A 288,358-nucleotide genomic window follows, 5' to 3' on the forward strand; every position below is an offset into this window, starting at 1 on the left:
GCTCTCCAAACAGGAGAGGCTCTTTCATACCTTTGTGTAAGCAATTTTCCCTCAGCCTGAGATAACCTTCATTCTTCCAGATTCCTATTCCTCTAGAAGGGCTTTCTCAGAAATTTCTTCCCATCTAATTTAAATTAGGCACATACTCCCAGGGCTACTTTGGAGCTTTTTGAAAATGCAGCTTCCTGGGCCCTACCACCCAACCTGTGGAATATAGAAAAGCTAGGATTGGGGCCAGGAAATCTGTTTGCCCCTCCTAATTGTTCCCACAACATCTTGTGCATACCCCTACCAGTATCTGTCTCTCTACGATGACCAATTTACCTGTTTGCTTCAAGTGACTATAAACTCCTCAGGGGCAGGACCCATGACCTTAATCTTTAGTGTGTCTCTAGTGGCTAGAATGGTGCTCAACAAAAGACACATGATCAAGTGAATAATGATGGCGAACACTTACAGAGCACTTACTATGTGATGTGCACTGCTCTACATGCTTTTTTGTGTATGAAACTCCTTATTTCAGAAACATTTTTAACCTTCAGAAACGTAACAGCATAAAAGACAAAAAGAATATTAGGGACATCGAACTACTAAGAATTAGCTCTGGAAAGTCCAAAGTGTGACATCAAGGCTTATTTTTTAAAAGCAAATACTCATCTCGAGAGAGGATAACTCTTAAAAGCCCTCCATACTTCCATGCACACTGAGTATTATTGAGTCACACCGTGGATGAACACCCAGTGTGCCTTCCAGAGGAACTTCGTAAGCATGCCTGGGGACACCTATGCTTTCATTACTCCTTCCAGCTCTTTCCGACTGCTTGGTGGTGCTTGGCCATCACATCGCACATTCCAGTGTTTTATTTTCCAACTCAGACCTCTTTAACAAAACAGCTTCTACAATGCTTGGGGAAAAGAATGAAAGCGGAACTGCTTCCCTCTTTTAACCTATACCCTTCAACTCCAAAATGTAGTGCTCCCTGTGTAACTTCCTATAAAATTAAGGAGAGCTTATGAAAGGACTGGTGACCCACAAAGAGCTTAATGCATTTTAAATGTACAATTCTGGTAACAGTGTCAGATTATGGATTTCCAAATGGCAGCCGTGATCATGATTTAGAACAGATGGCCAAACCACAGGCAACAGAGTCAACAAAATTTTCTGCCATCCCAAGAGGCTAACAGAATCCAAGACAAGTATCTGACATTACCTAACCTGGTAAACAGCTCAAAACAGTCTTAATTAACAGTTTGCTGGAGCACATGATGACAGAAAGCATGCCTCGGTAGAAACTGGTATTCATGGGCTGCTCTCTTATTCTTAACAGGATAAAAAGATAGTTTAATGCCCTGGGAAAAAAAGTAAAAATTAGGCATTAGGAGACCTGGCTTTTGTCCAATCTCTTGACTTCGGATGACCTTGGGCAGTTAATTTGAACTCTCTAAATCTGTTTCCTAGTTTTTAAAATAATGTCTAAGTTATCTTCTTTTGGCTTAAATGTGTACCTAATACAATGGGGCAGGGTGCAAGGAGGGCTTAACTATAAATGAGCAAACATTTTGGATTATGATGAAGTAAAATTCATCTTTCAATATATAATAAGTAGCTCAGTTGGTGAAAGTTAACTACTATTATTTGTTACTAGAGTTACTATGGAGGGTAATTTTTTTTTTTACTAGAAATATTAATGCTTACAACACAGCAAAATATAGTGCCTATGGGTAAGAAGCCTTTCTTAAATCAACAAAACCACGTCATGTTGTGAGTTAAGAAATGTACTATTTTTCACACGACCATCATTGGTCTTTAGTGTTGTCAGTCTCCGGGAACAGCCTTTGAAAGGCATGGGTGATCTTTCCAGCATTGCTTGTCACCCAGCACAGGAAACTCCACCAAGGAAAGGCTCCTCAGCTGAGCCTCAGAAAGTGAACTAAAATGCTGTCACAGAAGTTTCAGCAGGTAATAACCCAGAATTATTTAGGTCTAGATGCCAACAGGCAAGTCTATTCTGTATTTCTTTTTACCCTTTGCATGTTTCTTTGATAGAATTTCTTCAAGGACTATGTTCAACTTTTCAAGAAAAGTTATGGTATGTGTGTATTTTGTGGAGGTGCTGGGAGAAGAGAGGGGAGCGATTGAAGAGGAGAAGGAGACAGTATTAAACTCCTGGGAAGAAAGCCCACTGCTTCTCAAGTTACCATTTGTAAACCCTTTACCCAGTTCTGTTTGGGCTATTGTCCTGAGTAAATCATCCATTGAAAATCAAGCTCTTCAGCTCATTATATATTCTTCATTTGAGGTGACCAGAACTATTTCCTGAAACCTGGTTTGGGTGCTAATTACCTGCTCAAACACCTAGGAAATACCTCCATGGATTTGTCATAAGTAAATTTCACTTTTTTTATTTTTCTTAAATTGAGCACACTTATTGCAAGATCCCCTTTCAACTTCCTGATCATGACAATAAAAGTCATCTAAGTAGAAGAGCCCTCTGCTCCTCTGGTCACTGTAAAGTGACTCTCATTGCTCCTCAGCTACCCTGGCACATAGCTTGCAGCTCTGGCTCAGCTGCACTTTGACAAAGTGAGCTGTGTATTTCTATGGAGAAGTAAGCTACATTTCTTCTCCAGGCTCACTTGCTTTCTCTCTCTCTCTCTCTCTCTCTCTCTTCCCCACTCCCCGCCCATGAGGCAATAGCCGCTTTTTATAGATACCCTAAGAAATTTGTGCAAAAGACAACTTACACTCCCAGACATTTCTTTCCCTTAAGATTTTAAAATGACTATTTCTGTTGGCCTTCCTTCTATCCTAACTCCCCAACAAAAATATCTCAAATTCATAGCATATGTTTTGCCGTAGTGATATGATGATATTTCTATCAATTTTGAAAACAAAAATTTTACTGGGGAAAATGTTTATGTGTGTATATTGATTCAAATACAAGTTACGCAGCCTTTTCTTTCCTTCCCACATCTAAATAAATTTAAGTGCAAGAGAATGAGTATAGGTGTCATCTTCAAGAAAAATAATCAAATAAAGCCAGAAAAACATAGAACAAAACCACACTGATAGAATGAATATAAGTCATTATTTTAAATACACAGTACTTCAATCTTGTATCCCTGGAAAGAACTGGAAGACTGGAAATTCATCTACTTCATTCTACATCTATTGCATCCTGACTAGGCAAGATTCCGCACCCCCCCACCCCCTTCCTTAAGAAAGCTGAAGGTGAAGACTGTCTCTATGTGGCACTGTGGTATAAGTGACCGCTGTTGTAGAGGAGAAAAGCCCATGAAGCTTAAAAATTTTGCAAAGAGAAAACAATCCTCCTGCAGACCACAGTAAATAAAATAACAGCAGTGGGGTGATTTGCAACCATGTAACGGGGCTTTTGTCTGGGTCTATTTCTCTGTGCCTTGAGGGTTTCTGTGTTCTTTCTCTGCAGGATCTCAGTGTTTCGCCCCTCCATTACAAAGACCCAGGGCTTGAGCCCCTCCTCCAGCTGTTCACCCCCAATCTTGCCCATGCTGAGGCTTACTTACAGCAGACTGAAGAGTTTCAGTGGGGTGCAGGGCACTGCAATTTAGGATTTCTGCGGTATAGGGTGAATTTTCAAGAGTATGTCAGAGAGGGGAGCCAGACTTAAAAATAGCCTTTACTCATCCTATTAACCATTTCATTGCTGAACTGGCTTGTAAGGCAGGACCAGCAGGCTTTTTTCTGTAGCAAACTCTAAAATTGCTACAGCTGCCTCTGACAGTATGCATAAGGCAACACTTCACTGTGTCTTGGATAACAGCTGAATAAATGTTATGATTCACTACAGAAAGAACTACGGTATTTAAAAAATTATTGTATTCTTCTATACGCTGGGTTTGAGGGCGGAAAGAAGGGAAGAGATTAGAGAGGGAGAGTGAAAGAAAGGGGAAGGAAAGGAGAAATCTTGGGGAATAGAGGATGAAGAAGGCTCTTGTTCTGGTTTGTATTGATCTTATTTAAGCATGGGGAGAACTGATGAGTCTGTGATTATTTTAATGACCATGAAACCTATGTATTCAAAGAAATAAATGAAGCTATGTAATCACCTCCTAAGTAATATCAAAGAACGATGAGAGGGACTGGAGGAGGGGCATCATTGTATAATAGCATTTACATCATACAGGGCTCCACAGGCAAAGGTAAACCAGGGGCTGAAACCAGTACTTTATGGCTGTGACCTATCTGAGGCCAGGAAGGGTAAAGCATTGAGCAAGCTTTGTTTCTATTTTGGTGTTTTTGGCAAGGGAAACAGTGATGTTTGAGGTTTCTGAATGGTTTATAAAGTAAGTAAAACTTTGGAAGTGCAAGAAAACAAAATATACAATGGGGAAATACAGTCAGAGATTGTGTACCAATATGCTTTAATTTTTAAACAAGAATGAAAACACACGTGGGTCAATCAAAAGACAAACTTCTGATTATCTTAAATAATGTGACTGCATGCACGTAAGGGCAGATACTAAGAAATATGAGACACCGACATTACCACGGAGACTAACAAGAAAAAGAGGACAGGTACACACAAAAAGATAAGTAGCATTATAATGTTGTTTAATATGAGTTCTAATCAGGTGATTATAAACATTTGTGATTTTAATGAACTTTCAGGCTACTGTAGCTAAGAGAGAAAAGCTCCAACTCTGAGATCTGACTGAGCTAGTTTCCAATTCTAGTTCCTCCACTTGTTAGTTCTCTAACTCAATAAACGTTGCCTAATGTTTCTTGATCTCAAGTTTTCTCATCTGTAAAATGGGAATAACATCATCTGCCTCCTCAAGTTACTGTGAGGATTAAATAAGATAATAAATGGAAAGCATCTGGGAATATTTGAGCAGGTACTCAAACATAATAGTTGTTATCATTAATCCCATTACTCTAAATAGAAATTCTTAATGAAATCTTTTATGAATGCCATGAAAATAAAACCTAATTTAAAAATTTTTTTTTTTTCTTTTTTTTTTTTTTATATTTTTTTTTTTTTTTTTGAGACAGAGTCTCACTTTGTTGCCCAGGCTAGAGTGAGTGCCGTGGCGTCAGCCTAGCTCACAGCAACCTCAAACTCCTGAGCTCAAGGGATCCTCCTGCCTCAGCCTCCCGAGTAGCTGGGACTACAGGCATGCACCACCATGCCCGGCTAATTTTTTCTATATATATTTTTAGCTGTCCATATAATTTCTTTCTATTTTTAGTAGAGATGGGGTCTCGCTCTTGCTCAGGCTGGTCTCGAACTCCTGAGCTCAAACGATCCGCCCACCTCGGCCTCCCAGAGTGCTAGGATTACAGGCGTGAGCCACCACGCCTGGCCCTTAATTTAAAAATTTAAGCTCTTCAAACCATAGGCTTCTGATCATAAGTTTGTTATTATTCAAATTCTGCTAAAAATACGGTTGCCAGATAAAGAAACAGGCCACCCAGTTAAATTCGAATTTCAGATGAAAAATATCTTTCAGTATATGTCCCATGTACTATTATACTAAAAAATTGTCATTTTTGTGAAATTCAAATGGTTATCTTGTTTTTTATTTGCAAAATCTGGCAACGTAACTACAAACAGTGACGACTTGAGTATATTTATTTCCTTCTTCCTTTAGCCCAAGTCCCTACTAAGGTAATAGGAAAGGAATCCTTATTTTAGAAAGTTAAAAAGATTAATATTATTAAAATTGTTAACAGATCAGAACATAATTCTTCAAAATCAGGGAGAAAAAAACTGCCATTTTTCTATTTTACAGTTTAAAAAGTGACTTTTATTTTTTTGTAATTTCTCACCCAAACCACAGCAATGTGCTATTTCTAGGTTCATTCAGCCAGTTCTGAATCTGACTACAACCAGACCTGAAATGAGTTTTGTTTTGTTTTGCCTTTTCTCTTTCTCCAGTACAGGGCTCCATGGAAACTTTCTTACACAGATAGACCTGTGCACCTGAAAGTATACTAACAAAAAAGACACGAAATTGAGATGCTTTGTAGGAAGGAAAGGTTCTTTCCAATAAAGTGGTATTATGTAGGTAAGGGAAGATGTCTGCTCAAGAAATGTTTAGGTCAGTAGAGGAAACGTAAAATGAAATTATGAACATGTCTATGACATTTTGCATTTACTTGACACTTGGTATTCCTTGTTATTTTATGTTTTCCTGATAGGGCAACAGGGCGAAGGCTTTATCACTTCAATATTAAGAGTATAGAAATTACAGTACAGTATTAATAAAATTCAGAAACTTACGTCAGCAATAAAGTTAATACTTGTAGCGTGAGCTTTGAACTTTTAATTCCATGAGACACTACTTACATACAGAGAATGTTAATAAGGATTCTGATTTAACTTTACAGCAAAAGATACTATACTAAAGTTTGCCTTCACATATATTTACTTGGCTTTGTGGTAACATGGTTGATAATATGCATGCTTATATATACACATATATTCATAAATATTAACTGATAAGAAAAAGAAAAAAGGTTTTAAAATTAACTTAAAATGGGAATTTATCTTACTTTTTAAAAATGTTAAAAAAGTTTAAAATTTGCAGTTTGTACCTCTAAGTTCCTTTATTCATCACTAACACAGATATTTTCTCTTAATTTTAAATATTTTGCGATATCCCGGTATTTATTTAAATGCTACAAATCTCTTTAACTATTTCTAAGTAAATTTTAAAGACTGGTTTTGAAAACTTTTTTTTTTTTAGATGTTATTATCCTGTCAAGGTCTTTATTTCATCTTAACTTAGAGCTTAAAACGATGTAACCAAAAAAAAAAAAAAATCATGAAAGCAGACAAAAAGCCAGGAGAACATTAGAACAACACATTTTCCTTCCAAGGGCAGAGAAAAATCATGGGTAATTCAGGGCAGTTGATTTCTAGAGAACTCCAGCTATCAGAATGACTTTGTTGGGAGCAGCCGCCCAACAGTCCTGGCCATTACATGTCAATCTGTCAAACCAACAAACAAAAACACCACAGGCTTTAGCACAAATGGCATAGGACAAATGCAGATGTGGCTCTGAAAAGAATCCTTTGCTTTTTAAACACCTGCAAGAATTCCAAAACAACTGGCATGCCTTCCACTCTGCCATGGCCATTCTTCTGACCCTGAGTTCAGAGTGGTAAAGAAAAAAAAAATGCCTAGAATGTACAGTATTCCACTCCCGTTTGGGAGAGCAGTGGGGGGCTGATGAGGAGCAAGTACAGTGTTGATATCACAATTCCATGCACCTGCTTTGGATGTAAAAAGGAGGAGTTTGTTACAGAAACTGCAGCATTTTTCAGCTTTTCATTAAGTAGTCGTGAGCAAATTCAAGTGTGTTTTCTTTTTATTGGGTTAACCCATCCTGAATTAAAAGGGCCTATTGAGAAGTTTTTTTTTGTCCCTCCCTCCCTCAACAGGTATATTGTCTTCTTTTTACGATTAAATTACTTCCCACATTTTGGTTTATGCAGGTAAGTAATTTGCAGTACTGTTGCAAAGTAGTGTTGCCTAGATGCTGAATATCCAAAAAATAAAATTTAGTTTACACTTTAATAGACTGCTTTTCATTTTAAAAAGGCAAGCATCCCCTAAATACCTTTCTATTCTATGAACATTTTTATGTCTGAAAAATATATTACCAAAGAGACACAATTCATTTCTAGGGAATATTCCCACTGTGTATATTTTAGCAAGTATCTTTTGAAGTGTCATCCTCATAAAACCAGTGCTAGAAAACAATGGCTAAGATAAACTTTTTAAAGACTATCAGTTGGTAAAGGAAAATGTCCCTTGAACCCAGCAATTTTGGTTGCCAGAATCAGCTGTTTGATAGTATTTTTCACCTCTTCCTTAATAACATTCTGTTATAATATATATAAATATTACAAAATAGGATTTCTTGGGTTAGTGGTCAAACAGTGAAAATAGATAGGGCACTACTATGTTATCAGAAAGAATGTCAGAGACAGCAGGCTGCCCAGTAGCAAATTACAAAGTTTTGGCTCCCAAGAATGAGATGCGTTGTTTGTTCTTGCACACTGCAGCTGCCTCCCCACCGCCCCCCCTTTGGTGGTTTATTACACACAAGCTACTAATGAATGGGAGCCGCTGTTTTACAGTACACCACACTTACAGGACTTATCTCTGGGCCTACCACAGATTTGACTGATCAACAGCAGGGCACCGCCATCATAATTCTTCCTAGAAACAGGAGTATAAAAAGGGGTTTGTTGGAGGTTGGCTGGGTCTGCAGAGAATCCTGCCCGCAGGGCTTGCTGATGCCATCACTAGCTGTTATGGTCTTTGGCCTAATAAGGTACAGAAACAAAGATTGTTCACTTATTCAAGAAGACTAAAGCACCAGAATGATGGAAAGTAGAGGCAGTGGGGCACACATCCAAGTGGGATTAAGGCCACAGTGCAACTTTATAGGGCTGTCTGGGTGGCAGAATAAGGATCTGCTGCTGAAAATCTAGTTCAAACACAATTTATTATATGTCATTCGTAGTTAGAGGTGGCTGTCATTAGGAGTTAAATTGTTGCATTGTGTCCAACTGATTTTGATAAGTATTTTTGTAAACTTCTTACATATTATCATAACTCAGAAACAGAAGGAGAAGGTAAACAACAAACTGATAAAACACAACTTAGTGGTATCTAAGAAATATCTCTAGTAAAAGGCATGGTGCTTCATTTTTTTCCATCCTCTGCTTTAAAGTTACAATATATCCTTCACATTTCTAAATTTTAGCATTTCTCTCACTGTAGTAAAGTATTACAATTTGCATCTTCTAGGTTTTTTCAAAATTTCAGATAAACATCAACAAAACAAATTCACCTTATTTCCCAACAAAGCAAACACACAATCCTGCTTTGTATAAAAGGAAATTTTAACTTGGAGAAGTCATTTACCTCAGTCTTAAAGCCATTGAATGACCTAGCAGAAAATAAAATTCTGGAGTTCAACCTAATCTTTTTATTATGTTTTCCCAGTGATGGGAGTTTAGCAAGACCAGCAACATAAAAAATATTTAAGCGTTAATTATTTTTTAAAAAAAATGGTTTCCTACAAGCTAGAGTCTATCATGGCAAAGAAATAAAAAAATATATAAAATTAAATTAAATTAAAAAATGGTTTCCTCTGTTTTTGGACTTCAAATACTGCTGGACTTAAAAACGTAAATTATTAAAAGGGTATTCACACAATGAGCCCTATGTATTTTGAAGTCATTCTTCAGTAATCATTGATCAGAGAAAAGACTGCACTTAGCTGAGGCGATATCATTATATAAATGGACTATGTGTTCTAAAAGCACAATAACTTAAAGTCAATATAATTGGCTTTTATATGCATTCGTATTTATGAAGGTTTGAATATCTTAATATTATTATTTTTTAATTCTTTTTAGAGACAGGATCTCTTTCTGTCAGCCAGGCTGGGGTGCAGTGGCCTGATCATGGCTCACTATAACCTCGAATTCCTGGGCTCGAGCCATCCTTCTGCTTCAGCCTCCTGAGTAACTGGGACTACAGGTGTGCACCACCACACCTGGCTAAGTTATTTATTTAATTATTTTGTAGAGACAGGGTCTCACTACGTTTCCCAGTCTGGTCTCAAACTCCTGGGCCCAAGCAATCCTCCCACCACGGCCTCCCAAAGCACTGAGTTTACAGGTGTGAGTCACTATGCTCGGTCTTTAATATTATTTAATAGAGTTTGGGATAGAATTATAGAGTCTGGGTATAGGGTACAGATTTCTGTCTTAATAGAGCCTAGTTAGAGTTAATCGGAGTATATTACCATGAAGACTAGAAGTCAAACATGGCAGTTTTCATGTAACATTCTCCCCAGAATAGTCAAGACTGCAAATCATTCTCTCTACCTCTCTCCCATATCAGCATGCTTTATTTATCCTCATTTCAAACCATTTAAGATTAGTATCTTAATTTTAAATTATCTTTAGCATTTAAAACATTGCCAGACTTACTACATGGCATCTTTTATTATGTTCCTTCGTATCTCTTTACTTATGCCCCCTTTGGCAGCACTTTAACTTGTAGTTGCCTGGTACTTATTTCAGAAAGCAGAGGAATGTCTTATTGTGACGTAAGGACCCCTGTATTTGTGAAGCTATTTTACAGCAAATGGGAAAATTTGAGGTGAGACAGTGTGGAACTCTGTTAAACCAGTTCTCTTCTGAAATCTGTTACTGACTAGCTATATGAACTGAGGCATTTACTAAACTTCTCTGAGCCTCATTTTGATCATTTATAAAATATGGATATATAATATTCCCTTCTGTAGTCTTATTTTATATTCAAAGATAAGATATTAGTAGTTGCTTTCAATTGGAAACACCTGGAAACTACCTAAATACCCATCAGCAGGTGAACAGTTAAATAAATTCTCATCCAACCATACTGTGGGATGCTATGCAGCAGATACAAAGAGTAAAATAGATCTATCTATATTATTAGTATGTTCTCCCTGAGATATTGTGAAGTGAGAAAATAGAGTAAAAAAATCTCATTTGCCTAAAAAATATTTCAGTATAAATGTATATTCATAATAATAAGAGTAGTTTAACCCATATATGAATATAATGCTTACTTAGTGTGCCAAGCACTGCTCTAAGTAGATCACATGCAAACCCACTTAACCCTTACAATAACCCAATGAGATAGTACAGGTTGAGTAACCCATATTCAAAATGCTCGGGATCAGAAATGTGTTGGATTTGGGACTTTTTTGGATTTTGGAATATTTGCACTTATATAATGAGATATCTTGGGGATAGGACCCAAGTCTAAACATGATATTTATTTATGTTTCATATACACATAGTCTGAAAGTAAAAAAATATATATATTTAATAATTTTGTGCATGAAACATAGTTTTCACTGTGTTTTGACCTCAGCCTGTCATATGAGGTCAGGTATGGAATTTTCCACTTGTGTCATGTTGGCACTCAAAAAGTTGTAGAGGCTGAGTATAGTGGCTCACGCCTGTAATCCTAGCACTTTAGGAGATCAAGGTGGGAGAATTGCTTGAGGTCAGGAGTTTGAGAACAGTCTGAGCAAGAGCCAGACCCTGTCTCTAAAAAAAACAGAAAAATTAGCCGGGCGTGGTGGTATGCGCCTGTAGTCCCAGCTACTTGGGAGGCTAAGGCAGGAGGATCGCTTGTGCCTAGAAGTTTGAGGTTTCAGTGAGCTATGATGATGTCACTGCACTCCAGCCAGGGTGACAGAGTGAGATCCTGTCTCAAAAAAAAAAAAAAAAAAAGGGGTTTTGGAGCATTTCAGATTTTGGATTTTCAGATTAGGTGTGCTTAACCTGTACTGTTGTCATCCCACTTTTACAGATGAGAAAACTAAGGTTTCATTCATATATATATATATACACACACATACATATATGTGTGTGTGTGTATATATATATATGTAATAGAGCTGGGACCCAAAACTTGACTGTCTACATTCAGAGTCTCTGCTCTTAACTATCTATCTACCTATTTACCTATTTCTTTCCGTCCATACTTCCATTCATACTTCCATCTTTCTATCTGAGATCTGGAAGGATACACACTTCTGGGGAAGTGACAAAGGACACTTTCACTTTCTATTTTACATACTACATTCACTTCTGCTTGTATAAATTTTTGTATTGTTTGAAGTGCCATAGTCAAGTTTAGAATTATAGTACTGGGGATATCTGATATACAGCGGTAGTAATTATGAAGGAAAAGCTTTACAAGCAAGTGGTCCTTAAGTGGGTACTGCAGGCAATGTCAATAATTTACTTTGGGTGGAGCCTCAAATATGCATATTGTTCCTATTTTTGAAGGCAGGAGGTATAACACCTTTTCCTTTTAATTGTAACACCTTTTCTTTGAATGGACTCTACATAGCACCTTGCCCCCTATGAATGCTCAAAAGTTTTGTTTACTGAGCGAAAGAAGCCTGTAAGTGAAAGACTGGTTAGAGCAGAGCTATAGTTTGAGGCTGTGTAGCAGAGCAAAGTTAAATTGAAATTAAATAAATGATTCTGAACAATTAGCCAGTGCTTTTCTCAACTTGATTAACAAGCCACAGATAAAAATTAGTGTTTCTTTTACTCTCCCAAACTCTTGGGTCTATCCACATTATTTGCCTCAAATTTCATTCTAATTTGATGTTCAATACATTTCAATCCATTTCCCCCAGTAAAGTATTTTTTGGGCCTGGATTTCCAAGCTTTAGGCTTAGGGTTTAGTTTTCACTTGACTTACGATTTCATATTAGGAAGACTGACATTTATAATAAACATCTTTTTCCTGGGTTCTTCTGCTTTACATCACCAAAAACATTTGTACTAGTTTACTATTTTGATTATTACAGGATGATTCTCATGTTGCTAGAATGTATTTAGTGTATCTTTATTTCCTGCTTCTTTGCCTTTTAGTATCTTTTTATCAAAGATTCTGAGATTCCTTGAACAATTGGCTGATATTGCCTGATTGCAAGATATTTCTGTGGGCTTTTAAACATATTTAAATGTATTTCTAAACTTCATCCACTTGCATAAGCATGAATGTAGGGCTTCTGAATGAATGGCAGAGTTTAAAAAAATGATTTTTTTCTTCCCTTAGACTGAAGATTCATTCTCATATTCTTGGCATGTATGGGGGGAAAGTACATTTTTAAGATGAAGCATTTATTTGTAACTCTTTAAGGGAACTCTGAGAGCATATGGCACATAAGTGATTCATGAAACATATTTGAAAAAGAATGATTGCTTTTCCGTAAGAGTCTTCATTTTAATATGTTTAAAATGTTAAGCTTCTTGCAAATGTTATTTTATAAATATGAGACTAGATATCCAGAGAAGGATATGGAGGCACACAGGGCACCAAGATCTAGAAATAAAATATTAGATTTATTTCTAACACTTACTTCTCCTCATTGAATTTTAACTTTCTTTAAAAGAAACATTTTTATTACTAGTAAAATCTTTTCATGGCACTTGTGATGATAGTATTTCCTGAATGAATAAGTCTATAGAATGATCTATATTAAAATAGAAAATATTCATCCTCATTTTGTGTTATTCTAGAAACATTATTTTAAATCCATTAAATAATTTTGTGTAGGACACTCTGCACAAACTCACCTCTCTGCCTTTCCCCTCTACCTAGAATATGGACCCATAGCTGTCTATCACAGTCCTAGGCATTATTCAAGCTCGACTTTCTCCAACAAGTCTCTTTAGGCTGCTACATAGTTTCATAACTGCTTGTTCATAACTTTACTATAGCTTATTATGAAAAGACACTTATATACATACCAATTTCTCTTTCTTGGAGAGCTGGGACCAAATCTTGAGCTTTTCTGTATTTTTCAATTCCAATCCCTGCTTCCTCCCAAAACCTAGCACACCATTCCGTGATGGCAGGGAGGAATGCCTCATACATATTATAGAAGGTAGTCAATTGTGCTTATTCAATGAATAGTAGACACCCAATGATACTCAAAATAAACAGCACAACTCTAGGTTTTTCTAGTAAATTAAGTCCCATAATCACAAATTGTATTTATCAGCACTCGGACATACTATATACAGTCATAATATCATAAAATAGAGAAAAATCTGGTTTAATAGAGAACAATACCCAACTAGTTGACTAAATTTTTCACTATGCATTGTAATTTTCTAAATAGCCATGGATGACAAGGGTATACATTGTTCCTTTCAGAAGAATACAGAACATTATTATACCTTATTGACTGGCTTAAAAACTTCATTAGGGAAAATTCTTACCATTTTCAATAAATCCTATTATGACAAAATTTTATTCGTCTGTCCAGATTGATAGCCTCAAGGGAGAGGAGAGAAAAGAGAAAAGAGAGAGGAGAGAGAGGAGGGGGAGAGAGAGGAGAGAGAGAGAATATATTTTTGATACCACAGTATGTTAGATAAGGGTGACAAAAGAAAAGTAAGAAATCTCTGATCTTTATTCAAGCTTTCCAATGCCAGCTAGCATGGCACTTTTATGTACTTATATACAAATTATATGTAGCAATTTGACAAATTTTTTCTCAGATTCCTAAAAATTTTTTTTTTTTTGCATCATGTGAAGCTAACATAAAAACTAACCAATAGTTTGCATGACTTAAAAAAACTATAAAGATAACAAAAAGGAAATTGCCAGAATCTGCGACATTAAAGGTTGATCCTAGGCTGGGTGCGGTGGCTCACGCCTGTAATCCTAGCACTCTGGGAGGCTGAGGCGGGAGGATCACTGGAGGTCAGGAGTTCGAGACCAGACTGAGCAAGAGCAAGACCCTATCTCTACTAAAAATAGAAAGAAATGATATGGACAGCTCAAAATATATAGAAAAAAAATTAGCCAGGCATGGTGGCGTATGCCTGTAGTCCCAGCTACTTGGGAGGCTGAGGCAGAAGGATTGCTGGAGCCCGGGAATTTGAGGTTGCTGTGAGCTAGGCTGATGCCATGGCACTCTAGCCCGGGCAACAGAGGGAGACTCTGTGTCAAAAAAAAAAAAAAAAAGTTGATCCTTCAGGATTAGATTTTAGCTATGAGAGAAGTCTTGAGGGTTCCCTGACTTGATATAAGTCTAAACTGAAGTGAGCATTTTGTTGTGCAGCATATCAGTTTTGCATAATATATTACATTAGATAAGCCCCTTAACTCAAGCTGCCCTACATTTTAAAACGAAAACACCTAAAAACTGATGAGTAACATGGGAAAGAAGAAGGGAGAAAATGAGGGGAAAAAGGAAGGAAGGAATGGGAGGAGGAGGGAGAGAGGCAAAGAAGAAGAAAGAAAAAAAGAAGGGTAAGAGAGAGAAGGAAGGAAGGAAGAGGGGAGGGAGGGAAGAAACCTGTTTTGAACAGTGACAGCTGTTAAAGACACACATGAGCAAAATGAATGAGATTGGCAATATAATAAGAAACTTAAAAATCTCAAAGAGCATCTAAACAAACACATTTATTAATATGAAAGTCCTTATTTTTGCATTTCCTAAGTTGCAGATCAGGGAGGCGACAGTGGGAGTTTGGATATGGAGGCTTGGACATCTAGCTCCACGTGAACTGAACAATTCTCAGTCTAATGTCATGTTTTTACAGAAAAACTTTAGTACAAAAAAGGTGATAATATGTCATTATTGATACAGTCTTATGAATGCAACATCTAACTAGAATAGTTGCTTTTCTTCTTCTGTACATTTTTTCATTTTGTCTAACGTTAAAAAGCTTGACTGGATTTTTCTGGCTGTCAGCAAAATTCAGGGCAGAAACCTTAATTTAAGTATATTTAAAATGACAAATTTAATTAAGAAATAAAAAAACAAGAATTCCCATATTAACATCCACACTGCTATATTACACATTTAAAGCAATATAATTAAAAACCTAACAAGAATCAAATGGTGTCATCCTTTTGTATTTTTTGATTTCAGTATGTTTAGATAGGTTACATTAATATTGAGTGGACTAAACCGTTTATTTATTATTCCTAGAGTATTTTGCAAACTTTTTTTTTTTTAACATGGAAGGTTAAAACCAAAGAGAAACAAAAGTAACCGTATGCAATTTTATTTATCCACATTTGCTAAGATGTTAAAAGACATCAGTCTGTAAAAAACAGAAGGGAAATCTCACCTCTAACACAAAATTATGAATTGAAAAGTACTTCGTAAACTGTAGAGCATAAAACAAATTTAAAAATTTTAAATAATTTTATCTGAGAAACTATGATTTATGCAAGATATCATTCCTGTCATTGAATTTTGTGTCTAAGCATAGGTACCACTTTGGAACCATACATTTAACCAATAGGAAGTAGAGCATCTTTCTGGTCACCTCTTTAACAGATTAACAACCTGGGGGAAAAAAATGATCTACAGTTAGAGCCATGCTGTATTAGGGGGACAGTGTAATCACTAGGACAATTCTTAATACAAAGAGAGTGGGAACGTGAGTCTGAAGAGGGGAAATATCAAAGGTACTCTTTATCAAGAGTGAAACTTTGAAATCCATCTATTTAAGATTAATCACTATTCTTTTAGTTAAGCTGTTGTCATCTCTAACTTCCCCTGAGTAGAAAATAATCTACACTTCCAACTAAGTTATTCATGGTCCAATTTGTTCTCAGAATACTATAATAGGCTTTATGAAGATAAGTTTTATAATAGGGATTTAACATAGTGAGAAGCCAAGACACAGAGGCCTTCAAACACAAAGAGTATATATGTACATAAACTGCTCAGTCTTCTCCCCCTCTTCTTCCACCCTCCCTATCCCCACTCCCAAAAGGATATTCACTCCTACTTAAAATCTAATTTTTACAAAGAATTCAGATGAAATGGCATACCAACAACTTCACAGTACAATTGGTTTAGCCACTGCAGTGTTGCTTTTGGAGCTGTTTTCAACAGAGCTGGGAAAAAGGGGGAAATTTTGAGTGAAGTACCACTGGAAGAAGGAATGCTATGAAGAGTTTTAAGAAAGGGAAACATTCATAATCTTCCCTCTTGGCAGTTCTGTCTTCTTGATGACCACATTTACATACTGAGCTCACAGGCTATATAACTCTCAAAGAGAATTCTACTTTCCTAGGGAAAATAAAACTTTCAGGGTGGCGTTCTGAAAAAAAAAAAAAAGAAAGAATCACTGATGATTTATATACATCATTTTTATTTTCCAAGCTTTTGATATTTTAAACTGTCGAAAATACATGAAATTATTCAGACACTATAAATTCACTTTTTATTTTTTCCCTGTAGCTATATAAAATGCAACTTTCCAAATTTACATTTTTTCTCTCATTTATACCCAGATGAGTGTATTGGCTATTTGTTTTACAAACTAATAAAATACTTGGAGTGCAAAAAGTTTATCTTTATTCCAGACTGTTGGTTTTTTTTTTAACGTTCCTAATTTTTCCATTTTAAACATTTCAAAACACACACAGAAAATTTAAGTATTTAAAATACTAGAAACTCTTTACCTATTAATGAATTTTAATAACTAGCTTTCTTTTTCTGTACATATTACATTCCTGCTGTACTTATTTTGTCTCAAGTATGCCTATCTTATTTGAATATTTGTAACAAAGTATTAGAAAGAATAAAGATGTGTGACTTATTTATATTCAAAACTTTGATTACAAACCCTAGAAATTACAGGAATTCTGTAACAGATACACATTTTTAACTTTTTTAAACAAAGATTTTAAAAAATTGTTTTGTAATGTGCTTTTAATGATTTCTAGCACTCACACCTCCTTACTTGCTTTCTAAACTGTTTATACTGTCCCCAATAACACTCAGTGGAAAGCTGTCATTCCTGGCTAAATCCTTACTTAGGGTGGATGCTATGCCTCCGTGAGACAGGGTCAGGGGGTCAAAATCGATTTTGAAGGCCACCTGGAGAGTCCAGGCCATGAACTGACTCAAAAAATTTATATCAGAGCCAGAATGGTCCACCTCCCAGGGTCAGATCTGGCCTGACACTCCAACCGCAGGCTGGGGCATGCTAGACCGAGCTCAGAGAGAGGCCAGAGTTGTTGACCCTGCTAGCTGACCTCTTCAAACTTCAGGAGAATTTTTTTGGCAGTTACCACGGTGACTGGGTACTCTAAAAGCTTATCCTTCTTACTGAATGGAGGGAAAAAAATTAGGAAAAAAATATGTTAAAACCTACCTTGCAGAGAGATGCCTATCATGGTTAAAGTAAAAAAAAAAAAAAAGAAAAAGAAAAAAAAAATGGGGGAGGTGGCTATGGTCCTAAATTGTCTATACTTTTGATATTAATTTCCACTGCTTTCCAAAAAAATAGAATCTGCAAGGTCTTTCAAACTGTAAAATATGACATTTGGAGCAGATAATACTTTTTTTTCTTTTTTCTTTCTTTCTTTTTTGGCCAATAGCTGGCAGCAATATGAACAATGCATCAAAATACTTTTTAAACAATGCAATTTACTTGTAAATTCTCATATCTCTCTGACTTTCATTGAGAATAATCAGTTTTGAAATAAGATCCATTATAAATGCTAGTCTATTAGGGGTAAATACTGTAAATAATCATTTTTGCTTCAAAAATATGCTCGAGATTCTTTTTCCCTGAGAGAAGCATCCAGTTTTGCTTGACATGAAATAATAAAATTAGGAGAAAAGCAAGGGGCTATTATTAGCACATATTTTATGTTTCACCAAATGACAATAAAAATAATGTATACATTAAAAACAGTAACCTAAAAGTACTGTAAAATATGTAACATAACAATAGTACATTGGGAAGAAAAAAATGCAATGTGTACTTTATTTTAGAACAATGAACATTAAAGCTAAAAAAGCCATAGAATATCCTCCCATGTTAATATCAAATGCTATCTTGTCTTAAAGTCCTACAACAATAGGAATACTTAGAGATTAAAATTTAATTCCCCATGGGGCAAACCTATGCACGTTATAAAACTCTATTAGTTGATTTTTTTGTGACAGATTGTAATACAAAATACTTTAAAATGGTTCCTATGTGTGGCTTGAAATGAGATGAAAATCATAATAATTTAGAAGGATAATATTCTTTAATCATAATAATGTTTGCTTTTAAAAATACTTGACTTCTATACAATGACTTTTTGTAAAATTAAATCATTGACTTTCATTGTTGTTACAACTTTCAACCTCCTCTAATTTTCTCATCTACTCCTTACATAATCCAGGTCCTAGAAGTTTTAAAGGACCTCCTCTACCATATGGGTGTTGGGTGTGTATATGTTGTGTGTGTGCGTGTGTGTGCATGCAAAAATGATCAAGCATTTGTGAGGGGAGGGTGGATTTGCATTTTATTAATAAAAAGCAGTGGCTATATAACAAGACAATGTCTTTGATCTAAATATCATTTTTCATCTTGACTCTAAGCCAAGAGAAAAATGATAAATTACACAAATTTAGTAACTGACACTTCAAAAATGAATACAAAAAGTTCAGAAGAATGTTTTAACTAATCTGTTTGTCTTCCTGTGACCTATTTTGACCACTAAGTTCCTAGAATAGAATGGGCATTAAAACCAAGTATTTGTTAATCTTAATTTTTAAAAAACAAAATATAATTCAGGCATCATTTCCTTTCTCCTCTTGTACTCAAAATAGACCCTGAAAGGGAAGGTCAAGACATAGTTTGAGATGATCTTGGCATGTGATCCAATTGCACTGTGTTAAAACATAGGTCTTTCAGTTAGATACTGTGGTTCTTGACATTTTGACGTGGGCAACCAGGTTAGTGAGTCACTCAAACTATGATGCCAGCTCATTGTCTGTGATGACTGTCCTTCCCAGCTGGGAACTTTTGGAAAGCTTCCTTAAAGACCCAATGGCTGGCAAAGCATGAGGAACTATCCCTAAACAGAAAATGAGGTTCTCCTTGGGTTTTGAAAACAGATGACAGAAGTCTTAGAATGAGGCAAGCCAGGTCAGAATCTCCTAAATCACGAGTCTTATCTTGAATGAAACTTTATTTCTAAGTTGGATCTGAAAAGAAAAAAAAAAGTTAAAGTATAAGGCAATTTGGTTCATTTGTACAATAAGGTTCATTTGTACAAAAGAAAACAAAGGCAAGTCTCTTAGCTTGGCTTCCTCTAGTCAAATTTAGGATCTCTCCCCCAAAAAGATCAAAATAATTTTTCAGTCTTTTGTATAAACTTTTACTAAAAGGACTACGAAATAAATAGGCATTTTATTCAGTAATTCATGGACGTGCATCTCCCCTTAGGTTGAAAATTCACAAATATGTTACAAAACCACAGAATTTGAGGACTGAGAGGGACCTAAGAGATATGTTACATATGCAAAATCTGAAGCCAAAGAGTATGAACTGCCTTACCTGCATACCATTAATTAGATGCCTCAACTAGAACCTAGATTCTGCTTGGCATTTCTAGCCTAGTATTTTCTCCACTACAATATGTGGCCTCTTCCTTCGCTAGGGTAGAGAATATTAGAAGCCCAGACCAGTAGACACATTCAAAGCCTTAGAGACAGATCATTCTAGTGCCATGATATAAAATGACTGTAAAACTCATTTAAGTTACACTTCCAGAAAGCAACTTTAGGTATCACACAAGCAGAAATTCCACAAAATTATGTAGTGAAACAATAAAATAATTTGTGTTATAGAAGGCTTCAAACTCGTCAGAAATTTATGTCTTATGGTAAAAAGCATATGAATATTATTTCTCCAGCTAATTATTTTTATTGATTTGCTGTGGCTAACAAGCACCAGTTGATTTTCTATTAGTAAGTACAGAGTCAACACTCTGCCAGGTTTGTAATTAAATAATGAGAAGCAGGTCTCTTGGTGTTAGTCTGTCTTTGCTGCCAGTGGTATGAAAGTCTGTCCGCATAACAATGAACTACATAAGACAGGATGTCTGTCAGTCCAGAGAGGGCTTAATCTGGTCTTTCTTTAACATTTCCCTAATTCACTTCACGTTTACCTTATATCTATAAGGATCAGTGGGTCCTAAAAATGAAGTAAAAAGAAGCCTGTAGAAAAAAGTACGATTAATTGCTGACACCCTAAACTGTCACTTATCAACTGCATTCAGCTGTAACATTTACTCTATGTAGTATATTTCCAGTGCTGTCTCAAAGTTCCCCCTTCTGACTTGTCATGGCAATTGGGAAAAGATCATGATTTAATTCTGAAAATTTGTCTTGAGGCCCCAAAGGAGAAAAGAGGGCTAAGAATTGAAGGGAGAAGGAAAAATACTAGGTATGCTGAGGTACCAATCAATAGCTTTATAGGGAACGAGGCCTGTGTTTAGAAAGATCGTTATATGTGATTAAGAGGTGAAAGCAATAGTGGTCAGGTAGTCCTTAACTCCCATCTAGAATTTCAAAGAAATGCTATATCCTTTCCATAGATTCAAGTGGGTATTAGTGCAGGGAGGCATTTTTTGGTGCTAATTACATGTTAAATTTTTGGAGTAGAAAATGAAAAACTACTTTGAGGTTGGGTGTGCAGAGCATTTGCTTGGCAACACTTAGGCAAGGCTGATGCTGAGGTCCAGCTACCTGGGTTGTACATGTGCGTGTATTTTTCCGTTTCTCAAAACACTTTTGTTGTCTTTCCTTGGCCTGGTAGCAGACTACTCCACCCAAAGGAGAAAGAGGTGTTAAGGGAAGCTTCCTGGTAGAAGGAGACTTTCAGACATACAAATATTTTTCATTTTAGAATCAAGGATGAGAAGTCAGTGGGCTGAGCAGAAAGAAGAGAGTGAGGAATTGAGATTAAAGAACGAGAACTCCACCCTTGTGTTTGTACTCCAGCTCCCCCTCAGCACGGCTGTGCTTCAGGGGCAATGCCGACACAGGAGGAGCCTTGCCCGCTGCGTGGCGGCTTCAGACTTTCCCAGCACTGTTCCCTCGGCACTCCATTCTAGGCACTGGCCACAGGACAGAGATTAGGAGGGCACAGCCTGGGGCCACTTGACCAGTGGCTGCCTGCTGCCAAAACACTGCCACTTGAAAAGAGGCCCACCCTTTTGGCATCCTTCAGAGGTCCCTTGGGACATTGTTAAAGACAGAAACGTTGAAATTGAATTTTAATCATGGTCAGAAAAGAGGGGTGAGGCACCACAGCTGCTCCAGAGCAGCTGCCCCAGTGGCCCTGCCCCAAGGACAGGCCTGCTTCTTGGCCACCATACCTCCAGTTCAACAAGAGGAAGGGAAGAGAAGGGACAGAAAGGTTTCAACTTAGAGGGCCCTGGTCCTGGACATTTGAGAGTCATCCACATCTGCAAACAGAAAAAAAAAGCAAACAAAACAAAATGAAAAATGTATGACTTCAGGGTCTCCATCCCAGGTTGCGCAAGTGAATTGTGAGTCTGAGAACATAAACTTTTGCGAAGGATGAGGGATGTGGGGGGAGGTGGGCAGAATATTGAGGACCCCTACTTCTTACATAATCACCCATCAGGGAGAGCACAGCCGGGTAGAAGGAACCAGTTTCTCCTCTGGATCCACACTGGAGTGACTGCAGTCAGATTAATGCTCCTTTTCCTTCTTCTGCTTGCCTGGACCATGTCTAAATGAGGAGCAAGCCACAGGAGAATGCTCTCCCACCACCAGTTAGTTTCCTAATCCTAAAACCCAATGCCTGAGAATGAAACTTCACAAAAAGTTATTGCCAGCAACAAATTCAGGCTGACAAATTGTCGATAATCATGCCTTCGACATGCTGGATGGCTTTCAGGCAATAAATGAGCAGATGCAAGAAGGGCTGCCCACTGGGTGGTTAGGGTACAGGCCACAGCCTAGGCTGCAGTCTTCCAGCAGTGCCCCCTACAAGGGAATGCGTTTAGCGTGGGGACTGCAGGGCGCCCGCCAGCCTGCCTGCTCTAGTTCTTGCTCCCTTTCTCCCCCCTCGCTTACACAAACTGCACGGAGGAGCTTCTCTCTTCCCTCTCCTCCAATTAACCCTTCTGGGTGCATGTCTCTGGTCTCAAGCACCCTTGATTTACAGTCATGTCACCTAGATTTTCTTTTATTTGAAATCCTGGGCTCCTGGAATGTGTTGCACATCTAGTTACTTCTATATGACTGTCTGTATCCTGTGACAGAAAATTATTAGGAATTAACACTCAGGATAAAAATAGTATTTTTACCTGTGGATGCATTTGAAGAATGCATGCCTGTTAAATCATTTAAGAACTTAAGATAAATCTGAAAAAGGTCTCTCAAGGTGTGTGCACATTAGCACTTCTATAATCACCCCCCACTGTCCATTAACACACACACACACACACACACACACAGAGTCACAAGAGTGCCCTTTGATTTGTCTTTCCCCTTTTAGACTTACTCTGTGTTTTAAATTTAGGAGCAATTTTAAACACATACATTGATCTTATTATGCATTTATTATGCAAGATACAATTTCTTGCATGGTTTACAAATCCAGTTACCCAATCACAAGGCTTTGAATTACCAATCACAACCCTCCTAGGAAATTGATTTAGCTACAAAAGTTTGGGTTCAAAATTTAATTCACTCTTCTACTTTCTCCAACTTGAATTTTGATTTCTGCATTTAAATACAACACAGCACCTGAATTGAAGGTCTTCTTGTTAAACTGGAGGCTTTTCTCATTTCTATGAACTCTATAAATGAACTGCATTGTCATATCATCAATAGGAAAAACTCAGCTGTCACAGATCCTAAGCAACCCTTTGCCACAGAAATAACACAATCTGGCATTTCTGAGTTTGAAAATATACTGTTTGGATGACATGAAACCAGAACTACCCAGAAGGCTTTAACTATCGTGGTCTCTAAGAACCGCTGAGGACTGACCTGCTGAGAATGACTAAGATACTTCCAATGAGCCTTTCTCCTGGTTAGAGACCAGGTATTGCCTTTTTTTTTTTTCTTCCATAAACAAGTAGTGTAAGAGCCAGTCTATTGTATCTGGGATTCAAAGCTGTTTCTAAGCTCCCCTAAGTTTGTTTGCTGTCATAGGGTTTATGACAGAATTTCAAATTAGGTGTTTTCTCCTCCAAACTAATGAAAAATGCTGGCTTGGATTTCAGAGTTGAAATCTGAAACTAAATGCCCAGTAATTTCAAAACCTGTCCTTTGAAGCTTCAGATCATCCCACGAACATGATCAGGATTTCTGCAGTATATTAATCCTTTAGCTCAAAGGTAACTGAATGACATCTGATCATAAATAATATGAACCCATAAAATGACAGCAAGCCATTTCTCTGCCTCTATGTCACCGTTTCTTGTACTCTCAGCCTTGTCTCTACAATCTGCCACACACAAATGCTGCCGTTATCACATGGGAGCAAGAGGAAGATGTATCCATATCGGTATCTCCACTTATCTATGGTATACTACTCTGCCATTCTTAACAACTTGTTTCACCGAAGACATTTTTTAAAAAATGTTACTGGGTGGATTTATCTTGAAATTTACCCCACTTGGCAGATTAGATTATATAATAAACATCTTAATTTATCTCAGAAGAATCTCGCTAAGAAGATTCATGACCTTGGCATATTGTGAATCATTTATACACCAAAGGTAAAAATATTCTCTGATTCATGAGTTTGCTGTGTCAGAGAGTCAATGTATTCAATATTACAGTTACTCTTTGCCTACGTGGACCCCTGTATACAGGAGGAAAGCAGACAGTAGCAACGTAGGTGACAAAAATTCAGTTTCTAACTTCAAAGCATGGATGTGCAAAACTTGTCTTTTCTAAAACTAAGGCTGTTGGAGTCTGCATTTCCCACATCTACCATTACTAAGATTTTTGGGCTGAACTAAGAAACACCACCTCTAATTAGTTCACTTGTCATCAGGGAACCACTGCATCAAACTAGATATTTTGCCCCTATTCAACTCTGGAAGAAAACGGGACAACTTGAGCTGTTATGAAAAGCCAACATTTCAAATCAGCCTCATTTCACAGTATCTTAAAAGCTCCCAACCCAGTCAGGCTCTTTCTTGACAACTTTGCTCTAGCCCCAAACAGGACTGTTAGTATAGTAGAGTTTATCCATTACTATAGTTCACGGGCTTCTCCATAGTTGCAAGTTGACATTTGGAACCTGTGTCATGCAGAAGAGACCCAAGCCCATCCAGGAACCAAGTTACTTATTTCCAAAGCAACTGTCACTCATGGAGGTGCATGTGTTTGTGTGTTGGGGGCAGAATTAGGAACACAATAACCAGGCTGGGAGTAACAGCTCTGATGTCCAGCAAGGACAGATAACTGATGAAAAGAGTTCTCTTCTTGGATAGTTGATCAGTGCATGAATTTGCCTTGTTTACCTTTACAGCAAATGACTGAATCCCATCCCAGCTTTAACACTGAAGAGTTCTGTTTTATCTTATTATTTTTTTATATATGCTCTATTAAGCTATCTTGTCTTTGATTCCCAAGATCTAAATCACATAAGGTCAACACCGCAAATTTGAACCTATTTGGGTACAATGAACACTATTTTGGTGATGGGCACACCAAAAGCCCTGACTTAAGCATTATATAAGATATCTGTGTATCCCTTAATATTTTGAAATTTCAAAAAATTTTAAAAATATTGTAAATTTGAGAATTTGCCTGAATTCTTAATCACATAGTACAGAGACATGATACACTGAATATAAGAGATGTACTGGACAACTCTGGTGTATATGGCTTTAATATAAGTTGTTCATTTCTCTATATACTTGAACACTTCCTCTCACCCCCAACACAGGACATATTTCTCTTCTTTACCCTCTGCAATCCAACCTTAACAGTGTAGAAACCGTGACTGGAAGCTAACTACGTGTTTGCAGTACTATTTATGAAATACTCTCTTTTTTTCTTTCCCTAGGCACCTATCCCAAAGGACTGAGCAATGCACTATGCTACTGCTCCACTAGGTCTAAGAGAAAAGGTGAGGGTTGCAAGAGCATCTATCTTAACCCTTGCAAGGGTCTAGTGCCAGCATCTGCCTTGCTACTTAGGTCCCTGAGCTTATTCTCAGATTAGTTTTAAAAATATATCTGGATCTCCATTTATCTGTTTATATGGCCCAGGGTGTTGCCAGGAGTATTGTGCTATAAATCCTGGAATATTTGTCTCTTCTATCTAATGTTTGTCATTACACAAACCATTATTTAAAAAATTAATTTCCAAGCCCCAAAACACATCCTTACTACAGAAGTCATTATATTAGCATAACAAGCACAAAGTTCCAAGATGGTAATTTGGTTATATATCTGAAATCCTTCCAGTTCAGTGTTGACGTATGATGTCGCCGCACTGAAACTAACGTCTGGGTCAGTACCAGTGGGTCTCCTGCATGAGGGAAGGTCTGGTGGGGGAACAGGTTGTCCTCCTAGACTCAAAGTCAGAGTTGGAACATTTTGTAAAGAATCAGGATAACCCCCATCTCTTTTATCTTCCTCCTTTCTGTTTGCTTCTTTCCTTGCCCACTAAGGAAATGTGTCTTAAAAGGTATTCTTCCACAGGTGTCTCATTAGACATGGACAAATATCAGGACTTCTTTCATAAGCAATACAAATACTTTTTGGTCTTTCTATTAGGGGGTGGAGTTCGGGAAATTTGACTTCTGTCTGCCCTGCCAGTGGTTGAGGTGCAGATCAGCTGCAACTCTGCTGAACAGGAATGATGGTGGTAGGGGTCAGTAAGGTTGAGATGGATTCAGATGTTAATTTACACCTGAAAAGACAGAATGTAGTCACCTGCTTGTGGGATGACTTGAATTCCTCATGAATACTGGCTTCTGTGAGTGCTTCCTTGTGAAAGTTGAAACGGAGGGGCAAGTAGACTAAAAGTTACAAGAAAAGGAGGAAGGGAAGGAGCAGGGACAGTCTTGATAAGTAAAACAAAATGTATTTAGCTATCAGTTGTAAATCTATTTTCAATTTTTTCTTTTCAATGCAGTTTAAAGATATAACAGAGAGGGGGTAATTTCCACTTTACTAAATATTTGGAGATTGTTTATGGAATCCAAAAGTACGGATGTGGAAGTAAGGATGAAGAATTAGCCTTATTTTCTACCATTTGGATGGGTTTTTTTTGTTTTACATAGTTTGTCTGTTTAACAACTGCTACCTGCCTTGCTCAGAGGAATCCCTAAATACCCTGTGAGTAACTAAGAAAGAAAAACCTTCTACATTCCAATACTGCCTTTAACCTCAAAGATAGTAAAGAGTTCATTCAGACACCAGGACCACACTGAGGCATTAATTAGGCTGATGAAATCCATCGAAATGTATGGATTCAGCATAATCAAGTTTCTACCACAGACTATCGTTAAGGAATACGTGAGCAGCTGGGAGAATAGAAAGTACTGTTAGAGTTAAGTCATGCATGTAATTGAGTATATTTAACATAACCATTTTAATGATCAGTGATTAAAAGTGCATCTTACTTAAATGGTATATCCTCTGCAATTTGTTCATATCAATTTGATAATGTTCTCAAAAGGAAAAAGTATGGATACAAATTCCTAAACAAGATCTTTTTTTGAGTTTGGGGGTAAAAAGCAGGAAAGTGAACTAGAAAGAAAAATGTGGCTTTTGCATGCAAACAGCTATACCAGTGTGCTATAAATTAATCACTCTTGGGGACACCTGTGCTCAGTTCATGTAAAGTATTAGAAATATATAATAAGTGATGTTTTTATCCTTCAGAATGTATTTTTCCTCAAAGATGCTTTCTTTGGCAAGATTTTTTAAGTGGGTGTCGGGGGCGGGGGACTGCTCAAATGCTGTTGCTTTTAAGAGCTTCTCTTAGGATTCTGGGAAGTTCACGTTTCCAATTCTTTTTCCAACCTGTTAGGTTGGACTATCTTAGTGAAACTCACCTCTGTGAAGATAACGCTGGGAAGAAGAGCAGGGATCACAAGGAGAGAGGTGCATCCAGATACGATGGACCAGGAGCACAAACAGTTCAGAAGCCCGCAAAGGGAAATTAGCTGTTCAAGTCAGCAAAAGGCCTGAACCAAAAGCCCACGCATTTAGAGGCAGACTCTGCTCTGCTCTATTCACTAGGACCTGGCCAGATAAATGGAGTCATTGTGGAGCCATGCACAAGCCAGCCCAACTCCTTTTGTTGTATTTTCTCAGCTTTTGTGCTCAAAACACGCAAATCACCGATTACTTTGCCCAGGAAAGAATCGAAAGAGAGAGGTGGATCTAGATCTACAGCTAGAAGTGTGTAAATCATACAACATCTACACATCTATGCAGGCACTATTAAAAGTGAGGGTTTAGAAGGGACGCCCAGCTCCCGAAAGTTGCTTCACAGGGCTCTTTTTATCTCCCTTCACCCCTGCCCCCACTCCTATAGAGAGACAAATCTATTCTCCCGCTCAAAATAGGGTTGAAGAGTGGCACATCTTGAATGTCTGGGAGTTGCACTGAAACTTTTACAAACCTAAGAGAGAGAGAGGAAGGCACAAGTATGTTGGCACATACTATTCAACTATTCTGCCTGCTACAAACAAAACAAAAATGTTTTAAGGGTAAATTCATTCGATGCCTTTCTTCCACCCAGTAGCATGTCTTCTTTGGCTTGGAGGAACAGCTCTTGGGAAATCAGGTCTCTCAAGGAGCACTTCCACCCTCAATGTATAGTCTATAAATATAGTAGAAGAGCCATGCCAGAGGTAGTCAGTGCAAGAGAATCTGGAGTCTTGAAAGCATCTTTTTCTTCTGGCTATGGTGGCACTTAAATGATAATGCGGGCAATGGAGCTGGGAGATTTATATCTTTTGGAAAGTAGGGCGAGCCAGATGGTAATAGCGTCATTAACACACAAACTTGGGATGTGCAAGTGAAGCTTGAAATTGGGAAAGAGATCAGGAGAACAAAGGGGGCTGCTGTTGAAAGGCTACCCCTCTTCTGCCGGCCAAAGCTAAGAGCCCCTTGGTACTGGGGTCTGCTCCTGCTCAGAGCTGGATAATAAACGACAGCTTTCCCCTCCCCTGTTGTGACTTAGAAAGCACCAAGAAAACTTTTGCAATAGGCAAATTCAGCACTTATTTATGTGTAACCCTTTGTAGTCTGAAGTGGTAGCAATGGGCCTTTAATCCAACTGCACTTCTACCCCCCCTGCCCCCCATCCTAGTTTGATAAGCCCTTGCATTTGTTGACATTTATTTTATAAAATCAAAGTACCGCTTGTTGTACGTTTTAGACAAAAGTTCATTTTCCTCCCCTTATGTAAATACTCTAAGTAAATATTAAAGGTTGAACAGCACTACCTCTTTCATTTTCATGATGGGAGTTGGTGTGAAGGTGCTGACGGGGGTTAAACTCCAGAGTTTTACTTTGGAAAGCTTTAATGTTTAAGTTAAACTCCCACTGAATAGATATAATTCAGAGACAACAGAGAAGGCATTAAGACAAGATTAACAATGGCATTAATAATAAAGCATGTTTATAATAAACACACACAAACATCTATAAACAAGCAAGGTGGTTTGAAACTAAAGAAAATGAAATGAAAATTACCTTTGTTCTCCCTATTAACGCAGCGTGTATATACCTATATACTATACATATATATACCTACATTATATATATATATTTATATTTATATCTATCTATCTACCTATAGCATATGGCTTCGGGGAAGACAGCAAAGGTAATGGTCATTAAGTATTGATTGGCTTGAGTGATGCCTGTTAGCAACTAAAAGTTGACGAGGTCTAAACTAAAATCGAACGTTTTTCTTTTTCTTCTTAAAAAAAAAAAAATACTAGAGCTCTTTAAAAGCCCGGAGGACTTACCCTCAAGGCATTATTCAGAGAAAAACTGAGACTGGCCGTTCGTCACAGGCAATTGTAAAGGGTTTCAAAGGGCCGATCAAACGATCGCCAGAGTAATCTACATTCAAGTCCGGATGGTGGTGTTACGGCACACACCTGCGGGGTGTTTGCTGTCCGTGCCCCTCGCCGAGCTACAAATCATCATTAAAGAGAGCTGCTTAAGCTTCTTCCCAGCTTCTAGACAAGAGTTACTTGGGACAGTTCACTTTGATATTGCTACAGCTCGCAATTGACAAGCAAGCTATTTTGGAGCTCAAGCCCGAGCCCACATCTTAATGCGCGCCGCGAAGTAAGCAGGGTGGTGGGGGCAGGGGGGCGGTGAGCAATTGTGACAATCTGTTTCTTTCGCCAATTTCCTGAGCAGAATCACCACAAAAATGTATAGGAAACCAGGCTGGAAGCAGCTGAAAGCCGCCTTGAGTTTTCTGAGGGCTCTTTCGAAACTTCTTCACTTTCTTTACAACTTTCAACCGACCCAGGCTATGGACACAATCTCACAACCTCAGTTTCCTTCCTTCCCTCTTTTACGTGCCCACACTCGGGCCTCCCTTGAGTGCCAGACTACATTTTTCTCCAGCAGGGCCGGTATTCAGTTTGAAACTTTCACTTTTGATTCATTCGTTTGAGATTATTTCCCCCCTTTCTGTGCCGCACCTGCCCTCGCTGCTCTCACTGCCCTCACCTTGAGGAGGAAAAAATCCGGAGTTGGGTAAAAAGAAAGGGACATGAGGGTCGGACAGCTGGAAGCAGAGAAAGGCGGAGGCTATGTCGGTTTCTGTCAGCTGTCTGCCTGAGTGTCTGCGAACCCTCGGCAATCCGTGTGCGACCCGCTGGGGGGCCGGTGGTGGGGGGAATTAACCGGCTGCCGGGGATGCCAAGATCAACACTCGGAGCGAATGTATCAATAGACCAATTTTCTGCTCTTACCACGAGCTTTTTCGTTTGAATCCAGAGTGGAGGTGTGTGCGTTGCGCAAGACGCTACAGCACTGTAGCCTGGGGAAAAAAGAGGGCGCTACACGCGGGAGGCGCAGATATGGAAATTAACTCATTAGGAAGGGGTGTGGTTACCGCGAAGCCCCCTCCTCCATCCTTTCCTTTCTCCCTTGCTGCCACCGTCCCGGCTTGCTAAATATGAGATTACAAAACAAACAAATAAAGCAGAAGCTGACTGCGCAGCCCCAGATCAAACACGCTCCAGATAATTCGCTTCACTCAGCGCAGAGGCCAGATCTGCAGCGCAGCGTAGGCCCCTGAAGCCCGCCCGTGGTTTCAGCGCCCCCTCCACGCCAGCCCCGGCTTCCGCAACTCTGAAAAGCAGGGCCCGCGGCGGCTTTTCGAAGGCACAGCACGTGGCCCTGACGCCCCATTTGGTATACGTTTTACAACATCAGACAAACGCTTCCACCAATATGGTGACCATCTGAGGGCTTCTGCTGATCTCAGAGGTCCTCTCCTAAAGGCTGCCTAGAGAGGGTGAGGGTGGTGGTGTTCTCTTCGGGAGACAAAAAACCCAAATAGAAAGTAGTGTCCCAGAGTACCTAACCAGGTTTTTTTTTCCCCAGGGCGCCCCAACTCGAGTGCTAGGTTTGGCGATGGGGAGGGCGCCGAGAAGACAGAGGCTGGGGCGTGGAGGGGGTCTGAGCGTTAAAGCCCCTGGTTGAGATATTGTTAACCCAAGACCAGCTTACCAAGTGGAGGACGAGGGGGTTGGAAAACCTAGGGTGCATAATTCTGCGCCAAAATAAAATGTTTAGATGGGGGTGGTGGTGGTGGAGGGAGTAAAAGAAAGAAACAAAACGCAAAATCTCTCACCCCCTACCCCGCCCCAGCTGCCCTGCCCCTATGTCCTCAAAGCCTGCCTCTGTGCCGGGCTGGGGGGAAAAATGGTACTTTTATGGTTTTCCTTCCTGCGTGGCCCGCCTCCCCGCCCCTGCTCTCTGCCTGGCGCTCCCCCAGCTGCGGGCCCCTCGGAGGAAGGCTGCCCAGTCCCCTCGTCTCCCGCTGCCTGGAGGCCACCGAGCCTCAAAGCGCGCATTGTCCAGTGGGGGCGGGAAGGCCAGCAGACCCACGGAGAAGAATAACACTGCGCCCAACTCCTGTTAGGGAAAGTTTCCCAAATGCACTCCTTGTGGTAAAATGCTACTTTAAAAGGTGGTGTGTGTTTGGGGGTGGGGGGGTGAGTAAGTTTTGAAAATCCACTGCTTTCTCCAGTTCTTCAGCCTTTCCCCGTCACTTTTTCGGTCCTCAGAAAGGGAGAGAGTGGACGAGGAAGAAATTGAAGGGTGGCATGGAGGGCCGAAAATATGAACATTACTCTAGAACGGTCAATGTGATGTTTTTAAAATGCAAGTGGGAAGGGAAAAGAAGGATGTCTCCACCCAGGTCTGGTGTGGGGACAGCTGCAAGGTCGGTGGCAGGGGGTTGCAGGGAGAGGGGGCCCCGAGGGCGCGTGTGCAGGCGAAGCATTTCGCACCTCCTGTTTATCTTAGAAGCCGGGTGGAGGGCGGGGGAGTGGGTAGCGAATTGTTCTGCTTCCCGACAGGCAGGGGAAGTTGAATAAAATGGAGAGGCGGGCACACGCAAAAACAAAAACTGCTGTAGGCTCGGAGTCTTTCTCCTTGACCCGAATTCCAAATAATGGGGGCTCTCCATTTGCAAAGGACTCCGAAGTCTGAAGACCCCAAAGACAGCAGTCCTCCAGTGACGGCAAAAGCCGCGATAGAGACCGTTAGAAATGAGGCTTTGGGGGCAAATGTAATTAATCTTTCATTCGAGCAGCGGGGACCCATTCCTTCTAAGCATTGTCGTCTGCATTTGAGGGGTCTCTGGGTTTCGTCTGCTCTTCCACGCATTTGCAAAATAATGGCTCGTGTCCCTTGCAAAACTCTGCCTGAAACAAGTATATTCCAAAGACACTGAGATAGAGAATCCATTTATAAAATGAAATCAAAACAAAGTAAAACCAAAAAAGCTCCAGGCCGGTGCTCTCCGTGTCCAACAATCAAAGTCAAGGAAGGAGTGCATAAGCGGTTTGTGGCTATTTGGGAGTCGCGCTAATTTGGTGTGTGGACTTAATGCCTTAATGTTAAATCGGCAATAGAAAGGACTGAAGAGCAAGCCCGATAAAAGCTCTAATTACTACTGGAAACTTTAGGTGGTTGCTAGGATCTAAGGACCACCACGACCACCACAAAAAACCTCCAATAGAGGTTTGGACTGTATATATGGGGGTGAGGGGTAGAGTTTCTACGGCGAATAGTGCCCACATCTGCTGGAACTTCCATATCTAAGCTGTTCATTTACGGGAGCCAACTTATGAAATCTCCACAATTAGATCTTCATTGTTCTTCCTCCACAACACTGTCTAGAAAGAAAAGGTCTTCTCGGTCGGGGCCAATCCAACGAAGCGTTTGACGTTATTAAATAATAAAGCGATTGTGATTTACATTGTTGTTCAGAAAAAAAGGCCAATTATCCACTGTTATGTTGCCATAAAGATCATATTAACTCGAATTAGTAATCAAACAATATGCGAGCGTTTAAAAAAGTACAGCCGAACTGGGTGACAGCCACCGCGACATCTTTACTTTCACCAGCATACCCGCGCCGGCAGCGGGAGCGAAAGAGGCAGACGCCGCAGACCCGAAAGGAGGGAGAGAGCAGCAAAGTGGTGATTAACGATCTCCAGTGTTAATTATTCTCAATTAATCCCAAACAGTGCAAACCGTCCTGGTTCCCTGCAAGTTTCCTAGTTCGGGATGCTCTGAGAATTCTGTCTTTCTGGGAGGGGTTTATAAGAAATCCGGAAGAGGCAATCTCCATGCAACTGTACCTGTGAGCGAAGGGGGTAGGGGTGTAGGGGTGTGCACATGTGTGTGGTATGTGAGGTTCACTGCCTTTCCCAGAGCCTGGCGTGCTCCCCGAGGTAGATGCCCGGGGTGGGCAAGGCCCGAAGCATCCTTACAACCCTAGTGAATCTTGCGTCTTCTCTACTCAAATCACTCTCTCTCGCCCTGTGTTATTAGGTTTATAACTCTTTGCCCACTTAAATTTGTGCAGCCAACCAAGGAAATCTAAATAGGTTTGAGTCGCCCCTTGGGTGCAGAATGGAGGCTTTAATAAGAAAGATTAATTGTGGGTGTGTACCGGTCGGGAGACGCGTTAGCTATCAAGTAGCGGCGGGCTGTGGGTCGAGGGGCGGGAGACGCCTCTCCTAGGGCCCAGACTTTAGTAGGCGCCGTAGGCATACCTAATGCGGGCCACCCAGAGACTCGTAGTAGTCACAAGCAAAGGGCTTCACAGCACTCTTACCATTTCTATTTGTGTTATTTGAGGTTTTAAAGAATTTATCCTTTGCTTGTCCTGCACATCAAATCCTCTTGCCCCGCGCCCCGCCCCGCCAGACCCGGAGCTCCTTGTCTCCATGCGGGGGCTGGTGGGGGAGGATTGTGACCGCTGTCCTAGGAGGTCTACCTATTCCACCTTCATACGCTGAACAATGTTTAGGCAAATGATAGAAACGTTTTGCTTCGGGGGCTAGAAAATTAATTTTGTGGCCACGATGAAAAATTATGCAGCTACATGGTTTTTAAAAAATGAGCAAGTAGAGAGCAATTTTCCTGGGCGCGATGCTTCAGCAAGTCAAGGCAGAGAGGGGAAATCAGCCAGTGGCAGGGCCGCGGGGATCTCGCCAGGCCCGGCGGTGGCACTGAGGGAACTGTCCTCGCCCGCATGGCCCTTTCCTCGCCCCTCCCTCTTTCAGCTAAAATGTTCAGATCCCAGACTAAGAAGCGGCGAAGAGGGTGGGGGAGGAGAGGAGTGAGGACGGGACCGAGGTGGGGGATAAAGAGATTGACTTAGAATAGTTTCTCTAGTAGCGTCCCCTTCTTGAGTAATTCTGTTTAAAACTTGAGGCACCAAGGCCTGGGTTTAAACAAATGTAAAACGAAGTCTTCGAAGGTCCGACAGTCTGGTCCTTGCAGCAGCGGGGTGGCCAAAAAGTGATAGCATCCTTGTCCAGAGTTTTAAAACAGTTGCTGCCTTTGCTAACCCCTTTCTTTTTCTCCACACCCCTCTTCCCAATAAAACCAATTCAAAAGCGGACAGAACTCCACTCCACAAGATTAATGTCCGTTCATTTGCAGGATTAACCCTCTCACGCAGCATAATAAAATACTAGAGGTCCTCTTAAATTTAAATAAATACATGAAATTCGTGCTTTCTCTCCTTTCCTGTTTGATCTCTCCCAGGACGTGGAAAACAGTGTCTTGGAACCTAAAAAAACTTAGAAGGACTTGGAGTTTTCAGATCATATGGGGCTGCTGTGGGCCCCAGATGATCTGAAAATGTATTGGGAGAGAGTGGAGAGACCAGCTTACTTTTAATATCTATAGCTATACATTTTGGTTTGGAACTCATGATTAAAAATCTATTTGTTCCTCCCAGGGCTCCACAGATTTCAATGTTGGTCATAGGAACCACAAAATGTTCATTAAAGGAACCTAACCAAGGCTACTGTATGGCCACTTTGTGAACTCAGAACTATGGATGGGGGGAAAAGTATGAAAGTGTGAGTTGATGTCACGCTGGCTGTCAGTGTGTGGTCTATTGTGGAGAATGGTGCTTTTTGACTGAACAGAGGGAGCCCCCCTCCCCCCTTCCCCAGCTCTACTGCACCTGCACTGGATGAGGGAGTCCCTGCCATTCAGCCCATCGCAGATTGTTCAAACAGAAGACATCTCTGACAGCACTCAATTCATTACATTTCTTCCTGCTTTTCAAACCAACACACACACACAAAATGAGTATTGCCAGCCAGTGACAGCCAAAAAAAAAAAAAAAAAAAAATCTTAAAATACTTTATATGCAGCTAATTTGGAAGCTCATGCAACTAACCATGAAATATTTTGTATCCTTAACTTGTAAGGCTTCCTGGGGGTGGGGGGGGGATTACCTGATTTTTCTGAGAACATATCTCTGTAGTTTATATGTGAATATTAAGTTTGGTAGAAAGACACTGCAGCATGGGGCAGGGAGAAGTTTCAATGGGAATAAAAGCGGAAATGTGCAAAAGAGAAAAACCTCTGATTTATCTTATCAGATGGGCCTGCTTGATATGCATTCATAATTTATGCCAGGGAATCAGCTTGCTACAGAGGTAGGGTACCCAAGAACCAGGAGTAGGCACCAAAGGAAGCAAGATTGGATAGTAAGGGAAGCATTGGGACTGAAGTGTGAGTTAAACATTTAAATCAATATCTTAACAACAGTCTTCCCCCCATATGCTCAAGTTTATTTTGCCATCTTGGATTCCAAGATGTTTTTGCACCATTCCACAAAGCTGATGAGAGTGTTTAGAAAGCTGATGAGAGAGTGTTAGTCTAGTTTAACAGAAGTTGGGGTAAACAAACTCTCACAGGGAAACTTGATTTTAAGATAGTTTCCTTGGAGGTGGAAGGAAGGAGAAACAGAGAAAGAGAGGAGGAACTTGAGAAGGAGAAGACAGGTTTGCCACTTAGTATTCCAGACTGATTAAACTGTAATGTTATGCAACAACCCAGATTTGAGCTGTTAAGTGTGATAGTCAAATCGACCTGGATGTGAGCTGATACTAAACTGACTGCATGCAAAATATTGGCTAATTCTCCCTAAATCGTTACTCTGTGAGATCCTGGACCAATATCAGAACATAAGGCCTAATTTCCAGGATCCTTCCCACTGGAAGGGCATTCAATGAATTAAATTGATTTGAGGGTTGGAAAGAAAACTTGGGAAGTGCATCTCCTGGAAAAGCCAAGGCACTTTCCACCAAAACAATAATTTTATCCCACTTACATCTCACTGACCAAATGTTTTTCTTCTTATCTACAATTTGAATCACAGTTTAAAGAAGTTCTCTTAGCAATACTTGATTCTAACAAGATTATTAAAAGCTGTACATATTATTAGGAATGGGAGGGAAGAGAAAATAGAAATGGCATAGCAATGGTAAGTCAGGAACAACTGTCCTAACCATTGTGCAATATGAGAACCAGAAAATTCTTCTAAGTTCAGTTCTTAAATCACCGCTGAAACTTATGGGTGACCAAATGAAGCTACAGAGTACTTTGTAAAGGCTTTGTGTAATTTGTTAAACATCTAAAAACAAATCAAACAGAAGCACAACAAAAACAAGTCACTCAGATCCCATAACAAATTTTAGCTAGTAAATCAAATAACTTAAAAATTTATATGAAGAAGGGAGCTCCAGTGACCAGGGATGTATGTGTGACTATAAACATACTGAAGGTTGTGGCCCATGTGTGTGTGGTTATGTTTTGGGGACTGAGGAGCATCAGCAGCCCCCCCAAACTGGGTCTGGGTAGTGGTAATGGAGCCTGGCTGCACTGGCCTTGCCCCGCAAGCACTCACATTGCCCTTTCTGGAACACTCAAACGAATCATTTCATCCCCGAGGCCCTGCGGGCGCTGACGTCACGAGGTGGGGGTGGGGGCGCAGTCCCGCTTCTGGCCTGGCCGCGGGCGATAAGAACCCTCGGGAAGAATTCATGGCTCCTTTTAATACAGTAATTATTTTTCTGCCTTCTACGGGTGGGGGCTGCTCCTGCCCGGAATGCCGGGATCCCTCCCTTCAGGAAGATACCCAGGGATGGCAAGTTTGCAAGATAACTTCCTAGGCAAACCTTAAACCAGAAAGAGCACTGTAAAAGTAAGAAGGGTGGTGTGAACAAGCCATTTTCACTGCCCAGAACTAGGAAGGAGAGAAGGGACCCGAGCTTCTGTATTGGTCCCTGTAGTCTACCATGAGAACTGCTTCCCTTCCCTACCACCTAATTGTGTTGGACAGTAAGAAAAGTCATAGTTATCAATTAAGTCTATTTTGTGTTAGGTGTTTTGTATTCATCTTCTTCGAGATAACTATATTTTAATACCTATTTTACACATCTGAAAGTGAAGGGTCTGCATCTTCCCATTGCTACCTGCTCTCCTCCCAGAGGGGCCCAATATTCCGGGGATCCCAAATTGCTCCCGTTGCTTCCCACAGCCACGTCAATCCGCGGCCTCTGATCAGGAATGACTAAAAGAGATCACTTAGTGGTGAGGCTTGTCCACAAACAGGGACAAGCAACCCCTTAAAAGTAGAGAACTAGGGTGAGAGGCAGGAGGAAGGCAGGATTTGGGTCGACAATCTCCGATGTGGGAAGTTTGAAGCTTGGAAACCATCTCCGGGGTCACGAGGTCAACGTGGAGAAGGCTGGGGCTGGGGTGCGGGAGGCAGAGGGCTCTGGAGCGGCGAGGGCCCCCACACCCCGCAGACTTTCTAGACTTGTCCGACGCGGGACAGTGCAGGGCTGAGGGAGAGGGAAAGCGGCCCTCTGGGCAGAGCCCGGGCAGAGAGAACGCAAGCCCCACACAGCACCTTCCCGGGGAGCCCTGTAGGGGCTGTGGTCAGGGCCATGCTGACGTCAGTCAGGTCCCCCGGCGGGGTGCCTGTCAGCTTCGGCCTGGATGTGCCGGCGCGTCAGCTCGCCACCCGGCGCTGCGCGCTCCCTAGGGCAGCCGGCGGGAGGCCGGCGCGCTCACTGCCCCTCGCCGGTGTCCCGCACCAAAGCCGGGAGAACGAGGCAAATGATAGTTCAAAGCGCTGAAATCTATATAAAACAGTGCACACTTCATTCTGTACATGCAGGCAGACGAGGGTAATAAAACGAATGACTTTTCAGAGCTTCTAAATCACCTGACACTTCTTTTCAAAGTAGAACAAGCATCTCAAGTTCAAACGCCTAGAAGCAGCAACTGTCTTTGAGTCCCGAAAAGAGAGGACGTTCTATTTGCTTTGGGAAAGAAACTGAGCATAGCGCTTAAGGAATTAGAAATATCACCATTATACCGAAATATAAAAATTCATCTGAACCTGCAGTACAGAAGGAGAGCTTTCTGCCATGGGAAACTTATCTTAATACTCCACCCTTCCAAAGAGAAGTCTCCTTAGTCAGAATAAGAAAGTCAAGTCCATTATTTTTTAAAGGAAACAGAAGCAAAATATGCAAACTGAAAACGAGAATTGTAAAACTGGACAGCATCGTCAGAAGGAAGAGAGGAAGTTACAAGTCTCCTTCCCTGGTATCAGAGGTCAGGTTTCCAGGAAAGTTTTTAATAGAAAATTACCATGAAAGACACTAAACCAATTCTCTGGTTTGGGTAACTTCCCTGTCTTTGGAAAGCTCCTTCCACGGCGTCTTACTCTGGAAGTTCAGAGGCTGTGTCCCTTTGGACTTTATCCATATTTTCACAGTTAAGGTCAGAGTTTCCCCTTTTCTTCCTTCTTTAAGGGGTTCACCTTATAGACCAAGTCTCTAGGGGAATCCACCCATCCCTCTTCCAACTTAGGCCAAAACAAGAAAGCAAAGCCAAGAAATAAATCAACCCCTATTCACAACCCCATTTTTGGCCTGAAAAGCAACCTTAGCTCTGAGAGCAAGGAAATGCAGCAGGAGAAAAAAAAAGAGAGAGAGAGAGAGAGAGAGAGAATGAAATGCAAATTATATTAAGGCAATAATGCAGAGGGGGGTTGGGGAATGAGAACTCAAGTCCCTGCTAAAGTTCATGTCAAAGGATACTCCTTCCACAAAGAAAAATATGAGGACCTGTTTTTAAAAATTCTCCAAGAGCAAGAAATAAAGGAGGGAGCAGATAAAAAGCTCTCTTAATTATAACAAATAAATAAATAAGCAGTGCCAATCAGCAGGTGATCAAACCATAGTCAAACTTCAATCTCAGAGCAGTTAGCTATAAACTGTTAGCAGTTGAAAAGTAAACCTTGTGCACACAAAGGCACTGTTTAATTTTCTTCTTGTAATGGTTCTAAATGAAGACCCCATCACGATGCAGTTAAGCGGTATTTCTTGTCCCCCTGAGGCGCTGATCAGTTCTTTTTAATGTGAGAAAACTGGCAGCTCAAAACCCGTCAATGGAGCTCCCACAACAAAAGTTCTGAAAAGCTGAATGAATTGGGTTTGTAATTACTGCTTCCCACCCCCCCTTCACAGCTTATCTCTTATTCATTCAATGTATATTATTGTCAAGGAATCTTACCCTCAAAATCATTCCCTTACCATTTTACCTAGGGCCACAGAGGAACTTATGACACGGCAGAAATGGAACATTCGCTCCCCCACTGCACCTTGCAGTGTTCAGACCAATAGGTGGGGAGGGAGGGAGGGACTACATTGTACCCCAATTTATTCTGAGACTGCTAGAACTAAGAGTACTCAGCCTATGGAGTCATCCATTTTAAAGCCTGAATATTATTGGCAAATAGGAATGTGTACCCTGTCTAAATTCCAGGCCTTCAGAGTCTCTGAAACCCTGTGACATCTCTACTTAGAAAAGGCAAAGGTTATAAATAAACACCCTTCCCTTTCTCCCCAAATTGTAAGTCCCTAAAAGACCTTACCAGACATTACGTGGAAATTAAGATAAATTTTTATGTTCTTGTTTTTTTTTTCCTTTTAAACCAAAAATAATCAATGAAACAGAAAAGACTATGATCCACTTCCACCGCCCCCCCCCCCACCAGCCTAGGAAAAGGTTTTATGAAAAAGTCAGCTTTAGAATGCCAGGGCTCCTTGTGTATTTCAATCCAAGGTATTGCTGATGGAGAAGATTCTCCTGAGATTTTCCTACTGTAAGAATGTGTCGGTTTCTAGAAATAAGTACAGCTATTACAACCAAATCTACTAGCAGTCTAAATAATTAATTGAAGTGTTGCTCTTTGACCCTTGAAAAGTCCAGTAGGGACACGTTTATAGTAATAATACCTCCGAATGAGCCCTTGTCAAATATTCATTTAGTGGTTAATGTGAGCCATTTTCCCCTGGGACGGTCTGTAATACCAGCTTCCCAGCATTGGCAAGAAACCTTGCTAATCTACTACAGCTCAGCAAAATATTTTAACGCTCTTTATTTAAAGTATGGGGGTGGGTGGGCTTGGGAGAGAAAAAAATTGCAGAGAGAACAAACTATAATCTCATCCTTTTGCACATTTCTATTCAGTGTATAAGGTTAACAAAACATTTAAATTCACTCCCTTTGACTGGAAATTGCGTGGTTTCATTGAGCAGAATAATATCCCGAGGAAAGAACTAAACACTCAACAACTATCTTCAGCACCATAAGATAACCACCTCTGGGCAAGTTTGTGGATTTACTCTCCTTCTTGAAAATCATATTATTATTTTTTTTGGTTAGTCAAATGTATTAAAATATTATATGTTTAATATTAATCGAGCCATGAAATTACATATTTTGGGGACCTATTTAACCCAATCAAGTGAATGATGTCTTGTGATATATATCATTTTCCTGAGAAGCAGTTTATCAAAAGCATTTATATTTGCAAACAAAATAATTTCGCTTCCATTTCCAACTATTTAGTTAGAGATACGGAGGGATGGGAGGGGGAACAGTTCTCTTGCTTTATGCAGACAGTGACAATTACTCAAAGCTAGTTCAACTTCCCAAAATATTGTGCTCTCTTTCCTCTTGCAAAATATTTGAACCTGAGCATTTTGCAAAGATTGCTTTTTAGTCTGATTCTGTCGGTTCTTTTTTTTTTTTTTTTAATGGGAGGTTAGTGCAGTGCAATTACTCAAAATCCCTATACATATTTCTAATATATCTCTATTTTTCAAATATATACACTCTATATAGCTGATTGACTCAAATTCCGGGAATATCCTCCTCACTGCCCCAGCATGATCATTTGGATCTTTATTCAAAGTTTCTTTTATTCGTATGTGTGAGCAAGAACTGGCGAATGTGCTCATTACCACGTGAATAATCCGTATATGCATTACAATGGCTGGCCAGGCCAGGGGAAATTCTTTTAGAGTCTCTGCATTAATTAAGGGGGAAAATGCCTCGCTTAGAATTGGTAACTGGAATAATAATTGTCCCTTTCCAGTATAATGTTACCCTAAAAATGAGGTTAAAAAAGTAATAAGTAATAAAAACCAATACATACCTAAAATAAAGCAATCCAGAAGAAATGAAAAGTACAAGAATATGAGATATCCCCAGTTCAGCCCAGAACTAACATTAGCAACACCATGAGGAAGAAATACTTTCTTGGAAAAGAGAAGATGCAAACCAAAAGGATGACCTAACTTAGTGGTTGCAGCGGGTACTTTACTCAAGGGCAGAAGGCGCTGCCGGAATTCCAACTTCTCCAAAGTTGCAGCAAGTTGACACGACAACCTCTTGAAATTGGGTAGCAAACCCGTACTCTCAAGAATGCCCGACTCTTGGTTCCTGGTCCCCTTGGGCAGGGGAAGATGAGCGAAGCAAGTAGTAAATAAAGAAGAAAAGTCCCTGACTAGGTCACAGGTTCTCCGGCTGCCCCAAAGCGAGGGTCGGTTGTGATGCAGAAGCATCGCTAATTCAAAGACCAAAGCGATTCCCCAACTTTTCCGCTCCCACTGAGGACAACTATAGCCTTTCTTTACCTTTCCTAGGGCAAAAGAAAACAACAAATCCAATCTTGTTTCCCCACCCCTTTCCCCTCCCCCCACTTCTCTACTACTGTAGTAAAACATTGTTAACAGATCAAAAGCATAATCATCTCCAAATGTGATTAGACCGGACAAAGTAAAATATCTACCTCAGAGTTGATTGTTTTCTTCTTTAATATGGCTGTTGCCTGGCTTCTGTTTTGCTTGTTATCAGCTGCAGAGATTATCCGATTTGGGGCTACAGGCTTGGACCCGCGCTGCCAATTTAAGAAATGGAATTCGGGGAGGGAGGGAGAGAGAGGGGAAAAAAGAAAATAAATAATAAAAAAAAAAAAAACTATGTCCGTGATAAGTCGGGGAGTTTTGCAAGACGTTCTTTGCTTTCCCTTGCCCCTAAACAGGAAAATGTAGAGGAGAAAGTTTATGAAGTCAAGGAACAAAGAAAGCAAACCACTTGTTTCCTCTCAGACAATAGCAGGGCCAGAGTAATCCAAACACCCACCCAGCAGATGAACACTTTGCATGTCTAGTTTGCAATTATTCTGATACAAGAAGCATCATTTTCCCCTATAACCAGGTTTCAAAGGACCATTGTGCTGTGAAGAAAATGAAAACAAAACCAGCCAACCTGGTTCTGATTTGGCTCAATACCCCATCTGCTAAACTACATGAAAAATTTCAGAATTGAATCCTTTCTGGCAACAAGTGGCATAAATCAGTTTAAGTCCCCATCCTGCTTATTCATGCTGCCTAGAAAAGGAGGGGGTGGATTTACAATATATGTATCTAGTTTCTATTTTAGAAATGACAGAAGCATTTCAATTTTTCCAGAGTACTTATTAATCATCCAGCCATTTCTTTTTTGTAGTTAATGTTAGCACATGACGCTGGACTAGTAATACCGAGGTTTTTGGTATTTTGCTTTCTTGGCTGAGCACAGTATTATAATTTCCTGGGAAGTAATGAATAATCACAGTGTTATCCGAATAAATGAAAGACTCAAGCATAATTTCAGTGTCCATATTTCAAAAATTTATTTATCTCAAACTGTGCATAATGGAGTAAAAACTTAAGTTGAAAATGTACCTGTTATAAGGATGATATTAGTTCAAATATATACATGGATTCTCGGCAGACTGATTCAAATAATACAGAGCCGAATCTTTTAAAATACAACTACGGAAAATAAGGGAGGGAAACCTTAAAATATCACAATAAATTTACAGAAATATTACAAACCATAAGAAAATATTTCAAACACAGTAATTTCATGTTGTTTTTTATCTGAACAAAATGGGAAGTTGGGATTGAACAAAAGCTATTATAAATTACCAACGATGTCAACCTGCATGGCCATTTTTGCTTTTAACAGTAAGTTAAAAAATTTAGTACAATCTAAAACTTTTGCCCTTTTAAACAAGACCACAGAGATGGTTTGCCAGTACTTATTCTAATTTTTTCCTTTTGTACAATTTTTAAACAATTAAAATGTCCAAATTTGAATAATTTTCTTCTTTCCACGTTTGCAACTGTCCCAAATTTCAGCTGCACAATCAAAATGCAGCAAGAAACCTCTCCTTGAAAAATATTGGCAAATTCTCAGCTTATAAACAATGGACATTTTGATTGCCATGTTTATCTCGATAAATACTGTACAAAAGTTGCTTGCAAATATTAAAACATTTTTTTCGTCGCTTGGAGACTAGCTCTAAATATTATTGGTAAAGACTTTTGCAAACTTCCTGCAAAGCTCCTACCGTACCACTAGAACTTTTAAAAAGTTTTGCGTAGCTTTCTTTCCTCCAGATCTATACAAGGTCCATTCCCCCTCCCTCCCCAACCCACCCCCGGTTTACTCTGTACAAAAATAGTCCCCCAAAAAGAAGTCCAGGATCTCTCTCATAAAAGTTTTCTTGTCGGCATGGCGGGTTTTGCGTGAGTGTGGATGGGATTGGTGTTCTCTTTTGCAGCTGTCATTTGCTGTGAGTGATGAGCTTTTTTTGTTTTTTGTTGTTTTTGTTTTTTAGCGCACCGGGTTTTTCTCCATGCTGTTTCTTATTCTCCTTTTTTGCACCCCTCCCATTTCCCTCGTTTTTCTTTGAGAATTTCTCCTTTCTCCAGTTCGCTGTCCGGCCCTCACATGTGCGAGAGGGGCAGTGTGCCGTTAATGGCCGTGCCCGGCACCGGGCCGCTCTGGTAGTGCTGAGACATGTGAAGTCTGCTGGGAGCGGCGGGTTCCGGCACCTCGGCGCCGGGGAGGTACATGCTGATCATGTCCCGGAGGTCCCCGGCCTGGCAGGGCGCCCTGGAGTGGGAGGAAGAGGTAACCACAGGGGGGCTGGAGCTGGCCTCGGACTTGACCACCGAACCCATGGAGCCAAGAGCCATGCCAGGGGTGCCCTGCTGGGAGTAGGACATGCTGTAGGTGGGCGAGCCGTTCATGTAGGTCTGCGAGCTGGTCATGGAGTTGTACTGCAGGGCGCTCACGTCGTAGCGGTGCATGGGCTGCATCTGCGCGGCGCCGTGCGCGTTGAGGCCCGGGTGCTGCGGATAGCCCAGCTGGTCCTGCATCATGCTGTAGCTGCCATTGCTCCAGCCGTTCATGTGCGCGTAACTGTCCATGCGCTGATTCACGCCCGCGCCCAGGCCGGCGCCCACCCCGACCCCGCTCGCCATGCTGTTGCCGCCGGGGGCCAGCAGCCCGCCGGGCAGCGTGTACTTATCCTTCTTCATGAGCGTCTTGGTTTTCCGCCGGGGCCGGTATTTATAATCCGGGTGCTCCTTCATGTGCAGCGCTCGCAGCCGCTTGGCCTCGTCGATGAACGGCCGCTTCTCCGTCTCCGACAAAAGTTTCCACTCGGCGCCCAGGCGCTTGCTGATCTCCGAGTTATGCATCTTGGGGTTCTCCTGGGCCATCTTGCGCCGCTGCCCGCGGGACCACACCATGAAAGCGTTCATGGGCCGCTTGACGCGGTCCGGGCTGTTCTTCTGGTTGCCGCCCGCCGCCGCCGCGGTGGAGTTGCCGCCGCCGCCGCCGCCGCCCCCCGAAGTTTGCTGCGGGCCCGGCGGCTTCAGCTCCGTCTCCATCATGTTGTACATGCGGGCGCTGTGCGTGGGCCCGGCCCGCCGGCGGCCGCCGACCCTCGGCCCGGCCGGGACTTTGGGGGGCCCGCGGGCGGGGGGAGGAGGGGAGGCGGGCGGGGGTGTCGGGAGCGCAGGGCTCCGCGCGGAAAATGAGATGAAGAATAATTTGGGGGAAAAAAAGAGAGGCAAACTGGAATCAGGATCAAAAAAAGAGCTTCCCTCCTCCTCTGGCCGATCCTGCCGCCGCCGATGATTGTTATTATTATTTTTTGGAAAGGCTTAAGCCTGGGGCTCAAACTTCTCTCCTTTCTTTCTCTCTCCTCTTCTTTCTCTCAGTCCTAGTCTTAAAGAGGCAGCAAACTACTTTCCCCCTTTTGCAAACACTCTCTTCTCTGCCTTGACAACTCCTGATACTTTTTTGAACAAGTTAATAGACAACCATCCATGTGACGGGGGCTGTCAGGGAATAAATGGGTTTCTAGCGACCAATCAGCGCGCGGCGGCTCCTCCACTCGAGCCCAGCCTCGCTGCTGGGTTTTGCATGAAAAGGGGCGGGGCCTAGCGCGCCGCCGGCCGCGCGGGGGAGGCAGGGGGAGGAGGGGGAGGGCCAGGAGGGGGAGGCGGCTCCCAGAGCCAGCCTGCCAGCCACTGAGAAACCTTTGTATCCCCTCTCGCAGCAACAGGTCACACCACACGCCTTTTCGAAGGAAGTGGGTAAACAGCACTAGGACTACGTGTTTTTTTTTCCCTTTAAACTTAATATGGATTTACTTTTTGGTGCAGGGTACTGAAATGAGGAAGGGGCGCGGGAAGCAGCTAAGGTGTAGGGGGTGGGGCAGGGCATGGTGGGTGGCTCGGGGCGACTGTCCAACTAGTATTTCTGGAAATGGGCAGTGCAGGAGTTGGCGTGTCATTGTCCTCCCGCGCATCCGCAGCGCTTCCCCCCAACTCCAGCCCCTCGTGTGCTTCTCCCTTAGCTCGCTCTTCCCCTTGCCCTCTGCCCTTTACAGGTGCCAGCACTCACTCCTTACACCGGCCCTACAAGAACATAGGAGGCCACGACGTCTGTCCACAAAACCCTTGCTTCCACGTAACTTTCTCTGTTCTTCAAAATAAACCCTGCTCGGACTTTGCGGCCAGGGCTGAGGACGGGCAGGGCCTTGGGAAACTGCCATTTCCTTGTCCAACTCAGCTCTTTGGCCCGGGACCTCACAGCTTGCCCTCTTACCCCCAGCCACATCTCCCACCAGTCTGTCTCCATTCAGTCGGTGCAAAGGGGATGCTGGTACTCTCTTCCCCTCTCCCCATTTTCCTCCCAAGCATCCCCCAAAGAAGGATTTCAGCTGTGCAGGTTCAAATGCAGGCTGGGGAAGGAAAGAGAGAAACAGAAGGACGCTCAAAAGTGCAGGCTATGGGGGAGGGTAATTCAACTTCCTGGCATCCCGTGGCACTGTACAGAGGTGGCTTTGGGGCTGCACTCGCAAACTCCCTCCCACGCAGAGTTCCCAGGACCCAAGCAGAATCAGCCCTGGCATTTCCCCCGCTGACTTCTATCGTGGTGGCCGCAGAGCCCGGCCGAGCAGGTCTGGGGCTGCGCTGCAGAGGGGCTCTGGGCCTAGGAGGCGGGGGCGGTGCTCTCCAGGCACAGGTGCAGGCAGCGCGCGCAGGGAGGAGGCCAGGACTTGGGAAGGGGGAGCCCAGCAAAGGCCGGGCTGGAGGAGGATGGGATGGGGCGGGGGTAGAGGGTCAGGAATCTTGCCCGCCCAGGACCCAAGAGGGTAATTTTAGCCGCTCTCCCATTGTCCCGACGTAAAGATTTCAATAGGTAGGCGCTCAATGCGGAGGGCAATGGCAGCACGTCCGTTACAAATAGGTAGTTTTGTTTCTCTTGTTGTCGCTACACGGAGTCAAACAAAGCCTCGTCTAAGTTTCCTTCCACTCTCTTGTTGGGATCTTTGTGGCTAAAATGCACTTGACTACAAAGGGGGGGGGGGAGGAGAAAGAAAAAAACCCTGATGCCATTTCTTTTTTATAAAGGGCTTAAACCATCAGGGTTACTTATTTTCTTTCTTCTGTAACACTTTCTCCGCCCCCCTCCTCCCCTGATCTACCCTTACTCACACTAAGAAAATGTACTGAATAGTATCTACCAGCCACGTTCCATTTATTATCTTCACAAAACTGTGCACTGTTTTTGTTCCTTACTAACCTTCTTCCCACAACTGCCCTTCTCCTTTCCTCCCTCAACTTCTCCAATCTCTGCCCTCCCAGGCCTGTCTGTTATTGTCAAATTCAAGCTAAATGTGCTCACTGGAAACCCAGAAAAGTTGTGAAAAAAGAATCCTGCAGACTTTTCTTAATAAATTATTATTTCCAGTCAACCATCCTGCCCGCCCCCCACCAAGGTTTTCCTTTTTCTCTTAAGTTATGGTTTGCTTTAGTTCTTGGGCACCCAGAAAGGGTGAGACTGGCCTTCTCAAAACGCATGAATATTCGGTACTATTCAAAATACAGCAATGCTTTATGTTTAATCGAGGTGTAATATTAAGCTAAACACAGACCTGAAGATTAAGAAAGAGAAAAGGTTGACAATCTGGAAAAGAGAAGGCGGCCACCGGCTTTTCAGCGCGGCTGGTTTCAGGGATGTGGCTGGTGCGCCCCCTGCTGGTAGATTCGCTTTCCCAAGACTACTACTTTTATCTTTAAAAGTAGGTGTTTGGAAATAAAGGAAAAAAATGAGGGGGATGGAAGATCAAACTATTTACACATAATCTAAAGAAAAGAAAAGTTAACATATATAAGCTGTGGAACTAAATCATAAGAATCAGATTTAATTTGCTTAACTTAAAAATATACATACAATCTCAAGCGAGAAGTTAAACCATGGAAAAAAATAGGTACAAATTATGAGATTCAACATATGAATGAATTATTATTGTCCAGACGCCATGAAGAGCAGACTAAGCATTCACTTTATGATTGTGTATGCATTGGTCTACTTAATAGCATTATTCCAAGAACTTTAAAAAGCTTATGATAATTAAGTTTGAAGAAACCAAGGGGTTGGTGTGGAAAATGGTAGTGTATATTTATTAAAATAATTATTAATAACGGATGATTATAGACGCAAATCTTTTAAGTCTCGCTGTCTTTCTCTCAAGGCACAATTTTTTTCCTTGGGATGATATATAACAGCTTTTACACATTCTCAGATGCATGTGTTTGTGCCTGAACTCTATAATAATGCATTTAAGAGGTTAAAGGGGCTGGCTAGGTCTTTTATTAATTGGTTTTATCACATAAATAAGCCATGGAAATACATTACAATTGTGTTATCATTGGTTGCATTTATTTACAGCTTTATTTTAATTAAGCCTGCTGTACTTATCGATGCAATAAACTAACTGTGGCTGGCATTTATGCATAATAATGTGCTATGAAAATAAGATTAAAGAAGATGGTGATAGCAGAAACAATTTTCTCATTAGATTTTAAAGAACATATGCATTAAAAAAAATCAGATCACTGCCCACTCGATTTCAATCTGGCACCATCACTGGCCCCTAAATATAATAATAACTATAACAATCTCAGAAGATGACAGAAGCAACACTGTTTTAGGTTTATAATAGATGGCTACAACACTAACAACAATATACCATTGACTACTAGACAATCAAAAAAAAAAAAAAAAGACTTGGAACAGGGTGCTTCATCTTCTCAGAATTTAAAACGTTGCCATTGGCACAGTTTATGAAAATTAAAAGTGCTTAATCTAAAGAGACTGTAACACTTCCCTTCCGTGGGCAGCAAAAAGCTATACACTTTTACAGCAAGATTAGTAATTAGTAAGAAAATTGTATAACTCCTGGGACATTTTGATTTGATTTGTTCTACTATAGGCCCTAGCCAAAAAGACTTAACTGCTAAGTGTGACTAAATTTTATTTAAAAATATTTTGCATTGATTTTTCTCTCCTAAACTCCCCCCATCCCTCCTCAAGCGTTATATCTGAAGCCAACTAACAATTTTGTGGAGATAGGGGACTGTAGACTTATTTTTTCTTCTTAGTGGCAAATAGAGGTTTAACTTGCAGTAATTAGGTGAGAACTAGCCAAGCATCTTACTATTATGATGCTTGTTAAAAAACGCTTCTTTTCTGCATCTGCATTTGAGTGTGTTCCCCTCCTCTCTTAATCTTCTTATGGAAATGAAGGCAAACGGCAGGGAACCTGCAGAGTCTTGGAGAATGTCCTTGTTAACTGGAATTTCTCAGCATTGCTAATTAGCAGAGTTTGACGACCACCAGTATTGGGAAAAAGCTCTGTTTAACCACTCACAAACCATTCCGAGGAAGAGCAGACTAATTTTATTTTGTAATTAAAATCTGAAAAGGGCCCTATTTGACAGTTAGGGCTATGAGAGTTTTATCTCCCCGTGAAATAATTACTGCCTTGATAACTCAATTTTCTGAAAAATGTCAACTGTGGGCTCCAAAAGTTTTAATTTCATTACGTAAGGAAAAAATGCAAGAAAAATAGAAGAAAATGTACAGAAAGGCTTTCTAATTCTGGAACTGGTTAAATATATTAGGAGCCAGATTTGGCCAAATGACAGTTTTTTTCCTCCTTTTTTTGTAATGTTTCCTCCGGATCCTAACCTTCCAACTATCTCCTCTCCAAGTGACCATGGCAGTGATCATACTGCAGTGAAAGAGATCATACCAATGGTCTGGAAAGTAAGAAGCAAATAAAACTAAAAAGAGAAGTACAGCAACCAGAGAGAAGTTCCTAGTTTTGAAAGCCAAAAATAAAAGAAAATTCAAATGTTTAGGACAATGCTAGTGTGCTTTGGTGAGGTGAGATTTTATTTATATGTATCCCTTAATACAAGAAAACTGAGAATTATGGAGTAAAGAGACTGGCATAAGCCAATTTTTAAAATGTTTCCTTTTCTCCTGTAAATCACAAAAGATCTCAGTCACTCCAAACTAGAGCATACCACAAGACCTCCAGAATGATCAAAGCTGGATTCTTCAAGATTTAAGAAACAAACACAGATTAATGAAGGAAAAGATACATTTCTTTTCCTTAAAAAAGTCTCCCATACTTTCCAAAAATAGTCAATAAGAAATATGCTGGATAAAGTTAGGATATGGAAAAGTAAGAGCAAAACATTGAAACCAAATTGTACTGTTGTCAAACTTCATTTCTAAGGACACTTTACAGCAATTCCTAGAGGGGACAGACACCTTAATTTTTACAATGCCATTTTCAAAATGATAGAAATTCTTTCCTCTACATTTTCTCCACTTTTTTCCTATGTCAAACTTGCAGGTATTGGAAATGTGAAGGATTACTGACAGGAACTATAATGAATGTTTCTAGATGATACAAGGAAAAAATACATATCTCTATCCCTTTCTATTTACGAAGATATAGATATGCATATGGATGCATGGTGGATTGGCAATTTCAGATTGCTTAATCATATATTTTTCTTCTTGTCTGTCCCTTTAGCACCTTGCCTTTAATTTCCAGAAGTGGTATTACACTTAACAAATGAACAAGGGGATAACAAATGCTGTTTCAGTCCAGACCCAATTTCACCAAATAATTTCACTCAAGAGCTGTAAGGGCCCTTGAAACCTAAGGAATGCAGAACTGCTTTGCATTCAGATTCCCCCCCCCCTTTTTTTTTTTTAACTCATCTCTTTCATCTAATTCTCACTGATGAAATAAATACATTTTAAAAATAATTCAATAGTTAGAAAATTAAATACATTTCCCCTTTATTTCAAATTATGGCAACAAAAGTAATATATAATTATTTATGTATGTCTTTCAGGCTGTATATATTAATCATCATATTACTTACAGAATCATATATATGTGTACATCCTTCATATAGTCCAGCTCAAATATTTTCTGGAAAAAGAAATTCACACTTCACAATTTCACTTACATTTCTGAATTATCAAGCAATTTTAACATAAGTTAAGATTCTGTCCTTGCACTGCAGCTATTGTTCAGGAGAAAATACAGTGTGCCCATTAAATGATCTAACTATTTAAAATAGAAATTCTCTTTTAAAAGGACAAACTAAAAACTTAAAGAGCTGCCACCAGTGGTTTTCAATTGCATTGAACCTATGATTTTGATTTTAAAAATTAGAAGAAGAAAATAAAAAAAGGCAAACAAATCACCAGAAACTCCAGGCTGCCCCCCCCCCACAAAATCCTGGACCTTTTTACACCTCTAAATCATTGCTTGAGTGTCTAAATACATATCTCTCTGATTGACCACACTATCTTGTGCAATTAATCATACCAAAAGAAAAGGATTTCCTTAGAATCCTAGTTTTCCACTGGCTAGGATTATTACCATCATTTTAGAAAAAAAGACAATTGTTTTACACTTTCCCACTGTTATTATTTAATTGACCACAACTTTTGTAGTAAAAATAAACCTATGCCTTCCTTAAGTTTTCTCTAGCTCATGTTAAATGACTCCAGTGCAGGCTGGGCTACACTTTCACTGCAGTGAAACCAAACAGGGAGAACCCCTTTCACTGGGAATTTAGTCTTCTTTCTTCTGGAGGTCTCATGGAACATGCTACTCCTCTGTTACCCACAAGCCCCTTTCTAGAAGTACAAATGGACTTAGTACAAACGACAAAAGTGACAAAACCTCAGAGGGCTGATGTGTTTGGCACCCCAAAAAGCAAGTTGGGGAAAGAAATTAGATCTGCTTAGATAAAATTAGATAAGAAATTAGACGTGAGTGACAGACAGGAATACTATCAGAGGAAAAGGAAGAAAGTCTTCCACCTGTGGCATGAAAAGAAGTTGAAGTAAAGCATTGAAAAAAAAAAAATAATTCTACAACCACCATCAGCCCTAAATGAAACTGTTACTTTTTTCAAGGATTTGCAGCTGCGGCTTGCCCTGGAAAGTGCTCTAAATCAAAGTACACACCCATCTTGGGCGGGCTGGCATCCTCAAGTCCTCCCATTGACATCAGGAACCCTCTCCTAAAAGCTCTTCTGGCCTCAAAAGAAATGCCCGAGAAGTCGGCCTTCCCAGGGGCCCACTTCTGCCTGCCCCTTAGCGCCCCCCTCCCAGTCCCGGCTCAGATGGAGTCGGGCTTCCAAACCCATCCCAATGGAATTCTCAGATCCCTGGCCTGATAATCTTTAAAGGCTCCTTCGGAGCTGGGGCTCTGACTTTTATCTTCCCTGCTACCCTTCTTCCCTTTTTGTTGGCTCTCCTCACTCCTCTTCCCTCTCTCCCCACCCCCCCTTCTTGATTTGAAGATCATTGACACGATAGGCTGTAATGAGTCCTTCAGAAACTGTTATGATCTACAGTGACAATCTCTGAGCCTAATTCACAGATTATTGACAAGCACCGTGGGCTCAATGGTGTCAAGTTGTACTTGTGGTTTCAACACCCTCCAGCAACCCACGTAGCTGCTGGGCCCTGGATGGGGACCACGGTCTGAGATGAGTATCAGTCTACACCTCAACTCCTTCAAGCCCTGCTGGACTTTCTCCCTGGCGCCTTTGACTGTCTCAGGGTGGGATCAACAGAACTAAAGGATCTCCAGAGTTTAAAAACAAAGTGAAAGGGCAAACTTAATAAATGAGAGCTATCCTTGAATCTTGGTCTTCATAATGAGTCATTTTTCCCTACACCCAAATAGCTACCAAGCTCCAAACTACATATACTGGTTTTCAGAGTGCGGGTTCTTTCCTGGGTTCACTATGAAAGGTGTGAGGGATGAAAGGAAGAAAGGGCTGAGGAGCTGGCACGGATTCAGTGGGCCTAAGCTAGGTTGGCCCATCCGCCTGGATCGTCCTCAGAATCGGGCAAGATTGACTACTTCCAAAGCAGGGCGCCCAGCCAAGCCGCGCGGGCTCGGGCCTGGAGGCTGGGACAAGAGACCAAAAATGCCCGCCCCGCCCCTAAAGGACGCTTTGCCGCCGCGGAAAAACGCGGCCGATTGCCAGCCGCTGCGGCTTTGCCTGCTGCTATGGAATCAGTCACTCACTGCCCTCCTCCCCAGCCCCCAAAGATGGAAGGGCTGCCTTCCTGCTGGCCGCCTTGGGGCGTGGGATTCGGGCAGGGGCCGGAGCCGCCTGGGACCACAAAAGTAACGCTGTGCTGGGAGAGCTGGGTGGCATTCCCAGGCCTGGGCCACCCACTTGTTTAGCTCTCTTTCCTCAACTAGGGGTTGTGCTTGCTCCTTGGGGCTGGAAAGTTGAGGGCTCGCTCTTGGCACGCACACCCGCCCGCATCCAGGTGCGGCCCCTCTCTCCTGCCTTCCCACAAAAGCCTCCCGACAGGCTGGGACCCCTGGGTGCGGAATAGGGTGGAAATCTCCAGGACTCTATTGTACATTTTACATCACGTAAGAAGAGTAGGCATATACCCCCTTTCGTGGGTCGCCTCCTAGGTTTTGCTGGCTTTGGCCTCCTTACTCCGCGGGCTGCGGGAGCACTGATCAGTGTTCAGACCTCAGCTGTCAGCGCACCGTTTCTTACCTTACCCGGTTGGCGCCGATTCGCAAAGCTAGCCCCGACTCAAAATTCCTGTAATGAGGACAAACCTTTTGGAAGAGCAAAGGGTGGGGGTACTGTGGCTGTGATCCCGCTTGCCCCCCATTTCGATAAAATTCCAGGTAGAGATTTATCAAAAACCCTAATCCTTTTTCTGCCATTAGATCTGAACCTACCTACTAAAAAACCTAAGCCGAGATCCAATTCTGGAACCATATGGATAAGGCATCTCTCCTCGTAAGGAACAGACAGAAATTCCCCTTAAAATGCAGTCTTGAATAGGGTAACATAAAACTTGCATAGCCATGGTATTAAATATTTTTAAAAAACCATTCTTTTATGAAAAATTAAGCTGGTTTCCTTCAATAGGCAAACTTAAAGGAAAAAAAGCAAACCCTAAACTTATTAAGGTTAAAAGTTAAAATTGTAAGTACATCGTGAAAATGGAAATCATAAAACATCTTGTTCATTTAGCACACAAATTGTTTCTATTTGATTTTAAACAACTAAACAAATCCACATTTTCCCATTCATAGCATGTGTCATTTTTACAGTTTATCTTTCTGAAATAATTCAAAGGCTATTTTTGCCCTCACTTGCTGGCCAAAAAAAAAAAAAAAAAAAAAAAAAAGGTCAAAGCTCTTTCTTATGTAGACAGGTAGTTTTTGGAAGTGTAAAAATACTGCTCTTTCCTTAGGATAATCTGGTGGATTCCTAGTCAATGAAATGCTGAATTTCAAAGAAAGCACTCCTTACCATTGGTACACCTTCCCTGAAATCCTACGGCTAAGATGAAAGAAGAAAGATACCAGGCACCTGTTTCTTAGACAATATCTGGAATTTAACTGCTAGCCAGAAAAGGAAAAGTTTGATCAAGATTGGTTTGGGGGATGGGAAACACTCAAAGAAGAGACTGGCCTTTTAATTACATTCTAGAAATAAATAAATAAATAAAAAGAAGCAAGTTATTTCGTTTACTCAGAGATTCAGTTACAATACTTGCAGGACCTCTGAGGGCATTCAAGACGCTTCACAATGTCAAAACAGCAAGCAGCAGCATCTTTCGTTTAATTTTTTGAAATGTGGACAAACAGAATAAGTAGCCTTTGCTTGATTCTTCAAGGCTACAGAAAAAAAATATTCTTTGTTTTTCATCATGTTTCTTTACCTGTTTTACCATCGCAGAACCTTTAATAGGAGTTCCAAAACCAAACCCGGGTAGGGGATGGCTGGGATGTGAGGAGGAGGAGTAGGTTAGCCTTTATTTTTTATTGAATTAAAATCGTATTATCGCCTCTTCAGTTTTTTATTGAGTTAAAATTATATTATCTGTCAAGGATATAAAAACTTGTTTCCGCACCCCCTTTCCTTTTTGGAGAGTAATAAAGAGTTTTTTCTAACCCCAGAGCAAGGTTCTAGCGATTTCCGGGACTGGCGCTGCGCAGCTCCTACTGTGTCCAACAGGGGGCGCTGGGCACGAACCTGCGCGGCGGCTCAGCGCCGCTTCACATCTGAGTCGGGTTCCAGCCCCGGAAGGCGAGAGCCGCTCGCGGGGTCGAGTACAGAGCTTTAGTCTTCGTGGATAAAAAGAGATTAAAGGCTAAATTCTTTTTTGGGTATGTGTGTGTGTGTGTGTGCGTGTGTGTGTATGGGGAGGGGGTTATCAATTTTAACCAACTACGAAAATGTAGAGCTTTTTATCCTTTGATGTTCTCATAAAGAAACTCCTATCGGTTGAGAAATTACACGGTTTCTGTGCCAACACTGCAGCTATATAGTGTGGGGGAAATTATTTAATTAAAAATATATTTTCCATCTGTTCACATGATCTTTTTAGAAGTACTTAAAACGCTGACATTGATTCCTTGGCCTGTTAACCCTGCCCCAAGTTTCAAATACTTTTAACTATATTGAAGGCCCTTCTATTGATTTGAAATGGGGGAAAGAGACCCAAATATTTAAATTCTCCCTAAATAGTTACCCCTCTGCATCCTCCTCCCTTCTTTAAACAGGGGCTTTTATGTGACCGACACATTTCACTCTGCCAATTCTACAAAGCCAGGTATAAATGACAAGCGGCTCTAAATAACAATAATAATAATAAACCTGATTTTGGACTACATAACATCCAAGTACAGTATAAGAAGAAATCTAAATAAAATTGTAATCCACCCCCCCCAACTAAAAAAAAAAATCCCTTCACCTGTATTTAAATAGCGTGCCTTTAATTACAGCAGTTGGGGATGCATGAGGCTGAAATGAAATTAGCAGTCATTACCAGTCCTTTAACTCTGTGGTGCTTTTGATCAGCACTAAATTAGCTTTCCAGTCCTAACAAAGACTCTACAGCAAGCAGTGGGCTGTAAATAAGACAGCGCGACCTGCCCTCAACACCTTTTCTCTTGTCAATCATAGCTCTATCATTCAGCCCAAGATTAACCTTTATCTACCAAATTTTTGAAAAAAAAGGAAAAAAAAAAAAAGAAGAAGGAAAGAAAGAAGAAAAAGAAAAAAGAAATAGGAGGCGGGAAGGAAAGCCCCCTGACCACCCCATGTCGCAATAACAGAGGTTCCTAAGAGCCCCCTTTACATTGTATTATAATGAGCCCGTGTCAGAATCTGCAATTTTCAAATCATCCCTTCCCACTCCACCCCCTTACACCTCTCGAGTATATTAGAAGAGTCAGAATGCTGTTCAGGTAGGAAACGAATCCCTTTCCTCCGAATTACTAATTGGGCGTGGACCACCCTTCCTAAGTCAATTTGCCATTAGCCTCTCCTCCTTTATTAGTCTAACAAGATTTCGGGAGAGGAGGGCATGTTTTAGGAGAAAACAGTGATGATTTTAAGGCATATACATAAGTTTCTGGGCTGAAAACAATCAATTTACTCCACTACTAGTCTCCAGTTTCTAGAGGAAGAAAACCCCAAGAGCAATAACAAAAACCCAGCTGCTTTTCCCAGGGCTGAATTACGAAAGTAAAACATTGGTTCAAGTTGCCATTAGAGGGCGCCAGAGAGCAAGCCCCATCACCCCTCGCACAACTTCCCGCAGAAACCCTCCCACCTTCCAGCTTCGCCATGCTCTGTAATTCCTTCTCTCAGGTAATATTTCCTGCTTACCCTGCCCCCTTGCATTTCTGTCTCCCTCTATGTCAGTCTCTCATAAAGAACGAGGTATCGCCATGTCCTTTTGCTTCCTGTTTGTAACCTTCCTCCACCCCAAGTATCACCAAAATAGAAAGACGCCAATTGAAGTGGTAGCACCCCCTTTATAATATGTACCTTTTAAATCAAATCACTCTTTCCATTCTAAGTAGCATTGGTCTGGAAAAGGTTTCCTGTAGGAGTGAATGCTAGAGTTTAGCATTTTTAATATGGAAGCCTGAATTTTTCCTTCCTGGGTTTCTCTCTGGGTGCTCACGGATCTATTTCTAGATTTTCATAGAAAAAGAAATACACACACCCTTGCAAGGCAACTGATTACGTTCAGTACTAAAACTGTTCAGAATAGAATAAAATAATGTCATTTCATTCTGCATTTGTTAAAGAAATCTAAATTAGCATTTAATTCCAAAAGTTAACACTTTCAGACTTAAATCTGCCTGTGTTAAATGATTGCCACACAGGGTGTATTTCCAGATCTCTTAAAGGTCAAAAAAAAAAACAACAAAAAAACCCAAAACCCAGAATGAGAGGGGAAGAAAGTGAGGTGGGGGGAGGAGTGAGCTAGCAGTGAATGTCAAAGTTGGGTTGCAAGCTACTTACATGTCCATGCCAGATCAGGGTGTTGTCTTGTAGCAGTTTGATTGGCAGGTAAAAAAGCGAAAGAACGTGAGGGCTCCCTGAGCCTCTTGTCAGCCCAAGCTTGATCACTTCTCACCGGACAGAACGAGTTGAAGGAGCTTGCAGTTCCCCTCTCGTCCTCCATCCAAGGCACCGTGAATCCATTTCGGCTTTTCTTCCCCCCAGTCTTTCCATCAGCCTCCTGCCTTCACCCGCATCGCCTTACACCAGCCTCCAAGACCTAGCCTAGCTTTGCCACTGCAATCCCCTGCAACAAGAAAAATCGTTTATGGCTTAAAACCCCAAATGGCTGATTTTTTAAAAGAGAGAGAGAGAGAGGGAGAGGGGAGAGAGAGAAGAGAGAGAGGGTGAGGGGGAGAGAGAGGGGGAGCGAGAAGAATGCACCCAGAGAACAACAAAAAAGTCAGTTATCCTAACACTGCTCTATCCCCCCACCGTACAGAAGAAGAATAAAAAAAAAAGCTTTATGTTTTTTCAGTGGGTATTCAAAGATAATTTGATGCCATTGTTTCTGCTACAGATGGTTCTTTTAAATACAATAACACGGCTCTTTGTGCAGGCTACCCACAATAAAAATCGAAAGCGTTCCCCTGAATAACCATTTTGTTCTCTCTTGTATGGGGCCAACAAAAGATGCCGTGAGGTAATGGGTTCTGTTTATTGAAGCCATAGAATAGGGGTTTGATAAAGATTTTTTTTTAAAGCAGAAGACCTTGCAAGGTCGGGCTGATCTCTTCATATTTTTTATTAAAATATTTGTCCAATAGATTATTCCTTGGTGCAGCTGCAGGTTTACTCCTCAATTCTTAATCAGCCCAAACATCTGTCTCTTTGAGGAGGCTTTAAAAAATCTACAATCGCATCAATGGTGCAGTAACCTTATCAAATTCCGAGTTTTTAGGCTCAGTACAGTCAAAGGCAATGAAGTTTCAATTCTATTTGGTCCTGACGGGGTGAGGCAGAGGGTTGGGGAAGAGGAGATAAGCAACCCCAGAAAGAGTGACTGAAGAAAACGAAGCTTTCCTCTCCCTCACTCTCTGGTTGGCCATGCACAACTGTATGAGGCACACAGACAGATCACTGAGGGCTTCTTTCATCCCGAGGTGTGTCTCCTCCTCTCTGCAAGCTCCCACCAGTCCTCGCATGCTAGACAGGGTCTAGGTATGTTTTCTTACCATGCTCACCCTCTCCTCTGCTAAGGTCTCCAGTCCTGGAAAACCTAGGATGCCAGCCCAGTGGGAGGAGTGAAACAAGCTAAAGGTTAGTCTCTAGCACCCCAAAGGCCCTACTCTTCCATTCATCCTTGGCTAGCTTTGACCATGCTGGGGGACTGGTGTCCACAGCCTTCCTGTTACAGTGCCCTATACCCTCAGGCTGGCTCTTACAGCCACCAGGCTTCCTCCCTCTCAGTTCCACAGGGAGCTTCCACTTCCTCTCACAGGGGAAGCCCTGCCACCTACACCCAGCTGAGGTCTGTATCAACTTTGAGAGAGCCTTGAACACTTGACAATGGGGGCGCTGCAGGGGAAGTCGTTAGTTACTGACTAGGTTTGTCTACCTTTCTATAGGAATTAATGCCAGGGCTCTCCAGGCCTCCAACAGCCCAGAGTGACAGTAATCCACTTTCATGACTTCTGCTGTGTGTTGTCACTTGTGGTAAAACAATAGTCTGGAAGAATGGCTTTAATTTTAAAAACAAATTTTTATTGGGTTCTCTATCTCTGACTCTCTCCCAGTTTATTTCTCCTTTTCTTCTCACAAACCTTTTAAAAGAAAAGAAAAGAAAAGTAAATACTCAGATGTATCCTGTGACACAACTGATCTCAACTTCTATTTTCCTTTTTTGGAAACAGTTATGTTATTGGTTTACAACTGGTCTGGAGTCATCTAATAAGGGATTTAGGGGCACTGTTGCTGAAACACCAATTAAAGCCTTTCCTAGAAACTTGAAAAACAAACATCAAAATGAGAAATTAAACAATTTTTCACATGGTTGTTTCTCAAAAGTTCATTTTGTATCTCATGATAAACAGCCTAATATCAGTTTGAAAAGAATGAAAGTCAGGGCAATACTTAAGAAGTTGTGCACATCCTAACACTCTCTGGATCAAGAAAAATGTGCCTGCATCAGTGTGAGTGTGTTGGGGTAAGAGAGAAATGAAGAGTGTAAATCAAGAGTGACCTTTAAGAGAACAGGCTAAGGAGTGTGTAGTTGTTACTTATGGTATTGTAGGGAAGGGGGACATTATACAAAATTAAAAGTCCATAGTAGAAACATTTCTCCCAGCTAAAGGTTGAATGGGAGGAGGGTGAATGTAAAATGTTTATTTTTATTAAAAAGTAATCAACCAGAATAACTGAATGATCTCTTTCTGCTTCCCTTGTCATATATACATTTTTGGATACCAAAACTTAGGAAAGACGCCCCAAACTGATAAAAACCTATTTTCTTTTGTATAACAAACTGAAAAAGAAGCTGAACTGCTCTCTTCTTTCCACTGAGGGGTTTTGGGTGAATCTAAGACTGTAAGCTAGGAGGACATCAGTGAGTAGCCTAAGGTGACTAAAGGACACATCTTATTACTTCAGTCTATGCAATCCTAGCCATAAGGAAGTTTAAAATCTGTCAGTTGGCTTCAACTCTCCTATGAAGGATCAGGAAGAGTCTTTTAGGCCAGTCAGCAAAAGTTGTCTCAAAAGCTGTAATGCAATGGCATCCTAATTGACATAGGGGAAGACTCTGGCATAGGAGAAGATGTCAGCATTTAACTAAAAAATGTGGAATGTGAAATGCAAGGTGAAGGGCCAAAGTGATAAACTGCCTTGGTAGATGAGAGAATCAGGAACCAGTGGTCTATAACTGGAAAACTGCTTAAAAAACAAACAAACCAATCTTTCTGTATGCAGGGGGTAGAAACCGATCTGACCGGTCCGTGATTGTCTGGTTGGAACAACACTGCTCACTAAAAGTATGCTTAGGTTATAGAAATGGCTTTCTCACGGGAGTTGGAAAATCTGTGTGAGCCAATTTATGGGCGTTTATAGGGGGCTCTGAATTGGAAACTTCACTGTTCAAAATCACTTTGGAGCCAAAGTTGAACCCCCCAATTTTACAAGCGCAAGCCTTGCTGGGGAGACCCAGGGGGTGGGGTTTCCCCCTCGCCCTCAGATTGGGATGCTGGTGAGTAAATGACATTCAGCACGAACGACCCAGATTGGGGAAGAAGGGAAGGAAAGGAAGGAAGGGAAAGGAGGAAAGAAGGAAGCGAGGAAGAGACGAAGGAATAAAGATGGAAAAGAGGGAGGGAGTGAGGAAAGAAAACTAAAGAGGGGATTAAACAAAAAGGGAATTAAGCGGACTAATGGTAGAGGGGATTGCAAAAGGAGGACCCCGGACTTGGTTTTCTTTTTTTCTTTTTTTCCCCTCACCCCCTCCGGGACTTGGTTTTAAATCGGCGAGTGCAGCTTATAAGGAAACACGATACGCACAATCAGGGTTTGGATGTTCCAGTGAACCAATGACCATGCAAATTGCGAGTTTCACACAGATGGCATGTCATGTTTTAGCCATCGGTCACCGTGAAGGCTGTAGCTTCTCCTTCCTTAAGCAATCAATCATTCACTAACTGGCCACCTTCTACCGTCCCCACGTGGAGATACATCGGACTCCGGCGGCGCGGGCCCCCAGCCCTCGGCCTTCGGGTGCCGGCTCGCGGAGCCGCAGACGCCTTGCGGGCGCGGGCGCGCACGTTTCTCACCCTCCACCCGCCGCCCGACTGCCGGGACGCGCGGCTCCGATACGAGCAGCCGCGCCAAGTCCGGGGAGACGATTGCTTCCCACGTTTTGCGCAAGGGTTGGAAATGCGACTGCTTTTAAATACACCACGGGATTTTGAACATGTAAACTGGCCTAACACGAGTCAATTATTCACTTAGACAAAAGCAAAACGACACGACACCCCGCTTGACGCGCTCTTCTAAATAAGCAAGGGCCGCGGTGAGGTCGACGCCCCCGCTGGACACAATCTAGGGGAGGACATGGTTTCAATTCAAACTCTCTAGATTCGAAAACCTAAGCAGAGAATGTGCGTGCGTGCGTGCGTGCCTGTGAACAGACTTGGAAACCACTTTTCAAGGCTTCTAGAATTAACTTCTAGTCAGAGCCTCAGCCCTTTAGCCTCCTCCATCCATCCTTTCCTTGGTCTGTGGAAACCCGAGGGGCAACTGGGGCTCAGGCGGAACGTCTTTGGCGATCAGGCCTGGCCTTGTAGGTTTTCCCGGCCCTGCGCCATGGGTCAGCCTTATCCAATTTCGCTCGCGTTGGAAAGTGGAGGCTAGGGCCGGCCAGGCTGGGTCCCCCCCCGCACCCCCAGCCCCCGGTCCCCGAGGCGCTGCGCCCCCATCCGGCCGCGCCCGCCACTCCACTTTCCCGCGCTCCTGGCCCCCGCGTCCCGGCGCGGCGCGGGCACGGCCCTGGCTCCGAGGGAGGCTGAGGCCCCTCCACCGTGGTACGCGCGGTACCGGCCGAGCGTGTCGATGTTTGGGTACCCCGGCCGCCTTCCAGGACACCTTTCCCAGGCCCATGGGCTGCTCCGAGGCACGGGAGGGCGAGCAAGATCTCCCTGAATCTAGCCTCAAATGTCGCAGTGAATTTGGCACCGTTTATTCCTCCCAGCTCACAGTGTGGCCAGTTTGGTTGTTTTCCCGTATCCCGTGTTTGGAACCGCGGGCCCAGGAGATCCTTTCTGAAGGGCTAGGTAGTGGTTGCTTCGGGGGAGGGGAGGTTCCGGGATGGAAAGTCGGGAACCCAGGTCCGGCCAGCAAGGGACCGGGACAACCTCTCAGAGGAGGGCGGCTCTCAGGTCAGCGAGTCACGGACGTGGAAAGCGGAGGTGGCGAAGGTGAGAGTGCAGATTGGAAGGCAGGATGCCTGCTAAGTGGCCATATACCTAGCATGGTCTTCCTTCTCACCCATGCTCATACCTCTGGAACTCTGCGGTTCCTTTAGTTTCTTTTATGCTAAGATTGACAACAGGGACCAGAGAACGATGTATGCTTTATAACTAAGTGGAAATTTAGAGGTACAAGCAAGGCCCATGGGGAACATTCATCCATGGCCTCCATTAAAATTTTTTTCTATATGTAAAATGAAGTTATACATACAATCACACATTTTAAAGTGTTAAAAGTACTCATTTAAAAATGTTAAACATTTGAAATAGGCCACAACTTTTGTGACTTTTTTTTTTCAATTTCTTAATTTATCAGTATATTTAGCATTTCAATAATGGAAATATCTCTGGTCTCTCAACCTCTGCGTAGCAAGATAGTGAAGAGAAGGGAAGAGACCATGGGACATTTGTCCTGTGTCCCTCTGGCATATCCTTACCAGTATCATGCTCTGGAAATTGCTTCTTACATAAATCTAAGATAAATTAACTTGTTTTTTGGGTAAAACATTAATATCATCTGTTGGACTTCAAGAATCATCGAAACTAAGGACATTTTCCAAATGTACAGCTTATGCAATATTGTAATTATTAGTACATAGTTGGATCTGCTAGGCATCTATTCTCTGAACCAAAATTCACATAATGCAATCCATGAACTCAATTGCAGACCCAGGACAAAATCTGTATACAAATGTTTGAACAGGCATCCTAAAGTGTGATGATTACTTTTTATTTCTCTATTTCATAGGCCCAAAGATAGGCAGTTGGCTAAGGAGGCTTACTGACAGATTCTTAAAGAGTAGGTATTGTGGTGAATTTGGGGAAAAAAGGAGCAGGCTGTTTGGGTTTTGCCTGTGGAAAGGAGTTAATGCTCCAAGGAAACTGACTCTAGGAAGAATTTCTATTTACACCTCCCCCTCCAGGCCTTATTCTTAACATTCTCCCCTCTCTCGAAGAAAGGGCAACGTTCTCTTTGCTTCAGAGTGAAAGAGGAAAGGAACTAATATTTAATGAGTATATATTATGTACCAGATGCTTTCTCTTATTTACTTTTCATGATAATACTGTAAAGTTGGAGTTATTGCACTTTAATAAAGTAAAGGAAAATCCATCTGGGTTAAATATGTGTGTTTTCACATCTAGAAAATAGTAGATATGGGTTTCAAATCTAGCTCTATAATTTTAAAACCCAGTTTGGTCTTTAGAATCTGGTAGGCTGAGTCCAAATGGGCGTAAGTAGGCATTGCTGGTTGCTGACTGCCGTGGGTACAGGAGGAAATTGGTTGTGAACCGTGTGTGGGCTGTCTTTTCCTTCTTTCCTTTCTCTGGAAGGCAGCCTCTTAATTCTGGCTTTCCTTAGGATCCTTTGACTGTGAAGAGATTGACTTGAGGCAGGGATATAAAAGTCAATGTCTTTTCCCATACCAAAGTTGGGCCTAGGATTTAAACTTAATTTTCAGAAGATAAGTCTCAATTGGCATTAGGCCTAAGGCTTCCCATAGGCTGGCCTGAACCAGGTAATGACTTCATGAGGATAGACTCCTGTAGGTCAAACTAAGTATCACTCTTAAAACCCGAGCCTCAGAAACCAAAAGGATGGGAGGGAAATATAGTAATAACAGAACACATGACTGCTAATTAACCTTATTAACAACTGCAAACCAGTGAACATTTATATTTTTATTTTCTCAGAAAGGCAATTAAATTTTTTTTGCCTTCTATTAACTACCTTTCCCCCCTAGATAATCACCTATATCAAAACTGCCCTTTAAAAGGTCAGTGGAAATTATTTTAAGACATTCAAATATAAAAAAAGTATTGTTATTTTAATAGGCACTGTGGATAGTTTAATTTGTATCTTGTATTAAATTAAACATATGGTGAACAGGGTATAATAGATTTTCTATAATTTAGCTGCCAATGTGGCAACAGCAGCCAGTTACTCTCACCAGCAGACTTGTCAGTGGTTTGTTTACTAGCTTATTTGAATTAAAATAAAGCTTCGCTTCTGCTGACTGCACATCATTATCTATGAGACCATAATCCTGCTAGCAAATCCTATATCTTCCAGAACTGGCTCTTTTGTTTGGGATTACTGAGAGCTTAGCCTATAACAAAGAGGAATAAGGCATCCCTCTCATCCTCATAATTAAGTGTGGGGACTAATTTAGAAACAAACCCAGAAAGATGTACTATTTGGAGTTATATTTCTATACAGAATGGAGGAGAAACAGGATAGGCCAAACACCTGATTGTTAACAGAATGTTTAAACTATTAAGCAAGTGTACTACAAGAATCCAGCTTGTTAAAATTAAGAGCAGCAGCAAATAAGGCATTGGTGGCCTTTGCACGGGGCAGTAATTCTGTATGAAGGATCTGAAGGTATGTTTGAGAAGAGGAAGTATTAGGGTGTCAAGCTGGAGAAGATGTGCTGTATACTTTCTGAATGCCATTTATTTTCTTCTTCCATTATTTTAACAGTCTGCACAATTAATAGTTATTATGAGCAGAGCTGTCAAAATGCTGAATAAAAATAACAAAACACTTTTTTATTCATTGGAAAAAATACAACTTTTGGAAATTTTCATTAGAAATTGTTAACATTTTACTTCCAAAGTGCATAAGATTTAACAGAAAGCGAAGAATGAATGATTTCCTGGCCCTTTCTATGGCTCAAAACAAACCTCTATGTATTCTGATGGTCCAATTCTATCTTATATTTGAGGAAAGAATTTTACCAATAGGGTGTATATAAAAACAGCTTTCACAATCCACAATCCATATATAAACTGATGTCTGTTTGTTAAAGAAGAGAGAAAACACAAGGGTTGATTTATCAATGTCTTCAACATTAATTGCCACAGATGGGAATTCTGAGGACCTCTGTGAAACCAAACCAGACTCTGGTGAATTATAAAGCAGGTCCTTAGACTTTAAAAACATTTAGGCAAAGTGACAGTTCAGAACATCTGTTAGCCTTCTGTCTGAGTATAAACTAGATGTCATGGAGTGCACAGCTGTAGGCATTTTAGGCTTTTTTGCCAACATCTGTCACAGCAGTACAATAATATAGGTAATTATCAACACCTTATATAAACTGTTTGCTATTTTAATTTTTAGAAAGAGTAAAATTAGTGTTACAGTCCTTGGCAGAAATAATTGAGATGAATATTATCATTTTTATCTAAAACATGAATAAATGATCTGATCATTCTTTGAAAAGCACACATTTTAAATATTTTCTGCAGCCAATATGGATATTATATCATTTTTAAAAGCAAAAATTGTAAGTAATCTTGTTTTTGAAAAATAAAGACAAACCGCAGCCAAAGTAAAATAAGGGAAAAGGAAGAAAAAAGCCAACAATTTGCTATTCAGAGCAACCAAAGGTGATATGATTTGTGATAAAAAGATAGCATTTGTTAATACTCCACAATTGTGGCATTAATTGATTTCATATTCATAAAAATTAAAAATTCATTTTATAATGTCACTATAGCACAATCTATAGTGGTGAATTATAGAAAACATTGCCTTTCTCCTCTCTTAGTCCTAGAATTTTGCAGAGAAAGAGCAAATAAAACTATAATTCATAATCTGCCACCTTAATTTGAAAAGGGTTAGCACTTCATATAAATCCAAAGACCTTTCATTCTGTTAGTGCCACCTGGATTTGGATCATCTACAGTGCTCATCCTAAGATGGACATTATTGTCTCATCTCTGATTCTCTTGACCCATACCATCGCTGTTTTTCAGTCTAAAGAACTCAAAGCAGCAAGACTATATTCCAAAGCACCTGTTCTGGGGAAAATGCCAGTCAATAATGTCTTATTGAAAGACCAGGTCCAGCTAGAGAAAATAAAGGAATTGAGCTTCAGTTGGATTTCATCATCTAAACATGCAATGTAATCTTAACCAATTCATTACACACTCCTTTTGTTTCCACTACAAAAGGGATGTTACCTTTGTCAGAGGTTGTAATTCCAGTATGTTCAAGCAAAGACAAGGGAGAAATTGAAAAAGTGCTATCAATTCTACCCACAGCCAGGAAGAAACATAGGGTCAGAAGGTCATTATCACTGCCCCATGTACAGTTCAGACTAGACCACAGATAACTAAGTTTCCATGTTGCAGTAGAAAGGTATAATAAAGGAGAGCCACAGAAAATACTGAATGAGCATAGGAGTAAGAAATCATATTCTGGAACACATTTGATTTAAAACATATGAAGTTGAATCAAATGGCTATCTTTGGGCAACAATTATGGATGCTCAAAATTATGCTTTCTTAGAACAATCTTGTGGAGGAGAGAAATTTTATTAATGGGAGGTCACTATGGTAAAAACGATGAATCACAATTTTTAGTGCTCATGATCTAAAGGTCTAGGAAGGGTTAAATGAGAAAGAGAAGGAGGAAGTGAATATGGATATAAAAGGCAGAGAGCATGGCCCAAAAGGAAGGATGAAGAATGAAGAAGGTGACTAAAGAAAAAGAAAAATGTGATAGATACTGACAGACAATAAGGCTGTCTGAGAGGGCAGGGAGGGGCAAAAGAGGATATTGATTACCAAATGGAGTATTAGGAATCAAATTAAAATTTGAGGCCTGTGAGTGTTAGTGCTTCCTCTAGAGAGTGATAAGTTGTAAGAAATGAGTCTTAGAAACATTTTAAAATAATCGATTAGAGGTATGGTTTTGAAGTCTATTAAAGTGGGTTCATTTGATACTTCTCAGTGTCATATTTCTTTACCAGTGAGAAAAACTCAATGTATTTTGAGGTCTGGAAAAGGTGAAAACAGAGAAAGTAAATCATTTCCCAAACAACTTGGAAAATACCTTCTTTAATGATGCATTCAACTCCTTATGGGCATTACTTTTCCCATCTGGTTTTAAATGTTTAGAATAAAACAATGGAACAAGGATATTTGCAACATCAGATATTAGAATGAACTTCAAAAATGATTGGAATAAAACAAGCTTCACTCTAGTGGGGGCTTATAAGGAAATACATACTAGTTCAGAGTTTACATCATGAATATGAGGGCACATTGTCTATAAATATCCCTCCTTGATTATTTGGCACTCCTTGATTGATAAGGGTAGTGCTTTGTGGTAGTCCCCTTATATTTTGAAAATTATTTGCTAGAAGTCAGAGCGAGCTCTGACTAACCTTCTGAAATACACACAGTTTGCAGTCAGCATGCTCTCATCTTTTTTCCTCCTTTGTGCTATCGCCTCTCTCTGCTTGTGCCTGCTGCCCTCATTTTCCTTCATTAAGTGTCTTAATCCAGGCTGACCTTTCCTAGGTAGTATCCTAGGTTTGCCTCATCCTTCTGCCTTTTAAAATCTGAAACAAATGGCTAATCAATGGGTTCACCAGAATATACTGATGACTGATAATAACAATGTATTCTTTCTTCAAAGTTACCAGCTTTATGACATAAGCTCTTCAAAGGATGGGGCTGAGATCCTGGTCATTTTTGTATCCTCTGTATCACCCACTTAATCATAAGTCCTCATTAACTTGTAAGTGAATATTTCTTGAGTTTTATGTTTTTCTCCCTAACTCTAGTTAAAGATCATTACATGAAAGTATTATTTTAAAATTCTGTTTACTTATATTTTAGGTTCTGCTAGCTAGAGATACAGTAGTCAAGTAGAATTGGAGTCTTTAAAAGTGATATTAGTTTTTTCCCTACTGATGGTTATTAGAAACATATTAAAGGGAGATTTTAAAATATCTGTAATACTACCACCCTAATACCATAAATAACATAAATTTTCTATACTTTTCCTGATCTTTGGCCTACAAGTACTTAATAATTATATTTATAGGATACATATATTTTTGTATTTTTATGTTTATTTAATTTTACTGTGTTTTGAAATTGAAATTATCAGTAAGGGACAGAGAATTACTCTAAATATTAAAATTTGAAGTGGTTGAACTTATTTTAGGTCCCCACCAAAAGTCTGGAAAAGATATTTTTGGATTGGGGAAACCTTTTCAGAACTCTCTAAGTCAAACTAATTTAAGGCCAGTGTGTCTGAAAGTAGCTAATCTTTTATGATCTAAGTCATAGGATCTTCAATTTTAAAAGGGGAAGTTGGAAGCATAGAATTTTAGGGACTTAAGGTAGTCCTGAGAGAAAGAGAAGATCTACAATGGTATTGAATAGTAGGTATTAGTTCTCATTTTGACTGAAGGCATTTGTCTGTCCTTCCTGGAGTCTTTCTAGAAAAATATCCCAGATCTCTGAGTTTTTCTATCCTTATTACAAATATGTACCTCATAATAGAGTTTGGTCAAAACTGTTTGGATATGTAGGCCATATTCACCAGTGTAAAAAAGAAAATCAAATTAATTTTCCTATTATCAATCCAATCCAGCCACTATTACTATCACCCTTGCAGGCAACCCAAAGTCCTTCACAGAAGAAACACTGCAACGATCAAGGATCATACTGAACATTTTCAAGTGTTATATAATTAATATTTTTATCACTATAAAGCCAAAAAGATTTGGAAGAACTGCCACAATGTGGAGTTTAGCCTTGAATGTCCATTACCATCAAATGGAATAATTAGAAGACTATAATAAACTAATTTATTAAAAACATGCACACGAATGCAGCCCATTTCTCTCCTTTCCCTTACTTTGTTATGACCTTACTATTTGCTGTGGTACTTATATATTCAATAAAAGTAGTGATTCTCTTTCCCTCACACTCACATACACACAATCCTTGACACCCAGTTGCAGGAGGCTGATTCATTGTGCTGTGCAGTTTAATCCACCGTTTCTTCTTTAAATAGGATGGCATCTAGAGCATTTTTCTTTCCTAACATAAAACCAAATCTTACAAGGCCACCGGCAATATGCAATATTTTCAGTCTAAACATAGAAGGAAATTGCCTCCTTTTGAAAGGTTAGAGTTCAGAGGATCATAGAGCAAGACCTCCTGGAATTCTCTCCCTTATAACTCAGCTTATCCTGAAGAGGCCAGGAAATCAGGCCACAGGCCAGACAGAGAAACTGTGCTACGTAGAAAATGCAGAGCTGATTCCCATCTTGCACCTGCAGAATCTGCTGTCAGCTGTTCAGTTCTAAGTTCTGTGGCTTTTCTCGATCCCTGCCTGTTGGCAGGCTAATTTATTAACTCCTTAATATCTGCAGCAAAGACAGCACAGGCAAATGTTTATGGGATCAAGAAAAATACAAGAATGAAAGGGTGATTGAACAGGCTGACTGAATTTTGTGTTTACTTCACTAAATCATTGCTGAGAATTGTCTCAGCAGCTGCACATGGTCCACAGTGGCATCTCAGAATTCAGCCTTGACTTCCTAGCCCAGCTTCCATTCACTGCACCTTCAGCAGCCAGCTAGCCATTCAGTACATCATCCTCATTTTATGCTGCAGGCAAAAAGCCAACAAAAATATGGTCACATTTAAAAGCCTTTTAAACAGTGAGCACCTCCCTCCTTTCCTGATTGTTCCCTGCTTTTTCACATTCCTAGTTAATAGGTTTTTAAAGCAGTTTCCCCAACTCTTTTCCTGCCACATACTGTCTTGCCTGGCATCTATGCAGCAAAAGGCTGTTCTTCAAGAGGCTTTTAAATCCATTGTACTTCTTTGTGCCTTTCGACTGTTAACTCTTCAGGTAGGAGCTAGGTTTCTTGTTTAGCATATTTTGCATGTTCGAAGCCATTCACCACAACTACAGCAAAAGTGAGGATAAAAATAAAAATAATAAATACAATCATTTAAAATGAAGTTTAGGGCCATGTCTGCAGTTTCCATTTGCTAAGGTATTTCACAGATATCCAACAATTTCAGGAGGTATATAGTTTTAAGTTTAAATACAAAGGCTTATATATGATTTCTTTCTTTTTTTGAGAATTAAAGTTCCCTGGTAAGTCTTGGAGCTTTAATTTATTGAAACACTGATAAACTATTTATTAGGCTATTTGGAAATCCTTCTCTCTTGCTTGTTCTTATTTGGAGAATGAGGGCAAGAAAAGGTTGTAAATGATGGAAATAAAAAGCCCAAATATTTCGTGCTGGTAAGGATCTAAAGGTCTATATTTATACTTTTCTTTTAACAAGTATTTGTTGTCTGCTGTGTGCCAAGAACTATGTTTAGGCATTAGATGTAAAGATGAATAAGAAATAGTCTCTGTCCTAGAAGCAACTCATAATCTGGTGAGGAGAAAGCCAAATAAGTAAGCAATTAATTAAATATGTAGTTTCAGAAATGCTTTGTGGCTTTGCTTGATGTTAAAATGGTTTGCTTAGCTCAGAGATAAGAAATCTAAGGTGGGTAAGCATGCTGCTAAAATCTGAAGTAAACGAGCATTTTCCCTCATGACCATAGAAAATAATAATGACTAGCACTCTCTTTTAAAATACTGTGATTGTAATTGTGTGTTCTTTTTCAGGCACTGCAACATTGTGTGCTTTATCTTCCACATTGAGACCAGTGGTCTCATCATGTTGCCAAAATTAATTGAAGTTTTCCAAGCAATGAAGCCATTATAAATTATTCAAATACTTATGTCTTATAATATGTTCTTTCTTCCTGGCCTTGTCCAGTGGGTGACATTTTACAGTAAGTTACAGAAAGCCAGATTACTAAAGGCTCTCAAGAATGAAACTGTTTGTAACAATCTTTTTTTACTTCTCTATGCTACTGCTATGCCAGGCACAAACTTTACATTTCAATTACTTCCCCATCATTTGTTTATTGTTCTGTCTTCCTTTTAAAGAAGGGATAATGGCTTTATCCTTGCTATCCCTGGTGCCTAACATAGTGCTTGGCATATACTATAGGTTTATGAATGAATGAATGAATGAATGAATAAACATGTTTAAGCTTTTCTTCACACTAAAGTAGCTAACAGATGTACTCAGCCACTTGTATCACTCCTTCTTTAAAAATACACTGTTTCTCTTTCATTTTATACACAATACTTCATAGTTTAGCTTCTAAGATGAGCTGCTCACTCAATACATTCAACTTCTGACAGCCAGATTTACCATATTTATTTATTATTTGCACTGATTATTTATAAAAATGCAATTAAGATAATTTCATTAAAATAGATTTGGAAAGTCTCTTTAGAGTAGAAGTAACCACAGGAGTACCTCAGTGAAAGGTCCAATAGACAGAACATTTTTATTCTACTTTTGTTTTCTCTTAAAATTTGGCTTGTGCCAAAATCCCATTTACTTTTGATTAATGATTATACTACAATTATGGGTCATGTTGTTATCACTCTCACACTTCATATTGGACTGCATCTTCTGTACATAGTTTATACAATCTACAACTTTAAAAGTCTAAAAATGAGGTGCTATAGACTATAGTGATATAAGCATCTAAAAAAGAAAAAAACTAAGAAGCGAAAAAGAAGTGGTTTCTAAAATCTTTATTAAAGAAAACTTAGTTCTTTCTGATAATTTTTTTTATTTATTTAAAGTGGGGTTATGGTTTTTTTTTTGTTTGTTTGTTTTTTTAGACAGTCTCACCTGTTGCCAGGGCTAGAGTGCTGTGGCATCAGCCTAGCTCACAGCAACCTCAAACTCCTGGGCTCAAGTGATCCTCCTGCCTCAGCTTCCTGACTAGCTGGGACTACAGGCATGCGCCACCATGCCCGGCTATTTTTTTCTATTTTTAGTAGAGATGGGGTCTTGCTTTTGCTCAGGCTGGTCTCGAACTCCTGTACTCAAGCTGTCATCCTGCCTTAGCCTCCCAGAGTGCTAGAATAATAGGGGTGAACCACTGCACCCAGCAGATAATTTTTTCATTGATTAATCTATTCAATGCATATTTAGTGATCACTGATTATGTGAAAGAGGTTACAGAAATTCTGTGAGGGAAATAAAAATGATTAAGAAATAGTTCTTGCCCTCAGGGAACTTTGAATCTGTTGGATTAGATGGCAGTACACAAATAATATATTGTAAAGCAGAATATGATTAATGTCTCATAAAAGGTGCATCAGGTAGGTAAACTTTCAGCTGGACCTTGAAGAATTTAAATGAGCAGAGATGTGTGAAAGTCTTGATCAGGGAAAACAGCATATATTAAGGCTCTGTGGAGCCTTGTGTAAATATTGGGATGAGAGCTTGTGTAGGTTAAGGTCCTCCGGTGAGACATTTGGACACAAACCTTGAAGTTCGTACTTAAATTCAGGGAACACTGGGCAGTTATTTTTTAAGTCAGAGAATAGAAATATTATATTTTGGGGGAATATTAGGATGTCAATCTGTTGGATGGCTCGGTAAAAGGGGAGGAAAAAAAAACTAGCTGTGGAAAGCTGAGTTGGCAGGGTATTGTGAAATTCCAAGATGGTAATATTTTGGATTTTGGCTGTGGCAGCTGAAAATAAAAGATTAATAGATGAATACTGTAGCTATAGGAGTGATGAACAACAACAAAAAGGAGTCAAATACGGCACCAAAATTTTGAGCTGGGAAGATAAGAAGATTGGTGGTGTTAAAAATAGAAAAAGGAGAGTCAGATGGAGGACCTAGTTTAGTGGGAAAGCTATGAATTTGGTTTTGATCCTCCTGTATTTGAATTGCTGTTAGTGTGTTTGGATTGGTGATAACCACCAGAGAGTAATGAAAATGGAGGAACTTGGGAAAGAGGTCAGAGCTGGAGACAGAGATTTTGGAATCTTTGACATAGTAATGATAACTGAATCTAAGTAAGGACACAAGATCTCAAAGAGAGGATGATGAGAGAAGAGAACAATGGACAGAATCTGGATACCTAAATTTCAGAAGATAAGCCCATAAGATGAGACAGAGAGTCATCAAAAAGATTAAAGGAGTATCAGAATTGTGAAGGGTTATAGGAATCAAGAAAGGAAAGAGTTTAAAAAATGGGGCATGGTCAGTAGCAACCAGAAATTTATGTTTTTTAAAACAAGTTCTCATTTTAAAAACATTGTCTATGTTTCTTCTGTGTGTTTTTGGTACTATATATCTCACAAATATGTTCTGTGCTTGGAAAGATACACAAAACTATTAGTAATCATTATTCTGGAGCAATGTGTGTATGTAGGGAGGTATGGTGGCAGGCCTTCTCTCTACCAATCAGGTGTGTCAGTCAGGGTCCCAGGAGGAAACAGATGATGCTTTCAAATTGGGATAATTCTAGGCTTTACTAAGCCTAAGAAGGGCTTAGTAAAGGAACTATTTACAATCATGAGGATGAAGTGTAGGGAAAGCACAAAAGATGGTGTAGTATGCCAGTGCTAGCAATAGCAGGGGTTAACATCCTTAAGCCCAAAAAGGATAAGCAGAGGGAGCATTTTCTGAAGCTCAGAGAGAAAGAGTGGCAGAGGGAAGACCACCTTCAGAGAACTTGTGACTTTTGTTAAGGGAGCTACAAGGTTGAAGGACCCTCCAGGAAAAGAGCTAGGGGAGTAAATATTCTGAGCACACTCTTCTTTCTCTTGGATTTCTTGTTGGAGATTGGCCTAACCCAATTGAAAGTTAGATCTGCAGGGAATGTACACATACAGGGAAGCCTCCTGAGGCAGAGCAGGGTGGGTAAGGGTCCGGACTGGCATATAGGATACTTGGCCTAAATTGGATTGTGTGAATTGGAAAACAAAATAATTGTGTTTACGAAGCTATAACAACCCAACCAGCACGGTACTGGCATAAAAATAGACACGTAGACCAATGGAACAGAATAGAGAACCCAGAAATAAATCCATGCATTTACAGCCAACTTGTTTTTGGCAGAGTTGCCAAAAACATACATTGGGGAAAGGACATTCTCCTCAATAAATGGTGCTGGGAAAACTGGAAAACCATATGCAGAAAAATGAAATTAGACCTCTATATCTCATCATATAAAAAAATCAAATGAAAATGGATTAAAGACTTAAATGTAAAACCTGAGACTATGAAACCATTAGAAATATACATCAAGGAAATGCTTTGGGACATTGATCTGGGCAAAGATTTCTTGAGTAAAACCTCAAAAACACAGGCAATCAAAGCAAAAATTGACAAAATGGGATTACATCAACCTAAAAAGCTTCTTCACAGTAAAGAAAAAAATCAACAAAGTGTTGAGACAACCTACAGAATGGGAAAAAATATTTTCAACTATTCATCTGACCAAGGATTAATAACTAGAATATATAAGAAACTCAAACAACTCAAAGTAAAAAGCAAATAATTCAATTAAAAATGGGCAAAAGCTCTAAATAGACAATTCTCAAAAGAAGACATACAAATGTCTAACAGTTATATGAAAAAATGCTCAACATTACTAATCATCAGGGAATGCAAATCAAAACCACAAAAAGATACTATCTCAGCCAAGTTTAAATGGCTATTAACAAAAAGAAAATAACAGATGCTGGTAAGCATGGGGCTAAAGGGGAATGCTCATACACTGTTGGTGGGAATATGAAGTAGTACAGCCATTACGGATGTTACGCAAAAAACTAAAAAAAGAACTACCATATGATCGAGCAATTCCACTGCTGGCTATATATCCAAAAGAAAGGAAATTAGTATTAATATGCCAAAGAGCTATCTGTACTTCCATGTTTATTGTGCACTATTCACAATAGCCAAGATAGGGAATGAACCTAAGGGTCCATCAACAGATGCATGGATAAAGAAAATGTGGTACATATACAAAATAGAATATTATTTAGCCATATAAAGAATGAAACCCTGTCATTTGCAGCAACATGGATGGAACTGGAGGACAGTATGTCAAGTGAAATAAGCCAGGCATAGAAAGACAAATATCACATATCCTCACTCATATGTGGGAGCTAAAATAACTGACCTCATAGAGGTAATGAATAGAATGGTGGTTACTAGAGGGTGGGAGGGTAATGGGGAGGGGAAGATAAAGAGGGATTGATTAATGGGTACAAAAGTACAGCTAGAAGGAATATCTAGTGTTTGATAGCACAATAGGGCAACTATAGTTAACAATAATTTATTTTATATTTCAAAATAGCTAGAAGAGATGATTTAGAATGTTCCCAACACAAAGAAATAATAAATGCTTGAAGTGATGAATATCCTAATTACCCAGATTTGTTCATTACAGATTGTATGCTTGTATCAAAATATCACTTGTACCCTATAAATATGTATAATTACGTATTCATAAAAATTAAAAAATAAATAAAACAAAAAATAAAAATATAAACAATTGTGTATTACTTCTCTAGTTTTTTAAAGGGGTGTGTGTGTATGTGTACATAATTTTCTGCATAGATTATGCATTCACATATTACAAAATTTGTAAGGTACATCATTGTATAAAATAATGATTTTAAAAAAAGAAGTGATAACCCCCTCAGCAGTAAAAGCCTCTAGCTTAAATGGTTTTCCAGTGAGATTTTATAAAATTTTCAAGAGCTAGACAATTTCTATTTCATTTTATTTTTTATTTCTTATTTTTTAAAATTAACAAATAAAAATTATATATAATTTTTGTTTACAACTTGTTTTGAAATAGATATACATTGAGGAATGGCTAAATTGAGCTAATTAATGTATGTATTATCCCACATACTTATAATTTTTTTGTAGTATAATACCTGTTTTATATAAATTGCTCCAGAAAATGAAAAAACAAATGAACAAAAGAAAAGCTGCCCCATTGCCCAGATAATTTTATGAAGCTTGTATAATCTTGATTTTCAAACTACAAAAGGAAGATATAAGACAAGAAAAGCATAAACCCATTTTACTTATAGCGGTAAGTACAATAATCCTAAATAAAATATTATCTAACCAAATCTAGCACTTTATTAAAAGATAGTACATGTGATCAAGTAGTATTTCTCCCAAGAATGAACGGATAGTTCAACATCTGAAAAATGTATCAATGTATTTTACTTTAATACTAGACCAAATAAGAAATATTATCTGGTGATCTCATAAGACATAGTAAAAGCATCTTATTTATGATAAAAGTTACAGAATAAAGTATTAATACAGTATTTATAAAATTTACAGAATATTAAGAGTATCAAAGAACTTCCTGGACTATTCACAAAAAACTTATGAGTAAATAAACTTACTAGAATAAATATAGAAGCATTTTTGTTAAAGCGAAGAAGAAGAAAAAGATATTTACAATTTCTACTACCATCTAAACATAATACTGGAGGCCCTTGCCTATCTTTAAAGATAGGGTATAAGACGTGTTAGGATTGGATAAGAAGAGCTAAATGTCATTATTGGCAGATGATGAGATTGTTTATATATGAAATTGAATCAACATTTTGTCAATGCCAACAAAAGTTCAGCAAGATTGATAGAAATATACAAATCACTCAAAAAAAGCACTCCTTTTAGCAACAGCCAATTTATTCATATAATAAAAATAAGATTCAGTATTATTTTAAGAAATATAAACAAATCCATACCCAATACAATTTACAGATTCAAATCTGTATCAAAATTATCAAAATCCCAATGGCAATTTTTACAGAAATAGAGAAAACAATTCTTAAATTCACTTGGAACCACAGAAGACCATGAATAGCCAAATCAATTTTGAGAAAGAACAAAGCTGGAGGCATCACACTTGCTGATTTCAAAATATATTGCAGCACTATAGTAATCAAAACAGTATGGTACCAGCATAAAGACAGATACATAGACAAATGGAACAAAATAGTGCAGAAATAAATTCATGCACATATAGTCAACTGATCTTTGACAAGGGTGCCAAGAATATATAATGGGGAAAAGATAGTCTCTTCAATAAATGGTGCTGGGAAAATTGGATATCCACATGCAAAAGAATGAAATTGGACCCTTATCTTATATCACACATACAAATCAACTCAAAACAGATTAAGTACTTAAGCCTGAGACCCCAAAGTATATAAAACTCCTAGAAGAAAATGTAGGGAGAAAAGTTCATGACATTGGTCTTGGCAATGATTTATGGCTATGACACCAAATGCACAAGCAACAACAACAAAGCAACCAAAAAAAATAAAAACCAACCAACCAAACAAAAAAACAAATAGGACTATATCAAACTCTATATCAAACTTCTGCACAGCAAAGGAAACAATAAACAGAATGAAAAGGCAATCAATGGAATGGGAGAGTAAGGAACATCTATGACTCAATACTAAAAAAACTAATAACTCCATTAAAAATGGGTCAGCCAGGTGTGGCAACTAATGCCTGTAATCCCAGCACTTTGGGAGGCGAAGGTGGGAAGATCACTTGAGGCCAGGAGTTTGAGACCAGCCTGGACAATATAGTGAGATCTTGTCTCTACAAAAATAATTTTAAAAATGGGTAAACGTCTTGAATGGACACTTTTCCAAAGAAGACATACAAATTGCCAATGGGCATAGAAGAAAATGCTCAACATCACTAATCATCAGGGAAATGCAAACGAAAACCACAGTTAGCTATCACCTCACACATGCCAGAATGGCTATTATCAAGAAAACAATGGACAACCAATATTGGCGATGATGTGGGGAAACTGGAACTCTTGCCCACTGTTGATAAGAATGTAAAATGGTGCAGCTATGATGTAAGATAGTATGGAGGTTCCTCAGAACATAAAGAGTAGAACTACTGTATAATCTAACAATCTCCCTTCTGGGGATTCATCCAAAATCAGGATTTCAAGGAGATATCAGCACTCCTATGTCCATTGCAGCATTATACATAAGAACCAAGATGTGGAAACAACCTGCATGTCCACCAACAGATGAATAAACAAAGAAAATGTGGTATATATATAAATGCAGTACTATTTAGCCTTAAGAAAGAAAGAAATTTTATAATATGTCACAACATGGATAAACCTTGAGGGCATTATGCTAAACGAAATAAGCCAGTAACAGAAGACAAATACTGCATGATTCAACTTATACAAAGTATCTAAAATAGTTAAATTCTCAGCAATCAAAGAGTGGAATGGTGGTTGCCAGGGGAAAAGGGAGAGGTAAATGGGGAGTTACTAATAAGTGAGCATAATATTTCAATCAAGCAAGGTGAATAAGCTGTAGATATCTGCTGTATAACATTGTATCTATAGTCAACAATAATGTATTGTACACTTAAAAATTTGTTTAGAGGGTAGATCTCTCACACACACACACAAATTGTAATCGCCTTTCAGGACAAGTCAAAAAGGATCATTTGTCATTTCTTTACATTTCTTTCTTTATCCATTCTATGAACACTAAATACCTTCCACAGGCTTACCATCAGAAATCCACCCCAGCTGACTTAGTGTATTCTTTCCGTGGCTTCTACTAGAAGACAGCTTTTCTTACTTACGCAAAGCATAAGTGTTCAGAAGACAAAAATAAAAGTAAACTGCAGTGCCAGAACAAGTTTTGCTGATGTTCCTCCTCTCCCTTTATGTTACCTCCTTCTGGGTGCTTTAATAATGTAACAGTTACATTTTTCCATCTCTCAGTGTCTTACTAAGTGCCCTATTCATATAATCTATATTAGGCAATATGTTATGTATTTTAGGGCCAGGTGCCGTGGCTCACGCCTGTTATCCTAGCACTCTGGGAGGCTGAGGCAGGCTTGAGCTCAGGAGTTTGAGACCCACCTGAGCAAGAGTGAGACCACTTCTCTACTAAAAAAAGAAAAGTTAGCAAGCATCATGGGGGCACATGTAGTCCCAGCTACTCGTGACCTCAGGAGTTTGGGGTTACAGTGAGCTATGATGATGCCACTGCACTCTAGCCCCGGCAAGAGAGTGAGACCCTGTCTGAAAAAAAAAATTTCCTACCTTTGGTTTCCCTTATCTCAGCTCCTGTGGCATGATGCTACAGTCACATATCAGGGCCAAGTCTTGCCTGCCCTAAGTCCTGCACCCCAGATGGGCCAGGCAGGAGCTAAAGGGTCAGCCCACTGCACTCTAGCCCTAGTGACAGAGTGAGACTCTGTATCAGACAAAAAAAAAAAAAAAAGATGTGTTAAAATTAAAAAAAAAAAGGAATATAAATTCTCACTCTTTTGTTTGTTTCCTTTAGTAGAAAAATAGAAAAGGCATAAATAAGATTTGAATAAATGAAGAGATATACTATGTTTATGGTTGATAGGACTTGATCTGGTACAGTTATCAATTCTAAGTACATATGCAAAGTAAATAAAATTCCAATAAAAATTCCAACTGGATTTTTGAAGAACACAACAAATTTTAAAATTCATATGGATGGCTAATGGCCCAAAATGTCTAAAGAAAAAGCATAAAAAAGCTGTGCCAAATAGATGGTATCACTCTCATTCATCAGACATTAAGACATACTATAAATGATGATGATTATGATGATAATGTTGATATCCCAGCAATATATAACTAGGCCAATGAAACAGAATTGAGATCTGAGAATCATGTGTATGTGAGGACTTGTTATATGATAAACATTTGTATTACAAAGCAATTGAAAAAGAACAAATTGTTTAGTAAATGATGTTAGTATACCTGCTTCATTATGTGGAGAAAAATATAGATTTCTAACTTACACAAAAGTTGTTTTCAGATGGATTAAAGACCTAAATGTAAGAGAGTAATCTATAAAGATGACAGAAGAAAATGTGAAATAAAGTCTTGTGACCAAAGAGTAGGGAAAAGCTTCTTAAACAAAATTTCAAAAGCAACAAATTTAAGTCAAAAAGTGTGGTTGGATTTGGTGTAGTGTGACATTAAGATAGATAAAGTTAAGAAACAGATATTAATTTGGGAAAGGACCTTTGTCATATTTAAAACCAGCAAGGAATAATATCCAAAATATGCAAGAACTTCTTAAATCAATAAGAAAAAGGTGAGAGATGAAAAGAAAATTTAAGAGAGTAAATAGGTAGTTCACAAAAGAAGTCCAAATGAGTAACAAATATATGATGAGTTGCTTATAAGTTCATTATAAAGAGGGGAAATGTAAATTAAAACAACAAGGAGGTATCACTGTACATGTATTTGAATGGCAGCAATTAGAAAGGTGGATAACACTAAGTATTGGAGAGGATATGGGGGAGTAGAGATTTTTGCATTGTTGGTGTGGGTATAAATTGTACAATCACCCTGGAAAGCAAGCTGGCAATATTTAGATAAATCAAATATCCACAGCAACCTCATTCACGGATATGTCTTCCAGAGAACTATCACAAGCTTGAGTGGGGACATGTTCATAGATGTTATCATAATACCACTAATGGAGGTAGGGAGTTAAATGCATCTGAGGCGTCCATCAGTAGGTTAATCAATAAGCAAAGTATGGTGTATGCATACCATGGAGTGCTATGCAGCAGTAAGAAGCAATAAACTAATTTATGATGGAGAAATCTCAAAAACATAAACATGAAAGAAAAAATAGGAAATACTATTTATTTAAATAAAAAAACATAGTTCTTTACAAAATAACCATATCCATTTTATAATGCCACACACATTTAAATATCAACCTCAGTAAAATGGGTGAGTATTAAGGGAGGAAAATGAAAGTGACAATTGAAGAAAGAGCAAAATAAAGTGAAGGAGAGGGATCTTGCAAGGACCAATGATGACAATATACTGAGAAATTAAGGCCACAATTAAATCAATCTTCTGCCTCTGTGTACATGAGGTTCAAAAACTAACAACAACAACAAACCAAACAAGATTTAGAAGATTTTCAATCTTTTGCTATTTCAAATTATGCTACAATGGCTGTTTTTGTCAGATATCATTTTGTAATTTAAAAAAAATGAAACATTTTTCTTGTACTATATATTTCTTGAGCGTCTCCTCTACGCCAATTTTTTCCTAAGAGAAACTCAAGGTATTTCAGACAGAATTAAAATCATAGTTAGATGCCTAGCAAATAAACAGGGTGTTTACATGGCCTCCATGACTGATCTGAAGTTTCAGTGATCTGAGAAACAAACTTTATTTCAGTAGGTCTCAAACATTTTTTGGTTTTAGGACCTCTTAAAATTATTGAGGATTCCACATGCTTGAAGCTCTGATTCGGGGTGGAGGGGTGACAAGGGCAATATACGTAACCTAAACTTTTGTACCCCCACAATATGCTGAGACCAAAAAAAAGAAAAAAAAGAAAAACAAATAAATAAATAAGATTGAAAAAAAAATTATTGAGGATTCTAAGATCTATGTATTTACCATATTAGAAATTAAAAAAGAAAGAAATGAAATACTTAATTAAGAATAACACAAAATGTTAACACAATATTTTAAAATGAAAAAGAATTATTGTAGGCTGAGTGCGGTGGCTCATGCCTGTAATTCTAGCACTCTGGGAGGCCGAGGTGGGAGGATCACTCAAGGTCAGGAGTTCGACACCAGCTTGAGCAACAGCAAGACCCCGTCTCTACTAAAAAATAGAAAGAAATTATCTGGACAACTAAAAATTTGTAGAAAAAAATTAGCTGGGCATGGTGGCGCATGCCTATGGTCCCAGCTACTCGGGAGGCTGAGGCAGGAGGATTGCTTGAGCACAGGAGTTTGAGGTTGCTGTGAGCTAGGGTGACGCCACAGCACTCTAGTCAGGGCAAAAGAGTGAGACTCTGTCTCAAAAAAAAAAAAAAAGAATTATTGTACAACACAAACATTTAGTGAGAAGAGTGGCATCATTTTACATGTGTGAAAATCATTTTAATATCTGACAATAAAAGACAGCTAGATTCTCATATTTGATTCTGCATCCAATCTCTTGTGAAATATTGTTTTGATTGGGGTATATCTAGAAAATCCACCTTCACACAAACATGTAGTTGGAAAAGTGAGGAATATTTTAACACCCTTTTCAGATAACTTCGGATATTTTTCTTTGGTATTGCACCAAAGCTCGACAAGTGGTAGTTTCTTAAAGGTTATTTGCAATGTGGAATTTGAAACTATTATCAGTGAACTTTTTAAAGTTTATTGTATTAAAATTCATTGACATGTCTTGTATTTTGATGAATGTATAGCCATGCATGATTTTGTAATTTCATACATTAGTCATTTGGAAAATACTGGTTCACTGAGTTATGCATATCACATACAATGTTTAAAATTTTGTTACTAGTAACACTGATTTCATCATAGAAGTGCTTAAGTATTGGGAAGTTGTGGAGCTCACAGTGGTGAATGTAAGTTTTCCAAAATTCTAATTTTCTTTTTTTTTTTTTTTTTTTTTTTGAGACAGAGTCTCACTCTGTTGCCCAGGCTAGAGTGAGTGCCGTGGCGTCAGCCTAGCTCACAGCAACCTCAAACTCCTGAGCTCAAGCGATCCTCCTGTCTCAGCCTCCCGAGTAGCTGGGACTACAGGCATGCACCACCATGCCCGGCTAATTTTTTCTATATATATTTTTAGCTGTCCATATAATTTCTTTCTATTTTTAGTAGAGATGGGGTCTCGCTCTTGCTCAGGCTGGTCTCGAACTCCTGAGCTCAAACGATCCGCCCACCTCGGCCTCCCAGAGAGCTAGGATTACAGGCGTGAGCCACCACGCCCGGCCCCAAAATTCTAATTTTCATTTGAAATCTCAAATTTCATCTTTTACAATGATACTGTCATTTTCCCCCCTTAAGTTTACATACTCACTTTGTTTATATTTCAGAAAATAAAAAATACACTAGTCTGATTAACCATAGTTTGCCAATTGTTCTTTCAAATAAAAATGGTATCCCATGAAAAAAGGTGCCAGTGGTTCAGTTTGCAATTGAATTGCAACTGAAAGAATGATGAGATTACCCATGGTCCTTTTGTTCAGTGTTCAGCAGACATGCTTTATGCATACTTCCCATTTTGTAAAACAGAATATTAATTCTACTCAAGGGTTGGGATTTAATAAAATTAATAATTTCTACAGATTCACTGAGGACATTCTTAAATGAAACTGGCTTTTACCCCTGCACGGTGGTGAATGGCAATACTGGAACAGTTTTGTGCCACTGGCTTGACAGGTGCTAAGGTGCTAAGATCTCTTTTGAGATCTGCCACTTGATTTCATATACCCTTCCTTGGCCTCCACTGATTCCCATTTCCTACATTTGAAGATGAGTTCATGAATTGGGATAGTTCAACTTCTCCCAGGAGCTCAGAACAATGCTTAGGAGGAGCACCAAGAAGTTGCCTGAGAGAGGGGGAGGAATAAGGAATAGTGAAGAGATGGAGACATTATGGAGGGGGTGGGGGATTTGCTTTGGATTATTTTCTCTGGTCTGATTGTATCACAACTTCAGAAATCTCTATTTCAAACTTAAATAAATATATAAATAACTTTGGAGTGTTAGAATGGGGAAAGCATTTCTAGTAAGGACTTCAGAAGTCATACAAGAAAAAATATATACTGCAATTATTATTATTATATTTTATTTCTTGCAGCCCAGCAGCGATGCTAGCATGTGCCCGTAGTCCCTGCACCAGTGACTGCCGAGACCCTACTGCAAATATTTTTTACAAAGGTACTTGTGCACGACAAAAAACATACCATAAAGTCAAGAGACAAATATTTGTAACTTGTGTCAAACAAAGGACTAACCTCCTTAATATTTAAAGAACTCCTAGATCTAAGAGGATAATGGATGAAACATATAAGCAAATATTTCATAGAAAAGGAACTATGAATGTCTCCTTAACATATGAAAAGATGCTCAACCCCACTCATAAGTACAAATTAAGCTACAATGAAATGCCATTTCCCACTTGTCCAATTGACAAAATTCTTAAATTTGGCAATATATTGGCAAGACTATAGGGAAAAGGATATTCTTGTACACTGTTTATAAGAGTATAAATTAATAAATCCTGTGTCAAGGGCAATGATTAAATTAAAAAGCTTCTGCACAGCCAAAGAAACAGTCACGAGAATAAACAGACCACCTACAGAATGGGAAAAAATATTTGCATACTACACATCAGATAAAGGACTGATAACAAGAATCTATTTAGAACTCAGGAAAATCAGCAAGAAAAAATCAAACAACCCTATCAAAAAGTGGGCAAATGACATGAATAGAAACTTCTCAAAAGAAGATATAAGAATGGTTAACAAACATATGAAAAAATGCTCAACATCCCTAATCATCAGAGAAATGCAAATCAAAACCACAATGAGAAATCACTTAACCCCAGTGAGAATGGCCTTTATCAAAAAAATCCAAAACAACACGTTGGCGTGGATGTGGAGAGACAGGAACACTCATACACTGCTGGTGGGACTGCAAACTAGTGCAACCCCTGTGGAAAGCATTATGGAGGTATCTTAAACAGATTCAAGTAGACCTGCCATTTGATCCAGCAATCCCATTATTGGGCATATACCCAAAGGAAAAAAGGTCATTCTGTAACAAAGACACATCTACCCGAATGCTTATAGTAGCACAATTCACAATAGCAAAGATGTGGAAACAACCCAAATGCCCATCAATACATGATTGGATTAGTAAGCTGTGGTATATGTATACCATGGAATATTACTCAGCTATAAGGAATGATGAAGATACGACATCTCTATGGTTCTCCTGGAGAGAGTTGGAACCCATTATATTAAGTGAAGTATCCCAAGAATGGAAAAACAAGCATCACATGTACTCACCAGAAAATTGGTTTCCCTGAACATCACCTAAATACACATCTGGGAACGACACCAATCGGATATCAGACTGAGGTGGGGGGTGGGGGAGGGGATGGGTGTATGCCTACACAATGAGTGCATTGCGCACCGTTTGGAGAATGGTAACGCTTGAAGGTGCTGACTCGGGAAGGGGGGGGTGGGGAAGGGAGGGATATATACCTACATGATGGGTGCAACGCGCACTATCTGGGGATCAGACACGCCTGGAGCTCTGACTTGGGGGGAAAGGCGGTACATGGACAACGTGTGTAACCTGCAATTCTGTATCCCCCATAACAATAAGATGAAATAAACAAAAAAAAAATAAAATAAAAAAAATAAATCCTGTGTCAAGGGCAATTTGGAAATATCTATCAAATTTACAAATTACCTTTTGCCTCTGCAATTCTTCTTGAAATTTTTCCTATAGATGGACTTGCACATGCATATACGTGAAATGACATTTAGACAAAGGTTTTTTTTTGTTATTGGATATGTTTGCAAAGGTTTAGAAACAACTAGCTGTTTATCTGTTGGGTACTAATGACAGTGGTTACATGTTGAAAGTGACAATGGGACATATTGGGGTAGGTATAGGAGAGAGACTTTTATTACATATCTATCTCCATATATTTTATTTTGAAATTTTTTGAATATATTATTAATTATTTTTTTCTAAGGATTAAAAAAACTTCTCTATACTCCCTGGAAAGTACTAAATTTCCTCGGTATGGTTACTAGATAGAAAATGAAATGAAAAAAATTCCATCTGTTTCAGGCAGAAGTGAAGAATTAAAATTATGTGCCTAATTGTGCCTTATTTTCAGTAGTCACCCAATACCTTGACCAAATAAATAAAACAAATGAACAATGGCATTGCATTGATAAAAAGTAGATTTTATGATAATGGTACACACGAGATAAAATTCACTTTTAGTTCCACTGTCCTTCCTCCTTAGGACACTATCTATTCTTTCTTATTTTTCCTTCCTCCTCCCTTCCTTGTTTTTATTTTCATGAACATGCACTTCCACTCATGTTCCAGTACCCAGACCTGAATAAAAATATGTTTGAAGGAAGAATTACTCTATGTGAATGCATATATGAGATTCTGGTGGTTCAGAATTATGCCCATTATCTATCACAAACAATAAAGCAGGGCGTATAACACACCAAATAAATTGATTTCATATTGAAAATTTTATTTAAAACTTTTTGTGTACATGTAAACAAAAGCTAGGTTGCTGAGCTCTGAATTTGAGATTATATAATCGATCCATTGTTTCCTGAATGTGTACACTTTTCCCACACTGGTCAATTGCTTCATCAGATATGAAATGTCCCTTAGAACTTAGAGTCTGGTAAATCAAAATATAAATATAATATCATATCATATAAATACTTAATCTATGTGACTAATAACAGAATAATATGCTTCATTATTTTCTCAATTAAACTCTCATGAATTCTCATGCATAATACAAGTTATTATAAACTCCTTTTATCACACACTACAATTGCCATAAACTTTCTCCTTTTTTTTTAAACTATCAGCAATAGAGGTTCAGAACACACTACATGGTGTCAAATTTCTGATATATAATTGGAAAACAGCAAAGATACAATTTAGTTTGTCTGATGAAGCATTTTACAGTTTTACATTTGTGTTTCTGGGCAAATACATATGTTGACACAAAATAATCTGTTTACCACTATTTAAAACATTTTATTGATTAAAAAAATGGGGTCTTGATAAAAATGTTTATTTGTTTATCTAGAGATGGGGTCTGCTACGTTGCCGAGGCTGCTCTCAAACTCCTAGACTCAAGCCATCCTCCCACCTCTGCCTCCCAGGTGGCTGGGATTACAGGTGCATGACACCACACCTGGCTAAAAATGCACATTTATAATCAACATAGTTTATTTTTTATATAGCACCTTCATTATTAAATTATTCCTTATTTTTCTAAGTAAAAATTATTATCCTATGGAGTCAACTTTAATAACTAACAAAATCAAAGTCAACACTCTCCTAAATTTACCACGTGTGATGAGATCAAATTATTGCATTTTTATTTCAAATTAAATTTTATCTTTGGAAAAGTAGGCATAAACCTTTATTTCCCAAAGAAAAATCAGAAATAATTTAAATGGATGCAGAATCCATTTTTATCTTTATTGGGTTGAACAGAAATTTCTGAGAATGGTATCATTTCCAACTTGGAGGCGTCACTGCTCTATTTGCACATATGGTTGGAATGAGAATTCCTTTGCAGTGACTGCCTCCCATTCATACATGGGAGGAGCAGGAACACAGTTACAGAGTAGTCCGTCAAAAGTTTTTTCATTATTAACAGAAAAGTTATATTGTCTGCCTGAGAATGTTTTCGGAAAGTTTGTGATTTCTTCATCTGGAATTCATTTTTGAGAGTGCATACAAATCAAACTACTGAATAGGTAACAGACATTTTCTCTCTCTACAGACCCAACTAGAGATCTTAAATACAACTGCATCAGACCTTCAAAGTTCTCTCACATAGTTGAAAAACTCCAAAATGGTTTATCCTGAGAAGTGTGGGAAGCTCTGAAAAGTTTTTTTTAAGAATAGGATAAATTCCCTAATTTCTAAAATGGCTTTATTAAAACCTCACCTAGAAGCAGAGGTAGGATTTTTTTTTAAGTTTTCACTTATAGTTATTTTAGTCAACAAAGCCTAATACTAATTTATTTTCTTTAAATAAAAATAAAGGCAGAAAAATTTTCACAAATGTCTTCTAAATTCAATTCCTAAAATAGTTGGAATGTCTACACTTGGCCTTACCTATATATATAAGTGGTTCCTAAGTCATGATTTTTACCCATCGATGGTGAAATAGGAATATTAAGACAACATAGTGAGATTTTCATTGATCCAGTCTAAATTAAGACCATCCTTTACCCTGATATTATGTCATTTTCTACTTTTTTTTTTTTTTTTTGAGACAGTCTTGCTCTGTTGCCTCTGATAGAGTGCACTGCAATCATCATAGCTCACTGCAACCTCAAACTCCTGAGCTCAAGTGATTCTCCTACCTCAGCCTCTTTAGCTAGGACTACAGGCATACACTACCACGTCTGGCTAATTTTTCCATTTTTTTTGGTACAGACGGTCTCGCTGTTACTCAGGCTAGTCTCAAACTCCTGAGCTCAAGAGAGCCTTCTGCCACTGCCTCCAGAGTGCCAGGATTATAGGTGTGAGCCACTGTGCCCAGCCCAATTTCTATTTTTAAATGCTTACTCTTAAAACAGAGGGATTTTAAATGCTTGTTCTTTTATTACATAACATTGGGACTAGATAATTGTTGTTTTAAATATCTTTTTGGTGGAAGTTTTCTGTAGATCTCTAGTTTTGGGGAAGTTTTGTTGGTTTTGAAATCCAGAAATGTGGGAATCACATTTCATATATATTAAAGCATCCACATAAAAAGTGAAAATTCAGAAATTAGTGAAAAATCACTTAATTTACCTAATATTTTGCTTTTCATCAAGACAGTGAGACATGTGCTTTAAATTAACAGATAAATATAGTCTATTATGTATATAAAAATTAACTAATGAATAAATTCATCCAAAACTGTCAATATATGGGATGGGATGAAGTCAGAAAGGTGTTAAAAAAAAGGTGTGAACGTGACCCTGACTTTGGTTGGATGGACTAAGGAGGAACTAACAGACTGAAAGGTCACACTTGCCATGATTCAAATTATTTTCTGGGCTTGGCTTTAAGAAATGGGAGTTCACGTTTAGCCAAAGAAATCCAGGGTTAAAGAGAAGAGTATTATTACATTTGCAACTTTGATAAATTAGGAATGATAGGGGCAACTGGTGATTGATTAAGGCCCAAAGGTAATTGTACCTGGGCTACAAAATCTTTGTCTTATTTGCTACTCTGGTCCTAGAGTCTAGTAGATGCTCCATAAATATTTGGTGAATGAAGAACATGAAAGAAAAAAGATAACATAGCTGCTGAGACAGCAGCAGTGCAGAACTGTGCGGAAAACAAAATATTGTAGGAATAGCTAATAAATTCAAAGTTTTTTGAAGGCCTTTTTCAATCCAGGCAACATAATCTTATTTGCTGTCAATTGTTCTACCAATTACAATGTGGATGGTGGTCCTCAAAATCATTCCTGTGAAAAGATTTTGTATTGGCCATTAGCTGCTACTACTATAATTTACATCATAGCTAGAAGACTACAGAATTTGTGGTTTAAGAGACTCTTAAATCCCTTAGAAATTCTAAAACTTCAGTGAATTCTTCATGCAAAGAATTTCACTTATTGTTACATGTTTATGGACCTAAAATCATTATCAACTCTTTAAAATTACCAAGTAATAGAATTGGAAAGTGATTCCAAGGATAATTTATTAATATATCCTCTTTCCTGTCTATAAAGACTAATTTTCAAAGATCTTATTGATACACTGGGCTATATTGCATCTGGCCTATTTTGAGATTGCTTATACTTATAAAAAATGAACTGCTTATTATCATTTCTTAGATGTTATTTGAGCAGACAGTCAAAATTTGGTAAGAAATAAGTGTGAATGAGCTTCCTAAAAATTAGCCATTTCGTCAAATTAGCCTTTTGAAGTATGATTAAATGTAAGATCCAGGTTTCATTTTTCCTCACTTTATAGGATTTAATTTCCTCATATATCAAAGGAGATATCATTTTATGAGCTATTGCCACAAGAGAATTGCACTGGCATCTTGATGATTTAATCCTGAAATGTACAAAAGTCCATATGAGTCTAATAAATAAAATTTTTTGGTGTGCAATTTATACGTGATAAACAGACAACACAGGACTATTTCTATGGGATAGTATAATTTTCAACAGCAAATTTGCTGTCACTAGTTCATTTCATGTTACATATTTATGTTCCTGTCCCCTTGTCTCAATGCATGAGGTAAAGCACTCACAATTATTTCGTGTGTGTGTGTGAGACATTTCAAAGTGTGTGATCTTGCAAACTATGAGGCAGATTGGAATTCTTTAAAGAATAAAGTTAGTGACAAACAGTTGCTTCAAATCATATCCACTATTCTGGTAGCCAGAAGAAATCCAATGATAATAATAGACATAGATGCAGTTTCCTTTTCTATGTATAAAGGTCCCTGAAAAATACATAAAAAGTGATCTCTCCGATTCTTCTGAAGGCTTGTTGTTTGTGAAACTTGTGCATACATGTATGTCCAATGTTGTTTAAAAAAAAGAGCATGGAAGCAAATTCACTTTATCAAATTGTCAGTGACAAGCCCAATCTAGCTATTCAAAATGTTCTTGTACTATTTGTGATCACACTGTTCTTTTACCTTTGCAGTCCGAGGATTCCCCAGGTTGTGGGCCTTACTGATGTCTCCTTCCCGTGATTTACTCAGACTTGCATGGAATGTACATCAATTAACCATTCATGTGCTCTGTTTATTCTCTCATTTTCAGACTGTTTCTCCCCGTGACTCTGGTTGTCTCACGTGGGCGAGCATCTTATTTCGGAGGCATAATCTCTCTGGTGTGCAAAGGAGGCAGTGGAGCATAAAGTTACTCTCGCCACATTCTATTCTCTCTTCACTACCACTGCTTTTTAAAAAACCATCTCTTATGCCACCTTTCACCAAAGTATGCTTTACTAATTTGGGGAAATTTACGATTGTAAGTCTATACTCAAATAAATGGAGCAAGTAAGCTAATGAGATTCTAAAAGAGACTGTCCAATCATTTTCTCACAAGTGTTAAGCAACATGTTTCTAAACTCCCTAAAACTAGAGCACATATCACACAAACAGCTTATATCTAGCAAACTATCATTTAATCCAACCATAAATTATGGAATCTTGTTAAAAGCACTTCTCCTGTGTTTCCTTCTCTCTGGACTGAGGGAGATGGGAGGGAGGTGGGAGCCTTTTCTGACTCTATCCTTCTACATTGAGCCTCCTGACCCAGAACAGAAGTTACTCATGTGTATGGAGAGAATAAGTAGTCTATATGTCTGCGGATTTTTTTCATGTAAAGTTAAATTGTGCCAGCTGCTCCAGCTGTTTTCATTTCACATTTGAATGTTTACTATTTTACTGAGCTGGGAAAGCAGCTATTAAGTGGTGCATGTATCATTCTAAAGAAAGGAACATTTTCTGTCTTAAGTAGCTGAAGTATTCAGAACTGTCCAGGAGGTCAGAGATTGTGTCTGTCTTACTGGGCACTGAATTTCCAGGATCCACCCTGGTGCTTGGTCCCTCACAGGTGCTCAAAAAATATTTAAGAGAATAAAGAATCACCAGGCTTCTAACTGATCAAATAAATAAGGGTGCCTACATGACATGATTATAACATGTGAAAGGCAAACAAACTGTCTATTATTGTGCGTATATATTACATATTATTCACTTAAAGCCTATTTATTTATTTATTTATTTTTGACACAAGAGTCTCACTCTGTCGCCGTAGGTAGAGTGTGGTGGAATCATCGTAGCTCACTGCAACATCAAACTCCTGGGCTCAAGCGATCCTCTTGCCTCAGCCTCCCGAGTAGCTGGGACTACAGGTCAGGGCTACAACGTCTGGCTAATTTTTCTGTTTTTAGTAGAGATGGGGTCTGTCTCTTGTTCAGGCTGGTCTTGAACTCCTGAGCCCAAGTGATCCACCCACCTCAGCCTCCCAGGGTGCTAGGATTACAGGCAGGAGCCACCACACCGGGCCCTGCCTTTTTATTGTTGATTTTAAAATTTTAATTATTTTTACTCAATTTGTTATCTTGTGTCTGAAAGCATTTATAAGAGGATTATTTACAGCACTTTTTTGTTGCAAGGCAGTTTGAAAGACACATGGACTGTAATGTTTTACTTTTTGAGACATTGTATACATCAGTTGTTTTGATCTAACTAACCAGACTATTTCCTATCGTTCAAAAATCAAAACATAGAGAAGTTTTCTTGACACACACACGCCTACCCCTGCTGCCAAGTTTTTTTCTTCTTCACAGGTGATATTAGTCATTTCTTATGTAGTTTTCCAGAGATAACTTACGCTTTTAAAATTTAATACTGTACCTCATAGAGCTTTCTATAGCAATTCATATAAAACTTCCTTATTCTTTTTTATGGCTTCATATTCTATTTCATGGATCTACTACAATTTATTTAAAAAATTTCTTATGAATGGAAATTTAGATCATTTCCAATATTTTACTATTACAAGCAATGATGCCATGAGTAATTTTGTATATATGTCATTCTGTATCTCATTGGAATAAATTCCTATATGTAGAATTGCTATATTAAAGGTATATGTATTTATAACTTTGATAGATGTTTTCCAAATTGCCTAAAGGATAGATTTCAATTATTTTCAATGATTTGCTTGACTTAAACTATTCTATAAGCTGATTTTTTAATGTTCTATAGCCCCACCGTACAAAGTTGAATCTTATAGTCCATAACAAGCAACTCTTTTGGTGGAATGATTTAAGGAGCATTGAGTGTTCTACTAGTCCACATATCTGGAAATCACCACGCTGTCATAATGTCATTCGAAGCAACTCTTAGAAGATTTCTGTATGATAAACATACCCAATGCTTTATTTTTTGGTTATGATGATTAATTATTATTATTTATATCTTGAAAAATTATAAAATGACTCTCCAACCCTTTCCTTTTTCTTGTATACACTTCTGCCTTATCTGTTTCAAGACTGAATTGCCATCTCATGGCCTTCTACTGTTGTAAGCTGAGCAACACTCAAGTTACACAGAACACTGATATCATTATGGAGAGAGAGAGAAGGGGGAGGAAGAGAGACGGAAAAAGGGAGGGGAAGAGAGAGAGAGGGAGAAAGGGAAAGAACAACTTAACTCTTCACAGTTTTTTTGTAAAATGCCCTGGAAGATTCTAGATATTAATGGAGATTTCATCGTGAATCTGCACATCCATTGTATTCTGAACTTGATCCTGCTGATGGAGTTAATTTTGTCTGGGCAGATGAATGTCACTCTGAAAAAAATGAGTATTGTGCTTTATGGGCACATACTGACACTCCATCAAAGCACTGAACTAGATACAGGACTGGGGAACTCTCGCTCCTCATAAAAGTTGAAGATTGACTTAAAATTTAGAGTTGTCAACTGTGGTCATCTAGGAAGGAAGATTTTTTTCTCCCTAAGGTTTTCAGTATTTACTAGCTCTTTTCTTTTTTCTTGAAGAAGGTTAATAATGTCTCTGGAAAACCACACACTGCCTCGGAGAGGAGTAGCATTAGTGGAATGGGAGGAAGAAGTGCCAGGAAAGTAAGGTAAGAGCAGGTGAAGGAGAATGGGGCCTCTTTATAAAAAAATTAGTAACAGAGAAGTAGGGTGGTAGGAATATCCACCTACTTATTAATAACAGGCAACATACTCAAAATTTTAGTGGCTTCCAATATGAGTGAATTACAGGACATTCCTGCAGCCCAGTTGTATTAGTGTCAGAGAAGTTGAATTCAGCAACCACAACAGACTAATCCATGCAGGGCTAGTTGGTTGAGGGAACCATGTTTATAAGGCAGCTGGTTTCTACTCAGTACTAGCATTTTGCTTTTATTGTGCTTAGTACAGTACTAGGTGCTCCATACCTGCTCGCATACCTCTTTAACACTCTTCCTATCACAGTGCTAGATGAATATGATTTTATATGCCCCAGAGCCACAAGTTTTAATTATTCCTGTATTGCAAATGAAAAACTGAGCCTCCTAGAAAACTCAAGGACCTGAGCAAATAAAAAACAAAGCTTTGGACAGAATGAGATTATGAACACAAGACTCCATTTCCCACTGCTAATTTCTATCGCTAAATTCCAGTGACTTTTCCAGTGAAAAACATTTTCTCCCTCTCTTCTTGATAATCTCTCTTTGTTTGTTGTCAAATATGAAAAAAATGACTGTGACAGAAAAAGAGTGAAAGCTTTTTGAGGTCTGCGATTCTGGCTTATGTAAAGCAGCTCTACAAGCAGTTTCTTGTTGGGTCAACAAGCCTGTGTGTATTTTGGCATGGAACTGAGAGTGCTAATGCTTAATCCATTCAGAATAACCCTTTCAGGGGTGTTGAGATATCCAGGAGATAAACTGACAGAAATAGAGGATGGAATATTAGGAGGACTATGTCAACCATTAAGAAAAGCTGCAAAAACTGGATCCCCTAGTTTGTCGACTTGCGATTTTCTATCTAGATGGTTACTGGAGTTTCTATTGTAACTTTCAGGGAAGCTCTTTCTTTTAGGGTAGTATTACATTTCAACAAGGCAGTGTGGTATAATGAAAGGAGCATGGACCTAGGGAATCAGTTAAATTCAAGTGTGAGTCCCATCTTTGTCATTTTTTAGCTGTGTGCATTTAGACAAATGACAACACATCTCCAAATGTCAGCTTCCTTGTCTGTAATATGGAGGACAATGTTATAACTCATCATCACCTGAAGAACTAAACAGGGTAATTTATGCTACCCACCTTCCACAATGCCTGAACTCCTTAAGGACTCCTGAAGTGTTAGTCCTCTCCCTTCTATTATGTTCCTGGCCAAATAGATACGTGCAATTGAAGTTTTTTTTACAAATTATTTTAAATTTGTTAAAAAAATTTTTTTGGAGACAGGGTCTTACTCTGTCACCCAGGCTGGAGTGCAGTGACACAATCATAGCACACTGTAGCCTCAAACCATCGGGCTCAAGCATCCTCCTGCCTCAGCCTCCTGAGTAGCTGGGAGTATAGGCGCGACATGATGCTTGGGTAATTGAAGTTTTAACAAGTATGAACGTACATTTCAGAAAGGATTTAAGGTGGCTATAATTTGGAGATTGGACCCAATGGTTTCCTAATGAAATTTAAGAATGAGAAAATGTTTTTTCTTTTTCATGAGAGGCATTTTGAGGCTAATAAAATTTGGTCTTTCTTTCTTCTATTCTGTGCATCAAGATCTGTGGGATCAGTAGCCTGATAATATATTGGCAATTTGAACAACACTGTGAACATACTAAATGTAATTAATGATAAAATTTATGTGTATTGTACCACAATGTAAAAAAAAAAGAAATAAAAGAATAGGAATAGATTTTATTTTCTTTAAAAAAATGTATCAACAAAGCTAGTGGTTCCAGATAAATAGCATCTGTTCATTCATTGCTTTATAGCTAAAAATAAACAGCTAAAACAAAATTTGAAGATGGCTGAAGAGTTTAGATTGTAAAGAATATCTTTAGGCCAAGTGTGGTGGCTCACGCCTATAATCCTAGCACTTTGTGAGGCCGAGGCAGGAGGATGGATCGCTTGAGGTCAGGAGTTTGAGATCAGCCTGAGCAACAGCGAGAGACTCTGTCTCTACTAAAAATCAAAAAATTAGCCAGCCTCGTGGGGCATGCCTGTAGTCCCAGCCACTTGGGAAGCTGAGGCAGGAGGATTGCTTGAGCTGAGGAGTTTGAGGTTACAGTGAGCTGTAATGATGCCAGTGCACTCTATTCTGGGGTGATGGAGCAAGACTCTGTCTCAAAAAACAAAAAAGAATATATTTAAAAAACCATTTACTACAAAGATGTTTATCATAGAATTATTTGTAATGGTTAAAAATGGAAAGCAATCTAAATGGCTTATATTGGTGAAATGAATAGCAACCATAATAATGAAGATTTACTATGTATCAAACATTCTTTTAAGTATTTTACATGTTTTAACTCATTGAATCCTCATAATAACACTATGAGGTAGGGAGTACTATTATGCACATTTTACAGAGGAAACAGCCACAGAGGTGTTAGTAAATTGCCCAAATTCACATAGCTGGTAGGTGGGAGAGCAGGATTTCCATGTATACATGTGGCTTTGGAGCTCAAATTTGGCATATTGAGATAATGTGATATTTGTAACCACTAAAATAATGCCTCACGTATCTTTTGACAAAAAATGATTATAATGAAGCAAAAACTGCAGGATATAAATTGTATTGACAATACAGTGTCAACTTTGGAAAAATCTATGGGAAAAGGTGGGAAAAAACTTTATAATGGTTGTCTCTGGAAGAGTAGGATCATGATTATTTATTTTCTCTTGTATATGTTTTTGATACCTTATGAATTTATTCAATTAGTTACATTCATTTTATATTCAGAAAAAATAAACTATTTACAATAACATCTCATTAACTTACCATTCTTATGAATTTATAAATGATTTCACATAAGTGAAATATTGTTTCAGTTTTGGAAAGGACCATCATAAAGTAATTTAATTTAGTTTTCCAGCCAGTGTTTAAATCTGTTCAACAACATCCATTTAAAGAGGTTTTAAAGTTATATTTGAACCTACCCTTCTGTTGATGGAAAACCTACCACTTTCTCAAGGCAATGCAATCCACTTATAAACAATTTTTACTCTGGGAACTTATGAAGGCTAATCTTTTGTGGGAAAAAAATCCTTTTCTTTTTTTTCCTCTAAATTTTATGCATGCTGGTCAAATGATCTGCCACAGGATCCTAGACCTCAACTCTGGAAGAGGATCTGGGCACCTTGGAGTACTCTATTCCTGTCTGAATTCAGCCACTGAGATATCAGTCCCTATCCTACCCCCAGCCACTCTCTGGTCAGCTAGTCCATGAGGATCTGCTACTCACATTCTTCTTCTTGCTTATGTGACCATGCATGGGTATTTGATTTTATGCCTACCATCCAAGCAAACCATAAACTGTCATAAACTGGCCCAGTTAGCACCCCATAGGAGAAATCCCCAATAATGATAATCTTTTAATATTTCTTGCCATCTGAAATAACATTCTTCTTAAATAGAACCTACAGATCTTTTTATTATGATGAATAATAACGTCCATTAACTGAGTAGCTCCTATATGCCAGGCACAGTGCTGGATCCTTTAAAAACATGATCACATTTCATCATTATCATCATCCTTAGGTAGGTATTCTTCCCATTTTGCAGATGATGTTAATGCTAATGAGAGGTTTAACCCCTCTAAATGAGGGGTTAAATAATTTACTCATGGTCACAAAGCTAGTGAATGGCAGAGTTAGGACCATGATCGGGGTCTTCCTGACTCCATTATCAATGTTCTCTCAATGTCACTACACTGCTTTTCCACTTAAATTCTAACTTTTTTCTTGATGACTCAAGATTATAATGATGAACATCAGTTAGTGTGCTATATTATATAACAGTGGCATCTTCAGAGACTACAGGTTTGTAGGCCACCGAGAGTGTGCTTTGGGGTTCTTCTGTCTATCTTTTCATAATGAGGCCATCAGGTGTCCCTCTGCTTTGAGCGTGCCAGGCTCATTATATTTTCCAATATGCAACTTCTTATTTCTAGGGCTATGGGCTGGAATTCATTAACCAAACGTGTTAATGAGCTGCATTTCAAGGAGGATTTAGTAAGCTCTGAGGGAAGGTTTAAGGGGTTTCTCTTTTGTGTCATCTCAGGCACATAAATGTTAATGAATGTGCTTTGCCACTCACAGACTTAGTTCTAAGCTATGTTTCATAGAGCTGAGCTTGCTTAATAAATAAGATGAGGTATGTTGTTAAGCAGTTTACCAAAGTTCTATTGAGCTACAGCCCAGTGGGCAGATTTTACAAATACACTTATTACATCAAACATTGTCTGCTAAATGCAGAAAGGTTTTATTTGTGCATATTTCCTTACCTACCATTACCTCTGCTCCAAATCTTATTCCTATTGCATGCCTTTAGGTAAGTAGCTATATATCTCTGTTTCCCAGAACCATCCTCTATTAAATAATCATTATAATTATATAATTATAATTAATAGTTACTAATAGCACCTAGCACAAGTGATAAGGTATATGATCACCCTAATTTTATGGCAATACTGATTTTGTGGAGCTCCTTCTGTGTGGGTCTGTCAATTGGAGAATCAGACATTTGGAGTTTTAAACCCTTGGTATTCAAGAGTAATTGCCAAGATTTTTTTTCTTGCCTTCTTGTTTCTTAGAATCTGTTGGGCTAAGGGATGCTTTCTTTTTTTCTTTAGCAAAATTAGGGGGATACAACATCTAATATTTTTTGTATTGTTAACATTTGAAAAATATTTTCAGGTTTCCCTTACAGGTTATAAAGAACTCTTTTTGTTTGTTTTTTAGAGATGGGGTCTTGCTATGTTGCCCAGGCTAGATTTGAACTCCTGGGCTCAAGAAATCCTCCTGCCTCAGCCTCCCAAGTAGCTGGGACTACAGGTGTGCACACTGCACCTGGTAAGATTATGAAGACCTCTTAAGACTGAGATAGGCACTAGACAACCACTATTTTGGACCACTACTATTTTGACTGCCTTATCATTTATATGTCAAGATGATCTAGTCATTGACTTAGCAGAGCAATAATACCACTGGTTGAGTGCCTACTATGTGCCAGACACTGTTACAGGAGCTGTACATGCATTCTCACTAATCCTCTGAACAACTCTGAAACATAGGAATTATGTTTTTTGTAGATGAAGAAGTTAGCTTCAGAGCGTATAAGTAACATTACCAAGATCACCTGGATGGATCTGAACTCAGGCCCCTCTGTTTTCAAAGTGGAAGCTCTTCCACAATATTCTGCTATGCCTTTAAAAGGGAACCTTCTAAAGTCATTGCCCGAACTATAAATCTCTTATTTTTATACCATAATCAAATTTGCTAATTTAATGAAGTATTTATCCTCTTCTATATGTAAGAGCAATCATTGTCATTACCTAGTAGGAGGTGATTTTTGTCCTCTCTGAATGCCAATACCTTAGACCTCTGAGAAGACTCTTAACCACATCCTGCTTGGTAGCCTGGCTATTGGTGTCTGCGGTCTCTCTCTCTCCTCTAAGGTATACATTTCTCAAGGAGCCTCAGACCATGTCTTCTTCAACTTTGCGTTTCCATACCATCCATCCTTGCACACAGTAGGTGCTCAAGAAATACTTGTTGAATAAATGAGTGTCATATAGTATGGTGAAATTTACTTATTGTGAAACTCACATGAGCAGGAACAGGAGCAGCAACAGGCTTCCTAGGACCTTGTTTCTCAAACGTTACTGTGTGAATGCATCGCCTGGGGTCTATGGTAAAATGCAGGTTCGGATTCAGTAGGTCTGAGATTCTGTATTTCTAAGGAGCTGCCAGGTGATGCCCTGCAACAGGTCTGCTGCCCACACTTTGAGTAGCAATGGCCTAGAACCAGGAAAGTTAAAAAGCAAATTCTGTGGTACTTAGTTTTTTAGTAGGGACCAAAGAGAATTTTGGGGAAAAACAAAAGAAACATTTGCTTCTAGGACAAATTTAGGTGGTATCTATTCAAAAGAATACGGCAAAAGGGTCAGAAATTTGGGGGAACTTCGGGGACAGTTCTTTCAGTCACCAAGCAGTTATTAAGCATCAACTCTGCACAGGTCACTGCACGAGTGATAGAGACCCACTGAACATGTTATTGCTGGGGCTTGCTGTGGATTTGTGACTACTACTAGCTCACTACGTGTTCTCCGGGATTTGTTCTCAAACTTGAATGTGCACAAGAATTACCTAGAGAGCCTGTCAGAACACTTTCTGGGACCTGCTGCCGCTCCCAGAGATTCCTATGCAGCAAGTTGGGGTGGGACCCACGATTTTGCATTTCTAACCAGCTCACAGGTGAAGTCAAAGTTCTGACCTGAGGTCCATACTTTGAGAACCACTGTTCTAGGGGAATGAACTTAATAACTGCGGTTCCCTTCAGCTCAAAACCTGAAACCTGTGTTACCCAGAACATAAACACAGGACTTTAGGTTAGCAGGCCAGAAACCTGGGTCAGTTAATAGAGTCCTCTGTGGGTTACGGTCAGAAGGGAAACCTGAAGGTATCTACTAAGTTCAGCTTTAGTGAGATAACTGGTTAAAACATGCAGAATTGGAAGGAATTACATTTTTAAATTTTTTTATTGATTTAATTTTTTGGAACGCTTCATGAATTCGTGTATCATGCTTGTGCAAGGGCCATGCTAATCTCTGTACCTTTTCAATTTTAGTACCTGTGCTGCAGAAGCAAGCACAAGGAATGACATTTAAATGTTAGCTGTGGTCAACTAAGAATGATTTTTTTCACTTATATTTTTCTGTATGATATAAATTTAATATAATAAATAGTAATTAAAATAAATTTAATATAAATAGATAAGAATTTTCCATGTAGAAAGCAAACTCTTTAAGTCAAGGTCCAGGATGACTGCCATGCCCTTCACAACTGCCCTTTGCTGTAACAAACATCTTTCAACTACATGACACATGAACCTGAGGCATCTTTTTTCAAGCTTCTTTGTTCATATCAAGGAGGGATCTCATTTTGTTTCTTAGCAATAAAGTCTTTGAAAGGCAACTCTAGCTAAAATGCACACACATTGCAATTATGCATTCTGTAGGAAGTTTTTCACCTAAGGGCAATCTGTATATTTCTAAGGTACACAGCAGTCAGTAGGCATTAAATGTGCATGTGTAGGGGGTGTGTGTGCATCTGTGTGCACGAACGCATGCACACACACACACACACACACACCCTCGTGCCCGATTCCCCTGCTCTGAACCACCATTTCTTTGTTGTTGGTTTTGGCCTTGTTCTGTTTCCTGGGTTAAAGTGCAGTGGCATCATCATAGCTCACTGCAACCTCAAACTCCTGGGCTTGTGCCATCCTTCTGCCTCAGTCTCCCCAGTAGCTGGGACTACAGGCATGCACCACCACACCTGGATAATTTTTCTACCTTCTGTAGAGACAAGATCTCACTCTTGGTCAGGCTCATCTTGAACTCCTGGCCTCAAGTGATTCTCTCGCCTTGGTCTTGCCAAAGTGCTAGGATTACAGGCATGAGCCACCATGCCTGGCCTGAAACACCCTTTCAACAAAGCTTCTATTCCAGTATATTCTCTTTTTCTACCAGAGAACTAAACTGAAGGCCCTTGAAGATGGGTCATTTCTACCTATTTTTCCTGCATTCACCAAAAGCGCCTGGTACAGGACTTGGTTAAATTTTCATGAATGAATGTCACTAGTCTTTGTTGATTTTGAACACAAACTCCATCTCCCCCTCCCCCAGCAGACCCTTGCTCTCACTGTCTCTCCTCAGGAAGTCTTTCCTCCCCTCCATGAGGGCTTTGGAGGCTGCTTCAGTCTTTTCTGGAACATACCTTATCCTAGCCACTGTTACATTGAAATCCCCACCCCATGGGTTCATGTGCACTCTATTTTTGTGTGTGTACAAGCGTTTTGACTTCCCAAATAGATTACAATTTCTGGCAAGACTTTATAGCTCTGGGTTTTCCACTTGGGTTTTCCAAATGGTACTTTGGGTACCATTTAACACCTCTGCCAATTGAAAGTATAGGACTACATTGTCTTGCTCCAGTGCTTTCAAGTTTTCCTGATACCCATTTTAACCCAATTTCACCAAAAAAGGGAAAGAAAGAAAAGAATAAGAGAGACAAGAGAAAAGGCAGGGGTGTTTGATAGGATCACAGTTTAGTTGGGTGTTGATGCTTGATCATGATTTTGCCTCAGGAACAACACCCTTGGAAGTGACAAGTGCAAATACCATTGTATCGATCTGGCAGGCTCAGCCCTCTGGGCTAGGCATCCCCCAGATCAGCACATTGCCTGGGAAAAGAGTGTGTCTGATCTCAGAGGATGACTTTTGAAAATTGGAAACAAGAGGTTAAAGGTAACTTGCTTTTTTCATCCTTTTTTGTCAAACAACCCACAATTTATATTAGCCTGCTCATAAATTGTTATTCTAAGTACTTTAAAACAGTACTTGAACTTCTGGGCAATTAGAACATTGGAAAAAATAAGTTTTATATCTCAATTGTTATACTAATTTTTTATCATTCAAAAAGGTCAGCTGCCTTTTAATATTCTAACTCCTACCAATAGAAATGTGTTCTCTAGGCAAAACTGTGAGAAGTCTGAACACACTGAATTTTAAATATCTACCTTTGCTACAGTAATAACATTTATTGCTCTACATCTCAACATTATTATTATTATTGTTATTTTAGAGACAGGATCTCACTCTGTCCCCAAGGCTGGAGTGTAGTGGTGTGATCATATAGCTCACTGCAGCCTCAAACTTCTGGGTTTAAGTGATCCTTTTACTCAGCCTGCTGAGTTGCTAGGACTACAGGTGTGTGCCACCGCACCCAGCTATTTAAAAAGTTTTAAGAGATAGGGTCTTGCTATGTTGTCCAGGCTGGTCTCGAACTCCTGGCCTCAAATGACTCCCCTGCCTTGGCCTCGCAAAATGCTGGAATTTCAGGCATGAGCCACCACAACCAGCCATTTCAATGTTATTAGTTTTATCCTAGAATTATTTATTTAATTATTTTTAAAAGTGCAATATATGTTCTTTGCTGAAAAAAATTAGAAAATATAGTTCAGTAAAAAGAAGGTAGAAAACATCTATAACTCCTTCACCTGTCTGGAGACGACCACATTACCATTTTCTCTCTCCTCATTGTACTTTTACATTCATTTGCATGAAAGTGATCACACCATACACACTATTCTTTCTTTCTTTTTTTTTTCATATCAGTGTTTCACTAACATCTTTCTATGTCAGTACATACAAATCTTCCCAGAGTTCCAGTTTTGGAGTGAAATAGTTGAATGTTTCAGGGACACTTAACTTCTCTAAGTCTCAGCCCTATCATCTTTAAAATGAGAATTCCAATCATACCAACCTCAAAGCACTATTGAGAGGACTGAGTGAGAGTGCAAGTTTTGCTAGCGTAACTCAATACAGTTGTCCCTTGGTATCTTAGGGAGATTGGTTGCAGGATCTCCAACCACCCCCCCCAACCCTGTTGGATGCTAAGTCCCCTGTATAAAATGGTGTAGTATTTGCATATAAACTGTGCACATACTCCTGTATACTTCAAATACTCTAGATGACTTACAATACCTAGTACAATATAAATTCTATGTAAATAGTTGTTATACTGAATTATTTGTATTTTTATTGTTGTATTGTATTATTTATTTTTTCCCAATATTTTTGATCTGTGGTTGGTTGAACTGCCCAAGACACAGAACCCATGGGTGTAGGATCCTTGCTTGCAAAGGGTCAACTGTACTAATATTATCCATCTTGATGGCTATATAATATTCCTGCATATGAAAGCATCATAATCTATTTAGCCATTTCCTTATTGGTGAACAGTCAGACCTCTTTCTTTTATATGTAATCATAAACACAAAATACTACACTCAACATCTTTTTACACACAAAATTGGCAATATGTACAATTTTTTTAGCATAAACTCTTATAAAGTAGAATTGCTAGGGTACAGGGTATGTGCCTTTTGTATGTACATATTGATAGATTTCTCTGTAAGGGATGCTATGGCCACTTAAATTTCCTCTAACAATTTTTCCCTTAATTTTTGTTATGGTGTTATTTGCTGTACAGAAGTTTGTTGTTATTTTGTCGTAAAATTAAAGCTTCCAGAAATTTCCTTTATGGCTTCTGGCTTTTGTGTCATGCTAAGGTTAAATAAATATTCTTGTATATTTCTTTTTAGTGATTTCATTGTTTTAAAAAACGTCACATTTAAGTTGTTAATTCATATAAATATATTTTTATGTATGGTTTGAGGCAAAGATTAATGAAAATTTGTATGATATTTTTTCATGGTACTGGTGTGGTTTTATACATGTATGTATGAGGTATATCTACCCCAGCATATAATACCTTGTGTAGTAATATTCTGAAGTTGTTTTTTTTTTTTCCAGTCAATGATATGTTTTGGAGATCTTTTTTGTGCCACTACAGAGAGCTCTATCTCCTCTTTTCCTACTTATGCATTAGAGTCATAGTATGGTTCTTGCATAGTTTATTTAGATAGTCCGTTGTTGATGGTCATTTAGAGTTTCCGATTTTTTACTATTCCAACCACTGTTGTATACTTGTACCTATCTTATTATGAACATATGTTAGTGTTTCTTGGGGGCATATGGAGAAGTGGAATTGTTGGGTCAATGGGCTATGTATGTCTTTTATTTATTTTATAGACATTGCAAAATTGGTTTCTAAATTGGCTTACAAATGTTATGTTCATGCCAATAGTATATTAGAGCAACCCTGCTTATTTACAATCTCACTTTTACCAATACCAAACTCCTAAAGTCTGTTTCCAGACTCTATTCTATCTACTGGTTTGTCTGTTTTACTAACACCTCACTGTTTTTGTAGAATTTAGAAAATTCATGAACCAGTGCCAGTCCTAAAAGCCATACAATAATTTCTACTTCTTCATACATAGATATATAAGACAATTCCTTTTCTATAGTCAGCTCCAAAAATGCTTGAATGAGTTTTTTGTGTACAGTTGTCTTCCCTCCTTTCCTCAAAGATGTTAGGGTTTTAAAAGAGTTACAAAGCTGTTAGAGTTTTAACTATTTGGAGGAATATTTTAAACTCTTTATTTAAAGACACAGCCACTATAACATTGATTAATGCAATGGAGACAAGAATAGGGGATAGTGTAAAAAATTTCTCTAAGTACCCTTTTGAAAGGAAATCTACCAGTTCTGTAAGATGGGACAATAGATAGGCTATCAAGTTTTCTCAATTCTTTATGTGCTCCTGTGGTAGCCGTCATTTACCCTTTGATCCTCTGCCACAGGGAAAATTTGAGGAATACTGGTAGAAAAAAAGGTCTCTTGTTATTGCTGCTGTTACTTTGGCCATTTTCTTCCCCTTCATGGTTGGAGAGTGCTTTATGCTATAAGACACTACAATTTAAGAGTAAACATCATTAGAACTAGGGACTCAGAGGATACAAATTCCTAGAATACAAACTGTTTGATTACTGGAGCTTTATGATATACTTTGCCACCTGGTAGAAAAAGGCCTTTCTCATTTTTCTTTTTTTAACATTTTTTGGGACTATGATCACACGTTTATTCTTCCAAATAAATTTGAGAATTAGTCTATAAAGGTTGAAAATGATACTAGGATTTTTATTTTGTTTATGTTACATCTGTACATTTACTTGGAAAGAATTACTCTGTTTATCATATTGAGTCTTCTCAATCAGAAAAATAGAAGTCTCCATTTTTACAAATCTTTTGTGTTCTTTGGTAGAGTTCTAGAGCTGTCTTTACTCATGTCTTTTTACTTTCTTAAGCTTATTCTCTTCTCATTTTAAAAAAAGTTTTGATTGAAAATATTTATTTACTATAATAAATGTTCCCAAAGTCAAATGGTTTCATAGACCACACACACACACACACACACACACACTCACGGTTGTTGTGCTAAGAAGTGCTAGTAGAGTGGTTAGAACTTTATCTCACAGTTGTTGGGAGAAAGCAGTTTCTAGATCCTTCTGTCACTGGGGAAGTAGATCTCAAAATTCTCTGTCCTATAGGAACATATATTATTTAACATCTTGGATCTGACCATATTTCACAGTCATTTATGGAAAAGTTCATGTATGTGGAAAAAATTTTCGTTCTAAGTCACTTCTAAACAATAGACTGTGTCTTAATGACTTTTCTTTAATAAGAGGAGGTTTGGAATGGAATTATTAATGTGGAATTCGCCACATTAAAAATATTCCATGAAATCAATTAATTAATCTCTCTCTCCTTCAGTGTTACATTGTATCACACATCTTATATTGTAGAAGAGCAATAAATGTGGCTTGTGGGTGATGACACTATGAATGCTTTCATTTTCTATTCTATAGTTTCTGAACTATTTCAAAAATAGTTTCAAAATGCCTCCAGAACATGAATCTCTTTCATCCCACATTTCATCCTTCTCCCCAGGGCATTTCTGGATGAGAGGAGTCCTTAACATTCCCAAATCTCAAGGTGGTGCCTTGTATTCTTGATTTTGCTATATTTTCTCATCATCCTGGGTAAAACTACAATGTTCATATTCTCTCTAGGGACCCACTCTGGAATTGCCACTCCAGACTCAATAAATCCTTATTCTAAGGATATGTAGAGACTGTGGTATAGTTCTGCCCAGAGCCCACGACCTGGATATCCAGAGTTGATTAAAACAACTTCATAGTATGTTTCTGAGTACAGGCTGAATCGCTTCTCTCCCCACTAGGATTGTTTGCAGCCTCGTAGGTACTGTCAGGCTGGGAGAGGCTGTCCTTGAGCTAACCATGTGCCCCTTGAACTGTTGCTCAAACCTGTATGGTGGCATCAGATACTTTATTTAAACAGAATCAGAATTCACAGCAGGCTAAAAATCATTGCAAAGTGAGGCAAAACTAAAGCAAGTTAGAAACCCAAAATAATAGTCAACAGAAAGGTCAGTGTTGGGAAGGCTAGCGACCCTCAAAGGTTAAGTTGGCTCTCATTTGAGGGTTCAGAGTCCCTCCTGGGATGTCTTTAAGAATTAACATGTTTTTTAAAGAGGTGAGGAAGTTAAGATGAAATGTAAATAAGGGAAGCAAAAAACAGAAAGTAAGGATACTTAGGAACCAAATTTGATTTTTTTTTTTTTTTTTGCCTCCTACCATGATTTCAAAATTGGGAGCTACTATTTAGTTAATTTCAAGAATAATTCAAGTATTAGAGATGTTAAGGAGGTACAGTTTCTCTTGTTTTTTTGTGGAGTTCAATTCAAGTTCTGTTAAATCTACAAAAATCAATGTGAAGTATATGCATTATGTGACAGTTCCATCTAAAGTATCTTGTATAGAATATAGGGCAGATACAATGGAGCAGCCAAGCACATGTAATTTACCCAACAAATCTAAGCACTCCCACATTGATTTTTTGCAGTTTTCTAGCCCCTAGTCACTGAACAGAGAAAAAATGGCTCACTTTCATAGCATGGGATACTTATGGCTACAAAATGTTCATCTTCATGCCCTCTAATTCAGGACTGTCTTTTTGTTGTCTTTCTTGATAGGTTTTTTTTAGGTCATTTAAAAAATACTTGTCTTCTCTAAAATGTTATGACAAGAAAATAAAATGGTTTTGAAAATGTTCTGATTTGTTGATTAATTTTGCCCCTAAAATTATATTATACTAGTGTTGTTTTTAATGTTTTAACTATTTCCAAAAGCAATTATCTTGAATAACTATTAATAGAAAATTTTATGTAACTGAAAAGACAGGCTTTCATATTGTATTAAAGTACCTAATTTAGTAACTAGAATAAAAGGGACACACAGAAACCATTTTTGAGACTGTAATTATAAGTTAAGTCACTATGAAAATGACATGCATATATATTTCCAGTTTAAAATCATTAACGCTTTTCCCCCTAAATGCTTTCAGTGACAAGATAAGACAGTATGAACTTACTAGTTCATACATACATGAAAATATTCCATGGGATTTACCTACTGTATGTAATAAAAAGGGATCAGTCTGTATTATTCAGATCAGTGTAAACAAGTGATATTTGATTTCCTGCACCACATCACCTTCACCAACTGCAGATTGGTTTGCATTTTAACCAGGGTAGTCGACTGTGAAATATGGTCAGATTAATGTTTGAAAATCCAAATAATAGTAGAGTGACGATACCTAAACATAACCAAGCCTTAGGGATGTTGTATGCCTCTAGCTGTAGCTGCCCCCTCCTATTTTATTTACTCATAAGTATCATTAATACCAAAGATATATAACCTTTGGTGCCAATATGTCACTCTCTCTCTTCAAGTCTTTAGTAGTTGCATGCTTATCTATTTCAGTCAAATGTATTTCTTATCAAAAAAAGAGTGAGAGACCTGACAATACAGTGTTATCGAATTTTTTCAGCTGAGACCCCCATGCCATTCAGCATTCAGACATGCTTGTGCTTGATTGATGGATGGGTTTGTGACAAATAAAACTAGGATCAACAGCTTTGCACCTTTTCCCCCATCAGAGACCAGAGGAAAGCATAACTCTATAACAATAGTGGGATTAGGGATGCATTAGCTCTCCATCGACCAAAACCATCCATTCCCATCAATACTTTGCACGTAATAACCTGAAGCTATGATAAGGAAACAAAAGAAGGAGAAAAGGGACAGGAGAAAACAAATCAATAAAAGAAGGGAATGTCTGAAAGATGTGCTGTCCAAATGAAGATTTTTTTTTCTGCATTGCTGGGCTAATGTCCCTGAATGTGGAAACAATACCTCACCCAGAGTTTTGATGGGGAAAGCAGATTGACACATTGTTTAAACATTGTTTAAAACAGGTTTGGCATCTGCAGATTGATATTTAGACTAGGTTTGTTTTTTGCAGGCCAAAAGATGTGTTATAGTGTTTACTGTTAACCTGTGTCTTTAATTGCTCTAAAAGAAAAAGAATGTTTTCACCTGAATGATTCAGATTTTGCCAGGCCAATTCTGGGATAATTAGAACTGTGTAGACATAGTTTTAATGTCTAAATCCTTAGGATAGACACAAACATTCACTTAAATACGGGTTAGTTTGAAGAATCATAATGGACTAGTTTACTAAGATCCACGCAAAGCATATTTTTCTCTCTTATCAGAAAGTGACTGATACCTCTGATATGAAAACCTATACCTGTACGAGAAGAGTCTACTTTTCTAGGTAGGTCTTTTTGGTAAAACCTTTCTACGGAAAAATTTATCTTCATTCTCAATTCATAGAATATTTTGATGATAATTTCATCATTTTCTCTACAAACAATGGACCGTTAAGCTTATTTATTCAGGTTTTTTGTTCCTTTTCTTTAGAGAGCTTTTGATTTTTGCGTATCATATGTGTCCTAATATACAATTTATTCTAATTGGCCATTGAATGGGCCGGTATGGTTTTCTCCTGGTGAGGATGTACATTAGTGATATTTGTTCTCCTTTGAAGAAGAGGTGTGAAGGGAGGAAAAACCCAATTTCTGATTGTGGAGTCACTGATCTTGGGAAAGGCACTTCATCATTTTGTTTCAGTTTCCACACTTAGAATAAGAAGAGAATTATATTGTCTAATTCATCATTATCATCATCACTATCATTATTAATATTATCATTATTCTTCATTGGCATACTGTAGTACTTCATTTTCTAGTTAAAGTTTATAAAATGTTGAAAAGAAAAAAGCCATTTAGTTCCATTTTCTTTTTCAGTTCTATGAGAATATGGAAGGCCCTTCCCTTTATTTAAGTAAATGTAGAAAGAAATGAGAGAAATTGCCCTATCTCCAAATAAATGTGTAGAAGATTCTTAGGATAGCAGAGTGGCTTCTATAGACCCCAAAATCTAAGAGGTTAAAAGAGTGTCCAAATTAAAAACAATTTAGGGATGCTTTATTGTTTTATTTGTGGAATGAATTCTATTTTTATTACCTGCACTCAAATCTTACTTCAGGCCATACAAAATCAAGTATATGTGGTTATGATACAAAAAGGCAGATGTTGGCTTGTATTATTAAAGGTCATGGGTGTATTAGTCAGGAAATGCAGTAGTGTTCCTATAATTACAAAGAGAACAATTACATTTTACTTATGATTTTACCAGTATTCTTTGGGCATAAAAATAGTTAAAATATGAAAGCCACAAACATCTGACATTTCAGGTCATACAGCATTTCATATATATCAGCATAGCTGATACTTGCTCTGAAATCTGTCTGCATTGAAAACTTTAACATAACAAACCTGATTAAAGGCATATGGTCTTCTGTTTTGACTCCAAATTTGACTTATTTTATAATTGGTATAATCCAGTGGGTATTTTCATTTAGGTTCTAAATACAAGGCCAATCTTTGGGCACTCCAAACAAGTGATTTCATGAGACACCTCTGTTGAAGTTGAATGAGCCCCCAACATTCAATACTGATACCCATGAGTGGGTTCATTTCATCCTCAATAAGACCACTCACTACTTGAACACCTTTTCCCTTAAAATTTAAAGCAGCTACCTTTATAACCATGTGGAGGAAGAGTTCTAGGTTCCAGAGGTTTATCATTTTAATATAAAATGACGTTAATAAGCTCGATCTATGTTTTAATATAAATGGGAGCATAACCTCTGTCACTATTGCAAAATATACAGTATGTACCTGATTGATACCTTTTCTTTATTGCATAGTCAACCTTCAAGCTTTCTGTGAAAGCTTTTTATAGTGCTCTTACATATACACCCCTATACAGAACTCTCTAATTTGGTTCAATTTAATTTTCCATAAGTGAAGATGCAAGATTCACATATTTATGTATATGGACTCAAGCAGAACAAAAAAATTTCTCCTATATGGCGGGTGTCTATATAAGTCTTTGATGATGCTTGAATGTATGTTATATGTTATCTATTTCCTTTGTATGTGTATCTTTTGGACAGTGTAAGTGTCTGGAAACAATGCTTATATTTTGTCCAGGACTCATTGTATGCAACCTAATGTAGTGCCTGTAGGTGCTCTAGAAATATTAATTATATGGAAAGGAATATATACATGTATTCATGAGGATAAATATAGACACATTTCTAAAGAAATTACAAAATCATAAACAATTGTTAATGTTTTGGACACATTCATACTAAAAATAAAAGTTTGCAGCGTCATGTTAAGTGGAAAAGTTTATTCCTGTGTCATTCAGTAACAGCCCAAAGATGCAGGGTTTGATAATTACTAGAGTCACCATTAAAAAATTTACATCAGCTTGCTTAATTGGAACTGTGTAAACTAACTCAGATTATATCTGAATGCAAAGATAAGGCATTAAAGCTAAACATAAAACATGACTGAAATGCAAAATATGAAATATTTCAAAAACTTGCAATGTTTTTTATCCTCTTCTATGCCAAGTGCCAAATCTCCTCCTTCTTTCATATTCACAAAGGATCAGATACTGTAAGGCAGGGGTGCACAAACTACTGCCTGCGGGCTTGCACCTATTTTTGTAAGTAAAGCCTTATTGTAATACAGCCATGTCCATTTGTGTATGTATTTTCTATGACTGCTTTTGCACTTCAAGGGTGGAGTTGAGTAGTTGGGGCAGATACCTTTGTTATGGGTTATATTGTGTCTTCTCCTTCCCCCCAAATTCATATGTTGAAGTCCTAATGCCCAGTACCTTAGAACGTGACCTTATTTGGAAATAGGCCCATTGCAGATATAATTAGTTAAGTTAGGATGAGGTCATACTGGAGTAGGGTGGGCTCCTACTTCAACATTACTGGTATCCTTCTCAACAGGGGAAATTTGGACACAGACATACACACAGGAAGAATGTCATGTGCAGAAGAAGCAGAGATTGCAGTGATGCAGCCAAGGAACGCCAAAGATTGCCAGCAAACCACCAGAAGCTACAGGAGGGGCATGGAACAGATTCTTGCAGCCCTTAGAAGGAACCAACCCTACCAACACCTTGAGCTCAGATTTCTAGGCTCCAGAACTGTGAGACAGTAAATTTTTGTTGTTTAAGACACCCAGTTTGTGGTACTTTGTCACAGCTGCCCTGGCACACTAGGTCATATACAATATATATTGTATAACCCACAGAGTCTATAATATTTACTATCTGGCCATTTACAGAAGAAGTTTGCCAACTTCTACTGAAAGGCTCTGGTTTATGACCTTAGTTGAATTATAAGTAAGAATTAGTCATAAGTAACTTAATGGTGAGATACAGATCACTCTTTCTGAGGTCTCTTTGCTGTCTTCAGAAAAGAATAGAAATGGCTGGGTGCAGTGGCTCACGCCTGTAACCCTAGCACTCTGGAAGGCCGAGGTGGAAGGATCCTTTGAGCTCAGGAATTCGAGAACAGCCTGAGCAAGAGCGAGAACGCCATCTCTACTGAAAAAATAGAAAGAAATTAGCTGGACAATTAAAAATATATAGAAAAAATTAGCCGGGCATGGTGGCACATGCCTGTAGTCCCAGCTACTCGGGAGGCTGAGGCAGAAGGATCACTTGAGCCCAGGAGTTTGAGGTTGCTGTGAGCTAGGCTGACGCCACGGCACTCTAGCCTGGGCAACAGAGTGAGACTCTGTCTCAAAAAAAAAAAAAAAGAAAAAAAAAAAGAAAAGAGTAGAAATGATTATTATTATTGTTATTGATTTTGCTTATGGATATGTTTTAAAACACAAACACATGTAAGTCTCTGCATATCCTGAATGTCTATGACGTATTTACAGAACATAGTGAAAAAATTGACTAAAGAATTAAAAATTAATTTAGCCTGAATCTGTTAAATTGCAAGGTCAAAATGGTCATTTGACTAAATTTAGATTTTTCAAATCTGAATGCTGTTCAACTCAGCTGTTTGCTAAGGCCCAACTTTGGTCTTAGCAAAATACTGTCTAGTAGTTTGAAGTTCCGTAATGATCAAAAAAATTTTTTATGAGAAATTTCAATGATTTATGTGTCAGTGGAACACAAACATCTGCTTTACATTTCCCTTAAAAATGTGCATGAAGTTAGAATTAAAGGGCTGGTTGCTTGAGGAAGGCCATCATTTGGCAAGAGGATGCTTAGTTTTGATGATTCTCTCCCTATTTGGAAAGCAGATGGAGAGATTTTGCCTACCTCAGAAAACATCTCAATCCTTTATTTTGTGATTAATAGGCAAAAAGGAAAGGCCAATTATGGATTCTAAGGGGGAAAATTGCCAAATGCTTAAGAATTAAAATACTTCCTGTAATTCAAGATTTTTTTCTCCAAAGGAATACTTATTTTCACACATTTTCTTGACCCATGACCCATGATCAAAATGTCAAAAGGGCTGGGAAAGATTCCTGGAGTGTTTTCTCAACCTTGATAAAGAGCCCATGTGGCATTTAGGAACAGGTGTTCTCTAAACCCTTGCTCCTCCAAGTATGGTCTGCAGACCAGCCACATCAGCCTCACCTGAGAGCCTGCCAGAAATGCAGAATCTCAAGCTGGACCTGATGGACAAGAATCCCCATTTTAAACAAGATTTCTTGATGATTCATAAGCACATCAAAGTTTGAGAATATACAACTATTATGTACCCATAATAATTAAAAATAAAAAACTTTTAAGAAAAGTTTGAGAAGCACTGGTCTGTGTTTCGAAACTGCTGAGACATGGACTAGTGAGACCAATTTTAGCCACTTTATGCTAGTTCTGTCCTATCCCACTGAGTGGGAATAGTGGCTGTAGCTTGGCTCTTCTCTCCCTCTTGCCCTTTCCCTCATTCTTGAGGTCTTTGCTAGAGAATGGAGCTCTTAGCATGTGTCAGTCCCTTTTCTAAGTGCTTTACCTATATTATATTAAATTATTTAATCTTTGAAACAGGTTATGAGGTAGCAGTATTCACCTCCTCCTTTGACAGAGGCATATAGGAGTAACTTGCCCAAACTTAGTGCGTATATGATGAAGCCTGGATTCAAACAAACTTATTCTAGCTCCAGAGCCCATACTCCTAACCATTAACCACTCTACTTTATTGCCTTTCAGTACCATGTGGATTACAAAAACCCTTTTCAAAGTAGTCCCTGTGAAAGTTAATGATAAGGAAAAAATCATTTCACAGAATTGACAAAGGAGTCCCAAATATATTAAAAGTAGGAGAGGCATGTTGGGTCATGAACTATTGCTTGTACCTGCCCAAACCATTAGGTAGAATCCTCACATGTGTTAGAAATAGAGGCAGAGACTGAAACTTACAGAGTTTATGCTGCTCACAATTCCAAATAAATTTATTTTGACAGATTGGAAAAACCTAATCTTATATTCATTTCAGTTTTGCTGCTGCAGACGTAGCTCTGTTTTAATACTGTTCCTGCAAAATGCTAAGCTCCAAATCCCTTGGTTTGTTTGGATATATTTGGATGCCCTGAGGGCACTTTGTGGCATGGTACTCAGAGTTCATTTCATGGGACTGTTCCGTGGGACCAGTTCCCACCATATTCTAAGCCTGGGTGGCTACAAAGGACTCAAGACTACATCTGGACCATTTTTTGGTACGCAGGCGAAGGCAGCTGTCAGATTGTCAAGTCAGGGAGCTGTGGCCTTGGTTTGATCAGCCTTCTCCATCCAAATCCTTAATTTACTCAGTAAAATCATTCTATCCTGTGTGTGCCCCAAATGAATGTGATGTATGGTCTCACATATATGGAAATGGAAATCTATCCACATACCCATAGCCTCTCTCAGTGAAATGAATTCAAACATTAGCAAACAGATAAGGGTACATTTGTGTGCGTTTGGAAGAGGTTCACTAAAATACATTGTACCCTAGACTGACCCTGAATTTAGCTTTTGACCATGTGGGAGATAGGGGAAGGGGAATTGCTTGAGGAGGTAAATGGATCTACTTCCCTTCCCCCTGAGCAAGGTAAACTTCCTGCCTGTCCCCTGAAATCTAGTGGTTCTTAGCACAATTCAGCAACACTAAGAGATGTGAAGTGCTGCCATAGAACAAAGAACATTACATTTGGACTCTGAAGACCCAGTCTCAATTACGTAATTTTTTAGTTAACTATGGAAGCTTGGGCAAGTTACTTTAACCCTACTGGAAACTGAAGTTAATGATTCTTACCTAAGAATCCTTGTGAAAATTAAATGAGGTCACTTGTGTGAAAGCCCTAGCATGATGCCTGCTACATTTGAAATCTCAATATGTGTTCATTTTTCTCCTTTCTTGCACCTGCTATCTTGGGACATGTTCTTCTTTAAGCATAAATTCACATGACTGATGATTCTTTTCTCTCTCTTCTATCACTCTAATGCAGCTCCTTAAAATCCTGGCTTTGGACAGGGCATGGTAGCTCATGCCTGTAATCCTAGCACTCTGGGAGGCTGGAGCAGGAGGATCACCTGAGGTAAGGAGTTTGAGACCAGCCTGAGCAAAAGCGAGACCCTGTCTCTACAAAAAATAGAAAAATTAGCTGGATGTGGTGGCATATGCCTGTAGTCTCAGCTACTCAGGAGGCTGAGGCAGGAGGACCACTCGAGCCCAGGAGTTTGAGGTTGCTGTGAGCTAGGCTGACACCACTGCACTCTAGCCCAGGTGACAGAGTGAGACCCTGTCTCAAACAAAAAAAATTCCTAGCTTTGGTTTCCCTTATCCAAGCTCTTGTGGTATGATGCTACAGTCATGTCTCAGGGCCAAGAGTCTTGCCTGCCCTAAGTCCTACATCCAGACAGGCTTGGGCAGGAGACAAAGAGTCAGCAGAGAGTCACATTGGTAGGGACCAGAGAATTTAGGTGCTAATGACTTGGGTCCTGTGTATGTGTGTGTTTTAGGGAGAGACTATTGATTATTAGTAATAAAACATAACAATTTTATGAAGTACTTACCACATGCTAAGTGTTTTACATTCCTTTCCTCATTTAATCCTCATGTCAGCTCTGCAAGGTAGGTATTATTTCCACTTTGCAAATGAGAAAGCTCAGGCTCAGGGAAGATGAGTAACTTGCCCCAAGTTACACAGTTAGGAAGTGGCTGTGGAGGAGAAAATGCTCATCATCACATTATTTCCTCTTCCTGGACACTTAGGAAGATGATATTTCCCAGCCTGCCTTGTGATTTGGTTCGGTCTTGTGATTGGGTGTTAGCCACTGGAATTGGATAGAAGTTTCATAAGCCATTTCCAGGACTGGCTCCTAAAAGAGTCCCTTCAGTTCCTGCTTTTCCCACCAGGGTGACCTTGAAAGACATATATTACATGGCAGAGCTACAGGCTAAAGAGGACCATCCAGCCCTTATGACATAAGCAAGAACAAATCTCATCAGGTATTTGGATGTTAGTTAAGTGACAGAATTGGGCTTTGGAGCCAAGTAGTTTGAACATTTCAACACACTGTGCTATAGTCTCTTGATACTGACATTGATGATTGACATTAGAGAGTGAACAAAATGTGAATAAAGAGAGAAAAGAAAAGCTAAAATGTGCTTTGGTTATGAAAAAATAATACTGATTGCAATTGATCAGGTGATTTACCACATAATTACCACTCAAAAATAATGATTAACTATAGGTAAGCTTTATTTCATTTTGGAGTTGATTATCTATATGTAAAAGGTGTGATCAATAAGTTAAAAGCCATATCCAACTTCAATGCTTAGAGGCATGTCCTTGTTGGACATAGTCTAGCACAATAGTCATGTTTACAACCTTAAAAAAAACTAGAACAATATGTCTTAGAAGGGAACATATGCTAGAAAGTGGCCCTTCCAAAAATACAAATCATGATGGCCTCTTCTTGGGGTACAGGTTGACCTATATTAGCTGAATTTTACTCCATAACAAGATAATACAGACACTCCAGATATTGTTGGAAGCAACCTCAGACTTATCTGATATTTTTATTTCAGTTGCATGTTTACTGCTAGATAGACCAGTTTTATCAGCTACATCTCATGATCAGAAATATCTCAAAGTCACTGTTTGTAGATTTTATATTTTATATATGCCTCTCACGACCAGAATTATAATACTCACCTGCTTAAAAAGCAAATTTATTGGAATATTACCTTTCACTATCAGAAAACTCAGATCATTTTACGGAACTCAAACACATGAAGGGTGTAGTTCCTTTAATAATAGCAAACTTATATAGCACCTTATATGTATAAGGGCTTTAAGTACATTAGATCATTTAATTAGTAATTCTCACAGTAACTCTATGAGGAAGTGGAGGCCACAGAGATGTTACGTAATTTGTTCAAAGTCACATAGCTTGTAAGGGGAACAGTCAAGATTTGAACACAATCAGTTTGCCTCCAGAATCTATGCTCTTTAACCACTCTTTGCAGGCTGTTGCCTCTCAACATTTCTGGAGTGCTTACTATGCTCACTATTTCCTCTTTTTTTTTTTTTTTGTCTGCAGACAACTCAATCTGACAAATCAGTGTGGACTTTCACAAAATCTTTATTTTTGACCATATTTTATATTTAAACCCTTAGTGTCAATATCTTGCTGCCAAAGAACTTAGAGGAAATTTGATGAATTAAAGTTGGCAGACTGTTCTGACACAGGATTTTACAAAGAAATTAACTTCTAGTGTTGGCAAACATAAATTATGACTAACAAGATAGGAAAATGCCATATTTTACAAAAATTGTACTGTACAGTATTAATGGGGATTATTTACTGAGAGTCTTCTGTGGGCTAGGTTTTACAGGGCATAAAGTTTTATATCATTATTTTATTTATAACTCAAAAAATCTCATGTCGATTGCTTAATTGAATCTCAAATGCCACAGGTTGTATTAATAAATTGCACAACTAATTTATGTACTAGAAAGCAAAAAATGTTTCCAGTGAAACTAAGACATACCATCATTGTAAGATTTATTATGATATCAGAGATGTTAAAATGTGAAAAAATGCATCTTAACATTGATGAAATATGGAATAATCCCCATATTACAGATGAAGAAATAGACTTCACAAAGTTAAATTACCCAACATCACATGGTTAATACGTGGTAGACTCAGAGCTCATATCCAGGTGGGTCTGACTTGAAGCCCATGCTATTAATCATTTTATAGAGTGTCTCAGTCTGTGTTTATAATGCATAAAGTGAAATTAAATCTCTCTTCATTGTTGTTAAATTGATCATCAGCATACTGCAGACTGGTAACTTAAATCCCATGATGATTCTTTAAGATTTGATTATCCAATAAGATGGTTTACACTGGCCAAATAGGCCTAGACAAAGAAACCAATCTTTACTGCATTTGCAGCTATGTAGAGAGCTTCAACATTACAACTTTCAAGTGCTGGTTTCTGTCTCTTTGTCCTGAAATCATCCCTCATTCTAGCTTACAATCAAAAAGAACAGTTTTTTTTCATATGAAACAAGATCTTTGTTTCTGAGGACATTGCTTGGCCTGCTGTTCAGCTCACAAACAAGACACAATTTCTTCTATGTTTAATAACTCAAGATGTTTCATAACTATGTCGTGGTTTGAGATTTGAGAACAAGCAAACAAGACCACACGAAGCTTAAAGAAGCACAGAGTGATTTCATAAAAATATTTTTAGCAATAAAGACCCACAATACAGGAAAATAGAAAATACATACATACTCGACTCAGAATTCCAGTTTTTTTTTTTCCAGGAGGCAACAGCAGCTTTAAACATTGCCTTTCTCTTGTGTAGGACTACACATGCACAGTATACAACTTTAGTTCCTATTCTAAAAGCACTATGAGCCATTGTTTTATGATGGTCCCTTGAGGCTAAGGAAAAATGTTATTGGTAGTCTGAAAGAATAGGTTTTAACATAGGCATTTAATTTTCTTTCCATATACTCCCTGATTAAAACAAGGTTTGCCCCATTTTCCATTTTTCTTTTAAAAACCCTCTTTACCCACATTAACAAAACAACGTACTGACTAGAGCTGTGACTTTGGCTCTGACGGCCCTAAGTTTGGATGCAACTTGGATTTGTCTCTCATACTGTGTTGAGGCACTGAGTAAACTTTGGTTACATTGGCAACATTTAACTTCTAGTTTTAAAAAAATTTAGTTTTATTCCCCCAAGACTAGTGATACAGTTTATTAAATATAGTTATTTTAAAAATTAGTTGATAAGAATTTTTTTAAAAAAACTTTACTGCTCTTTAGCAATTACTGAAATAAATAAAACATTTAAATTCTCAAGGATAAGTATATATAAATTCAACTTATAAAACTTGGGCTATTTGGAGTGTTTAGACTTATCCCCCTCAGCCATGATAATATTATTAGTGTTTGGGGGCTATAGAAATAAAATGCCATTTATTTCTATAAATATTTTTCTATTTTATATTTTTATCTAATTATTTTAAAAAATCCAAAAAAGTAATAAAATCCCAAATCTAACTTCGGAGATTACCATAGTTTGGCGAGGTTAAGGAAACCATTTGAGAGTGGCCATTTAGATTCAAACCCAGGCTTAACTATAAACCACATGCGTTTTTTTTTTTTTTTTTTTTTTTTTGCCAACTATGTTACTTTTCATTATCACTTTATACTCAGAGCTAGAGCATCAAATGTGCTTTGATTTCAAGAGGGCTGAATATGGAATATTCTGATAAGACTTAACACCGACATAAACATAATCAGAAAAGAAAATGTTAAAATGCTCACACAAATTGGAAGTCTGGGATTGGGTCCAGTTGTTAACACAAGTAGAATGAATGTCTGAGTTGTGACAGGATTAAACAGTCAGTTCTAATCTATTTAATTTCACTGACATGAGCCCTTCTTCCTATGTGCTGAATACCGTGTGATGTGTTTTTTACACAAAGTTTCTTCCCAGTAACTGCAAGTTAGGTATTATTGGCACCCACTTTAAAGACGAGAAAAGTCTGTTCAGAGGGGTGAGAAGACTCATCCAAGGCAACCAAACCGGCAAGCGGTAGAGCTGAGCAAGGTGCTCAGGTCCGGGGCCTCGGAGCTGTGCTCCCACCACTGTGCATCAGAACAATACCTGGATCCCCGTCCTCCTCAAACTTTGACATAGTAGAAGATGAGACAATTACAGACACAGCTAGACCATAAGATAGAATGTAAAAGAAACCATCCTGGGATACCATATAAACAGACTGTTAAAAGGATTCAAATATCAGAGAGACTTATCTAGACGTGTGGGGGTTTGGGGAGTGGGAGAGGGTGGATAGCAGGAAAAATGCTTCCAGCGGGATCCTGGATGGCAGAAGGGACTTAAAGGCGGGGTAGGATTTCTAAAGATAGGAGGAAGGGTTGGGTGGGACAAAGGAGACTGAGAAAGAGGAAACGGGAAGCCTGTGTTACATGTTAGTTACACGTAAGATCTAAGTAGGAAGTAGGGAGAGATGAAGCTAGAAAGAGGACTTGCGGCAATCATGGCGAAGCTTTCAGGCTCAAGGCGAGGAGTTCGTCAGCATTTCACCAGGCAGTGAGGCTCAGTGGAAAGTTCTGAGTGGAGGGAGACGGTGGGAGGATTGGTCAGGTGGTGGTGTGGAGTGGAAGCAGGCCAAGTCACCAAAGTCAACTCCCTACCTGCCAGTTTGGCTTTCAGTGAGTAAGAGATGTATTATCATGCTCGTTTTAAGTATGAAAAAACTAAGGCTCAGAGGGGCTAAGTAGCTTGCCCAAGGTCATAGTTAGTAAACAGAAGAGCCAGGACTTGAATCAGGTATCTCTAGCTCTGAAGCCCTCCTCTGTGCACTAGACCTAACTACTCCAAGTGAGGTGTCCTGACTGGCAGCATTGGCCCCCACGTCACTGGGGAGCTCATGAGAAGTGCAGAACTACTGAATCAGAATCTGCATTTTCACAGGATCCTCTACTCACATTAAAGTTTGAGAAGCACTACACTATGCTACATTTTCTTCTTTATAATGACCTATATAATTACTGGAAAAATCACTTAACTGGCAACAAATCCAGCTGTCCGGGGAGTACATTAGGTAGATTCCTCACACAAAAGGTAAAACTTAGCTATGAAAAGGCGCCCTTCTGGATTTTGTTCTCATAGGGAGGCAAACAAGATAAGAATTTAAAAACTGAAATTGTAACCTATCTGTGTAGCTTTAGGCAAGTCACTTAACCTCCCTGAATTTTAGTTTCTTCATCTGCATAATATTGATATTTGGCCTGTAAGAATCAAATGAGATGGTACCTCTGAAAAGAGCTTGTTTGTATAAAGAGAACTCATTATAACCACAGGAAACACTGCCATTAGAGATATGACTATAAAGTACCTTAAATACCTATAAAAAAACAAAGAGAAAGAAAGAAAAAAGACAGAAAGACAGAAAGAAAGAAAAGAAAGAAGGAAAGAAGAAAGAAAAAGCGAAAAGAAAGAAAGGCAGGACAATATACAAAAGTTAGCTGAAGAAAAACCAGCCTCATTGAAGCCGGGACATGAAAAACTAATTCGTAAAAGCCCTGAGGAGTAAAGAGGTCCAGGAAAGCTAATTTCTGATTCATATAGGTGTTTCTGAAAATACAGAGACTGCAATACACATGCAAGTGGGAAGAGTAATAAGGGCCTGTGTGGTCTTGGCCCAAAGTAACAGACCGAAGATCGGTAAAGCTACAAAAAATAAAAAAAAAAAAGTTATGTAGTAATTAAAAGAACAAAAAGCAGCTCACTTGAGAAAAAAATTTAGTATATATGTTTAATCTTGGAGTAGAGAAGCCTACATAATGAGTTAATAATGGGACATTTGTTACCAATTTATTGCAGTTACCACAGAAAATTAAGATACATTAACTGATTTCAAGCAAGAGATTCTTTAGTTAGCCAAGGCAATGAGGGAGGTTAGACACTGAACAAATTAAAGAGAGATTAGGATGCCTTATCCTTAATTCTTTTGACATATATTTATCGAGGGTTTACTATTTGCCAGGATTTGTTCTAAAGATACAAAGTGCATTAAACACAGTTATTGGCCTCAGTTAGCTAATAATTCAGCAGGGAAAACGACACAAGTAATTATAATGCAGAGTAGAAAGTGAAAATTTTTATAAAATACTTAAGAAAAGATAGAAATTTAGAGGCAAGAAAGTGTTCACTTCAATGTAAGAGGAATTAAGAAAGACTCCCTGGATTAGGTAGACTACACATTTTTAAGCTTTTTTTCTTTAGTCTTCCAAGAATCAAGGACCAGGACTAAATCATCTGCTGAGATTTTTTTTCTTAGTCTATTATGCCATGCCTATAATTATTATGGTATAAAATAATTGATTGAATTTTAATATACCTGGTACCAAGGAAAAACTAAAGTTAGGCAGCAGCAACTGTGATGTTATTTTGTCATCACTTAACGATGGCAACCCATGTCCACATCATATTTAAAAAGTTAAAAAAAAAAGAAAAATATAACTCACATTGGTTTTAATTCAAACAACCAGACAATTTATTGAAACATTAGCATCAATTGACTCTTTGTTGATTTGTTGGCCCCATGCCGACACAAACATATGAAGACAATGTAGATGTGCAGAAAACTGATCAATTATCCATCACCTTTCTTCCTAACCCCTGTGAAATTAACAAAATGTTTCCGAGGCAAGGATGGGGAAGTAATAGATGTATTAATAGTATGTACTGCACAGGCAGTTTGTGTGGACGAAACAGTTAAAATTTTTATATTAGTCACCAGGAAAAATATGGAAAAAGCATCCTTTCCACAAGTTTTAAAGCTTTGCTATATTCAAAAGAATCAAGTAGATCGTACTTAAAGAGTTATATGATATCTGGTAATCAATTATCTCATTTCAAGAATTAAAAGCTTAATAGCTTAGATGAGAAGAGAATAATGACAATCAGAAAATACGTAAAATTTCTTTTATTTTTGTTATTGCTCTAAGGCTAAGCAATACTTCTTAGGAAGATTTTAGGAGAATTTAGTAATATTCAATATATTAAAAATATCTAGATGGGGACAAAAACCTTTAAAGTTTATTAATGGATAGAATGCAATAGAGTGCTAACCAACAATTTTTTTAAAAGCAATTTCACACATCTGATATATAAACTGAATTTTTTGGAGGGGTGTCAATACATGCACAAACTCTGGGTTTGCTGAACTTCTGAAGGACATGTGCCTGTAATTGGCCTTTCTCATTTCTGTCTTGTTAACAAGTATATAAATAAGAGAAGGCTTCAGTAATTGGCTCAGAGTTACTAATGAATTAATTAACTTCAGTCTATTTTACCTAACCTTTAATAATAAGAGTCTTTTTTTGGCAGGGGGGGTGTATAGAAATAGGTCTGACAGACTGAAAAAACAGACATGCAGCAAAGCTCTTGAAAATTAATGAGAAACGAGGAAAGAATCAATGTACATTCTGCTTGCAGAGAACTGACACAAAAAAGACACAATAAACCATGAACAAACACAGTCAGTTTAAAAAATAGGTTAGAAAAAGTGGGCAAATTCAATTATAGAAGTAATTAGAAGATATAGGGCAAGCTGCCTTTTGGGACTGTGCCAGAAAACATGAATTAATATGAGTGAATAGAAAAAGCCCATGTAGTAATTAAGAAGCAATCACCTATGGCAATGAGTACCTGAAAACAGGCTGCAAACTATTAATTCAGTGATCAAAAATATTTTTAGATGATTAATATGGCAAATTTATTTTAAAAGACTAATTTCTGAAAAGATATCAAGACAATAGCACACTATTTGTTCCTCTGGCATTTATATAGCTAATTAAATTTTATAATTTGCAACAACAGCCATTATTATCTGAAAACAGTAAAAGCAGTATTTCGCCTCCTTTTTTAACAGTGGTTCTAAAATCAATAAGTTAAATCCAGCTCCTGCTGTCCTCCTGTAAGTGCCTAAGCCTTAAGCATTACACTCTTTCAATGTGTATTTTTCTTACACGTCCGTGTTTCAGCAATATTAAACATCTGAATTAATGTACATGTTCTCAAAGGTTTTATATGTTCCCATACCTGGGCAGGGATTCCACACACTGTTTAATTTCAACACTATCAAATAAAAGCAGTTTAATGTGCTATTTGTGCATCAAAGACTTTCTTACTTGGTCAACAGAGGTCTGTTACTTCAGTACACACCATCCCTCCCCTTAGAATACAAAGGCATAGACACGTTATAGTGAAGAGTGCTTTACAACACACAGAAGGCTAATGGCTTCTGAAATAGGTGATTATCAGAGCCCCGTAGAGCAAGATGAGGGTCTGGCTGGTAATAAATAACCTCACAATATGAATTATTCTATTTCCACAGCCTTAAGAAAACGTATGTTTCATTGTGGATCAGAAAAATCTGGAAAATGCTGTCTTTTTGAAAATAATAGGGAGCTACTAAAACTAATCAGTCTGCCGGCAGGGATTTATTGAGCACCTACTAAGGGCCTAAGGCACAAAGATAAATCCTGAAATGCTAACCTTGTAACAAATAATTTTTGTGTGTGGGATGTCCTTTTGGAAACCAGTAAATAGCAACCCTCACATGCCAGGCTTTAAAGAGGCTACATTTTTAATTATTAAATTTGCTTATGGATTATTATTTTTGAGGTAAAGGTACAAATGGATGACCTACAAAACAAGATGAAACAAGAAACTTATTGCAGATGGCATGGAAGTAAATGATGTATAGATATTGGAGAAAAATTAAAAAATGAAAGATTTTGACAGGATACCAAATTAAGCAGCTTTTAGATCTGTTCAGTTCTTTCATTATCTATATTTCTCTTTATTTGTTCAGAACGAACTGGGCACTTTCAAAAACAACACACAGGAGAAGAGAACCTCTAACAGTTTGTTTCATGTTGTCAATTAACAAAAGTTAGGTATAATCCACACCTAAGGGCTATGGTGCTTTGCTCTGTCTGGGGGATGGGCACACTTGTGGGGTGGTGCAAAGGCAATTTATGTAACCAAAGCATTTGCACCTCTGTAATACTCTGAAATAAAAAAAAAAAAGTTAGGTATAACAACAGCAAACAAACAGCTTTTCTGCCACCAGATACCAATGATGACAGAGAGCTCCAAGAGAGGCAGGCAATTGGGAACTAGTGAAGTGAGGACAGCTTAGAGGTGTGGGGGCTGACAGGGGCTGCCTGCTGAATAGGACCCACTCACCATGAAATGTTAATGTGTCAATAAAGGGGAAAAGCATGAATGAACCACAAAGAAACTGAAAATGACTCAGCTGGCTGGAGATGGAATGTGGGCTCTTTGCCAAGGTAAGGTGTTCAAGGGCACACACCCAAACACCTGGGGGGAAAAAGGCTGCTCCCTAACTTTAGAAAGAGAAAATAATTTGAAGAAAGAAGATAAATGGTCTTTTCTTCAGAAATAAACTTCCTTCCTCTTTTCCTTCTTTTTCCCTTCCGTCCATCCAACAAACACTTTCTGAGTTCCTACTTTTGCCAGGCCAGACTGGGTTAGGAATGGAGAAGGAAGAGAGGGAGAGTGGAAGATAAAAGATAAATGAGACGCAGCCCTTCTTTCGAAGTTCCTATTCTAGAGGAAGGACAGATGTAGGAGCTAGAGGACAGTGAAATAAGTGCAAAAGAGAGGAGGAGGCAAGCTAGGGTGGTAGTGCAGTGGAAGGGGCGATGAGCTAGGGGCTACGGGAGATCAGAAAAGGTTTTCAGAGAAGTGGGAGCACTCATGTCTGTCTTGAAAAAGGGTAGGCAGAGATGGAGGGAGAGGAATTGCAGTTGGAGATAACCTTCTCTTACCCTACTATCATCTCTAACTTCCTCTTTTTCAAATCAGGGTTATATCAGGAAAGGCAAGTAGACAAGACGAGCAAGACTGTGTCTGTGACAATGGTAACTGTGTATGTGTAGGGGGAGAAGCCTGAGGGGAAAGACTGGGTGGGAAGGGGATTTTTTCTGGAATTTATAACACTTTCTCCTCATATCTCAAACTTTTGCCTTCTCCAAGTTAGTATTTTTTAAGCACATTCTTTTGTTTTTAAGTGACTATTAGAATCATATCTGGGTCCTGGTTGGTTGGAAAATGTGGTCTTCCAATAGTTTTTTTTTTTTTTTTTTAAATGTTTGAAGGCTTTGTCATTTTTTTCCAGTGATAAGGCCCTATTCTAACTTATAGCTTGAGGACTCCTGTGGATTGTATATTTATCCATGCATTCAATTATTCCTTTATTAATGTATCTTTTCCTTTTCTCATTAAATATTTACATACTTACTAGTTGACAATTATTCCGCTAGGTGTAGTTTATTCCTTCCTCTCTTCTATAATAATTTGGAAATTATGCCCTTTCTAACATGAAACATGGACATTATTCTAAATGCACTGACTGAAAGATCAGACTTAAGCATATAGTTGTATCCTATACACTGCTGAACGTCAAAACCAATTTTGTTCTTGACAGACGTATTGGTCAGTGGGATCATATATACTTGTCTGTTTAGTTCTTAAGCGGTTTTCAAAGGAAGGCTAGAGATCAGTAGCCTAGTTAAGGTAATTACAATAGGCTTATAATTCTTGAAGAAGAATTTCAGACTGGGATACGTCAAAAGTTTCCTACATACAAAACCAGCCTTGTTTATTAGATAAAACAAAATCTAAGTTTTCACATCTCTTCGGAGGCTAAGAAAAGTAACTATTATACATGAATATTAATTCATTCAACGGATTCTTTTTTTAAGTACTCTGCTAGGGACAAGGGATACAAAAATGATTAAAACACGAGCCTTGCCCTTAAGGATCTTCTTCCCTCAAGAAGAAGATGAGTTATATAATTAAGCAATTATTATAATATAGCCATGATAAGGTATAAAAGTGTAGCAAGCAATGAGAGCACAAAGGAGGTGTATCTAAATTAGATTGGGACAGTGGGTAAGTGGATAAAATGCCAGAACTGAGTTTTTAGGAACAAGAATTTAATTAGCTGAAGAAGGGGGCCAAGGGAAGGTGATGCATAAAATAGCATGCTGAGCTTGGGAATGTCTTTTCCTGAACTTGCAAGGTACTGGCTCAGTATAAAAAAGGATGGTATGGGGGTGGTTAAAGTGTCCCTTACATAGACCAGCCTCTCTCTGGTGTCTTCGGTTCCTTGACTCATTTTCTTTTTCCTAATTTCTTTTGTTTCACTGAAGTTTTCTGGACAGAGCCAAATATCATAGAAAGTCTAGTCTGAGGACGTGTCAGAACGTGAAAGCCGCTGATCTAGAGTGTATGTACTGATGGGGTTTGTCAAATGGGCATTCATTGTAACAACCTAGGTGGGAGAACAGAGAAACAGTAACGGGTGAGATCATAATATACTTGTATGTGTCTCGCAAAGATGTTGACATCTATGGAAATTATTTCTTTCTCTATGTCAATGTTTTCTTTTATCTGAATTTAGAGCCCTGAATAGGCAGTTTGTCACAAAGATATCAAAATGTTTCTTACATGAAGAACATCAGGCAAGGAACCCAGACAATTCTCAGCGAGAAGACTGATCTGAGGATTAGCTCTAGTATATTGAATGTTAAAGGTGTTTATTAGAAATGTCCACTTCTTTTATAAATTTTCTGCCTAGATAACTCCCACTCATCTTTCAGGCATCAGCTCAAACATTATATGTATATACATATATTTTTTGAGAAGCTTTGGCTGATCTTCTTTATTAGATCATGTCATTCTGTTATTAATATATGCTTTTTTAGTTCCTTGCACTTTTCCTTTGTTGCACTTAATATGACTCAGTTAAATACTGATTTATGTAATTATTGGTTTCACATCAGTTCCTTTAAGTAGAATATTAGCTTCATAAGGGCAGGAACCCAGGATTATACAGCAATATCTACCATGCTTAGCTGCATTCCTGTTATATAGTAGGTGCTCAATAAACACTTTTATGCCAATTTTAGTGAAACTCAAATGCAACAAATTGAAATGGACCAGAGCTACTAAGTACAACTAGATATAACTTCTAAAACTAATTAGAACCCCCAGAAGTCTCTCAAATCTGACCCTGGCTCCTAGAAGAATTTAAATGATGAGACTAGGTTACCTTCTCTTAATGCTTTTAGATGACTTCCTTACAGTTTGGCTCAAAATGAATCCAACATTTTCCCATTCATCTGTGTCAGGGCATCTTTATTATCGCAACTTGCTTTCCTCCGGCCAAAGCTTCCTTCACTATTGAGTTCCAACTGTGCTAGTCACTGTGCCAAGCACTTGGGATAAAAATATGAAAAGGCATGGACCTGACCTCAGGAGAGCAGCAGGCTCTCCTGAGTGGCAGGACTGGAGGAGGCTTCATCTGTCTCCAGGAAAGCCCTGCCTGTAATTACACCACGAGAGCTTCACCCTTTCAGCTCAAAGGATTTGGCTTTCATAATGGATGTCACCTGTTATAATGCATATCACCCTGGAAATCATAACTTTTTTTTAGTTGTCATCAACCACAGTTAGTGTCATAGGAACGAAGTATCTGAGAGTAGGTTTTGGCCCAGAGGATAAAGGGAATAAGGGTGTTAGGGGCATGAGAAGAAGAGGGTAAATGAGTGCCAGGAAGTTGAGAAAGGGGTAAAGATGAAAAAGCTAGAATAGTGAGTAGCCCATAACAGACACAAAGCAATGCTTGATGAGTAAATAAAAGGTAAACTGCTTTCTTCAAATTGGTTGAGGGTTGGTTCTACCTTAGGCTGCTTTCTTGGGTAACTAGCAATTTCTGGTTGAGAAAACGTTTACAAAATATGAAACAGATGGCTTCAGCTGTTTGGGGTTGAGGCCAAATCCCAATTACACCATCACACTCTAGGACTTTACAGGGAGAACATACAAAATGTTTTTTTTTTTTTTCCTTTTTTATCACCACTAATTCAAGAGGATTTCCATTTTCTGAAATATCATAAGAAGCAGTCATACCATGTCTTCAAAGGTTCCATGTAAGCTTGAGCTTAGATGCATATGCTGGCTTCTCTTGTAACTATTTTTTTAATCAAAGAAACTCTAATAGTCTCAAATTGGTCATGAGAACTAGTGGTGATGTTTCAAAAGAGGACAAATGCCATCCTGATATCTGAATGCTAAGGTTCTTTTCTATGTCTGTGAGTATAAAGCTTGCTTACACATACTAGCAAAGGACACAATTAGCATACTAATTTGATTCTCTATCTAAAGAATGGAAGATTCTTTTGACACAGACAGCTGTCCATGAATAGCGAGGGTGACCCTTGGTCAGTTTTCCATCTGTCTTAGAGTAAAAAGTCCAGACTTAGCCCCACATTAGCCATATGACTTTGGGCAGCTTTTTTAATGTTACTGTTTCTCAACATCTTCATCTGTAAAATGGGGACACATCCGATACCTGTCTCATAGGGTTGTGGTATGGATTAAGGCAACACCTTATTCACAATAGACATTCTAATATTTTTAAACTCTTTTCTTAATCTGTCTATTCTTGGAAAAATTGTAGTAGGCCTGGGGCTCTTTACTTCTACCTGCCTGTAAAGAGAGAGGGATAGAGAGAAATTTTACCAAAGTCAGTAGCTCTGTGGGACTAAGTTTGCTCTGAAGAGCTAGAATCCTGCAGCTATAGAGAAGTCACAGCGTCCTTTTTGCCCTTGGTTCCCAGGGTTGTAAGTCTCCACAGAGTGGACACACAGAAGCAGGGAATGATAGCTCTCTGTGAATGTCTTAGACCCTTCTCTAGTGCTCATTGGAAGCTCTCAGAATACCAGGTTGACAAAATTGAAATAGCACCAATAATTGCATGACTACAATTTTCTAGTATCTTCTTATACCGATTTCCCCCTCTCCCACCCTTTCCCCTTCCTTAGATGAGTGGTTCTCAACCTTGGCTGCACTTTGAAATCACCTGTGGAGCTTTAAAAAATACTGATGGCTGGGTCCCATCCCTGGAAATTCTAATTTAACTTGTTTGGGGCATAGTCTCAGTATAGAGCTTTTAAAAGCTCTCAGAAAATCATTGCATTTTGAACACTAAAAATTTCAAAAATAATGTTTTCAATGTAAACATCTAAGGATCTCTTACTGTGTAGTAGCTCTGCCAGTTTGGTTGCCAATTTCACTAAATGGATATTTTTCAACCCCAGTTTCACGAAATTAGTGTGCCATGATCAGTTATGATTGAGATATGTTGCAAGAAATGTGAAATAATAAGTTCTAGAGTTTGCAGACAACATATTCAAGAATTAATTACAGCAAATTCAAGGTTATCCTTGTAATAGCATTGCTTTCACTCACAACCCAATACACTGTCTTGAATGGGAGAACATGGTGGAGTTACAATTACTATGGGGGACTGCTATTTGACATGAATGTCTCTGTGGAAACAAAGCTTGAGGTTTTGCAAAAAACCAACCTCCCAAGTCAAAGAAGTTCCTCACTGGGCCTCAAGTTCGCAGCAGTGCATACTAATGGGGGGTGGAAGGGAGAGCTGGACAAAGGGGCCTCTCTATGTTCTGGTGCTCAGTCTCATTTTTGGGGACAGAGAGAATCTTGTTTTCTTATATTGGAGAAGGAAGCTTGTTTACAAAGTCACACCTTAAGTTATCTCTGAACTGAAAATAGAAAAAAAGTCTTAAGTAATTCTATTAATCTTTTCTTATCACTAAAAATAGTTTTGAATTTGTTGAGGGTAAATATAAAATTTTTAGAAAAAAGTTTTAGAAGTATTATATATATGTGGGGAAGAAGGGTGCTCCTGATATATGGGGTACTTGTGATATGACTAGTAATTTTAATGTCTTGTGCTAAAGATGAAGAAATGGATACTTCATTTAGCTTTTTCATTTGCTAACTGAATTTGTTAATTGCATGAAAAGAGAAATTACTGGTTAGGTAATTTAGCCCAACACTGATTTTGTTCAAAGTTCCCGAGAAGGAAAATGAGGCTTGTAGATGAGGCTTGGAGGAGGGAGTAGGGGGTAGGGAGGAATACGGTAAGCATTTAGTAAAGGGCTATTGGTAGGGAATTGTCAGGGTGGTGATGATGATGTTAATAAATTGCACTGAGAAATGTTTTCAAAGCAGTAACGTGCAGAAGGGGACATGCTACTTTGCTTTTTAAGAACACTGAGCTATTTTGATATTATTTATGATTTTTTGTGCTTAGAGTAATTCTTTTCTAGTAAGAAATTTTGAATGCAAAATAAAGAGGGATTTATGAAGAACTTAGTATACTCAAATTGAAATCACCTGAAGGCTGTATTTAATTCTGCTACTAATTTTCCTTGTTTAAAACAAGTTACTGTTCTATACTTATACAATGCATCAAGTTTTATTTCAACATTTCAACTCATTAGTAGGTAATATATGTGGAGTGCTTTGAGTTAAATGAGTTAAGATCTTATCTTATTATTTTATAGTACAACGGATCAGATTGAGCAAAAACACTTGAAACATAGAGTTTGTGGATTAGATTCTTCATTTTCACATGGCAAGTGAAGTGAAAGGCCACATTCAGACTTCCAGTCAACGTGGGATGGATTCCTATTACCATCTACTATTACCAATACTATCAGTACGGAGTTTCAGAAAATTCATGAGTTTCAGAAAATTCATGGGTGATGGCCTAAGAATGAATTGCTTATTAAGAGAAAATCAGGACTGTTTTGGGGGTACTTCCTTACCCTTGCAAAGCAGACAACCATCTTGACTTCCCGTAATACATTTCACTGGGTTGTTTCCTGAGACAGAATTCTGCAAAGGCAAGTCTGACACAAGTGACATCTGTTGCACTACTGATGTTGAAATACTCTATTTTCTTTTTCCTCTATCTCTTGCCCCTTATTTTACACTGCTATTTATTTTACATTGCTTTTTATTTTACACTGACCCTAGCCTACAGTATATGAAATCTCAACTTTTCCATTCTGCACATAATTTCTGGCTCTGTGATTTTAGATCCATTACTTTTGACTGAGCTTTTATGTCACTAGAGACAGCTTTGCATTTTAATAAAGTTTCCAATCCTCCAGGGCCCTCTCCCCTGAAACAGCTCCAGCTCCCCAGGGCTGCTGAAGAGTTGAGCAGAGAGAGCATACGCTTTTGTGGACAGTGATGCTGATGGCAGATAACTCCAGCTGTCATTGCAAGATCATCCAGATAAGGGGGAACAATCAAGTAGGGGCTTACAGTCCACTTGAGTTTTTCTGATTGTAAAACCAGCCATTTTTCAATTTAAATAATTTAAGGATTCCAGCTTCTCTATACTCTAAGGCTCATTTAGCCTCTTATTAGCTAACTGTTTCTCCAGTTCAAGAGGTGGAAGGGAAGAGTGCAGATTTTTTGTTATTGTTAATTCACAGCAGTGGGTAGTGGTGTGTAAATAAAAAATAAGCCAAACAAATTTGATGAGAAGAGAGAATAGGAATCCATACAAATAATCATAATTGATTTTAAAAAGTTAATTAAAAGGACTAAAAAGAGACAAGTACTGCATGGCCTAGCATATATCAATAGGCAAATGACAGAGAGGAGAACAAATTAGAAAATTGATTCCCAGCTAGCTAAAAGAAGGAAACAGACTAACACAGCTCTTAATGTTAACTTGAAAATCCCAAATTTTTTTCTAAACCCTTTTCTTCACAGTATTCTGATAACGATCTTATCTCACATTGTTCCTGTTGAAGGAAATGCTGGGAGGAGCAAGAGAGAAAGAGCAAAACAAAGTTTCAATATCCCAGAGGATTCAGCTCAGGCCTGATTCACAGAGCTTGCCTGTGACACATCCGTGACAGCAAATGCAGCTAAGAAAACATAATTGGCATAAAGTCTTCTTTGCTTTTCTCTTATAAGCCTCTTTTTTTTCCTTTTAAATTTTGCAATCTTTCCTGCTTCCCTAATCCCTGTGATCAGTCACCTACAATATTTATTTTCAAGTGGTATATACAGGGTTAGCATCTCAGTCATTCCCTTCCATGTAAGAAAGCAGGACATTAGAGAACTGTCCAATAGGAAGACAAGGCTCTTCTTCAACCTTTCAAGTGTTTCTTTGGGCAAGGCCATGCTTATATTTTCATGGAGGTGTTCTAAGGATGGGAAGGATGTTGTAGAACCATGCTATGTCCATGGGCCTGTCTTTTCCATTGCTTAGGAGACATGTTCTGCTCACATGAAGACACAGATTTCCCAGCTTGAAGGTCAGAGCCTGAGAGAGAAGGCTGGACAGGTAGTCAGAGAAAATATGTCCTGACAGAGATAGGACCCATGGTTACCGCCAAGAGTTGAATCTGATTGAGAGGTACTCTTTGAATGATGAGAGAGACAACGATAACATGCAGATTCTGGACCAAATAAGGTCTTCTACTGACACTTGAAAGGAATATTCTTATATGGAAGGTAACATCAATAGCTAGGGAGTCACAAGAGGAGGAGAAACAAGGAAATGTTGTGTTTTCTCTTTTCCTTCCTCTTTTCCTCCCCTCCTCCCCTTTTTCCTGTCCTTTCCTACCTATCCCCTCCCTTCTAAACTATAGAAGCCCATCTCTGGATTGCTAGAGAACTATCATAGACCTAACTGCTGATGCACAAGTAGATCTCAAGGAAATATTACGGACTATCTCTATTTAAAGACCAGATTGTAAACTTCTGGATTGGTTATCTGCTTTTTTTTTCCTTCCTCTGTTCTTTCATTTTAGAATTAGGAAAAACAAAATAAACATAGCCAGATAAGCTATGAGTATTAGAAACAGCTAGTATCGCTTGTGTTCCCTGTATTTCTTCCTTCCTTTTTTCCTTCATTTTCCTCCCTCCCTCCATCCTTCCCTCCCTACCTTCCTTCCTCCCTTCCTTTCATCTTTCATCTTTCCTTCCTTCTCTCCCTCCCTTCATTTCTTCTTTCCCCCCCCCACCTTCCTTCCTTCTTTCACACTAGTGCACTTGCAGTGACTTCTTTCCTGGACTGTAAATTCTGTAAGGTCAGGGGTTCCAACTGATTTAGTCATTACTGTATTCCCAGCACTTAGCACCAAGCCTAAATATTTGTGGAGTCACTGAATTAATGGGATTTACTATCCACAAGATAAAGTAAGGGACTAGTAAACACAGAGCCAGTTAACATAAATAATATAAACATTACTTTACAGGTCTTTTTTTTTTTTTATTTGCAAAGGTTTGATTACAGGAGAATTTCCTGTAAAAAAAAAAGTGTGTTTAACAAAATATTAGCTTTGAAGAATAAAAATAGATATTTTGCAAAAAAAAGGTAGGGAGAACCTATGGAAAAATTGTTTGGGATAATCTATAGTATACAAAGTTCAAAGAGATCTTTATGATTTCTCAGAGTTTTTCAAGGACTAATTTTCATTGTGAATTTCCTAGAGAAGGACATAAGTTATTTGACCACGTTACCCTTTTACCTGGCATAGTTTGTGGGAATAGTATTCTATAAAACATGTTTTCGGAAAATTAGTGTCTTAATTCAGCTTTATTTCCTTTCATTTTCTTTCTTTTGGATTTAAGTACTAATTGATTTTTTTCCACTGTGAAAAATACCGTTAACACTACTGAACTGTACTCTTAAAAATAGTTAAGCTGGTACGTTTTATTTTTTTAACCACAATTAAAATTTTTATTTAAAAATACTTCCAAAGAATTACTTACTATGAAATAAGAAGAATCAATGTTTACCTAATGATCACAATAATGCATTCAGAATAGTGGTACTACCAAATAAAGAGTTGATTTTGGTCTACAATATCTTAGTTGCATTTACCATGTAGATACTATATCCTCAATAAATATTCTGATTTTGTACATAGTACTATGGATGTTATAGTATATGCTTTTAGCAATATAGTTTAGGATACCTACACATAAAGACCCATGACAGTATAGGGAAAGTCTATTGCAGTTTAGCAGAGTGAGTCTGGGATTAAGAAACAAGAAAATTAGTTACAAAAGTGACATTGTCAATGACTCAGTGTGGAACTTTGCATAAACCCTGCTTTCCTTTTCTGTAAGACGGCCTCAGTTGGAAATTTTTCACCTTTTCCCCTACAGCAAGGGGTTTTCATAAGTAAATCTTACATGGAACGCCAATATACACAGCAGATAACAACAGAGGTACCCTGGTCTCAAGGGGGCAGGAGGCCACTTGACCTCCCTTACCCCACAGTCCTGAATGTCTCCTAAGAACTCAGGGGGACGCAGTTTGAAAACCACAAGGCTTGATAATCTGTAGGGTTTTTTTCCCAGTATTAGTCCTTACTTCTAGGAGTAAGACTGAAATAGAAAAAAATGTTTGCATCCATATTAAAGCCTGTGAACTCCAGTAATTTTAAATAGACCCACACAGCATTCAGCTATTAAAGAATATAGAACACTGCCATATGACATGTGGTAGCACCTTTTGAATTTCAATATATATTTTAGACTAAAAAATAAAATAAGAAAAATATTATCAGAATGTACTCGTCCCTCAGTCACTTTATGGATACATTTCAACATATAAACTTGATGGCAAGTTAAAATTAAATGTAAATATTATTCCTAAAAAGTTGCCCATTTATATAGTTTTCTAAGACCCTCTTAGTTTTTAAATGGGCAAGGTTTTGCTAAAACCAAAAAGTGTTAATTACATAAATATGCGCATTCTTTTCAATGCATTACACTATATTATGGTTAATACACAATAGAGAAATAAATGCAAAACTATTTCAACAGAAATGCTGCTTCTTGAACAGCCTTTAAAATTATGACATGTTTACTGGGAAAATGCATTACTCATGACAGGGTTACAAAAGCAGTATTAACCTTCTTGAAATTTAATAGCAAAGTCAGACATGTAAAAATCAGTACCAGACATGGTAATGTAACTACTTTTGTTAAGATTGTACATAGAATAAAGCAGATATTTAAAGCTACATTAAGATGTGGGTAAATAAAGGATCCTTTAGAAGATTCACAACACATGTGCATCACTACTAAAATCATGATGCAGATTGTTCTAAAGATAGTATTCTTGGAAATGAAAAACCTTTTGCTTTCTTTTGCTTGTCTTAGTTTGAGCACTGCTGCTTTTGCAATTTCGTACAGGGTCTCAGACATTAAATTTGTCCTTAAAGCAAATTTAAGAAAATAAGATAGATGTGTCTATCTTTTGGGGGTAGGCATTTGTTACATAGACAAGTTACCGAACCCTTTTATTGTATCTGATATATGACTCAGGAGTCACTGTAATCTAGAATCAAAGAGGATGTTTGCTTCTGCAAGATATATATATCTATACACATATATAATTTATCTAAAAATAGCTTTGATGATAAGCCAAGAACTCCAAAGTAGTGGTTAAAAATGTATGATGAAATATATACTATATAATTGCACTTATCATCAAATGCAAGTTTGATTTACAAAATAATTTTGAAACTAAAATTTATTTTGTTGCTATTGTTTTATTATAGGACCAATTACTTGCTTAGTCATGTAATGTTGATATTTAAAAGGGATTCACGTTTTAAAATGTTTCATTGCTTTGAAACCCTAAAATATTTTATTAAAATCTCCTATGGATTTTTTTTCTTATTTTAGAGAATTCTAGCTTGAGACATATTTTAAAAAAAAATAAAGGTCAAAAGTCAGAAAGGATAATAGCTGATGGTTTTGATAATGCTAATTATATACTACTGAGAATAAAGGTAGAAAGGGAAATATGAATACTAAAGAAAGATAAACATCCCAATGCTGGATTTAAAAAAAATGAAAAAACCCTTAAAATGTCTTTGTACGTCATTGTCATAATTCAAAGACATAATGAAGCCTGAATTAAAAATGTCAGTTTCTGTGAGTGTTGATAACTTGGTTCTTTGTTGGGCAAGTCAAAATGTGTCTGTTTGATAGGCAAAAATGACAGAGTAAAAATGGGAGAAGTTGGATCTAAAAAAAGAAACACACACACACACACACACACACACACACACACACGACTTTAAAAAAAGGCCCGTAATGTATTTGAAGGAGAAGACCTGTAGGGTAGGAGGCAATATCTTTAGGAAGTCACCAAGCAGCACTAAAAGGCAATGTCCATGGCCAATCAAAACGATTTCTGTGACTGCTGGGGCTCTTGCATCTCTGTCTTTACACTAGACTGGAAACCCTTTGTACTAATTACTAGACTGTACCAGATTTTCTGGTTCAGTTCAATCCTATAATTGACTGACAGTGATGGGCAAGGAAGGGGAAAAATTCAGGCTCACCACTGCAAGCAGAGGGTCAGAAATGGTTTCACAGAGAGCTAGTCACAGCCTGGCACTAAAAGCAGGGTTAAGCAAGCATCATCAGCAAGTTCTTCTCATTCCCAGGTTAAAAAGAAAGTCAGAAAGAAAAAACAACAATCTATGGCTGCTCTCATCTTACAGATCAATTCTTAGCGTGCAACCATTTTACATAAAATGAATGGAGAATAGCTTCAAGTGTAAATGGTAATTTTAAATGTCATTGCTTTTTATTTTGCTTTTGGGAGTAGATGTGGGTTTGTCTCCGAAACTCAAATAGGGTCATCTTGTTAAAGTTAAATAGACTTCTGTTCTATTTACATAAACTAGGAAAAGCAATGCTGCTATTTATTCCCAGGCTCAAAAATCATTAAAGTGTAAGGCATACTTAGCCTAGGATATTAGTTACATAATCAAAGTTAAGCATTTGAAAGCACTTAACATCAAAATTCTCACATCCTTTGCTTATTTGTAATTCAATAATTTGGACTTACTGTGTAATTCTAGCAGTTAATTTTCCATGGCTCCATACTTTTTAAAATAAAAGTTTGAATAATAATTTACATGAACTTAGAGTTAATGCATTAAAAAATATAGAACACATTGAGTACTGTATCAAAGACTCAGTCGGCTGCCTACCATTTGTTATTTACTTAGAACTGTTCTCCACCCACTTTATTTCTAACCAAAAGAGCAACCCTAGCTTTAGCTACACCAAACATTAAAAACACAGGTGCCAGAATCAGAGTCAAAATGAGAACTCAGGCCATTCGATAGGCAAGTGAGAATTATGTACTATCATGTTGAGGTCAATTGACTTGAAATTTAATCACAGTTTAAGCCCCTTTTCTTTCCAGGCTAAAGAGTAAGCAACACCTGTGCCAGCAGCAGCTCACATTGCAGTTGACATAGCAGCCAGTTCAATTTTTAGTTACAAGTCAATTACTTACTGGAATAGAAAGAGAACATTTCATTCATTCCATGGGTGGCCACTTTCCCGAAGAAACCTGTCAGGCTTTCTTTCTCCAAAAGAAGAAAAGAGAAAAAAAGTGAAAGTTAAAAATGAGTGATATGCTGCAAAGTTTTAGAGCTAGGCCAGCACACTACAGCAGAGAAGTTGTGCAAATAGCTTACCTTCCAAATACTGAACAGAGCTGTCCTGTGAGGCCTACCCCAGCTGATAAGTCCTGGGACTTTCCTCATCAGAGTATCAAAATTGAGTGCAATTATAATAGGTGATCTACACCTGAGAAGAAGGACCAGCTGATGTATGAAAGGGAAGAGCAAATGAGTAAAATGTCTTCCCCCCAGCTACAGTCAGCCCTTGTGCAAGGGGAGTTTCAAATGCTCTGGCTATAGACTTTTGTCCAAAGCTGTGGTTCTTTTTTTCTTTTCTTTTTTTTTTTCTTTTCTTTCTTTCTTTTCTGTCTTTCTTTCTTTCTTTCTTTCTTTTTTTAGTGAAGCTAGATTAGTTCATACAAAACTCAACAATACAGCACTGAAACCCATTGTTGATATTCAACATTTTTCACATAGCGGAACAGAATAGACAATACGGTATCTAGGAAACCATGGGCTGGATTACAAACTGATGATATCTCATCCTTCTGGGGGCCTGTAATCCTTTTTATTACCTACCACAGTAAAAAAAAATCACTGCGTGTGTGGGGAACTCTCTCAGAATAAATCAATAACATTGCCATTCTTAGAAAAATAGGATAAATTAAAATGAAATCTTTCTTACAGCACTAAGTCCCAAAGTGCCACTTGCCTTTTATGCAAGTTAATGATTTTTAAACTTTTTCTTATCTTAAGCTTTATGTGAGTTTCCATAAGATTTAAAAAATTAAATTATTTGTAGATATTTGCTTAAAAACAGTATTTAAAATTAACTTGGAATTTCTACTCCTTATGATAAATGCTTAGAAAGTTATTTATTTCAAAGTGCCCAAGATTGGAACTAAGGCATGAGTTCAAAGTAATTTTCATTAATTTGTTTTAAAATACATGAGTTAGATTATTAGTAAACTGTATTTATTCCTCCATTAAGAGCACATTGAAATTCAAGGATTTGGGGGCTTACATACCTGATATCTAGTTTAATAAATAGTTGTCACCTTTTAACCTCTTGTTTTCTAAATTTTTCATTTCTTAAATGCATTTCTTGATTATGCATAACTGCAAAGCCATTCTTTACGAGGAAGTTATGCCTACTAACCTTTTCGAAAATCTGGTCCAATCCCTTTTAAAAATGCAATCCAGTTCCCATACTTTTCTTAAGCCTCCAAATGGTCTAGGTAGCCACAGAAGGATTGTTCCTACCAGTTTCTTTTCATCACTTCTGCAATTGACCAATTGACAACTGATTGATGGTTATCTTTTCACTTCAACAATGAAAGAAATTACCATCACTATAGCTATGTACAGTAAATGCCTCCAGAGTAAATTACATGATTCTAAAATTCTCCTTAGCTCACTTAGTAAAACATCAACACAAAAAAGTTTCTTTTTTGCGCCTCCTTTCCTGTACCACAGATTTGGCCTTTCCTGTCAGCTGCAAAAAAAGAACTTGACAGCTTCTTTAAAAAGAGGAATATAAAGGAACTTGAATAAAGGATGGCACTGGGCCTGTCTCAAGCAAGTGGCCATTCTTTGCACTTGGAAAAAAAATTAGGCATGTGAGCATAGATAAGCCCTGTAAGAATGCTCTAAAGACTATTCCTCATGACCTTGAGATTTCCTTCCTTCCTTCTCCATTCCTGCGCACTAGAGTAACAACCTAGATTCTGAACATGGAGTTGCCAACTTATTTTGACTAGGTGTTCTTGTTGAAAAGAAAACATCCTTAAAATTTTGAACTTCTTTTCTGCCTTAGCGCTGCAAAGAATCTCCTGCTCTTTCTGACAGTGCCCAGGCAAATGCTGTTATGCAAGTGTCACATTCATCCATTATGATATGTTGATGGGCAAGAGCCTTACATTCTACTCCCAAATCTAAATTTACTGTAAATGTATATTTTATTCTCCCATGAAAGCCCTGAATCTTGTCAAGGAAGGGTATTCAAACATTTTGTTTTCTCCTTGTGCAATTAATTTTTTTCTGATGAAATAAATAAGCTGCTATGAAAGATTGGACTGACTTACTCTTTTATCCTCCCACACTCTGCCCCCCTTCAAGATCACATTTTTAAAGTGAAAAAAAAAAAAAACACACCCACAAGTAGTGAAACATGATTTCTCACTATTTCCCTTAGTATTTCAGATCCATAAAATTTGTTCTACTGAATATCAGAAGATAAACTGAACTATAGTTTTATTGTTTAGAATGACTTGGCATTGTTGAACTTTCTCCACTCCTCCAGTATTATTAGGAAGAAGCTACATAGCAATAAAAGAAAGTGTACTCTGTTCTTATTCACTACCAATTCCATCTACGATGGGCTAGTTTTCTGATATTTCTGGCCTCAGTTATTTAATCAAATAGTATATTTTTATTAAATATGAACTTTATGTCCTTCATCATGGTAGGTTCTATAGAATGCTTGAGAAATATGAGATGAGATTCTGCCTGGCAGAAGTGGACAGTTTATTTGGGGAAACAAGATATACAGTAGGAAATAGCTACTGAATGAAACATAACATACATACTATATAGATACATATACATGAAGCATTATATATTGTCACATGATACTTGGCATATAGATGGTACTAAATAAGTTTTGTTCACTTTAAAAAATGATTCGTAATCTTCCATGTCATCTCTGTTATATTTGTGAGTGATATTATTATTCAAGTATCCTAGATGACATTTATGAAATATCACATTCATATCTATGGTTGATCTCTAAGGACACTTGTCTAGACCTACCACAGGTCACACCCATATTAATGAAATTGATTCAAGATGCTCTTGTCTGTCATCTTTAGCTTCCATCTTTACCCACAACACCATTTCTGGGATAACCTTCCTCTAACTCTGCTTTCATCATGTTACATACACTTTCGTTCCAGAATCTATAATGATTTTTTATTTTTATTTACATATTTATTTTAGCTTCTTGCATAAAGTCCAAAATTCTCTGCTCAATTCCCAGGGCTCTGCAAAATATAGTTTCACAGTAGCACCTCTCCAGCCTACTTCCCCCCTTTCCCATCAGTTAGCTTACTCTTTATTAACAGCATTTCTTACTATTATATACATGCCTAGATGCACACCATACATCCACCTTTTATCCTCATCCTATCTATTCCAGGTCCAAATAAACCATAGTCGACTTATGAAGCTTTGCCTACAGTAGCAGTTCATGTAGATCTATTTCTTCATATCTTTTTCATTTATTATTGACTCTGATGCACATATGGCTCAGTTCAAATGTAACCCCCATTACAAGACTTCCTTATCAACTGAGATAAAATGAATCTCTTCTTCCAGTATACTCCATAGTTCTTGGCAGACATCTTTATTATGATATACATTATCTTGGATTATCCTTGCATATAACTTTCCCCAGGTAGAAGTTAAGCCTCTTGGCCGGGCACGGTGGCTCACGCCTGTAATCCTAGCACTCTGGAAGGCCGAGGTGGGTGGATCGCTCGAGGTCAAGAGTCCGAGACCAGCCTCAGCAAGAGCAAGACCCTGTCTCTACTAAAAATAGAAATAAATTAGCTGGACAACTAAAAATATATAGAAAAATTTAGCCGGGCATGGTGGTGCATGCCTGTAGTCCCAGCTACTCGGGAGGCTGAGACAGGAGGATCGCTTGAGCCCAGGAGTTTGAGGTTGCTGTGAGCTAGGCTGACGCCATGGCACTCACTCTAGCCCGGGCAATAGAGTGAGACTCTGTCTCAAAAAAAAAAAAAAAAAAGAAGAAGAAGTTAAGCCTCTTGAGGAAAGGAACTGTTTCGTATGTATCTTGTGTTTTTTTATGCCCACCTATTGTCATATAGATGCTCAATAAATGATTATTCAATAAAGATACAGTCCTTGCTCCTGAGAAACTCTCATTTCAGGGAGGAGTTTATATTAGTTGTGAGATTAAGGTGGTAGCTGAATAGCTAAAAACAAAGGATTGGCAGTTGGAAAGATCCAGCAGTTCTTTTAAAAAGCAAGTTGAAATTTTAATTTAAGCATTTAAATGTTTGCATAATGAAGACTATCTCAAAGCCAATCACTTGGAAGATGGAAATATCCCACAGAAACATAGTTGCATTTTTAGGCCAGTCCAAAATATGCCTATTTATCCATAATCTAGTTGAGCAGTGGTAACAGCCATTTGTTTGAACATTTGGTAATTAAAGTATGGTAATAAGTACTTTACATAAATTATTTCATTTAGTTTTCAAGATGAGATAGGTGTTATTATTGCCATTTTACAAATAGGAAACTTGGATTTAGAGAGGTTAACTGAGTTGCTCAAGGCTACATTGGAGCTCAGTTCCCTCTGGCTCTACAACTCCTCTGCTTTACATTACTCAAAACAGACCCCAAAGGTACAGATCACATTAGTCCTCAGTGAATGATTCTGAGGAGTCTGTTTACGATAATATTGGTGGGGGGAAGAAGGAAGAGAGTTTTCTATCCATTTCTTCATCACACAACCAATCTGGGGTAGCGTCATTAAAAATTATTCTTTGTGTATTCTGATTTCTCTTTCTCCATATATGTCCTACTGACTCAGATATCCTCCTCAAACTTTCAGGTTTCCGGTGTCCTGGTTTTTAAAAATCTTTTCTGTGGATTTCTACTTAGACCTTCAAAGGCCAGTCACCAACGAAGAAGCTATTATACGAAGGAGAGAAGTATACCTGTTTTAAGAAATAAAGGAAGAAGCCCTCAGGAGACTGTATTTATTAAAGAGGGAGGAGCAGAAGCTATCATGAGAATAAAGGCAGGAGTAGAAAAAGTGAAAGGACTCAGAGTTGCCTTAGGAGTGGAAAAAGAAAGGAAAGAGGGAAGGATTCATGCAGGAGAATGGTTTGTGAAGGTAAAGATGATGGGTATGAAATAGGTCATGCCTGATGGCATCCAATTTTTTGTGAAGTAGGAGTAAAATTATTCACTAAGGCTTCTTATTATTATTTTGGATAAGTGACGGCAGAAGGTAGAGATGCATAGGGATTAACAAGAGGAAGAAACTGGAATGAGAAAATGCACTTCTGTATGACCTGGCACTGGCTACCTCTTCTTATTTCCAAGTCTCTCTTGTGCATACTTTCATAATGTTAACTCGCTTCTGCTTGACGTAGCTTTCTTGACTTTTTGGCGTCTCTTTTTCTACATGCTCCGTAACAAGTCATGGTCCCTAGGGCTTGTTTGCCCTGAGCCATCTTCTCTTTTCAGCCTCCACTTTCTCCCTGGCCCCACTTCTGTGGCTTTATCAATTTGGTTATCAAATTCATAGCCAGACTTAATCTTCTCTTAAATCTAGAGAACTTAACTGTTCACTGGACATTTAGTACCTCAGTTTCGCTATGTGTAAAATTAACCTTTTCATCCACTTTATTGTAAACCAACCCAAACATTCTCCCCTGTCTTTGGTATGCTTGTCTACCTTTAACAGCTTTATTATTAATTACTTTGGTTTCCAAAACAAGAAGCCATTAATGATCTGATCTCTTCTTATTCATCAATCCTAATAACTATTATTTAATTTTTTTAAGAAATTACTTTTAAAAATTAAAAAAATATTTATTTCTTAAATATTGCATCTTTCTCTTCTAATTCTTTTTTTTTTTTTGAGACAGAGTCTCGCTCTGTTGCCTGAGCTAGAGTGCCGTGGCGTCAAGCTCACAGCAACCTCAAACTCCTGGGCTTAAGCAATCCTTCTGCCTCAGCCTCCCCAGTAGCTGGGACTACAGGCATGCGCCACCATGCCCGGCTAATTTTTTTCTATATATATAATTTTAGCGGTCCAGATCATTTCTTTCTATTTTTAATAGAGACGGGGGTCTCGCTCTTGCTCAGGCTGGTCTTGAACTCCTGACCTCGAGTGATCCTCCTGCCTCGGCCTCCCAGCCTGCTAGGATTACAGGTGAGCCACCACGCCCGGCCTCTTCTTCTAATTCTTATTCCAAAATTTATACTCCATCATCTCCCACAATAAATGTCTTTGGTTTTAATATTTCCCTTTCTTTAATCCAGCCTCCATTTCATGACAGGAGATGTCATTCTAAAATGCAAATCTCTTTCTGCCTCTCACTTGTGACTATCTGTGTTTTACAGCTATGATTTTCACAGTGCTCTGAGGAAATTAGGGTTCCCTAGAGGTGTTTTAAGGACTCCAAAATAAAATTATAAATCTGATTATGAAAATGCATTTATATCATTGGTCAAAGTCTATTACTGCATCGTACATGATGCATTTGCCAGCGGAGAGATGTACAGATGCTCCTCGACTTATGATGAGGATGTATCCTGATAAACCCATCGTAAGTTAAAAATATTGTAAGCCAAAAATGCTTCTAATACACCTAACCTGCAGAATATTATAGCTTAGCCTCGCCTAGCCTAAATGTTCTGAGAACACTTACATTAGCCTTCAATTGGGCAAAATCATCTGGCAACACAGTACACTGTAGAGTATTGGTTGTTTACTCTGGTGATCCCCTGGCTGATTGGCAGCTGGCTGACTGCTGCTACCCAGAATCTCGTACTGCATATTTCCAGCCCAGGAAAAGATGCAAATTCCAAATTCAAAGTAGGGTTTCTACTGAATGTGTATGCTTTCTGACCATCATAAAGTTGAAAAATTTTAAGTCAAATCATCATAACAATGGGAATTGTATACTAAGTCACTAGGTAAATAGACTGTTAGAGAAACGTAGTCGATACCATTGTTTTATAACACATCCAGAGAAAAATCCAAAAATACGCACCCAGGATGTTTGAAGAATAAGTGTGAAGGCACGAAAACTTTCCAAACCAACTGGACCAAAGTCCAATATTGTCAATTCCTCTATTTTGTATGTCTTTGCATGCAACAAGAGAGATGTATCATAAATAAAATATATAGCACATCTATTACCTAAGAAAGTACTTAGATCAGCTTTGATACATCAAATCAAGTGGGAAGAATGTGGAAAGACGTATTTGTATTTTTTGGCATAAAAACAATGGTAGGGAAAAGAGCAGTAGTAGCTATTTTTATAAAGTTATTACTGAAAATATGTTTAAAGAGTCATCTAATTTACATAGACAAGCATTTAGTCCTTAAGAAAACGCTGTTTTCTTTTCAAAACAGTTGTAGTTTATTCTTGGCAGATCAACAAATTTTTTAAAGCATAGTCTTTACATAAGACTATTCAGTTATTTTTCACACATTTTGTTTTTAAACATTTATTAACTGCTTATTTTGTGCACTAGATGATATAGTCTGAGTTTCATAGTTGACTTTTTTGGTAACTGAAATTTGCTGGCCCTCTCCCAATAAAGTGTTGATATGAATATTTCAAATGAGCAATAATTCACACTTAGCTAAATCTTTTTCAACCATATAATAATTGTGCCAGCTTTCATATCTTTCTGATAATTTTTCATGAGCTAATAAAGCCCAGTTTAATAATGTTTACAATAGATGAAATGCTAGAGAGGAAACAGAACAATGTTGAAACTCAATGTACAAAATGAAATAAATGAGAGTCTTAAAAAATTTAAATATCTGGCCCTATTATGACTTGTTAGGCTCAATATTTCTTGCAATATCTCCCCTCTCTCACCCTGTGTTCTAGTTTTTCTTTTATTTTAAGAAGCTGTATACTTCTAAATGCTTAAAGTCATACCTCTGTGATGATATTCATGGTGTGTGTGTATTTTCCAAGTAGTAATTAATATTACTAGTAATTAAAACCTAGGGCTGGAATGAGACCTAGGTTTGAACAACAACTCTTCCACTTACTAACTGTGTATTTCCAAGATTAAATTCTGATGACTTAGTTTTCTCATATATGGAAGAGAATAATAATAATAGCTTCCTCATTCAGTTGTCAGGGGGAAAATTAGATAACATATCTGAAACACTTAGCCTGGCATACAATGAACTCTAATTTTCAATTAGTTATTGTTGTTGCTGCGGTTGTTACCTACTCCTACTTCAAAAGCCAGCTCAAATAACTACCTCCCTCCTCAAAGAAACAGGAACGGAATTTGGATTAGGTGGTGATGGGGAGACAATCCAGATGGTGTAACATAGCATGTGCATCAAAGGGAGAGAGAATGATTGAGAAGAGATTTTACATGGCTTCAGGCAGTTTAGTTAATCCCTTTAAATTTGATTTCATCATCTATACAATGAGGTTAATACTAACAAATTTCTACCTGGTTGTCTTCTGAAAAAAATAAGGTAGTCCATGTGAAAACTCCTGCACTTAGTAGGAAATCCATTTCCTCTCCTGCTGTCAGCCAAAGCATCTGTTTCTCTTTCTTCTACCTTTTTCTGCTTGAACCCTAGTTTGAGGCTCCTTCCTTAGACTGTGGCTACATTTAATCTCCATGTAAAGTTGGCAGGGACTTACTGTAACTGAATTGGTTTTCCCTTTTCAGGGTGGACATTTCTACTGAAAACAAACCCCATCTCTCAGAAGAATGAAAAATATACTGGCATCATCAGCATCATCCTTTTGTTGAAACATCCAATCAAATGGTCCTGTAGTTACTTGAAAAAGGCATCTTCTTTTTACTCGCCTTGTTGCTTTTATTATTTTCCCCCTTGAAGCATATTAGACAACTAAAACAAGCTGTAGTCTAGCTTTTTTTTTTTTTTTTTTGAGACAGAGTCTCACTCTGTTGCCCAGGCTAGAGTGAGTGCCGTGGTGTCAGCCTAGCTCACAGCAACCTCAAACTCCTGAGCTCAAGCGATCCTCCTGTCTCAGCCTCCCGAGTAGCTGGGACTACAGGCATGCACCACCATGCCCGGCTAATTTTTGTCTATATATATTTTTAGCTGTCCATATAATTTCTTTCTATTTTTAGTAGAGATGGGGTCTCGCTCTTGCTCAGGCTGGTCTCGAACTCCTGAGCTCAAACGATCCGCCCACCTCGGCCTCCCAGAGTGCTAGGATTACAGGCGTGAGCCACCGCGCCCGGCCTATCTAGCTTTTTAAATATTTTGATTAAGATTTTATGTTCAGTAGTCAGTGGTATGTAATTTTGGAAAAATGATACCAATTTTAATTAATTTTCATAGGTTTGTTAATTGAAACAATTAAGAGGTAGATGTTCCCCACTGGAAAAATAATTGGAGACTGTCTTGGGAACATTATCCTTGAGGTTTCACACAGACACAAATGGTGTAAATTTGTATTAAAAATAGCTAGAAATCCAAAAGAAGTAATTATAACATTAAACCAAAGTTGTGTCTGCATTTATCTTTTTTAAAAATAGGAGACAGTGTTTTACTTGAGCTCTGGGAAACTGCCTCTGCATGGCAGTAATAATAATTAGGAATAGTACCAGACTATTTTTTTCAATAACAGCATTATATGTAAACTTTAAACTTTGGAGATAAGTGTTGACAACACAAAGTACTGAGAGGTGAGAACATGAGGAAAACAAACACTCCGAGAAAGCTCGAGAAAATGGTAAAAGAAATATGTAATGTGAATTAAACTACTCTCTGCCAATAGGATGCAGTCTTTGAAATAAAAGGGTTTCCAACTTTTTTGAAGTCACAAAACCTTTAGAATCAAACATATTTTTAAGAAACTTAACACAGTACATAATCCTTGATAGTGGTAGAACCACAGAGAGAATATGAAAAGAATAAGAAACAACATACAGGAATACTCAAGTAGTCAAACACAGTGGTTAAATGTAAGAACTCTGGAGTCACACCAAGTTTTAATCCTCACTTCACTGCTAAAATAGGGATAAGAGGACCTATCCCAAAGGATTGTTGTAAGGATTAAATGAGTTAATATATGTGAATCACTTAGAACAATGCTCTATCCAAAATAAATGTTAATTTTTAAATAATTATCCTCATTTGCATTTAAAACATGAAAAAAATAGTAATTTCCTGAAGATAGCCCAAAGCAATCTCCACTGTTGTAATTTACACAAACAGCCTTGCAGAGGCTTAGAGTATTTGGAAAACAGTGTTTTAAAACCTCAGTATGAACCTGAGCTACAAAGTGAGACCCCATCTCTAAAAAAAAAAAAAAATTAAAAAATTAGCCAGGTGTGGTGGGGCACGCTTGTAGTTCCAGCTACTTAGGAGGCTGAGGAAAGATCGCTTGAGCCCAGAAGTTGAATGTTAACAGTGGGCTATGAACACACCACTCTTTTCCAGCCTGGTGATAGACCAAGACCCGGTCTTAAAAACAGAACAAAACAAAACAAAAAACCAAAATCTCAGTATGTTTATCAAAAGCCTTGAAAGTGTCAATATCTTTTGATTTTATTTCACTTTAAGGAATATAGCCTGAGGAAATGATAAAAATACAAGTAATTATGTACAAAGATATTCACTACAGTATTATTTAAAATGAGAATTTGGAAATTCTGAATGTCAAAAAAGAGGAATAAATAGTAAATTATTTAAGTAGATGATAGTGTTTTTATGAGATGGAATATTATACAATGGTTAAAAATGTTGGCCTCTGGCTATTTTTCAAAATGAATGTTAATTATATGCAAAAATGCTGATGGTACAGAGGTAAGTGAAATCAGCAAAATATATAACTGTATTTATAGTATGATCTTGACTCTTTACAAATATGTCCAGAACATACTTTTGACAAGTATACTAATAAACTGATGGATTATTTCAGAGGTTAGAACACTGCCCAGCAAACTTTTTCTGTAAAGGGCCAGGTAGTAAATATTATAGGCTTTGTGGGCCATGTAGTCTCTGTTACAACTACATAATTCTGCTACTGTGGTGTGGAAAGTAGCCATGGATAGTAGTAAACAAAGGGCTGTGGCTATGTTCCAATAAAAATTCATTTATAAAAAACAGGTGGTTTACCTGTTGGTTATAATTTGCCAAACCCTATGTTAAATGTATAGGTATATTTATTTTCTTTTTTATAGTTTTCTGTATTTTCTACAGATTATTCAGTGAGAAAAGCATGAATTACTTTCATAATTTGGAACTAAAACACTAAGTGCTATAAAAAATAGGAAACACCATGAATAGTTATAAAATAGCTCTAGCAGACTTTCTAACTTAAAAATGTATATCAAGTGCTGTGGTCTGAGTGTCTGCGTCTCCCCAAAATTCATGTGTTAAAACCTAACTCCCAAAGTGATGTTATTAGGAGGCAGGACCTTTTGGGAGGTGATTAGGCCATAAGCCAGAGCCCTCATAAATGAGATTAGTGCCCTTAGAAAAGAGCCCTAGATAGCTGCCTTGCCTTTTCCCCCATGTGAGGACAAAACGAGATGGTACCACCTGTGAAACAGGACATGGGCCCTCACCAAACACCCAATCTGCAGGTGCCTTGATCTTGGACTTTCCAGCCTCAGAACCATGAGAAATAAATTTCTGCTATTTATAAGCTACTAAGTTTATAGTGTTTTGCTCTAGCAGCCCAAACAGCCCTTTAAGATATCAGGTCATGTCAGAATGACATGCTCAAAAAGAAAAGCCTTTAGTGGCTTCATGTCACACTTAAAGTCCAAATTATGTCATCAAGCCTGTAACGCCCCAAAGATCTGTCCTCTGGTTCTCTCTCAGAACTCATTTCCTACCACTCTCTCCCTTGATCTTTTGCTCCACCCATATTTGCATTGACACGGGGCACCGAGATTGAGATTTAATTTAGACTTGACCAAAATAGATAGTAGTATCTTTAGCTTCCTCATTTTCTCATACAAAGACTTGCCTACAAATTCAAGGGTCTTGGAAATAACTTTTAAAAAACTATTCAATTGTCTGAATTTGTTAAAAAAACTAAAAATAAAAACTAGGTATTTGTATTGTGTACATAAAATACCCTGGAATTTAATTCAGTTTTAAGCGAGACCTTAAAATTGCAGAATGATGCAACCTGGTTTCTTTAAGCTGTCAGGTACTTAACACTCAAAACCTTGTGAAATATTCCAACAAAATAACTCTCATACAAATGATGTTAACATAGGGCAATACATTTTCAATCAGTCATTTATGTGAGTACTTTCTGAATTTTAATCATCCAAATACTGCCTTAATAATTGTTGACATTTCCACATGAGCTCCTATACTATTAATTACTTAATACTTTTATTTTAATTAACCCCTGTGACATAGTATTTTATTTTAAAAGGAAACTTTATATCATAATATAATATTCTAATTAAATTTTCCAAAAGCATACTAAAATAAACATTAAAATAAATTTTCAACCTTATGCCACTAATAGAATATCATTTATCACTTTGGAAAACAGTGATCTGGTTAGAGCCAAAGATATAGAAGTTTGGAGCTCTCTAAAACAAAAAATTGGGATGACTGACAGAAACTTTGAATTTTCATACTTCAGGGGTTGGTGATGCCTCTTTTTTTTCTTCTGTGTTGTTACCTCATAGAGTCTACTGAAAATTTTATTTACTGACTTGTTACATCATTAGTAAAAGGTTTTAATGCATGACAACAAAAAACTAAATTTTAACTGGTTTGGAAAACACTATAACACACAGACAAATTTTTATGAAAACATGAGTATTATAAATAGAAAAGTTCATTTTGCCTATATGTATGAAACATTTTCTGCAATTCTAAAAAAAAACCATATGTCACTGTTCAAGAGTTTTGCTCTTTGTAGATGAAAACACCTGCTACTATATTAAAAATAAAAAAATAGAACTACCATTTGATCCAGCAATCCTACTACTGGGTATTTACCCAAAGGAAAAAAAAAAGACATTCTATAATAAAGACATCTGCACTCGAATGTTTATAGCAGCACAATTCACAATTGCAAAGATGTGGATACTACCCAAGTGCCCATCAATACATGAGCGGATTAATAAAAAAATGTGACATATGTATACCATGGAGTGCTACTTAGCCACAAAAAACAATGGTGAACTAATACCTCTTGTGTTATCCTGAGTGGAGCTGGAGCCCATTCTTCTAAGTGAAGTATTACAAGAATGGAAAAATAAGCACCACATGTACTCACCATCAAATTAATACTAACTGATCAACGCTTACGTGCACATATGGATGTAACATCATCGGGTGTTGGGCAGGAGGGAGGAAGAGGGGATGGGTAAGTTCACACCTAATAGGTGCGATGCACACTGTATGGGGATAGACATGCTTGCAGTTCTGACTTGGGTGGTACAAAGGCAATATGCGTAACCTAAATGATTGTACCCCCGTAATATTTTGAAATAAATAAAAAAACTCAAACTATAGCAAAATAAAAAGCAAACAAACAAAATCTTTGTTTAAGGGGCAACCAATTATGTACAATCTCTCATAGATCTAATAGTATATATCAGGACATAATGCTATTTCCTGTTTCTGCCTCTTAATGATGAAAACAATAATAACTAATTTTAGTAAGTGCTATGCTTACTATGTACCAGGTATTTTAGAAATACCATCTCATTTATTCCTCACAATATTATGTCCCCCATATTAGAGATGAGCAAGTGGAGTCTCTGAGAAGTAATATTGCTGAAGTTACACAATTAGAAAGCAGAAGAGCTGCCACTAAAACTCAGGCTCTTAAAAGATCAAGCTTTTTCTGTAAAACCATAATGCTTTCCCAATCAGTCTAGCTCCTTCCACCTCCTGAGACTACTCCTTCTTCTCCTGTCTTGGGAGAAGAACCTGAGCAGAATAAAACACTTGGCACCTCACACGCAGCCTGTCTTCTGGTTATAGGGAGAAGAGCAGTTCACAGAGTCGAGTCTGGCTTTTACTTAAGGAGGATGATAGTGAACACTGGAGTTCAAAAAACTGCAGGAGCCACATAAAACCAACATCTCAAAACAAAAAGCTACAAACTTTTGCAATAAGTAGTCTGTCATTCAGACTACTTATTCAGCATCAGTAGGGGTGCAGAGCTCTCTATTAGCTTCCCGCACCCCTTCAACCACCACCCCCCCCAATTCAGTTGAAATAATTCATGCAGTTTGGGCTGAAAAGAAACAAACAACATTTGCAGGACTCCATTTCATAAATCCCCCTGCGGGGCATTGACTGGCAGTTCCCTGCATTTCTTATAGTATATTTCACATCCCTGGGGTGTGCAAAACACTTGCAGTGATGTAAAAATATGAGAATATCAAATGCAATGTTTATAGAGATTTTTCTGCAGCTGCTACCTAGGAACCCCTCCTCTGTAGAAATGTTGCCAGGATTCTCAAAAATTACAGAGAAACATCCTTCTAATTAAAGTCAGTAAGGAAGAAAATTTTGTTGGCATTTACCATAAGGTCATGATGTCATATTGTAAAGGTGATTATCAGATAATTTTGGGAAATATATTATTGGATACTGTATAAGAGTAGTCGGTCAAAAGTAGTTACTCAGAATAAACATAGTATGCAGAGAATAGGCTTGGACCTACGTCCTAAATTCTGATCCACTTCTTCTTAGCTGAATAATCCTATCAAAGAACTCTCTGAGAAATAATTTCCTCATCTGTAAAATAGGTATAATATTTCAGAGGACAGTTGTGAGGATAAAATAAGGTAATGACCACATATAAAGCACCTACCAAAATTTCTGGCACTTAGATTTTCAACAAATGTTAGTTCTTTTCTCCTTTTTGTATCCCAAATTACTTACTTATTTACTTGATTTCTAATTGACGAACAGAAGCTACACGGGAAAATATAATCTTAAAGACAGCAGGATGTTCAGATATTTCCTGTAATGCAGTACTTTGTATCGAAGGAACATCTGGTCTAGGGTTGAAGTTTCTTTCCAGAACACACTTAGGATGTCAAGTAAACTAGTCTGCAGAAAAATAAAGGACTTTTCGAAGGGGCTCCATTTTATATTATGAGTATTATCACTAAAGTGAGCTTGAGTATACAGTAGTTATTATTTCATTTATGTTTGTAAGTTATTTTTTATATTTGTAGAGGGAATCCAAATGTTATGTCAATTTATTTTTTTAAAAGCTACTGTAAGATAAGATATGATATATAACTTAATCGTGGAATAATAACAATGAAACTATAATTATAAATAACACTAATGTTAACTAAAATATAGCACTTACTTTGTGCCAGGCATCTGATATATACATATTAACTATTTTACCTGATTTAATCCACCCAACAATTAAAAGAGGGGGGCATTATTATTATCCTATTTTTCAGATGAGGAAACTGAAGCACAGAGAGGTTAATGATGTGCTCAAAATCTAGGGTAGATATGTAAGGTGGGAGGCACAAAGTTCAGGGAAAGGATGACAAATTATCTGTTGTTTTTTACAAAATGTTATTCTTTCTAAATACAAAAATAAAATCTGAAGCTATTTGGTGTTTTTGTTGGTTCCTTGAAAATGCTCGGGCTATTGCCCTATCGAGAATCTTCTGTCTGCAATAATCTGGATATGAATCCTATTGCAAAAACATGGGCTATCCTTTTCTAATCATAAATATCTGGATGAAAAATACTAGAAAAGCAAATCAAATATTTTTATACACAATATAAATAACTACATTTAAAAATGTCTTTTGAGGATTGAGTAACTTATTAAAATTTATTTTCAAGATCCGTGGATTCGTAGGCAGAGTGTTTGTAGGAGAAGATGAGGAAGCTAACGGTACTACTATTTGTTATGTTGTATGTGGTTCTGGGGTTGTTGGGGCTATAAAGGTAAGTAAGATGTAATATTACCTGAAATGAATGAAGTACTTATACTGGCACTATCAGCTACTGGATTTCCTAAAATATTCTGGTGGATGAATAGAGTTATATCTGTACCATTTGGAAAATGACCCATTCATAGGTTCCAAGTATTCCCTAACAGCAACTGCCAGTCAGTGTCAAATCTGGCTCGAACACACTATAATTTCAATTAAGTGGCACACCATTTAAATATGCACATAAATAAATTGCATAGAAAAATTATGGAGGGAGAGTAGAATGATCTAACAATAATGCATGTCAAACTTATGGTAAACACCTATCATGACAAATTTCCCTGACATTCTTCTTTCTGGTGAAACTATATACAGTAATATTTCTATTAAGGATGATTTTAACAATAAACTTTGATGTCAGAAGCCTGGTTATAAAAGGAGTAGAAGGAATAGAGATCGGTTTTGGGGGATTCTTGTCTCACCACACTGTAATGGGGTACTGAACTCCCTAAGTGTTAAGTGTATATCGCTGGGGATTTTGTTCTTCTGGGCGACATGGGGAGATTCTTTTCACTCTCAAGAGGATCATAAAAGACTAAAGGATAGGGAGCACTCTTGCCAGTCTTAGGCCACTCAAATCCAGAGAATGAGGTCTGCCCTTTAGTGAGGCTTCTGTTTTAGTGTGCCTGGAAAAGTTTGTGTATGAGGTGCAGCCTTCTCTTCTGCAACAGCAGTTGCCACCAATCCAGGTCTGAGGACACGGGGTCTGGTCCAGTCTTTCTCCCACTTACAGTCTTCCCAAGCCCAAGTCAAGTGTGTGACTACAGACAAACTGACAAACTCTTCATGGCTCAGTTGTCCTTATGTGGAAATTTAGGATGACAATAGAACGTACCTTAAGAAGTGGTTGTGAGGATAAGTTTTATCTGCTAGTAGATGGTCGTATGGTTGAAAGAAAACATGCTTTGGAATAGAACATACCTGGATTCTACTACTGGTTTTGCCATGTGCTACTTTTGTGACCTTGGGCAAAATATTGAATATTTCTGAGCCATAGTTTCTGCACATTAGAAATGTGAAAAGTTCACCTACCTTTCAGGGTGGATGTGGGGATAAAAAATAAAGTATGAGAATGATCCAGACCGTGTTAAGTATTCAGTTAATGGTAGTTATTTTGAATTAAGCCCACATTTATATGTCTACTGTGTTTAAGGCCCTGTGATATGTATTATAGGGAACATGTGGATTTATAGAATAGCTGGTAAATATCCTGAATTAGGAAGAAGGAAGTTATTACGTCACTGTATTAGACATCATTTTCTCATATTCTTTTCTTGTAGTACTAACAGGCTGTCACAAATATATAATACACCTAAAGTGGTTTGAGGATAAAGTATTTAATAGCCTTTAAGCATTTATTAGTTTCACCAGTTATCAAATGGATTATTCTGACATTGAGCCCATCAGTCATATATGGACGTGAAAATTATTTTCTTCCAAATTGCTTTGCATCTGATTAATATGTAAATTATGTCTTTGACTTTTCCACTACTGGGTACCTATAAATCACATACAGTTTACTTATTTATAATTACATTTTTTACAACATAAAATCCCTTATTTTATACATATAAAACTACATATACAAAACAAAAATATGTTGTATTGTTTTATATTTATAATGTATTATTACATATATATTTCATAAAAAGTAACAAGAACCCACGAATCCTCCACTCTACTTCAGAAGTATGTTCTCTATCACATCCCTCTCTCTTCTGAGGATAGAATAACCACCTTTTGAGTTTTGTGTTTCTCCTTCCCTTTCTTCTTTATCATAGTTTTTTCTTTTATACAAATTACATTTGTATACATGTCTATATAGACCTCACCAACCTGAAAATTATTTGATGAAAGGGAAAAAGAACTATTTCTTTTATTTCTCTGCAGCTCCTAGAATATACCACACATAACCAGAAGAACAAATCCTCAGTACATCCTGGCTATTTCAGCTTAACAGAGTCACTTAGTGTTCTTGAGACTCAGTTTCTCATCTGTGAAATGGGAATAAACAATTTACTTTGCAAAGAATATTTGAAGCATTCAGTGAATTCTTGCCTTCAAAATATTCTTCATAGTGCCTGTTTATTATAGCTGTTCATTAAATGTTAGGTCCACTCATTCTCACTGCTTTCAGTTATGCCAGAAAACTTCAAAGATCCCCATCACACAATTTTATTGAATTGAGGTGACCAGCTGTTGCCATTGTATTCATGGCACCCTGCTATTTCTGAGTGGGTACAATGAATATCAACATGTATTTCCAACTTCCATGGTATTCTCAGGAAAGGTCATGATTGAATTGCACAGATATTTTAAACTATCTTGTACTGAGATAGGTTTTGGCCCCTCAATCCTTTAATGGCAAAACTATTCTCATTATGTATTTTTGTTTGTTTGTTTTTTGTTTTAAAGTCGGGTTCTCACTACATTCCCAGACTGGCCTCTCAAACTCCAGGTCTTAACAGTCCTCCGACCTCACCCTTTCAAGTAGCTGGGACTAAAGGCATGTGCCACTGCACCCAGCTCTCATGTGTTTTTCATAATTATAGGATGCTTTTTATCTTTTAATTACCATTGAATGAATGTATTTTGCTTGTGTCTTACATTTCCCATATCAAACAGCACACCAGGAATGGGTGCGGTGCGTACTGTCTGGGGCACGGGCACACTTGTCGTTCTGACTCGGGCAGTACAAATGCAATATATGTAACCAAAGCATTTGTATCCCCGTAATACTCTGAAATTTGAAAAAAAAAGCACACCAGGAAGACTTTTAACTGGAGATATTGTCCATATGGATTGCCAGAATTTAGAGAATATTTTTAGACATAGATCCTTTATTACTATGAAGATGGCCCTGTCTTTATTCTTACTTTGTCTTTTGGTGTCTAATGTCATCCTATATATCCTTGATCCAAGGTTATTTGATCCCCTATCTCTCAGAAAAAGAAATTATAACCCACATAATGTTAATGCATGTATTAGCCTGTACATTCTGACTGATTCTGACAATTCTTTAGAATGGTCAATAATGTCAACTTTGAGAAGCCTTAATGCTGAGTGGCTAGGATTATTCCCATTTTGCAGAGAGAAAGTAGAGATAAAATATGAATACTTTGTACCAGTAGGGGACTGTGTATCAGAGGAATGTTAGTAATTCATGGTGCTACCACTTGATTCTAGATTTTTTTTTTAAATTAAATGCTTATGAAATTTTTGCATGGAAAAATAAATCCTTTCCTGTAAACCATTCCTTTGTTCATTTTCTTTCTTTTGGATTACACAAAAGAAATGAACTATCAATATTTATTTTGAAAGGTTTACTCATTCCTTACATAATTTTCAAAATATAATATGGAACATCCTTTTTAGTTCATTTCAGAAAAAAACTCCAAAGAATTTAATCATATTTGATCAGTTCAGTGCTGTTCTGAGGTGGGAGAAATGTAAGACTCAGGCCGGGCGCAGTGTCTCACGCCTGTAATCCTAGCACTCTGGGAGGCCAAGGCGGGTGGATTGCTCGAGGTCGGGAGTTCGAGGCCAGCCTGAGCAAGAGTGAGACCCCGTCTCTACTAAAAAATAGAAAGAAATGATTTGGACAGCTAAAAATATATATAGAAAAAAATTAGCCGGGCATGGTGGCGCATGCCTGTAGTCCCAGCTACTCGGGAGGCTGAGGCAGGAGGATCGCTTAAGCCCAGGAGTTTGAGGTTGCTGTGAGCTAGGGTGACACCATGGCACTCTAGCCAGGGCAACAGAGCAAGACTCTGTCTCAAAAAAAAAAAAGAAAGAAAGAAAGAAAGAAAGAAATGTAAGACTCAACAGCCACACAAATAACTAAAATCTGGAAGGATCTTCATGAGTGACAATCTAAGTTGGCTGAAACTCTGGCATGGTTCTGGAGGACCCCAGTAGGCTATTCTTAAAAAAAACAGGCTTGGCCGGGCGCGGTGGCTCACGCCTGTAATCCTAGCTCTCTGGGAGGCCGAGGTGGGCGGATCGTTTGAGCTCAGGAGTTCGAGACCAGCCTGAGCAAGAGCGAGACCCCATCTCTACTAAAAATAGAAAGAAATTATATGGACAGCTAAAAATATATATAGACAAAAATTAGCCGGGCATGGTGGTGCATACCTGTAGTCCCAGCTACTCGGGAGGCTGAGACAGGAGGATCGCTTGAGCCCAGGAGTTTGAGGTTGCTGTGAGCTAGGCGACGCCACGGCACTCACTCTAGCCCGGGCAACAGAGTGAGACTCTGTCTCAAAAAAAAACAAAAAAACAAAAAAACAAAAAAAACAGGCTGGCTAAGTGGCTCATGCCTGTTAATCCAAGCACTTTGGGAGACTGAGGCAGGAGGATTGCTTGAGGCCAGGAGTTTGTGAGACCCCATCTCTACTAAATTAATTAATCAATTAAATTAAAAATAAATAAAATTGAAAATAAAAAGAACAGTATTGGACAGGCTCCTGTGAAAGCACTCAGAAAAACAGATGATGTCTGTCATACAAAGGCCTTGAAAAGAAAATAGTTTAAGGTTTTAGCCTCATAAGGTAAAGACCAAATAATTCATTGGGTGTCGATCAGGTGGGGGGGGGGGAGGGGGTGGGTAAACACACAACTAATGGATGCAGCGTACACTGTATGGGGGAAAGGGCACATCTCTAGCCCTGGCTTGGGTGAGGCAAAGGCATTACTTGTAACCAAAATGTTTGTACCCCTCATAATATTCTGAAATTAAAAAAGCAAGTAATACATAGATAGCCACATTCCTAACCATTCTTCCATCCATCCATCAGTTTGAAAATCCATCCATCTATTTATCTATCCATTAATTCATATCTATCTGCCCATTAATCTATTCAAAAATGAACAGTTTTTAATAGAGTACTACAGGCCCTAAAGTATTCAGCAAAGTAGATTACATGAGAGCAGGTGCCCACTACAAGACTGGCAGTACATAGCATCAGTTCTTTTTCAACCAATGCTCCTGGAAATTCAAAGTAATATATAAGCATCGATAAGGAATTACATTAGATTTAGCTTTACTAAACAGTCCAAGGTTCATTAAAATGGAAGGAACCTTGTGCAATCATCTAGAAAAAGGTAGAAAGGAATGGATTTTTTTTTACTCAAATGGGAAAAAACATGGTTACATAGACTTAAGGTTCCTAAAAAAACAAGAAACAGACATGAAAAATAAACACAATTTAGAAAGCACCAGATAGAGCACTCTTAGTGCAATTGACTAACAGATCTAGAAATGAAAGGGATACCTTTGTCATAAATAATAAAATTTTACTCAGACATTGCTCACTATTTGCTAATGTTGCCTCTGAACTTTCAGGTCAGTAATACAAATCACATTAAGATTTCTTTTAGGTACAAAATTCTATCAAAACGCCACGAAATTATACCATATAAAAAAACATCAACAACAAATATCAGACTGGGGTAAAGAGCAACATTTAAATAAAATACTTTCAATTTTCCCTGAACTCAAGTAATAGCTTCTATTTTACCATATTTTTACAGTTTCCTTGATAGAAAAATGCGATCAGGAGCAAGATTCTTATTTTAGAACACCTGGTCACTGGACAGAATTTTTCTCTCGAGATAAGGTTACCTCCTGACTTTTGAAAGATTATTTTGACCATCATTTCGCTGTTCTCATATAAATCTTACTCTTATCCTGAAATGAGACCAATTCTAGTATGGAACCCTCAGTTACAAATTATCCATGACCAAAATCAATACACTGGGAAAATGAAGTTCAAACTATGTGTTTGAATTACAGCATGAAGAAAGTCATCAGAAAGCTCTGTTCTTTGGGTTTCTGTCATCTTAAATCCTGTTTTATCTAACTGCACCATTCGTGGAAATCATGGTATGATCCGAAAGCAAAAGGCACAACGTTGTTTTTAGTTTTGAGTTGTTGTTGTTATTTTTACAGGAAAAATGGCCCAAGCAAAACACATCCAACTTTGTGTATTACAGATAAAAAGATGGATCAAAAAGATGGATTTAAAAAGTGAATATGAGTAAATATTCTTCAATAATGAATATTTGAATAAGAAAATGAATGAATGAATCTATCATCTAACTAGTTATCAAAAAAGTGCATTGCATACGTACAGTGTGAAAAGCTCAGTGTTACTTGCTAAGAAGACAAAGATTCATACCTTGCCAAAACCAATAGGAATTAAAACCTAATGGACACCCTAGACAAGTAAGCAATATAGAAATTTACCTTTGCAAAGTTGCAGAGTTCCTATGGTAGCTTTTTTTCCTTGTAGCTCTTCTCCTCACAATATGTACATTTTATTTGTGCATGTAGTGACTGTCTTAATTAACGATCTTTCCAAATCCTTATTTTCTACTCCTATTTGCTGAACAATCCTTTCCTTTCCTCAATGACTAGCTATGTTATACATTATTTATCATGTTAAATTGTATCTATAAGATGCACATAAATATATATGTATTATTTGAGCCATTATATTCTACTGCTTAATTATTATTTTGGCACTATCCTTTTAATTATTATAGTTTAAGTATGTTTTAAAAATTGGTACAGTTAGTTTACCTTTAATACATTCCTTTTTCAAAAGTTTCTTTGCATTTTCCCTTGTTTAGTCCTCCAAGGCATTTTAGGATCCTCATCCCCAATTCAAGGTATTTATTGTAATAACAATATGATAACAAGACAAAAATTAGTGTCTTTATTGTATTTAGTTTCCCTAATCATGAATATGATGTATCTGTAAATTTATTAGAGTTTTTAAATATATCTCTTAACAATATTTTTTAGTTTTCTTCTTGTAAATTATATACTCTTCTTGTGAAGGTTTTTAAAGAACTATTTAGAGATTTAAAAGTATATTTTTTGTTTCTTTTGCAAATAGGACCTCTTTAAAACTTCTATTTTGGAACTAGTGTCACTAGCACACAGGTATGGTGTTGATTTTCTTATATTTAAGGTATATTGAATTTCATTTTTCTGGTCTAAGTTTCTAATTATAACATCTACAAAATGGAAACTGTGTCTTCTTCCAATATTTATAATTCTTATTTCTGTTCAAAATCTAGCCACAGTTGAGAACTTGATAATACTTACAATAGCCTTACTGAGGTCCATATTTCAACACATACAGATGCTTTAAATTCTTGTTCCAGATGTGAGTACAAACTTCATTGTGGAGCTCAAGCACATAGAACTGGACGGAGCTGAGTTACAATTTCACTTTCTTCTCCAAACCTGTTAGACTTGTATTATTCCACATTGTCTTTTGAGAAAGCAAAGCAGACATTGTTTCTTTTCCTCTATGTTATGAATATTGTTTAGCCCGTAGCCAGCCTTATAGCTAGCCCTTTGCTCTTTCTTTTGCGAAAAGAACCCCCATTACTCAAAATTATTTAGTGCTTAGAGGGTAAAACAATTATTCCCTTAGGAAAAAGTTTTTAAAAATTTTTCATTGTTTCCATCTACAATTTTGTGTTGATTTTTGAAAATCATAATATGTAACAAATCATTTGTGAAAAGCATCCTTCTAATGAACTAACTTTAACTTTTTTCTGACAGTATATATTTGATCATAACAGTTTTCTTTGGTTGTGTATTAAGAACCGAGCTCTATGGTAATGAGCTAGAGACAATGCTAAAGAAACACAACAAATGCTCCTAGACGGTAAATATGCAAGAGGGAGAGGTGTGAAACCTGGATCACCACACTTTACTGAGGAGGTACTTGAAGAATGAGTAGCATTTAAAGGGGAAAATAAAGAGGGTTGAGAGATACTGGCATACCAGGAAAGCAAAACCTGAGAGGCCAGAGGGAGTCTGCAGTTAGCATGGCCCTTGTAGAGAAATGGCAGGTGATACCTGAAAGTCCGAGGAGAATATACGCCCTTTACTCCATTCCTGCTTGTACCACTCCCTATGATAAATATTTCAGTTTTATTTTTAAAATGTTATGATATGAAGTAAGAAAATTTGGTAAAAGTCCTCTACTGTTTCTTACTATTAGATTACAACTAGAAAAACGAAAAAAATAATAAAGAAAATAATGACATATTAAAAATCTCAAATGAGTCTGAAATAAAGAGTTCACAGATCACAAGGTGTCTTATATTTAAGGACCAACACTTCTTGTTGAAGAACATTTATAAACTGATTTGGATGATAGAGAAAAACAAACAGGTAATTTGTTAGACACCATGATTTATAAAATCATAGGATTAAGTCCTTAACCTTTATTTATAAAGGATTAGTTGGGATAAATTTTAAAATTTATTTTAAAGAGATATTTTCAGAATTAAACCATTTACAATGGCCCAGACTAAAGGAATTCACCTCAGGTTCAGTTAGGGCCAGCTTCTATCATTTATCCATGACAATTGACTTCAAAACAACATATATTATTTCATTCTTGAATTAGTTATGGAAAAAATCCAATATGCACAATTTGTGGACCTTAGATTGCATCATAATATATCAATAATCCATTCAAATTAGGAAATACAAATCATGCATCTGAATGGAGTTCTCACTTTGGGAGGCACAGGGAAATGAGTAAATTAATGTAGAGGTTGATTAGTGAAAGATGCCCTATTGACCTGAATGACTTTGCCTGCTGAGCGGTTTACACACAGTAACTAATTTACAGACTGTGAAAATCTTATTGTTTATTCTCTGTTCCTCCTAACATACTGCTCAGAAAACCTTTCAAAACAGTGCAATAACTTGTAGGCACAGACATGGGACCATAATAATCCAGACAAGTGATTAAAAAGGAATGAACTCAGAGTTTTATAGTATGTAAAAAAGGCCAAGTTTTGTTTAACTTTTATAGTACAAGGAGAATCAAGATTCAAAGGAATAAACACATTTTTTACAAGTAACTTTTCTATAGAATTTTAAATCCTCTTCTAGAATTACCCAGGGAATATTTGACTGGCAGAAAAAGAGTACAACTTTAAATCAATGGTTCTGAAAGTATGCTCTACAGATCCCTGGCACCCTTTCAGAGGATCTACAAAGTCAAATTTATTTTTATATTAATACTAATATGTTGCTTGCTTTTTTGCTAGGTTGGCATTTTGCACTGATGGTGTGCCAGCAATGATGAGTACAACTGCTGGTGACTTAAGGCTGTGGCACTAAACTATACTAGCAGTCACTGTATTTTTTACTTTCACACACTTATACTAAATTAATAAATATCCAATGTTCCTTAGGAATATCCTTGATAAAATAGCAAAAGCCATTAATTTTATTGAATCTTGACTCTTGAATACATATCATTTTTATTTAAAATTTTTATTTTTAATTATTATGGGTACAAAATAGTTATATATATATTCATAAGGTTCATGTGATGTTTTGACACAGGCATACAATGTGTATTAGTCAAATCAGGGTAATTGAGGAATCCATCATCTCAAGCATTTATTATTTTTTTGTGTTAGGAACATTCTGATTCTCTTTTAGTTATTTTAAAGTATACTACAACTTAAACATTCTGTGTCACAAAATCAGAAACACACATAAAGCACTTCTGTATACTGAAGAAAGATGGCTGTCTCAAGAAAAGCACTGCTTCTGAGTTGCAAGCAGACTGTGATAAAACTAGTGGTGGTATTAATCAATGCAGTTTGATTTTTAAATATTGCATAATAAAGCATATCAACATTTGGAATATTTGAGCGAACTGACATTTTCCAAATGACCAACACATATGATACTTCAAAATGATGGGTATGTAAAAGATCCATTTAAAGTATCAAATAAACCAGTGGAGTTTCACTTAACGATGTATAAAAATTTCATTGATATTGTTTGAAATCCATATTGAAACTAACATTTAAAAAACCATATTTGTCAAGTTTTGGTATAGTATCAAAAATAACATCCATAATCATCTGAAAAGGCTATTAAAATACTCCTCTCTTTTCCAACTACACATTTGTATGAAGCCAGATTTTTTTATATATACTTCAAAACAACACATCTCCATAGCTGGATTGCAAAGCAGATGTGAGCATTTAGCTGTCTTCTATTAAGCAGCATACTATAGAGATTTGAAAAAATGTAAATAATGCCATTTTTTTAATGAAATAACTATAGTTATTTTTCAAAACTACATTAGTTATGTTAACATAGAATGGGTTTTTATTGTCATTTTAAAATACATTGTTAAATGTTTTAAAATTTTCTCAGTTTTAATTTCTATTATGGTAAGTATTGCTAGATATAACCCACATAGACAAAAGTTCTTTGAGGTCTTCGATAATTTTAAAGAATGTAAAGAGTTTCTGAGGCCAAAAAAATTGATAACCACTAGTCTAAATAAATGCCTTAGGTATTTAGAATTAAATTTTTAAGTTTATTTTTTAATTGACAAAATTGTATATATATGGTGTACAATGTGATGTTTTGATCTATGTATACGTTGTGGAATGGCTAAATCAAGCTAATTAACACATTCATTACTTCACATACTTATCTTTTTTGTGGTGAGAACACATAAAATCTACTCTCAGCAATTTTCAAGCATATAATACATTATCATTAACTAAAGTTACTATGTTGTACAAGAGATCTCTTAAACTTATTCATCTTGTCTAACCAAAATTTTTGTATATCTTTCTTTTTCTTATCATTTTTTCCTTAGGGAAAAAAAGATTATGATTTTTTCCAAAACTCATATTCAAATGAACATAACAGATATTGTATAGATCATTTTGGTTTTCAGGCCCAACACTCACCGACTATGTAACCTTGACCATGCTGCTTATTCTATCTATGACTAAGTTTCTCATCTGTAAAATGAGATAAAATAACAACAACAATAATAATAATACCTACTCCAATAGGGTTGTGAGGATTAAATGAGAAAATCCACGTCAAGCACTTAAGCACAATACCTGGCACTGAATAAGTGTTTGTTGTGTTGTTACTGTTTTGGGGACAGCTCCCTCCTTAGTTTCATAGTAACAAAACGTGAATAATACCTTGAATATCTTTTGAAGTTTTCAGATATCTATATAAATGTGTTGGACAACATAATTCAAATGTTCTTCTACTATTTCTTCATGGAATTATAGGGGAAATAATTTAAGGAAAAATTTGTATTGATCTTTTTTAGTAAGGTGGGCAAAGAATCTTTTGTCTTTGGGGAAGGATTGTGTTTTCTGAATGTTGGCAATGTTCAGTCTATGATTTAGAATTATTTTTATGCTGAGTTCTTTTAAATGAATCAATCCAGCAGAAAGATTAGTACCTGCTGACACATTGGTTTATGATTCAGTATAATTGAAGGAAAGATGTTAATTTAAGATATTCAATAACTTGTCTTTTGATACAAGTCAATCAACAAGAATTCCAATAATAATCAAACAGGAGAGAATTAGCTCTTATTGGGAGCAGACTGTGTCACTGAATGTACTATGCAGTTACTGGTAGTAATCTTTAATCTTCATAACACATCTAAGACGTAGGTATAATTATTTCTACTGTACAGATGAGAAAACTGAGTCTCAGAAAACTCTTAAGTTTCCTAAGATGGTGAAGAGAAAGAAATAACAAAGAATTAAAGCTTTTTTGGCTGAGAGAAGAGAAGGAGAGAACAGTTTTCAAATATGGCAGATAGGAACATTGCAAGGATGGAATGTAATGATGTTTATTTGTTTTCTGTTAAAATTTCTAAGGCTAGAAAGAAAATGGTGAGTTTAAAGTGCCATATGGAATAATGGGAAGCACGGCTTGATTGTTAAAACACTATGGCTGCACTTATAAAATTCCAAAACAACTGTCAACTAAGCATACTTAGTGGAAAAAGTCAAACTGTTCATTTGATATAATGTAGACAAAATAATCACTTGGTTGAGCAATAGTTTTACTTTCCACTTTGGGTCTTCTTCATTTTATGTAGTCTACAGCCTAGAACAATGTGCTTATATAGGTACTAACACTACTTGGATTCTAAGAATCTAACTTTATTTTTTTTGTCTTTCACATCTTTCAAAAGAATAATTTATGAGAATGAATTAGGTAGAAGTGAAAATCGAGCCATGTAAGATGCTACTACTGATAATCCTATGATTATTCACCATATGTGAAGTTCAGAAATTTTATCATATATCTCTGAATAATTACAAATCAGAACTGTAAGAAGTAGTTTGATAAAAAGCTAGACTCCCCTTTCTGCATTAAAAATATGGTCTTATAATTTAAATATACAGCTTAAATAATTTAATAGTAAATGCTTAAAATAGTATTAGTGCCATATTCCTCTATTTCTCCATTTTTACATTTTTATTGAAAAAAATGAAACAAAGATCACTTTTCTAGCTGTAAAGAAGTAGTAATAGCCATAACAACAGGGTAATCTCAGATACAAACCTTTAATGATTACTTTCTGGCATTAAGAAAATTAGACAGCTTTTCTAAATACTTTTTTAAAAAAATAAGCATATTCATTGATTCACTTCTCTGACAAGCCTCCAGTTTTCTAGAAAGGTAATAAATATGATGAGTTCAGAGGATTTTGAAACCTTAAACCCATTTTTTAACTGTGTAAGCTACATATTCTTTAGTCATTAAAAATAATTAAATGAGAAAAAGTTTATATAAAATAAGGTAACTTAATAAAACCTTTTTGTGTTTGGAATACCAAGACCTGCCAAATTTGGAAATAATGTACTCAGAAAAATAAGGGAAAATTAATCCAGGATTTCCCACATTTGAAGCATAGTGCATATGCCTTGGTAGGAGAAAGAGCTAACATAAATAACTTTAATTCTCTTATTTGGGTCACCAGACACAAAATTCCCTTTGTTTCTCATATGAGAGATGCTGTTATACCTTAGTGGAAGAATCCAAACAGTGGAACTTACATGCTTTGAGCCAAAAGATTACTAGTTTTATACTAAGTAAGCATGGTGCTTAAAAAGTCTATAATTATAAACATTAGCCAATAAGACTTTTATGCCTCTCAAAATGCTGCTTAACAGTCAAGCTGACTTTATATATTGAAATTTATAATGCAAAAGTGCATACAAAATTTTTATAACTTAACTAATAAATCTTTTTTTTTTTCTTTTCGTGGAAGTTTTGGTCTGAAAATTTCTTTCTGGGAAAACTTGAGTCTGACTAAAAATTTAACACTAGTATTTATTCTAAGTTTCCAGACCACAAATTTTGGCATTACTATGAAATATGTTATAAAACTTGGTATTGGCTTTATATTTAGCTTATTTATTTGGCCTAAATGACTACATCAGTTGTTAACAATGAAGCTTAATTCATATCAGGTGAACTAGGGACTACATATGGGACCTGTTACGGCTTGATGCTCCATGGGTTTATTTCAACAAGGAAAGGAAAAACATTTTTAACCACAGCTCTGATTCAGAAATGATTCTGAATTCAGTTGTTCTGTAGTATTTTGGACCTTGTCCATGTATCAATTATTATAAATCTTCCTCCCACATCTTGCCCTCCCAATTTGAAATAAGCACAATGTGTTTTTATCACTCTCCAAGTATTTAAATTTACATATGGTGCTTAAAAGCATTTTGCTTTGCACTTGCAAACTTCAGATTCACATTTTTTCCAAATAATGTGTCTTCTTGTGAAGAATTACATGTAGAACATTTTGTTGTTAATATCATTTCAATTATTCACTGTTTTTTTCAGTTTCTTGGAAAACACTAGGGGTACTCTCACAATTTGTCTGGCCTACTTGGCTTGGGCACAACTAGGTTTGAGAAATCATGTTGGAATGTGAATCCAAAGCATCAAAATCTGTGAAAGCAGAGTTGTAGCCCAAGTGTCAAGCAGCCAAATGGTACCAATTTTAACAATGGTGCGAGAATATTTTTCAGAAAGACAGTTTCTGTTTTAAATCCCTGCTTTTTTGTCCAGGATCTATAGTTGATCTCTTTGTCCCAGAGCAAGACAAAGAGCCAGCGACACCTGAAGCTTTTATCTTTTACTTCCTTTGGAAAGTCACTTGACAATTCTGCTATGTTTAAAAAAATTTATTACATTATTTGTTTATTTTATTAGACACATTGATCAGACATGGTTTGGGGGAGGATTAATATTTTATAAAATATTACATGTTCAGAAAGATAATATAGTACATTTTATATTTATGTATAAACACAAATCTAAAAGATCAAAGACTGGATTTAGGTTTAATATTATTCACCATTCATTCATTCATTCATAAATATTTATTAAGCTTATACAAGGCAGTTGCTAGGCTTTGAGAAGGAGTATAAAGATGAATCAGACACAAATCTAATCTCATTTCTCCCTACCAAAATTGTTGAAAAATATTATATAGATAGCTAAATGGGGGGTGGGAAGGGAGAGAGAGAGAGAGAATAGGAATGATAAAAACAAATGTGACAAAATGTTAACAATTGGTGAATTTTGGATTAAGAGTATAAAGGAGTTCTTGTATTATTCTAGGTTTTCTGTATGTAAGATACCATTTAAAAATAAAAAGTTTTTGTGAGTCTGCTCTGAAAAAAAAGTAGCTAAAATATCTAAGGAACAGAAGGTTTGTGAGGTCTAGGGTCCTCCTCAATTATGGGAACCACTTCTCAAGTCTCTTCTTAACTCCTTAATGTTTCTGAAATCATTCTTTAAACTTAAGGGGCAGTCAATAAATGCATAAACATGGAATTTTGGGTTTTTTTTTCTTTTGGAATTCCAATTTTGAGACAGTACTTCTTAGCATTTTTTCAGATCAGACCATAAAACTATTGTAAACTGCATATACGATACCCAAGAAAAAATATGCAAGAGACACCGTTGTCAGTGAACATGTGTAATTCTCACCAACTAGAAGGCAGTGGATTTGATCTGATTTCTTGATTTCTTTTGTTATCTAAGTATCGTTTAAAACTCTGTATATCCTTACTCTCACACTGTGAGCAAATTAAAAGCTGGGCTTTTATCTTTCTCATCTCTATATGTACAGGCTCTGCTACATACTAGCCCTCGTGTCTAGTAAGTAAGTGCTCAATTCATGTTTGTTGGCTGCATGAATGAATGAATAAATATAGATTCAAATGTTTTTGTGCCAAAGATCTTCAAATTGGTTTCTTTCATTTTGATTCTCACACTAAGGCTACACTGATCTTCATGAGGCTGAGTTAGCTCAGTCTGTAAAATTGATCCGTATGATTCTTCATTATAGTCTTTTTAATTAGAACTGCAATGTGCAAACTATATTTAGGACATGGTATGCAAGGAGTTTGTCAAAAAGAAAGCAGATTTGAAATCTGGAGATTGTTAGTGGTCAGCTAATATACTTAGCATGGGGTTAAATACTTATATGTTTGACTGTGCCTCTTTAAAATCAAAGTCTTATATTATGTATATATTTTTCAAATGACATTTGAATAAAAATGTAAAAGGCATCTAAAGAGATGATGGGCACTTCTGGACTTGGAAAACCTCTCAGGCTTGATAACAATATTTTGAGTCATCTAAATTCATACCTATTGTCACTTAAGTGAACATTGATATTGCCACTGGATCTTATACACATATTCAGATTTTTGTTTTCCTCGTCATTCTGAAGGTTATCTCTCTGGTCTCTCTGAAAATCAGGTGACAACCATTTCCCATGATGCTTTAAGGGCTGTCAAACTGTCCATCAAGCTGTCAGCTGACCAATCGTTCCCATGGTTCTTTTAGACTTCTAGTATGATAAATTGAAAGGCACTATTATCTTTCTGTTGTGAAGAGGAACTGTTTGGGCTTTGATAAGATATCACTACTCCCAGGTGAGAGGCGGCTGACAGCACATCAAGGCAAAACAACACGTAGAAACACTGAACAGGGGAGCACAGGTTTACAAACATCTGTTGTCATTATTTATTACTTTTCTTTCGGTTTAAGTTTCTGACTCATCCTTAGATAATTCAAGAACAGATATTTCCCTTTCTAGCTTGCAAATAACAGTTGCTGCTCTTTTCATCTTGGGAGAAGAATCTTCAAATTGAAAATACATCTGCCTACCTTTTTGATTCAAGACACACATGCCTTCTGCCTTGTAGCCAACAAGTTCTGTGTTCCTGTTGATGCCACCATTTACTTTTAAAAAAAGTTTCTGAGAATAAATACATTTTACCCTAATAAATAAATGAATTTAGGGGACTGAGTATAATAAAATTAATTACTTATGTCTGCGAGGTCATTATTAATATACCAATGCACAAGAAATATAAACTGGTTTTAATGTTTACACACATTAATTTCTATTTTAATATTGATAATAAGGTTAATGAGTCCACTATTTCATGAGGAATAAGGTTTGTGAGTTATACTCACAGCTTCACTTTTTAATTATTCTGAAGTATACTGAAATAAATGTACAACCTTGAATTTGCACACAGGAACATGAATAGAGGAAAAGACATTGCCCTCAGTAGATCAAGGCAGTGGTCAGGACTGGGATCAGGAAACCTATTTGTAAAGGCAGGGGAGAGTTGTGAGGTAAACTCTTCCTGAAGGAAATCTCTCTGAAAAGTGTATATATTTTATTAAAGCTACAGAGACAACTTTACAGTTAGGATTTAATTTTTTGGACTTCTATATCCAAATAAGAGTCAACAGAAACTTATGTATTAAAGGCTGAGTTCTTGAATCCTTAATACTTATAAATATAATTTTACTCTTTAGTAACTCCTCTTTAGGAGTTACTCTCCTTTTTCTCTTTTTTCCTGCTATTCTAATGACATGTGCTGACAGGTTTTCTATGTGACTCTGGGCCCTTGCACGTTATCATTATGTGAACAACTAAATGTGCCCTTTGGGGCTCACTCAGGGAAAACAATCTGTTATTATTTATTGTGTTCTTTAGCAGAATAAAAGTACTGTAGTTGGTTGCTAACATCACCACCTTGTGTACAAATATTTTTTTGCATGCAGTTTCCTAATGTCATTAAGCAGTATTGTAATTTCATTACATGGTAATGTAGCACTTTGACTATACAGACAACATTTAAATAATTTTGTCATTCAAAATTTGAAAAAATAAACCCTGGTTTATTTTTAGTCCTTTGTAATTAGTTAACCACCTAACACTCCTCTGCACTCATATAAGAAGCAAAAATGCCCCCAGAGTCCTCAAAAACTGGGAATTTGTCAAAATGTTCTCTAAAACAATGCCTCAGTAATTTACAGTAAAAAAGGAAAGGAAAGAATTAAATTTCCTAAAGATTCATAATGATACCAACAGTACAGGCAGCCAGTGTCCAGAGTATCTGACCGGTGAATCTCTAATTCTAACAAATTTATTCATTAAGGCATTTTTAGCTCACCCGATGGGCTAATATTAGAAATTACTACTTAGTTGAAAGTATTATTTTGATCTCTATCCAAAAACGAGGAGAACCTCTTGGTCAGGTTCTGAATATCAAACTTCTTTTCTAGTGGCTTCTGGCATGTAGAACTCCTCAGCAAGTTTTATAATTTCTATAGTCCTTGGAGATCAACGAAGTTAAGTTGACTGGACTCCATTACTTTTCCAAAAAGAAATACCTTGTGGTCCAATGAAAGAGGTAGGTAATAGCTAGAGGGGAAAGGACCAGGATATTTAATAAATTGAGCCTGGGTCCCAAAGGAAACAAATATGTTCCCTGTTATTCCTTCTCTCACAATAAAAATTTCAGCCCATTTCTAGGAAAAAAAAAAAAAAACAATTTCACATTTGAATTTTTGTGTTATTTCTTTCATAGTTTCTCTCTTTCCGTAAGTGAACTTATTTTAAAATTTATTAGGTCACATAGTGGCAGAATAAAAACTGTTACAAGTTGTTGAAAGTAGCAGCCAATGCTTTTTTACTTTTAGAGTTTTCCTACTTAAAGTTTGATTATGTGGTAAAAAATTAAAAATCTTGCTAAGGGTACAAGGCAAAGCATAGCAATGTAAATTGTGTGTGTGTGCACGCACACTCCACAGCAATCCTATGAGGTTGGCAGGACAAGGTACCCGTTCTCAATTTCATAGATGAGCAAATCAAGGATCAGGGAGAGGACAGGGAAATGCAGATCCCACTGATGTTAGTAGCAGAACCAGGAAAGAACGCAGGTCTTCTGATTCTTAGTTCAATGTTATGTCCTCCACCCTCACTTTTCTTGTCTTTGGGGACTAGAACAACCCTTTAATAATGTAGATATTAGAAATTAAGGCCATTTCGCTAAAAGTGTTCCCCATTTTTGGTGGAAATCTATCCATATAGGATCTGGGCTAGAAAGTCAGCCTGTGCCATGATGCCAAACACAGAAGTGGGGCTCACTACTTACTCCTAGTGTTCTTAACTTAGAATCAAACACAAAGTCACTATGAAAGGCTGTTGCATTTAGCCTTGACAACAAATGACTGTGCACATTTATATGCATGGTAAATATGTAAAAATTGTGAGATATCTAATGATTTATAAAGCATAAAATGGATTTTTTTGAAATGGACCTAAAAGAAATAAAAATCCATAGATACTTTCTTATGGATATTATTTTAGAAAGCATCAGGCATCCTCCTAGTTTTACTTACTTACTATTAAACAACCATTTCAAGTGTTTAATGTTTAAAGGAGACCAATCACTTATGATATTTACAGGGGAAAATGAACATGCAAAATCTTCAGAATGTCTGGTGGATGTTTTCCCTTTATGTTGCATTTATTTGTGACAAACAATGTGACCAAACTGAGTAAAACTATAATGTAAACCTGTGATTAATTTAACTATTCTCCTTTTTGATTGATTACTAATATATCAAAAATACTTCAGTAGAAATGAAAAATAATATTTTCACATTTTAATGAAGATGACTTGAAATTATAAAAATAAAATAAGAGTACAACTATTTTTTTAAAATCCCATTTTAATTTTTAAATTTACACAGGAAATGAATAAATACTTCTTGGTGGAAATTGCTTAACAATTTCTAACTTTTTCCAAAAAACAGATTTCTGTAGGACAAAATGCAGTTAAATATTCTCTTTGGCAAATTACCACTTCATTCTATGCCTCAGATATAAGGAAAATGCCACTATAATAAAGATGAAATTGAATGAACCTATCACTACCTAGAAAGTACAGAAGTGAACTGGAGTTTGACCTAAGCCAACTTTATTTCCCAAATTCAAAATTATAACAATAAAGTTCTTTACATGAGCAACTTTTCTAACTGAAAGAAGAGGCTGTCTAATTTCTTTCCATGCATCAAGCCAAAGAAATGAAGGGAGAAAATCATTCTTCTCTGTTGGTCTCCTGTGTAAAATTTCTTTTCTTATCATCCCATCTAGTCATATCTTTCTGCAGTTTGAATTACCCTCTTTTCCTCAGACTGGTAAGGCAGTGAAAGGATGTTTGTTCTGCTAATTAACTTTATTACCCTGATAACTCCCTGCAGCCTTTGACGAAAACAATTACCGTTACTCCTTTTTTCCCCTACTGGCAAAAAAAAAAAAAAAAAAAAAAAAAAGACAAAAAAAAAAAAGACTATTAATTAGAAACGAGGCCCAGGTCCCTGCCATGTTATCCTGCCACGTTCCCAGGCCCTCGAGCAGGATAGCATTACATTGTCAGTAGTAATTTAGCTCTCATCTGTCTCTGCTAATTATTGTCACATTCATCAAATTCATCAACAAAAGTGCTCTCAGAAGGATTGCATATTTGCAGTTAATACAGCATAAACTGGTATTACCCATCACCACATTTGTGATGATGAGAGGGACACAACTTATTCATCCCTAATTAGAGCAAGCTGGGTAATTAATTATGCATTCCGCCTTATTACTTCTGAGTTCCCAGATATTGTTTGTCTAAAAAGGGGGAGAAAGCAGGAGAGAGAAGCCTGAAAATGCAAAAAAAAAAAAAAAAGGGTGATGTGTTTTGTCACATGCGCTATGCCATAATTCCCACCTGACAAACTAGCTGAATCAGTGGAAAATTGCGAGTTGTCAGCAGCAGAATAAACTGCTGTAATAGCTGATTAATGATCAGCACCTGTGACAGGTGCTGTACGGGACTGTAAACTTGGTTTGATTAACAGTCACTGGACGAATAAATATTAGTGACAGTCAGCGGAGAGCAAGTTTGCTTGTTTTCTTCCCTGTTAACAAATCGCACGCATTAAAGTTATTGATATTTCTGTCTGAGACACTCTATTTTTTTTTTTTGTAGTTATCTGGCAACATTGGCAGTGAGTTTAAATGGATTGTGTTTGTTTCTGTTATTTTATTTCAGAACTAAAATTGTATTTTGACAAGATGACCTGTAGGGGTTTAAATCCACCAGGTGTGGAAGAAAAGACTAAAAAATAACAGAGGCACACTTGGTTTAATTTGTGCTCACCTGCTAGTAATCTGTGTGTTCGTGTGTATACATATACACATGTACACATACATATATCCATTTACATGTATGTTTAATAACTTTCAAGGAATGTTTATGCTTAAAAAAAGGCACAAACTTAGAATATGTGATGTTCACTTCTTTTTAAATTTTTAATTGATTTTCTTTCTTCTCTGACTCGGATATTTTTCCTGAAAACATTGGCAGGGTGAGTTCTCTCAACCCCATGTCTCAATCTAGAACTGAAGGGACCCTTTTCCTGAGGCAGCTGTTCAAAACTGCTGCCAGCTTGATTGTTTCTACTGAATTGACCAGTTACAAACAGTTTGATCGGGAGGTGACTAACCTGTGTGAGCCAACTGATTATAAACCGACAGTCAAGTTATGTGTATAGACAAGCAAAGTGTCAGAGACGAAAGAAACTCGGTTTATTTTTTTAGGTCATAGTAAAATAGGCCGTTTGCCTTCACTGTGGATTTTTGGATTATGTATAGTAAGGTTACAATTGTGGATTTTGGAATTCTAAGGACCCGATTTCCAACTTTGGTCCTGCTAACTAGCTGTGAGTTTGGGTAAATAACTTAATCTGTCTGATCTTTCAGTTTCTCAAGTGTTAAGTGGGGGCACTTCCAACTGACATTACAGGGTGGCTGTGAAGATTAAATGAGATAATGTATGTAAAGCACCCCAGCATAGTAGTGCCTGGTATAGATGTGCTCAATGATTAACAATTTAATTACTATTAACACAACTGCTTGAAATTTGAATAGTCAAATTATCTTCAGTTTGTTTCACATGATGAATTGCTTTAACACCAATTAATTATCTTCCCCCCTCACAAACTCCAAAATAACAATAAAAATTTAAAAACATAACAACAATGTTTTGCTCACTTACCCCTGAGTGAAAACTAAGATTAGTAATATGCTGGAGTGGTAGGGATCCCAAGGTGATACTCTGAGCTATTCAGATGCTTTAAGGAGGCACAAAAATTGGAATTGGTGGAATACAGCAGAGGCTGGAAGAGGACAGCCTGTTTTCTCCTCCCAAATCTCCAAAAAGAATGTCTTCAGAAAGTTCTAGGGTCACGCTAGGGACAGGATCTGAGTAATAGTTATTTAGCACAACCACTTACTTGAATGGAATTGAGATAGTTAATAACTAAGCATCAACAACAAAAATAAAAACAACAGCAGCAAAGTAAGTTCATTTTGGTAATTCCTTATATATCCATTTTAGTATCAACTATTTAACTTAGAGAATGAAAGTCATGAAAATACCGAGAGAGGAGTACCGTGCAATTATAGTTTTCAAAATAGTGTTAAGAAGTAATAAAATTGTCATACTTCTTAGAAATTGGAATATACTGGGGGAATATTTCAGGACCCACCACTATATATATCTATATATATAGAAAACACAAGGTCTTACCAAAATATATATATATATTTCTCCAAGCTATAGAACTGGGGATAAATACATAAAATTAGAAATTTATATAATGACAGTAAAAAAAAGCGCTTCAGATTATAGAACTATTATTATGAAATAGATGTCTAGAAACTTTTAAATATCATCACATGTGAGAGCTTTACAGTTATCTAAACTTGTTACTTAAAGTATCATGATTGGAATGCTTTGTCTTGGTTTGTTAATCCAATCAGGGAGAAAAAGATCTAAAGATTCAACAGTAAGAATGAAATTCTAAATTCATCAGCTTACTTTAGACCACTAATTAGAATTTCAGGGTCAATTGACTTATCTCACTGGGAAAAATAAACCCAGTGCTGGTGGCTCATGGATGAGCTAGATGGTGGCAGGGCTGACCGGTGATCGTGGCCTGTTTCCAAGGGGATATCCTGCTGCACAAAGGGTAACAAGGAGTCAAGAGACCAAAATATTCCCGCCATTTGGCACATATATACATGGATTAAAAATCAGGTAATAGGTACTCTATACCTGCTCCTTTTTGCACTTTGTTACACAAGCTTTGATCATCCTTGGTGCATATGCGTGCATGGGTATAGCAGGGTTCACTGGTCTATCATTTCCTCATTGCTGCTCATGGTCAGACAACCAGAGAAAATAAACTGGAAATTGCCTGTTTGACTAGAATACTGATATTCTAAATTCTGTTACAATTCCATTAGAGAGTCAGCTTACTCTCTATCAACTTCTACATCTATGTTCTAGAATTCCTGTAGCCCTATAATGTCTTAATTTAAAATTTTAATTATTAAAAAATACTGAATTATACTACAAAAATTCAGTGTCCATTTGCAGATCTGATTTTAGGTTTTGAGGGATATATGGTCTTTGTTGCCACTATTCAACTCTGCTGTTTTAGGGCAAAAGCAGCCATACACAATATGGAAACAAATAAGCATGGCTATGTCCCAATACAACTTTATGTATGAACACTGAATTTTTAATTTTGCATACATTTCACATTACAAAATATTTTCATTTTGTTTTTTTCAACCACTTAAATACTTAAAAATCATTCTTAGCTTGCAAGTCCTTACAAAAAATAAGGGCCTTATGAAAAATAGGGGGCCAGCCAGATTATTCTGCTGGCCATAGTTTGCCCATCCTTGCTCTGGACCATGGAAAACTCGATTAGGGTCAAGTCATCCTATGAAACCAGGTAGTCTCTGTTGACCCACTCCAAAATCCCATGTGCCAAGCGAGGCATCTTATCTTTAAATTCCTGGAGATAGATTATCCTTTTTGTTTTGAGTAAACTTGAAGTATAAATCAGTATTTTTGAATAATTAAAAATTTAAATGAAGACATTATAGGGCTCCAGGAATTCATTTGTTTCCATATTGTGTATAGCAGCTTTTGCCCCAAACAGAGAAGTTGAATTGTTGTAACAAAGACCATATATCCCTCAAAACCTAAAATCAGTTCTGCTTATTTTTTTTAGGTTATAGAGAAGTGCTTCTGCTCTGGAGATCCTTTAGCCCCTTTAATTGACTGTATGTGTTGATTACCATGTTTAACATGGCATCTATCCATCGTATGTTGATCACTATTTCATTTAGAAAACAATCTTACTTCACTCACTACCAAGTTGGAGAGAGGTTTTTCTCCATAGTGCTCAATATGAGCAACATTATACTTAGTATACACAACTTCAGTTTAATGTGACTAAGCAATCATAACACCCTACTTCAGATCATAGAGTCCTCAATCTTTTGCATCACAAGATGCTAATGGTGATATTCAAGTGGTGAATCTGAGTGAGAGCCGTTTTTTTATGACACTGTGGTCACTCAGAGGTTAGAGGTGACATTGTGTCCATGCATAAGCTTCTGGACAGTCCTCCTCTCTCCACAGAGATTTCTACAGACCATAGGGAGAGAGAAAAGTACTGGCAGGTGCTCTTTGCACAATCATCTGCAACATTCATAGGTGGATTCTGAGTGATCTTTAGAGGAGTCCTGCTCTAGCCACTTCAGTCTAAGAGAACTGTGTGTAATTGTAGCACCTCTATTCCATTTCTCACTGACATCACACACTGATTCCCTAGTCTTGGTTCATTCTTTATTGTTATTGCATGAAATTATGCCATGGCATTTTTAAAAGATTTCACTGCAAATTTCATTGTAACCAAGAGGAGTAGCATTGAGAGAGAACTGGACCTATGTCCTAGTGCTAATTACTGTGTCACCATGACCAAATCAGTTTTCTCATCAATAAAATATAGCAGGTGATTTTGGATCACATGCTTTCCATGATCCTTCCAGCTTTAAAGCACTAAGCTCAACTGAAATATTTCTGTAAGATACACGTAAGGATGGGGTTCATTTCTTTATTACCACATTCTGCCATATGCTGCTTGGTACTTTGGCTTTTATTTCTTTTTCCTGATGTTCTTTTTACTTGTTTACAACTCTGTTCTTAATTTTCTTCATTAAAAAATGCTTTGGGGCAGATAGCTTATTTAATTTTATATCCCTCAGGATTTTGTATAAAGGTGCCATCCAATAGATGTTGGTTGAATTGAATTAGTGTGGGAGTACCCTTAAAACAAATAACTTTGCGACAGCAGCACCCTAGATGGTTAAGAGGTTGTAATCCTGCACAATAAGGTAGGACTTTGACAAGCCAGTCAATTGGATATGTGGCAGTTTCTGGTGTCATATTGCAGTTACTGCATTCTATAAAATTATAAAATAATTTTGTTTCCCTGGAAACATTGAAAGAGTAATTTGACTTGAATTTCTTAATGATTCATTACAATGCTAATGATTAAAAACTTCTAATAGTTTTATAATTAAATTCTATCTAAAGGATCAAGAAAATGTTTGCATTGAGATTGGAATTTTAACATTATTCATAGCTTGTGGAAAGGAAGATGGCCCATCCGGAATAATGTCAATGTCATCCTTATGTACACTTCATCGTATGTAAGAAAAATCTTAAGAAAGATATTTTCTTCCTTTAATACATTTCCATTTATGTGCAATGTTTTTGATCAGAAAACAAAAAAGTAGCAGTGGGTGGGAATGGGGGGAGTTAAATGTAGATTTGGTGCCAACAGATGCAAAAATGCCATGGAAATCTTTGGCCCAGAAATAATAGCTTACCAAAACACACATACGAACACATGCGCGTGCACACTCACACACACACACATACACAGAGTTGTTGGACTCTTGAACAGATACACAGCCGTCTGTATAGACAACAGTGCTGTTGGCCAAGAGTCCCGGAGGCAGGCCAACCTCCCATCCAGATGCCACTGCCAGTGAGGAGCCGTTTGGCATCTAGTCCTCTGGCTGCCAACCTCTCTCCCACTCTCTGGCATGAATTTTTACAGGGGCTGCTCAAATAAATTAAGACTCTGAAGAGTTCTGTATTAATATGCTGCAACAATGCAGAACACAGTGCCATAGGAGCTCTTTATGTTATTTGAATACTTTTATCCATTTATTTTTTTTAAGTGGCAAAGAAACTTGACTTCTAGGTATTTGCCCACAGATAAATGCATATGCTTTGGAAGTGAAGAGTGATATATTTTGATTTATCCACAGAGTCACTTTCCTCAATCTAGAAATACCTTGTGAGTTTTTAAAGAACAAGCAATTGAAAACACACATACTCCCCCTTAAAAGGAAGAAAAGAAGAAAGAAAAAAAGCAGAACAGATAAGAAAAGAAAAAAAGACCAAGAAATAAAATATACCAGTCTTTTTGGAATAGTGAAAGATGTTGTTCACATCTCTTTAGCCCCAGCAAAAGTACATGCTGAAAAATTTCCTACTGGTCAGAAGACTGCAATAAAAACATTTTTTTCCAGTGACAATTGAATAGGTATCAATATGTATCTGTGATAGTTCACATGAAGCATTACTAACTTCTCAGAAAAAAAAAATCAACATGAGCACTGACTCCTCACCTTGTAATCTCATCAAATTCCATTTTTTGCATTTGTAAGGCTATACCTATAAACTCCCCAATCCCCTCCCACCAGAAGATGCTTCTTTACCTACTGCCTGTTTATTCCTTCGCTCATATCTGGGAGGGTGGGCAGCCAGACAGAACCTGCTGAAAGAGCTGGCTTCATTTCTGCAGCTACTTCGCAAGAGCAAAGTTTTGAGATTCATCTGATCAAAGGGAGAATTATCAGAGGATGGCATAATATCTGATGATTTTGATGAATTCAGAAAGATGCCATAATTAAAATCACATATTTAATTTGCACAATAAATAGTAATCTCAAATTTAAATTTCTGTTATGTCAAAACACAACATCAAACTGCTATTGCATGCAAGAAAAAAGGAAAAACAAAGAGGTCAGGCTTACATTGCTTTTCTTGGCTCTACTGGCTAATTTCGTATAAATGTAATGTTGAAGTGGAGTAATGGTTTTTGTATACTCTATACAGTTTCTCCAGTTTGCCCAGAAATATACAATGAACTCTTGAGGTTGACTTGTTAGTTTCAGTCACAAAGTAAGTGATCTTAACCATACAAGAAGCAATGTTTTCCCTGGGTACTTTTAGTGGGGCTGTCATATTAACTTAACTTGAAGCAACATTAATTGCTCTCAGATCTCTAAGTATCATTGACATTGATAAATCATCCTTAGAGAGGCGTGAACAAATGAATCAAATGCTCATCATCATCACACTTGGAAAAGATAAACATTTTTACAACAAGGAATAATACATCAGGCAGCCTACTTATGTAACTCTGTGTCACATAAAGATTTTTTGATGAGCCATATAACCCTATCCAGGTACAAATTGTGTGACTAACACATTAAAGGGACAGCTTAATCATAGGAAAGCATGCAGCCAAGGTACATTGTAGAAAATATAATATTTCATTTCTTTTTGGACAAAAATATCTATTTGATCATTAGAGTCAAGGGTAACTATTTGTTTCCCAACTGTGCATTAATATCATAAAATCTTCTGTTTTCCTATTGTATAAACGTGATGAAATTATTACCAGTTACACCAAAGTGATATTTTCCTAATTAAAATTCTTCAGATTGTAAAATGCTTTGCTATATAGAAAAGTAATAGCTGTATAAAAATATGGACAATGGCTATATTGGTTGTCTAATGTCTTCTTAGGAATTCTCTAACTTGTGAGCCTAAAAGAAGCCTGTTTTATTTACTCTGTATTGTCTTTTTGTGTGTGCGATTTCACCTAACCCCACATTTTAGAAAAAACAAGTTGTTTTTACTATATAATTCTCCATTTTCTGTTTCAAAGAAAGAGAATATGATTTATCTTTCGTTGGGAACAGTTAACTTCTAAGAAGAACATCTTTTCCCTCTGTGAGATGAGGAAAAGGGCTGAATTAATGGAAAGATAGATGTCCTCTTTCCATTGATTGGGGTAAGAGAAGCAGCGCCTGTCAGCACTCCCGTCTCCTTCTGCCCTTCCTTTATCTGACTTTGAGCACCAGCTTTCCCTTTATCCTTCCGTGGACCATCTGTGTGCCTGCAAACATCTAGAGAGACATCAGCAGATCCCAGCAGTGGCCACAACAGCTGCCTGGTCCTTCCTCACTGAATGAAAACCCCCAATTGCCAAGATTGCAAATAATCTCCTTCCTTTTCACAGACATATGCTACCTGGAAGCCTTACAATAAATTTTGGATTTTCAGCAGCACGTTATAGACCTTCAGCAATTACTTGTGTTCTCATTTTTATGCCTTTATCTGATTACTTGTGATGGCATTTTCAAATTATATACTATAAACATTAATTTTGAAAAATGTTAACAATTTTAGCTAAATTTGTTGAACACTTAGTATTGTGCTTTACATGCATTTTTTTTCATCCAATGCTCACAAGGTTTTAATGTTTCATTAATATTATTTCCATTTTATGGATGAGAGAAGCAAGGATTAGAGAAGTTGAGTAATGGCTAGACAGTTGAACTGGGCAGAATCTGAACTGGGCAATGTGACTCCGGAGCTCACGCTCCTACACAGCATAGCATAGCTGTTAGGTGAAATGGATTTGGAGGTCAATGAATTGGGAAATGCAGAGGTAAACCAAGCTAAACAAACTTCTTTCTTGCAGGATTTCTTAGAGCCTTTAATATATATGTCCATTACCATTGACTCTCTAAGGTGGAATATAATATGCAATATTTCTCAAAACTCATTGATCTCCATTGATCTCTTATGTATTTAGTGTTTCCCAGCTACATAGCACTTTGGGAAAATGCCTTGGCCTGTACTTTTAGAAGCAGAATTGTTGGGTCAACCCAATTATGCTTTCTACTGATTTCTCTGAAAATTCTGAATGAGTCACATTCTTCAGCAAATGCGAATCCCAGAGATTAATGATGGCACACGCGGTTGTGGGGACTACGACCTAGAAAATACAGCAGCAGAAACGAATGTGAATTGTCATGATATAGAGTAGACAGAGTCACGTAATTTCAATCCCCCGTTTATTATTTTTTTGTTCTGTACTCCATTTCTAGGAGAAAAAGTTTATATGATTTGAAGAGAAACCAGAGTATTACTTCTAGGAGAGAGAGCCAAGTAAGAAAAAGAAATGGTGATGTTAATGCTCAATATTTACAGTATGCAGAGAACTCTTCAATACATTATCTCATTCGACTTAAACAACAACTTACTTTATAGGAAAGGTAATGAGATCAGAAAGATTTAAAAGCCAGAAAATGGTAGACCTGGGACTCAAACCTCTGACTTCTCATCTAATTATGTTTTTCACAATTTCATTAGTACTTTTAAAAATTGATTTCCAAGAGATGTCCTTTAATCAGGTAATGTTCAAGCCAATGTTTAAAACCTCCAACACCTGTGGTTCAGAAATAACTGCTGATTAGAGCAAAGATGCTGATGCTAATGAGAGGAGATCAGCCTACAAGTGCTTGAGCCTGAATGTCTAGTTTTCAATGCTGGTTCTGCCTCTCACTATTGCTGTAGCCCTGGGAAAATAATTATTATTTTTTATTTTTTTTTATTTTTTGAGACACAATCTCACTCTATTGCCTGGGCTAGAGTGCCGTGGCGTCAGCCTAGCTCTCAGTAACCTCAAACTTCTGGGCTGTAGCGATCCTACTGCCTCAGCCTCCCGAGTAGCTGGGCTACAAGTATGCACCACCATGCCCAGCTAATTTTTTCTATATATTTTTAGCTGTCCAGATCATTTCTTTCTATTTTTAGTAGAGATGAGGTCTTGCTCTTGCTCAGGCTGGTCTCGAACTCCTGATCTTGAGCAATCCTCCCGCCTCGGCCTCCCAGAGTGCTGGGATTACAGGTGTGAGCCACCGCGCCCAGCCTGGGCAAATAATTTAATCTCTTATTAAGTTTCTTAATCACCAAAAGAAAATTAAATTATATTTAGTAAATTGAACCTATGAAGACAGACAAATGATCAACATGTTTTTTTGTAAGTTTTCAGAAAAAGGATTGAAACAAGATTTCTCATTAATATTCAGTTAATGAGAAATATTTAACTAACCAGAGTATCTTGTTTCTCAAAACAGTTTTCTTAATCAGTCTTCGACTTTCTCCAGAGACTTTCCTGATTTATACACACTATGATTTAAATATTTGTGTCCCCTCCAAAATACATACATTGAAATTTAATCACCAACGTGATGATATTAAGAGGCAGGGCCTTTAGGAGGTGACTAAGTCACGAGGGCAGAATACTCAAAAATGGGATCAGTATCCTTATTAAAGAGTCTCAAGGATGTTGTTTGCTCCTTTTTAGCCCTTTTGCTCTTCCACCTTCCACCATGTGAATACCCAGTGTGTGTCCCCTCCAGAGAATTCAGCAACAAGGCGCCCCCTTGGAAGAAGAGACAGGGCCCTCACCAGACAACCCACCTGCTGGTTCCTTGGTCTTGGACTTCTCAGCCTTCAGAACTGTGAGAAATAAATTTTTATCATTTATAAATTTCCCAGTCTCAGGTATTTTGTTATAGCAGTACAAATGGAAGTATCTTTTAAAGTTTTTCAGGTATTTATAATTAAAAAGGAGGTAATATTAATTATAATAATGTTCTCATTAATTTATGCTTTTTATAGTAATGATTTCCCTAGAGGTTTGTATTAGTTACTCTAGTTACCTTTTCATAATGTTAATTTTTTTTTTTTTGAGGCAGGGTCTTGCTGTATTGCCCAGACTGGAGTGCAGTGGTGTGACCATAGTTCACTGCAGCCTCAGACTCCTAGGCTCAGGTGATGATCCTCTGCTTCAGCTCCCAAGTACCTGAGACTACAAGTGCATGCCACCATGCCTGGCTAATTTTCAAATTTTTTGTAGAGATGAGGTCTTGCTATGTTGCCCAGGCTGGTCTTATACTCATGGGCTCAAGTAATCCTCCTGCCTTCACTTCCCAAAGTGTTGGGATTACAGGCACGAACCACCACGCTCAGCCATACAAATGTTAAATATTTTTTTTAGCTGACATATATGTAAAAGAGTAGGGCCAAAGTTCCCCAAACTTTCTTGGTATTTTTTTTACAACACCCCAGGCCAAAGAAAATACTTAATAGTTTCATTTACTAAGTAGCAAGTTCCAATGAAGTTGATAAGTAATTATGTCTTAATAACTTTGTAGCCTTTGAAAAAGTAACATGCACACATACATATATACATAAATTGAAAGAAAAAATAGTTTATTTATTTTTTTGAAACAGTCTTGCTCTGTTGCCTGGGCTAGAGTGCTGTGGTGTCAGCCTAGCTCACAGCAACCTCAAACTCCTGGGCTCAAGTAATCTTCCTGCCTCAGCCTCCCTAGTAGCTGGGACTACAGGTGCACACTACCACACTGGCTAATTTTTTTCTATTTTTAGTTGCTTGGCTAATTTTTTCTACTTTTTTAGCAGAAACAGGGCCTCACTCTTGCTCGGCCTTGTCTTGAACCCCTGAGCTCAAGCAATCCTCCCACCTTGGCTTCCCAGAATGCTAGGATTACAGGCATGAGCCACCGTGCCCTGACCACTTACAGTTTATTTTTAAATAATTTCAATTACTAATTGGATTTGTATACCTGTTGACCACTGCAAAACTTCTCAATGCTTGGAATCAGATTGATTCCCACCATCCTCATTTCCCATTATACATTGAGTTTTCAAATCAAAGCAACCACAGAAAACTTAGCCTTGCAAACGTATGAAATTGTCAAAAGGAATGTTGTATGATCTAATGTTAAAACTATGAACTACCTAGAGCTGGTAGTTTACACAGTGTCTGTTTCCCTCAAAAATATAAAATATCGCCTGAAAGTTCACTATGATAGCCTGGGGCACCTCTGCACACAGTTTGGGAGCTATGGGATTAGATATCCTATCTTTTATCACAAAGTGTTTAAGTATTAAAGCTATATTATTTATGTATGTGTCTGTGTGCATGAGAGAGAGAGAAAGAGAGAGGGAAGGAGAGAAACCCTGCTATTTAAAACCCAAGCTGACTGGAGTCATTTTCCTCTTCTAAGGAACTTAGCCTAATTCATATAAGGAGTGCAAAACATCTATACTAATCTTTTCCTCTGGGTGGAAGGAAGAAAAAACAGTGAGACACAGCACAAGAATGAGTCTGTTGACATGCAGGGGAATGCCAAAATCTACTTTAGAACAGATTAATAAGAGCTCAACTTCTCTGCATAATAAAGTGAGCAGAGAGGTGAAAGAGGAAGAGAAGGATATGCAATATGGTGGGGGATTGGACCCCCAAGCAGCACAAATGGCCAAGAGTGTGGTTTTTTCTTTTCTTTTTTTTTTTTTTTTTTTTGAGAATAATAAATCTGATACTCTACTTTGTTGTTACTGGATTATGAACACAAAGTATCTCCCAGACCTTCAGTGTAGTGTGCTCCCATGCCTTGTGTGAGTGGTTTTTTGGTAGAAATCAGAGCTGGGATTTACTCTTGGATCAGCCCAGAAGAGACAGTAAGTGGTGATGCCCAAGTGACATTGAGAACTCTGTGGAGTTGGGCTCTCAAAGCCAGAGTGACCATAACAACAACCAAGTTACCAGGTATGCCGGAAATCTTGGGGAAGAGACAGATGGAGGCTTGACAAGAGATGCTGAGAAGCTGACTTAGGGCTCGGTAGATCACGAGGAATTGAGCAAAGGGCCACACCTTGGGGGTATGGGTAAAGACTGGAGCTCTGCTGATAATGTCAATCTAGTGGGCAGAACTGAGATTAGAGACTAGAGTGTTTGTGGTGAGTCAAAAGACCCAGCAAGTGGAGGGCCAAGGTAGGTGTGTAGTCTGGATTCATAGGCAGAAATGACATAAATCATGATCTAAGAAAGCAGAACTGACCAGGCCAGCAGCAGAGATTGTATATCAAATACTTGCCAGCATTAGGAGTGATTCCTTCCTCTGGCCAAGCCTAACTAGTATTCCATTAGATGAACAATGACACAGAAATTTCAGTACCGTAAGAGATCCAGAGACCAAGCAAAGAATTATTTTATATTCCAGTTATTCTCTACTCAAGACATTATGATATCCAACACTCCTTCAGGAAAAAAACCTCTCCAAAAACTAGGAATAGAATGGAAATTTTTTAACATGATAAAAGTCATTTATGAAAGAGTCACAGCTAACATCATAGTCAATGATGGAAGACTGAAGACTTTACCCTTAACATCAGGTACAAGACAGAGATGTTTATTTTCACCCCTGCTCTTCAATATTATACTGGAAGTTTTAGCCAGAGTAATTAGATAAGAAAAAAGAAATTCAAGCCATCCACATTGGAAAAAAAAAAAAAGTAAAACTATCTCTATTAACAAATGATATGATGCTATGCATAGAAAATTCCAAAGAATACACAAGAAAACTATTAGAGCTAATAAACAAATTCAGAAAGTTACAGGGTACAAGATCAACTCACAAAAATCAGTTGTGTTTTTACTGCAACATCAATGAACAATCTGGAAAGGGAATTGAGAAAGCAATTCCATTTACAATAGTATCTAAAAGAATAAAAGACCCAGAAATGAATATAACCAAAAAGATTTGTACACTGAAAACTAGAAAACATTTCTGAAAGAAAGTAAAAAAGACCTAAACAAATAGACAATCTATGTTCATGAATAGAAAGATTTATATGGTTAAATTGTCAATACTATGCAAAGCTATTTATGGATTCAGCGCAATTCTTATCAAAATTTTAAAAGCCTTTTTTGCAGAAATGAGAAAGCCAATCCTCACATTCATTTGAAATTGCAAGGATCCCCAAATTGCCAAAACAATCAAAAAAGAACAAACAAATATTCACACTTCTGATTTAAAAACTTACCTTAAAATTTAAATTTCTGTTGAAAATATATTAATATGATAATCAAATTACTATGGTTCTAGCATAAAAATAGATATATACACCAATTGAACAGAATTGAGAGTCCAGAAATAAACCCAAACATCTATGGGCAATTAATTTTTTACAAGGGTACCAAGTCCATTCAACGGAGAATGAACAATCTCTTCAACAGATGGTGTTGGGACAACTAAATTTCCACATGCAAAGGAATGAAGATGGACCCCTACCTCGTATACTATATACAAAAATTAATTAGAAGTGTATCAACAGTCTAAATATTAGAACTAAAACTGTATAACTTTTAGAAGAAAACTAAAAGGGTAACTCTTCATGACCTCAAATTTGGCGATGGATTCTTAGATATGACACAAAACACATAAGCAACAAAAAAGAAAAAAAATATGTTGGACTTCTTCAAACAAACACTTTTGTGAATCAAAAGACATTGTCAAGAAAGTGAAAAGACAACCTACAGAATGAGAGAGAATATTTGCCAAACATATATCTGATAACAGTTTAATATTCAGAATACATGAAGAACTCCTACAACTCAACAACAGACAACCCAATTTTAAAAAATGGGCAAAGGACTTAAATAGACATTTCTCTGAGGAAGATACAAAAATAATCAACCAGCACATGAAATGGTGCCTAACATCATTGCCATTAAGGCAGTGCAAATAAAAGCCACAATTAAGTACCCATTCACACCTACTAGGTTAGCTATAAAAGATACATACACACACACACACAGAAAATAACAAATGTTGGCAAGGATGTGGAGAAATTAGAACACTCATACATCACTGGTGGGAATGTAAAGTGGTGTAGCCACTGTGAAAAATCATTTGGAGGCTCTTTAAAACACTAAACACAGAATTATCATGTGACTGAGAAATTCTACTCCTAGTACCTAGATATAGACCCAAAAGAATTGAAAACAGGAACTCATGTGAAAGTTCATGGCAGTAGTATTTACAATAGCTACAAGGTATATAACCCAAGTATCCATCAACAGATGAATGGATAAGCAAAATGTAGTATATACATACATATACAGAATGGAATATTATTCAGCTGTAAAAACAAATGATCTTCTGATGTATGCTAGAACATGGACAAACCTTGAAAAAATTTTGCTAAGTGAAATAAGCTAGACATAAAAGGACAAAATTGTATGATTCCATGTATATAAAATATCTAGAATAAGGACATTTAAAGAGAAAGTAGAATAGAGGTTACTAAGGAATGAGGGGAAAAGGACATGGGATGTTATTGCTTGGTGGGTACAGAGTTTCTGTTTGGGATGATGAAAATGTTTTAGAAAATAGTGATGATGGTTGTACACATTGTAAATGTAATTAATGTCAATAAATTGTATACTTAAAAACAGTAATAGTTGCAAATTGTATGTTATATATATTTTACCACAATAAAAATTGTCCAAAAAATTTTGGGCAATATTATTTAGTGAAGCTGAGGGAGCAGATAAGTATCAGAAAAATTAGTGTGTGTTTTCAGGTTTTGTAATTCTTAAGATGGGAAAATCTAAATAAACCACTCAGCCAAAAAAAGCCTGAATATTATTATATAGCATTCAGATGTCATCACATTAGTTTCAGACCCCTGCTTTCTTCTTCTTCATAAGTCTGAGCATATCTACATTCTCTAGATTCTAAGTAGTCTGGGCTTTCAAAGGCATGGAAGTCACTCCGGCCATTTTTGACGGACAGTGATGGTATCCATTACTTCATTGGTGGGGTTTAATGAACAAGTTCCTCTTAGTTCTTTGGTTGCAACATTAAACTGGAAGCTGAGAAAATTTTGGACAAAGATTTCCCACAAGAAAGTTGCAAGCATTATCCTTTTTATGAATTCAGTAATGTGAAATTTTTTTTTTCTGAGCAAAAAGTGAACAAGGAACTTGATAGGACTTCCTTGAGAATATTAACCATCATCATTTATTGTTCTCTCTCTGTTTTTCCTCAGGAGGGTTTATAAAATGGAGTTTGATCAAAGGTTCTTAGAGCAGACCGTGATGTGGGAAATCTGATTTACCTGGGTCTTGGGGCTGGAATGAAGGATATTTGGGGTCAACCAGGCAGGATCTAGGCAATGGGTACTGGGCAGTGTGTGAGCCTTGTAGGAGAGGGCTGAGCAGTTGGGTCAGAACCCAGATAGCAGGTGCCTGAGCAACAGGTCATTTGCTGGGGGAGACAAGGATGATAAGCAGCAAAGCTAATGTTGACACTCAATCAATCTCTTGTGATGGATATGAAATTCTTTTGAATGAAATGGATTTAAATAAGTGATTTAATTAATGCTTCCTGCTTGGGGTTGAACATAAATACAGTTGAACCTATGGGTGAGGGTAGGGAGACAGCCTGGGCTAAAGGAAAATCATACAAGAAGAACCATAAGTGCTGTTATGTATACAAAAACATATCTTCAGTGATAAAGCTCTAATCAAATCTCAGTGCTCTGGTAGCTTGTGAATGAGGAATTTAAGAGATATTCTTCAGTGGAAGAGTCTGGTCATCTTGGCAGCCCTGCTGGCAAACCAAAGAAGAAAGTAACTGTATTTATCACTATATTACATCAACATGGTAAGAATTGAGGTCTTTTCTTTTTTTTAATTTAGAATTGAAGTCTTAAAAGGAAAAAACAAAGGTTCAAATGGTATGTTTTTAAGCTAGAAAAAAGATTACCTCCCTGATTTTAATTGCAAATTTTAGGCTTTTTAAAAATGGGTTTATCATTTGCAGTTTCAGGGAAAAAAAACTCTCCACAAAATAAAGAAAATGTCCTGCATAACATAACCCGAAATAGATTTGGAGTTGTCCTAGTAAAGAAGGTTATTTATTTGGTATAAATGTCTACTTGCCTTAGTGGCCAAGTGCTAATATTGAGAAGTTACCATATGCTAGGAAATGTTCTAGATACTTTAAATGTATCAAGTTATTTAATGCTCACTCTGAGCAAGGTGCTGCTATTATCCTCACCCTAGAGGTGAAGAAATTGAAATGTGGAGAGATCAAATAACTTGCCCAAGAGCCCACAGCAAGTCACAGGGTCAATGTTTAACCACCAGTATCTAGCTCCGGAGTCCGTGCTTTTAACCACTGCATTATCACCACTAAAGAGAAAGGCCTCTGTTGGTGCAGAGAAGTGATGCCAAGTCAGGGCTTCCAGAGTGTGACTCAAAAGACATTGGTCTCTAAATATGTTTCATGGCAGAAAAAGGATCCATAGGTGAAATTCTGAACATTATATTTCCATCTTTTCCCCATTCATTGAAGAGCAGTAGTAAGTACTAGTATAAAAGGCTTTGAAAATTTTTCCATAAATAAATCTAATAATTGGTTGCACTCACCATAGGATCTTCATTTGTATAGTATCTTATTACTATATCTCAGAGTCAGTACTATATGAGCTACATTTTAGAAAATATTGCACTCAAATGCACAAATCCTATGGTAATAACTGGCATGTTACATAAATACCTGTTGCTAACAGTTTCTCTGACCAATGCAAATCTGAAAGCCTGTTTTTGAGAATCATATGTAGTTAGCAAGCCAGACGGATTACTTAGATTTAGTAAAATGGGCCTTAAAGATAAAACCTCACACTGTGCCTCGATCGAGGAAATACTACCCAAATTATATTTTTCTTTTTCCAGGTTTAGAGATCTCTTTTCTATCTGTCTTGATTTCATTTTACTTTTCCCACACTCTTCTGGTTTTATGCTGATCCACATTGGTTTTGGTCATTTTCTTATTTTGTGATCTCTTACTAATTACAGATTACTTTTGGACTCTGCTAATATAATCTTCCAAATTCACTTAAAGGAATGTGTCTTTATCAATTGATTTTCATGCAAATTTGTTCTTTCCAATATAGAAAATATGAGAAATAAAATCTCTTTAAATATGTATCAGCATCTTGGGTCTGTGTTCTCTGACATGTTTCGGTGATAGGGGAGGGAGATGGTTAGACTATTCCTTTTTGGCTAAAAGAGTAATTTCTGAATTGGTTGCTGAACTGAAAATGGATTTCCCCAAATGGCTAGACACATGAGCCCTGTGAAATATCCCATCCTCTGCCTCCCAACCCCTTGAATATCCCTTTGCCCAATTTCTCAGGATCTGGTCCTTTTAAACCACTTTCTTCTGCATTTACAGTCTTTACACTGCTTTCCATATGACTGATATTACTATTAGGTAACATACGGCAGTTTAAAAAAATTATGTGATTATGTGATAATATTCTCTTTCCACTAATGTCCTGACAGTGTTATGAACATCGAAACCATTACTTCTTTATAAAAATGAATTTAAGAAATACAATTTCCATGAGTGAACATAAAATGAAGACAGAGTCCACAAGCCACAGAAATAAATCAGTCTTATTCTCTCATAGTCATATCACAAGTGAATTTTATGTTTGGGGATGGCAGGAGTTTGGGGGAATATAAATACCTCTCTCTTTTTTTTTTTTTTTTTTAAACTACTATGTTCACTTGCATGGGCATAGTTATTTTTCGATGTGAAGAATAAGGGTATATTTTTTGCCCTGCCATAGCCCAAGCTGGAATTTCCTGTGGACCAGTTATAGGTTGTGTGTTTGTGTATATGTGTTTATAAAATGAAAAATTTGAAGGTAAAATAGTAGGAAATATCATCCTTAATCCCACCACCATAAAAAAACCACTATGAATACTTCAGTGACTCTCCTTGCAATATTTTTTTCTATCATGTCTTGGCCAGAATTTGGTATAGCATTAAGTTTTTTATTGCTGTTGTTAATGTGACAGGTAAAACCTTTTCTCCCTTAAATTCTATTCTTTAAATATAATTGAGCCTGAATATTTCTAATACACAAGTTACTAGCTCTGTTTCTCCTTTTTGCATGTTTCTGGCCCGTTTACAATTTTTTTTGCATGTTCATTTATAAAGTTTTGTTTTTCTTGTCCTTTAAAGACAGACTGTGTTTGAATCTTTGTTCCACTAATCACTAACTGTGTGTTTTGAGCAGCTTACTTAAACTTTCTGCTTTTCTGGTTTCTCATCTATGAAGTGAGGTTAATAGCATCTACCTTACAAGGCTCTTATGAACATTAAATGAGTTAGTGTATGTAAAGCACAGTGCCTGGCTATGGCGGACACAACATTATGTGTTCACTATCCATTTCATTTTCCTTGGCATGGAGCTAAGCTATATTTCCCAGCTCCCTAAAAAGCCAGGTAAGGCTATCTGACTATGTCTCAGCAACAGAATGTAAATAGAAGTGATACATCACTTGCAAGCTGTGGCAAGTAAGAGTCTGCTTTATTCCAGCCACACTGCTAGAAGTGAACAACTCTTGAGACTGCAGAATGGCAGGATGGAATGAAAGTGTTTCCCTAAATCATCATTTGGAGGAAAGCCACAAAGAAAAGCCACCTGACCCATATCAGATTCTATTGATATCTACCAGATATTTTTTATTAAGCAACTAGGATTTGAAAGTTTACTGATTATAGCAGCTGGAGTTATTTATCCTGCAATACATTTGCACATGGCAAACACTTAAGGAATAGAAGCTATTGACATTATTATTATTAATCACAACGACAAGGATGGCCAACGTCAGCTTTAGACTCAAATCATACTTAATATCCATTGGCCAGATAGATTAAAACAATTTCCTTTTAACTCTGAAATCTTGTCTCCTTACCCTATTAAGAAAAGTATTCTATATCCTTAGGAGGCTGTATTCACAGGAAGTATGAAGAAGTACAGTAAGTATTTTACATTTTATTATAATCAGTTTCATTTTTAAAAAATCTTAACCTAACCTGTGCTCCTTAAAGCACTGGTTCTTATTCACCTGAATGATTGCTTTTATGAAAAGGAAGTTAATACAATATGTTGGTTGAAGGTACTGATTAGTAATATTTGACTCATAGACATAAATCTGTTTGATCATAATTTTGGGTATTTATAGACTAACGAACTTAAGTGCATGGACACGTGATCCTGTTGAAGTATTGCAATTTATTCACAGACAAATGAGTAGGTATAAGATGCCTAAAGTAGTATATTAGGTAAAACAATTTAAGCTCATTTTTTAAAACTTCACATATTCCATGTATATATTTCTGGGAATGAGAAATAATTTCAAAGTACTCTGACATGAAGTATTTTAATATTTTTTAAAAAGGTTTTCACTAAGAATCGATTTCGTGGCCAGCATTTTATAAATCTGACAGTATCCAGCTGAGTTGAATGGAAGGCGGCAGAGGGCAAAGGAAAGTGCTGGATGATTCTTGGTTGAATTGTGTGTCTTCATGGTGAGCTCTCTGGGAATTCTCCCACTTTTCCTCCAATCCTCCAGTTTCTTCCCTTCTCATCTGATCTTCCTTTTCCTCTTGCCCAGATTTTTCACAACGGTAAACAATGGCCCAAAGGGCTTTGCTATGTAATTAGGAGTTGGGAAGCTGAAATCTTAATTGTTCCCTTTCCCTGGATTTATTTGAGTGTGGTCATGACTAACTATGAAAATGGGAGTGAGGAGGACCTCTTGTCAGCAAATGAGGCATATTTGGGGTTGATGGCTTTCCTACTCACAAAAAAGGGCATATAAACCTTAATGTGAGGCACCAGGCACAAGTACTAAGCACAATTAGTAAATGGGTAATTGTATTTTCATATTATTATCTCATTTGACCCTCATAGCAGCCTTTCCTGTGAGATGGGCAGTGCGGAACAATATTATGTTCCTTTTATTGAAGAGAATACAAACGCAGAGACGGCAAGATGGTAATAAAAACTAGTACGTTCATTATGCTTAAACCTGAATCTACTACACCATGCTAATATTCCAAAAAGCATAGAGAACCTACTATGGCCGAGTGCCTTAACTGCTGTGTTGACCTTGGGCAAGTTACTTAATCTTTCTGTGCCTCAGTCTCCTCATCTATAAGGTGGGGATAATATAATATTACTGATTTTATAGAGTTGGTGAAGGATTAAGTGAGTTAACATATAGAGTCCTGAGAACAGTTCCTGGGACATAGTTTGTTCCAATAAGCATCAGCTATTATAATGTGGTAATAACAATTATTAATATTATTCCTAATGAATAAGTGGAAGAATTTGGTTTTAAAACAAGGTCTTCTTTCGGCTGGTCCGATGGTAGTGGGTTATCAGAACTTATTAACATTAGTGTCACTAAAGTTGGTATTCAACCCCCCACTGCTAAATTTGACTGGCTTTAAAAAAAAAAAAACAAGGTCTTCTAACTCCAAAACCAGTGTTCTTTTAATGATAGTGCAGCTGTCTCAGATTATCTCACTATTTCCCAAAAGTCAATTAGGTGTCATATGGTGCCACACAATAAAGTTAGTATTGCATATTCTATCAATAGCATTAATTTAGTGCTAAAATGCTAAACAGCTACTTAAATAACAGAAGCATACACTAAAGTAAGTAGTATTTTTATTTACCTTTAAAGATTCACATGTAGTAAAAATCACCCTTTTAGTTAGTTTACTTCTGAGTAGAATTTCATGTGAACATTCTGGAAGGAATTTTTCTAACCTTAGAAGCCAATATAAACACATCTTGATTCACAGATTTAAAAGATACTCTGTAACTTGGATAATAATTCTTATTCATTGATTTATTCACACAAGAAGTATTTACTGAGTTCTTCCCACATGCATAGCACTGTGTAGGCTCTTTATGAAGAGGAGTAAGAAGTGTCCCTAAGTTTCCTACCCTCAAAATAAGAAAATATAATAATTTTGCTTTATATTTCCATCTCGGTGCTAACAGATAAACTAGAAGAGGAAAATAATAGGGTTTTTTCCCTAAATTCACTTTAAAAGAGGATGTGAAAAGGATGATAGTGTTAGTGCTTCTCTAATTGGCATGTATTAAAACAACAGCAAAATAGTATCCTTTCTCCCTACAAAACCTACAACTCAGTTTAATTCTTCAAATATTCATTATAGACACAGCACATCAATGATCAAGGATATTCCAAAGATACGTATTCAGAGAGACGAAAGGATGAGGTGGGGGAATCAGTAACAGCTTTATAAAAGAGGAAGCATGTAAACAGGGTCTTGAAAAGCAGGTAGATTTTTGACAAGTGCTGTTGTTGCAGCGAGTGGAAAAGCTTAGTATGCTATAGAGCTCTGTCCTGTCCCATCTGGTAGCCACTAGCCATGTGTCGTTATTTAAATTTAAATTTAAATTAGTTAAAATCAGATAAAATTTAAAATTTGGTTCCTCAGTCACACCAGTCACATTTCCAATGCTTGATGGCCACATGTGGCTAGTGGCTATCATATTGGACAGCACAGAGTAGAACGTTTCCATCAGAACAGAAAGTTCTGTTGGACGGTGCTGCTATAGAAGGAATGGGAATGAAGAAAGGCCAGGAGGTGGAAACAATGAATTATCCAAATCTCTGTTCAAGCCCGTGGAGAAAATACCAGAAATAATAATAATATATCCATGTATTTCCTTTCCAAATCTAAATTGGAGATACATGCATATGTAAGGATCAATGTCTCAATTGTTTCACTGGCTGGTCTGGTTCAATAATCATGCTGAGTTCATACTATAAATCAATAATGAAGACATAAGACTTAACAGGCCTATCTAATTGCTCCATCTATCTGAGCATGCAGCTCACAATGGCTGCACGCCAGGCCCTAGGGCACAGCCAAGTGTGGGTGCTGCTGTTTCTTCTGGCAGGGACCTGTTGTCTGACTGGGTCCACGCTGAATGACTTGGGGCTGTCACAGCTCGCTAACAGCATGTTCAGTATTAAATTATTTACTTCTTTAGATATAGTGGCAGCATCCATTGCAAAACCTAAAAGGTAGCTAGAGATTTGGGGAAACTAAACTCTGAGAAACAGGTCCTGTTACATGAATATGGGTGGATTAAGTGATGTGTGACTGTAGTCACTGATAAACTTGTGAAATGCAGATTTCATCATTTTGATAAGAGCTGCTGTCTTTTTTTCAGAAGGGTGGTTTGGCTCAACCACCTAAAGCTGTAGTGGTGTTTTTATACAGCCAGTCAGGCGAAGGTTTCACTTACCTTAGGATACAAACTGACAGAGTTGTGTAAGGCCAGGGACTCTAAAATGTGTACCTTCATTGGTTAAAAAAAAGTTTAGAAAATCAGATCATCTGGGAAAATCAAAGCCAACTCGGAATATGCTGAACGGATATTTTTTGGTTGGATGGTTCCTCTGTTCTTCTGTTAATTCTAGACTCAATCATTGCTTACAACTTGGCATTGGGTCCTTTAAAACATTATTCAATAAAAATCAACTTTTAATGTGCATATGGTATTTTTGTGGATACTATCATTAGGCATTTTATTTATACATGCTCCTTGGACAACAAATAATTGTTTGCTCTTAAAAGAACTTAAGAGTACCAGGAAAAGGTAGCGAAGCAAGCAGAGATACTAACTACAAATTATTTTTTAAAACTACAATATACCATATGGATAATTTATATTGCATATATGCTTACATTGTTTTTCTTATGAAGAAATCTTATAGAACCATATTCTTCCTCTTCAAAGCCTGGCATTCAGAAGGGTCATCTAAGTATCTTTATAGCTCCATAATGCCATGGACTGGTGTATCAGAGAGAAAGGAATTGCTATGCTATGAAAAGTATTTTTGCAATTCTAGTAACATGAACAATTGTTTTCATGTAATGCTAACCAATGAAATATCAAGAGCAAAAATGAAAAAAAAATCCTGCATACCAGGAAAACGTAGAGTAATACAGATTTAATATTTTTAAGTTTATCAGATTTTTTTTTTTTTTTTTTGAGACAGAGTCTTGCTCTGTTGCCCGGGCTAGAGTGAGTGCCCTGGAGTCAGCCTAGCTCACAGTAACCTCAAACTCTTGGGCTTAAGCAATCCTACTGCCTCAGCCTCCCGAGTAGCTGGGACTACAGGCATGTGCCACCATGCCCGGCTAATTTTTTCTATATATATTTTTAGTTGGCCAGATAATTTTCTTTCTATTTTTAGTAGAGACGGGGTCTCGCTCTTGCTCAGGCTGGTCTCGAACTCCTAACCTCGAGTGATCCAGCCTCCTTGGCCTCCCAGAGTGCTAGGATTACAGGCGTGAGCCACCGTGCCCAGCCTTATCAGATTTTTTTTAAACAACCTTTTCCAAATGAGTTTGTCAGATATTTTAAAGAATGTCTTATAATGTTACTCGGTTTTCATTTATTTGATGTTTCTCAACTTTACATTTGCTTGGGACTGTTCTCTCAATTAACTCAGCATTTCCAAAAATTGAAGGAGAGATTGTTTTTTTCTTTTCTGAACACAGTCAAATGAAGAAAAAATTAATTTCAGTTTTCTTTATTTTCAGATTGTTCCTATGTTCCATAAATGGGAAATCATACCGATGACTCAACCATTCATAGTATTATTTTGCTGGTTCATGCTACCTCAGCAGAAAGTAACAGTCTAATTCTTTTTCCTTGCATGATAAAAATCTATTACATTTACTGGCAAACCTACCAATCTACAGGCACTTATTTATTTTAGGATAATCTAGGTCCTGAAACACTATTGATGACATGTACCTTTAACTGGATGGCAAGAACAGAATACACATGAGTCATTTTTTTCCCGATTTCATAATTTTGGCATTCATACATTATTTAGACAAGCTTAGGCTGCCTTTGCTTGGCTATGATAGATATTTTAGAATATCTCTGACTCATGAATATAAATAGTTGTGCAAAAATAAATTTTATAAAACCAGAGCTAGTAAGAAAAATCACCTAGAGATCAACAACTCCGAAAGAATCTAGTGTCACATTCCTTAGAATGTCGGATTAAACTAACATGTGCCAGTCAATATTGCTACACTGCGACCCTTGATGCCTCCTAAGCAAAACTATTAAGTCCAACATTCTCTCCTGTAAGCACTTATCTGTAAGGATGGCTAACATGTCCTCTGAAGCAGATATTGAAACTGATTGGACAATAGGTAGATACCAGACAGGGGCCTGGGGGCGACCTCCAGAAATAGGGGGAGAAAATCTTAATCTGCAACACAATGCCGTTCTCTTGAAACCCTATCATTTTCACTTCCCATGTGTCTGCTGCCTGACTGTGAATGGATTTGAAAAGGAATGGTTAGTGCTGAAAATTGGATCAGAGCTAACATTCTCTCATTTTTATCAGCAGCTGCCAAAGGTCATCTGACATAATAGCTGATGAATTCAAGCCCAGTGGATTTCATTTGCAATTTTCAATTTACTGAGGCCTCCAAACCCCACGGTGATAAAAGCTTCCCCTATCGTGGCCTGTCACAAACATCAAGAAACTGCACAAACCCACAAGAAAGAAAAAAGAGAGAGCTGTGCATCATCACAGCTACAGATAAGGAGAACAGGAAGAAATGGTATCATGCAGGAAGGTGGGGAGCAGCCTGTGTGGCTAGTTCTCTAAATGCCAATTGAAAGGAAAACAAGCAAATAACTTGAAGAACAAGCAAATAACTTCCACAGAATACCATTATGTTTCTTTGGAGCTTTTGTGTGAAAATTGTCTTCTAATCTCTTACTTGACATGCTCCCAAACAAAAATGTGAGTGCAAATATGAAAATAGATAAATGAATAAATAATAATCCTTTCTTATTTGGTCATTGGAAAGCATGCTCTCTATGCTGTATTTATCATGGTTTTACTTTACAAAATGCATGCTGCTAGAGGAAATTTTATTATGGAAGTGTAGGTGAGCACTGAGACATCATTTGTTTTATTGCACAGAAATGGTGGATCTTTTGATTGATTTGCCAGGCCTTTGACAGGAATGACACAGCAACCACTTGTAAGTAGATCTAGATACAGTGAGGATCAAAGATGCAGTAGCAAGAGGAAAAAAGCCACTTTTTCCCCTTGTCAAGCTATTTACAATGAACTTAGGCAAGATCAGAGAATCCTATTCCCAGCAATTGTTCAAACTGAGAAAACCACATGCACGTTTCTTGGAGAACAGCAAATTTGCAAACTGAGCATGTCACCTTCATCCTATTCTACTCTCTCCATACCATAGCCCAACAAAATAGAAAGCAAAGAGATGACCACTATTTGAGGTGTGACTGCTGAGAGAATTTAATTTCTGGATGGGATGTCTGGATCCCATTTCTACCAAATAGATTCAGGAAGGCTTACGAAATTGGTCTGATAGAGCAAGAAGACTTGGCAGTGGGCATCTACCAACCCGCCTAATGACAAAATTTCTCATGACACTTCACAAGGAAACATGAGAATGATGTCAACAGGACCAGGATATTTAACATTATTTGTGTATTGGTAACTATGAGACAATCGCAGTTTGGAAAGGAAAACAGAATAATTCCTGCTTGAACTGATGGGGTTGTGAGAGATTGCCTATTGTTGAGTTATTCTTTAAATTGTCACAACAAAAAATAAACATATGGGTTACTTATCATAACTGAATCCTCATTTCTTTGAATTAAACTGATTCTTAAGATTTTCTATTAGCAAAAAATGTAATGGTGTTTTTAATTCTTCAAAATCTCGAAATAGAAAATAGTTTCCTCAGTAGCTGAAGATGGCAGGAATTAACATTTTGAAATAAGAGAAATAAAACTTTATTCTAAAGCTGCAGAAAATGTGGAAGGTAATGATATTTTAGCATTTTAGTGTTTTTTCTCCTACATAAAACTGTCAAGATGCCATTTTTCAAAGGTTGCCTTTGCCCCACCTTTTTTTTAGTTTTTCTATGTTCAAAGACAACTCTATAATTTGCAGTTTCTATGGGTTCTCTTTGAATTGTTAGCATAATACTGAGACCCCAGTGGCGGTAAAAGATTATTTAATGGAATCTTAATTTAATCAGTCTTCTAAAAAATACATACAATTTGGTGAGGGTTTTTCATTATCACTGTTCTTCTATGGCAGTGATATAAGGCAAGCTGTACCAACTGGTCTGCAGTTACATAGCAAAAAGGTTAATCTCTTTTATGTTCCTTTTATTAGAAAGGCAGATCTGAATCTTCAGGGCAGAGTCCTAAATTGTTCTTGTGGACTGATTGGTTCACAGAGACTGTTCCCCCGCATGCCCTACGGCTAATTATATTCAGTCAGGCCAGACCATTCACTGTACTTTGAAATGCTCTATTGCATTTCCCATTTCCTTAATTAATTCTTTCATTCCTTCATGCAGCATTTATTTAGCACCTACTAAGCACAGGTATGTTGAAAACTATGAATAAGATAAGATTTTCCCTTCTTTCAAGCAATTTACAAAAGACAGGAGTAAAGAATGTTTAAAATCTGCTTTCCATTTTTCCCCCAGAATTGAATTTATATCATATAGGTATTAAAACTTTAAAAAAATAAAAAGCTTCTCCTAAGAATTTGAGCAATGGAATGATATCTTTGACATCTGGACAACATCTTATTTTGAGTGAAAGTTGTGTTTCCCATTTTTTGTGATACGTACATCACTAAAACTTTTTTTTTTTTTTTTGCCAAATCTACATACAATCTATCCTTATTTACTACATACTTTTCTTCCACTGAACTTACCTTTTTAAAATTAAATAAATTCAGTGAGGAAGGGATCCCATTATATATCCTACCACAAACGGAAAGTATATATCAAAAGCCATGAATAAAAATAATTATAAATATAAATGTAGAACTATTACTGTGTAAGTCTGTGCACCACCCACATCATCTCATGTTTGATTAGTGATAAAAGTACCACTCTTTGGAAAACACTGGTTTTGTGCATGGTACTGATGAAGACTAGTGCTGGAGATTTTACTTCCATAAGAATGGAAGCTCTATGAGAGTATGTACTTTGATTGTTTTCTTGCTGTAGTCCCAGGACCTAGAAGAGTATCTAGCAAATATTAGATATTAAAAAATACTTTTTTTTTCTTTTTCATAGAGATAGAGTCTCTCTTTGTCACCCAGGCTGGAGTGCAGTGGCACAATCATAGCCCACTGCAGCCTCAAACTCCTGGGCTCAAGCGATCCTCCCACCTCAGCCTCCTGAGTTGCTGGGATTTCAGACTCATGCTACCACCCCTGGCTAATTTTTAAAAATTAGATGGGGTTTCACTATGTTGTCCAGGCTGGTCTTAAACTCCTGGGCTCCTACCTCATCCTCCCAAAGCACTGGGATTACAGGCATGACCACTGTGCCTAGCCAAAAATACTTTTTAAAAAAATAAACAAGAGCCAGTTAACTTCTGAAAGATCAACCTGTATTTTCCCTACAGTAGTACTAATTGTTTAATGTAACATTAAATTACTTGTCTAATGTTTTTCTTAATCACTGGACAAGTCAAGAGCTTTGTTTTACTTGTTCATCACATTATATTAGTTACTAGAGCAATGTTGGGAATATAGTAGGTGCTCAATAAATATTCATTGGATGAAGGGACTTGCCATTTTAAGGGCATATAGTTTCTATAACCTCAATGATCATTTTTATTAAAGGAGTTCAATTGGCCAATATTGGCTTAAAGCTATTCAGCAGCCGGCATGTTTTAAGAAAACTTGGTTGAGTAAATGAATGGACATTTTTGTGACACCAGAAAAAGAAAGTCAACTCCATTTATGAAAGACAGAACTTGAAAGGAGAATAGACAATCCTTTTTCAATGCTTAAATGTGATGGCAATTTTTAACTCTTGAATAAGTCACCCCTGGCAAGGCTTTCTTACAATTTTACAAATTAGATTGCACTAGAATTTATGTGTTTATAGAAAACTGACAAATATTGAGGTCAGCAAATTACACCAAACGGTACCAGCCAGTGATCTGATGGTATATTTTTATTTAAATTGCTTTTATGAATTCCTTGATTCAGTTAAGAATCAAACATCTTAACTAGACAAGTGATATTTATAAAATCTGAGTTCATGTTTTTCAATTACAAAGACATCCATAAGAAAAAATAATGAAGAATTAGCTACATTTCTCTGGTCCCCACCTCCAAAAGAGTGCTGTCAATCACTGCCCCAAACATAAGCATTTGCAGGTTTTGAATGCTTTGAACTGGAAAACAACTATTTTAGAGGATAATTAAAGGGTGTTACAACTGATTGAGCTGGTGTAGAATCAGAAAAATTGTTGGGATTGGAATGGACATATAGGTCACAGCACTTTTCTTTTGTAATATTTTCTACTGTGAATGATTCTTTAGTTGAAAATCAAGCCTTGAACTAAGGTATCACAAATGGGTTGATAAGGTATGACTTGAAAATCAAACATTGGGAGAACTGTTTTTATCATCCGAGAAATCACACTCAGCTTAAACTAAGGAATGATTTCTTTAATAGCATAATTCTTTCCCATAAATTTGCTGTATGTATTTCATAACCAGTTTCATTTAAGCAAATCAGCACTTATCTAATCTGTGCTACATGGTATAAGGTTCAGTAAGATATCAATAAGTATTCTGTTGAAAAAAAATTAGGAGGCAAAAGTCTAGGAAATTTTTAGTTGAACAGATTTTAAAAGTATTCCCTCTCCCCTTCAGAATATGGCAATATATATTGTGACCAATCAAATTATAAAGAATAATTTTACAAACATTTGGGTACACACTACTCAATTCTATTCACTCAATATTTCTCATTTTTAAAAATATTTCTCATGTTTATAAGATCTTGTAAGAAGTCATAAAATAGTATATTTAAATTTCCCTGTATACTTCTTCCCAATCCTATTCTCCTCTTACTCTTTTCAAAGACAATTAAGATTATGAATTTGATACATTCCCACACATATCATCACAGAATACATTTGTATAGTGTTGCATGTTTTAAAAGTTATTATAAATTATGTAATGCTATATAATGTTGCTGCAATTTTTCACTAAAATTACATTTTGAGATATATTTATGTTGATATATATAGGATGAGTTCATTATTATACAAATATATCATCTTTTATTTATTTATTCTACTACTTTTGAAAGTTTGCTTTCAATTCTTTGGTAATACAAACAATGCAGCAATGACCATTTTTAAACCCCTCTTCTTGGTTCCAAGGTGTTTTTCTTCCCTCTTGTTTTTGTGCTGCTCATTGGGTGCACTCTTGTACACCAACTGGAGCTCAGCCCTAGTGAATTCCGGACACCCATCCCCACAACCCTGCTGTGAGAGTGGCTTCCAGCAACTGCAGCAGCTGCCCCAGTGGGGAGGTTCAGGATGAGTTCCACAGGCGCTTCAACTAGCTTCCCAGAGAGCTCAGTAGCAGTTGTTATGTGAAACTTCCTAGTGTGGACCATGAGTACCCCGCCCTGCAAGCTCATGGATAGTCTCAGTTTGCCATCTGGGAACCAGCTTTGGCCCAGATCAACTCAGCATTCTTGTCCTCCCTCCCACGCAGCTACACCTTCTCCAATGAGGTCTGAATCCCTGTCTTGTGGAAGTCCCTCCCTCACCCTTACAAGTTTGTTATTTTCTTGGGTACTCTCCCTCCCCTCCTAGGGCATTCCTTAGAGTCCTTTTTTATTCCTTCTAGTAGTTAATCCTCTGGAAATAGTTAATAATTCTTTATACTAACCTTCCTACTGTATAGTTTCTGTTTCCTGACTGCACCCCAACTGTTACAGGTAGCTTTTCCTCTTTTTCTATTCTTTAAAACAGTTCGTACAGAACAGAGATCATTCATTAAAGATTTGACAAAACTAGCCTTTACAATTGTTCTCTCTCTCTCTCTCTCATGCGTGCTCTCTCTGTCTCTTGCCGTTTTCTTCTCCCTTCCCCTGCCCCACTCCTTTCTTGTCTTTCTCTCTCTCTCCTTTCCTTTCCTGGTTGGAGATGGAAATAGAGAATTTTGAAATATATTAATTTCCTTAATGGTTATTAATTAATTAATTTATTAAGAGTTTCTATGACTTCATGAGTCAATTTAGTAATTTATATTTTTCTAGAAAAACTTCCACTTCATCTAAATTTTCAATAAAACGAGTTTCAGGTTGTTTATAGTATTTATTATTAAAAAAATTCTTTACCACATGTGTAATTATGATTCCTTTTCATTCCTAAGGTTGTTTGTGCCTATGCATCTTCTCTCTTTTATTGCTGGTATTTCCCCCCTAGCTTTATTAGGGGATAATTGACAAATAAAAATTGTATACATTTAAGGTGTATACATGATGACTTGATGATATATATATATCAAGTGTATATATATATATATATATATATATACACACACAATGTGAAATGATCGAAATGATTACCACAATCAACCTAATTAACATTATTAATGATATTTCTTCTGTTGTTCCTTTATTGAATTTACTCTATTGTTCTTTTTCTAGCTTCTTGATCTCTCAATACACATATTTTCAGACATTCTAAATCTTTTGATATTTATAGGCAATTTATGCTTTAAATCAAAATATTTAGGGTTATATTTTAAAGTTTTCAAATGTATGTATTTTTTCTTTCCAACTTAATTGCTTTATGGTCAGAGACATGTAACGTATCTATTTTACGGAGTTTTTTGATATTTGCTTTGTGACCTAGTTAATGGACAATATTTATAAATGTTCTATGCCCCTGAACATTATTTTATTTACTGGCTGCTGTGTCTTCTATGTGTCTGCTAGGTAAAATTTATTATTTTTTGCATTCAAACTTTTTCTATTATTGTAATGTTTTGTCTGCTTGGTCTATATATTTCTGAAATAAATATGTTAAAATATTACTCTTGAAGAATGTGGGTTTGCCAATTTTTACTTGTAATTTTAAAATTTTTTGCTTGAAATATTTTGAAGCTATGGTGCTGGATACATACAAATTCATAATTGTAATGTCTTTTTGAAAGTTTGCCCCTTTTATTAATACAAGTAATGCCACTCTTTATCATTATTAATGCTTTTAGTTGAAATTCTATTTTGTCTTACCAGATTTCTTCTGATGAGTTTGTTCCCTCAGAGAGGCCAGATCATGTAGGGCCTTGTAGGTCTTAAAGAGTTTTTAGCTTTTTATTTTAGTGAAATAGGAATCCATTAGAGTATTTTAAGCAAAAGAATGACATGATATAACACATGTTCAAAAGGGTCACTCTGACTGCTGTGTGAATAGAAAGAAGTAGGTCAGGGATGGAAGAAAAAATAATTAAAAAGTAATTGCATTGAAACTGGCAGTAGATAATGGAAATTTGCATTTCCTGCAATGATATTCTAGGCTATTTAGGACCAACCTTCCTGCTAAGAGCAACTAGTTAAGCAGGACTAAATATATTTTTTTAAATCTAGCAAAAAATCTTAAAAAATCCTCAAGAAAGTGAAGATTTGTGGGTCCAGTATCTAGGGAAAGAAGAAACTTAGAGAACTGAGTCTAGCATTTGTGTGGCTTTCCCCCTTAAGGTTTTTGCTAATTCTAAAAGCATTGCAAAGAAAGTAAGAAGCTGTGTAAAGCTTTCAGACTCTCAGAGCCCACCAAAGAGGCAAGGCCTTGGTAATGACCCAAGCCTTTGGTTTGTGAACCAGAAGGTCTGTGTTAGGGGAGTAAAGTTAACCTAGAAATAGACTATACCTTGCAAGAAGTAAAGCCAAGCTTTGAATAAACTCATTTCCTAGTTAGATTAAGATAACCTGAGATTGGAAGGGGTCCTAGCCTAGCTTATTGTCAGAAACAAAAGTAAATCCTTTCTAGAGAAAGATAATATGATCAAAGCCTCAAAATATCTTTAAAATAATAATGAGAGAAATGAGAATATATGCCATGACAAAGAAAAAGTAGATATTAGAAATAAATACACAAGACACAGGGATAACAAAGTTATTAGACATAAATTTAAAAATAACTATGTTTCATATGTCCAAGGAATTAAGTGGCAGGATGGATAATTTCAATAGGAAATTGAAAACTATAAAAAAAGAATCAAATGAAAATTCAAGAAATAAAAAATATAATTGGGTTTAACATCAGATTAGACATAGCCTAAGAAGGAATTTTTAAAACGGAGGACAGTTCAAGAAAAAATATCAGATAAGCATGGAGATGCAAAAGAATAGATAATACACAAAAGAGCATAAAAGGCATATATCGGATATATTTGAAGAAGAGAAAGAAGAGAGGGAAGGTAAGATTAGGCAATATTTGAAGAGATAATGCTGAAAACTTCCTAAGCCATTTAAAGATATCAAGCCACATTTTAAAGAAGCATGGTGAACCCTACATAGAATAACTACAAAGACAATGACCCTGAAGCACATAATAGGGCAACAACTGAAAATCAAAGTCAAGGAGAAAATCTTAAAAGCAGAAAAAAAAATTACCTTCAAAGAAGCAAGAATAAGACGGTTGTTTTTTCAAAAGAAATAATGAAAGTCAGAGCACAAACGAATTATGTTTTCAAGACACTGAAAGAACATAAATGCCAACTTAGAATTCTATACTCAGTGAGAATATCTTTTAAAAATGAAGCCATTGTCAGACAAATAAAACCATCAGCATCCTTATGCATTTCACAATAATAAAATTTCAACCTACAAAAAAATAAATAAAAATTCTGACTTTGTATGCACCTAATGACAAGTCCTTAAAATATACACAAGGCAAAAAATTGACAGGATTAAAGGAAGATATGGACAAATCCACAATCATGATGAAAGATTTTAACACACCTATCCCAATAGTTAAGAGAACAAGCAGACAAACATGATATGAATATAGAAGATTTGAACAGCACAATTAAAAGAGTGGACATTTCATTCCCAAACTACTTTCTTTTTAATGGCACATGAAACATTTATCCAAATTGACATATACTAAACTATAAAACAAGTCACAATAAATTTCAAAAGATTAAAATATTTCAGAGAGTTTTCCCTGATTATGGTAGAAATATAATAGATATCAATAACAACAACAATGCTAAAAATTCATAACAGTTAGGAGTTAAACAATAAACTACTAAATATGCAAGAGAGTCAAAGAAGAAATCACTCTGGAAATTAGAAAATATTTTAATTAAGCGATAATGAAATCATTACATCAAAAGTTATGGAATGCAGCTGAAGCTATGCTTTGAGGGAAATTTAGAGCCATAATGCATACATTAGAAAGGAGTAAAGATTAAAAGTAAATATTTAAGTGTCTGTCTCAAGAAGCTAGAAAAGGAAAAGCAAATTAAATGTATAGAAAGTAAGATTGATGAAGAAAAAAGAAGTGGTACAAATAATCAATATCAAGACAATACTATAGATCTCATAGATGTAAAAATGATAGTTAAAAGATATTATGGACAATATTGTGTAATATATCCACAAATTTAGATCAAATGTGCAGTCTTAGGAAAATATAACTTACCAAGAGGAAATAAAAAAATCTAAATAATATCATATTTATTAGTAAAACTGGATTTATAGTTTGAAACTCCAGGTTTAGATGGCTTCATTAATGAATTTTACCATATTTTAAAGGAAGGAATAAACTCAAAATTACAAAAACTCCTCCTAAAGGAAAAGAAACCAGCATAGCCTTGATAGCAAAACTTAATATCAATATTATTTTAAAATAAAATTACAGAGCAATTTTTCTCTTTTGCTCCCCCTTCTCTCTTTCTCAAGAACATATATACAACAGTTTTTAAACAAAATATTAGGAGACCAAATCTAGCAATGTATAAAAAGGATAATATACCATGACAAAGTTGAGCTTATTCCAGTAATGCGAGGTTGGCTTAACAGTTAAAGATCATTTGTTTTAAATCACCACATTAATGAATAGAAAAATCATGTGATCATTTCAATAGGTTCCGGAAGTAGCAGTTGTTAAAATTCAACACCCATTCCTGTTAAAAATTCTTAGCAAACCAGGAACAGGAGGTGTGATGGATGAAATGTTTGCATTCTCCCAAAATTTATATGCTGAAGTCCTAACTTCAGGTATTGGTATTTGGAGATGGGGCCTTTGGGAAGTAATGAGTTAGATGAGGTTATGAGGGTGGAGCCTTCGTGATAGTATTAGTATCCCTTTAAAAAGAGACATCAGAGAGCTTGCTCTCTCTCTCTCTCCCCATGCACATACCATGGAAAGGCCTTGTGATGACACAGCAAGAAGATGGCTGCCTATAAGCCAGAAAGAGAGCTTTTGCCAAGAACCTGACCATGCTGGCGCTCTGATCTCAGACTTCCAGCCTCCAGAACTGTGGGAAAATAAATTTCTGTTGTTTAAGGCACCCAGTCTGTGAACTGGGAACTTCCTTAAACTGATAAGGAACATCTACAAAAAACCTACAGCAAGTATGATAATGAATGGTGAAATCTTGAAAAAATTCCCTATAAAATGTGGAATGAGGTGTGGATACCCCATATTACTACTATTCAGAATTGTAATGGGGCAGTCCTAGGCAATGCAATAAGACAAGAAAAATAAAAGGTAGGTATAATGTTTAGAAACAAGGAAATAAAATTATCATTTTTGCAGATAGCATAATTGTGTATGTAGAAAATACAAAATAATCTACAGATAAATTCTTAGAATTAATAAGTTTTAAAAGAAAGCTGGATACAGGTCAATATAATATTTCTATATACCAGCAAAAGCAACTAGGAAATGAATTTTTAAAAGGACATCATATGAAATAGCAACAAAAATCATTGAATGCTTAGGAAAGATGTACAGGATCTCTACAAGAGAATTATCACACATAATTGGAGAACTTTTTAAAGACCTAATTTAATGGAAAAATATAGGATATTCATGGGTTGAAAGAGTTAATATTAAGATGTCATTTGTCCCCAAATTGATCCACAAATTAATACTATCCCATTTAAAATCTCAGTAATATACTAGGGCAGATGTTAGGGTTAGTAAAGGATTGGGTCTCATTAAAACAAAGCTGAGCTGAACAATGCAAAAAAATCAACTAGCCCCACTAAGTCAACTGAGTCAAGAAAGAAAATCCAGTATTAAAAGATCTGGGCTTTAAAATGTGAGAAAAAAATATGGAATTATTAAGCTAAATTAAGCTGTATGAGGAAAAGACTGTGAATGCTTCTTTTATGCTTTGTGGTTTACAGTTGTCTTTCACATACATCATTTCCTTGAGAGGTCCCAGCATCCTGAGATGGTTAGCATTCACATTCTACTGGTGAGGAAACAAAAGGCTTAGAGAGCATTTAAGAGGTCAAAGAGACTCAAAAGTCTAGAATGGGGGTAAGATCAAATGCTGAAAAATAACAAATGTGCACAACCCATGGCCTTCAGGAGAATCAATGTTATTTAAATTTCAGATATATGCAAATGTGAAAAGAAAGATATGCACAAATGACTATGACAAAAGACAGAAAAGCATAAACACGTGATTTTTGAATGCACTCTTCCTTCAGCTTGGAATGCCTCTTGCCCCTTTATTCTCTGTCAAACTCTTGGTTGTCCTTCTAAATTCCACTGTAGCATTTTTTTCTTCTGAGCAATTTCCTCCTTTCCATATAAGCAGAGTTCAACATTAATTTCATTTGCAGAAGTAATATTGTGTAGGGATTAAAAGCAAAGGCTCTGGATTAAAAGCATACTCTGGGTTTACATCGTAGTTCTGGTATTTACTAGCTGTTTAACTTTGGACAGTTTACTTAGCCTCTCAATACCTCTATTTTCTTATCTGTAAAAGAGAGATAATAATAATATCCACCTTATTGGATTGTTCAAAAATTAAATGAATTAATACGTGTAAAATTCTAGAACAGTGTCTGGTACACAATTGATATTGTATAGATGGAAGCTGTGATTAATATTATTCAAAAGTATTAATTATATACTTAGAAGATGCCAGGGACTGTGCTAAGCTTTGCTGATAGGCAGAAGGGAAATAGTTTCCCGTCTTGTAGTGGGGCAGACAGGCAGTAAGTAAGTAACTAAATAAGATAATTTCTGATTTCAAAATTTCTATAAAGGATACAAACACAGGGATGTGAGAAAGAGTAGTAGGGGGTCAGTATTGTCCACTTTAAGTGGGACAGTCAGGGAAGTGATATTTAGACGACAGAGGGGAGCATAAATCTTTACTGTTAATAATGAATAATGAGAAGAGCCATGAGGAAATCTGGGGAAAGAATGTTCCAGGCAGGAGAAAAAGATAATGAAAGATGCCAGAATTAGAACAAGGTTGGTGTGTCTGAGAATGGAAATGAGACCAGTGTGAATGGAGAGTAGTGGAGAGGATGAGAGAGGTGGAAGATGAGGGTGGTGAGGGGAGCAGATGCTGGATTACACAAGACTCCATAGGCCGTGGAAAGAGGCTTTGATTTTATGTACAGCTAGAAACTATTAGAGTAAGTTACAAGCAGCAAAGAGATAGGATTTAATTAATGTTTTAGAAAGATCTCCCTGACTTCCCTGTGGAGAATGGTTGTAAGAAGGCAAGACTGGAATTAGATTATTAGGGAGACTGATAGGGCAAGCGATGGTGGTGGTAGTAGTGGAAATTGAGACAAGTGGGTGGGTTTGGGATGCTTTTTGGAAATGCTGTTTATAGGCTTGCTGATAGACCGGGTGTAGTGGCTAAGGGAATGACAGTGCTCTGAGGTGATCAACAGGGTGGATGGGGAGGTTAGTACTGAGGTGGGGACTGTCGTTCCTTTGGGACACTGGTGGATTTAGTACATTCTTTTCTTCTTGAATTTTTCACACTGATTCACAATGAATTATTATTTAGCTTCTTATTTCCTATTTATATGATTAGCTCCTTGAGGACATGGAATACATTTGTGTGTGTGTGTGTGTGTGTGTGTGTGTGTATTTGTATTTGTAGAATGAGTACCTCATACAAGGTATGTGATCAATTAATGCTGGTTAGATTGAATTGAAAGTGCTAAGTACAGATGAGGAAATTGAGAATGGGAAGAAATTATCTGCAGCAGAGGAAAGGATCAAATCAAGTTTCTTAGATTAAATGGCACATGGGAAGGGGATTTGAAGGATAGTTCTATGTATATATCCAACAGTGAGGTAGAAGAGGCTTCCAGGGAGAGAAAACAGTATGTGCAAAAGTGGGAAAGTGAGGAAGCTAGGTGTGTCCAGTGTATAATAATCCTATCTGGCCGGAGTATAGAGGGTGTGAGAGAGAGCACTGGGAGGTAAAATTATAGAGAAGGTTGAAGCCAGATCACGGAACACTGAATACCAGGCCAGGAAATCTGATCCTCATTCCACAGGCCCTGAGTGGCGTAGGATGGGGTGGGGGACATGGAAGGTTTCTGAGGAGGGAGCGTTGTAAATGGATCAGATTGTGCATTAGAACATTTAATCTGGTGTGGTGTGCAAGAGAACTCTCACTTTCTCTGGTTGTAGTATCTCTCTCTACAAGTAGCTCCTATGGCCACTGTGGTTGCCATTATTCTTGAATCTCTCATCTATATTATTTTACCTTTCACTGGGTTGACTGAAGAAAAAACCATAACTCTTTTCACTAAGGTCTATAACTTGATTAGTACATCACGTCGAGCTGCATATTTCTGTGCTTCTCTCATACGCCATTGTTTCACACACACACTTCTCAAGACTTGGCTTTCTCTTTCCTCCCCTGCCTTCCAGCCCTCCTGCCCCCATCTTCGCCACAGGACAGAGACAGGTCTCAGGCTGCCTGCTGGAGTCTTGCGGCCACGGGGAAGACAACCAATTCAGGATCCGCTGCGCTCTGTGCCACACGCTGGCCATACTTTCCCTGCCCATCACACTGCCCAGGACGCTCTGACAGTCACATCCCCATCATTTCATAACCTCAGTTCAGCTCTTTTCGGATGCCATTTTTTCCTCCCAAGTCTGAAAACATTTGTTGTAAACCCTTCCTTCTAACAACAGAAATCCCTCTAACTTTCTCTTTCCTTCCCAAGCAGCTTTTTGATTCTTTCTATAAAAGGTAGTTCCCTTCTTGTTGCAGTGGTAGTGGCATTCAAAGGGCAACTGTTTAAGCAGAAAGTCCCCTTTCATCACTTTCAGACCCTTGACTTCTTCCAAATTCACTCCATGTGGATTACACATATACACACAAGAAATGTAGAGCTGAGACTGTCAGATTGAACCAAAAGACCAAAAGAATTATTCTGACACATAGTCACAGGAAAATAAAATCATTTCTCAGCTACAATTAAACTATTCATCTTTCTTTCTTTTGGGAACCTAAATGATACCATTCTTGCTGTTGGCATGAATTTCATATAAGTGAAGAATTAAAGAAATTGTTTAAAAAATGCTTTAGCTACCACTTGACTGTGACAAATATATTGATGTTTTAGGCTTCAAAATAAAAGACTACTGAAATGCCATTAAAAGAATAATTTTAAGTATTTTCTTTTTATTTAAAAAGTAATATTTTCCATGTATTTATTCTAGAAAATACAGAAAGGCCAAAGAATATAAAAATCACCATCCAAAGATAACTGTTAAATTTTTATGAATATTCTTCTATTCTTTTCTCTATGCATAAACTTACATACATATGAGTTAATTTTTACAAAAACAGGATTATATAGTACAGACTATTTTGTGATACACTTTTTCATGTAATACTATATTGTGAGCATTATGGTATTAAATAATCTGTTGATATGATATTTTATTAGTCTGCACAATATTTCATTGTATATAATACAGCTGTATCATAATTTATTTAATTAATTTCATTTTGTGGGATATAATGTTTAAATTGCCCCCTTTTTGCTACTGAAGATAAAATATCCATGCAACAAAATCTTTGAAGACATCTATGAAAAATTTTAATGATAATATTTTAGAGAGATGAATCAAAAGATATTGAAAACATAATGGCTTTTGATACATTTTCAGTTTAAGACAATAAACCGAGAGGAGAGGTTGCATCCCTAACTCACAATGTTGAGATCAGAAGTGGCCCATTGTGCACACACATGACAAAGCTTGCTCCACAGTCATCTTCAGAATACCTCAATTTATACGCAACAAAAATTTCCTTGTAGACTTGCTTACAAAACTCCAAAATATAAAAGCCCATTTTCTTGTTGCTTTAGTCCTCATAAATATAAGTGGGGGAAATTAATAATCATTAGGCACACTTTATTAGTTCTTATGCAGAAATTCCCTTAGAATAGGAACTATATTACTGATCAAGAAGTTGTGATTGTATAGAACTAAAATTAGGAAATAAGGAAAGAAATAACTTTCAACAAGATAGCAACATAGTGGTTTTTTTCTCTCTTCCTCCCTCTCTCCCCACCTCTCCTTCTTTCTTTCCTTCTTTCCTTCTTTCCCCCTTCTCTTTCTTTCTTCTTCTTCTTCTTCTTCCTCTTCCTCTTCTTCTTCTTCTTTTTTTTTTTTTTAAAGCAGAACAATGGTCGACTACAGGAACCCAAAAGGAACCAAAAGGCCAACCTGAGCCATAGCATCTTTTGGGTATATATAATTGTTATGCAACACAAACTTCAGAGATTTATACACACACACACACACACACACACACACACACATTCCTTTCCTTCCCTTAATGCCTACATATTTCTTTACCAATCTTTCCACTTGCCTCTATGTTGTCTACTAACTACTTCCTACCATTTCCCTAGTCAGAGCATACACACACAGACACTCTCCCATTGTCTCATAGCATGTCTCCCTGTCTCCAGTCAATCCTCTCCAATCTATACAACTATTGTAGGCTCTCCCAGTTATATCTTTGTTCATCTCCTTAGTCTTAGACCTCTACCAATTGTCTGAACACAAGTTCAGTAAGCTTTCTGGGATATTTTGTTACATTCTGGTCCAATGAAGTCATCAGTAATCCCACACAGAATGACATATAATAGTGAATATGTTCTGATGGAACTTCTTCCCCAATAATTCTTTCCTTATTCAATTTGTTAGCATGATTTCCCACTCCTTAACATCTGGCCCTCATTACTTTGTTTCCTGCTCCTCTTTCTTTCCTCATAAACTTCTATACTCAAACCACTCCAGACAGCTTGCCATCCCTGGAAGACTAATGATCCTGCACATCTCATTACCTTGACTAATGCTATTCCCAAGGTCTTCTATGCTTGTTTTCCTTTACCACCTGGAGAAGAGTAGGACCAGTACCAGCCAATATCACTTCTGCGAAACTTTCTTGACTCCCCTAAACTGCATCAAATGCTTCCTATTCTATTTTCCTATAGCATTTGGTTTAAATTGTTTTGTTTGGATTTATGATGAATTCTACACATTTCTGTATCTCAGACTATGTTGTATAAAATTCTCAGGGCAGAGATCATTTGCTATAGTTATTTCTATATTTCCTATTAATATATTCACCTTTTATTCTTCAAAGTCTTACATGGTGCTTAATAAATGTTTGTGATTTAAATAGAATCAGTTCCCATCAATCCTATGTTGCCGTTGGGCTACATTTCTGTTCTGTGAGTTCCATCTTAAGTGTCCTAAGTCATTCCTTATGCATAAGGTAGATTAGGAACTAAGTTGGCCTTTGCTTGCCTCAACAACCACCCTCTTCCACCTCTGCCACCCCTTCTTGAGTAACTCTCCTTCCCAAGTGCTTGCTCAAAAATAATAATCTGTGGCAGTCCACAATGTCTGGGGAATATTCAATAAATATTTTTAAGAAAAGTGATAATTTATTTGCCTAAGTCTTCAAATAAAATTCAAGACAAGAGAATCATTAAAATAAATAATTGTACAACATGATTGACGACACAGATTTCCACACCAATCTTTGTCAATCTTTGGCTGTGTAGAGGGCCCAGGAAGTTAGACCCTGATATCATTATCCTCCTATATTATTTTTGCATGGTTTAGATAAGTCCTTCTCAAGCAACACTGATGATAAGGCTGCCCCTCATTGAGCAAGTACTATGAGCAGACTGTGCTGATAGGTTGGCTTACATCATGTCATGTAACATTTACAACAATTTTAAAAATTTGTTTTGAAGATTAGAGAACTGAGACTCAGAGAGGTAAAGTAACTTGTCCAAAGTCACATAGCTAGCTAATAGATGGTGGAGCTGGTATCCCTAGTAGATGATCATGTAAACCAGGGATGGGGAAACTTTTCATGTTGGAAGGCCACATTAATTTAGTTGTAATCAAATAAGGCCACATTCAAGAAACTTCAATTAGATATACTTAAAAATGTACACTGTTTTGTAAAAATATAACTACTATGTACTTAATAATTTCAAAAAATGAAAACTATTTGTTAATTTTAAAGTTAAGTAATCTTTTAATGACTTTGTTGTGTCTGCTTTTTGTCCGGAAGCATTTGAATATTTGGCTGCAGCATGGAGGTCTGCAGTTTCAGTTGATCCTCTAAATGGGCCTCAGTCATTTGTGACCTTAAGGGCATCCTGTTTGGAGTTAGGTGGGAGAATGTAGATTTGCAGCAATAAGTGGTTGAAAAGCAAGAAAGCATTTTTTGACGCATGTTGCAGAAGGCATGGGTATTCTACTGCATTTTTCCATATTTCAATTGGGTCTTTCTTAGCATCAATCAATGACTTTAAAATGTCATCTACTGAGAGCTCAACCAATTCCATCTGTAGTTCTTTAGGTGCCTTGGTGATATCAAGTAGGAGAGGCTGAAATGCTAATTTGAGTGTGATGTAATGGTTCTCAAAGTCAGTGAACTTTTCATTGTATTCTCCAATGAATAGGTCTATAATAGCTGCGTGTTCTTCAAATGATTCACATTTATCATTCTGCTCATCAATGACCTTTGGTAACTGGGAAGAATGCTCATCCAAAATTTCCTTTTGAAGAATTGTCTTGAAAAAAGATAGCTCTCTTTGAAATGCTTGGATTTTTTTTTTTTTTTTTTTTTTTGCCACATATCATACATAGATTTAGTTTTACCTTGCAAAGAAATACTCAAGTCATTTTGATTTGACACTATATCACACAGAAATGCTCCATTCCTATAGAAATCTTCTTTCAATAATTCACATTGCTGATTCCGTTCTTCATAAAATTTAACTACCTGTTCTCTCAGACATAAAATTTTGGCCAACACCTGTCCCTGAAATAGCCAATGCGCTTTAGAATGATATGGCAAATTTATACTGCATACATCATCCTTCAACTTGAGCATGTTACAAAACCGAGGATACTGTGTTGCATTTGCGCAAATATAGTTAACAATAGTTATAACTTGTTGCAAAGTGTCACTTAAAATAGTAGCGTTAGCACAGAGATTTTGCCAATGCAAGATACAATGAAAAGAAATGAGGGCATCTGGATCTGTTCATACTTTTTTTATCTGTGCAATAAACCCTTCATAGAAAGTGCATGGTCTGTACATACACTCACTAAATTTACCAAATACAGTCCAACTTCATGACATTTATTTTGGAAGTTGTTGAAGATGTCTATTTCCCATGTTCTATTTGCAAGAGTGCCCAAAGAGAGTAACTCTTTGTAGTAAAGAAAATCTTCTGTTATGACCTGAATGAAGTACAAAATCTGCCCTGAGTGAATAGTACCAGTTAATTCATCCATATTTTTCTTTTGAAGTATTGCCTGAAGTTGTTCTGTTAAGTTGAAGGTGAATTCATGCTGCAGATCAGTTATGGTTCTCCTTGAAAGAGGCAGTTGTTTGTACTTTGAAACATTGTCAGGATCTAAGCACCCTACTACTTTGACAATGAATTCTTTCACAATTTCTATATCACTGAATGCCTTCTCTTTTTGCCTGAGTATATAAGCTATTTTTTAAGTTGCTTCAGTGGCATTATTTCCAGGTCTTATTGTGGCTTGAAAGAATTGTTTTTGCTTTTGCTTTAAGTCTTTTAATTTCTGCAATACAATCTTTCATGCCTCTCCCTCTAATTTAAAATATTTATGGTCTTTATGAGTGTTATAATGCTGATGAGTATTGAATTTCTTTAATGTTGATATTTCAGTATCACAAAGCAAGCAAATCATCTTATCTTTAGCAGAAACAAGATAATACTGCAATTCCCAATCCTCATTAAAATCTGTTTTCTTCCTTCAGCATTCTCTTGGTCTTCTTTCACATCATGGGCTGTTAACCAGACAAAATTAAAACATACTGTTGAGCTGTGTAATTATTCACAAATTCCACTTCAAACAGAAACACAGTGCACCTTTATCAAGAGCTGATAACAGACTGGTTGATAATTGAGCCCCACAAACTCTCGCCAACCAGCCTCATGCAGTAATGGCACCAGTCAGGCAGGAGAAGTTAGAAGTAAAGCATGAGGCATAGCAGCTGTCAATTTAGCCTGTGTAGCTTACTGATGTTCTAATTGTGTCAGTCAATCTAGGAGGAGTATTTCATTGAAACTTCTTTCATTCTTTGGTATTTTAAATACATTCACTTTAAAAACAAATTAGAAATATAAAAGACAAATAAAAATGTGTTAATAAAAATAAAAGAATTTGTTCTGTAAAATTTGGATTCGATCAAAAGGTTGCACTTAAGGACTTAGAAGGCCACAGTTTCCCCACCCCTGAATTGTAGACTTTGTGTTATTCCTTCCAGTGACAAGTAAATCATTATATCATTTGAAAACAGTATTTTTGTTAGGACAATTTAAAAAAATATATTGAACTGTAATGTGTAGCTTTTAGCTGCTTTGTGGAAAGGTCTAATTCTGACTTCTTATGATGGCACTGTTAATATTTCCTGTTGCCATTTTTCAATTAAATATTGTGGGTTTTTAGATCAAATATCTTTAGTTCTTTCAGCTGTTCCTTATGTGACTTGGCCTCAGATCTTATACCCTCTGCATTGCTCTTTGGACAAACTGCAGCTGTGTCAGTCAATCAACATCCCTCTTAAAATTTGATGAAACCCAGAGCTAAACACAACACCTCAGATGTTTTCTAACTGGTACAGACTGCAATGAAATTATCACCTCCTTTATCCAGATGTTTACTTCTATTAACATAGTCTGAAATTATATTAGGTTTCTTGGCAACTAAGTATTTATTGGGTCTTTTTATACTTGTTGTCAACTAAAACCTTCTGGGTTTTTTCACATGGATTATAAATATTATGAAATTTATGAGTGAAAGCAATTTATAAGACTATAAACTACCATACTAATGTGATTTGTTAATACTAGTATATATGGCAGATTTGACCTACATTTAAAGAAAAGAAGTGCAAAGAACAAACTTTAATTGGTGCATACTATTGCTTCCTTCTAAAAATCCCTATATCATTTTTTAAAAACAGGCCAATCTGCCTGCAAATAGTAGAGGCAAATCTCTGTAACTAGGAGCTTTATCACCCATGAACTCTAATATTTCTAAAATACTCCAGTGCTCAACTTCAATCTAGAAACCAGGCAACACAATTTTTATTACGCAGGTTGCCCTGGACAACCATTATCAGGTCAGAATGTTTATACTTAAGGCACAGTCTCTCCATCAAATATGCACAAGGAAATTACAGCATTTGATAACTGCTTGAAGAAAAATAGCCCTCCTGGGGAAACAGGAAGTACTCTGCCTAAGAACTGTAATCAACTATTAATTTTAGTACAGAAACTTTTACTAAGCACTTAGTAAGTCCATAGCATCATAGTAGGTGCTTTGAAGGCTACAAAGTCAATGGGATTCCTACCTTTATTCTGAGAGGAGACAGATATTTAAGTACATAAATAGAAGTACATTCATATAAAATCATCATCAATGAGTCCACTTTCATATTTACTCAATACTTTATAAAATAATAAAGATCACTTGAGAACATTAATTATCTTTAAGTTATCTTGAATTTTCAATTAACCCAGGAGGCCCCAAGTTTTCCACATTCCCAGTAATAGCATAAAGGTATCTATCTCTACTGATAAAGTTGTTTATTAATTCAGTCAACAAACATCAAATTCAGGAAACTCTACTAATTGTGTATGGCTAGAGTTAATGTATAGGTTATTAAGTATGGAATGTCCAATTTCCTTAAGTACTATGTCTGGTAGTTGATATCTCTGATATTTCACTTTGACACTTCTTGTTTTATGTTTATTATAAAGGTACATCCTTGGTCTTTCAAATGCATGCTTTGGCTTGTGATTATCTTTCAAATTTTTTTTAGAGCTATTTTTGTGAAACCATGGGTAAGTCAAAAATTTGTGTTATTTTTGAATATGAATTTTGCTGTGGAACCAATACAGCGCAGACAGTTCAAAATGTTTGGGAAAGATGTGGCTAAAAATGCACAGTACCTTGATGGTTTGAGAAGTTCCATTCTGGTGATTTTAATCTTGAAAATGAGCCACTTGGGTGACCTGAGACCAAGGTGGATAATGATGAGCTGTAGTGGAAGCAAATCCATCTCAAACTACGTGTGAATTAGCAGCAAGGTTTGACGTTACTATTCCAACAATATTGGACCATTTGAAACAAATTGGCAAGGTGAAGGAGCTGGACAGATGGGTTCCACATGAATTAAACAAGCGTCAGAAGAGAAATCATCTGGAAGCTTGCTTTTCTTTACTGTCACAACATAAAGGTGAACCATTTCTACACCATATTGTTATGTGTGATGAAAAATGGATTCTTTTTGACAATCGCAAGGATTTCGCACAATAGTTGTATAAAGATGAAGTGCCAAAACACAGTCCAAAAGTGAATACGCATCAAAAAAAGCTAATGGTGTCTGTTTGGTGGTCCAGCGCTGGTTTTATCCACTATAGCTTCATGAAACCTGGTCAATCAATTACAGCGGATGTCTAGTGCAGCCAGTTGGATAAAATGACCAGGATGCCTGCAATTAAGCAACGGAGATTGCTCAATAGAGACAGGCCAATCGTCTTGCAAGACAACACTGGCCCACATGTCGCACAAACAATGCTACTTAAACTACAGAAGCTGGACTTGGGAACTCTCTGTCAGCCACCGTATTCACCAGACCTTGCACCAACTGCCTACCACTTCTTCCAGGCTTTGGAACACTTCTTGCAAGGAAAAATACTCAATTCTCAACAAGCTGTGGAAAACGTCTTTTGCAATTTAATAGCCACTTACTCTTCAGGCTTCCTTGCTGCTGGCATAAACAAGCTACTGTTAAGATGTCAAAACTATGTTGATAGTTTAGTTGCATAGTTTGATTAATTGTACTACTTCTTGTTTGAGATGTAATAAACTACACTTTTGATTCAAAATCGGACATTTCATATATAATGACCTATATTTATGGGGAATGAGAGCTGATAAGGCTGCACTGGTGGGTAGGGACCAGACACAAAGGGCCTTAATGCTGAAGTGGAACATATGTTGCTTTTATGTAGCAAACTATCCTTCTCTATTCTCCTGGTAACAGAACTTTCTTCTCCAGGAGAGGCCTCTCTTCATGTGGTTGGGGAAATCAGAATGACTCTACCCCTTTCATCCCTCACCCAAACACAAGGGTGGGCAATGACCTCAGCCTGGGTAATCAGGAGACCCTATCCCTCAGGCCACATTGATCAGGATGGGCAGGCAAGTGACCCAAGCCAGGCTAATCAGGGTCCTGCTCTGGACTTTTCTGTTAGAGATACTGAGAAAGAAAATTTTTGTTCAGAGGGGCTGCTACACTGTCACAATGGGTGTGGTGGTGGGCATGGGGGAAGGGAGGCAGTCAGCACTCTTGATGCTAGATGGAAATAGTCTGAGAAACAAACCAAGACAGAGCCCTGATGAGATCATTTGTCACTGAATGAAGCCAGGTCTGCCCCTGGACTTCAGAGTTATGCTAGCTAATAAATCCCATTTATTGTTTAGGTTAGTTTGAATTGGTTTTTGTGGTTTACAAAAAATGTGATTTTAACTGAAATTTATATTATCATCATATACAATTTGATATCATCACATTAAAATCGGATGTACATTGTATTAATAAGCACTACATATCTATATTTGGCATGTATATATATACATATGTACACATGCATACATACATATATTCTGTATATTTTTATATGTGTGTCTGTCTACCTATGTATCTATCTATCTATCATCTATCTTCTAGCTCATACAGGCTAAAATACTGTATCCAATACCATGATCTAAACTTTATTACAATTTCAACCTCACCTTTGACAAGGCATAGTCTCTTTCACTATATCCAACATACAAAATAGATTTTTATGAGTATCCCAACTAATGAAGATTCTTTAAGAATTAACGAGGTAAAATGAGCTAGGTTTAGGGATATGAATAAAGCCTGCTGATGCTGAGTGATTATTTAACATACACCTGTTGAAAGCAGGCTTATGAGGCCTCCACACACCCATGCCTTAATTATAGCCAACTCTAGTGCTTCTTTAGCTTCTAATTTTGGATGAATATCTAAATTCTGAAATTTACTATCCAGTGTCTTTTCGCATTAGATAATACTACAATCTTAATCCTTGCTTCATAATTGATCATAATTTTATGATACATCAAAATAAGTCATACTTGAAGTAAATGTTCTAATTTTAAATGGTATTGCTTTTTCTATCAAACTCACTTTAATGTAAAATCATTTCCAGTACACTTATTGGTAAAGACATATTCCAAAAGAAGGAAGTAATTTGCACAGTTTTTTTTTCCTGACTGAATGAGACCTCTAAAAGCAAATTCGCATCTATAATGCATGGAGTTTATTTTAAAGCAAAAATTATATCACACTTTGCCACAAGTAAATCATTACATTTTCAACTTTTATCCTCCTCTCTCCAGGGATAGTAATATTTGAATTGATCCACAGAAAAATTACACTGAATTTTCCCTACAATTTAATCAAATATAATAATGTATTAATATTATAGGTAGCCTACACATGCAAACTAGTACATCTATAATAATTTGACCAGTTAAATGAGAATAGTTTCTTATTTTTAAAAAAGTAGTAAAAAGTTTTATTATTTTTTGACTGATTAATGAAACTGGGCTTTGGGTGTAATACCTAAAACAGACATAAGGCCTCAAAAAGACAAAAGCTGTGCCCATGAGACCTATAGTAAAACTTAATTGCCGAATGTAGTCTGAGGTCTGGCTGGGCTTTATATGTGCAAAGTTGAAATTTAGCCATGTGAAGATACTTGATACCTATAACAAACAGCCACCAGAATTCAAATATTTGCTTTGCTTCAGTACTTTAACAAACAGGGCTAAACAAACTCCATGTAGAATTGGGTCAACTCAAACTCACTTTAGGAGGTTTGTTAATGCTTTGCTAATACAATATAACACAATATATACTTTCAAAAATAAAACAGTCAATGAGCACATTGTTTTTTGTAATGCCAAATGTCTGCTCACTGTATTTATGTTTTTAAACTAATAAAAGCAAAATTTAGCACAAACTGGAAATTATCTTGTCTTTTGATACTTAACCCAGGGGTTTGTGTCCCTGGCTGCACATTAAAATCAGTGGAGAAACTTTTTAAAAAAATATCCGTGCCTGCATCCACCTCAAGAAATTCTGATTTCAGTGGCCTGGGATGGGGCTTACACGTGATTTTTTAAAACTTCTCAGGTGATTCTAACATGCAACTGAGTTTGAGAATAACTGGTCTAAACTTCTCTAATCCATAAAGTATTATTTACAGAGAAAGGTAATAAAGACGAAGATAATCTATTCTTACGTGAACAATTCTGCCAATTACCTAATTTCCCAGAACTTTGGTTTCCTGGTCTTTAAAATGTGAATAATGCTATATGCCTCTTGGGATCTTTTCAAGGATTACTAGGATAAAGGATGTGGCCCAGAGTAATGTTTAGCATATTAGGGGTTGAATGCTCAAAAGCCCCACAAGGAAGCAGATAGGGGACCAGGCTGGGTGTAAGATGAGAGGGATTGATGGGGATGGTGGTAAAACGGGAGAGACTCAATCTAAAGAAATCATCCACTGCTTAGTTCCTGCCAACTGTCATGTAGAAATATAGGTCAGTGCTCCCAGAGCTTCTGATTTTTTAAGAAAAGAAAATTTAGATAATTTAAGTGTGAAATTTCTCCACTTTTAAAGCAGCCAAACCACACATCTGTCTGTATGTCACCAATTTTCTACTCAGAAAGTGTTAATTCCCTTTTATCATATAAACGTACCTCATGTCATGTGGTTGTGGATAATTTCAGGATTTGTTCTTGTTTTAGGTTCATTTTCATTAAATAATTAAGTATTCATTTCTCTCTGCTGCCAAGTATTTCTTCCCAAGTGGATCAAGGATTTCTAGCTATGACTTGGCATAATATGAGTATATAATGAATCTATTACTCTTCAGATCTTGTGCAGTTAAAACGGAATGTGCCCATCATGTACTTTTTCTTATATTATTAATGGCACAATTTTATCTTTCTTTATTCATCTCTCTTCTCCTCTATCAATAATAAATCTGATGTGTGATACTAGAATTTTTTTTCAATTTCAACACAAGTAACTTGTTATAGTCATCACTTAATATTTTTTATTTTTCTTTTTTAGACATAACAAGTGTTATCTCTGGCCATTTGAATTGCACCAGTAAAGCTTAGTTTCTTCTAAAGAACACCACATTTTCTTATTCCTCTGTCTCCAATATCAGGTAGCTTCACTGCTGCTAATATATACGTATATAAATGAATGAAAACAGCCTCTTTTTCTTTCTTTGAAGAAACCTAAACATCTTATGTTGTGCCACTCCCCCTTGTTTCCATGAGGTAGATGTGAAGTACACTGAGTCTTTCCAATAGGAACATTGAAGGTTTTCATTTCCTACTGCAGCAGCCAAGGTTTGCAAGTGGACTTGCTGAGAATCTCTGTCACCAGCATGAGCCATGGAGATAACAGATGACATAGAGACTTTCCTCTGTGAGTTATGGCCAAAAAAAGATGTACAAAGTTTTAAAATACTGAGCATTTGTTTGAAGTCCACAGTCACGGTATAGAAGTTTGGGAGATTGTACCAAGCAAGACTGATGGGAGGGCACCAAATGAACTGATGGTTGAAGAGAAGATTTATTTGCAAAAGGTGCCTTTCTTCAAGTACGCCTCCAATAGAGTTATATGTGAGATTAGTTAAGATTTGATCTGAATTAGGGCCTCTTGAAAACAATAGATTGATCTTGAAGACCTTGTGCGAATACAGGCTTGAATAAATGAAATAGAAAATATTCAAATGCCTAGAACAGATGATAATTAAATGATGTCTGACTTGATAGTGAAAAATAAGTAGTTATAAATAGTTATAAATTGATTTATGATTAATTCATAAAATTGACTCTTGTTAACAGAACAGAAGAAACAAATGAAATTTTCTGTGGAACTTTAGCATTTGTAAAACCCACCATTTCACTTAGAGGAGAGATGCCATAATTGCTACTGGGCATATGTAGTTGTTAAAGGGCAATATTTTCCTTATTTTCTAGGAACAAAATCAGAGGACTTAAAAAAGTTGTGCAATATGATCACTTGTGTACATGTTATATACATACACACAAGTCTGGCTTTCTTTCTTTTTTCTTTCTCTTCCCACCTCTCCTACCTTCTTTTCTTCCTTCTTTGTAAAAAAGAAAGAAGTCAACCTTCAATGCTGTAATGTAATCAACTTTTGTGAGAAATATCAATTATTACCATTTACTAACGTTTTGCTTGAAGACATTTAAAAACATAACAATTTTATTTACTTGTAGGAAAGAAGGATCCTACTAGGAAGTATGAGGTATTCAAATATTTCATGTGCTGTATTTAAAGTAGGGCCCCTGCTAACTGTTTTTCATAGAAGGTTAGACTTGGAAGCAACCTGAGATAGTATCTAGACCAAATTCCTCATTTGATAGATGAAAAGACTGAGACCTTTATGGCTAAGTATCATCCACAGACAGCCAGGATTTAAACCCAGGTCTTCTGCTCGAAGTCAGCAGCTTTTTCAACTCTACCAACCAACCAACTTAAAAAAATAAAATAAATACAAAATGAAAACTCCAAGTCCATAATTCTCTGCTTAAGTTTTATTAAAAATTTAATAAGTTTAAAGTTAAAAATAACCCCTCTATTTGGTAAAAACTTCAACCAGAGTAGTAACATATAGTTAAAGAGACTATATTTTTGTTCATTTGCTTAAATTTCCTACAGTAGTTTTGATACATTATACATCATTTAACCCTTAACTCCTACTATCGTAAAGTAAAAGAGTGGTACTGGGAAAATATTGTTCTTTCTCAAAACAATATTAACTGTAATCATGTAAGTTAGTTCCGATATTCACATTCATGGCCCAAAATTAGATTAGACTGGGATATTCAATGTTGTGTTAAAAAGAACATGCTGTGAATAGAACATGCATTTAGCATCAGAAAACTCTGAGTTCCAGTCCTATTCAGTTACTTCCCAACTGGGTGATCTCCTTGGGAAACATAAACTCTCTGAGCCTTGGTTTCATTATCTGCAAATTGGACATATTAAGCACATAGAGGAGTCCTCTGAGTACTAAATCAGATGATTCACACTAATTGCCTGGGTCTGATGTTCACTGAGGTCTAATGTCTCGTCCCTGAATTTTAACAGCAAAGTGAAGGAGTTGGTGAGCTTTCTGAAACTATGCTGAGTTGACTGGTTTTGGAAATGTCTGAAACTCCTTGAAAGATTGAGCACCCATTAAAAAAACATTCTTATTTATAAGGCATTCTTCCCATAAGCCATTCAGTTCTAGGTCTACTGGCTACTTGGAAGCCTTTTTTTGTACTACTGCTGTTTTATAGTCTCCAAGGTGAACTTAAATCCCTTTTATTGACTAGTCTGGTACAGATAGGGTGCTTATCAAATGCTTGTTGAACAAATATCATTGGACTTTCCATTAGGCACGTGCTTGGTACATACATTCACACAAGGGGACATGTATGACTGTAAACTCAGGGGCACGCACTTGTCTCATTTTGTCCACAGCTATATTCCCAGTGTTTATAGCAACATTTGGCTGTCACACAAGTGTTCAAAAATATTTGTTGAATAAATTAATGAAAGTGTAAGTGTGCAATATCCTATCCTACACACTGTAGGAAGCAAGTTATTAATGGTTTCTGCTTTTTGAAAGCATCACTTATACCACTGTATCCAATGAAAGAGGAAGAAATAGTAAGACAATGAAAAAATTTCCATTGTTCAAATATTTAAGTTTGCACACCCTTCCAGCTACTCCCATTAGGAGAGGAAAAGTGAGACAGCTTCCAAAACTAAACTAAAACTAAAAACTCTGTTCTTAAAGACATTCCGTGAATGCCTCTTTCACGCTTCCTTTACATGCTCTCTAAAGTCAAGATTATTATTATCTTTTTTAATACATGACTACTTCGGGGTTACATTTGGTCATTTTATGACAACTAAAACAGATGGGTGCATATAGACAGGGTCTATAATATGAGCAGTATTCTTTTGAGTGACCAGAGTGTCAAATTGCCATCAAGTGTACAGTGGAGAGGACTAGCAGGCTCCCTTTCCAGTTCTTCTCTTATTCTGTGCCAACTGGGCCCTCGGTCTTATTGGTATCCAATAATCAGCCCGATTACAGCTAGCCCTGGGAGACATGACAGAAAGAGAGTCCTCATCTTGCATTAATTGCTCCTATTGAAACTATGCCACATCTCTCCAAGCTAGATGTTGCTTAGTATCCCTTTGATATGATAATGACATGCTTCTTAGCAGATGAATATGCAAATTAAAAGCAGTAATTTGGTGGCATGCACCTGCTGACACTGCACGGCTATGCTTATATGCTCTGCTGTAACACTGCAGCCACACAAAAGCATCACAGAGGTAAAATTAAATTCTAATGTCGTATATATTAAACAGATGCTTCCACTTTTCTTTGTATATCTACTTTTACAGATTTTGCCATTGGAATCTCACTTCATGCAATTAATGGACATTGATGTGTCATACACAGAGGCGTACTCAGTGCCATTTAAGGGGGCTGATTTTAAAGAGGTGGCTTACATATATGCACATTAGAAGATGAACATTTCTTCTTCATAGCATAGAAGCTGATGACTTTACTCTTGTGGCACAAAGACTCCTATTCATACATGGAATGCATCTTTGGGCTGCAAAGCCGAAAATCACATTTCTATAGAAAAGATGTGCACTGAAATATAGAGATACTTTATATTGCTTGAAAAAGAATTCCAAAATGACTTGAAGAGGCTAGCAAAATACCCAGAATCAATAAAGTAAATTTCTCTGCTTCATGAAGCTAGTTGCAATGAATGAGAAAGCCTAACTGGTGTTTACTTAGGTGTGAACTATAATTATCCTGGAAACCTAAAAGTCTTTATCAATGTGTTATGTAGTTCAACCTGACAGAATTAAGCATTCTGAAGACAAAATTTTATAAAAAGTGCTACTAACCTATTTTTCTCATCCTTAAAGCACAGGTAGCATTCACACAGCTACATATATGTATATATATGTATATGACAATAGCTGAGTTGATTGATATTTAACTATTTAATAAAATAAATACACAGTTTGAATATATATTTGAATATAATGAGCATTTTATACTACACATTTAATAACATATTACTATATTAAGTGGAAAGGCTCCAATTTAATTAACATCCCTCTATTGTTGGATATAGCTTTTTACTAATTCCACAATTATATATTAATATATACACATAATATTGCAATGAACATTTTTGAACATGTAGCATTTTCCTTCCTTTTGATTATTTCCCTGGAGTAATCTTCCAGAAGTGAGATTAGGAAGTCAAAGGATGAGGCCACTCTTAAGAAGAAAAACAAATCTCTGGCAAACTATTTGCCTTATTTCATAATTTATACTTTTCAGAAACTTAGCAAGAAGGATGCTTTTATGGTTACATGATTGGAGAACCAATTTTTAACTTCCACATACAAGTCTCCACCTATGCTGATTTAAACATACTTAGCATGTTTTTGTAAAAATCCCCTAGTAATCTCACTATAAGTAAAAGGAGACTTCTATGCATTCATTTCATTTTATAGTCTCTGGACATTCTAAAATTATTTCTCCAATTCTAGTTAGTTATGAAGTTTTACAGAACTATAAAAGAGCTATAAAATTTGAGTTAATAAAAGTAAATGTCGATTTTCTTCTTTTGGGCAAAAATTCCCATTTATTTATATATGTTAAAAAAACTGTCTTTTTTTTTACATGATCTGAAGATTTTTATGTAAATGGAGTGGAAATTTTATGTATGGCTAGAGCGAGCAATCCATTGCTATATAATGATGCCATTAAACATGCAGGAGTAACCACTACAGAGAAACACAGTTCTTCTCTTAACCTTTCAATCTTGTGCTATATCTAGTTTCTATTAAACTAAAGAATAAGAGAGTCAAGGTTATTTCTAATTGCATTAAAAGTCCTATTAGTGGTGAGCCTTGTGGAAGTATCTGCTACATTTGTATATAATTCTTTACCTCAAGGAATCATATTTTAATGTTTTCAATTGTTTATAGTCCTTGAAAAACACATAGAAAGTATGTGCAATAGGAGGAAGGTCAAGATTTCTGGTAATTTTCAAAAATTTCATTTTCATTTATATTATTTAACAAATGACTAGTTTTGTTGGATCATTTACAGATTGTTTTAGGATTTCTAAATTTTAATTATTTAGTAGCACATTATTAACAACCTTTAACTTTTTGACAGAATTAAAATACTGTTTGCAGTGACTTAGGGTGATTTCAAATACTCCTAAAAAGAACTGGGAAGTCGTTCCGCCATTTTCTGTCTCATTCCAGCCTTTGAAAATAGCTATAACTTTCTAAAATACTGCTTTGGAAGAGGGATGTGAATTCTGAAACCTGGGTTATACCGATGTTGGGATGATCATTGCATCGGGAACCAGGAGACTCAGGTTTTAGATCCAACTCTGACACCAGGGGCTGGGCAAGCAATTTGCTTAACTTCTCTGGGCCTCAAATTTTCACCACAACTAGTCATCTATATAACAAATATTTACTGGATGCCTACTGTGTGCTAGGTACTGTTTAAGGTCATGGAGATACAGCAGGGAATAAAACAAAGGCCCTCTGTTGTGTAGTTTACAGTCTGGTATGTGAGAGATACATAATGACAAATACATTTAAGGAGAGGTGATTGGAGGTCAGCCCCTTTGCAGAACTGCTTAGCCTTCATCTTCTCTGTCCATCGCCAGCAAGCCTTCTGACCTCTTTAAGACCAAGCTCCAATTTTAGGTGTATTTAAAAGAAAAACATTCATTATTTGAAGTCTGTTATTTCTTCTATAATAAAAAAAATGCCCCCTTACCAAACTTCTGTCTATAGCTGCCAACTTATTTCCCTGCTCTCCTTTACTTTTTCAAGAAAAAGTTCTTGTAATGGTTCATTGTTTCCAGTTCATCTTCTCCCATTATCTCTTGGACATGAAATCACTCCAAACAGGCTTTTGTTCCCACCATTCGACTAAAATTGTTCTTGGTCAATGTCTCAAATTATCTCTACATTTTGAAATCCAATGGTTAAGGTTCAGTACTTTTCTTATTCTTCCCAATATTACTATTTCTTGGTATTATTATTGGTAATAATCATTTCTGCCATTTACTAGGTACTTATTATACTCTAGAAACTATTCTAAGTGTGTTTAAAAAATTTAGGCATTTAAACCTCACACAAAACAAATGAAATAAGAATCATAATAATCCCCACATTATAGATGGAGAAAAAGACACAGAGAGGGGTAGTGACTTTTTCAAGGTCACAAAGCAAACAAATAGCAGAGCTGGATTTGAACATGGCAGAATGGCTTCCAAGGCTTTATCTTAGCCACTATGTTATGCTGATTTATTAGCAACATTTGACTCAGTTGATTGCCCCCTCTTTATTTTATTTTATTTTATTTATTATTTATTTATTTATTTTTTTGAGACAGCATCTCACTCTGTTGCCTGGGCCAGAGTGCCGTGGCATCAGCCTCGCTCACAGCAACCTCAAACTCCTGGGCTCAAGCGATCCTCCTGCCTCAGCCTCCCGAGTAGCTGGGACTACAGGCATGCGCCACCATGCCCGGCTAATTTTTTCTGCATATATTTTTAGTTGTCCATATAATTTCTTTCTATTTTTAGTAGAGACGGGGTCTCACTCTTGCTCAGGCTGGTCTTGAACTCCTAAACTCAAACGATCCACCCGCCTCAGCCTCCTAGAGTGCTAGGATTACAGGCGTGAGCCACCGCGCCCGGCCTGATTGCTCCCTCTAAAACATTTCGTTAACTTGGCTTTCAGGACACCATGCTTCCCTAGATTTTTTCCTATCTTCTTGGCCGTTTCTTTTCAGTCTCCTTGCCTGTTCTTCCCTGTTGGCCCTCCTAAATCTTAACATTGGAGTGCCTCTGAGCTGAGTTCTTTAATTTCATCTCTTTTTTCTCTCTATTCACTCCTTTGCTGATCTCATCATAAATCTCAAGGCTTTAAGTAACAGGTGAATTTTGACAACTCCCAAATTTTTACCATTAAAGCAAGCTTTCTGTGAAATCCAGACTTGCCTATCCAAATGCCCACTTGACATCTCCACTTTGAGACGTGGGGATCTCAAACTTAACAAAATTAAACTGAACCCATCTCTCTCCCCACCCCTACCCCAAACCAGCTTTCCTTCTCAGTTAAGGGCAACCCCATTCTGAGGAGTTGCTTAGGCTCACAACTTTATAGTTTTCCCTGACCTTTCTCTTTTTCTCATGCCCATGTCTTGTCCACCAGCAAATCTGGTTGGCTTTACCTTCAAAATATATCCAGAATTCACCTGTTTTTCAACATCTCCACTGCCACTATGGCAATTCCACCTGGATTAATTTTTATCTCCCTACTTCCGCCCTTGTTCTTTGACAGTCCAGCCAATCCAGCAACCAGAATGATCTTGCTTAAATGAAACTAAGACCATGTTGTCCCTTTGAACCAATGGCTTCTCATTTCACACAGAGCAAAATACCAAAGCCATTATATTGGCCTACAAAGCCACACATAATCTGCTCTCTTATCATGTCTCCAACCTTACCTTCCATTATCCTAGGCCCTGCTCATTGTGATCCAGCCCTCTCTGCCTTTCCTGTTCTTCCTTGGACTTTGTGGCCTCTGTGCCTTTGTACCAATTTTTCTTTTTCTTGGAATCTTTTGCTCTTAAATGTCACCCGGGCTTTCTTTCTCTCTCCTTCAAGAATATGCTCAAATGACCTCTTTTTGGGAGGCCTTCCTGGACTATTCTATTTAAATTGTACCCCAGTACTTCCAATCTCCTTTCCCTGCTTTGTTATTATTAGTAAATACTATATATTTTATTTATTTTATTTTATTTCTATCTCCCTAAAAAGAATGTTTCATAGGCAGTGAGTTTTGTCTTTTTTGTACATGGTGTGGTCCCAGAATCCAGAACATTGTCTGGCTCATGGTAAGAAAATTATTAGTCCATATAAGAGGAATTTTAGAGGTAGGCTACATTCTTCTTTGCTTTTGTCTTGTGGAAGAAAGTAAGTTTCGTTTCGTGATGTTCTCCTTAAGAATGAAGAACTTTTTTAAAAGCTTCTAGCAAAATTCTTCTTGCTTTCTATTGTCCAGAATTTTGGCCAACCACTGATTGCAGGGAACAGGGGCTGAGATTACCTTTAAGTTCAATGAGACCCAACGCTAGAGCAGAGAGTGGCATCAGCTTCCCTCGAGGCACATGTGCTGTGGAGGGGAGCGATACCACTGAAGAAACCAGGGTTCTGCGGAGAGGAAACCCTGGGCAGGCGGCCATCAGTGTCCACTACAGATATCTCAAGGTGGAAGTGCTGGCTGTAAGGACAGGACAGCACTCATTTCCTCACATCCTCATCAACACTGGACCTTAGCTACTTAAAAAAAAAATCAGACTGATGATTGAAAAAATTTTATCTCACTTTTGTTTTAATTTTCATTTCTCTATTATTGAGGTGAAGCACATTTTTATTTGTCAATTAACCATTTAAGTTTTTCTTTTTTAAAATTGCCTGGTCATATACTTTGCTATTTTGAGGGGGGTTGTTTAACTTTTTCTTGTTCTTTACATACCCTGTATATAATCCTTTGTTATATATATTGCAAATATTTTATCCCAATCTATTGCTTGTCATTTAACTTTGTTTATGGATTTTCATTGGGTCACATATAAATTTGTGTATTCAAATATTTTAATCATTTGATTTTTAGCTTCTGAGTTTTGTCCTTTTATTTTCTGGATTTTGTCTTAATGGGGCTTGTCCTACTCTAATATTATAAAAATAATATTCTATATTAGTGGTTTAAAATACAATTTTTATGATATTTTGAATTTATCTTTCTGGACCCTGTATTCTATTTCATTTACTTATTTATATATTTGCCCCCAATCAATATCAAGATTTTTTAATATCTTGGCATGCTCTGATATTTGAGAAAATTTAGAAGATATTTTACTCCTTTTTTTTGGTCATTTGGTGGAATTAAATTTTTTTTTTATTTCAGCATTTTACTGGGGTACAAATGCTTAGGTTACATATATTGCCTTTGCCCCACCCAAGTAAGAGCTTCAAGCATGTCCAACTTTCTTTATTGACTCTCTCACCTCCAGATATATTTTAGAACTAATTTTTAAGTTTTTATTTGGCGGTACATTGAATTAACTAGTTTGAGGAGAATTGCCAGCTTCACTGTGTTGAGTTATTCTGTCCATGACTGGGGCAATGTCTTACCACATTCTTCATATAGATACAGGAATTATTTAAACTATTTTTAAAACTTTCAACAAGTAGCTAAATTATTTCCTGCTATCAACTTGTTATTAATTATAACATTATCGTATTGAAGTCAGAAAAAGTCTACACAATTTCTGTTTTTCTTTGGAATTTATTGAGATTGTTTCCTGAGAAATAGTAGTAGTAAATTTTAAAAGATAAATAATGCATTTTTTTTTTTTTGAGACAGAGTCTCACTTTGTTGCCCAGGCTAGAGTGAGTGCCGTGGCGTCAGCCTAGCTCACAGCAACCTCAAACTCCTGGGCTCAAGCGATCCTCCTGCCTCAGCCTCCCGAGTAGCTGGGACTACAGACATGCGCCACTATGCCCGGCTAATTTTTCTATATATATATTTTTAGTTGTCCATATAATTTTTTTCTATTTTTAGTAGAGACGGGGTCTCGCTCTTGCTCAGGCTGGTCTCGAACTCCTGACCTTGAGCGATCCACCCGCCTCGGCCTCCCAGAGTGCTAGGATTACAGGCGTGAGCCACCGCGCCCGGCCTAAATAATGCATTTGTGTTTCATAAATGTGTATTCTCTATTTGTTAGAAATGTGTATGTATACATATAATTTTGTTACATATTATTAAAATCCTATTTATTCTTATTATTTTTGGGCTACTTTAATCATTGAATTCTAAGAGAGTTATGCTAAGTTATTCCAATAAGATTATGAGTTTCACAATATCACTTGTATTTCTAATAGTTTTTGTTTTATATATGTCAAAGCTCCATAGTATGTGCATTAAGTTTGTGATTTTTTTGTATCTTGATAGATTGTTTGGTTTATAATGTAAAATATTCCTCTTTGTCATGTTTAATAATTTTGGTCCCAAAGTCTAATTTATGTCTAATTTAATATTTCTTTAACTGGTCTTTCTCTGAATTCATTAGCATCTTTCTGAAATACCTCTGTCCAGCCTTTATTTTAATCATGCTGTGTTATTTTGTTTTGAAAGTGTCTCTTGCAAGTAGTAAGCAGTTAGATTTTTAAAAAATCTTATAATCTCTACCTTTTAATAGGAGAATTAACATTTTGCATTCATAATGATTATTAATATGCTTGGACATATTAATATTGCCACTATTAAATATTTAATACTTACTTTTTAAAAAATAATTTCTTTTTTCCTCATATTTTTGGGTGTTTCTTGAGTTTTCTTCACTTTTTTCTCCTCCCAAGAGATTTAAAAATTATATGTTTTGTTTCTATTCCTGTATTAGTTAGCCTTGAATTTTTTTAACACATTTTTTTTTGGTTTTGGGTTTTTTTAAATTTTTTTTTTTAGAGACAGGGTCACTCTCTGTTGCCCAGGCTGGAGTACAGTGGTGCAATCATAGCTCATTGCAGTGTCAAACTCCTGGGCTTAAGCGATCCTCCTGCCTCAGCCTCCTAAGTAGCTAGGACTACAGGTGTGCACCCAACTAATTTTTTTTATACTTTTTTAGAGACAGGGTCTCACTATGTTCCTCAGGCTGGTCTCAAATTCCTGGCCTCAAGTGATCTTCTGGCCTCAAGTCTCCCAAAGTGCTGGGATTATAGGCATAAGCCACTGGTGCCCAGCTTTAACTCATTTGTTTAAATGTATATATCTTCCCCTAATAAAAGACAGTAAGTCCCAGCATGCTATTATTTTCTCCTTCACCAACATTGGATTTACTTTCCAGTCATATGTTGAACTCATTTGGAATTTAGTTCTGGATTGTTAATATTTTTTAAAAATTTAAATGACTGTAAGCATTCATACTTAACCATAAGATTTACTGGTTTCTTTTCATCTCCTATTGTTGGTATTTAATGTCTTTCTTTCTCTCAAAATCTTTTTTGTTTTCTTCAAGTACTTCCTTGAATATTTATTTCTGAATGGATTTTTTAAAAATGCCTTCATATTACCTTCACATTTGAAGGCTCATTTGGCTGGATTTAGAATTACACATAGATTAACTGAGAAGGTGACATTTGAATAAAGACTTGAAGATAGTAAAGGAGGCAGCTGCATAGATATCTGAGGTCTCAGCAAAGGCAAAATCAAGTGCAAATGCCCCCAAAAGGAGGAGCATGCCTGATGTGTTCTTGGACCAAATAGAAGTGTGGAAATTTATTTAATGTCTGTCTTTCCCATCAGCCCATAAACTTTAGGACCAGTCTCATTTATTTTCAACTGTACACCTTGTACCTTTCATAGCATTTAGCATAGAGCATATGTTCAATATTAGCTGAGCAGCTGAATGGCCCAAAATTTAAAACTAAAGCCCTAAATTATGCCTTCTGAGTTTACTAATATAGTTCAATTCCAATAGTAATAATAAAGAGGACATGACCATCTCTTCTAGCATGGTGAGCTGCATAAAGCACTAAGCCAGGAAAATGTTTCTACTACTTGTTTGCTGTGCACTTTTAAATAAGTCACTTACCCTTTCTGAATCACAAAGTGGAGAAAATAATATTCACCTTGCCGCTCAATTCATAGGACTATTATCAAGAAAAAAATCATAAACTAAATACAAAACAATTTGCAAACTCTGTCCTTATTAAAATATCAGTAATTAGTTATATTTATCAGTAAATATTAATACAAAATACATTTTTCAAAACAAAAATAAACTTCTTTGAGGAATTTAATTATAATTTTCTTTTGAATTGAATTGGAGTACTTTATACATAGTATGTGCTCAGTAAAATTTTTTGAAAGAGTACTAGAGAATATTCCCACCATGGAAAACATGTAACTAACTCAATTTTTCCAGATTTTTAGGTTGCCTTTTTATATGATTATATGAAGATTTTTCGCACAGTAATTCAATTTAATTTTATTTTACTTTCTAAGTATTTTTATTTTTTAATTGAATACTGAAAAGAATAAGTCCCTGACACAACTACCGGCAACACACACACACACACACACACACACACAGAAATTGTTTCTTGAAAATGTATCTCTTTCCAGTAATCTACACTTCCATTTTCCCAACTTCCTTTTTGATGCTTCTTACCTGAAATTATATTTGCTATCTATAAACTATACTTTGCTTCCTTTTAGCCCAGTAATAAAATTTTATATAAATAAAAATACCTAAAATCATCCACAAGGAGAATGAGAGATACTGTTGCTGTAGAAATTATTTTGCCAGGTCATTTTAGAGAGTACAATGCTCTGTAATGGAATAGTACTCCTTAGGGTTTGGCTTCATATATTAGAAGTCTGAAAGGTGAGCTTTTTGTGGTGAATAAAAAACATGGCAGGGATTTCAGATGTCCCTCACGGATAGGCAGTTGGCTGGCAAAACAAAAACAAACAAGTTTCAAAGAAAAGATAAAGAGTTGATAATATTCTTTCTAAAATCCATTTCTAAGCTTTTGTAATTTGTCTCTCAAGTCTTCAGTCTGGATTACATGAAGTAGAGTTTGCTAACTTCACGTACTTTACAATTCTAAGAACTATAAAATTCTTCCTAGGGTACAATCATACTGAACGGTGGCCCCATGAAAAGAGTAGTTACTGCCTTTATGATTTCATATTTGAACACTGAACTCACTAGGCAGTGGTCTTCATTTCTATCAGGTACTATTTCCCCTATATGTGTTCACGGTATTTTCTCTTTAAAAACCAGAAGAAAAATATTTCCAGATTTTGTTAATTGCTAAATATCAATTAAAGAAGTAGGGCCTAATGGTAGAAAAATCTTTCAAAGGCAATACCAGTTTATAAATAAATTTATGAACAAAAAGTGCATTATTAAGTAACATAATATTACCAAACAGTTTACCACCTCCTTCCTCGAAAGCCAGGAATGATCTGTATGTTGGGAGACTTTAAGACTCCGTTTGTGACATTGCCACAGCTTTGCTGTGGGCCACAGGTTTAACAAAGCCAGCGAGGCCAGGAGGCAGCTGGAACCCTGGGAGTCTCAACCCACAGACCCTGAGGTGGGCACAGGAGGTGCTTTGTGAAGAAAGGAAATGAAGCTAAGGGCCTGCAAGGGCTGAGGGGTGGTATCACTGAGGGCAGTGGGCCTGGTATAAGAAAAACCTGCCCCTCTGGTCTATTTTCATTTCCTCACTTCTGACAGATAAAAATACAAAAAATAGTTCACTTTCCTCTTCACTCTAATTTTGAAAAAAACAATAGCAGGAATGCAATGAAGTGGCAATTTGCATTCAGTCTTGGGGTGAGAATGTATGTGGTGGGACCCTGGTGGATGGAGACCCCCCCCTCCCCCCGGCTTCCCTGCACCCTCTGAAGGGGGCCAGACTGTTCCAATGAGGGACTGTGGGCTGTGATGCCCGATTGTGGGATTTTAAAAAAGAAACAGAAAATGCAGATTTTTAAAAATGTACACTGTCCTGTTAACTTATTTTTTAAATGTAAACAATCACAGGTTGATAACGCATGTGTCAAATGCACATATTTTTGGACTAGGTCCTGCACTTAGGCCACAGGTTTGCAACCTCCATAAAAACCTAGCAATTCTGTCTCCGTTTGAGGTAAGGTGAAAGTCAACTGTCTCCAACAAAAAAATTGTAACTGCAACACTTTCTCCTTCCTTCTCCACTAACCAATACCTCCACACATAATATTTTGAGCAGAAGGCAGGAACACTCACTTAAGACAATAGGCCTGAACTTAGAAGTACAGAAGATAAAAGACCTAGACTTGTCGCACGGAAATATATCAAAGTCTAATACAAGTCATCACTAATTATTGCTTTATTAACATAAAATGTATTACTTATTTGTCAAATATGGCCCACATTTCTTTTAAAATGCTCAAATATGTCAGAGAGAGATTGTCAACGTGGTGAGACCAGTTCCTTCCCTTGCTTTGTTAGGTCAATTGTTCAGCTCATGATACAAATCCCATGTTTACATGTTACATTTCTTGTTGCAGCAAAAACAAAATAAAATAAAACAAAACCCAAAATAAACAAAACAAAATGATCATAGTCTTATTTAATACAAGTGTAAAATCATAAAGACCAATTGATTTGTGACATATTTAGTGGCACTAGTGTTAGTGAGTCCCAGTTACAAGAAAAGATTTTAAAACAGAAAACCCGACAGGCTATTCTAATATCCTCAAACGTCAACTAAATCCTCAGTCAGAGAGTGTTCATTGATGTATATTAGTAATTCACTTATAGGGTGAGCTGTAAATCTATAATCCCTTAGGATATTTCTTTCTGAAAAACTGAACCAGTCAATTGGCAGGAACATGTTTGTCCAATACTACGTCAAATTCCGTTTTCCATCATTTTTTTTTCCCCTCAGCACCTTCTCCTCTTCCCTAATTGCCAGGATTTCTGACGTGTCACAGCCTCTGATTCACTGTCAATTTTGTTAGCATGGATTTTGTTTTCTTTTCCCTCGTTTAAAGGGACATGGTGACAAAGGTGGTAGGGTGGACAAGGAGACAAGTGCGCTTCTTGATTTAGCCCACCCCAACTTCACAGAGCCAACAATTTTTCAGTGTGTGGCTTCCTATGTCCCTGCTCCACCTGACTGCTTTCTTACCTGGTGTGTGACCTTCAGTTGAAAATTCCAGCAGCGTGCAACTTGTCTCTGTCAAATGAATTGTAAGTATGCCAGCTGCCAGATGTCTTCATTTTTAAAACACCTTCAAAACTGCTTCTGGCACAGTTCCATAAGCAAAACAGGCGAAGCTGTAACTGTAGTTTCCATGCTGTGAGCAAAAAATGAGGGGGTGCGGGGAGCAGATGGAGGCAAGAGCAAAATGTACTGCCCTCACATCTTGAAAAAGAGTCTAAAATGAAGGAGAAAACTAAATCCGGCTGTCCTTATCAGTAAATATTTGGATGAAGAGTTATTAGTGATCTATGATATTTGTGTTCTATATGCACACGAATCGTCACTTCCAACAATATAATCATTTTAAATACTATAGTTCTATGAGTCCAACAAAATGATGACAATGCATTTTCCTAAAAATGAGGACGTTTGGCTACTAAGATAATAAATAAATATAAGCCTAGGGAGAGCTATCAAAAATCAAGAAATCTTTTTTACCTTCAGCACAGCAAAATCTTCTTGTTGTCAAAACTAGGATTTTACAGTGGGAGAATAAAGAAGGAGCTTCCAGCCCCCAGGGGCTGGTGCTCAGTCCCATCCTGTTCAAAGCTTCCTTCAAACCTTCTAATGGATTAAATGATCAAGTAAGATCCTGTTCAAAGCTTCCTTCAAACCTTCTAATGGATTAAATGATCAAGTAAGCAACATACCATAAAGGGGCAAATTTAGAGAATAAGACATTTTATATACATTTAGAGTGACTGACATTCCAAAAAATCTGTGATATCCACATTACCATGGAAATAACTGAATCTCAGAGAATCGATATAACTTAGATGGGTTGACAAAAATCAGTCAGAATGAGTGAGAAAATAGTGATTGTGAATTTGAACCTGACAACATCTATAAAATAAAAACAGATATTAACATTTCAGCCTAGAAAAAAGTCAGAATATAGTAATCTAAGTTCCAGTCTAATTAATTAAAAGAGAATCCTTTCAATCTGTATCTTTCAATAGCTCTCATAATAGAACTGGACACATATGGACTATAAAATAGAAAAAAAATGCCTAAAATGAGGAAGGAAAACAACAACAAAAAAAGACATGCCAATGAAAGACCTGGTACAGTGATTCTCAACCAAGAGGTCTTATGGAAAGGAAGTATGCTTTTAAAAAAGTGAGCAAGATTGGTTTTGGATACATGCCACTGGCAAAATGATAAAAAGGGTGGTTTGCTTTTTTAGCTTTCAATTCCACAGTCTTCATGGAAATCTTTCAATTTAATCACACATTCTCTGTGCATGCCTTTCATTTTCCCACCTCTGTGGATGATAATAGCATAAGCTACTTTTTTTTCTTGTATTAGCCTTACCATTCATTCCTGTTTATTGAATTTCTGTTCATCTTTTTAAGTTTTGGCTCAAATGCAATCATCTCCATGAACTTTCCCCAATCTCCTCGACATCCATTGAAAGAAATCTCTTTCCTATGTAATTCTCATAGCATTGCCTTTTGCTGTTTATGTTCTTATCTGTCTCCCTGTCTAGACTGTGAGCATCTTGAGGACTGAAATTGTGCTGTGTAAGTTCTTAAAACCACACGACACCTAGTACACCATGCACGTTCTTACTCCTTAGTGAATGTCAGAATAGAACTGGATGCCTGTTAGCTTTTGGTCGGTCAAAATTGCCCTCATCCTGTCCTTTTCCTATGACAAGTCACATAGTAGACATTTTTTATTTATTAACCGTAACTCCTCAAATAGATTTTATTTTTATTCCATTTGTTCTATCCAGTCTATTATTTATCTGTGAGCAAACAAACGTTATAATGGATCATATGAAATGTAACTTCCAAGTAACATAAATTAGATTTTAAAAGAAATGAAGACCTTAATTTAAACAGCATTGGAGTAGATTAGAGGGATACATTTTCTGGGCCCTGCTCTCATTCAAAACATAGAACAAATGCACACAGAACTATGTGTGATACATATAAAGAAAAGGAATATTGACAGCAAAAAAAGTAATACAATATAAAAAAAAAACTATGAAGAACATGAGCTCAAGTTTAAATATACACCAAAACAATTTGAAAACTAAGAAGTATTAAATCTAACCCCTAGAAGTTTCTTCCAAATGGAGAAAGGCAAGCTGGTTTCTTGAAACTAGTGGCTTCTTTTTAATAGTAAACGCATATTTTAGTTTGGTTTCAAGTTTCCCAGAAGAGCTCAAGGACATCACCCCGAAACCTCATAAAAATTGCCAAAGGAAGTCTGGCCTGAGATGCTCTAACTGATGGCACTGAAGGAGAACCTTGGCAGCAGTAGGGAAGAAAAGATACCCAGAAATTAAAACTGAAGTTAATTATAGTACTTACAGATTTTCCCCCAGACCTGATTCTTGGTGTTCAACAAAGAAGAAAAGCTCTCAATTCAATTGCAACATGACAATGCCATCACTATACCTAAGCCTATTCTTGGAGGACTGGAGAGGGGAGGGGAAAGACTAGAAGTTGCTGGTGTCCTTATAGCTATTTGGGAGAAGTAGGGTTGGCTAGAGTGTTACTTCATGCATGGCTAGTGACAGAAAAGGGTCAAGAATGATCTTTCTCATGCCCAAATGGACAGCTGTATTTTTTCCAAATACCTACAAACTTGATTTGAGTTTTATTCCCCCTAGGTTTTAGGTGTGCTCTGTGCTTGGGATATTGGTTCATGTGACTAGTACATGAGGAATGCTTATCTTGCAAACCTTTATCAGATATTTTTTCCTCTAATTTTGTACAACTCAGAGGCTGATGATCCAGATTGGGGAGGGAGCATTTACCACTTATTAGCTTTTGACCTGGGGCAACCTATCTGTCCTCTATTGTTTGAGCCCGTGTTTCCTCATCTACAGAATGAAGATAATTATACCTGCTTCATGCCACTGCTATGTGACCCAATAAAAGTTTTATCAGTATCTTACAGCTTATAAAATAGGCAAAGTGACAAGATACATTTATGATAGACAACTTTAGCTACCTGTAGGTATATTTCACTAAGAACAGAGCATTTGGTAAATTATTGGTTTGACTTGTTTTTAATTATTTCACTTGAAAAAGCTTAGGAAATAGTATTATTCTGGACTTTGTCCCAAAAGGAAGAACTGATTAGTAAGATTTCATAGAGCAAAGTGATCTAAGCAATGCTGGACATAAATGGAACACTCTAGACCTTTGCGACAAGAAGCGTGGCCTGAGGACTAGCAACATTACAAAAGCTGAGAGCTTGTTAGAAACGCAGACTTTGAAGCCCCACTCAGACTTACAGAACCCTAATGTGCTTCTTAACACCATCGCCTGGTGATTCGGGTGCACATTAACGTTTGAGAAGCACTGTTGAGAATCCAGGAAAATAGATTTTTAAAAGTTAAGATACAAGATCTAGATTACTCTGTGGACACAGATTTTAATAGAGAAAGGTGATTTAAAAAGGAAAGAATATCCTTAAAACTAAGAAAATTGTCTCTCAATCAAAGAAGAGAAGTCAGTATTTAAAAATTAGGAGAAGAAACAACATAGATATCTGAGCTCTCTAATGAGTTCAGATTTTAAAACAAATTTATGGAAGAATAGAAGGAGGGTGTGGTAGACTCAAGTGGCCACAAATTCTTTTCTACTCCTGTTGAGAGGTGGAATCTAATCCCTTCTCCTTGGATCTGGGCTGGAATTAGTCTTAAGTTTAGCTTATCTGTTTTCTAAATATGTTATAAATTTGTTCTTCCAGCATTCTCTTGGTGCTGACTTAGTCCAGGCCTCATTTATCTCTCATCTCCATTAAATAGACAGCCTCCTAACTGGTCTCCCCACTTTCAGTCTTGTTGCTGTCAGACTGTTCATTCTAGAATCTAAACAGAAAATCGGCTCAATACATATAGAATGAATGAATGGCAATTTACAAATTGAGTATGCTGCTTTGTGAGCTAGTGACTTTATCATTGGAAATTTCGAAACTTAAATGACTGTACATCTTTCTGCATTTAAAAAAAAAGCAACCATTTTTAAAGTCTTACTTGATTTGATTCTATTTTTATCTCATGAAAGTCCTCTTATTGAAAGTCCAAAATGATTTAAGAGAGCACACTGGAATTGTGGTTAAATTCTGAAAGCGTTTCCCTAAAATTACATATATTGAGCAAAAGATATCTCTTCTCTTCTTCACATTCTAGGTGGAAGTAATAACCAAGAATACGTACAAAATTAACAGGAGAAAACTCATGAAGAAGTAAAAATCTTTATGGGTCTTTTTAGTTTTGTTATTTTTATTGCTTAATTTTATTATTGCTAGTCAAATAAAATATTACAAAAATGATAATACAAAATCTACTTTGTATTTTGTGTGCATATTTTTATATTCCCTTCCAGAACTTATCTGATACAGACATACATTGTTTATCAATCACAATGTATGCACAATTTCACATCTTAATTTTACAGTATCTGCTTACTAAGTTGCATGGCTTTGAAATCAACACCTATTTACCGTTTCATCTATTTGACCTACCACAATTTGACTTACTCTTCCTCATTTTTTGGACTTTAGGCTGCTTTCAATTTCTATAGTGAAAAAATAAATTTGTTCGGAACATCCTAGTGATTATAGCAACTTCCTTCTTATGAATGATCTTCCCAAGTTAACTTTCTAGTAGTGGAATTACTGGGCCAAAATGTTTTAATGTTTAAGTCTATATAGCCAACTGTGGTTTCACAGGTCCTCCTACCCTGAAATGACACACATTTCAAGGAAATCTCAATAGCGTTAAGTATTACTATAAAAAATATACTTTGCCAACTTGCTGGACAGAAAAATGATGCTTCATGATTGTTTTTATTTTCTTTCTAATTAAAATGAACAATATACTTCCTTTTTTGTTAGTAGTTGCTTTTTTGTGTGAATTGGCTGTTGATATCCTGCTTATAGTTTGCCATATCGATCAAGTATTAAGATGTTAAGTATTAAAAATCTACAGACATAAAGTTACTGGCTAGTCAGTTGATGCCAGCTGTGGAAATCTGTGCTCACACTGTGTGTTCTACAAATCTATGACTACTAAATGCTTTTCCTTTTTGGAGTCAAAGGAAGGTCATTCTGGATCAGAACTTGTCCTGAACCCATCCTTAGGATACCACCTTTGACCTCTGGCCCTTTCTAATTCCTATCTGTGGAGATATATATTTGGTATCTGCCTCTTGGTTCCTGGCACAGAGCTCCTAGAATCCTTTATAATTTCCTGAGTCATAGGGGTGCTAGGAGCATCTTTTGTCCTAATATTTGGGTTTTGACCCCAGTTCTTAATACAGAGTCCCTAAATCCCTTGAAATTTCCAGGGATAGGGGCATCTTTTGTTCAAAGGAGGTGACTCTTGGGAGGCTTCTGGGTAGCTTCAGGGTGGGGGCCGGTCATCAGGAAGACCAAGCCGTGATTAGAAGTGTGGAATTTCAGCCACACCCCTCATCCTCCAGGGAGGGAAAAGGGACTGGAGAGTGAGTTAGTGATCAGCCATGCTTACGTGATAGAGGCTCCATAAAAATCCCTAAATGGCAGTGTTCACAGAGCTGCCAGGTTGTTGAACACATCCATGTGCCAGGAAGGTGGTGCACCCCAACTTCATGGAGACAGAGCCTTCTGTGCTCAGGACCCTTTGGCTCTCACCCTGCGTGCCTCTCCATCTGGCTGTTCATCTTGTCCTTTGTCATAGCCTTTATAATGAGCTGGTATACACAAGTAAATGTTTTCCTGAGTTTAGTGCGCTGTTATAGCAAACTATCAAACCTGAAGAGGGAGTTGTGGGAACCACCAATTTATAGCCAGTTGGTCAAAAGTATAGGTGCAAACCTGGGCCTTGTGAGTGACAGCTGAAGAGAGGGGCAGTCTTGTAGGACTCAGCCCTTAACCTATGGACTCTGTGCTAATCCCAGAGAGGGTCATGATTGAATTGTAGGACAACCAGGTGGTGTCCTGAGAATTGGCGAATCACTTAATATGAAGGAAAAACCCACATATTTGTTGTCATAAGTGTTACGTGAGAGTATAGGAAAATGTTTTTTAATTAAGCATCCTATAAAGAACAGATGCCAGATCACTACTCACTTTCCTAAGGCTTACCACCCTGATTAATCTCTTATTCTCTCCTGCCCTCAATCATACTGAAAGGACCCATCCTTTGATGAAAGCTTTTCATGATATACAAAACCTATGGAGTCATATCTCTGATAAAAATCTAACAAAACAGCACAAGGATAGACACAGCAAGAAAGAGAGATAGGGATATAGTGACTATGAGCAATGAGATGGTGACCTGAGAGGAAAAGGATGTGTCTAACTGTCTGTCTCTTTAAAAATGTCTAGCAGCTAGTGCAGGATTTCTTTGTGAGGTACCTGTTCACTATGTAACTTAACCTCCTTGGACCACAGGATTGGAATAGACAATTTCTACATTCCTTTCCAGCTCTAATATTCTTAACCCTATACCATGTAGATATAATGTGAGAGGTTATGTCCACAAGAAATAATCCTATGTTTTCATAGGGTCAATTTCTACCAGCAAAATTTCTGGTTAAAACTATATGTGGGCTGAGCATGGTGGCTCATGCCTGTAATCCTAGCACTCTGGGAGGCCCCGGAGGTAGGATCACTTGAGGTCAGGCGTTCAAGACAAGCATGAGCAAGAGCAAGACCCTGTCTCTACAAAAATTAGAAAAATTAGCTGGGCGTGGTGGCATGTGCCTGTAGTCCCAGCTACTCAGGAGGGTGAGGCAGGAGGATCACTTTAGTCCAGGAGTTTGAGGTTGCAGTGAACCGTGATGAGGCCACTGCACTCTAGCAGGAGTGACACTGTCTCAAAAACAACAACAACAAAAACTATATGTGAATTTCAAATTTTGTTAAGACATAATCAATTGCCCTTCTAGAATTTTGCACCAATTTACATTTCTGCTGCCAATATTAGAGAGTTCTTGCTTTTTGACATGCTTTTGAACCTCCTTGAGTATTATTAATTTTCTTAATCTATGTGAGTAATATTGCTGTTAGAAATTTACCCCATTGATATTCTTGCAAAATGATGCCAAAATAAATGCATAAGGATGTTCATTGTAGCATTGTTTAGCAAGAAGATAGAAACAGTGTGAGTGTTCCAAAACAGGGGGCTAGTTTAAATAAATTATGGGGAAGTCATAAGGAGGAATGCAAATGTGCTTTTTAAAAAGAATGAAATAAATCTGTATATGCCAATAAAAGTTCTAATATATATTATTAAGTAAGAAAAACAAAGTTCAAAACAGTGTGTCTAGCATGATCCTATTTGGGAAATAGTAAAAAAGATATATAGATCTGCTGTATGAGAGACATTTTTTTTTCCAGAAAGGATAAACACAAGGTATCACTAATCATAGTTATCTTTGCTATTTGTCACTGCTTATTGGGAGTGAGAATTTGAAGAGGGAGATTTTACTTTTAGTCTCTATCTTTCTTTACAGCCTGAGCATTTTTACCAAATGTATGATTCATTTTATTCCACCATATATTGTAAATATAATTTTATTTTTTGTATTTTTTATTGTTTAAAAAACTTAATTGACAAAGACAATATATTCAAGGTGTACAATGTGATGATTTGGTATATGTGTACCTTGCATAATGATGACCACAATCAGTTAATTAACACATCCATCACCACCCATCCTGTACATTAGATGCCCATTACTTAGGGAGTCATCTTAAGACTGAAAGTTTGTACTCTTTGGACAACATCTCCCTATTTCTCCCACTCCCTCAGCCTGTGGCAACCACCCTTCTACTCTTGGCAAATACAATTTTAAAATGTAATGATAGCTAATCCTTTCAAATGAGTATTTGCTTTAAATGTAAATTTTTCCAAAAAACATTTCAGTTTAAATGAACTAAAAGTATTCCCCATATGCTATTTGATCAAATGGGAAAAAACAGGGGAAAGAAATGATACTGTGGAAAGAACCTTCTCCTTTATTTAAAGATTTAGCTTTACCTTTCTTATTGATCATGACTTTGTAAATGAAAAGAATATAAACTTTGCAAGGGTAAGATTCTGTTTTCTTGTTTGAATGGTTGTAAGGTCCAAAAGCTCATATTTTGATTTATAAAATTTTGTATTACTAAAACTCATGAATTATGGAGCAATTTTTTATTTCTCAATGGGCTTCTCTGGTGTAAAATTTAGTTCATACCAGCTTTCCTTTTAATAGTAATTTTCTGTAACATATTTAAAGAGTGTTTTATTTGCAAAAATATGTTTACATAGAAGCCATTTGTAAAAAGTCATGTGGCACACTAATAACTAACACATGACAAGACATCCTCATTTAATAATGTGCTGAGACGTTGTTAACTAACCAAGTGGCATCCAGATGTTTGGGCAAGAGTTCCACTCATTTTAATTTTTTTAAGACTAAGCCCAGGTGCTATTACTACATAGCTCATGGTAATGTACTTTAAAAATTGTGAAAAGTATATTAGGAACCTTTAAAGCCTTATTTCTAGGGAACTTCAGAAACCTGACACAATATATTCAAAGGTAAAAGTGAGTTGTTTCCACATCTTTGCAATTGTGAATTGTGCTGCTATAAACATTCTAGTGCAGATGTCTTTTTTATAGAATGTCTTTTGTTTCATGAACTCATCATCAAATTGGTATTAACTGATCAACACTTAAGTGCACATATAGTAATACCATTCATTGGGTGTTGGGCAGATGGGAGGGGGGAGAAGGCGATGGGAATATACACACCTAAGGGGTGTGGTTCACACTGTCTGGGGGATGGACACGCTTGAAGCTCTGACTTGGGTGGGGCAAAGGCAATACATGTAACCTAAACATTTGTACCTCCATAATATGCTGAAATAAAAAAAAAATTTAAAAACAGATAAAAGTGAATTTTAGAACAGTACATGATGCCATCTTTGTAAAAATACATAATTATATATAATATATATTTCATATTATATTTATTTATTTCTCCAGAGATTTAAAAATATTGTATAACAAAAAATATGAAAAATAAAGTCATAGTTGTGCACACACACAAAGTATGGGGAAAAATATGGGAAGTAATGCAGAAACACTCCTGGGGAAGTAACTGACATGGTAGGAATGAGGAATCACTCTTGGTTTCCACTGTATACTTTATATGCTTTTGTTTGATTTGCATGTTTTTAAAGTACACATTTTGCTTTAATAATTAAAAAACATAAAGACAAACTGACAAATAGCAGTAAGACAGAGACCAAGATGATGATACTGAGTTATTTACCCAAATTTATAACAGAATAGTTGAATTGATTGAATTTATGTCTTTCTAAAGAGAAGTAGAAACTTTTAAGCTAGAGTCCTTTTGGCTAATTAAGATCTGGTATCACAAAAACTCAGACTGCCTTAAGTACCAGTCACGAGAGCTGGCAGAGAGGCATGGGAAATCTGCAGGCAGTCCTTTACGCTTTACCTCTTTAGCAACAGTAGTTCTACAAAGGCAATGAACACATCACCAGCAAATCCCACCAATGATTGATTACATGTTAATATGTAAAGAAATAAGTATTTCATTGTCATATCTACTTTTTCTAAAAGTGTTTTCCAGAGTAGCAGATATTCTTTGAAGAAAAGGCTCTGTGAGTAAGTATATTTGGAAAATGCTGAATTTAACAATAACAAACAAATGTCTTTACAGCAAGACTTCTGTAAAATTCAAGAACGAGGGCATAAAGTACGCAGAGTCTCCCAAACTATTTGGCAACAGTCACATATCTCAGGCCAGCCCAATGACTGCACTTTGTGGAAACTTCAGCTATGTTTGACTAATGAAGAAAGGTGCAGGAGAGAGTTAACACAAATAAATGGGGATAAAGGAGATAGAAAATGGGGTATAAACTTATCATTTTCCTACCTCTCTGATGCTTTGTATTGTCTGTCTAAATCGTTATAATGAGTATTGATTTCATAATCTAAATTTTGGGCAAATGAAATTTATTTCTACTACAAATAACCTGACGAGTTTGTAAACAAACAAACAAACAAACAAAAAGATTCCCCAGGCCCTGACCCCAAAGAGTTTGATTCAGATGATCTAAAGTGGGATCCAGGAAGCATATTTTTTCAGGCTGTATCATTATTTTGTTTTTATTTTAATAAATTTAGGGGGTACAAGTGTTTTTTTTTTTTTACATGGCTGAATTGCATAGTGGAGCAGTCTAGGCTTTTAATATACCTGTGACCTGAATAGTGTACATTGTACCCAACAGGTAATTTTTCATTTCACACCCTCCTCCTATCCTCCCCCTTTTGAGTATCCAATGTCCCTTAATTCACTCTGTATTATCATGCATATCCATTGCTTAGCTCCCACTTATAAGTGAGAACATGTGGTATGCTTTTTTGTTTCCAGGTTACTTCACTTAGAATAATGGCCTCCAGTTCTATCTAAGTTGCTGCAAAAGACATTTCATTTTTTATGGCTGAGTAGTATTCTGCATTTTCTTTTCAATAGCTTTGCAATTGTGAATTGTGCTGCAGTTAACATAAGTGTAGGTGTCTTTTTTATAAAATGACTTCTTTATAAAATGACTTTTCCTTTAGGTAGATCCCCAGTAGTGAGATTGCTGGATTGAATGGTAGATCTACTTTTAGTTCTTTGAGATTATCTCCATACTGTTTTCCATAGAGGTTGTATTCATTTATATTCCCACCAACATTTTATAAGCTTTCCCTTTTCACCACACCAGATAGCATATTTTTAACAAGGAGTGAATTCTAATCTTTGCAATTTAAGGATCAGATTGAGAAACACTGGTTCCTGATAATAAAATTTAGATATTTCATTTATGGGCTAATAATGAAATGACACAAACTAATTTACCTCTAAATGATCAGAATTTTCGAAACAGACACACACAAAGAGGAATCAATATGATCTTGATGATGGCTTAAACAAGTACATAATGTAAATCCAAATGAACAATCAAACTTCTTGAAGACCTCTTCTGTGTAGTAACATTCCTCATTCTAATCTCATATGTCATACAAACTAACTTGGTCACAAAACTTTGGCCTACGCTTGCTCTGTTCTCTTGGTCTGGGATCATAGCTTGTACAGCTGTGAATCCAGAGCACTTTAAAGTTGGTTAAAATCTGTACTAGCTTGAACCAAAGTGGTCCAGAGTAGCTAAAAATCACATTTAGATGTGCCTCCAGGTTCTGCCACTTATTAGTTGTATGATTTTGATAGAGTTATTAAATCTCTCTAGTATACAGTTTTTTTATCTGTAAAATGGAGTAGTATTAAACAGTTGTTGTAATAATTAAATGAGGAAACTTAAAGTGCCAAGTAGTAGCTATTGGTTATTACATATGCATTGATTTACCACCTTCTGTGTGTAGGATTTTTTAAAAGTGATTTCAGTGTCTGTCAGAAATTCTAGTGAAAAATATTTATCATCATTAATGAAAATATAACAAATGACTTAGAACTTCTTTTGTAGTAATTCTAGAGATCAGTTTTGATTTCAAATGGTTTATTTGTTGCCCCCATAAACTATGAAATGTAATATATACACAATATTTTCCACATTTCTCATCAATGTAGAAGTAGGACAAATATTGTTTGTTAGACTTTATATTCTTATCTGAAAAATGGAGCCACCATATTCATTGTTGTCTTTGTGTCATCAAAATGTAAATGCCAAAGGACCATTGTATGGTTCATGCTAATTGTATCCTGTAACTGTGTCTTAAACTCTTATTCTCAATAGCGCCCAGTATACAACTCATCTTCTCTAATCTTAAGGAATTAGAAATAGCTAGTAAAAATTATGAACAATGCAAACATTTGGTCAATGGAGTAAAAAATAATCTTCACTCTCTTTCCTTTTTTAAGAGTAATTATCTAAAGTAATTAAGAATATATATATTCTCTTCATATATATAAGTACGTGTGTGTGTGTGTGTGTGTGTGTGTGTATGTATGAAGATTCGAGATTATGCATGCCATGGCTAAAGTCTTTACCATTCAGTGACTGAATATAAATTAAACACTCAAATTTCAAACAAAATAAGCCCTCCAAAATCAACAGATCCTTCTAGCCATGTGGAGAAGTAAACTGTAAGTGAAGACACAAGAATGAAATCATAGAGAGGCAGGAATTATTCCAGATTCATGTCCATGTAACTCACTGTTAACCATGTCAATTCCAGAATATTGGGTTAAATTCAGTATCATTGATTTACAGCTGGAACAGCATGTGAGATGTTGAGTGAATTCATACTATTATAGAAAAAATTCTAAAACTAAAGTACTTTTTAATGTACACATCCAAAAAATACAAGATTAATCTACAGATTTAAGTAATTTAAATCAATAGTACTTGTACTTGATACTTGCATAACAGGTTGTCTTCATCCTGTCCTTACGATTATAGCATGCTAAAGCTAATCTAAACTAACAAATATTGAGCCATTAAAATATGCTTTCTCCTAGACAGCTGCACCTGCCTGTCAACAAAATTTGAAGTCTGTTGGGGAAATTGAAGCACTTTAGTATATCCCAGCCGAACCCCAGTAGAGCCTTTGAAAAGAACAGGAGGCATCTAAATAAATGGTTCTCAACCTTGGTTGCACATTGGAATCATCTGGGGAGCTTTAAAAATACCTGATGCTTTGTGATCCACCCCCAGAAATTTGATGTAATTGGTCTGAGGAACAACATGGGCATTGGGATTTTAAAAAGCTTCTCAGCCAAGATGGAGAACCACTGATGTCAGTTCTGGTTGATGCCTGAGGAAAGGGGAAAGAGTCTCCTGTTCTTCCTTGCGGGCCAGGGGATGTGATAGGCTGATTAATGACTCTCAAAGATGTGCACACCCCATGGTCTAGAACTTGTGCATGCCACCTTGGATGGCAAAGGGACTTTGAGGTAGTGATCAAGTTAAGGATCTTCGGCTGGGGAGTTTGTCCTGGATTGTCCAGGTGGCTTGATGTAATTGCAGGGATCTTTATGAGAGGGACACCAAGAAATAGAAAGAAATGTAAAGACCCTGTGCTGCTTGCTGGCTGTGATGATGCAGGAGAGGGCCACAAGCCAAAGGAGGTATGTGGCCTCTGGAAGTTGGAAAGGTCAAGAAAACAGATCTTCCCTGGAGCCTCCAGAAGGAACACAACACAGCCCTTCTGTCCCATTCCAAACATTTGACTTCCAGAGCAGTTAAGATAATAAATTCGTGTTTTTTAAGCCAGTAAGTTTGTGGTAACTTATTATAGCAACAATGGGAAAATAATATAGGGGAGGAGGAATTCTGTCCAGGAGCAATTTCAAATGGTCTGATGGGGAGCCTTGTGCCACTTACAATAGCCAAATACCAGAAGACTCCGTGAGAAAAGCCAAAACCAAATTACTATGATCCACATTTTTATTAAATTTAAATACATTTCTTGAACATGTTCTAATCCTTATTTTCTTCATATGCAATCAGACTTTTGTTTTGTAGAATCTTCTTAAATACAAAGCGTCACACATTATTTCTGCCAACCAAAACCTCAGGTTAAAGCAAATAAATGAAGATCTGGCCAAAAATTTCTGAAAAACTGCCCACCGTAGGTAGATTGACTGGCTTTTTAGGTTTGCAGGTTCTGGCTTGGCTATGGTAACTTCAGAATCCTTTTTTGGTGGATTCTTGAGTATGAGCATTTTCTACTATGAAGATGCCCTTTTGAGGGTCGACTATTATGTATGTATAGCTTATGTTGCCTTACCATCTACCCCCAGCCAGTTCTGACCAACAAAGAGAGACTCATCCCATCAAAGCACCAGTCACATTTTGATCTTCCAGGCCTTGACTGGACTGCCCTCTGACCATCTCTGGTTTAGCTTGGAGAAGTTTTTGAACCCAGATTTTCCAACACAGTTTGAATATCAAAGGCCTAGAAAATGTAGCTTTTACCTTAGAGTTCTATGGTGATTCTCTTTCAACTAGCTTAGACTATTAGCCTTAAAATTAAGTTAGAGCACTTATGTAAAGTGCCAAGGGAGGTGGTCCATTTATGATAGTTGTTCAATAAATCTTGGTTCTCTTTACTATAGATTATAAATAAATGCATTAAAAGATGGGAAGGCTTGGATTAGAAGCCAAACTAAAACATCACAATTTGTGTGTCCATGGACAACTTCTTTAACTTCCTTGAGTATTGTCGAACTAACAAATATGTGCAAGATAACATAAAAATATGTTCCTATAATTTTTTGTAGCATGCTTGCTTTCTAATATTATAAACATTAGTGACATTACTATCCGAGATCAATCTGGCCCTGTCAGCCAGTTTCAATGGAGGCATAATCTCCATTAATGACTCAACACTACGAGCACATTCCTACCAGAACAATCACCTGCTAAACCTAGAAAAAGGTTTTCCAGCATATTCCTCTAGGAAAATGTACATACTGCTTAGCCATATAATCTCCCCATGGATAATATTTTATTTTGTAATATTTAAACTCTGTTGACTGAAGATGAAAGAAATATCATTAAAAACCTCCTTCTAATGTTTCTAAACTGCACCTTCAAATGAAGTTTTGGGTCTATCACAAACATGAATCAAGGACTTGGTGGAAAATGACAATATCAGAGACAGTAGCAGGCCATGGTGCTTAGGAAGTTGGTTAGGCTGAACTGATGAGCCAGATCCCAAAGATGTTACAGACTTATACAAAAAGAAAAAATGACACAACTCCAGCAAAGCACATTTATTTTCTCTAAATACATTTTTACATAAGTCTCAAGATTCTGTAAAAGGATATGATAAAAATCCATCAGAATGTTGCAGCTCCAATCTGTGATCCGGGCAGATAATTTGAACAAAAACAAGCACACATGAATCTTTCTAAAGGAGATGCACCCCCAACACCCATCTTGAAAAGTTCAATATCTCGAGACTAAGCCAATCTGTTTAGTAACAGTTTATAGCATACATATTTTGTACCATAACTTGTTTTCTAAAGGCATCTGGGAACTTGGACTGTTCAGCTACCATTCCCACGATTCTATAACTAGAACCCCTTTATCTTACCAGAAAGAAATTTTAGCCTGATAAACCTTTCTTTTTTATTGTTAAATGATATATTTTCTTCCCAGGTGAGTTTTACCCTCCCCCTCCAACACCAAGATCCAGTTACATCAGATTTTTTAGGTGCTCATATGTCATTTGTATACCAAGCAAAGTCCAAGAGATTATTTTCACCATTAATCTTTACAGCTAATAAAGATGAATGTAAACAAGCAGCCTTAAAACCAGAGGTGGGCATTTCATTGGTAATGCTTTTCCATAGCTCCTTGATGAAGATGATCAACCAAAGCAAAACTTCTGCATGATCTATTAATAGAGAATGAGGATTAATGACGGATTATGTCATAATGAGTCTGCCTGCAGAGTAGCTTCAGTTCTGGTCCTTTGCTGCCAAAATACAGTTCTCATTTCCAACAAACAAAGTCTATCTGAGAGAAAGCACAGAGCCCCTTTAGAACTGGAAAGTCCTGTGCATAATAATGAATGTCTAACTCTTCTTTTGCCAAAGAGCTTCAGCACTTTCAATGTCATAGGTCAATGCAGTGATTCAGAGGGGGCCTGATCCTTATCTAAGCTTTTGCAACAAAATTAGAATGTGCTGTAGTCTTATTAAAGAAATGTTTGTTCCTCCATCAATGAGCTGAAAAGAAAGCAGCTCAATGTACTTTTGCAAATTACAGCAATAAACTGCTTGAATTAACTGCTTTATTACAAATATTTAATTATTCTGAGGGTTAAATATCCAACATTTTGGAAAGGCAAAAATTAGCAGTCCACTTGATAACCTACTTCATTTAAAATCTGTTACAACGGTGTATTTTTGTTTTCATTTTTAAACAAGTCCAATTTTCAGTTGTCTTCATTGTAAATTCAGCCATTTTCCATTTGGAAATTAAAAGAAAAATACATATAGCCCTTAATTTTGAAGTAAGTTGTCAAGAAAATTAAATTTGTAACTCATGAAAAATATAAAAGGCAGCATTTGTTTTTATTTCCTAGGACTACAAATAGTTACAAAAATGAAATATGACTTAAAACACCAAGTTAAGATCAGTCACATTTTAAGTAAAACCTATTTCAAGATTTAGATTAAAGTAATATCATTATTATCATTAACATCATTATTAAAATGGTTGCTGTTTAAATGTTATTTAAATCATACTCCCTTTTAAAATAAAAAGGACCATGAAATAAAACTTTATATTCCAAGAAAACTTAGCAAATACATATTGAACAAAAAGCAAATGTTTTCAAAGCAAGGTTTTGATTTCAACAAAATAAAATTCAATTCATCAACCCAAATCTATTTTTTCATTTATTAAGTAGTACCAAAGCAGATGAAAATTATTTTTTAAAACTCATAATTTTTTCTGGTTTATATTCTTAAAAAATAAGAAAGTACAGAGCATTTTGCCATAGAGCAAAGAAAAATATTACAATAACAGAAAATGGATCAACCAAGATATGCTTGAACAGAGGGACATATCAAAGCATTATTATAGTCTCTCTCCACTTACTGTTTGGATTCACTAATCTACATCACTAAATTGACCATTCAGTGCCAGAAAATCTGCCATGTAGGTCTCGACTTTTCATAGCAGCTCTTAAATGTGTATGCGGAAACTACAAAGTGCTGAATATATTTTCAGCCTTTTTATGCTACGATTTACAACTAATGACCTTAAGCAATGTCATGCATGTAAAACAAAATTATGAGACCACCCTGGTTTAGAGCCGAATAAAGGTATAGAATCAAACTTCATTATCATTCAAATTTAATAGAAGAGAATAACAATAAAAAATCCATAGTAATATAGATAAATCTGTTTTGTAGTTTTACTTTGTAAAAATGTCCTCCTTCACTTGCATTTTGCTATTACCGGCTCAGGGTAAGTAGACAATTATTTAAGCTTAATGCCAAAAGTAATAAAGCACTGCACACATTCAAAATCCTTGTGCCACATCAGCTACTGCCTGTAGGGATAAAACATTTATCAGTTGCTCCTTAGAGCAATAGCGGGTTTGAAAATTTGGCTGCCCAGTCTGACATTTAGTGAAATCATAGTTTCAGCTTGATTCAGAATCCAACACAGGAGACCCTGATACTGGGATGACTCCACTGGCAGCCTGCCTCCCGATGCCCACAAGAACTGCGGGCTACTTTCTGTCCCACTACTTCCCATGAAAGAAGTCCTTTTACTTCCCTGCTATAGTTGGCACACTGCCCTTTTCATGGACCCAACGAACCGTCATCTTGGATGTAACAAATTAGTACATTCTCAGAATAATAATAAGTGCAGGCATGAAAACACTATTGTTTTTATTTGGAAATGAAGTAACTCATTTTAGCTGGGTGACTTTTTCAGTGTGGTAATATAGGCCAAAAAAAAAAAAAAAATCTTTTCTGAAAAGAATGGTCAATTTTGGGAGATACATATGACACATCATTTGCTGTAAAAATCCAAGAAAGGCAAAAGAATAGAAAACAGAAACTGGCATTTGTTGTAGAGTGTTTAAAAAGAAAATAAGAGTTTCAAGGGAAATACAAATGTAAAACACGTAACGTGTCCACTTCAAAGTAGAATTAGAGAAATAAGATTGGAAATGAGTGTACTGTGAAGTTGATTTTTGATTTCAGGTTATAGTAACTGATCTCTTTTTTTGCTTGTAATTACAAAAAAAAAATTTAACTAAGACTTTTTAAAATGATCTTCAGGTATATTAGGAGAATAATTAAATGTAGAGAGTGTTATAACACTAGAAAATAACATATACATGTTTTCATATGTTAATGATCATGTCAAAATTTACTTTCAGTTTTCAGAAAGATTCCTTCCACCACTACATGTTTGTACATATGTGCATATGCATTTCTGGGCTCAGAAATTATTTTTTTACTATGTTAATGAGAAAAGGAAAAAGTTAATATTTACAAATTTGCATATAAGTCAAATCTACTTCAAAACAGAGCCAAAAAATTTATAGAAAATATTTTTCCTTATTATTCTGTAAGGGCCATCACCACGTTTCAAAGCCAAGAACTCTAAAAAATACAACTATGCAAACTATTGTTGTGATAGTCTGTATGACAGCTTCAACTGAGATTTGAATAGCAAGTATACTTTTAAGCAGACAATAAGATGAAATTAGAAGAACTGCCAAGAAATATGAAATCATAAAGTAAATAATATATATTTTCAATATTCTAGATATTGTCCAATGCAGATGTCAGCTCGAAATTATAATCTAGAAACCAAAACAATCATTAATCTATTCTTCCTTTGCCCTAGACCTGATCTTTTTAAACAAATTATGATATTTTATGTAAAAATGTACCACAAATTTACTAAACTTTCTGGTTCAAATGAGTTCAAGAATATCTCATTATAAATGGAGACAGTCCTGAAAAGGCAGCCAAGCATGACTAAAAAGATCACTCTTTTACACAAAAAATAGCCTTCTTATTTTACCCTTTGTTGAAAAGACATTTGGCCAGCCACAGGGGAAATACATAATCTACTTTTATATTCAAATAATTTATTTGAAAACTCTATGGCTACAATGACCCTAAAACAATTCTGGACTGAATATACATATGACATGGGTTTATGTGATCTTAATCATTGACTTGTTTTCAAATGTGTTAGCAATGATTTTGGCAATTCTTTTTAAAGGAGACAAACACATTCATATACTTTAATCAAAATTTACCATTAGGTAAAATGGCATCTGAAATGAAATAAATGATGTTCATGTTAATGTGGTATAGTTCTATAAATAATTTTATGTGTACAGTCAAGGAATATTGCAGTTCTTTTCATGTAACAATATATCAATTTAATCTAATATACATTCCAACACACAATCTATCTGGTAACAACCTGTCAAAAATTATGCCATCATAATTTGCCTTTTTATAAAGACAAGCAGCAATACTTGAAGATTTCAAGATTTTAAATTGTCAGTGTTTTGACAATAAGTCTAATTTTATGAACTCTAAGCTATGGGGAACTTCACTATGAAATGTCTCCCCCCCACCGCCACTACCCCAGTAGCCAAAGATGCCAGCAGTAAGCGATGTTTGTCCATTTACTTTAAGTAAGACACTGTTTCTTTCATTCAGTTGCTCAATATCCAAGATTGTATAACAGCAGAGAATAGCATACACCGAGGAGGAAAAGCTTAAAGCAATTAGTTTCCTCCTAAGTACTTTAGCCCTCCGTATTTAGATTTTTAAAAACAGACAATCATACAATGAATTTCAAGCAGCAATAAAAGCATTTTAAAAACTGTTTCTACAGTCTTAATTTCCTTTCATCGTTGTACATATAAAGAAGAGGAAATAGCTATCACATTCATGTCCTAAAATTGATCACTCAGATAGTTTAGAAAGTTTTCTCTGCTTTCCATCCACATTTTGTTCTGACTTTTCAAGGTACAAATCAGATATTTCCAGCTCTGACACAGAAGATCAAAATGTAAAATGTCGACTTGTCTCGCACATTCTGGGTGCCTCCCTAGACTGCCACTCTCCCAGCAAAGCAGAATGAATATCTGGGCTAACCACACATTTCAGGACAAAGGAACTAATTCATGGGGGAGGGGAGACCACACACCATTTATAAGGTTTGTTCAGTTTACAAGAAAACTATTGTCAATGCTTTGTTGATTCATTATGAATGACCCTGCATGACAAAAAACAAGTGGCCACCTCCTCGCTGAGTTTCACCAGCCTACTTCCTGCATTCAAGAGCAGCCCAGGATCTACTGGGCTAATTGTTTAAGGAAACTGGAAGAGGTAGCTCTGATCACAGATACAGCCATCAGGTTGAAGATTTGATGAAACTGTGGCTCTGGTACCCAAAAGATCGCACACAATAGCACAGTGCTTACTGTTGCTATACAAAAATCTGATGTGAAGAACCAAATTCCACTAGAGGGAGTGAAAAGAGCCTGGAAAGGATCATAGAGATGCTGACTCTGTGCAGGGTCCCACCACTAGGACATTTTAGTCACTACGAAATCTTCCTGTCTCTCCACCTACAAAATGGGACTAAAATATTTTTTAAAGGAAAATCACCTTAAAATCCTTTGTTGGAAAATGCTATACAGTGCACAAGTATTATCTTCATCATCCATTGAACCTTTGTACTTTTTTCTCTGTCCCGAGGGAAATAATAAATTGACATATTTTCTATCATCAGAGATCCTTTTAAGACCACAATGTGATTGCACTCCAGTACAGCTCACACTTATCCCCATTAAAAACACACAAAGGGGTGAAAGCAGGGAAAGAAATAGGTAGGCATAAAGGGCAGCTCAGATATACTGTTGTACAACATGGGCGCTCTCTCCTAACCTGCCCCAGCCTCGAAGACGGGGAATGAACCACGGCACAAAGAAGTCAGCAATCGGGCCCTGCATATATCCGGTTGAAACTGGCTGCTCTGTGGGTAAAAGCACACAGATTGCTCTCCTGAGTGGCCATTTGATTGCAGATCAGCTATGTGTTCCCCTACTGCTCCAACAACCCTGAACGGCGCCCTGTATCTTTTTAAGTGGTTGGTTTAGTTGGAAACACAGGACAGAAATCTGTTCCTCTTTGTGGCACCTACATAGAAGCATTGTAGGTTTTTCTTTCTCTGTCTCTCTCTCTCTCTCTCTCTGTCTTTTTCCTATAAGGAATAAAGGCACTTTAAAAATAAACCCAGACCTCCATTAAGAAAAGTTTCTTGGTGGCCAGAAGGGGGAAGATTACTTCCACTTCATGTTTCTTCTTCAGTTTTATCAGCTACAGGATTTCTCCAGGCCACCAAGTGGTTTTAAGAAGAGAATAATGTTTCAAAGTGGTGGAGAGACCGGCACTCTTATAGGTTGCTGTTAGGATGCTATTTGGTAAAACTCTGTGGAGGGCAATTTGGCAATTGCTACCCAAGCCCCACTCTGAGGAATTTATGCCATGGCTCTGCTCCCACAGGCATGAAATGACATACATATTAATACAACGTTTTTTACTGTAGTACTGTTTGCAATAGTGAAAGATTGGAAGCACCTTAAATCTTCATCAGTAGGGTCTGGTTATATTATGATGCAAGGATACAGGAAATAAGAAAGAGAAACTGGCATAAAAAGGATCTCCAAGATATAATGTTAAGGGGGGAAAAAGAGTATGAGCTGTGTGAGACTCTTTGTATTAAAGAAGGGAGGAAGAGATTTATATACACTTCATGTAGGCTCCACGGGAGCAGAGCTCACACTTGTTTTGATCACCCCCATGTCCTTAGGGAACAGAAATACCTTATTTCAGATGAGGAAAGGCCTGAAATAAAGTAGTAAATAAGGGAGAGCAAGAGAGTCAAGAACAGATTTGAAAAAACAAATAAAAATATCTGGCTTTAAAATTACATATAGAACTTGAGAAAAAAATTCATGAAGAAATACTAGAAAGTATTAACTGTGGGCTCAAGAGTTAGTTTTTCCTTCTGCTCCTTTATCTTTTTACCTATCAATTTTTCTATGAGGATACATTTATTTAATAACTTAACAGCAAAACAAAATGCTACATTGAACTTAAATCATTGAACTTAGAATCAGTTGTGCTTGGTGACTCTTTGGATGTACGGTTTGGGAGAGGAGGAATCGAGGATCATTATGAGATTTCCAGCTTAGAAACCTAAGAGGATGATATGGAGGTTAACCAAGACAAAGACTTCAGAAGGCCAAGAGGGAGACAGGCAGTGAACTTCACTACTAAACATTCCTCAGGGCTCATGCTGTGAGCTGGCCTTCGGGCATCCTGGGAAAACTTTCCGGGCTTCAGGGTCCCAGTTACCACTGTATACTAGTTCCAGTGTTAAGAATGTGCCGTCACACTTTTATCATGGAGTCACCAGGGAACTGCCCTTAGGACACAGTCAACCCTATTTTCTAAAAAAAACTTCTAAATCACCCAAAGCAGTCTTGACTTTCACTAATACTGCTTCTTTCTTTCTTTCTTTCTTTCTTTCTTTCTTTCTTTCTTTCTTTCTTTTTTTTTTTTTTTGAGACAGAGTCTCACTCTGTTGCCCTGGTTAGAGCAAACTCCCGGGCTCAAGCAATCCTCCTGCCTCAGCCTCTCGAGTAGCTGGGACTACAGGCATGCGCCACCATGCCCGGCTAATTTTTTCTATATATTTTTAGTTGTCCAGCTAATTTCTTTCTATTTTTAGTAAAGACGGGGTCTCACTCTTGCTCAGGGTGGTCTCGAACTCCTGCTCAGGCTGGTCTCGAACTCCTGAGTTCAAACAATCCTCCAGCCTCGGCCTCCCAGAGTGCTAGGATTACAGGTGTGAGCCACCGCGCCCGGCCATACTAATATTGTTTCTGACATGCAAATAAGTGCACTTCCGTAGAACAAAAATTCCTGTACACACTAACTGCTTACACATAAATAGCTGAGGGCAAATAAGGTGGAGCTTAGCAAAATTGAGACCTGCTAATTGGCATCCTCAGGATCCCCCTCTTTGTGGATTCCCCAGGGTTACAAGGATATTGGCTGCCTTTATTGGCTTCCTCTGCAACCTGGAGCCCATCCTGCACTCACCTGTCCATCAGGCCTCTGCTCCCCAGAGCCTCTCCCTTCACTGTTGTCCTAGGTGGTACTTGCTCCTCCCTCCCTCTCTGCTTTTCTCCAAGTGTACCTTTGCCCTCTGTGCTGAGATTCAGTTCACTAAGATCTATTTGACACTGACTCTGCGTCAGTTGCTATGTTGAGCCCCTGAGAACTCAATGGTGAATAGGACATTGTTTGTAGTACCAAGGAGTGCATTTTTTTTTTTTTTTTTTTTTTTGAGACAGAGTCTCACTCTGTTGCCCAGGCTAGAGTGAGTGCCGTGGCGTCAGCCTAGCTCACAGCAACCTCAAACTCCTGAGCTCAAGCGATCCTCCTGTCTCAGCCTCCCGAGTAGCTGGGACTACAGGCATGCACCACCATGCCCGGCTAATTTTTTCTATATATATTTTTAGCTGTCCATATAATTTCTTTCTATTTTTAGTAGAGGTGGGGTCTCGCTCTTGCTCAGGCTGGTCTCGAAGTCCTGAGCTCAAACGATCCGCCCACCTCGGCCTCCCAGAGTGCTAGGATTACAGGTGTGAGCCACCGCGCCCGGCCTAGGAGTGCATTTTGGTGTGGTGCTGTGATGGGGGGAAATACAGGGTCTGTGGAGCATCTTATGCAGAATAGGCTTCCTGAAGGAGGTGGCATCTGCGGTGAGCCTGCAGAATATGTAAGAGTTAACCAGGTAAGGTTTTTTTTTTTAAGAAAAAAAAAAACAAAAAACATGGAAAGGTGCAAGTAGGGAAGAACATTCCAGGCTGAGGCAAGGGCAGTGGTTCAGTATGGCCACATACATGCATTATGTTTTCTAACAACCTTGTGGTTGTTGTTAGTTTGTGGGTCTGTTTTAGGTAATATCACATATTACTGGAATCAACCTCACTTTTCCTAAAGCCCTAGGTTTTTCTAGCATATTCAATATTATGTGAATTAATAAATGATATTATAGAATACAACATTTTCAGCTCTGTTACAAAGTCTCTGACAGGGAAGCATAGTATTTGCTAGGAATAGAAGAATTCCCTATTTCTTTGAATATTTAAAGTGTACCCAGGATTTCATCCAGTAGAGGGTTTCTCAAACAGTCCCCAGGACTTAATGGACTTCCCCCAAAATACAAACATTCAAATGGGCTAGGAAAACTCACTGTCTACCAACAACTTTGGTTATCAAAGGCTTGGAAGAGTTCTACAATAAAAATCTCATTTAATTTAGTTTAAACCAAGGCTGGGCATGGTGGCTCAGGCCTGTAATCCTAGCAGTTTGGGTGGCTGAGGTGGGAGGATCACTTGAGGTCAGTAGTTTGAGACCAGCCCCAGCAAGAGTGAGAGAGTGAGACCCCATCTCTACCAAAAATAGAAAAAAATTAGCATGGTGATGTCAGGCACTAGGGCCTGGCACATATGAGACGCTAAGTAATGGTGATCATATCCCCTTGGAAAAGTTTCTAAACCTCTCCTTTCCTCAGTTTCTTCAAAGGTAAAATGGGGATCCTTGTGAATATTACACCACAAGTTAACCCTCAGAGCACATAGTAAGCACTATATGGGTTTGCCGTTTTTATTATTTCCCTACACATGGCTAATACCGTGGAGCAGCTTCAGAGCACATACTCAGAATGCTGTTACTAGAATGAAAGGCACCAGGCTCTCCAACTCTAAATTTCCATGCAGATGAATGCCTAGAAAGATAAAGACACTTTGGAATGGTGTTGAAGCATTTGCGCTAGAAAACTGGAATCACGACACTTAACTGGAATGCACAGAAATGGGGTTCCAGGATTAATTGCTTTAGTTATTAGAAAATCTTTTTTCCTCCAACTTACACTGAAAATATTTCTAACAATATATTTTATTACACTTATTTTACAAAATAAAATGTAATACTAATTCATAGAGAATAATTTGTAAAACATGAAAAAATATAAAGAAAATTTCAATGGTCTGAATGTTTGTGTTCCCCCCAAAACTCATATATTGAAATCCAAAGTGATAGTAATAGGACAAGGGGCCTTTTGGGAGGTGATTATGTAATGAGGGCTCTGCCTTTATAAAAGAGACCCCAAAGAGCAACCTAGCCCCTTCTATCACGTAAGGACACAGCTAGAAGCCACTGTCTGTGAGGAATCGGCCCTCACCAGATACCGAATCTGCTGGTGCTTTGACCTTGGACTGCCCAGCCTCCAGAATTGTGAGAAATAAATGCTAGTTGTTTAAAAGCCACCTAGTCTATGGTATTTTGTTATGGCAGCTCAAACAAAGCAAAAATGAAAATCATGCATAATCATCCACCTTGCTGTTAGAACCCTGCCAATGTTTCAACCTTTTTAATAAACATATATAACCATACACTTTTATGTATATTTCACAAAATTAGAATTATAGTGTGTATACTGCTTCCTAATCTGCTTTTATTTTTATTTACTTATTTTTTAAAATTAACAGTTTTCATTTTTTGAAATTATAACATACATAGTAAAGTTTTACAAAATAATGCACATTTTTAAGTATATCTAATTGAAGTTTGTTAAATGCAGCCTTATTTGATTACAGCTAAGTTAATGCAGACTTCCACCATAAAAAGGTCCCCACCTCTGGCATATGCTCAGATAGACTCAGGCAAGTCAGGTGGACCAAAGACAGCCCTACTTCCCTCTCTTCAGTTCATATCGGCAATTTCCAAATTCTCTGGATCAATCACCCACAATGTTGAATAAGAACATTTTTATTAAGTCGCAGATTAAGTGTCAATTTAGATGACAGAGGGGAGGGGGGTGTGAGGTAGGGCAGGTTTCGTATTATATCAAAGTCACAATCTTTCAGGAGCATTTCACTTTTAAGCATGAGGATACATAAAATTTTTTCCAGAAATTATTAATATAATAAAGAACAACTTTTGAGAAAATGTCTAGTTTTTTTATAGTGTGGCAGGAAGACAGGTGGCATACCTAGGAATAGATCTAAACTGTACACTTGGTTTCACTTAAGCTTCTTCACAAACAGACAAAGGTTTCTGTGATTTTTCATTTTTCCACTGAGCCTGTAATCTTTTATGATAAGCATTTCATTTAAATTTATAATAGATAATCTGCTTTTAAATGTTGACATATCATGAACATTTTCCTGTCATTAAATATATTTTAAAAAAACATTTCAATGGCTAAATGATCTTCCATTATATGTACATACAAAAATTTATTGCGAGACTCTCCTATTGTTGGACATTTATGTTGTTACCAAAATTTTAGTATCACAATTCTGTGATGAATTGCCTTGTACACATCTTCTAATGCCCAGTTCTATTTATAAGTTCAAAATTCAAAGGGTAGAATTATTGTTTCTTTAATGTTTATGATAAAGGATATGTACCTTATCAATACAGCTGGACTTTTTGCCATAGTTTATATAATGAAAAGAAAAAAAGTAAAATAGTAAAAATATTTTTAAAAAGCTCTAAATTCCCTAACATCTAAGTACGTCCAAAAACTAGACTCTGAGCTCCCTTTTCAGCTTTATGTCTAAACTCTCCCCCTACCCTCTCTCTCCTCACACACTCCCCAACGTGACTAGGGCCCCCAGCACAGGACACTTGCTATTTTTTAAAATTTTATTTTTAATTGACAAATAATAATTGTATATACTTATGAGGAACAATGTGATCTTTTGATATATGTTTATAATTGGAATGATTCACTTCACATATTTATCTATTTTTTTGTAGAGACAGGGTCTTGATCTGCCACCCAGGTTAGAGTTCAGTGGTGTGATCATAGCTCACTGTAACTGTGAACTCCTGGGCATCAGCAATCCTCCTGCCTCAGCCTCCCAAATATCTGGGACTACAGTTGCACACCACCAAACCTGGCTAATTATTTTATTTTTGCAGAGAAATGGTCTCACTATGTTGCCCAGGCTGGTCTCAAACTCCTGGCCTCAAGTGATCCTCCCACCATGGCCTCCCAAAGCACTTGGATTATAGGCATGAGCCACTATGCCCTGCTGTCTTTTCATATTTTTTTTCTAAACATTTGAAAAACTATGAAATCTCTTTTAGCAATTTTGAAATATACAATGCATTACTATTTATCATAGGCACCATTCTCTGAAATAGAGCACTACGGCTTATTTATCCTAACTGAAACTTCGTACCCTTTGATCAACATTTCCCTTTTCGCCATCCCCTCCCCTCCCCTCTCCCACTCTCTGATAACCATCATTCTACTCTCTACTTCTATGAGTTCAACTGTTTTAGATTCCACATATAAGTGAGGTGACGTGTTGTCTTTCTGCGCCTGTCTTTAAGGAAGTGAAATCAGTATGGTGAAGAGATATCTGCAGTCCCATGTTCATCGCAGCACTATTCACAACAGCTAAGTTATGGAAGCAATCTAAGTGTCCCTCATCCGATGAATAGATAAAAAATGTGCTACATATACGCAGTGGAATACTATTCATCCTTAAAAAGCAGTGAAAAATCCTGTCATTTGCAACAACGTGGATGAACCTGGAGGACATTATGCTAAGGGAAATATGCCAGTCACTTGCTATTCTTGAATAATGTGTGAGATTTAGAGATCTGGGACTTTGCTCTTTCTGCTCTCTGTGCTTAGAGTGCCCTTTTCAGGCTAGAGAGTGCTCACCTATTCCTCAAGCTCAGGGGCAGGGAATCTGTGGCCTTAGGCCACTTGTGTGCAGCCTTCTAGGTCCTTAAGTGCAGCCTTTTGACTGAATCTAAATTTTATAGAACAAATTCTTTTGTTTTTATTAATACATTTTTGTTCATCTTCTATATTTTTATTTTATTTTTAAAATGAATGTATTTAAAATACCAAAGAATAAAAGAAGTTTCAATGAAATAATCCTCACAGATTGGCACAATTAGAACATTAGTTAGCCATAAGATCTAAACTGACAGCTGCTACACTCATGATTTACTTCTAACTTCTCCCATTTGACTGATGCCACTACTGTACAAATCTGGTTGATGAGAATTTATGGGAGTCTAGTATGCCAGTCTGTTATCAGCTTTTGACAACAGTGCAACTGTGTTTCTGTTTGCAGTGGAATTTGTGAATAATTCCACAGCTCAACAGTATGTTTTTAATTCTGTCTGCTCAACAGCCCATCACGTCAAAGAAGACCAAGAGAATGCTGAAGGAAGAAAACAAATTTTTTTAATGAGGATTGGGAATTGTAATATTATCTTGTTTCTGCTAAAGATAAGATGGCTTGCTTGCTTTGTGATTTTGCAATGTCAACATTAAAGAAATTCAATGCTCATCAGCATTATAACACTCATAAGGACCACAAATATTTTAGCGTGAAAAATTGTACTTCAGAAATTAAAACATGAAAAGCAAAAGGAAAGACAATTCTTTTTTTTTTTTTTTTTTTTTGAGACAGAGTCTTGCTCTGTTGCCCAGGCTAGAGTGCCCTGGCATCAGGCTAGCTCATTGCAACCTCAAACTCCTGGGCTCAAGCAATCCTCCTGCCTCAGCCTCCCTTGTAAGCAGCTGGGACTACAGGCATGCACCACCATGCCCGGCTAATTTTTTCTATATATTTTTAGTTGTCCAGATAATTTCTTTCTATTTTTTAGTAAAGACGGGGTCTTGCTCTTGCTCAGGCTGATCTTGAACTCCTGAGCTCAAATGATCCAGCCACCTTGGCCTCCCAGAGTGCTAGGATTACAGGTGTGAGCCACTGCACCCAGCCAACAATTCTTTCAAGCAGCAGTAAGACCTGGAAATAATGTCACTGAAGCAACTCATAAAGTAGCTTATATACTTGGGGCGGGGGGAAAGGAAGCCATTCAGTAATGTAGAAATTGTGAAAGAATGCATTGTCAAAGTTGTAGGATGCTTAAATCCTGATAACGTTTCAAAGTACAAACAACTGCCCATTTCAAGGAGAATCATAACTGATCTGCAGCATGAATTAGCCTTCAATTTAATGGAACAACTTCATGCAATATTTCAAAAGGAAAAAAATATATTACTCAATCTCTTTGGAAAAGTCAACTAATTCTACTCACTCGGTGCAGGTTTTATACCTCATTCAGGTCATAACAGAAGATTTTCTTTTCTACAAAGCGTTACTCACTTTGGACACTCTTGCGAACAGAATACAGGGAATAGCTAAATGATGAATAGATATCTTCAACAACTTTCAATCAGATAAATGAGAAGTTAAAGTCAATTTGGAAAATTTAGTGAGTGTATGTACATAGAGTGCACCTTCTATGACAGGAAGACATGAAGGGTTTATTGCACAGATAAAAAAGTATGAACAGATCCAGATGCCCTCATTTCTTTTCATTGTATCTTGCATCAGCAAAATCTCTGTGCTAACACTACTTTTTTAAGTGACACTTTGCAACAAGTTATAAGTATTGTTAACTATATTTATGCAAATGCAACACAGCATCCTCGGTTTTGTAACATGCTCAAGTTGAAGGATGATGTATGTAGTATGAATTTGACATATCATTCTAAAGTGCATTGGCTATTCCAGGAACAGATATTAGCCAAAATTTTATGTCTGAGAGAACAGGTAGTTAAATTTTATGAAGAACAGAATCAGCAATGTGAATTATTGAAAGATTTTTATAGGAATGGAGCATTTCTGTGTGATATAATGTCAAATCAAAATGACTTGAATATTTCTTTGCAAGGTAAAACTAAGTCTACATATAATAGGTGGCAAAAAAAAAAAAAAAATCCAGGCATTTCAAAGAGCGCTATCTTTTTTCAAGACACTTCTTCAAAAGGAAATTTCGGATGAACATTTTTCCCAGTTAGCAAAGGTCACTGATGAGCAAGATGATATATGCAAATCATTTGAAGATTGCGCAGCTGTTATACACCTATTAATTGGAAAATACGATGAAAGGTTCACTGACTTGAGAACCATGAGATCACACTCAAATTAGCTTTTCAGTCTTGCCTAGTTTATACCACGAGGTCACCCAAAGAACTACAGATGGAATTGATTGAGCTCTCAGTAGAAGACATTTTAAAGTCATTGATGCTAAGAAAGACCCAATTGAAATAAGGAAAAATGCAGTTGAATACCCATGCCTTTGGCAACATGCCCAAAAAATGCTTTCTTGCTTTTCAACCACTTCTTGCTGCCAATCTACATTCTCCTACCTAACCCAAGTCAAGACGCCCTTAAGGTCACAAATGACTGAGGCCCATCTAGAGGATCAACTGAAATTGCAGACCTCCATGATGCAAACAAATATTCAAATGCTTTCTGACAAAAAGCAGACACAACAAAACCAATAAAAGGTTAGTTAACTTTAAAATTAACAAATAGGTTTCATTGTTTGAAATTATTAAGTACATAATAGTTAGATTTTTACAAAACAATGTACATTTTTAAGTATATCTAATTGAAGTTTCTTGAATGTGGCCTTATTAGATTACAGCTAAATTAATGTGGCCTTCCAACATGAAAGGTTCCCCACCCCTGCTCAAGGCCCATCCACTCTTGAGCAAATGACTTTATTTCTCTGTGCCTCAGCTTCCATACTCATCCAATTTACATAATAATATTACTTTCCTCCTAATATTATTTGAGGCTAACATTTGCTAACAAGGGCTTAAAATAAAGCTTGCTCAAATTTTAAAAATGCCCCCAAAGTTTTAGCTCTTAATATTATTAACAGACCTACTATCTCATCTGTGTTGTTCAATCAGTTTATACATAATTCCATATGCTCTTTAGAAGACCTTCCAGCTCTAGATTTCATGAACTGATTGCAGAGGTCAGAATCTGGAAGAGACTTCAGAGATCAGCTAAAGACAAGTTCATGAAAATACAATCTGCCTGTATCAGAATCACCTGGGGAGCTCATTAAACATGCAGCTGCCTGAGACCCAACTCAGTCTGAACCAGAATCACAGGTGGTGGAACCTAGAAAAATGCATTTTGAACAAGCTCTCAGGTGATTGTAAGCACAATATAGTTTGGGAACTACTCATAGTCTAAAATCCTAGGTCTGCTGATGGGAGAATGAGGCCTTAAAAGGTTAAGCAATTCTCTTTAGATGAAAGTGAAAAAAAGCCCATCTAGTTTGTGAAATGAAAGAATTGCCATATCTCACATCACCAGTGAAACACAAATGATTTCAAGGATGCTTCAATGACATTGTGGTTCCAAGCTTTTGTGCTGAAATAAAGGAAGAACATGAGCTCAGATCAGGCTTAAAATGTGATTCCAGATCTGTTGGCAGAAAGATTGATCAAAGTTCGACCTAATTGTGGTCTTTCACTTATGGTCAAAACGTGAATCCCAATGAAGAATCGATCTCATTCACTGAACAGTGAGTGACACTATTGTAAACACACGTCTACACCCTGCAGGACAAAGCAACTTGCTCCTAATAAAGATATTTCTATTTTGTCTTATCCATTTAATTTGACATTTGTCTTTTGGCAGAAGATGCATTACTGAGACAAGGAACAGAGCTGATGTCTCCTTCCTTTTGGAAGCACATGAAGAAATTTCATTTTATTTTATTTTAGGGGTGAACGGATATGTGAGTTGAGGGAAGATTTCCTGAATAATTATTTCTGAGATACATATTTCCATTTGAGGAAAAGCCATACAAGAAAATGAAGTCCATTCTTCATTTGAATCAGACTATTCATTTTATTCAAAGACGATGTCTATTTTTAAAAACGAACATAGTTGATTCTGAAGTCAAACACAGCAGTGGTATTAGACTACCACACCCACTGATTAAATCATGTTATTGGAACAGAGCTCCAATTTTAAATAAACAAAATTAAGACTTTTAAAAGAACGATAATGATACTATATTTCCTGGTGAAGCACATGATATATTTCCTGAGTGAAAAAAGTTATACACAATTGACGCAAGGAGAAATAACAAATTGTAATGTCTATAGGAAAACTCTGTTGCCAATTATGTTTTTATTGTTGGTATAGTACTATTAGTTAAGAGCAAAATAAACTGCTCAAGTGTACACAGTGCAAAGAGGTCCACCATCTCACGAGTTATCTTGTGCCATGATTGGTATCGTCCCTGCATCTCAGTGGGCCAGTAACTTGAGTGTGGATGCCTGTGGTCCCCAATCCCCATGCCGCAGCCTGGTACTGGTCTGTGGCCTGTTAGGAACCAGGCCATGCATGATGTTCTGCCTCCCCAGTCTGCCCCCAACTCCCATCCCTCCATCGGTGGAAATATTGTCTTCCATGAAACTTAGGAACTGGGGGGCCGCACAGCAGGAGGTGAGCAGTGGTTGAGTCAGCAAAACTTCATCTGTATTTACAGCCGTTCCACTCCCCATCCCTTGCAACACCACCTGAGATCTGCCCCCCTGACGCCCTCCCCCCAGCCCCGTGGAAAAGTTGTCTTCAATGAAATCAGTCCCTGGTACCAAAAAGGTTGGGGACCACTGGGGTATGCCATACATATGTGCACACCACAGGCTTGGTCTGGTGTCTTCAATGTGGAGAGAGTGTTTCCCAAAGATAGGACTTTATCCATTTTCCTCTTATTCACTGGTTAGAGGCAGAATCTTGTTGCCTTCTGGCATCCTCTCCTCAATACCATGTAAAACTGACATGGTTCACAAAAGAGTGGCCACAATTGCAATATTCATAAGCAACCAAAGAATTCCATCTTGGGGAACACAACCTTTTTGGGATTACCAAGAACATCTCCTCACTCTGCATCTCCCTTGCTTCCATCTTCACCATCCCCATCACACCATCATCCCCTCCTCACCCCAATGCACCTCATTCCCTCTTGCTGACAGAAGCTGTTTGGCTTTGGCTTTGAACTATTGCTTAAGGGTCAAAAGGCTGAAATGAGCAAACATCTGGCCTTTGTTTCCTCATTCAGCAGAATTTCGACACTCCATTTTAATCTTAAAGACCTCAGAAGATATAGTGGCTGATGTATAGTTTCCATTTAGCTGCAAAATTCATTGCACCTACTTCCATGGGAAAAGATTGTTAGATTATGGATTCCTGGCACAAAGGAAAATCTTCTCAAGTCAAACTGTACATTTCTCCATCTGGTATACTTCCCAGGCAACTGGTCCATCTATAGCTGCAATACATGAGGACAATTTCATCAAAGTATGGACCATCTGCATTTCTTACATTCCTTGTACAATAATCACTAGGGGTATTTTGTGCCACATTTTCACCTTACCCGAAAACTATTAATATCATAAGTAGGATGAAACTGCTCAAACTGGAGCTGGGACAAAAAACTTGCTGACACTGAAGCCTTTACTGTTTTTCAACTCTTGTGATGCATATATTATATCTGTGAGCTTTGACTTAAAAACAAAATTGGAAACTGACTTTGGTATCACCAGTTCAGTCCCAACTAATGTTTAGGATGGTGAGATTTCTATGTTCTACATTCCCATGTACTTTAGTATTAGGTTTACTTAAAAAAAAGACCTAATTTGAGCTCTCATATTTGGCCAGTTTTCCACAATGACTCAGTACTGTTTCTGCCATACTGGAAGTAGAACATTCTTGTTTATTCTCTATATGTGAATGAAATTGCTTTGAATCTGTCAAACCTCATCTTGTTAATGTAACCCATTCTAACAGTTTATCAAAATAATTTTCAATTCTGATTTTTGCCAACAAATTTTTGGTGTTATCCAGCTTAACAAGCATGTTATTCTGGCATTAAGGGCATGTATAGAATGTTAAATCATTCTAGTACAAATCTTGGAAATATACTTAATATGCTAAGACTGGCAATGTGTTGACATTAATTTGCTTTTTTAGTCAACATCCCAATCAGCCATGCTCTCCTGATTATTTTTACCAGTTTTTATATCATCAAGTTGTATAAGAAAGAAAAATTGTCAAAATTTGTGTCCTTTTGCTTTTGACTTTAGTATCAGATTATGTTTGTTATAGCTATCAATTAATTAATCTGATAAGAGTCAGATGATATTTGTTGATATTTGTTACTGATATTCCAATAACATCTGTGGCAATATGTAAGTACGAATAAATTGATGTCTAAGTGGAAACTACCTACATTGTAGATTGTTTGCCACATAATTCTAGGAAATTTATTTAATTTTCTTTAATACCATTGTCATCAGACATATGGCAATATTTAAAAAGTATTTCATTATTTTTTCGATGGCTATGTTCCTAATTTGAAAATCTTAGATAAAATATTCAATAAAAATGCAAAGAATGGTTTCTTAGATTTTTAGTAACAAGACATAAACTGTTCATGATAAGCAAAAATTAAAAATGACAATTCCAATCATTTGAAATGGTATCTAATGTATTATGTGTTATAGAGGCTCTATTTTAAAAATCATCAATACTTGAATTATAAATCAAAAATTTAGAGATGATTTCATTTACTTTCAAATAATAAATAATCTTTGAAGAAAAACAACTGCAGCAATTTATTTTTTATGAAAAGAGTATTTGTAGTTACTTTATCATCCACTTTTTTTTCAGTAAAAGGGGAATTAAACTATTACAGGACACCTTGTTAAGTAATTATATAGCAACATCACTGTGCAATTAAATAGCCATCAGTCCCTGCAGCTGAGAAATTTCAGGTAATTATTCAAAGATAATTTAATAGGAGAATTACTGTATTCAAGCAAGCATTAGCTAGTAATCTACCTCAATTAAAGCATCCAATTAATTTCAGAACCTTGATAACAGTTGCCTTTGGCAAAACTATCCTTTCCCCTCATTTGATCCTACACATACAATGTTCCTTAAACATTGTATAAAGTTAATTTACTTCTCCTAAAAGTACAGTCTATTAATACTAGTCTCCTGAGAAATTAAATAAATGCACGCATAAAAAATGTTGCCTTTTTTCCCTCTCGTTTGTACCTTCTACCCCAGCCTCTTAAAAAGAAATTAAACATGACTGATTTGGATCCCGGAGCATCAACTTCCTCAGTTTCCATCCAGAGGAACAGAAAACTTCCTAGTAATGAAAATTTCTAAAAGGGGCTTTTGTTTTTAGATTGATTAACCTATTGGACAAATTATCCTTGGGAAATATGCCCCTATGATTTTGGTGAAGATAGTGGTTGTGGAGCTAACAACACGCATGCAGAGAATTTTCTGAGTAAAATTTCCTTGATTGTGTTTTCACCTGATCTTCATGCTCAATAGAAAAAGCCCCAGCTTTGGAGTCAGGTGGGTTTTCAAAATGCATAGGAGAAATAGTTTTTGGTTGTTCAGAAGGCCGCTACTTTTATTGACTCTTCCAGCTTTCAAACCGTCCCATAACTGCCGTCTTGGGGTTGACTCACTCACAGTTGTATTGCTTTCTTTGGGTTAGTCACTCAGCCTTTTTGAGTGTCAGATGTGGAGGCATTTCTAGGGGCACTTCTAAGAGGCCATTCTCAAACCAGTTGCAGGCGTACTACTCACTGGGGATCTCACACTGGGTCTTCCAGAAAGGAGACACATGACTAGTATCTTGAACTCACTTGCCTCAAGACTGAATAAAGGTAGCACAAAAGTTGGAGATAATGGGAAAAAGTACAGAAGTTTGGCTGCGTGTCTTGTCAGATGATCAGAATGCAAAATGGAATAAATGCTTTGCCCCTAGCCATCACTTCCAAAACTCCTGGAGCTCTCACAGCAGCAGGGAAAACTGGACAAGACTGTGTACATGTTCACAGATGACTCAGGCATATTACAGGCTCATCTCCTTGCCTCCTTATTTAACAGAAGCCTTTATTTTTGTCTCTTTAACCTTATACCTCGGCTGGCTTTCTACATTTATTTCCATTTGGAAAATGACCCAACATGGGCTGTTTACTCTGATTCTCACCTACCGTTGCCTTAGGACCCCGCTCCCTGTATTCCCTTGGGTGGGCAACATATTGCAGGTGTAGGCAATAAGTCCCCAGTTCCACTCAGGCTCCTGGGACCCCCACCCAACGCAAGACTCCTGTGTCAGAGGAGCGGGACAGAAATGGTTGACAGAGGTTATCAGGCTGAAATATGTTGCTCAGGGCCTGGACTAGGATGAAGTGAGTGAAGCTGAGTCATGCAAGTGGTGAGTCGAGTCCTGTCTGATACGGATATTTTGTATTGTTGCCTCACATGCTTTGAATTTCTGACCACTGGATAACTATGTGTGGTCACTCCACTTCAAGTCTTTATTTCCTCAAATTTCTAATAAATTCATAGTTTAAGTTTTCTCCACTACATGTATAATCACATCTTTTTACTTTGGTCAGTTTTCTAGAAGCTAAAGAACAAATCACTTTTCTACTGCAAATAATAGTGTCTGTGCTATAAATAGCAAATAGCTTTCAAAATACTGACATTTTAAGACCGTTACATCCTTCATAAAATTTAACATTTTTTTGGATAGGGTTTTAGGTTTCGGAAATTCGTATGAGAAATTTTTTTTTGGTCTGTCACATGATTTCTCCTTAATTTTAACTAACTTTAAACACAACTTTGAATTTATGGCCTCCCAGTGAAGATTGAGAGTTGAATTTAGCAACTGGTGCTTCCCATATAACAAGTAAGATGACACACCCAGGCCATATGGCACCCTAACCCATGTCTGCCACATATTAAGCTCAAAGCATGTTTATTACACGAATGAGTCCCTTTGCCTTTCTCTCTAGTACTGGGTTCTAGCCTTGACGTGTCTTGGATGGTCTAATCAGTGCTCAATTATACTAACTTAATAAAGTTGTATTAACCACTAGAGCAATGTACTATTTTCCTGTTACATTGACATTAACCAACAGAAAAGACTAGCCTTTCTAAAGCAAACAAACAGGCAAACAAAAAATGCTAGTTTCAATATCCTATATGTGAGTCCATTTGGACTGAAGTGAATTAAAGAATTGAAAAAAGATAAAAGAGAGAAAATTAAATAAACTACCAAAGAGAAATCAATGCTGTTCCATCCCACAAAGGAGTTTATTAGCATAAATATATCCATGAGGTCCAGGACACAACTTGTAAGATTTTTCCACTTTTTAAGTTACGCAGGCATCGTCAGTTAACAGGCAATATTTGCTCTCCAGAGTTGTGATCCTGTTGACATCCAGAGTCAAATTATACCTTTATCAAACCCCTAATCACCAGTGTATTCCCAGCACATACAATCCAAATGATTAAAGCAGGTAATGATTTCTCCAAAATAACCACAAGATGCCCAAAGGATTTAATTCATTCTATCTCGGCACCTCTTGCTATTCTAATTATTACTGCTTTTTGGAGTTAAGTTACCTGTAATTTTCTTTTAGAATTACAAATGGTATACTTTGCTTCCTTATCATGTCATAGAACTCTGTTGTTAATCACATTTTGGAAAAATCCTTCAGAAGATTTAGTAAGAAATTTTAAAACCCTAGTGGATTTTCTACTGCTACAAACTCTCTGCATCCCCTAAATAAAGAAGCCCATAATTGATTAATAAAAAGCTAAGTAATTTTGGTATTAATATGATCCCCTGGGAGGCCTCCATAATCACAACTAGCAGGCCAGTCACAGTATTGCTCAATTACACATACAGGTAAATAATCTGCAAATCAACAAACCCTATAAGGGGATTTTCAGCATTTCCAATTTGTTAATCCATGATAAATGCCTCTCAAAGGCCAGACAAAGCCCAGGCCCTTTCATATTTTGAGGTTCCTGGTTTGGTAAAAATGCTTTAAAGTAGAGTTATCAAAATGGCTTTATATTTAAAATGATTATGCCTAACCCATTAGTGCTATAAACACACACAATACAATGCTATATGATTGCCTATATAAAAATATATTTATAAAACTGTCAATTTGCAGTGCACCCCAGGTGGCATGGCATGGTGCAGGGGCACTATGCCCTCTCTCTGACTTCAGCTCTGTGACTGAATCTGTTAGCCCCCTGGGGGCCCTGGATGAGCATGAGGCCTGGGCCAGGGCCCACTGCCCTTCCCCCATCCTCACTGGGTTCCGGTGTCTTCAGCCACTGGTGGCACAAAAAATAAAAGACTCAGTCTCTGCACGGCACTCCCACCAAACCCCGTGTTGCTCTTTTTAAAAATTGCTACGAAAGAATGCATTATAATTACCTAGAGGAACACCACCCAGTGCTTAAACTACTCATACTCTTCAAAAGAATTATTTTCTAAACCACATTTTTCTGTTAAATTTAATTTCTTCCTTCTTCAACCTGACCTCATCAAAGATTAGTGATTCTGCCTTGTAAAATTTTGAAAGTTGATTGTTACTTCCTACAACCCCACTTTTTTTGTTGTTCTTTAAGTAGCACTAATTCCTTTAAATTTCTGCTGTGAGATTCAGTCTATTTTTATCCTCTGAAATGTTGAAATTATCATATTAAGTACTTGGAGTGAAAGATAGTAAAAAGAAATAATGTAATCTGCACAAAATTTTAAATGAAGGAATACATGTGCTTGATTTAATCACAGGCATGGTATAAAGCTCTCCTGGAAAGAAATATCATCATTTGCCCATCTCTTTACTATTTTTGTGGAAGATAAAAAGTATAAGAAATAGGCTTTCATGTAATATTCTTCATATAAAAAGAGCTCTTATAAATCAATGAGAAAAATAACAGCAAAAAATATGGGCCGGGCGTGGTGGCTCACGCCTGTAATCCTAGCACTCTGGGAGGCCGAGGCGGGTGGATCGCTCGAGGTCAGGAGTTCGAGACCAGCCTGAGCAAGAGTGAGACCCCGTCTCTACTAAAAATAGAAAGAAATTATATGGACAACTAAAATATATATATATATATATACAAAAAATTAGCCGGGCATGGTGGCGCATGCCTGTAGTCCCAGCTACTCGGGAGGCTGAGGCAGGAGGATCGCTTAAGCCCAGGAGTTTGAGGTTGCTGTGAGCTAGACTGATGCCACGGCACTCACTCTAGCCCGGGCAACAGAGTGAGACTCTGTCTCAAAAAAAAAAAAAAAAAAAATGAACAAAGGGACAAGAATAGGAAATTTCCAAAAGGATAATTATAAGTGATCAATAATCATGTGGAGAAAGTTCATCTTCGGTAGTAATCAGCAAAATACATATTCAAACAATAACAAGATACTATTTTCTCCTATCAATCTGCTTCTTTTTTTAAAATGATAATAGGACTGGGAAGTGAGTATGCCTCTGTACTTCTGGTGGGCGGATAAGTTGATAGTACCTTTCTAGAGAGCAATTTTGCAATATGAATTAAAAGCCTTAACAATTCATGCTTTTAGCATAGTAATTCCACTCTTAGGAATTTATCTTAAGAAAAAATTCCGTATCCTAAAGATGTGTAGAGATACAGGGACGTTTCTAACAATGCTGTTCATGATGGTGAGAACTGGAAACAACTTCCATGTCTGATGATAAGAAGACTGGTTCAGTGTTGCATTATATAATACACTCAAATGAAGGAAACCATGTTCCACTAAAAATGATGTTGTAAAGAATATTTAATGACACAGAAAATCTTTCTAAATGTGCTAAGTTAAAAAATACAGGATAAAGACCATTAATAGTTTGCCACTTAATGTTCTGCTTAATATAATTTTTAACAATGGTACAGTATTCATTCCATCTTAGAGATGCCCCTCAGCTAATGCAATTTCTTTCCTGTTGTTGGACAGGTATATTTTATGATGAACATCCTGGAACATACACATTTTGTACATGTATGCGATCCTTAGGTTAATTGTTCCTAGTTGAATTCCTAGGTCAAAGGATAGCAATATTTTTTAAAAATTTGATAGATATTATCAACATTTGCATACTATTTTAAAAAGATTGCCAACTCCTGCTCTGCCATTTTGCACAGTGCTGGTTACCCATTTTTTTCCTAGGGAAAAAAAGTGATATCTTCCTTTCTTTATATTTATTTTGTTACAGGCAAGGATGGTCATATTATCATATTTGCTTTTGCTTACTAACCATTAATATTTTGTCTGTAAATTGTCTGTTTGTTTTCTTTGTCTTAAATTAGTTGGGATATTGAGCTTTTCCTTATGGCTTTGAAATTGGTGTGTGTATTATAGATTTTAGCCTTTTATCCAGTAGAAAAGTCAAAATATTTCCCTATTCTTTTCTGGTAAATATATATGATATAAAATTTGCCACATTCCTTACTGATTTTATTTTTATTATTTATTTTTAACTGGCAAATAATAATGATGTATATTTATGATTTACAATGTGATGTTTTGATTTATGTATACATTGTAGAAATATTCAATCAAGCTAATTAACATATTCATCACCTCATTAACTTATTGTTATATTCACTATTTTTAAGTGTACAATTCAGTGACATTAATTACATTCACAATGTTGTGCAATCATCACCATTATCTACTTCCAAAACTTTTTCATTACGCAAAACAGTAACTCTGTATCCATTAAGCAGTAAGTTCCCATTCTCTCCTCCTTCTAGTCCCTGGTAATCTCTAATCTACTTTCCATCTTTATGAATTTGCCTGTTTTGGATATTTCATATACATGGAATCATATAATATTTGTCCTTTTGTGTTTATTTTATTTATCATAATATTTTCAAGATTCATCCATGTTATAACATGTATCATAACTTCATTCTTTTTTATGGCTGAATAATATTCCATTGTTTGTATATACCACGTTTTATTTATCCATTCATCTGTTGATGGATACTTGGGTTATATAACTTTTGGCTATTGTGAATATTGCTGCTATCAACTTTTGCTACAAGTATCTGTTTAAGCCCCTGTTTTCAATCCTTTTGGGTAAATATCTCCAAGTAAAATTGCTGGGTCATATGTAATTCTGTGTTTAGCTTTTTGAGGCACCAACAAACTGCTATTACCCTTTAAGCCTTGCAAAATGCCACTAGCACCTAAAAGCAGAAGCTATATTATTCCTTCCTATGATTGGCAGGTTCATACTGTCCATCTTCCTTTCTAAAACTGAAACATCTCAAATGGAAATTAGAAGAGTCTTCTCAGTCTATTGAAATATTTGCTGAGTAGATGACAATTCTAAGTCACAATAAAGTTGATTTGCTGCTACTAGAGGCCTAAATATAAGTTCTATCATGAATATCGGCCACTGCCAATCTATTTACTTATTTATTTTGACCAAACCATATTTTGTCTTATGACAAATGCAACAGACATGCTCCATTTTATTTTTGGTATTGTAACACAGGTCTTGGTATTCAGTGGTCATGGAATGTGCCAACACAGACCTATTTGAAGTCAGTTCTCAAAGTCATTCCTTTATTTGCATCCAGGGATACTTTTCAAAAGTTTCTCATTTTGACTGCCCAGAAACTTTGACATCAGGCAGTAAATCCGCTTTTTAATCAATCAGCCTTTGAGTGTGAATTGTGAATATGGACTTGAAATGTTAAGAAAAGTTTAGGTTAAAGAGAAATTTAGATCAACACCCTTACCGAAGTAAAGATATTTCTTTACCTTACTGAAATCCAAAATGATTTTTTGTAAACATCCTGCAGCTCTCAGTATTAACCTGATTTACTCTGTCAATATATCAAATGGTAGAGCTATCAGGACTAAAGATCAAATGAAAAATTGATGTCTTTCTAAAATGCTGAATATTAAATGACTCTTGGGATGCTGGAATTATTTTGGCTCAATTCTCAGAAGAATCAGGGGAGGAAAGCGGAAGTAGTCCAGTTCAGGGTGATACAATATCAGTTTATTCAGTGGAGTAATGAAAAGTGCACCTGGTATAGCTTGAGAGGACCTGAATGAGTTTGAATTCCAGCTCCATCATTTACTACTTGTGAGATCTGAGGCAAGTCACGTTACTCTTCTGAGCCCAGGATAAAAAAGTTCCCTAACAAAGTTGTTGAGAAGGTGAAAGTGTTTTTAATACTGAAAATATCTATACCAGTGGTTCTCAAGTGAGGGCAGTTTTGGCCTCCAGAAGATATTTGGCAATGTCTGGAGACATTTTTAGTTGTCACAACCAGGAGAGGGTGGACTGGCATCTACTGTGTAGAACCAGAGATGCTGCTGAATGTTCCATAATACACAGAACAGCCCCTCACAGCAACGAATTATCTGGTCTAAAGAGTCAGTAGTCTTGAGGCTGAGAAACCCTGGTTTATATTAATACTATTTTTATAATTATTACTTACTTTTACTCAGTGAGCTGCCAGTGCTTTGGGCTTCACTGTTGTGCTCTTTTTTAACAGTTGAGGGTCTTATTAAGAGCTCTCTTCTTCAATCAAACCCCAAGTAATGCAACCCCAGTAACTGCTTCTATAAGCACATGGCTTTATCTAGTTTCTCACATTTCTCTAACCAACATATACCAATCACATATCCATAAGGAAGACTAGTGTATGGCTGGAACATGCTAAACTCATGACATCTAACTTCCCAACTGCATTGACTAAGGGCTCTATTTCACGGGAAATGGTGAAGAGTTGCAGGTACAAACAGGAAGGCAGTAGCCTGGCCTTCAAGCAATAACTGGCAGAATGAGTCCGTTGGATTAGGTTGAACACCCATTAGCTGCTTTGTGAGCAACCACTGACAAGGTGACTAGGAGAACATTTCAGAAACTCACAGAAGCAAAACAGCTATTTGACTAGTCTGACTTAACAATGCAGTTTTGTTTTTTCTACATCTGACTTTTTTCCCTCTGAAAAGTGGAACTTGGCAAGAGGAACCATGGTCATGAATACTCTCTGAGACCAGCTCTAAGCAATGGTGTTGCTACTGAGGGGACATCGTGTCACCCTTCCCTGTCTAGGGGAAGAACCATGAAGAAAAATGAGAATATATGTTTTCCTCATATGTCCTGAACATGTGGCGTCATTGCACATGTTCATAAATGAAACTGAAAATGCACCATCTCCAAATTACTACTGAAAACTCCAGTTAGTTTAGTCAACTCAGTTAAAAGACTGAAACAGGAGTTGGAAGATGGCGGAATGGCGGTGATTGCTCGGATCTGCGCTCCGGCGACGAACCGTGGATCCGGACCTGCCACAACGCTAGAGGACCGCTCCCACACAGGAACAGCGGTGTGAATCCACGGAGAATCAGCGTGGGACAAACAGAGCAAGTGAGGTCTGAGGTGAACAGAAATTAAGATCGCGGAACTCTGCGGAAGGCGCGGAACAGACAGTAGCCAGCGGAGCGCAGGCGGCTGCGCCCGCCCCCAGGTGGGGCGGGGGCAGTCTTTAGGAAAAGCGGCTTGCGCTCCTCACTGACCTCCACCCCCAATTGCTTGGAGACCCCCTCGCAAGCCAGAGCAGAATCTCCGAGCGAGACGTAGGGCATTGCAGACAGGAGGCTTTTTCGGGAGAATAGCTTGGAACCTGGGAAGTCTCGGCTGAGACAGTCCTTAGCGAGAAGGGACGGACCTGTGCCAGGGGGGAGGGGCACGATCAATCCCCGATCAGCGAATTGCGCTGTACCTCTGCGCTACTTTTGTCGGTGGTTCTTCAGCCGGTGGCCCCCGGCGGCTTTGCCCGCCAAACCCCCCGGCAGCGGCGGTCCCTGGTCTCTGCCTGCCGGGGAGCCGGTCCCCCTCCGACCCCGGAGCGCTGCGGGCGCCATCTTGAAAGCAAAGTCGGAACCGCTCGGGAGCCATAAGGTGCCCAGCAGCTCTCTCTCCCCGGCGCCCCCCGCTGGTCTCTGGGCCCGCGCCATCTCCGCCGGCGGCACTCGGCGTGAAGGGGCGGAGCTGCGCTAAGACTTAAAATAAACACTGAGTTGCCGCTCCGGAACCAACGGAGCCGGCGTGAAGGGGCGGAGCTGCGCTAAGACTTAAAATAAACACTGAGTGGCCGCTCCGGAACCAACGGAGCCGGCGTGAAGGGGCGGAGCTGCGCTAAGACTTAAAATAAACACTGAGTGGCCGCTCCGGAACCAACGGAGCCGGCGTGAAGGGGCGGAGCTGCGCTAAGACTTAAAATAAACACTGAGTTGCCGCTCCGGAACCAACGGAGCCGGCGTGAAGGGGCGGAGCTGCGCTAAGACTTAAAATAAACACTGAGTGGCCGCTCCGGAACCAACGGAGCCGGCGTGAAGGGGCGGAGCTGCGCTAAGACTTAAAATAAACACTGAGTTGCCGCTCCGGAACCAACGGAGCCGGCGTGAAGGGGCGGAGCTGCGCTAAGACTTAAAATAAACACTGAGTGGCCGCTCCGGAACCAACGGAGCCGGTGTGAAGGGGCGGAGCTGCGCTAAGACGTAAAATAAACACTGAGTTGCCGCTCCGGAACCAAAGGAGCGGGCGTGAAGGGGCGGAGCTGCGCTAAGGCGCAAAAACACGATCATTGAGCCGCTGAATTGTATACTTCAGAATTGTGTATCCCTTCGTTTAGTGATGCGTTGTGGTGTTGTGTAGCTCTGTTTTTGTTCTTTTGTGTTTGTGTTTTCGCTGTTTCTGGGTTAGGTCTCTTTGTGTTATTTGTTAGTTTAGTTTTTGTTTTTGTCTTTGTTTTTTTTTTATTTTTTTTTTGTATTTTTTTATTTTTTATTTTTTATTTTTTTTATTTTTATTTTTTTTTTTCTTTTTTCCTCTTCTCTTCTCCTTTTCTTTTCTCTTTCCTTTTCTTCTCCTTCTGTTCTTTCTTTTCACTTCTTTTTTTTTTTTTTTCTTTTCTTTTCTTTTCTTTTCTTTTTTCTTTTTCCTTATTTCTTCTCTCTTTTTGCCTTCTAACTGGGAACCCACGCTGAGCTTGGGAACGGGCCAGGCCCCTGGCTCTGGTACATACCGGAACCTGAGTAGTCACTCCCAACGCCGGCGATCTACGGGCGCGCAATAGCCATCTTGGGGCCCACAGCCAAGTCACTGCGGAGCAATAGGGTGCCAAGAGGCTCCCTGGACGGCCCCCTCCCCAGGTCCACAGACCTTATATAGGGTCCCCACCCACGTCTAAACATTGACTACTTCTCCAGAAGCGAGAGTGTGGAGCCTGGTCCCTGGGGACATTGGGCCAAGGCAGACTTTTGCCTGTGGGAGTTGCGGCAAATGGGGCGCTGAGCGAGCGAGGGCACCATCCACTCCCCACAACTAGTATTTTTCCTGCAGATAGAGACAGAAACCACCCCTATAGAGGAAGAACCAAAGGGAAACAAACAAACAAAGAGAATTTTGGCCCACTACTAGTGTGGACCCTGCCAGCCCTCTGAAAGACTACAACACAGTGTCCTAACTCACCAAAGCAGTCTTGGATCACTCCAATCCTCTAGGATTGGACCCATCAGAAGCAGTCCCCCAACTGAAATAGAAAAATTTCTAATCAATTCACAACAGTCTTCCCCTCTTGCCAAAGGAAGCAATATACCTAGACTACTCCACAGCCTAAGAATAGAGCACAGAGAGTGCTGTTAACCAGACTAAATCTATAAGTAAAGATCCAACGATTAATCTAGATGGGAAGGGCCCAGCGAAAAAACACAGGAAGCACAAAGAATCAAACAGAAAGCTCACCCCCAAAGAGAAATACCGGCTCTCAACCATTTGACACAAACCAGACTCAAAACACCAACATGTCACAGGAAGAATTCCAATTATGGATCATAAACAAGCTAAATAATATACAAGAATCAATGGACAGACAACACAAGGAAAATGCAAAAAAAATTCAGGATTTGGAGGAAAAATTCACTAAAGAAATTGAAATATTGAAGAAAAACCAAACTGAACTCCTAGAAATGAAGAATTCACTCAGAGAGCTACAAAACACTGTGGAAAGTCTCAAAAGCAGGGTAGATCAAACAGAGGAAAGAATTTCAGAAATTGAAGATAACTCCTTTCAACTAAATAAGTCAGTCACAGAGATAGATCAAAAAAGTAAGAGAAATGATCTGAGTCTTCAAGAAATGTGGGATTATGTGAAGAAACCTAACTTGAGAGTTATTGGCATCCCTGAGGGTGAAGAAGACAATAAGCAAGGGTTGGACAAGCTATTTGAAGACATAATCGAGGAAAATTTTCCAGGCCTTGCCAATACTCTAGACATACAGATTCAAGAAGCTCAAAGGACCCCTGGGAGATTCATAGCAAATAGGAAAACACCACGCCACGTAGTCATCAGGCTGACCAAAATATCCACTAAAGAGTCCCTTCTCCGAGCTGTAAGGAGAAAGAAACAGGTAACTTACAAAGGAAAACCCATCAGAATTACGCCAGATTTCTCAGCTGAAACCTTACAAGCAAGAAGAGCTTGGGGCCCCATTTTCACGCTTCTGAAACAGAATAATGCCCAGCCTAGAATCTTGTACCCAGCTAAGCTAAGTTTTCTATATGAAGGAGAAATCAAGACATTCTCAGATAAACAAAGGTTGAGGGAATTCACCAAGACAAGACCAGCCCTGCAAGAAGTACTCAAAAGAGAGTTACACACGGACCAGCACAAGAAAGATCCACGAATGTAAAACTACTCAAGAGCTAAAGATCAAATTCCAGATACCACAATGGCTCAGGAGAGAAAACATTGCAATGAAGTTCTACCCAACAAGCTGAACAAAAAACCGTCTCACTTATCAGTTTTCTCAATAAATGTGAATGGCTTGAATTCCCCGCTCAAGAGACATAGACTGTCCCAATGGATAAAAAAGCACAAGCCAAGTGTCTGCTGTCTCCAAGAAACCCACCTAACGAGCAAAGATGTATTTAGACTGAAAGTAAAAGGATGGAAATCGGTATTTCAAGCTAACGGTAACGAAAAGAAAGCTGGTGTGGCAATCTTAATTTCCAATAACTTAGCTTTCAAACCAACAAAAATAATAAAAGACAAAAATGGCTACTACATACTGGTCAAGGGCACAATTCAACAAGAAGCCATGACTATACTCAATATATATGCACCCAACCTAGGTGCACCTAGATTTATAAAGCAAACCCTACTAGATCTGAACCAGATGATAGATAATAATACTGTAATAGCTGGAGACTTTAACACCCCACTGACAGTACAGGACAGATCCTCTAAACAGAAAATAAACAAAGACATAATGGACCTAAATAGAATGCTAGAACAAATGGGCATGGCTGACATCTATAGGACATTCTACCCAAAGTCCACAGAATATACATTCTTCTCATCAGCTCACAGGACATTCTCTAAGATTGACCATGTCCTAGGACATAAATCATGTCTTCAAAAATTCAAAAAAATAGAAATTATACCATGCATCTTCTCAGATCACAGCGGAATAAAAGTAACAATGATCACAAACAGAAACCCTCACTCTTACTCAAAGTCATGGAAGCTAAATAACCTTCTCCTGAATAATTATTCTATAAAAGAAGAAATCAAGATGGAAATCAAAAATTTCTTCGAATTAAATGACAATGGAGATACAACTTATCAAAATCTATGGGATGCAGCTAAAGCAGTCCTGAGAGGAAAATTCATATCCATAAATGCCTATATCAAAAAGACAGAAAACATGCAAATAGACAACCTAACGAATAGACTCAAAGAGCTGGAGAAAGAAGAACAGAACGATCCCAAACCCAGCAGAAGGCGAGAAATTACTAAGATCAAATCAGAACTAAATGAAAAGGACAACAAAGAAACTATAAGGGAAATTAATAAAACAAAAAGTTGGTTCTTTGAAAAGATAAACAAAATAGACACACCTCTGGCTAGACTAACCAAGAGCACAAAAGTAAAATCTCTAATAACCTCCATTAGGAACATGAAAGGAGAAATCACAACCGATGCTACAGAGATACAAGATATCATCTATGAATTCTACAAAAATCTTTATGCACACAAACTGGAGAACGTGGAGGAAATGGACAAATTTTTAGAGACACATAGTCTTCCCAGGCTCAACCAGGAAGAAATAGAGTACCTGAACAGACCAATATCAAGAACTGAAATTGAAACAGCAATAAAAAACCTTCCCAAAAAGAAAAGCCCTGGTCCAGATGGGTTCACACCTGAATTTTACCATACATACAAAGAAGAACTGGTGCCCATCCTACATAAACTATTCTCCAATATTGAGAAGGATGGAGTTCTCCCCAACACGTTCTACCAAGCCAATATAACATTAATACCAAAGCCTGGAAAGGACTCAACAAAAATAGAGAACTACAGACCAATTTCCCTCATGAATATAGATGCAAAAATTTTCAATAAAATACTAGCAAATCGAATCCAAGTACTTATCAAAAAAGTAATCCACCACGACCAAGTGGGCTTCATCCCCGAGATGCAGGGGTGGTTCAACATACGTAAATCTATAAATGTAATTCACCACATAAATAGAAGCAAAAACAAAAATCATATGATACTCTCATTAGATGCAGAAAAAGCATTTGACAAAATTCAACACCCTTTTATGATAAAAACGCTTAACAAAATAGGCATTGATGGAACCTACCTAAAAATGATACAAGCCATATATGACAAACCCACAGCCAACATCATACTGAATGGGGAAAAACTGAAAGCACTCCCACTTAGAACTGGAACCAGACAGGGCTGCCCATTGTCTCCATTACTTTTCAACATAGTATTGGAAGTCCTTGCGAGAGCTATCAGGCAAGAGAGCAAAATCAAGGGAGTCCAAATAGGGAAGGAAGAGATCAAACTCTCACTTTTTGCTGATGATATGATGGTATATCTGGAAAACCCCCAGGATTCAACCAAGAGACTCCTGGAATTGATTAACGAATACAGCAAAGTCTCAGGCTACAAAATTAATATACACAAATCAGAGGCATTTATATATGCCAATAACAGTCAATCGGAAAACCAAATTAAAGACTCAATACCCTTCAAAATAGCAACAAAGAAAATAAAATATCTAGGTATATATCTAACTAAAGAGGTAAAGGACCTCTATAAGGAAAACTATGAAACACTGAGAAAAGAAATAGCAGAACTTGCAAATAGATGGAAAAATATACCATGCTCGTGGATCGGAAGAATCAACATTGTTAAAATGTCTATACTACCCAAAGTGATCTACAAATTCAATGCAATCCCTATTAAATTACCAACATCATTCTTTACAGACATAGAGAAAATAATTATACAATTTGTATGGAATCAAAGAAGACCCCGTATAGCAAAAGCAATTTTAAGCAATAAAAACAAAATGGGAGGTATTAATTTGCCAGACCTCAAACTATATTACAAGGCCGTGGTTCTTAAAACAGCCTGGTATTGGCACAAGTGCAGGGACACAGACCAGTGGAACACAACAGAAAATCCAAATATAGAACCATCCTCATATAGTCACCTAATTTTTGACAAAGCGGGAAAGAATATACTCCGGGGACAAGAATCCCTATTCAACAAATGGTGCTGGGAGAATTGGTTAGCCACTTGCAGAAGAATGAAACAGGACCCACAGCTTTCACCTCTCACAAAAATCAAATCACGGTGGATAACAGACTTAAACCTTAGGCGTGATACAATCAGAATTCTAGAAGAAAATGTAGGAAAGACTCTTACAGACATTGGCCTAGGCAGAGAATTTATGAAGAAGACCCCCAAGGCAATCACAGCAGCAACAAAAATAAATGAATGGGACATGATTAAACTAAAAAGCTTCTGCACAGCCAAAGAAACAGTCCAGAGAATAAACAGATCACCTACAGAATGGGAAAAAATTTTTGCATACTACACATCAGATAAAGGACTGATAACAAGAATCTATTTAGAACTCAGGAAAATCAGCAAGAAAAAATCAAGCAACCCTATCAAAAAGTGGGCAAAGGACATGAATAGAAATTTTTCAAAAGAAGATATAAAAATGGCTAACAAACATATGAAAAAGTGTTCAACATCTCTAATCATCAGGGAAATGCAAATCAAAACCACAATGAGATATCACTTAACCCCAGTGAGAATGGCCTTTATCAAAAAAACCCAAAACAACACATGTTGGCGTGGGTGTGGAGAGACAGGAACACTAATACACTGCTGGTGGGACTGCAAACTAGTGCAACCCCTGTGGAAAGCATTATGGAGGTATCTTAAACAGATTCAAGTAGACCTGCCATTTGACCCAGCAATCCCATTACTGGGCATATACCCAAAGGAAAAAAGGTCATTCTATAACAAAGGCACGTGTACCCAAATGTTTATAGCAGCACAATTCACAATAGCAAAGATGTGGAAACAACCCAAATGCCCATCAATACATGATTGGATTAGTAAGCTGTGGTATATGTATACCATGGAATATTACTCAGCTATAAGGAATGATGAAGATACGACATCTCTATGGTTCTCCTGGAGAGAGTTGGAACCCATTATATTAAGTGAAGTATCCCAAGAATGGAAAAACAAGCATCACATGTACTCACCAGAAAATTGGTTTCCCTGATCATCACCTAAATACAAATCTGGGAACGACACCAATTGGACATCAGACTGAGGTGGGGGGTGGAGGAGGGGATGGGGGTATGCCTACACAATGAGTGCATTGCACACCGTTTGGGGAGTGGTAACACTTGAAGGTGCTGACTCGGGAAAGGGGGGGTGGGGAAAAAAATATGAAACTATTGTTTTTAACTTGCACTGTTCACTTAATAATTTATCATGAATATTTCCCATATTATTTCATATCATTGTACAAGAAATAATGTATACATTATGAGGACATACTGTATCTAACAAGATATACTGTTAGACTCTTTGATTCTGTAAAACTAAATTGAAAAAAATATATATATATAATAAAAAAATAATAAAAAAAAAAAAAAAAAAAGACTGAAACAGCAATTCAATGTTTAATTAAAAAAAACCTATTCATACTATTAATAGCTGTGTTAGCTGTGTGACTCAGACTGTGTCTGAACATATAAACTGGTACGACTGGTTAAGTCAGTTAAGAAGCTGGTGAGTACAGATCATTTGAAGAGATGATGCTCCGTTCACCTTTTGCAGATAAAACCTTAACCTGACCTTAAGTGGATCACATAATTAGGTATCTCTCTAAAA

General features: G+C 37.1%; 1 protein-coding gene, 1 long non-coding RNA gene and 1 other non-coding gene across 3 annotated transcripts; all 3 read right to left on the reverse strand.

Annotated features, from left to right (window-relative positions):
- Positions 1-16,943: 16,943 nt before the first annotated feature.
- LOC138386459 (uncharacterized) lies at positions 16,944-138,010 on the reverse strand. Its single transcript, XR_011233883.1, has 5 exons — positions 137,616-138,010; positions 137,432-137,500; positions 57,305-57,590; positions 42,043-42,150; positions 16,944-19,551 (listed from the first exon to the last, which is right to left on the reverse strand). It is a non-coding gene; the product is annotated as an uncharacterized lncRNA (long non-coding RNA).
- Positions 42,903-45,420, reverse strand: SOX2 (SRY-box transcription factor 2). Its single transcript, XM_069472879.1, has one exon. The coding sequence runs from the start codon at positions 44,990-44,992 to the stop codon at positions 44,030-44,032; it is 963 nt and encodes a 320-aa protein (XP_069328980.1). The 5' UTR covers positions 44,993-45,420; the 3' UTR covers positions 42,903-44,029.
- LOC138388854 (U6 spliceosomal RNA) lies at positions 99,870-99,973 on the reverse strand. The gene has a single exon (XR_011234332.1). It is a non-coding gene; the product is annotated as a U6 spliceosomal RNA (small nuclear RNA).
- Positions 138,011-288,358: the final 150,348 nt, after the last annotated feature.

The sequence above is a fragment of the Eulemur rufifrons genome, chromosome 7, assembly GCF_041146395.1.
Source record: "Eulemur rufifrons isolate Redbay chromosome 7, OSU_ERuf_1, whole genome shotgun sequence".
NCBI lineage: Eukaryota > Metazoa > Chordata > Mammalia > Primates > Lemuridae > Eulemur > Eulemur rufifrons.

Bases quoted from the DNA above. Each gene is read 5' to 3' on its own strand.
- SOX2 (XM_069472879.1), bottom strand. From the start codon at position 44,992: ATGTACAACATGATGGAGACGGAGCTGAAGCCGCCGGGCCCGCAGCAA.